Source organism: Pleurodeles waltl, chromosome 11 (assembly GCF_031143425.1).
Source record: "Pleurodeles waltl isolate 20211129_DDA chromosome 11, aPleWal1.hap1.20221129, whole genome shotgun sequence".
NCBI classification, from domain to species: Eukaryota; Metazoa; Chordata; class Amphibia; order Caudata; family Salamandridae; genus Pleurodeles; species Pleurodeles waltl.
In genome coordinates, this window is record NC_090450.1 from 503,371,905 (window position 1) to 503,632,296 (window position 260,392).

The following is a 260,392-nucleotide window of genomic DNA, read 5'->3' on the forward strand; positions in this document are numbered from 1 at the left end:
AAACTAATGGCCTTGTTGAGAGATTCAACAAGACATTAAAAGGCATGCTCATGGGGCTCCCTGAAAAACTCAAAAGGAGATGGGATGTCCTCTTGCCATATCTGCTTTTCGCTTTCAGAGAGGTGCCTCAGAAGGGAGTAGGGTTCTCACCCTTTGAACTTCTGTTTGGCCACCCTGTAAGGGGACCACTAGCTCTTGTGAAAGAAGGCTGGGAGAGACCTCAGGGCACTTCAGGACAAATGGAGTAGCCCTTACCCAGTGCTAGAGAAGAAGAGTCAGGTCACCTACCTGGTGGACCTAGGCACTAGCAGGAGCCCCAAGAGAGGATCCATGGGAACCGCCTTAAGCTCTTCCATGACAGGGCTGATGTGAATCTGTTGATGGTAACAGATGAGGACCAGGAAGCTGAGAGTGAACCTCTCCCTGATCTCCTCTCATCAAACCCTAAAGATGGCTCAGTGGATGGAGTGATCTATTCAGACACCCTCTCTAGCCAACAGCAATCTGACTGTAGGAAGGTCCTGCAACAGTTTGCTGAGCCCTTTTCCCTAACCCCTGGTCAGACACACCTGTGTACCCATGATGTGGACACAGGAGACAGCATGCCTGTCAAAAACAAATTTTTCAGACAGTCTGACCAAGTTAAGGAAAGCATCAAGGTGGAAGTCCACAAGATGCTGGAATTGGGAGTCATTGAGCACTCTGACAGCCCCTGGGCCAGCCCAGTGGTCTTAGTCCCCAAACCTCACACCAAAGATGGAAAGAGAGAGATGAGGTTTTGTGTGGACTACAGAGGACTTAATTCTGTCACCAAGACAGATGCCCATCATTCCAAGGGCTGATGAACTGATTGATAAATTAGGTGCTGCCAAATTCTTAAGTACCTTTGACTTAACAGCAGGGTACTGGCAAATCAAAATGGCACCTGGAGCAAAAGAAAAGACAGCATTCTCCACACCTGATGGGCACTATCAGTTTACTGTTATGCCCTTTGGTCTAAAGAATGCCCCTGCCACCTTCCAAAGGTTGGTGAATCAAGTCCTTGCTGGCTTGGAGTCCTTTAGTGCAGCTTATCTTGACGATATTGCTGTCTTTAGCTCCACCTGGCAGGTTCACCTGGTCCACCTGAAGAAGAGTTTGAAGGCTCTGCAATCAGCAGGCCTCTCTATCAAGGCATCCAAATGTCAGATAGGGCAGGGAACTGTGGTTTACTTGGGACACCTTGTAGGTGGAGGCCAAGTTCAGCCACTCCAGCCTAAGATCCAGACTATTCTGGACTGGGCAGCTACAAAAACCCAGACTCAAGTCAGGGCATGCCTTGGCTTGACTGGGTATTACAGGAGGTTTGTGAAGGGATATGGATCCATAGTGACAGCCCTCACAGAACTTACCTCCAAGAAAATGCCCTAGAAGGTAAACTGGACTGTAGAATGCCAACAGGCCTTTGACACCCTGAAACAAGCAATGTGCACAGCACCCAGTTCTAAAAGCTCCAGATTACTCCAAGTAGTTCATTGTGCAGACAGATGCCTCTGAACATGGGATAGGGGCAGTTTTGTCCCGAACAAATGATGATGGCCTTGACCAGCCTGTTGCTTTCATTAGCAGGAGGTTACTCCCCAGGGAGCAGCATTGGAGTGCCATTGAGAGGGAGGCCTTTGCTGTGGTTTGGTCCCTGAAGAAGCTGAGACCATACCTCTTTGGTACTCACTTTGTAGTTCAAACTGACCACAGACCTCTCAGATGGCTGATGCAAATGAAAGGTGAAAATCCAAAACTGTTGAAGTGGTCCATCTCCCTACAGGGAATGGACTTTATAGTGGAACACAGACCTGGGACTGCCCATGCCAATGCAGATGGCCGTTCCAGGTTCTTCCACTTAGAAAATGAAGACTCTCTTGGGAAAGGTTAGTCTCATCCTCTTTCGTTTGGGGGGGGGGGTTGTGTAAGGAAATGCCTCCTTGGCATGGTTACCCCCTGACGTTTTGCCTTTGCTGATGCTATGTTTTGACTTGAAAGTGTGCTGAGGCCTGCTAACCAGGCCCCAGCACCAGTATTCTTTCCCTAACCTGTACTTTTGTTTACACAATTGGCACACCCTGGCATCCAGGTAAGTCCCTGGTAACTGGTACCCCTGGTACCAAGGGCCCTGATGTCAGGGAAGGTCTCTAAGGGTTGCAGCATATCTTATGCCACCCTGGGGACCCCTCACTCAGCACAGACACACTGCTTGCCAGCTTGTGTGTGCTGGTGAGGACAAAACGAGTAAGTCGACATGGCACTCCCCTCAGGGTTCCATGCCAAACTCACACTGCCTATGCAGTATAGATAAGTCACCCCTCTAGAAGGCCTTACAGCCCTAAGGCAGGGTGCACTATACCATAGGTGAGGGCACCAGTGCATGAGCACTGTGCCCCTACAGTGTCTAAGCAAAACCTTAGACATTGTAAGTGCAGGGTAGCCATAAGAGTATATGGTCTGGGAGTCTGTCATACACAAACTCCACAGCACCATGATGGCTACACTGAAAACTGGGAAGTTTGGTATCAAACTTCTCAGCACAATAAATGCACACTGATGCCAGTGTACATCTTATTGTAACATACACCCCAGAGGGCACCTTAGAGGTGCCCCCTTAAACCTTAACCAACTACCCGTGTAGGCTGACTGGTTTTAGCAGCCTGCCACACTCGAGACATGTTGCTGGCCACATGGGGAGAGTGCCTTTGTCACTCTGTGGCTAGTAACAAAGCCTGCACTGGGTAGAGATGCTTATCACCTCCCCCTTGCAGGAGCTGTAACACCTGGCGGTGAGCCTCGAAGGCTCACCCCCTTTGTTACAGCACCACAGGGCATTCCAGCTAGTGGAGTTGCCCGCCCCCTCCGGCCACGGCCCCACTTTTGGTGGCAAGGCCAGAGGAGATAATGAGAAAAACAAGGAGGAGTCACTGGCCAGTCAGGACAGCCCCTAAGGCAACCTGAGCTGAAGTGACTCTGACTTTTAGGAATCCTCCATCTTGCAGATGGAGGATCCCCCCAATAGGGATAGGAATGTGACCCCCTCCCCTTGGGAGGAGGCACAAAGAGGGTGTAGCCATCCTCAGGGCTAGTAGCCATTGGCTACTGCCCTCCCTGACCTAAACACCCCCCTAAATTCTGTATTTAAGGGCTCCCCTGAACCTAGGAACTCAGATTCCTGCAACCTAAGAAGAAGAGGACTGCTAAGCTGAAAACCCTGCAGAGAAGACGGAGACACTAACTGCTTTGGCCCCAGCTCTACAGGCCTGTCTCCCTCCCTTCTAAAGACACTGCTCCAGCGACGCTTTCCCCAGAGACCAGCGACCTCTGAATCCTCAGAGGACTGCCCTGCTCTAGAAGGACCAAGAAACTCCCGAGAACAGCGGCCCTGTTCATCCAAGACTGCAACTTTGTTTCCAAAGAAGCAACTTCAAGACAACTGCGTTTCCCGCCGGAAGCGTGAGACTTGCTACTCTGCACCCGACGCCCCCGGCTCGACTTGTGGAGAAACAACACTTCAGGGAGGGCTCCCCAGCGACTCCGAGACTGTGAGTAACCAGAGTTGCCCCCCCCTGAGCCCCCACAGCGACGCCTGCAGAGGGAATCCCGAGGCTCCCCCTGACCGCGACTGCCTGACTCCCAGATCCCGACGCCTGGTAAAGACTCTGCACCCGCAGCCCCCAGGACCTGAAAGATCGGAACTCCAGTGCAGGAGTGACCCCCAGGAGGCCCTCTCCCTTGCCCAGGTGGTGGCTACCCTGAGGACCCCCCCCCCCTTTGCCTGCCTGCATCGCTGAAGAGACCCCTTGGTCTCCCATTAATTTCCATTGGAAACCCGATGTGTGTTTGCACACTGCACCCGGCCGCCCCCATGCTGCTGAGGGTGTACTTTCTGTGCTAACTTGTGTCCCCCCCGGTGCCCTACAAAACCCCCCTGGTCTGCCCCCCGAAGACGCGGATACTTATCTGCTGGCAGACTGGAACCGGGGCACCCCCTTCTCCACTGAAGCCTATGCGTTTTGGGCACCACTTTGAACTCTGCACCTGACCGGCCCTGAGCTGCTGGTGTGGTAACTTTGGGGTTGCTCTGAACCCCCAACGGTGGGCTACCTTGGACCCAAACTTGAACCCCGTAGGTGGTTTACTTATCTACAAAAACTAACAAATACTTACCTCCCCCAGGAACTGTTGAAAATTGCAGTGTCTAGTTTTAAAATAGCTATATGTGATTTATTTGAAAAGTATATATGCTATTGTGATTATTCAAAGTTCCCAAAGTACTTACCTGCAATACCTTTCATTTGAAGTATTACATGTAAAATGTGAACCTGTGGTTCTTGAAATAAACTAAGAAAATATATTTTTCTATACAAAAACCTATTGGCCTGGAATTGTCTTTGAATGTGTGTTCCTCATTTATTGCCTGTGTGTGTACAACAAATGCTTAACACTACTCCTTTGATAAGCCTTCTGCTCAACCACACTACCACAAAATAGAACATTAGTATTATCTCTTTTTGCCACTATCTTACCTCTAAGGGGAACCCTTGGACTCTGTGCATACTATTCCTTACTTTGAAATAGTGCATACAGAGCCAACTTCCTACACGCTGCTCCTCACGTGACTGATGAACTATTTCTTCCCCTCTCCTCCTCCCGCTGCTCCATCATTAGCGCTTTTTTGTTTTGTTTTGGAATGTTTTTTTGGAATGCCTTTTTAATGAGTCTAGTTTATTTTTTCCTGTGATTGTTCAAACGTGGCTGGTTATGCACGTTCTGACTAGGACCTCTATTTCGCTTTCACCAGTCGCTCTGCACCTTTGTTACCCAGGCTCAGATGTGATTATATTCAGTGATCTGAAGCTCTCAGTCTTACTCTGTGTATCTTTGTAAGAGGGTTTACAAGTGGGTACTCCCGATTAGACTATATTTCTGCGCTGTACATGCTGCTCAGGGCAGGCTTGCTTCAGTAGCAGCATTTGGGAGGGCTCAAGTGGGACACACATCTTTCATGTTACCAGCAGAAAGCACGATGTGTCAGGTGTACTAACCCATACAGTTTATAGATTAAGGATTTATGGATTAATGCACATGCTGCAACAATTTGGGTGTAGGGAAACGCTTCAATGGCCAACTCCTGGGCCTCAGCCTACGACTAGACCTGTAAAAAACATTTTAGTACTGTGTAAACCACACACACGTCCACCATCGCTCTTCCCTCTTACATCATTGCTTTATTGCTACACAGATTCCAATCTTTGCCCAAGTGTGTGAGCTTGTGCACATTGTGCTGCTTCTCTTGTTACCTCAGTTCCCCTGTGGAACCCCTCACTAGACTGTGAAAATTGCTTTGGCAAACTATTTCTCCATTCCCACAGTTCATCCTTCATTACACTGTGTGGTCCTATGTGTATAAATGCCTTACTCTATTGGGTGTTTGAGCGATACATAATCTCCGTATGTCTCCAGAACTAAGTATATGAGATGTAAACTAAGGTATTGACTATAGGTGTTATGTCACTCTGCTATATTGTATGCCACTTTCACCAGGGTATAGGGTCCTAGAACATTCTCCAGCCTCTTCTTGACATGCTTTTATTGCCCTTCAAGTTCCTAGGGGACTCAGAAAATACATGCCCTTTCCTTGCTGCCTTTAAATTGAGCATTTACATGCTGATCTTATCTGCTTTTATCATGAGGTCATGATGGTTTTATCATGTGGCTCTGACATTCACACTTTCATTCCTAGTATTTGTTACAGAAACTTCTATAGTGGCTGAGGGATGACCAAACTTCAAAATGAAATTCAGGTTTTGTACTTTAGGTACTCATTATAAAACATAAATTGAATGCTGATTGGTGCCTACGTGCATAAGTTAGCGAAATATATTTTAAAGTTATTTAACTTTCTTCAATTCCTGTCCCCCACTGTTTTACGATTGTAACCTGATGTACCTCTGTTCTCCCACTCATTCTCAACTCATTGGGTGACCTCGAACACATCTCTATTTCACACTACTACATCTCTTTGTACCTTGGTTCCCCAATGTGCTAAAATTAGAAGTGCCTGTAAGAGGACCCTTAGTATAAGACTACTTTAGTGAAATGTAATTTAAACAAGCATCACTACATTTCTGTGCTGCAGATGCCAGCCCAGGCAGGTTACCCCCATCCGCAAAGGGTGAGCAGGTTGAGCAAAGCTAACTCAAGACAAAAAGGCTTTCAGTTAACACCACATACTACTGCCACCCTTACCAAAGATGCACACGGTTAAATTCAACGTGCATGCCCGCATACACACACACACATCAAGCTTACAGCTTAATGCATTGTAGCAGCTGATGCAGAGAACTCTTAGTTTCTCCATGGCAGTGATATTTTTGTATGTATTCTTCAAACGTGTTTTTAGGGTCAAGCGCAAAGCGTCCGTCCCTGGTGTAATCTCTCTGTGGGCTTTTAGCCATGCCCGTGAGTTTGGTTTGTTCGTGGGCTTGCCTTTTAAAATTTGCTTGATTTCATTAGTGAAAGGCAAGCATTTGTCATGTCTTTTCCGGTGTATAGCACTCCTTGAGCTCACCGCCCAACTACTGAAAACATACGAGGCTCGATGTTATCCGTAGGGTTTCTGGACTACGTTTTCTCTTTATTTCATAGGCAGCGCGATCTTGCAGGTCAGTAGTCGAGCACTTTGCAATGCATCGACCCTGTTACATGGATATTTGCACTTTTGCTGATTACGTGGATAATTGCACTTTTGCCAGTTACATGTATAATTGCCCCTTTGCCAATACGTTTTACCTCAAGCTATCTTCTATTTCCTTTTGTGTGTGTGCTTTGCGCTCATGGTGGCCGTTGGCTCACATTTGTGAAACTCTTTTGCATTTCAGTTTATGTGGTAAGAAAAGTCCAGTTAGGAGTTTACAACGCTAATAGCTTTAACTCCTTCTTTTTTCTTCTTTAATGGCGTATCTGCATCACGGATGATGTGCTTTATTTTTTTCACTTCAGCAGTGCGGAATTGTGAATTACAACTAAGCCCTCTGTGTGTAGATTTTATTTTTATTTTGGAAAGGTTTTTTGACTTACTGGCTTTTGTGATGATATTTGTTTTAAAATGTGTGGATTGTTTAATTTCTATAGTAAAGTGTTTATGGTGCTATTTTCATAGTGGCTTAAAGCTGGTTGAAGCAGGTTGCGATGCAGCGCTTTACGAGAATTTAATGTGATGCTGCAGTAACTTTGCAAACAGAGGCACTGGGGTTTAAAGGTACGCGTTCCCATATGTATTTTTTGGCACTGGAATCAAACTGTTATTTTGCAAAAGGTTATCATTTTGAAGCTGACACACCTGCGGCGCTGGAGGGGGGCCCTGAGGTTCGGGGTATAAAGTAGTATACGTAGGGTCACTATAAGTTTACTAATATGCAGCTACAACGATTTTTTACATAAATATACATTTGCTGCATTCGCCATATAGTCCCTCATCTGTCGTATAATATGTATATTTAAACAGAAAATAAAATTGAAGTTTAAACGGTACAAAAGGTTTACAAAATAGAACTTTTTAATACCTTATTCACATGTGTACTTGTAACTGCGGCACTGTGGGGGCTCTGTAGGAGGAGCCGTTAGGTTTTATACTACGCGGTCTGGTATTTCTTGTTTCATTTTATTTTTCTGGTATTTATTGTCTATTAAGTGTCTTTATAATATTTATGTGTTGTTGCTAAGTTGGAAATTTGACGCTTTTTGAAAATTACTGCACTTACAGTATTTTGGTGCGATTTTCGAAGTGCCTGTATTTATGCTGTGGCACTGGTCTGGATTTTTATGTAGAAGCACTGGTTGGTTTCTTTAGACGATTGTGTTTGTTTAAGGACATGTTGTGGCTGCTTTAAATACTATTTGCTTGCCAGGTTAAAAAGTTAGGCAAAAAGCAGTGACACATATTGCTGCGTAGTACAAAGTCCTTTGCAAAGCTGGGCTTCTTACCTTTTTAGTGCTTACTGTGATATTTGGCGGATACGAATATGGTGCAGCCAATAATCAAACAGTTATCAAGTTTAGCACTGATGAAACAATTAAGTAACACTAAAACAAAATGTGCACAGCTGTGGCGCAGCAGGAAAACTGCATACAGAGGAACGAGGGTTTGAAGATCCGCTTTACTAAATGTAGTGAATTCGCACTTGAAGCAAGGTTTTACTGTGTTGCTATTTGGGTAAGACGTTCTGGATCATTTACATTTTTTTAGACTAAAATGTTTATGATGCTGCATCCATAGTGCCTTGAAGCGCCTTGATGCTGGTTGTGCTGCAGCCCTTTAGGAGCTTTGAATGCGGAGTCCTCGATTTGGCTTATTTAATTTCATTCTAGTAAAACCCGCTTGGATTTCATTTTTTGGGGGTTCTGTGGTGGTACCACATTATCGTTGCTGTGCTTCTTGTTTACCAGATGAGCAGCGTGGCATTGTGAACTGGCACCAATTATAATGTCTGTTTTGGGGGCTATAATGCAACAATTTAAAACTTTGCTGCAGAAAGAAAATAAGAGGAAGTGCTTTATTTATATGGATGGCCAGTGGAATTATATGGCAAAAAAGGACACAATTAGTCAGAGTAGACCAATTTATATGGCAAAAATAGTCAAATTAAGCATTTAAAACACTAATAGAGCTAACGCTTGCAAATGCGAGACCTATGGCATTGAAAATGCTTGTTTTCCATTACCATTAGTGGCACAACCTACTGAGACATATTTGGAAAAATGTACCGGTCTATGGGCACGCTGAGCGTAATATTGGCACTATAATAGTAAGAACTGGACTATACTCGTTATGAAAAGTTGATCAATTTTACCCGAGTCCAACGCAGGTCACAGGGTGAGCACTGTGCTTTAGTGTCCAAATCAACACCACAGCAGAGGTCTGCTGCCTCTGTGATTGCCCCTCGTTTTCTGTTTTCACGTATGCTTTTCACATAGCTTAAAAACATTGGCAAAACCAAGATCTATGGCTGAACACACTTATAAGGTCCCAAACGCGAGACCTATTGTCTATGGCAATGATTGTTTATACTTACTAGCATCGGACCAATGTCAACAACAGATGCTATATGAAGGATGATGTTTAGTAGCTTTAATCCACTCCTAAAGCTTGATGCTGGGAGATCATCCAATCACAAAGCAGGCCATTCCACTTTTGCCTTCAAACAGGGTTTGGCAGAGATGTCATGATCGGGACCAACTGCTTTCCCTAACAAGCCTTGAAAAATCTCAAATCCTGGTACAAAACACACACCGATTGGAAGTAATAATTAATTAAATGTGAAGATATGGATCTTTTAATTCAGAATATACAAGTACTTTTGAGCATGTGCCTTCATACTGCTGCTAATTAATTGAAATATTTAAATATTAAATTCCGTTTAGTGGTTCAAATCGTGAGATTTAAAAAATGCCTTTGTGTAACTTCTGCAGCTGTCATTATGCTCATGCTAGCCATATCTTTAAGTTAGGCCTCACTTCCAAGTTTGGATCTTGGCCTAAGTTTAGTTTTCCCTACATGTACGGTCATATGCATACTCTCTTACAACTTCAGAATCTTGCACCACATGATCTACAGTGGTGCTATGTATACGAAAGCCTAGAACTGTGCACCTTGTCTCTGCTTGTGCAGGTTAAGCTCATTTGGGGTGCTATGGGATACCCTATTGGCCCATTTCTGTGTGGGCGTGTGTTAATGCACATTCTCAGTCTTCGAACTGGCATGTGGGCAGGGTTGTGACATGCTGCTTACTCTGCAACACACGTCAAAAAATCAAATTGGAGCTTGGTGTGCCCATTAAGCTTTGGTTGTTGATAATACTGAAAGTATTGAAGATAAAGGGTTACCATTTTAAGGTAAATTTTTCTATCCCAATAATTCCTTCTATTCTAAGAAGTGCCATTTACCAACAGGTGATTATTAAAAATTGAAACAGGTATAACAGTAATAACTAATAAGTTTAGCCATAAGGTACAACACAAGCTAAGCCCAGACCTTCGAGGTGACAGGGCCCAGATGCGTGAGGTGAGGGACAGGCTGCTTGCATGGGCATTGAAGTCAGTTAAATTCTATCAAACTTTCCTCCATTTCAGCCTAAATTATGTATTGACAGTCACTGACATGACTTATGGCTGGTAACCCCAATTCCAGACGTGCTGCATATGCGACATCCCTTGTGATGTGCTTTCCACTGGCCCCTTGTGCATCAGTTCATCTTTTCCTTGATGCTTTCTCCTGGGCCTCCATTTAAGTAAAGTTGTGGTTCTCATAATACACTGTTCTAACGGTACTAAACGATCCCATACCTGCCGTTCATAGTATCCAGTGTGTGCCCTAAACGCCCATACTCTAAATACAAATCTCGGCCTGTGTTGATGTAAATCCATGAACTCGTGTGAACCACTGGCAGTTGCTCAGGTTGCACTTGGTTTTATATGGTTGGTTACATAAACAGATAAGCTACACGTAACTCGGTCGCAGATCTGTGACAAAAGAAACAATGAAGCTCCAACAGCAAGTGCAGATCATTCCCACAAGCATCCTGTGCAACATTCCGGGTTTGTTGGGCCTCACTGATGAACTTCAGAGCAAGACCCTATGGCACAACAACTTCATATCCCATGCTTTTGCATTCGTTCGCCATTTAGAGTGACCCACTTTGCGGGTCTCTGACATTACAGATAGGGACCAGACAGTAAGTGAGTTGGCCCATGTCAAAAGGGACAGTACAGCTGAGCTTCAAGGTCACAACACGTTGAATAGAAACATAAGCTATCCAGTAAATGTGGGATAAGGCTATTTGCCTTACAGCCTCCAGTTATGCCGAATTTCCAAGTGCGGAGGAAAAATGAAAATATGATGGATGGATTGTTTGAATTAATCTCAGCCACTGATAATTACTATGGGCTCAAATCCCATCCATCTGGATTTTTTGCCCACCAATTCCTAGGTGCAGCATGGACAGCAGCAGTGCAATTTATCCTCACACACACACAGCAGGTGGAAGATGGACAACAACAGTGTAAAATCCATTTAAGTACACAGATCAGTACCAGACCATGCCGCAGTAGTGTAAACCTCCTGCATTCTACACCATTTTACACTCCGTTTGAAAGCCCTTAAAGTCAGTATTCAACAAGACCAGGTCTGGAAACAAGCGAGAGGAATGCTTGGGTGAAGAGGGAAAGATATAATAGGAAAAGCATCAGCGAAGCCAATGGGTTTGGCTTGTAAACAAAAGATTCCATCCACACAGTCACTCATGCAGCTGCCCAGGAACTCAATTACTCATTATCCGTGCACCCGCTCTTTTGCTCTAACACTTTTGCAGGTTTATATCTACCAACTAAATGATGCTTGTATTTACCTCGATAGCACATCCGCAATACTAAGCACCCAAACTCACCAATCAATAAAGAGGTACTTTTAATTATCAGCCAGAAAAAAACAAGTTACTTACCTAAAACTGTGGTTCTCCAGTATTAATATATTTAATAGATCGACAGTAATTATAACTAGTAGTAAAATTCAATTTACTTATGTTGTAGGTAAATATCCAATATGATTATGTAGAAATCCTCATCATTTTGAGTACAGCTAAAGTTCAACCAGTCAGAAGAAAGCTTGTGCCCCATTTCTCCTTTTCAGTGGCTTTACACCTCAGATTTTAAAGCACAAGAGATTCACCATAAACAGAATAAGCGAGCAATGGTGTGAGCGACTGAAGGGGAGGCGGTTGGGTCAAATGCGAATCTATGAAAGGTATCAATACTGGAGACCACAGTGTACAGGTAAAGTAATTTATTTTCTCTCCAGTATTGAACATTTCATAGATTCACATGCTTGAATCTGAATAGCTAGACAACAGGAAGAAAAAAACTTTGAAATAACAAGTTGCTATGTGGAGGCAGGTAAAAGAAAAATGTCTATAGATTCCTAATTCAATTGTACTATACAGTAACTATTTATAAAGAAGCAAAACACCTCATTGAAACAAATTTCAAAGATATTCTTGACCCATCACAGTGTCCTTATTGTTTACGGCATCTAGACAGTAGTGCCCGGTGAAGGAATGCCTGTTTGACTATGTGGTCGCTCTGCATATGTCAGGCAAAGACACTCAAGCAAATAGAGCTGCTGACGTTGCCACACTTCTGGCTGAGTGTGAGTGCACCTTGGATGTAAGTGGCCTTTCCGCTCCCTCATGACCGAAAGCTATAGCCACCCATCTGCTTTAGTCCCACTCAGCAACAATTTACCTTTTCTTGAGGGTGCAAATGCAACCAGGAGCTGACCAGATCTTCTGAATGTCTGTTCTTTCTAAATAAAACTTCAACCATCTTTTAACATTTAGAGTACGAAGCACCCTTTCTGGTTCGCTCGATGGGTTCTGAAAGAATGGCTTACTTGGTCCATTGAGGTGTAAATCAGTAGGTACCTTAGGTATGAAGCAGGATTAGTACGCATGATAACTGTCCCTCTTGAACTGAGAGTAAGGACCTTCCACAGTAAAGGCTTGTATTTCACTAACTCGTCTTGCAGATGTCAGTGCCAAGAAAACAACTGTATTCCATGTAGGCTGTTTGATGTCAGCTTTATGGATAGGCTCTAGAGGCCTTCTCATCAGTTGTGCTAAAATTGTATTGACCCTAAATAGCTCTGTAAGGAATTATTTCATCAGCCTCTCTGACCGCAGTGACTTTTTAGTCTTGAAGCGTCTGAATCTTAAAATTGCCACTAGATGTACTCTAATTGATTGACTGACACTCTGATGTTTGACTCTAAACTTCGCTACCGTTGGACGTCTACGTGGAACGTAGTGGCGAAGCACGAAGAGGCAAGGCGGCGAGTGATAGAGCGTTCCGTACCTTATAAATTACCTGTATCTGGACGCTCTTTTGACCAAGTGGGGCTCTCTTCACCCGAGAGTAATCAATTTAATCAAATCAATAATCAATAACGAACATAAGCAATGCCCTGATCAACATAACACTTCACAATTAATCCAGAAAACATTTTGGCGAACCATGCCCTTTCGGCCATGAATAACCACTCCAGTTTATTCAAAGTTAATGAATTTATTTCCCTATATTAACAAAGCTAGCACGATATAAATGTGTCTCAACACCAAATGATATATGTAAATGAACATTAATAGCTGTCCATAACGGCGAAAAAGATGCAATCTATGCAGCATTTGAATAACAATACATTCAATGATAGCAACGCAAACCACTAAAACTACAATCTGTAATGGGCTAATTGCATACATTAGTCAGCATAACAAGGTCTCAAATTGCATCGTGCATCAAATGAATCCTCATCTAACCTCAAATTAGCATCTGCATGTGGGTCTTCATGCAAAAAACAATTTAGCAACATTAATTTGGAAAACTCCTAACTGGGGCTCTTATCAAAAATCAGCAGTTGGTTACCTAAAAAGAAACACAATGCAATTGTACATTTTCCTTTCATATTTACCAAATTCAATCAGCATTCAAGGAAGTCTTCGTCTCACAGGTACCGGTTTCGATCAGCATGGGACGGGGGCAAAGGGGCAGGGTGGACAGGGCAATCGCCTCACAGCGGCAAGATAAAAGGACAAACTACTACTTCATGCAAAGGGGCAAATCAAAGTTAAAGTCTCTAGGGCGAGAATTACTTAAAGTCTCTAGAAGGTGGCAAAATGACGAGGTCGGCAAGATGGGCCATAATGGCTGCAATGTCCTGCAAATGGCGGGTAATGGCCAATGTCCGGGTAATGGCCAATGTCTAATAGCTGGTAATAGCTGTAATGGCTAATGGCTGTAATGTCCGCAAAATGGCTGCTTTCTTCTTGTGCACCGGGTTTAAATAAACAACAGTTCAGATCCAGTAGGGTCTTCCATTGGAGGGTTCATAGGTTGGCTTCCAATTGTCCAATCAAAATCAACTATTCACAAGCTTCTACCTAGGCATACATTATCCTTGGAGTCGGGAACGTAAGTTGCAACATATTTTACCAATTAACTCACTTTCAGAGCTTCCATTGTCCGTACCTGCAGATTGACCTTGGAGCAAAGAAGAAGATGCCAGGCTGGCACGAAACCTTAAAGATAAGCATGTGAACCGATCTCACTGGAAAAGTACAGCTTCAAGCAAGAATACACGTTTATTAGCACATTGGAAAAAACACGAGCATCTAAACCGTGAGACAAGGCAACTAGGCCGAAGCCTCCACTAAAGTTATGCTAAGTTAAAACATTTCAAACAAGCAAATCATGGCACACGTTTACGGTTATGTCAGATTAGTACAATTCTAGTACATCATGTTATATAAAGCACGCTTATAAATGTTGGCGAACTACTCTGAGGGCACATTTGTCCCCGTACAATCTTTATTAGTTCAGTTAAAGTCACACTTGATTATTGCAGCACTACGTTTATACGCTAATAAATGTAAAACCTTCATTTCTGCGTCATCAATCCCTCCTCTGATGACTACTTGTCATCACACAAAATTATTCCCACAAATTTTATTCCATTAAAATTCTGTCAGTTCTCTTTGCCTTTTAGTTCCCCTTGTTCTTGCCTTGTATTCTTCTGCCATTCTTTTCATCATTTTCTCTTCGTTCCTTCTCTTAATTCTTGCCATGATCATTAGTATTCCCCTCTTTATTCCCCAAATCCCAAAGATGCAAATTAGTACTATTAGTACTCCCTGTATTATTTTTAGTAATATTCCATTCCAAATGCCACCAAGCCAATTTCCCACTGAAGCAAGTCCCTTTCCAACCTTCTCCCAAACTCCTGGTTCTTTCAATTCCTTCAAGTCTGCACTCTCTTTTGTTAGATTAGCAAGCATTGTTTTAATCTTCACACTGTTGTCTGGTATATACGTGCAACAGTGACGCGCACCAAGCATTTTGCAAACGCCGCTATCCTTTGCTAAAAGAATGTCTAGGGCAAGCCTGTTTTGAAGAGTCATAGCTCTTTCTGCTGCAAGTTCAGCATCCATCAGGATTATAGCACCTGAAAACTTTGTCAACATGTTATCCACTATAGTAGACAACTTTCTTATTTTGATGGAATTCAACACAACTCCCAATGAAGGAATCATGGCTCCAAATATATCTCCTACCACAGCAGCTGCGGTCTCTCTTTTCTGGATACGATGGGATCCAGATGTCTTTGGAATCATCGATAGGTCATCCAGTTGATAAACCTTTGGGAACACTATACCCAAATAACATCTCCCCCACCATCCCTTTGGAAGACGATAATAGGCATTATGCCCACAAATGTAATATACACCAGGTATGACAGGATCAAGTCCGTTCAACATGAATGTCCATTTGGCCTTAAAGATAAACGTATGTTTACACTCACTCGCTCCCACGAAAATGTTATCATAATAAGATTCACCACGATATATACAAAATTTCCCTACATGCCAAGCATCCAAAGCTATTCTCCCTTGTGTTTTTATTGCGGCAAAAGCATAATTATCTACTGAAGTCCTCTTACTTAGTTCTTTTTCTAATTTCGCATTCATTTGTGCCCTTCTATCATCTGTGCGATCTAAAAAGCTTATTTCTACTGCAGATAGCGAGCAGGTAAGATTTTCCCTATGAGCGTGAGCTGTTTCAAAAGGTTGCATTGGCTCGAAAAATTCCCTCATTATTTTAGCATCCCAATCTTTAGCAATCTGGCTTAGCTGCGTTATTATAGGAACATATGCAAAGGTAACATCATAATTTGAATAAAAATACTGTATGTTAGTTTGACCATAAAATCTAGAAGTTACTATACTACATGTAATCCCATATGTAAGAGGCATGTGGTGATAAGTCACCCCTTCCGTTACCGATGTCGGTATCTGTGTACACACATAACAATCTTTCGCATCCATAGTCTCAACATATTCTGTTAGTAGGCGATAGAAAACATTATACGAAAGTTCCTTCTTATCATGCAAGTGTCTCTCATCTAATTCTAATCTTTTCAATGCGGTTAGTTCAGTGACAGTACCAGGAGCAGAAGTAGAAGCATCAATTTTCTCATTCTCACCCTTAGCACGCGTTGCAAGCATTATTGCCACTATTATTAGTACACATGCAGTTATCAAGCCTATACACGCATATTTACAATATTTCATTCTACTGTTTTGTGTAGCGTACCTAGTCATGATCTGTACAGAATCAGAGAGCTAGAAGCACTTATAAAAGAAACGATTTAGCAATTAGTTACAAAGCTTAACGAGCGCAATGTTCACACAGTTTTCTTCAGAAGCCCAGTCACTTATCGGTTAGCAGCATTTGTCTCAATTCGGCAATAACTCAGTCTTTTTTTTTTTTTTCTTCAGTTAGCAACGTTGTCTCAAATCGTGTTTAAGAGTCAATCAGGTTATCAAAGTCTTATCAAGTTAGCAAATGTCTCATCCGGTTTAGCAATGTCTCAGCTGGTTGTATCACGTTAGATTATAGCAAGCAATGCCATTTATCAGTTTTTCAGTCAATAGTGTCCATAAAACTTTTCTTTTCTATTGGTATCTCTTCTTCTTCGTTCTCGAGGCTAAGAGATACAAATTCGTCGGTCCAATCGTCATTGACTGCATATGCCCATTCTGGACCGGAATATCTCCTGTTTGGTATCCTTTTCCTTTTCAATTTTGCATCTCTCTTTGATTCAGCCTCACTGATACTTTCCTCTTTGGCCAAGTCTTTTTCTTCACTTGAGGTTGGTACCAAGACAGACACTTCCTTTCTTTTCTCTTTCACTCTTGGCCCTTCACTGTCGTTCAACTTTTCTCTAGTCCTTAGTTTTACTGGTGATATACTTGGTCTCCTCTTTGCACTGTGTCCATTTGATGGACCTGCGATCTCTTCTGAAGAAGTTTGAACAGTTTCGTTCTGTTCTGCCTTGTCCCCTCCTTCTGGGGAGACAATCAGGTTTTCCTTTTCTTTTTCTGTACCGTCTGCTTCTGGGAAAGCCCTCCTCTGATCAGGCTCTCCTGCTTCTTCACCTCTTTCGAGCCCTTTGTCACCGTTACTTTCTTCAGGCTCTTTGTCACTTTCAGCTGCTTCAGGCTCTTTGTTACCTTCAGCTGCTTCGTCGCTGTCTGAGGTTTCTCCTTGGTCTTCCCCAAGTGAATCGGTTGTTTCGTCCTCAGAGAATATTTCTCTCTCCTCTATTTCTGCCTGTTCGCTTCTAGTTCTGTTTTGCTCTGTCTCAGCGCTCAGCACTTTGTTATCAGTTACTGGCAGTTTCAGCGCTTCAACTTCCTCATCTGTGGGACACAACACTTTCTTTGTATGACTGGCGTGAATCCAGTTGGGAACTCCCGCACACTTCACAGCGGTAGTGGTCGTCAGGATCACTTGGAAAGGGCCTTTCCAACGGGGTTCCAGACACGACTTCCTCACGTGCTTCTTTATCACGACCCAGTCACCTGCTTTCAGTGTGTGTCCTGGACCTTGGATCGGTGGCAAGGTGGTTGCTTCCACCTGGTGAGAGAAAGAGCGAACCACGTCAGCCAGACCTTTGCAGTAGTCTAACACCATATCATCTGTAATATTCAAAAGCGCGTTTGCGGGAACTGCAGGAAGTCTCATGGCCCTGCCCATGAGAATTTCGTGCGGGGACAATCCAGTCTTTCTGTCAGGGGTGTTTCTCATTGACATTAACACCAAAGGCAATGCGTCAGGCCATTTCAAATTTGTCGATGCACATATTTTCGCCATTCTTGATTTCAGTGTACCATTCATTTGCTCCACCAGTCCTGAGGCTTCAGGGCGATAGCTACAATGCAGTTTTTGCTCAATGTTCAGCGCTGCGCAAAGTAACTTTATCACCTCGTTATTGAAGTGACTTCCTCTATCTGATTCTAAAGAGATCGGGAATCCGAAACGTGGTATCAACTCCCTCAACAATAGTTTTGCAACTGTAAGGCTGTCATTTCTACGTGTGGGGTATGCTTCAATCCAGTGACTAAAAATGCACACAATCACCAACACATACTTCAGACCTCCATGCACAGGCATCTCAATAAAGTACATCTGCATTCTGCTGAACGGGCCACTCGCCCTGCCAATGTGGCTCATGTTCACAACCGTTCCCTTTCCTGGGTTCATCTGCTGACAAATGACACAACGATGACAAACTGCTTCTGCAGCTTGACGGAATCTGGGGTTAAACCAATCAGTTTTGAACAACCTTATCATGGCATCTCTCCCTAGGTGAGCCTGCCCATGATAGAACCGCGCTAGCTGCGATAAGAGACAATTTGGTAAAACAAATTTTCCCTCATTTGAAACCCATAACTCATCTGGTCTCTTTGTACATTGTGACTTAATCCAGGAAGCTCTTTCATCCTCCCTGACGCTATTCTGTAATGCTTTTAGTTCATCCATTGTATCCACGACCTTCAAGGCAAATGCTTCAGCTGGTTCGAGCTCTGGCTCACTTATCGAATTCCATTCATCCCGGAGCAATATACAATTCAAGGCACAAAATCTTGCGACTTGATCCGCATATGCATTTCCCAGGGAAACATAGTCCTGTCCTTTTGTATGAGCACTACACTTTACCACTGCAATTTCGGCTGGCATTTGAATGGCATGTAACAATTCCCTTATCCTCTCCCCGTTTTTCACTGGGGACCCTGAAGAGGTCAGGAAACCTCTCTGTGACCATAGTTGCCCAAAGTCGTGCACAATTCCAAACCCGTACTGACTGTCAGTGTAAATGGTAACCTTCATCAATGTAGACAGTTGGCATGCTCTTGTAAGGGCTACAAGCTCTGCTACTTGTGCAGAATAGACTCCTTGAAGCCAGGACGCTTCCAAGACACCTGTTACAGTACATACAGCATATCCTGCTTTCAAAATTCCCAATGCATCTCTTAAACATGACCCATCAACAAAAACAATTTGGTCATTTTCATCAAGCTTAGTATCCTTAATGTCAGGTCGGGGTTTTGTGCAAAATTCAGTCACCTGAAGGCAGTCATGCTCGACGTCTTCAGCGTTCTCAATTTCAGCATTTTCACCGGGAAGCAAGGTTGCTGGATTCAACGTAGTGCACCTTTTCAGCTGCACATTCGGTGAGCCCAGAATTATTGTTTCATACCTTGTGAGTCTTGCTCCAGTCATGTGTTACGTTCGGGAGCGGGTCAAAAGTATTTCAACTGAGTGAGGGACCATGACTGTTAATGGGTGTCCCATCACTATTCCTTCACTCTGAGTGAGGCTGATACCAACTGCTGCTACGGCGCGCAAACACCCTGGCAGTGCTGCTGCGACCGGATCCAAAGTAGCTGAAAAATATGCTACTGGTCTGTTTATGCCACCATGGGCTTGGGTCAAGACAGACAAAGAACATGCATCACGTTCATGACAAAACAATGTGAAAGGCTTTGTGTAATCAGGCATACCTAAAGCTGGAGCCCTGCACATGCATTCTTTCAATTCAATAAAAGCATCCATCTCATCTCCTTTCAGCTCAATTTCATCCAAGGCATCCTTCTGGGTCAGTTTCAGTAAAGGCTTTGCTAGAGTTGAGAAGTTGGGAATCCACTGGCGACAGTAGCTCACCATCCCCAAAAACTTCCTCACCTCCCTCCTTGTCTTTGGTGGACTCATTTGAAGTACACTTGTTATCCTTTCCTTCATTATTCTCCGTGACCCTTTCTCTATTTGATGACCCAAGTATTTTACTTTCTTCTGACAAAACTGCAACTTTGAAGGAGACACCTTGTGTCCATTCCTTCCCAAATGGTTCAGTAGAGCAATGGTGTCGGCTGTGCAGCCACTTTCTGTCTTGGATGCAATCAGTAAGTCATCAATGTACTGTACTAGGGTTGATTCGAATGGCAATTCTAACGCTTCCAAGTCTTTCTTTAGAATCTGATTGAAAATTGACGGTGACTCAGAAAACCCTTGAGGAATTCGACACCAACTGTAAACTCTGTCTAAGAATTTGAAACAAAAGAGAAATTGGCTGTCCTCATGAAGAGGCACCGAAAAGAATGCTTGTGACAAGTCGATGACTGAGAACCACTCGGCATCGCAAGGGATTTGAAACATTATCACAGCTGGATTCGGTACTACAGGGCAGCATTTAACTATGATGTCATTTATTTTCCTCAAGTCCTGCACTATTCGGACCTTTCCACTCTGCTTTATTAGTCCCATGATTGGTGAATTACATGGACTGCTTAACACTTCTTTCAGCACTCCCTGTTTTACAAACTCGTCAATGAGTTGGGCGACTTTCATGAGGGTGTCTTGTGCCATGTGGTATTGTGGGGTCTGGGGAAAGGTTACATTGGGTTTTACGGTCACTTTCACTGGTTCCACTCCTTTCACCAATCCCACCTCTTTTCCTGTCATATCCCACACTTCTTTTCCGACTGTTTCCCGTAATTCAGCTGGAATATCCTCTTCAGTTATCATCGGGAAAAGGTTAATCAGAGGATATTCTTCATCGACTGTTTCCATCTCATCCCCTTCTACACTGTCCTCTTCTTCCCCATCACTGCTCGTCTGAATTCTAATTCCATCGCTCGAACACATAATCGAACATCCCAATTTGCACAATAGGTCTCTCCCTAACAGTGCTATCGGGCTTGAGTCACATACCACAAAACTATGTGACCCTTGATAGTTACCAATTCTGACTTGTACTGGATCTGTGATTGGGTTTGTCAGGTGCCTGTTTGCTACTCCCACTACTTGAACTGTTCTCCCTGAGAGTGGCAAATTTGGTACGTCAATGCTCCTAACAGTTGAACGTGTGGCTCCTGTGTCAACCAAGAACGAAACACGATGACCCATAACTCTTCCCTCCACATATGGACCCTTTTGATCAACTTCCAAGGATGCTGCAAGCACACAATTTCCCTCCTCATCTGAACTTTCACTCTCCCATACATTGTTTATTCCATTCTCACTGTGTAATGGGAACTGTTGTACTGTGCTATTTGTATTCATCACCTGACCCGAGACCTGTGGAGGAACCATCACTTGCTGCTGACTCACTGGTGCCAAAGGTATTTGCATTTGCTGATTAGGTACCATGGGAAACTGCTGTTGCATTGGCTGCATTTGCGTCATCTGCATACAGGGCATCTGCATCTGCTGCGGCTGCATGGGCTGTAATCCCTGCAGCTGATTTATGGTCTGAAAATTTGGGTTTGGACCTCTCATTTTCGGTCCCCTCATTGTCTGGAATGCATTGACATCATTGTTTTGCTGACCAACACCTGCACCTTCCTGCACCACCATCGGGCACTCGCGTTTCCAATGCCCGACGATTCCGCACACGTGACACGGCATCACCCTTTTCATTGCCTGTACACCATTCGGAATCGCAACAGTGTTCAAATCCGGACCATTACTCCCAAAGCCTCCTCTGCCTCTGCCTCTCGCCTGTGGCTGAAACACCATGGCCCGTATTTATACTCCGTTTGCGCCGAATTTGCGTCGTTTTTTTCGACGCAAATTCGGCGCAAAACGAACGCCATATTTATACTTTGGCGTTAGACGCGTCTAGCGCCAAAGTATGGGCAAATAGCGTCATTTTTTTGCGTGAACGCCTTCCTTGCGTTAATGAGATGCAAGGAAGGCGTTCCCGTCTAAAAAAATGACGGCGACGCAAATGCGTCGTATTTATACTCCCGGGCAAAAATCACGCCCGGGAGGTGGCGGGTCAAAAAACCCCGCATTTGCGCCACTATTTAACGCCTGGGTCAGGGTAGGCGTTAAGGGGCCTGTGGGCTCAAAATGAGCCCACAGGTGCCCTCCCCTGCCCCAGGGACCCCCCCTGCCACCCCTGCCCACCCCAGGAGGACACCCAAGGATGGAAGGACCCACCCCAGGGACATTCAGGTAAGTTCAGGTAAGTATAATTTTTTATATTTTTTAATTTTTTTTGGGTGGCATAGGGGGGCCTTATTTGTGCCCCCCTACATGCCACTATGCCCAATGACCATGCCCAGGGGACACAAGTCCCCTGGGCATGGACATTGGGCAAGGGGGCATGACTCCTGTCTTTACTAAGACAGGAGTCATGAAATGGCGTCTGGGCGTCGTAAAAAAATGGCGCAAATCGGGTTGAGGCGATTCTTTTGCCTCAACCTGACTTGCCCCATTTTAAGATGCCCTAACGTCATTTTTTCCCAACCCCGGCGCTGCCTGGTCTACGTGGTTTTTTTCCACGCACACCAGGCAGCGCCGGTCTGCTTGCGCCGGCTAACGCCATTCCATAAATACGGCGCCCGCAGGGCGCTTCAGAATGGCGTTAGACGGCGCTAAATTTTTTGACGCTAAACTGCGTTAGCGCAGTTTAGCGTCAAAAAGTATAAATATGGGCCCATGTTTCCCTGCGGCTGCGGCTGCGGCTGCGGCTGCGGCATCTGCTGTTGGAACCCTTGCAACCCTTTCAAACCTGTCTGAGCTGCTTTAAGTTGCATCATCATCACTTTCTCTTTCAACCTTTTCTGTTTCACTTCAATTTCGTCGCTACAGTATTTCGCATAATTCAACACCTCATCAATCGGTTTCGACTGCCAACAAATCAAATGCGTCTTTATCATCTGACTTATCTCTGGTCTCAGCCCTTCCACAAATCTAAACACAAAATGAAGCATGTCCTTCGCCTCTATTGTTTCCGTGCCACTGTAGTTCTTGAACGCCTTCAACAACCTCTCATAGTAACCATGAATCGACTCTTTAGCCTCTTGGGCAGTTCGATCAATCTTCTGCCAATCCACATTTTTCGCGGCAACCTTCGTCTTCAAATGCTCAATCACCTTATAGTACAAGCTCATTACCATAGGTGATGGTGCACCCGTATCCCTGTCTCTCTCTGGTTCACTTGTCGGCCAACCTACAGCCCTTTTGCAGTCTTCCCACAAATCTGCCGGAACCACAATCTCAAAGAGGGTGTTCAGGTCTTCCCAAATACATTTTGCAAGCTTCACAAACCTATCAGTCTGTTGATACCATTCAATCGGTTTCTCTCTCAGTTTGGGAAAATCATCCGTAAAAGACTGAATGTCGCTTCTGTGCCACGGTACATGTATCAATTTTCCTCCTGCTGTCTCCCTCATTGGTAACATGGTTATTGCATCACTACTCTGTGGTCTTTTCTCCTTATGCTCTGGGACACTATCTTTCTTCTTTTCCTTTTTCTTTGCCCATCTGCTCTCCCACTTGTCTAAGCACCTCCACACTTGTGCACTCTGCAGCAATTCTCTAAGGTGCGTTTTCATGCCTGCTGACCTCATGTGTTCAAAGTCTGTGGTCCCGAAATCCAATCTATAGCTCCTGCTCAAGTGTTTTGTCTTGTCTATCTCAACCCCGTTTTTGTCAGCTATTTCTTGCAACCTTCTATGTACCTTGTTCACTTCTCTCGTAATCCTGGGACATAGATACCTCAGCTCTTCTTCCGAGTAGGACTCTAACCTATTCAAACCCATAGTCCCTTCCACCAATTCTTCTGCTTCCATGTTCAACCTGACCCTATTCAGATAGTCCTCTCCCTTCCCACTGGCTGAGCTTTGTGTGGAATTCAGACTGTTGAACCACTGTGTCAACTGTTGCGCATTCAACCCCATCAGTGTAGCATTCGCATCGACTGCCATTGATGGTTGCGGCAACTTTTCAGTGTTCGATGATAGCGGTATCATCAGTGGGGGACTCGACCTCACCATTGTTGACTGAGCACATATGGGACTAAACTCCATCAAGGACCCAGATCCAGTTGGCAGAGCTGCTATCGGAGTTGTCTCTGGAGTGTTTTCTATGCACCTCCTTTCCGTCCCACTCTGCACCACTGATCCTTGACCGCTCATACCTAAGTTAGGCTGAGTGTACAAAGGTACCGGTGGACCTACAGTAATTGGCAGGGATATCGCATCTGGATTCTGTCCATTCCCCAGGTTCTGAGGCATGTTCATTCCCACACTATGGGTCATCATTGCCGGCATGCCCGTCTGACTCCCCGTCATCTGAGCATGTGCGGTTCCCCCCTGCATCTGCTTGTGAGACATCAAAGGCTGGGTTGACTCAGCTTGTGCCAATGTTGGGTTGCGACCATTCTGTACTCCCATTACGGTTGGATCTAGAATCATTCCCGTACTGTTGTCACTGCTGTAGTGCCTTGGGACCTGCGGCTGATAATTTTCTGCTGTTTTCAATATAGGCACATCTGGATATATTCTCCTAACCTGCGGTATCTGCGGGGTGAACAGTAAACTCGGGTCCTTAGATCCCGATGGCGTTTCTGAATTCGGAGTTTCATTATTCTGTACCGGTGCCGGAGGGGCAGAACTGGTACTTGGACCTTGTTCACTCTCTGCATAAGGTGGTGGACGGTCGTTCAGCAATTGCATGATGAACTCCTCATCCTCTGACTCGTCTTCTCTCCTTAACTTTTCCTCGTCCTCTCTATCTTTGGAACACCTCCTGTTTGTCTTACAGGTAGCTTTCTTGCCTGTCGCCTCTTCTTCCTTAGCAATTGCGGGAAACAATTTTATCCCCTGCAATATATCTGACCTCCACACCTTCTGTGCATTATCCCACCTAGCGTCCGCTAGTGTCTTTTCTACCTTTCTTATCCTGGTCTTGAACTTCTTTTGCTGTTGCTGTCTAGCCATTAGTTCCCAAATCGCTAGAGCCTCAAACTGTGCTGGCCTTGGAGGTACCTTCATGTCGTACATCGCGAATCTCAAATTCTCTAGGATCCTTATATTGAATGTCCCATGGATCGGGAACGCTACGCTCCCATGTTTCTCTGTCAGCTTGTGCCATTGCTTTAGCCAAAGGCACGGAGCTACCCCCCTTTCCTCCATTACAATGTAAGCTGGTGTACCTTCGGGTGGCGTCTCCTCTCCTACGCTCGCTTTAATGTAAGACTCCCCCTTCATCGCACTCTTTAATGCTTTAAAAAATTTCATTTTCTCGTCTTTTATTTCACAAAGTTTGTAATCAATAAGTGACTTTAATTCCCGGAATACTCTTTGCTTGCCTTTCCCCTTCCAATCGAGCCCCACGGACTGCGTCCAATCCGTGCGCGACCCTTCTCTGCAACCAACCTATCCCAGCGCGGCTCCTAGTGACGTCACACTCACACACTGCGGCTGACAAAGCCTCGCGGCTTGTCCTCCTTCACTCAGCTCCTCTCGTAACAACTTCTGGCATGTATCGCGAGCAACCAAATAATAATAAAACAGATCTGTCGGTTTACTACAGGAAGGGTAACACAATCGCTTCAGGACCTTAGGGATTTTTCACTAGCCTCTGCAGTTATTCCATCTTTCTCGGTCCCCACTTTCGCAAGCAAATTCTGACCCGCAGACTCTGCTCTCAACTTGTCAGTGATCTATTCTAGTGCACTTAGAATTTGTCAAAGCCCGAAGTCGAAGTTTTCTTTCACTCCCTTAACACACGTACCGACTCGTTGACCACGCCCGGTCAACCTATTAAACCGACCAGACCACAACATAAAACAAGTGTCTCATACACTTTTCAACATACTCCGGAGTCTCTTGACCTCGCAGGGCCCGTCTCAACAACAACAACCACGTGGACCTTTTTCTGCACAAAGCGCCACATGCACATGAAGTTCGACGACTTCCCTACTCTCACACTCGGAGTCGCACCTCCGCTATTCTCTAAAATCCTCGCAACCTTTTCAAACAATCTGCGGCAATAAGCTGTGCAAGCGCAAAACCCTGACTTCACTCATACCGTCACTAGTACCGCCAACGCCGATTTCACACCTCCATTCTTTCCATTCGCAAGCTCCGAGATCCCGGGAAAGTCGCGGGGGACTTAGGGCATCATCATTCTCTCAATCTGTTTTACCCAAGAAAAATCTAATTCAACACCATATACTTCTCGAGTGGGGTCTCAAAGAGCGTAACCTTCAATTCAACACCATATACCTCTCGAGTGGGGTCCCAAAGGGGGAAACCGTCCTCTCGAGTGGGGTCCCAAAGGGCGAAACCGTCCTCTGCTACCATCTACTGATAGAGCGTTCCGTACCTTATAAATTACCTGTATCTGGACGCTCTTAGGTCGACGAATCTTTTGACCAAGTGGGGCTCTCTTCACCCGAGAGTAATCAATTTAATCAAATCAATAATCAATAACGAACATAAGCAATGCCCTGATCAACATAACACTTCACAATTAATCCAGAAAACATTTCGGCGAACCATGACCTTTCGGCCATGAATAACCACTCCAGTTTATTCAAAGTTAATGAATTTATTTCCCTATATTAACAAAGCTAGCACGATATAAATGTGTCTCAACACCAAATGATATATGTAAATGAACATTAATAGCTGTCCATAACGGCGAAAAAGATGCAATCTATGCAGCATTTGAATAACAATACATTCAATGATAGCAACGCAAACCACTAAAACTACAATCTGTAATGGGCTAATTGCATACATTAGTCAGCATAACAAGGTCTCAAATTGCATCGTGCATCAAATGAATCCTCATCTAACCTCAAATTAGCATCTGCATGTGGGTCTTCATGCAAAAAACAATTTAGCAACATTAATTTGGAAAACTCCTAACTGGGGCTCTTATCAAAAATCAGCAGTTGGTTACCTAAAAAGAAACACAATGCAATTGTACATTTTCCTTTCATATTTACCAAATTCAATCAGCATTCAAGGAAGTCTTCGTCTCACAGGTACCGGTTTCGATCAGCATGGGGGGCAAAGGGGCAGGGTGGACAGGGCAATCGCCTCACAGCGGTAAGATAAAAGGACAAACTACTACTTCATGCAAAGGGGCAAATCAAAGTTAAAGTCTCTAGGGCGAGAATTACTTAAAGTCTCTAGAAGGTGGCAAAATGACGAGGTCGGCAAGATGGGCCATAATGGCTGCAATGTCCTGCAAATGGCGGGTAATGGCCAATGTCCGGGTAATGGCCAATGTCTAATAGCTGGTAATAGCTGTAATGGCTAATGGCTGTAATGTCCGCAAAATGGCTGCTTTCTTCTTGTGCACCGGGTTTAAATAAACAACAGTTCAGATCCAGTAGGGTCTTCCATTGGAGGGTTCATAGGTTGGCTTCAAATTGTCCAATCAAAATCAACTATTCACAAGCTTCTACCTAGGCATACATTATCCTTGGAGTCGGGAACGTAAGTTGCAACATATTTTACCAATTAACTCACTTTCAGAGCTTCCATTGTCCGCACCTGCAGATTGACCTTGGAGCAAAGAAGAAGATGCCAGGCTGGCACGAAACCTTAAAGATAAGCATGTGAACCGATCTCACTGGTTCAAGCAAGAATACACGTTTATTAGCACATTGGAAAAAACACGAGCATCTAAACTGTGAGACAAGGCAACTAGGCCGAAGCCTCCACTAAAGTTATGCTAAGTTAAAACATTTCAAACAAGCAAATCATGGCACACGTTTACGGTTATGTCAGATTAGTACAATTCTAGTACATCACGTTATATAAAGCACGCTTATAAATGTTGGCGAACTACTCTGAGGGCACATTTGTCCCCGTACAATCTTTATTAGTTCGGTTAAAGTCACACTTGATTATTGCAGCACTACGTTTATACGCTAATAAATGTAAAACCTTCATTTCTGCGTCATCACGAGTAGGGAGTGGAGCAGGGGCGAGAAGCGAGGACAGCTCTGGCAGCGTCGCCGGGGGTTCCAGGTCCCTAAGAGAGGGAGAGCCAGGAGAAAGTCAGCAGCCGACGTCAGGCAAGTCAGCACCAGCCACCCCCAACCCGTCTATCACAACTACGCTCGTCTAAGCTCATTTGTTAACCTTGCCCCGCAGCCCCTGCACTTCTAGTCAGCTTCATTGAGGGTAGTGGCGAAGGGGTGAAGTGGGAGAGTTGCGGTGAGGGAAGCACATGGGGTTGGGGCTGATAGCAGTGTGACTGCAGCAGGCCGCAGATCTCGAGCACTGCACCGAGGTGGCCGGTGTTAGGCTGGCGCAAGGTGTGCATGTGAGTGTTCTGCTTCATTCGCAGTCGGCAGCCTCGCCCTTGCCTTCAGCGAGTTCATTTTCTGTCTCCCCTCACCGGTCTCCAGACTGTTGTCTCTGCTAAGCAGGATAAGTGCAGAACCTAAGTGGTGCAATAATCGTAAAGTGCGAGGACCCATAAACGCAAACTTGGGGTGAAGCTGATATAATAAGAAGCCTTCTAGCAGCTAGATAAAGAGCGAGCAGAAGTCTTGAGTTCCAATAGCTCACTGACTCAGGAGGGTAAATTATGGCCGTAAAATTGAATAACTAATTAAGGCTCGTCGGTGATATTGGCAAGCGGGACAGCTGCAATGGGGGAAGAAATGCCCCCAAAAAAGAAATCTGTGCTGCGGTGCAGGAAGGAGGGATCTGATGGGGTGCTCGTGCCTCCCTGAATTGGCCACACAGCTAAGGCACAGTGCATAGGTGGCCTACAGGAAGAAACAGATCCAGCACAAGACAGTGCAAATTTTGTGGACATCAGCCCCCTCTGAGATGCTCAGACCCGCCATACGCCAATGGCAAGAAGGGAAATGCAAAGTATTATAGTAGCTAACAGCAGATAACAGCCTTGCAGGGAGAACACCCTCGCGATGGAAAAACCCAGACATCAAGAATTATGAAATCAGTGAACACAGGGAATATCAATGCGGTCCGGAAAAACGAGGGGGCCCTAGGCTTGGGAAGAAAAAAGTCACTAAAGAGAACAAGGATAAGAGCTCCGGAGAATGACTCATCTGTAGCATCATCCAAATCTGGACAATGCTACAGATTTAAAATTCCCCTAAACACCAGATTTTAAAGAAAGGCAAAACCACAGCCACAAGAAACAAAAAGAGGGCTACAAAATCCTAGTGGATTTCTTAGTTACAAAAATTACAGATAGTAAAGAACCCCTCCACCCCCCAAATTCCAGTCCAGCCCCAGTGCAAGTAAACATGGCACCCACAGTAAGGAGTGTAAATGCACTCACAGTTAAAGAAGGTAATCAACCGGTGTCAAATTTTAACAGAAAGCCTCAAAGTTTTGTCCCAGCAACGCTAGGCACAACACAGATGGAACTTCATAAAACAGGCTCAATAGAGTCATTTTCACCCCTAAATGTCGGCAACTGGGACCACTAGATTAGGACTCGGGCCAACCGCATCACCCCGAATCACAGGATCAACCCCTAATCAAACGTTTAGAAACAGCTTCAATCATGTCTGAAGCCAGTGTACTGCAGATTAAAAACCCACTGGTACTGCTACTAGGTCCTCGGCAAGGGGCAAGAAGTCAAATGGACACTACTACAGACAGTTTAAATCAGTTTCTGGCCTGCAGCAGCAGCTCACCAGTCAAGGAAAAGTCTAACATTGAATTCAAATTTCCATCGAGTTCAATTAAGAGACCCCAGCATGCTGTGACATGCTCCATCCAACCCAGCAGATCCAAGTAGAGTGACAATGGCTTTAAATCAAAACATAAAAGGAGAAACTCCAGAAACAGCAGATCCTGGGGTACGAACCCGAGGAACTTCAAAAATGTAACAGTAGTGAAATTCCCAAGCAAGGTTCATCTAGGCCAGGTCCAGCAGGAGTTCCACAACTTCTTGGCCTCCAAATTCCAGGCAATGTCAGGGCTCCTTGAAAATCAAGTAATTAACAAATCCTGACAAGGAGAACAAAAGAACGGAAATAGAGTCGGGTTGCATCAATATTTGCTTATGGAACACCCAAGGGCTTGAGAGCCTGTTACAAGAGAGAGACGGTAATTTCTTCAGAATTCTGATATAATCTTGACTCAGGGATCTTGCAGTCTAGAACCAACACCGATGGTAGGATATGTAGAGCTCCATGTATCTGCAATAAAATCTCAGATATACGGACATCCCAAGAGGGGCCTCTCGACATTCTGCTCTACTAAATTTAGTTGTGTTACAGAAGCAAATCAATGTTGGGGCAAACTAGATTTAAGTTAAAAAAAAAACTAGACCCCAAGAAGGGTGGCCTCATTCACAAGGCAATGCTGCTCATAAATGTACACATACACCCTAGCAAAGTAAACAAAGAGGGGGGAAAAAGGAAACTTCGCTCAAAATATGAAAAATATTATAGAAGCAGCAAACCATGCTACCTTCATTATCTCCGTGGACTTTAGTACAGATGTATGTAATGCACGCAAAAAAGGAGCATTCACCATAATAGAATCAAACTCAGAAAGCAGCTAGAAAAACTGGGCTTAAGGCTCCTGAACAGAAACACAAAGGAGGACAAACCAGCATCAATTATTTTTCCAAGCTGCAGAAACAGTTCAACAGTAGACCACACGCTGATAAGTTATACACCCTTGAATAGGGTGCGCCAATTTCAAATCCGGCCCCATACAACGAGTGATCAGTTTCCTCAATCGATCAGGATTGCATGTAGGATCAACCAGCTGTATCGAACAAATAGTTAAATCTCTGCCCCAGTCGTGCACAATCGTAAAAGACTAAAATAGCGCTACCTGGGGATAGAGAAGCTGATGGAAGAGATATACCGCTGTGCCCGAACCATTGCGGTCATAAAAAGATAATCAGAAACCCCCCCAAAAAGGAAAATCTGAAACAAGCGAGCCAGAAAAAGCCTGGGCAAAGTTAATTACGACTCTATTTACAAAATTTCCAGTCACAACTCAATCTCTAAAAATTATAAACAGAATGATCAAAAATGGGGGTCTTGGAAGGCAAGACTGATACAATAGAGGGCTATGCAACCAAAAAGCTCAAATAACCAGAAAAACAAGAAAAGTGGCAAAGGTGCTAAACCAAGGGTTGAAGGCTGGCAAATCCACACTACAAAATTTGAAAGGGCTATATCAGAAAGCCTGCTGGAGAGAAAAATGAAGCTACCAGGAGAATCTGTAGAACAACCTCCTACTGTCCAGTAAACAGCCGAACAGCAAAAAGTTTTGGCAGTTGGTGAACTGGCTGATATCTGGAAAGTCCAGACATCATAATGTGGCAATTGGTACAGGCTCATGGGACTCCCATATCCAGGCAATGTACGGAGCACCAGCAACAATGGAGGAGGTGGAAAGTTAACTTGTAAAAGCAAAAACCCGGTTGCACCAAAAGGTACAACCAGTCACAGTAATTCATGACAATCAGTCAAAGCAGGATAAGATGATGTCCTCTATTTACCAGCAAGGCAACAAAGCTTTAGTTGTGGACCCAGAACAGCTAATAAAAAAATATTAAACAAATTCAAGCCAGAAGGGGTCGCTGGCCTGAACAGTCTCCCTAACGCCATATTTAAAGGGGGTGTAACTTAATGGGCCCATTACTTTGCACCTCTTTTTAATGATCTTCTCCATACCAACTGTATTTCTGAGTCATGGAAAGGTAACATCTTCCAATGAATCTATAAAAATGGAAACCCAGCTTTACCAACCAACTATAGGCTTATCGCATTAATTGATGTAGAAGCAAAGCTTTGTGTATCTTGTCTACTCCAGCATTTACCATTGTGGGCACAAGAAAATAACCTGATTCCACAAATACAAACAGGGTTTAGAGCAGGCATGGGGACACTAACAAACTTAGCAGCACTAAGGCCCTCATTACAACCCTGGCGGTCGGTGTTAAAGTGGCGGTAAGACAGCCAACAGGCCGGCTGAAAAAAAAATGGGATTACGACCACTAGACAGCCACTTTAACACTCTGACCGCCACGGCGGTACAGACAAACAGCATGGTGGTCACCGGCAACAGTCAGGCGGAACACAATGTACCGCCCACACTAATATGACAGGCCAATCCGCCACCTTTTCTGGGGCGGATTCTATGCAAACAAAAACACGCCGGAAACAGGACTTGGAAGGGGAGACACTCACCTCTACATAACCCACGAGGAACCAGGACGCCATGGAGATTAAACTCCAAATACACCCTGCGATTGTCTTCCTGCTCTTCTACCAGGAGCACGACCGACAGCGGCGGCGACCACGGTGAGTACTGCACCTACAACACAGGGGAGGAGGGAGGGCAAAGAGAGTGACACACACACGCAACACCCCCACCCCCACCCACAACAATACACACACCAATATATGCTGAAGCATTACATATACACCCCCTAACCTCCCCTGGAAGAACGCAATGACAAAAGGAAATGAGTTGAACAATTGTAATCATGTAAAATCCATTAATCAAAAATATATATACACTATAAACAAATATGTAAACCACGAATTCAAGTCCAGGTACTGCACCAATATAGTCAGTGGACCACTGGGGCCAAAATGCATGAGCGAGGCCCACACAAGATACCCGATCGAAACGGAGAGAACACTGCAGGGGCATGAGATCGAAAAAAAACAGGCACCTCAGGGGGGAAGGGAAGGGGCACCTCAGCCGGATGAGTGCACGAAGCCAGCTCCACGAGGGGGCTCAATGCCCATTGGTGTATCCTGGGGAGTGCAAAGCCACAGTCTCTCAAGTCTCTCATGTGGGTGGTTTGCCCACTGCTTTATCCTGGGGAGTGCAAAGCCACAGTCTCTCAAGTCTCTCCAGTGGGTGGTTTGCCCACTGCTTTATCCTGGGGAGTGCAAAGCCACAGTCTCTCAAGTCTCTCCAGTGGGTGGTTTGCCCACTGCTTTACCCTGGGGAGTGCAAAGCCACAGTCACTCAAGTGGGTGGGTTGCCCACTGCTTTATCCTGGGGAATGCAAAGCCACAGTCTCGCAAGTGGATGTCTTCCTCCACTGGTTCTGGAGGGGGCTTGGTGCCCAGAGTGCTTCATCCTGCCAAGCACTGAGGTAGTGGATGTGATTCTCCACTGGATCTGGAGGGGGCCTTGTGCCCAGAGTGCTTCATCCTGCCAAGGACTGAAGTAGTGGATACCTTTCTACACTGGGTCTGGAAGGGGCTTGGTGCCCAGAGTGCTTCATTCTGCCAAGGACTGAGGTAGTGGATGTCTTCCTCCACTGGTTCTGGAGGGGGCTTGGTGCCCAGAGTGCTTCTTCCTGCCAAGGACAGAGGTAGTGGATGTGATTCTCCACTGGTTCTGGAGGAAGCCTTGTGCCCAGAGTGCTTCATCCTGCCAAGGACTGAGGTAGTGGATGAGATTCTCCAATGGTTCTGGAGGGGGTCTTGTGCCCAGAGTGCTTCATCCTGCCAAGGACTGAGGTAGTGGATGCCTTTCTCCAGTGGTTCTGGAAGGGGCCTTGTGCCCAGAGTGCTTCATCCTGCCAAAGACTGAGGTAGTGGATGTGATACTCCATTGATGGTGGAGCAACATGGAAGCTGCCCAGGACCCTGGAACTGACCACCAGCCTCGTACGAATGACCACTGGCGATGGCAGCCATGTCTGCGGTGGTGCCACTGGCTCAGGATGTGGCGTGGGTGCTGGCGGCGGGCTCAGTAGCGGCGGTGCTTGTGGCGGCCATTGGGGAGCGGTGCTGGTGGGGGGCTCACTGACCTCGGTGCTGGCGGCGGTGTCATGAGCGGCGGTGCTGGTGGCGGGCTAACTGACCTCGGTGCTGGCGGCGGTTTCATGAGTGGCGGTGCTGGTGGCGGTGCTGGTGGCAGGCTCACTGACCGCGGTGCTGCTGAAGGGCACAGTGTCTGCGGTGCTGGTGAAGGGCTCAGTGTCTTGGGTGCTGGCGGCGGTGCCCTTGGCGGCGGTGCATGTGGCGGTGCCAGCCTTGTCCGCCGTGCAGGTTGGAGGCGACGTTGACTTGCCTTTCTTTTTCAGGCCCTTCCCCACCTTGGATGGTGGCGCAGCTGTCTTGCCACTCCCAACTGTTGTCTTGGCTGAGCCCTTGGTGGCAGGTATTTTGGCCTTCTCCCTCCGGGATGTGGGCAACTTCTTCTGTTTTGGGGGTGGGGGAATGTCCTTGGCCTCACTCCTTGGGACACTGGCAGACCTGCTGCTTGGCGCACTCCAGAATCCGGTTACTGCTGGCACCACTGTGCCCGGTGATGTGGTGGCTGAGGTGCTGGATTGGGACCTGGAAAGGCGGGCACTAGGGGACAAAAGGGGTGGGGAAGGTGAAGGGAAGAGGTCAAGGTTTGACAGGAAAAGTTTTTTTAGACACACTGGGACGGGTAGATGGAGGGGGTTTGGGAGTGGAGGAAGAGGTAGTGGTTGTAGGAGGTGTTCGATTGCTGACTTTGGGTGAAGGTGCATGGGATGGAGGCTGTCGTGAGGTGGATGGCTGTTGGGTGGGTGTGTGACTGCGTTTGTGTACTTTGGGAGGAGGGCTAACAGACACACTGGTAGCGGACACAGGGGATGTGTGAATGGTAGTGGGGGTGGTGATTGCACGTGAGCGGTGTGTGGTGATGGGCGTGCTGGTGATGGAGGTAGTGGCTGAGGATGTAGTGCATGCAGGTGTGAGTGGAGACGTGACAGGGAGGGAGGAGGGAGACGTTGAAGAGGGGGACACAGTGGAGGCAGTGGATGTTGGCATGTCTGCATGGGTATGATGCTTGTGTGAGTGCCTCTGGGATGTGTGGCCTTATGTTTGCCAGAGCTACCCTTGTGTGTTGAGGTGTGTGCATGCTGGTCTGATGGTGTGCTTGGGATAGGCTGAGGTACTGGGGATTGGGTCTGGGTGGAGGAAGTTGGAGGGGGGAGGTTGGACACAGGGACAATGGCTACCATCAGTGCTGAGGCCAGAATCTGAAATGCTCGCTGTTGGGCTGCCTGGCCAGAATGAATGCCGTTCAGGTATGCATTTGTCTGTTGCAACTGCCTCTCTACACCCTGGATGGCATTCAGAATGGTAGACTGCCCAACAGTGAGGGATCTCAGGAGGTCAATGGCCTCCTCACTCAGGGCAGGAGGGCTGACTGGGGCAGGGCCTGAGGTGCCTGGGGCAAAGGAGATGCCCATCCTCCTGGGTGAGCAGCCACGGGGCACACGCTGAGGGGCTGCTGGGAGGGTGGTGCTGGTGGGGGGGGTGGCGGCTGTACCTGTAGATGCGGGGGGCACAGAGGGGCCCGCCACCGCAAGGGAGCTCGCATCAGAGGAGGAGTCGGTGTCGCTGCTCTCTGCACCAGTCCCCGCTGTGGAGCTCACTTCGCCCTCCGTCCCACCCTCCAGGGCCATGTGGGATGCATCTCCCTCTGGCTCCGGTGGCATAGCTCCTCCGCCTGATGATGCTAATGCACACAAGAACAGGAAGACCACAAAAAGGGGGTGAAAGAAAGTAGAAAGACATGTTCAGTAAATGCAATACCGCTACTGTTGGCGGACACTACAGACACAGCAGCCCTCTGCACAACGCCATGCACTTAGAGTTCCCTAATTCCTCACAGGGACATGGGGTACATGGCCTATGCCCAATTGCTGCACACATGGAAGTCACAGGAGCCTGACTAGGTGTAGATGGCTCTTACTACTGGTGGGGTTGGGGTGCCACTTAGCCTGCCTCACAAAGGGTCCTTCCCTACAAGGCTCGCCCTAGCCTAGGGGAACCCACAGCCCTCCTCCCCAACCCAGACACCTCCAATGCACACAGAGTCAGATGGATGTGACTGTACTCACCCCCTTGTGGCTGCTGTGATGCCCTCAAGCGCCCATCCAACTCCGGATACGCCACCGCCAGGATCCGGAACATCAGGGGGGTCATGGTGCGACGGGCACCCCTCCCACATTGGGAGGCCATCCCCAGCTGGGCCTCTGCCGTCTTCTTGCTCCAGCAGCGAATGTCCTCCCATCTTTTACGGCAGTGGGTGCTCCGTCTTTGGTGGACCCCCAGGGCCCGGACATCCTTGGCGAAGGCATGCCAAATATCCTTTTTCTGGTGGGCGCTGACCTACAGGAATAGTACAGGGGAAAAGGTACAACATTAACCGCCCGGACCGTTACAGTCATTGCCCCACGTTCCCACCCTTGCCCTGACGCACATACACTCACCGTCGGATCATGCACGCCTCATCCGCCCCCCCTATCTGCCATCCACACCACTCAAAACAGGCATTGCTCATACAGCATGCTCACAGTGTACTCACCCGTTTGTCTGGAGGACCATAGAGTAGTGTGTACTGGGGGAGGACCCCATCCACTAGTTTATCCAACTCCTCCGATGTGAAGGCAGGGGCCCTTTCCCCAGACACATGAGCCATCGTCGCTTCCAGACTGAGGTCACAGCAGCACTTGCAGTGTATGTCCTCTCCTGTTGAAGATCAGGTATCAAGTGAATGAACAGAGAGAAAATGGCGGTCACGTCCGCGGCGATGCGTACCGTCACCGCCGGCGTACATTGTCATTGGCTCCTGGGACCCAAAGGGGCCAATGATAACCAATGCACGATTGCGCCGCGGTCTTCGACCGCCTACCGCGACTGTGTACAGCGCAGTTACCTCATATCCCCTTGTCCCACATTACAGGTCAGGCAGCCGCCATTTCAGGGGGCCACATTGCATTAATTTTAAATGCGTCACACATATCTAGGCCTTGCATACACACTAAGACAGGCACATAGCGGATTGACAAATGTGCGCAATAAAGTTGTTGTTTTAGTACCTCAGTGTTGGCTGACCCTCTGATCGCTGTTCTCATCCATAGAGCAAGTCCGCTGGGGTAGGTGATGAGATGGCGGCATCCTCCGGTGTACAGACCGCTGGTGGACCTGTCGACAATGGAAGAACAACATGTAATTGTCACCTACAGACTTGATCGTGCCACAATCCATGAACCGTGTGCCCAGTTGGAGCCAGACCTGATTTCAGCTATCCGCCATCCCACAGGAATCCCCCCTCTAGTGCAGGTCCTGTCAGTACTCCATTTCCTGGCAAGTGGGTCTTTTCAAACTACAGTGGCCATAGCATCAGGGATGTCCCAGCCTATGTTCTCAAACGTGTTGTCCAGAGTGTTGTCTGCCTTGCTGAAACACATGTGCAGCTACATCGTTTTCCCTCAGGTGGGGGATTTGCCTACAGTGAAAGGTGACTTCTATGCCCTGGGACATATCCCCAACATCATAGGTGCCATTGATGGGACACATGTGGCCTTGTACCCCCCGCAGGAGTGAACAGGTGTACAGAAACCGGAAGAGCTACCATTCTATGAATGTGCAGATGGTGTGTTTGGCAGACCAGTACATCTCCCATGTGAACGCCAGGTTTCCTGGCTCAGTGCATGATGCTTACATTCTCAGAAATAGCAGCATCCCTTATGTGATGGGGCAACTGCAGAGGCACCGTGTGTGGCTAATAGGTGAGGACAAGGACCCTATACAGTGTGAATAGTTGTCTGGGGTTGTCCCTAAGGGTTAGTGTGTGTCTAACTGTTGTTCCTCGACATTTGCAGGTGACTCTGGCTACCCCAACCTGTCATGGCTACTGACCCCTGTGAGGAATCCCAGGACAAGGGCAGAGGAACGGTACAATGAGGCACATGGGCGAACTAGGAGGGTTATAGAGAGAATCTTCGGCCTCCTGAAGGCCAGGTTCCGGTGCCTCCATATGACAGGTGGTTCTCTCTACTACTCACCGAAGAAGGTGTGCCAGATCATCGTGGCCTGCTGTATGCTGCACTGTTTGGCTTTGCTACGACAGGTGCCTTTTCTGCAGGAGGATGGTCCAGAAGGAGGTCTTGTGGCAGCTGTGGAGCCTGTGGACAGTGAAGAAGAGGAGGTAGAACAAGAGGACATAGACAACAGAAACACCGTGATCCAGAAATACTTCCAGTGAGACACAGGTAGGAAGACATCACTGCCTCCTACATGTGATAAAATTGGTCGACCTATCATCTGTCTGTCACATTCACCAAGTGTATGGACCCTAATTTGTCACTTTCACTTTCCCTTTCGATTTCACAGATGTGGGTCCCACTGTGTGACCTCTGCTATGTTACTTCATGGACTAGAGCTGTGTGACAGAGGTATGTTGACAATACAATGGACATTGCTATTTCCCTCAGTTATTGCAAATACACATTTATGAAAGCACAGACTGATTCCAGATTGTTTTGTGATTCAAGGGTGTTTATTTAAGTGCTAAATAGTGGAGGGGGTTGTAAAATGGTCAGGGGTGATGGCGGAGGAATGTCCATGGCAAAGTCCAGTCTATTTGTCTCACAAGTGCATTGTCCAAAGGGGCATAGGAAGTGGAGCTAGGGCAGTTTAAGGATGGACAGGGTGACAAAGTGGGACAGAGGGATGACATTCAGGGTGGTCTCATTTCTTGGCGGGGGTCTTGGCATTGTTCTCTGTCTTTGTCCTGGATCTCAGGGACTGCTTGCGGGGTGGTTCTCCATCTGCAGGGGGTGGGGTGGGGTGCTGGTGTTGTGGTCTTGTGGCGGTGCCTCCTGTCCACTAGTGCCGGCAGAGGTGGTGGGCAGTTCATCGCCCTGTCTAGTGTCAGGGGCCCCTTGTTGTGCCACAGTGTCCCTCCTGGTGTTCACAAGGTCCTTCAGCACCCCTACAATGGTGCCCAGGGTGCTGTTGATGGACTTGAGTTCCTCCCTGAACCCCAAATATTGTTCCTCCTGCAGCCGCTGGGTCTCCTGAAACTTGTCCAGTACCGTTGCCATTGTCTCCTGGGAATGATGGTACACTCCCATGATGTTGGCGAGGGCCTCGTGGAGAGTGGGTTCTCTGGGCCTGTCCTTCCCCTGTCGCACAGCAGCCCTCCCAGTTCCCCTGTGTTCCTGGGCCTCTGTCCCCTGAACCGTGTGCCCACTGGCACTGCCCCCAGGTCCCTGCTGTTCTTGGGGTGGTGGGTTAGCCTGGGTTCCCTGTAGTGGTGGACACACTGCTGCTTGACGTGTCCTGGGGACAGAGGTATGGGCCCGCTGGGTGGGTGCTGTGGTTTCCTGAGGGGGGAAGCTCTGTGGTGGCCTGTGACTGTGTGAGGGGAACCGACTGTCCCAAGGTCCCAGATGGGACGGGCTGGTCATCTAGATCCAGTTGGACAGAGCTGCTGTCATCACTGTGGGCCTCTTCTGTGGGGGGAGTGGACATGTGTGGAACCTCCTGTCCGGTGACGTTGGGTAGGGGTCCTGCAGGGGTGTAAAGGCATGATTATTGCATCTGTGTGTGCCATGGTGTGTAATGGGTGGGTGACCCTGTACCCCAGTGCTTATATTCTTGTGTAGGACCTTGTGTGATAATTGTTTAGGGGTCCGTGTGGGTATGTGTAGTGGACATGCATTGGTGATGGGTGTCTATGCTTTGTTGTTGCAGGCAGGGCTTGGTGTTGGGATGTGTGGTTTGTGATAGTGGGACATATGTGAGGAGTTGGAGTAATGGGGGTGAGGGTGGGGGGTATGTGATAGCATGCAGGTAGGGTGGGGGATGAAATAGTTAAAGATTTGACTTACCAGAGTCCATTCCTCCAGCTACTCCTGCGAGGCCCTCAGGATGCAGTATAGCCAAGACCTGATCCTCCCATGTTGTTAGTTGTGGGGGAGGAGGTGGGGGTCCGCCACCAGTCTTCTGAACCGCAATGTGGTGTCTTGAGACCACGGAACGCACCTTCCCCCGTAGGTCGTTCCACCTCTTCCTGATGTCATCCCGTGTTCTTGGGTGCTGCCCCATTATGTTGACCCTGTCCACGATTCTGCGCCATAGCTCCATCTTCCTAGCTATGGAGGTTTGCTGCACCTGTGATCCGAATAGCTGTGGCTCTACCCAGATGATTTCCTCCACCATGACCCTGAGCTCCTCCTCAGAAAACCTGGGGTGTCTTTGCTGTGCCATGGGGTGGTGTGGGTGATGTGTGAGGTGGTGTGTGTTGTGATGTGTGGGGTGATATTTAGGGGTGTGTGGTGTTTTGTGCATGGATGTGTGAGTGATGGTGTTGTGTGCATCTATATGCTGGTGTGGTCTTTGCTTTGCTCTCTGCTTCTTCCAAATTTTCAGTAGTTAGGGTTTGTGGGTAATGGGTGTGTGTGTTTTATATTGCATTGGGTGTGTGGGAGTGTTGTGTGCATATGTATTTCGAATTGTCCAATGTGGTTGTGTTTTGTAAAAGTGTGTGTATTTTGAGCGTAGCTGTGTGTACCGCCAATGTAATACCGCGGTTGAAAGACCGCCGCGTGGATTCGTGGGTCGTGATAGTGTTGGTGTATTCCTGTTGGCATGACGGTGGAGGTTTTGTTATCGCCAGTTTATCACTGACCTTTGGTGTGGCGGACTTGTGTGGGTGTCTAGATTTTGGTGGATTCTGAGCTGTGGGTCGTAATAGCTGGGGTGGAATTCCGCAGCCGCGTGTTGGCGGTCTCCTGCACGGTGGTAAGCGGGATTTACTGCCAATGTTGTAATGAGGGCCTAAGTCTCCTAGTAGAGAAAGCCAAACATAGAAAATCACAGCTATTAGAATGCTTTGTAGACCTCAAGTCTGGTTTTGATCGGGTTCCTTGAGGTCACCTATGGTCAAATAAGGATAAATGGGGAATCCCAAGAAGGCTGTTGAGGGCAATCATAGCACTGTATTTAGAAACCTGGGTACAAGTCAAAATAGGAGATGGCAGAAGAGTCACAAAAAAATATACCTATACAACCATATATGGCAGATCTTGTAGGAGCCCTCCCTTTAGGGTAATAGCCATCCTCCAATCCTGGCTTGCAGACAACATCGTCCTATTGAGTCAAACACCAATAGGCCTGCAACACAGTATGAATGCCATAACAAATTACATGGCCGAGCAAAGGCTAGAGTTAAATTTGAACAAAACAAAAGTGGTCCGGTTGTTGGATTCTAAGTCATTTACCTGGTTTCTAGAAGAAAAAATGTTGAGATGGTCACCACATATAAATATTTAGGAGTCAATTTGGTACATCAAATGACTGGTAAACATCATTTAGCTGCTATGCACACAAAAAGTGTTCATTTTTGGGTTCAAATTATTAAAGAAGAAATGGAGTTGTCCATCTTTCGGTCATCTACTCATTACAATGTCGGCACAGTGGTGGCCTATGGCATGTAAAGCATGCAGTGGAGGGAAATAGTCACTCTTAATAAGTTCCAAATGAAAGTATACAAAGCGGTGTTTAACATTCCAAAATCAGCCTCACCAGCCCAGGTATAACTTGAGTTTGGTTTAAAAAAAAAATCTTTCTAAAGTAAGAGTACTTTTATTAAACTATGCTGGAGACTACGTGCTTCCAAGAGTGGTTCCATCAACAATTATTCTGGCTGGAAATTGAGAATCAACAACACAGTAACGTAAAAGGCTCATGGCGAAAATACTTAAGCCAGGATATCAAGGAACTAGGCATGCAAGACACCTGGGCCACTAGCATTTAACCAAACAACAAATGCCTTCGCTCGGATCTTGTCCCATGTAACAGACAAAAACGCCCTCGCGTGAGGACGGCATGCCTGAGCTGTGATTAACTCTTATTCCAACTTGAAACCCCAGGAATATCTCTCAGCGCATTTTTCCCAGGCCTTAAAGAATCAGTTTATGTTATTTCGCTTTATGATCATAGACACCAAAGATCTCATTCGAACCTAGAAAAATCTGTGTCTAAATCAAAATTGCTGGTCTGTTTGATATAAGCAAGAGTCACTAGCACAAATTGTTTGCCTATGTCCGGCGCCCTTGGCGCAAAGGAAAAAACTGTTGAAACCAACACTGGTAAACTTGAAAATTCATTCTTGCAGGCAAGCAGTAATTAGTTGGGTAAGTGGCACATCAATTCCCCTAGCCTGTAAGGGGGTAAAATTCTTAAACCGCTCCTAAAAGAACTGGACAGTGGGTGAGCAAGGTCTAATTCATTCAGAAGTAATTTTCCGCACTTCTATGGTAGGGCAAGTCCTAGGAACACCTAACAACATTAGGCACAGGCACTTTATATCTGCCCAAAGGAAGCCAGCGAAGTAGCAAAGTACTATCATCTTTCCTGGGAAGAAAACAAGGCCTGGTTATTCTTCAGGATAAATAACCGCATAAGTAGTCTGCACTTTATAAACTGCTGCTATGGGCCAAATGAAGCAGCAAGGGTGGCCTACTCGTAAGCTTACGGCTATGTACATTATACTTGCACTTCATCTGTGAACTGAGCAATGATAGGCGTAAGACTTGCCCCACAACTTGCAGAAAAGGAAGCAGTGAGGACTGGAGACTAGGTGTAAGTTTGACCCAACAATCTGCGGTTATGGTGGATAATTAAGTAATACAGACTGGCAACTGGATAGATTATTGGGTTGCATAAGGCACAGGCACTTTACCTGGGACCTGAGCAAGGACAGGTGCAATATTTGGCCATTAAAGACCATGGTACTTCTAATTACACATTATTTATTACAGGTTCAACTAATTAGGGGTTGAATAACATAATGAGGTTTACTGTGTAACAGGAGATTTCTTTAGCTGATGTTAAAGCAAGGTTTTTAGAAGTCTACTTTGTGTATTTTAAATGAATGTATTAGAGTTAGTCCTATATTTTTATAAAAATTGTATGCAACGGTTTTAATTAACTATGCAAATAAACTTGACTGACTTGACTAATCAAGCTATGACATAGACCGGACTGAGCTAAGGACAATAAGTACACCAGCACCTGACAAGGCTCTGTAGAGAAAGGATGACACTTGCTTGTAGCACACCAATTACAAAACCTTAGCCATTTTGCCTAGTATGATGTACTAATTGATTCCTCTCTAGTTTTTGCTAAAATTAGATTTCTTTAGCCGGGGGTAAAGCAAGATTTTTAGAAGTGTACTTTTTGTATTATAAATGAATGTATTAGAGTTGGTTTTATATTGTTTTGTAAATGGTATGCAATGGTTTTAATTAACTATGCAAATTGACTTGAGTTGACTAATCAATCTATGACATAGACTGGACTGAGCTAAGGACAGTAGTTACGCCAGCGCCTGTGCAAGCCCCTTAGAGAAAGAGTGACACTCGTTTGAAGCACACCAATTACAAAACCTTAGCCATTTTGCCTTATATGACTTATTCATGGATTCCTTTCTAGCTTTTGCTAAAATATCTCTGCATTTGTTGGGAAATATACAACTGCTGAAATTCGTTGTATTCAGGATCCAGACAGCTAAGCTCAGAGATTCCAGGTTCAAGTGTATCACCTGGCGGCTGTTTGTGTAGACTGGTTTGAGTGGAATGTGTCATTGTTCTGACATCAGAAGAAGCTCCATGTACCAAAATTGCCTCATCCACAACTGAGGTATTAGAATAATCCTGCACAGTTCCAGTTCCCTCTGGTTCAGGGGTCGTGGGAGTAAAGGTATTGGGAGGAAAGGCACATATTCCTCTCCAGGACATCTGAAGAGCATTTCCCCATGATACCCTGTATGGGAATCAGCTTGCGTAGTCTCAACATTTCTTGTTCACTGGACTAGCAAACAGATCCAGTGACCGTGTTCCCAATTTGAGTGTCCAACATAACCCACTCGTGACAGTGTTTCATGGACCTGCTTAATTTGTCCACCAACTGGTTTTCCTTGCCCTGTACTTGCTCTTCAGTCACAGAGATTTTGTGCTGAATACACAAGCTCCTTATGTCCTGTTCCTCCTTCGACAGTAGACTTAATCTTGTTCCACCTTGCTTGTTCAAATAGATCATTGTGATTGTGTTGTCTGTTCGAATCAAGACCTCTGACCCCTTTATTCTCGTCAGAAAAACCCTGAGCTCCAATGCCACCACCTTTATCTCCAGGAAGTTGATATGTTCTTCTTTTCCTTGTTTGAGTACTTTCCGCTCAGTTCCAAGTCTTGGAGATGTGTTCCACAGCCTTCCATTGAGGCATCTGTTGTCATTACATAATTTGGCACCTTGACTAGGAACGATGAACCCACTGCAATGTTGACTGCTTTCATACGCCATTGCATAGCGCTCACCATTTCTGCTGTTATATGGACAACATAGTTGAATGAGCGTGTGCCCTGCATCCATTGCTTGCCCACTTGTTCCTGCAGTGGTCTTATGTACAAACAACAGTTTGGGATGAGAGGAATGCATGACAATACCAATCCCAGAAATGATCTGAATTGCCTCACTGAAGTGGACCTTTTTCTTGATAGATGTGTATGCCAATGCTATTATTTCTGCAACTCTCTTTTGTCGGATACACCTTGTACATTTTTTAGTTCATCACTGCTCCTAGAAAAGTAATTTTTTGTCTAGAATTGTACAAGATTTTTCCTTGTTTATCTGGAGGCCCAGATCTTTGAAAAGTTGAAGGTATGCCATAGTAAAATGCATTACAGCCTTGTGGGAATTCACTTTTATAGGCCGATCGTCCACAAAGGGAAATACCTGATGCCCGTTCCTTCTCAGGTAGGCTGCTACCAGAGAAGCCTTGGTAAAAGCTCTTGGGGGAGAATTTAGGCCAAATGGTAGCATCCTGAATTGGTAGTGACTTCAGGCCACCTCAAATCTGAGATATCGCTTGTGCTTTACATGTATGGGGATATGAGAAAAAGACATTCAGAAGATTCAACAATGTCATGTGGTCTCCTGGTTTTAACAACTGAAAGCTATCTTGTAATATAATTGTTCTAAATTATTGATTTTTGAGGTCAAAGATGCTGGTATGCCCTCCTAATAGGCAGATGATACATAGATTATATGGATAAATTCTAGGCTGTGTTCATAAATTATGATGTCTAAGACCCATTTGTCAGAAGAGATGGAGTTCCAATTTTCTTAATAGCTGCAGGGAGTCTCTGAAATTCAAGGGAGGCAAAACCTGTAGCGGCAACAGCCATCCCTTTTATGTCACTGTCTCCTAGACGACTCCTGTCCATGGCCTGTGGTTGCATCTTTTCTCCCACCGGTTTGTCTGGAGAAAATTGTTGTCTGTGAAGGTTTTTATTGCTGAGAGAACTGTTCACAATATACCTGCGACTGCTGATGATACGACTGGTATCAATAAGGTTGCTATTCCCTTCTAAATGAACATTTCCCTCTGCTTCTACCACCTTGAAAGGACTGAAACCTTCTCTGTTGCAGTACTCCCAAAAATCTTGCAGTTTCCAGGACGTCCTTGATCGCTTGTAAGGCATTATCGATGTGCTTTCCAAATAAAGCTTCTTTATTGTAAGGCGTGTCCAAAATGTTTGGCTGCACTTCAGGTCTGAATGAAGTTGCATTGAGCAATTGCTTTAGCCATGTGCCAAAGTCAAATTCTGAAGAGAAAACTGAGCAGAGCTCAGGGAGACTCCCTCTCACAAAATGTGTGGTAAGCAATTTGAGGCGTGAAGCCACTGGACAGGAGAAATGGGGCACAAGCTTTATTCTGATTTGTTGAACTTTGGTTGTACTCAAAACAATGAGGATTGCTATACAATCCAATAGGATATGTACATACAGTCAAAGTCAATGGAATTTTACTACTAGTTATAATTACTGTGCAACTCCCACCTCGACGACAAGGAAGATTCAAGCTTGTGAATCTATGAAAGATTCAATACTGGAGAAGTAATTGTTTTACAGATAGTTTGCACGGGGTGTCAAAGTGCTTCCAATAGTGTATGACTGTTAGTCTGTGAGGTTTACCAGAGTTCTGTTGGTAGTGTGCGAGTGCTAATCTCTGATCGGTGTCATAATGTTTCATGTAGTGTATGGCCAAGGGGTGCAAGCCTGTTGGTGGTATGAGGCTATTATTCGTTGAGTGAGTGAGTGCTGTCAGTAGTGAACTGTGAGGTGTGTGTGTGTTGCCCGTTACATCAGATCTGTAGTGTGAAAGCAGTGCGAGGTGCTGTCAGTATAGTTTTCTGCTAATTTGTGAGGGGGAAAGACTGCCCTCAGAACTGTGGGATTGCTGGTGTGAGGGATGTGAGTGCTGTCAGTAGTGTCAGACAACTACTCTGTTTAGACTCAGTGCTGTTGACGGTGTGTGACTTTTAAGGAACCAGTGCTCCTGGTAGTGTCTAAATGCAAGTCTGATGGTTGTGGGAGTGCTGATGGTAGTGAGACACTGCTAGCATGTGAAGCATGGAAGAATGCTTCTGATTTTGTTCTTGGTAATGGGTGCAATAATGCTTTCAGTAGCGTGTGACAGCTTGTCTGGAAGTGGGTAGAAAAGGGATGTCAGCATTTAGGATATTTTGCTTTTTTACCATAATTATACCGACAACAAAAAAACGGAGGTGGTATGATATACAAAGTAACGATGGATGGGGATGCCACCCTGAGTAATTACCAGTGGCTGAGATTAATTCAAGCATCAATTCTTTACATTCTTCAGAGCGACAGGTATGTCCACACATGGGTCTCATGCTTACTGTGCCACTAGCACAAAGTTGCACCTGACCGAAGAGCCCCAATCAGGACAAAACCAGACCTGACAGTTCGGGCTGATCTCCTAATGGAGCAGGGTGAAGACTACTATGCATATGGCTGGGCCCAAACCAAGGTGGCATGGTGTGCAAAATAACAATGGACTGGGATGGGCTCGAGTATTTAGCAATGGCTGAGATTAATAAAAGCATTCCATCCATCATTTTTTGTATTTTCCTGTGATAAGGGTGAGTAATGTTTTCATTGAAGCAGTGGACGAGTTTTGATCTTCACACAACAGAGTAGAAATCATTCTTCAGCGGTGTCCTTTCCCACTCCCTTTAAACCACAATGCTCTGTTTTACCTAATGTGGCTTTTCAAATATCGGGTAGCGCAATAACGATCTATGTGGTCCATTTATTTACTTTCAACAACCCTTACCCAGTGACCACTGAAAAATCCCATCCATATGTTAACCATATGTGCAGTACATTGATCTTAATGAAATCAGCTGGCTTGTCACTCATAGGATCACTATTTTGTTTTGTGCAAGAGCACATATTTACACATGCACTAAAGAACACCATATTTGTGCACTAAACAAATTAGCAAAGTGTTTTGTAGGCCCCACTAACCGCTGTCATCACCCACAGGGAGGGATGGGCTACGTCGTTGGAAGAAAATAGACAATGATCAAAACAATATGTAAAACAATTGCTCCTGGGATGAGGCAGGTAACACACCATAACGGCTTAGCACCATCATGCACCAGCCATTAGGACACTTCATACGGTGCTGCGTCATTGTGATTAAATATGGTGGCCGTTCTAGGAGTAGGGGCACTTGGAGCAAAGGAGCAGTAGCGGGGCTGTTTTTGACTGAGGCAGTGAACCAAACAATGCTCTTCTATGACAGTTCATGTGGGAATGTAGAAACTGGTCACAGGCATTTCACAGAATTGAGATTTATAATGCACCAAATGTGACAATTGTAGTCTTTTACCTCTAGTGTACTAGAAGAAGATCAACAAATGGATGGAGTTAAAGCCCTGGGGTCACCTTAATTTTGAACCCAAATTGAGCACGAAGTACACCTCTTTAACACTTGACCTTCAGGGTGGGGAGTCAGAGCAGGCATTGACTCACTTAAGAAGGTGTTGTGGGTTAGAAAGGCAGCTCTCCACAGTAGCATTCAAATAATCTGTATCCTCCCAGTGCTTTTCCTTTAAAAAAATAAGTAGTACTTATATTCACACACAACTAAATATTTAACATAAAAATGCAGAAGTTCACAAAGGAACCAACATTTATAAGCGTCTCCTGAAGAACATACAGTATGTGTAAGTAGGTCTCTCAGTGTTAAACAAAGTGAAGTGCTTTCCTACTGTACTTGTAACGTGGTCACACCACAATGAGGTTAGTTCAGGTCTGCATTAAAAGTACCTCTAATAGTTATGAGCAATAGAGCTTCTTCACAGGCAGGCTGACACAACTGCAGTCCAACCAAATTACCACAAATAGTTACAAACTGATAGTCAGCCCCTCGGCAGGGCCACTGGAATTATAGGGCAGGAGAAGGCCAAATTACGTGGCAGGGTTGAGTAGATTATTCAGCAAGAAAATGCAAATTATGTGGCATAATGTGTCACATTTTGTAGTATTACTTCATTATTTTGGAATTTTTTTAACTCAGTAACACTGTTTGGGCATTGAATGCACTTCATTAGTACCAGATTAACATCCAAATATAGCAATAAGTAACAAAAAATGTGACAACTCCCGTTTGGCTAAGGGCCTTCCAGCGCACGGCTACAGGTCACTGCATTTTAGTAACTTTTGAACCGTTTGAGCTAGAACAAAGTTTTTTTGGGTTAAAATCTGCAGATTATGTGGCACATGCGGCAAATCCATAATTATGCATATATTGCCGCACAATTGCATAATTCCAGTGGCCCTGCCTATGGGCCACCTTTCTTTTGGATCTTACTAATTTAGCACCAAGTGCAACCTTTTATTAGCTGACTCACAAAGAAGCGAGACAGAGAAGACCAAGGTTAACTCCAGAAGGTGATAAAGGGAAAACACTAAGAAATCTGCAAAACATGCAATAATACATTACAAATCAATATCAACCTGGTGCTTTTAGTTTTTGGAATGTGCTTTAACCCACACATGTAAAAGCTAAACATAAAATTAACACATTTATGCAAAGAAAATTAGACCTTTCTGTCCCTCCTGAACTAGAGGTCTGTGTAGAGGTTTGTGTAAATACCCTTCCTATGGTGTTGGCCACTGAGTTCACAATACAAACCTGCCAAGTTCTTGTATATGTCACAAAGTTCCTATTGTAAAAGTCATTTCTATTCCCTTTCTCTGAGAGTTCACAGTGAAACCGTATTCCTATTGCATTTGTCAGAAAGTTCACAATGTAAAACCTTGTGGGATAAAACCTAAATACAAGTGAAAAAACATAGGGAGAGGTCAGCAGCCAAATTAGAGGATGAATAGGGAAGGAATACAATGAGAAAACAAAAGGAAAAAAAGAAAAATGGAGAGATGCAGAAATTAACAGACTGGCAGGGGGAGGGAGAAGGAGAAATAAGGTGCATAGGAAACTGTAAACGAGTGTGTCCAAGTGACAGCAAGGAGCAGACAAAAATGAGAAAGGGCGAAGGAGATAAACATTTGATTAATTTAATGTACTTCTATAGTACACAAGAAGCAGTGTAAACAGTACAGACAGACAGTAATGGAGGTCAACCACCAGTGGGGGGAGGTGTTTATTTACAAGGTAAAAGGATGGAGCGGCCAAGGAATGCTTCATGAAGAAACCAAGCTTCTAGGGAAGTCCAAAAAAACTGTTGTAGATAAACAAGCAGCAAACTGAAGACAGGTCAGGAACAAAAGGAGAAAAAAAGAGGGGAGCACGTTGGAGAGACTTTGAGAGACAACGCACAGAGGCTGAGGATGGTAGCAAAAGTGTACATAACTAGACAAGGTAAGAAATTTACAGTGGAGTCAACAAGTGAACTTATTAAAAAAGTCTGCATACAAGACAGAAGTAAAGGTGTGAAGAAAATGTGAATCGGTGTAATGGGATAAACTGGAGCAGCCAGTAGAGGGTGAGGTTCGGGAGACAACGACTTAAAGAGGTGGCCTATAGAGTTGATTGAAGATAGGGATGAAAAAGTGAGCAGGAAGGGCAAACCCCAATGAACACCATTATCCAAGATGAGAAAAGATAAGGATGGGAATAAGGGTTTTGTAGGCCAGAGCGGAGTATAAATTAGCCATATGAATTAGGCTCAAGGAGATCCAAATGGACTGCTGTGGGAGGCCGGTCCTGGCCTGTAGGCAGAAAGACTCTAGCGTCTTTTGCAAGACTGCTAATGATACTGGCACTTCGGGGGCTACTGATAACTCTGTCATCTCTTAGCCCAGATGTATGGGTGAACCATTTTAGTGCTCTATACGGCTCTGGTATGCTCCAGATTCCTCTAAGACTGAGCGTTATGACTTTTCAGCACTTGTTAGGTACAGACCTACTACTTTCAAGCTGGGGAAGGGTGCGCGACAGGGCTGTGTTCTGGGCCCAATTTTATTTCTACTGTATGTTAATGGCCTCGGCTCTGCCCTTTCTGCTTGTGCTGATGTTCCCCAAGTTGGCAAAAAAAAAAAAAGGTTCCCACATTGCTCTACGCAGATGCTGTTTTACGTGGGAGAACTGTTCCAGAAGTTTATAAGCTTTATTGGGTCTTTAGGTCTTGCTACCCAAGCACTCTAAAACCTGCACAAAGATCTAGACAATCTTTGATGCCAGGGGGAACTGGGGACCCTGTAAGCTCAAAGCTTCTCAGGGTTTGCTAGTGCGGCAGGATATATTTACAACTAAGCCTATGGAAAGAAGCCTATGGCTCCTTTGTTGGAGGTCTTTAAGAGCAAATGCCTCCCAATCCTTAATTATGTCACTGGCATCTGGAGTTATTTGATTACTATTTCCCTCCAGGCGAAGAGAGTAGGGTTTTGCGGCGCCTTCTGGGAGTTCCCCTGGCCTGTTCAACCTATATTGTACATCAAGAGCACAGGGGTCGAGAGTTTGGAAGACCGTATTAAATTGGCTCTTCTGGCGTTGTGGTGTGCAGGAGGGGTGAACCTGCACACAGGCTTCAACAAGGAGGTGACCCTTGACTGCCTTGCATGTGATAGAGGCCTGAAAATACACTGGTTTCAATATATCATGAGAGAAATGTCTAACTTGGAGGGATGTGAATTTTTCTCTTGTCCCTCAGTTATGTCTAAGCCGACCTAGTTTGGGTATAGAGTGTGTTTAAAACTATGTAAACCATCATAGAGAGTAAGTTGAGACCATAAAGACCTTTGTTAGGGAGTATGTGAATCTTCAAACTAAGCCTAAAATGGAGCTGTATTTAGCATGGGTAGACGATACTTGGGGTGGAGTACTTTTAACTAGATTTAGACTTGGATTTGTGAGGTCGACCTGGGTTTTCCCTTGGGTAAATTTGACCAATGCAGTGTTAATTTGCCCATGTGATGAATCCTCGCATCAGATCCTACTTCACTTTCCTTTCTTCTGCCAGTTTTAGATTGTTTTTTTATTAAGAGGTATTTAGTTCCTTGAATAAGAGAAAGTGGTATTAGAAGATATGTTGATGCCCTGTCTTATTTGCAACAGTTAAACTCCCCCATTCTCTGTAGTATTTGGTCCTTCTTAAAGAGTGCTATTGCCAAGAAAACAGATGTTATTTTATAAATCAAGCAGCTCTAGTCACACATGGTCACTTTATTAGATGCTAACTCTGCTGTATCTTTTTAAATGGGTTTGTCAACACTCTAGTATTTAATTTTATTCATCTAGAACAATAATCCTTGCTATTTGACCAATGACTCTTAATTATTCTGTGTCTTTTTTTGTTTATTTTTAGTATTTATTTAATTCATTCTTGCCCATAAATTGTATGTGTGGATGTGATAATGTTTTAATGAGTTTGTACTGTGCTTTAAAGCTTGCTTTTTGCCAACGAAATAAAGTATTATCAAATCAAAATCATGGAGGTGATAGGAAGGTAGCAAACTGGAATTGTTCTGATCCCAGAGATGGTAAGCCACAAAAATCTGAACATTCAGATGACAGATCGTGGGCGAGACAGATGAAAGAAAAAACTAAGATGAGGTACAAAAAGGCGTTCGGAATCAGAAATAGCAAAGAATGTACATTTATGTGGGTAACAGAATAGATAACAGCAGGGTTGATAGATACTTTATTTGCATAGTTACTTAAAACATTGCATAACACAATCAGCACAATTGTTCACTTTTTTTTTTTTTTTTAAATAAAAAAGGAAGTCTCTTTAAAATGTAAGCAGTCATTTGCCTCATTGTTTTTCACTGGTTGGTTGGTTTGGGCATGTGTGGCAACTGAGGGCCCTGTTTGTCATGGTGGCAGAGGTTTTGTACCAAAAGGTCAATGTTCAAGACTGAAGAAAGATGGTACATAGAGTCGAATGGCTCACTGTGTTAGCTGCTGCATTTTTATTACCAGAGATAGAAATTCCACTAGGCTGCAGTTCAGTTGCAGGTCCCCGGTGCAAAGCACACCAGCACAGCTTGCCTCGTTCGTAGGCCTCTTTCATTAAACTTCGTTTTTAATAAAGCTTTTCTTGCAGGCACAAGAATTTCACATGAACAGAGGACATTTAGATCATTTGTGCCCTCACAACATAAACAACATGCAGTGTTTGTCACATCTTTCAGCCAAGGGGCTGCGTATAAAATACATGGTAGAAGCCCTAATCGAAACATTAAGAATTGCTCTTTTGTTTGCCTTGCGAGGCTGTGGCCTAGATATGCTTGTGGGGCCACAGTCATGTAGGTATTCAGTGTCATCCAAATGTGAGACCTCCGTAAAAAGGCTGCTTTGTCCTCCATCAAGGATAATGATTTCCAGACAGCTTTTTTTTTAAAACGCTAAGCCAGACTGAGGTCCTCCAAAGGTCAGTGAGCCCTTTCATCCTAAGTGAATCCTCTAGATAAACTCTGGACAGGGAGGTGCTCTTGAGTTCGAGCTCCTGCCAGAGATGGTAGTTAAGGAGTCTGAGGTGACACCTCGGACTTTAGTCCAGAAGTTTATATATGCACCTCGTCTTGCCAAGGACTGATCCAATAAGCCAAATTCCTGTCTGAGTTGGGTGGGGGAAGTAAATTTAGGAAGGTTGAATATGATCCGATAAGCTTTGTTCACTGTGTGATTTAATATTTCTGAATCTCTGCCTCTTTGTGCCTCACTCCCATGTTATTGTGGTCAAAAGTTTGGCTTTCCAAACTTGTAGGAGGGGGTGAACGATGGACCGTTCAAGTCTGCTTTTAGTCTTTTTAAGGATAGTGATATGGCACCCTCTTTGATGCACAAAATTCCTTATTTATCAATGGTGATGGCGAGGTATTTGTACTTTTGTGTTTGCAAAAGCTGTGTCTTGCCCCAAGACCACACACTAGGGGAGCACCTTTGCACTGATTGACATTGTGCAGGATTTTTCGAAGTTCGGTGTCAGGGTGTTGGCAGCCGAATATTGTTGGGTAGCACTTATTAATCTCTGGAGCCCTATTTTCGTGTGGCTGATCAGCACAAGATCATCCGCATACATAAGTAACAGTAGTTCCAGGTCTCCAATTTTTAGGGCATGCAGGTTTGTAAGAGAGAGCAAACCCACCAGGTCTGCTAAGTATAAGTTAAAAAGTGTAGGGGCTAGAAAGCAGCCCTGTTTTAGACCTCTGGTAGTTGATCCTTCTCAAAAGATGAGTGCCTGTTCCCAGTTTAATCTGGACCCACGTTTCCATATGAAGGGGTATTATCAGGTGTAAAAGCGGATGTGGAAGTTCCCAGTTTGAGAGCTTCTTCCACAGCAGATTCCTCGCCACGTTTTCAAATTCGGCCTTAAAGTTGACAAAACATAGATGAAGCTGACGTTTGTGTAACTTAGCTTTGTTGATAAGGAGTGCAACAGCCATAATATGTGTTATGGTACCAGTTAGTTTAAAAACTCCTGTTTGGGTCTTGGGAATTATACCCTTTTCAGCAATCCATGAAGAGAGATGCTCCAACAGCAGACCTGTGAAGTACTTAGCTTCATTGTCTATTAGAGCAATTAAGCTATAAGTGTTTGGGAGTAATCGGTCTCCATTTTTAACGATAGGTCAAATTATAGATCCTTTCCAGGACCGTGGGATAATGCCGGTAAGGCCAATTTGCAGGTAGAGAGGCTCCAAGATCAATCCCCTGAAGGACCTGTTGTGCTTGAAGACTGCTGGGGGTGGGGTGGAGTCCTTTTGGGCCCGGGGCACCTGCTCTCCTGCCCTTGGCTATCAGATCCTTTACCATGCCAGATTCAGTAAATATTGTAAATAGAGTATTCTGTAGACACTTGTGTAGGAGAGGTCCTGCAGTTAAGGGACTTTGTGCAGGCATGTTGAGTGGTGCCTGGGTTGAGTACTGGCAGTTAAAGTGGATTCTAAGATATTGTGCCAAGACAACTTCTGGTATGTGTGGTGTAATGCCACCGTGTGAGGGGTGTGTAAGATTGCATATTGTATCCAGAAGCGCGAGCTATTGCTACTCTTTGCATCTGCGTATAGCTTGGTCCATAGGTCTTCACTGTGAGTCCTATTGATGGCCCAATTCATCTTTTTTGTGACTGTTCTTTGTGCCTTAGGGCTTCAAGCATGTCTGGATTCCTGGGCCAGCCACAGAGGTGCCTTAAGGTGGAATTAATTTTCCTTTTTGCATCTCGTAGTTCAACTCTGTGGGCCTGCGGCAAGCATGTGGTTGCTGAAGAGGCTGTGAGACACCGGGTGGTGATCAGTTCAGCAAACGTATTACATAGCCTAGTGGTTAGTAGTTCCCACTTCAGCACCTCGCTGCTGTTGTTCGCTTCTAGTTCGACTGCCAGGGCCATTGCTGCATTAGATACAAGCTCTAGGTTTGATTGTGCGCATTTAACCAGTTTGTAGTTTGTGGTGTAAGGAGTAATAAGTAGGATACTTGCTTTATCCATTTTGGAAATTATCGGGTGAACGCTAGTTCCTGTGGTCAATGGTCACTCTCACTCCTGTCTCCTAGGAGATAGGTGGCTACTTGTTCAAACAGTGGCAAAGGTATAGTCTGTTGTAGAGGTTGTTGTTGAAAAATATGTCGCTGCAGGTGGGGAGTCCTCCTGAAATCCACCATTTCATGTAGTGTCCTGCTTGTCAGTGTGGGTCACCCATGTTTATTGGCCCCATGTGTTGGAAGACCCCAGGCACTGGAAACAGCAATTGCAGCTTTGTTTGTGGAAGCTCCAAGTAGGTGCAGATTGAAGTCGCCTGAGACGATGATGTTAGCCGTTTCAGCCATTTCTCCACTGCTCATATAGTTCTCAACTTGTTCTACCAGCTTTGTAGCATCATTAGATGTAAGCTTACGATGAAGGTAAGTGTTTACAAGTACTATCTCTGCTGTAGGCACATCCATAGTGGTGGCGATTATCACAGGGTTACTAAATGAGAGAGTGGAGTCCAGAGGGGTGGCTCTGACTGACAGTGCTAAGGAGACATAGGTATCAGGCCACCCTGCAGATGACCGTACTTCACCTTCCTAATTTCTGGCGTGAAGAAACACATGTAGCCCTGTCGGTGAAACGGTTTGTCAAACCATTCTTCCTGCATTAGTACAATGTCAAAGGTGCTAATGTACTGGATAAAATCCTGATCAGAGGTTTTGGTGAGGAGACCATTCACGTTCCAAGAGCAAAGGCTTGGTATGATGCCCCTCCTTGTGGCTGGTGTTGGTCACCGGGACCCATTGCAATTGTTAATCGTTCTTGAGATCCATCGTAAGTCATTGTTGAGTTGAAGAAAGTCTATTGGTGTAGGGGACATGCAGCTCCAGGAGTCACCCCAAATGGTGATGGGAGGTATTGAGGACAGTGATAAACAACCCTAGGTGTTCTTAAGTATGGAGCAAGTTTCTTTGGTCAGGGTATCTGGCTTAGTGGTGGGTCCCATTGTTAATAGAGGAGTCGGGTAACCAGCCTCACGGTGCTTGGTGATATTAATGCCCCAGCATTGAAAGGTTGCTCTTTCTGTAAAAATTGTTTGGGCAATTGGACTTTTCTTCCATGTGGCTTTAGTTACTTTGAGGGCTGATGTTGTGGGGTAAGGCCGACAAATTCTACTGCCAGGAGGTCTGTTGTGCTCAGGCCAATTGTAGATGGAATATGCGATAGGAGCCGGAGAATGTTCCCCCTGTTCAGCATATCGCCTGCCCCCCTAGATTTGTAATGTGTGTGAAAAATAAGTGTGTTAGTGTAGGCTCAGATCGAGATTCCAGTTTCTGTAGAGTTTTGGTTTGGCGTTCCACCCCTTCCTGGCTCCAGCAATTATTATGCATGTTGATATTTCCCGCTTGTGCATCTTGTATAGGGCTGGTTGGTATGCAAGTCACTCTGGCATTTTCAGTAGTCCGATAGTGAAGGGTCCTTTGGGGGTGCGATTGAATAGTTCAATGAAGTCAGATGTCTGGGATGGTTATAGTTTCCCTGTGTTGAAATCTCTACAGTTTGCACAAACTGCAGAGTTTTGAGTACTGCATGGTTGCCAATCCCTTTCTCTGACCTAGTGGCCAGTAGCATAGGTGTGTTCATTGTGGTAGCTGTGCTGATGTTTAGGGGAGCCCCCCCCCCTCTCGCCGTGATTCCAGTAGGTGCTAGCTCTACCCTAGTGGGGTGCATTATGAACGTGCCTCTTGAGCTGTTGTAGCAGGCAAGGAAGGATCAGTTGTAGCCGAGCTCCCCCCAAAGGATGTCTATGTTTGGGCATAAGTGCTCTAGGTTCACCTTTGAACCAGGGGACCAGGGAGTTGGGACTTCTTTGGGAGCCCCATTTACTGAGGTTCTCAGTTCTGGGTCAATTGCCAGATTGAAAGCCAAGGCACTGGCCTTGCCATTTCCTACAAGTTCCTTCTTGCAATCTTCTCTGCTTTGGGCTTGGCGTTAACTTTGCTGTTGGAGTTGCCATCCATGGGGCTGTCAATTGGTTGCTGGTTTCCAGGAGGTTGGGCAAAAGCTGCCGTTAGGGCCGAGGTGGCTGGAGCTACTATAGCAGGTGAGTCTGGTTGGACCCTTTTTTCCAGTCCTGACTCCTTGCTCCTGGTCCGTGCACTGTGCTCTAGGCTAAGCTCAGGTGGATTCTTTGCGGGTCATGGGCTGGGGGATCAGCTTTGAAATGGGAGGGGGTAGGGTAGCTAGGAGCTCCCTGTTTCAGAGATGCACACAAATTGCTAAGCATGGAGGGTTTGTCTATTATTGGCCTGCATGAACAGTTGGTCAGTGCAATTGTAGGTTTACTTGTGGCTGCGTGAGGAGGGGTTTCAGGTTGCCTAGTTTCCCATCTATTCCTGCTACAAACACTGCCAGTGTACTAAGCAAGGTTAGTTGGATGTCCATTTTGTCTGATTGATAATGGAGAGCTTCGACTTCGGAGCTGCATGGTTTTGAGTAATGAGGCCCATGCACCTTCTGTGTGAGAATTACAGGGGATGGTGCCGAAATCCAGATCGGTCGGTGTTGCAGCACTTGTATCTGTGCTCACATCAATCCTTACACGATCCTTGTGAGACTGTTGATTGGGATCAGGATCGAGGGTACATCTGAGCTGGAGGAAAGTTTTTGGAATATGCTGTCAGCATGTCCTCCCATTCTTGCATGTCTAGATAAGATAGTGTGTCTTCGTCTGCTGCTGTACTGACATGCTCTGTTTTCAAGCTCACTGAGGGGGGAGTGGCGAGCAGAGCGCCTAAGTCACGGCAATCATTGAAGTTCCTTGAGGGAGGGTCCGTAGCTGGAGTCAAGACCTATATATCGGTAGGCAGCTGGCCCTCCTCTTTGGAGAGCGTGATCTGTGCCACTTCCGTTCCGCAAAGGACTGACTCATTTTGGCAAATCGCACTCTGTTGGGGAAGGCCTGCCATTGGTCCACAGGGGTCTGCCGGGGTTCCGCGTGGACCTCTGCCCTGATGGATTGCACATGTTGCCCCGAAGGTGACCGAGTTGTGCTTGTGTTGACAAATCGGCTGAGTCTTAAGCTTGGAGTATTCGCCTTTGCGGGGGGCTCATGCCAAAGTGGGCTGCTTTCAGGTTTTGTGAAGACTGAAAGTTGTAGTGATGGCTGTAAACCCAGCATGTTGCTGCTGCTTGAGAAAAAGGCAGATACATTGTTATTTAAAAAGGAAAACTTAGTGTAGATTTTTGGTTGATAATCAGTAGGGCAGCATTTTTTTGCTTGTTCTAAATTGTGTCCAACGCTAGGTATTGCTGCTTCCTGATCCACCTCTGTCAGTCTCAATCTCAATGAGTGGTGATGATGTCTGAGTTATGGGGTGGCTATCCAGAACTTGGAGTCTCCTCTTCCTCTTCCCTATCGGTGATTTTTTGGGGGAGATTTTCTGGTTTTACCTGACTGCATTAATGAAATTGATGGCCACCTATTAAAGCTGCTCCGCTAAGTTCCGTTGATGCAGGTGCAGGATAATGGAGAGCGCTGTAGATGTGGCCTTGCCAAGGGAACTGTAGGGAGGTAAGTGAAGTTTGCCAGACCCCGCAAGCCACACCCACCCTAGTTGGGCCACTTCTGCGATGGACTGGGGCACACCCTTTGCGGTGACTAGCTAGTCACCACATGTGCTACTACTACTGCAATGAGGATTGGCTGTGCTGTGTTGGTCCGGTTACTCCAATGATAATCGCCTAGTAACCCTTGGACGCTACTCCAAAACGTGATGGGGTGCTAAAGCAAGAAGCGTGGCTCTTATCCTGGCTGTGTCCTGATACCAAGTTTCCCTGTACCTGATGCCCCAGTAGCAACAGATGACCCCAATGAGATGGGCTTGATGGGCTGAGGGCAAACAGCAGGCAAGGCAGAGTAGCAGGAACCACAGCTCCAACTTCCACCCTCAGGCCTCCTCCCTACCTCCACCGATAAGCGCGGGGGGGCCGTTGAGGATCACCGTGGGTGTGTAGGGGAGGTGATGTAGAGGTGAGGGAAGGGTATGAGGAGGAGAGGAGCCGGGCTGGGCCTCCTCTCTACAGCTGCGCTGCAGCAGCGCGAGGGGCGAAGAGGGGGAGAAGGTGGCCAAACATCCGAGCTGTTAGGATGGCATGGCGGAGGGAGCAGGTAGCAGCAGTGCAGCGGCTTGCCAATGTGGGCTGGAAAGGACGGAGAGGGAGGAGAAGCCGCACAGACTGCCGACTGCATCACGCAGGCTAGCACCCTCACCGCCTCGCCAACCCACCGTTCAGCAACCCTGCCTCGCCTCAACTCACAGCCCCACAGCCTCACCACACCACTCCACAGCCCTGCAGCTGGAGGCTGCACACCAGACTTCCCTTTGCGCAGATTTCCAGTTATCCGGCCCGTATCCGAATGGCAAGTCACGGTGTGCTGTAGTTCACAGGATCTGCTGTAGTTCGCAGCATCTCCCCTGTCACTGTATGTGACTAGCAGGGGCAACTGCAGGGAGGTATTAAGGAAACGGAAATAGTGGCAAGAAGAAAGTTAGAAAAGAATAAACGAGACAAAAATTGTAGGATGGAAGTGCAACTGGTAAGTTAGTAACGAGAGGCTAAAAGTGTTGGTTGAGAAGAAAACTGAGGGAAGAGAATTAGAAATTGAGGTGAGTATGAAATGGAGGTAAGATGGACTTGAGAGTCTCAGAAGTGGACTTAAGAGACACAAAAGTAAACTTGAGAGCTACAGAGGCAGGGCCTGTTATACAAGAATGACATTGTAGTTACATGCTTTATGATACCGATTCAAGTAGGTGAAAATTGAGATTCTTGCTGAGGGAGTGGGATGATAATTGCCCGTGCGAAAAACCATCATTTTGCCTGGGGCTCCGAAAATCCAGCAGTGGCGCGGAGGAATAATCCATTTTATGCATGCTTGAAGAAGAGGGTATTAAATGGCATTTTTGCACCTCCTTAAAAGTGCAAATGAGGAGAGAACAGAAGCTTAGAGAAGACTAGGTTCACAGAGGTTGGTCATAGGTGTCTTAGAGGATCTTTAAAAGGCAGGCAACGATAGGAAAGAGGACTCAAGGTAACTTGAGCTGAAGGAACAATAATTGTTGCTTGGGATTATAATTGGGGCTCTGAAACTTGAGAGGCTGACAGGGCATGCAGTTTTGCAAATTTCACTTTCTACTTGTTACACGAAATGTCCCAATTATGCTATTACTTCATGTGGCGTAGTTGGATAATTTTTGTGGCAAAGTCTTTGTGCTGGAGCACAAGATCAATGCATGCTACCTGAATGCGCACTTGAATTTTTTTGTCTTATTTTTTTGTGCCTGTGTGCCAAAATATAGAGATAATGATGGTTTTGCATTTTGTGTAATTTCTTTTAAGCCTTACAAAATTTCATATAAACAGACAAAATTTAAAAGAATGCGCAGATTTCTGAGCTCCACGTAAAGTACATGTTAACAGTGTTTGTCTATTATTTTATTTGGGGTGCAATTGATTTAGCAGCAGATGTCTACATTTGAAAACTGGTTTCAAAATAAACTGCTCTGCATGATTTTGTAAATTTTTGCGGTCTCACCACAGACCACTCCAGCAGTTCGTCGCCGACAGCAATGTATATAATATTTCACCGAGTTAGTGCTGGCTAATGATTGTGTTTTCTGTCAATGCAAGATGTCAATGTTTCCCTGCACTTTATTGCTGGCTTTCCTCCCGCTCTTTAACCTTCGCCAAAGCTGTAGCCTTCCAAGGCTGAACTCCATGTGAGTGCATGCCTTGCTTCTTGCTTCTTCGTCTCATGGTCTCTGCAGACACAGAATGCTTGGGATTGGGGGACATGTCAAACATTTCCCCCCGTCTACGCCAGTGCATGGGCCCCCCTTCAGCTGGGGCGAGGAAACGCTTCATAAGCCCTTCCAAGGGACAAACAAATTGTGCACATTGTTTTCTGGTTCTCCAGAGAGGTCAGAGGTACCATCATTTCATCTGAATGTGCTCTGGGGCTCCCAGAATGCAGCAGCCCCCAAAAGAAACCTTTACTTTAAAGCATTGTTGGGACCCTATGAGTTCCATGGCATTATATTTATAACCGGGGGAGATGTTTCTCAAGTTTCCAACCATTTCTGAAGCTGAGGCATTTAGCCTTATGGCTCCAGGGTGCAGGGACCTTTGTTATTGGATTCTACAGATGCTTACAACATGTCCAGAAATGGAAAAAAGGCACAAGTACACAGTGGTACAGCCCTAAATCTGCTAATTGTCATAAGCAGACAACATATGTTCTTGTAACGCGGAAGAGCTTACAGTGGAACTGATAGCTTGTACTTTTACTAACCAGACAACATATTTCCTGATAAACAGCCCAGGGAGGTTGGTCGTAGCAAAACCCATAGGTTGCAGTTGCACAATCAGACAACAGACGTCTTCAACAGAGACTCTCGGGGTGGAGATTACAGTGGAGCCCGTACTTTACAGTTGCACAAACCAGACAACATATTTCCTCAGATAAGGCTTCAGGAAGGACTATACGGCAGTAGAGCTGACCATATAACAAATGTCCTTGCTGATCTCTTTCAGAAAACTATACAGTGGATACCAAATGCCACAGTTGTGTTTTAGAAGGGACACTACCTCAACTGGCAAAAAGCACTGGGAAAGCCAGAAGGTTGGCAAATGTCTTTCAATGGCAATACCTGTTGGCTTTTTTGTTGTTGCGCCCCATCCCCGATGCATGTGCCTCCTTCTTTATTAAGTGAATAGACTTTCTTTACTATTTGTATTATTTTGTTAATTTTTTGAGGAGTCAGTACTTTAAAAAATATATTTTGTTGTTGTGCCAATGTTAACAACAACTTCAAAGTCTTTACTAACAAAATACGTCTATATGTAGATATACAATTTGCATTACTACTAATAAACACATCAAACAAGTCTTTACTGTATTCCCATGTAAAGTATTTCTGTTATAACCAAGTGAGACCGACTAGCATTGCCAATGCTTCTCCAAAAACAGATTCTGGCGTCTTATGTTGAGAATTTGTTTCCATATGGTTGGTCCCTATTTATAATGGCACACTGAGCAAAAAACGAATGAATGCATCTAAAGGAATTTTTAGTAGCTAAAATATATTCATGCATTTACATTCATCACTTTTTTGTCAATCATGAGGTGACTAAAGGGCCCCATATCCACCCACCACTGCTTCAGCTACTGGAGAAATGGGACCTTTGGGCAAGATTATCCTTAAACAAATAAGGACATTTTTTTTTTGTAAAGCTTCATCCTGAATTTGCCAGGACCTCAACTGTTATTACAATGGGTGAACATTCATACGGGGTACAGCCCCTTTCTAGAACAATTTATTAATCTGAAATATGCTACACATAGTACAACTTACCTTAAGTAACAACCATAATAATCCATTTTTAGCACCCTTAAATCTTCTTATCTACAGTTTATGAGAGGTCAATGGAGTTCCTCCTCTAACAGAGGCTACTTGATTTTTTCCATAGCAAGCAGTAGAGCCTGTAGTTGTTTTAAGTTCTACATAATCATTCCTGGAATACAAGTCCTTTTTATGTCTTGCATAAGCAAAGATCTGTTTTATTAAAAAAATATTTAATACAAATAATGGTCTTTGGAGGAGCTTCCTACAGCCACTATCTTCCTTGGCTCTCTAGCAGTCTTGTCTTTGGCTTGAGACATTGTCAATCATATCTTGGTGCAGCCCACAGGAAGATTTTACTCTTGCTGTCATTCTCCTGGCTGTTTAAGTGTACTCTTCTGTTTCCACTGGAATACATTAGTGATTATTTTCCAGCGTGTGCACCAGGAAGAAAACAAAATAAACATTGACAAAGTGAATCATCTTGCCCTTTAAAAGAAATGCAAATCTACTGTCTTTGCCAATTCTTTTTTCCAATGTTGTTCCCATTGGCAAAAAAACAAAAGATAGAAGAAAGAAAAAAGTGCAATGGCATGATGAGGCCATTTGTTTCTTTTTTTTTTTTTTTAAATGTAGCATTCCAATATGGTAGACGTTTATCTTCAAGCAGTAACAAAACTGTGTGTGAAAAGTGCTTATTAAAAGAGCAGCCCGCATCAAATTGCAGCTACAGAGCACGACGTAAAAAGTCATGTTAAAAATTAGAATGCAACAGGGATTGGTAACTGAGGTGTGGTTGGAGCTGGAGGAGAAGGTCAATGCCACCAAGTGGTGAGAGCAGTAAGGGGCGTAAGAGTTACAGAGAAGCAGTGGTGGTGATTAAAAAATGTTTAAACAGGCAACAGTGCAAGCAATGGACTAGATGCGGACAGAGCAACATGGATTGGAGAGAGCAGAGCAAGAGCAGAGCTAGAAAACCCATATATCTTAAAAATAATATGAAAAAGAGATAAACCACAAAAATAACCGAAACTTTCTAATTATTCCTAAATGCAATTAGTTTTACGAGATATAGCCTATAAAATAGTACTGAAAATAAAATGCCTGTTGCTGGACAAATAAGATGACTGGGTAAATTAAAGAGTGAACGAATAACAATCATATTACATTAGACTTTAGGTGGACATAACAGATAATATAATTAGGCTGTACATAAGAAATCTTTTAGTAGAACTAAAAAAAAAAAAAAATACAAATAGTTGGGTTCAGGAATGACATTTAATAATAATCTTAAATTTTATGACAACAATAAATTACACACAATAAAAGCAGTTTAATTTTAGTCACAGTTCTCGTAGGTTGACTGGAGTTTCTGTACAACACAATGGTGTTTCTTTTGCAATCCAAATGCTGCAAGCGTTTGAGCGTTTAATACTACCTGTATTATCCAGACATACTGTACTGCAATCGGGCAGATGCTTGTTGCTCATATTGCATGGAAGAAATATTTTCTTATGAACTGATCTGAGACACACGGTATATACTACTGCTAAGTAATTTGGGTAAAACATGAAACTTCCGAAACAAAAAACGCAAATATTTAACTCCTTGCAGTTACTGTCGCCGGTTGTTCAGACTGTAACTGTTTTCCAAGATATTCCCTAAAATAAAACATAACATGAGTGTCAGACATTTCAAATAAGCGATTCAATGGTCTAAAACTCACAAAACAGTACACAAAATCGATCTAAGTGTTTACCACCCTTCTGCACAAAATAAAAGTACTGCCCCATATCATGATGCCCTGCTAAAAAGCGCGCGCAAACCTGTGTAAAAATATCACCATCTAGCAATTTGGCTGGGAATATTTTAGTAAATTTACCTTTCCAAGAAAAGGACCAAGTGCCCGTGCCAATTATTTTTTACCAAATACACGTGTAGAATCAAACTGTTTTGTGAAGGTAAAACTGGAAAGATAGACAGATGAGCAATGGTACCTAGAACTACCTACCTTCCATCAATTAAAGTACCGAAAAGAAGAAATAATCTTTCAGTGCTAGATCAAGCAATACAACACACTAAACTAATCGAAATATGTTCTTTATAGTGATACGTAGAAGTAGACATTTCTTTTACATGGTTTCTGCTCTCTCTAGAAATTTTACATCATGTGGGTGTATTATAACAAAAGAAGTCATTCGACTAATTGTATTTAATACTAGCTCTTGGACTACTACTAGTGTAGTTATGTTAACAGTTACAAAGCGCCTTTTCAAAATACGGCACCAGGGCCTTCACAATATCGCCCCATAGCATTCACAATAGGGCACAATGGCGTACTGGGCTTGCTTAGAATAATGGGTGATTTCTTTACGGTTTTAAGGAATTGAAGATGATCGTGGAGAATAAACACACGGAGAGGCAGAGAATACCACCGCTTAGGAGGGCGGATATGAAAGACATGATCATCACAGCAGGCATATCTTCAGTAGGACCATAAACAATTCAGAATTACAGCGAAGGGTCAGCACAGGAAGATAAAGAACTAGAGGGACAACTCACAAAAGCATTCATGAGTACATGACCTACTCTTGTAGTACTACTTCACATACTCATAACTGACGTGATTTGGTCTAAAAAAAAATAAATAAATAAATAAATAAACTTTAAAAATTGAAATATAGCATATACAATTAATGCAAACGGAAAGGTCGGTGTGCTCTTGGCACTTTTTAGTAGTAGGGAGCTGGGCACTGCAATCATGAGTATTTAGTAGCAGCACAGGGGATCCACGTCATGCACTCCTAAATGCCTTTGTGAGCTGGCCTATTTCCATGTGGTATTACGGGGACCGGAGTAACAGAAGCTGCGACAAGCAACGCCTGACAATTTAAATATCATGCAGTGTGTGATGAGGCCACGTACGTTTTCAGTGATGCAGTCAGACTTCCTTAGACTCCAGTCTAGCATGACCTCAAGATTTTGAATCCACAACAGCTTCTTCAGCACAGAGCTGCTTGTAATCCTTGGTAAAGTCTTGCGGAGAGGCTAATACAACCCTCAGAAAACTAATTCAAATTAATCCAGTCTGATATCTTTGACACCAGCTTGAATGCCTCACACTGCAACATCATGACAGTTCCTCACTTTGCCTACCAGTGCCAGCTCCTTCTACTACCCACTAGTGCACGCTGCACAAACTGATAACCATTGCCACCGTGTAACCATGCCAGCTGAAGTCACCTCCTTAAAGCCTCCCAATGCCTGTTCCCTACATGACCTCCAACACTAGCTCCTTGCATACACGAAAAAATCTCTCCTTCACACTGCCCTCCAGTGTTTCTCCTTACAATGTTCACCAGTGCCAACTTGTTACACTGACCAACAGAACAATCTCCTTACATAGCTTATCAGTGCAAAGCTCCTGCACTTCCTGCCAGGGCTGCTCTTTTTACACTGCTCACCAGAGCACACTGCTTACTTGGTAGACCAGTGGCAGCTTAATACCATGTACATCAGTGTCCACTCCTCACAAGCATGTGCCAGCTCCCACCAGTGCTTGCATCTTGCAGCTCCCACCAGTGCATGCTTCACACATTCTACCACTTTTAGCTCCCCCCATTCCCACCAGAAGTAGTCAATTGCACTGATGTCAAGTTACTTGTCTTTGGTAGCACTTTATCTGGTACAGACAATATCTAACCAGAGATTCCTAACCTTTGAATTCTCCCCGGGTGTCAGACTGGAACCAGAAGATTTTTTGAGTACCCCTGCACACCGGTAGGTGGATTCAATCAGCTCCACACATCATCATAGGTGTCGTCCAATCCTGAAGCGACGTATGCTTCACTTATATACGTGCCACCTCGATGCACTGACATCAGTCTCTTTTCAAGATTTTTCATGCCAGAAGCGTGGAACCATGAAGAGCACTGAACTGGTGTGTCCAAACTAGGGGCCTGAAAGGGATCATCCCTGACCCTAGAAATCTATCCCCACAGCAGGTAGGATGGGTGGGCCGGGAAGGAATCTGAGGCTAGATATTTTCTCTACCAGAAGCCACGTTGCTACCTGGCAGATGTCCAGGACTGGGACTCCACATGCTAACGCAGAGGTCACAGCTTTAGCACTGGTGGACTGGAATAAGCCAGTAAGATTTCAGGTCGCTGCTTTTTCCCCAGTGCGTAGCAGATCTTGATGAGAGAATGACCCATCAAGAGATGGTTAGTTTCTGCACCGCCCAACCGTTCTTGGCTTCAACATACCCACGAAGAGTCGGTTGTCCACCCAGAACTCTTTTGTTTGAGCAAGACAGAATGACAATCATCTTTTTGGGTCCCACCAGTGGAGTTGCTCCTGTCCTTAGAGGGATGTGGAGGAGTGTAAAAGGTGGGCAAGGTGACAGATTGGCCCACATGCTGTAACCACTTCCGGCAGGGGAGAGGCTCTAGTGCAAAGCACCTGTTTGTCTGGATAAACTGAGAAGAATGGAGGCTTGGAAGATAAAGCCTGCAGCTCGCTCGCTCACTCTCCGGGCAGAGGAAATGGCCATGAGGAAGGCTGTTTTAATCATGAGCAGCTGGAGAGAATAATTGTGGAGAGGTTCGAAAGGAGCACACATCAAGAATGTGAGGACTAAATTAAGGTCCCACTGAGGCATAATAAAGGGAGAAGTGGGACATGTGTGCAAGACCCTTCAGAAGGCAAATGCTACTTACCCAGTAGACATCTGTTCATGGCATGAAGTGCTGTAGATACACATGCTTTGCATAAGTCCGCCATTTAGTGTTGGATTCGGAATGTTACAAGTTGTTTTTGTTTGAAGAATCTTTTCAAGTCACAAGATCGAGTGACTCCTCCTCTCGGTGATACTGCACATAAGCATCAATTCCTTTGTTAGATTGTTTTCCTGCAGGCGGGTGAGGTAAGGAGTGTATAATGAGTAAAAGGAAAGAGAAGACCTTGCAGTGTATTTACATATGTACAATATTTAGAAGACAATGCAACTACAATGGCCACAGTTATCAGGGGAGGAGGGAGGGCGCATGTGAGTCTACAGCACTACATGCCACAAACAGATGTCTGCCGGTAATTAACATTTTTCGTTCAATGGCATTTGTGGCTGTAGATACACATGCTTTGCATAGACTGTGTGTGTCAATACAGGGAGTGCAGAATTATTAGGCAAATGAGTATTTTGACCACATCATCCTCTTTATGCATGTTGTCTTACTCCAAGCTGTATAGGCTCGAAAGCCTACTACCAGTTAAGCATATTAGGTGATGTGCATCTCTGTAATGAGAAGGGGTGTGGTCTAATGACATCAACACCCTATATCAGGTGTGCATAATTATTAGGCAACTTCCTTTCCTTTGGCAAAATGGGTCAAAAGAAGGACTTGACAGGCTCAGAAAAGTCAAAAATAGTGAGATATCTTGCAGAGGGATGCAGCACTCTTAAAATTGCAAAGCTTCTGAAGCGTGATCATCGAACAATCAAGCGTTTCATTCAAAATAGTCAACAGGGTCGCAAGAAGCGTGTGGAAAAACCAAGGCGCAAAATAACTGCCCATGAACTGAGAAAAGTCAAGCGTGCAGCTGCCACGATGCCACTTGCCACCAGTTTGGCCATATTTCAGAGCTGCAACATCACTGGAGTGCCCAAAAGCACAAGGTGTGCAATACTCAGAGACATGGCCAAGGTAAGAAAGGCTGAAAGACGACCACCACTGAACAAGACACACAAGCTGAAACGTCAAGACTGGGTCAAGAAATATCTCAAGACTGATTTTTCTAAGGTTTTATGGACTGATGAAATGAGAGTGAGTCTTGATGGGCCAGATGGATGGGCCCGTGGCTGGATTGGTAAAGGGCAGAGAGCTCCAGTCCGACTCAGACGCCAGCAAGGTGGAGGTGGAGTACTGGTTTGGGCTGGTATCATCAAAGATGAGCTTGTGGGGCCTTTTCGGGTTGAGGATGGAGTCAAGCTCAACTCCCAGTCCTACTGCCAGTTCCTGGAAGACACCTTCTTCAAGCAGTGGTACAGGAAGAAGTCTGCATCCTTCAAGAAAAACATGATTTTCATGCAGGGCAATGCTCCATCACACGCGTCCAAGTACTCCACAGCGTGGCTGGCAAGAAAGGGTATAGAAGAAGGAAATCTAATGACATGGCCTCCTTGTTCACCTGATCTGAACCCCATTGAGAACCTGTGGTCCATCATCAAATGTGAGATTTACAAGGAGGGAAAACAGTACACCTCTCTGAACAGTGTCTGGGAGGCTGTGGTTGCTGCTGCACGCAATGTTGATGGTGAACAGATCAAAACACTGACAGAATCCATGGATGGCAGGCTTTTGAGTGTCCTTGCAAATAAAGGTGGCTATATTGGTCACTGATTTGTTTTTGTTTTTGAATGTCAGAAATGTATATTTGTGAATGTTGAGATGTTATATTGGTTTCACTGGTAATAATAAATAATTGAAATGGGTATATATTTTTTTTTGTTAAGTTGCCTAATAATTATGCACAGTAATAGTCACCTGCACACACAGATATCCCCCTAACATAGCTAAAACTAAAAACAAACTAAAAACTACTTCCAAAAATATTCAGCTTTGATATTAATGAGTTTTTTGGGTTCATTGAGAACATGGTTGTTGTTCAATAATAAAATTAATCCTCAAAAATACAACTTGCCTAATAATTCTGCACTCCCTGTAGTGTTTCTTTGCTTTTGATGCCCTAAGTGCACTGGGTATGCCTAGACATTAGTCCCGGTATCACTATACCACTGGATTCAAACTAGCCTGTCTGATGAAGGGTGATACCCTGAAACCGGTCCCAGGTTGCTTGTTCCCAGGGGGAACAGGGTCAAGACTGATTTGCATATGGCTGAGTCCAAACTGGGGTGGCACGGTGAGCAAAAGAATTGATGGATTAAACCCAGATCTGGGACTGGGGGTGAATGTTTGATTGGTTCCGCATTCCATCCATCATTTGTATTTCTTTGCATAGACTGTAAAGCAGTCCCTCCAAATAAGCGGTGGCTAGCCTGTGGGAGGTTGAAGTTGCTTGAAAAAGTGTTCTGAGCACTGCTTGGCCAATATTGGCTTGTTGGTTCGCTAAAATATCTATACAATAGTGTTTATTAAATGTATGAGGTGCAGACGAAGTAGCAGCTTTACATATGTCAGCTATTGGGATGTTACCTAGAAAAGCCATAGAAGCACCCTTCTTCCTAATGGAGTGTGCTTTAGGGGTAACAGGTAATTGTTGTTAAGCTTCAGCATAGTAAATTTGAATACATTTGACTATTCATCTGGCCATACCATTTGTTTATATTGGGTTGCCTTTATGAGGCATTGAAAATACTACAAATAGTTGTTTAGATCTCCTCAACTGTTTGGTTCTGTCAATATAATACATGAGAGCCCTTTAAACACGTAGTGTGTGAAGAACTCTCTCTGCAACGGAGTCTGGTTGTGGGAAAAGACTGGTAATTCAACTGATTGGCTGATGTGGAATTGTGAAGCTACTTTAGGAAGGAACTTAGGGCTTGTTTGGAGAACTACTCTATCTGTGTATTTGGAAGAATGGTTCTTCTAAGGTTAGAGCTTGGAGTTCAGTTACACGTCTAAGGGAAGTGATAGCTACTGAAAAAGCCACTTTCCATGAAAAGAATTGCAAAGGGCATGTATGCATTGGCTCAGAAGGTGGACCCATAAGCCTAGCAAGGACAATATTAAGGTTCCAGGATGTTGCTGGAGGAAGCATGGGTGGAATGACTCAGACATTCCATGAAAGCTTTGATAAGTGGAATTCGGAAAAAGAGATGTGCTGTCTGTTTTGGAGGTAAGCAGCTATAGGTGCTAAATGAATACAAATAGACGAGTATGCTAAGTTTGCTTGTTGTAAATGCAGGAAATAAGCAATGTCTTGGACTGAAGCTTTGTGTGGGTTAATGTGTTTAGGTTGACAGTAGCGTACAAAACATTTCCATTTGACAGCATAACACTGTCTGGCTGTAGTTTTACGGGCCCATTTTAAAATGTCAATGCATTTTTGGTGGTCTCTAAGTAATCAAACTCGATGACTTCAGGAGCTATATCGCAAGGTTGAGTGTTTTGGGGTCTGGATGCCTGATCTGTCTGGGATTTTGAGTGAGAAGGTCCGGTCTGCTGGGGAGTTTCTCATGTGAACTACTGATAGATCCAAAAGTGTTGTGAACCAAGCTTGATGTGCCCATGTGGGAGCTGCAAGGATCATGGTGAGAGAGGTTGGTCTCAATTTGCGAACTAGAAACGTAATGAGTGGGAGAGGCAGAAAAGCGTAAGCAAATATCCCTAACCAATTCATCCATAGAGCATTGCCCTTGGACTGAGGGTGTGGGTATCTGGACGCAACGTTTTGGCATTTTGTATTTTCTGCGGCGGCAAAGAGATCTATTTGGGGTGTTCTCCACTTTAGAAAGTACTGTTGAAAGACTTGTGGGTAGAGTTCCCATTCGTAGACGTGTTGCTGCATCCTGTTGAGGAGGTCTGCAAAACTGGTTGTCCACTCCTGGGAGATACTCTGCCACTAAGTGAATGTGGTGGTGAACTGACCATTTCCGTATTGTTTGAGCAAGCTGGGACAACTTAGAATAATGTGTTGTTCTCCCCTCCCCCGTATTTTCAGATTAATACATGGTTGTCTGGTTGTCTGTACGGACTACAAACACTTTGTGGGAGAGTTGTGGAAGAAAAGCCTTCATTCCTAGGAAAACTACTTGAAGCTCCAAGTAATTGATATATGAAGCATGTTGAATGGGATCCCGTAGACCTTGTATTGTGTGGTTGTTAAAATGAGATCCCAACCTGTATGTGTAGTTAGAGTGATCTGAGGCACAAGGTCCAGAAAAAGCTGCCCCTTGGAGAGGTTGGTGGAGTTGCACCATTGCAGAGAGAGAGGAGGGCTGGGGGGAGTCTGGTGGTCCAGCAACACTAGATCTTGGGGATGACCCTGTGACTGGAACCACTGATGAAACAGACACTGCTGTAGGGGACACATGTGCAGTCTGGCATGAAGTACAATGGCAATGCAAGACACCACCATCCCCAATAGCTGCATCACTGTCTGCACTGTGTAAGTGTGGTCTTCCTGTAACTGGGAAAGTTAGAATCTGAGCTGGACTGGGATATGGTAGTCCTATCTGCATATTGAGCACTGCTCCTGGATAAGGCTGCATTTGTAGAAGTTGGAGATGGGATCTGAGAAAGTTGATCGGGAATCCCAGAGAGTGAAGGAGATCCACTGTGATCCCAGTATGATGCTGACAGTGTTGTAACATACTGGCTTTGATGAGCCAGTCGTCCAAGTAAGGTAAGACATGAATGTGTTGACGCCTGAGATATGTGGCAACTACTGCTAGACATTTTGTGAAGACCCTAGGAGCGGTTGTAACCCCGAAAGGTAAAACTCTAAACTGATAATGTTTTCCCTCAATTATGATCTGGAGGTATTTGCAGTGTGATGGGTGAATGGGAATATAAAAGTAAGCTTACTTTAGATCTAAATCTGGCATAAAGTCGCCCTGCTGTAACAGTGGAATGACATCTTGGAGAGTGACCATATGGAAATGCTCTGAGAGAATGTAGAAATTTAGTGGTCTGAATGACCCATCCTTTTGTGGTATAAGGAAGTATAGGGAGTATACTCCTGACTCTTGTTGTAAGGAGTGGATTGATTCTAAAGCCCCTGTGCGAAGAAATGATTGTACCTCTTCTTTGAGAAGAGTAAGATGTTCCTGTGAGAATTTGTGAGTGCGAGGAGGAATGTTTGATGGAGTGAAAGTGAGCTCCAGACAATAACCATGCTCCATAACTGAGAGAACCCACTGGTCTGTGGTGGTATTGGACCACTGTGGGTAGAAGTTGTTCAGTCTTCCTCCTACTGGAGAGGTGTGAGGTGTTGAAAGATGTAAGTAGTCACTAGCGTGCAGACGTGGCAGATCCTCTGGAGGTGGATGCCTGTTCTCTGCCTTTGTTATTTGCACCTCTGTAGGATCCCCTAAAGGTACCTCTGTTATTGAAATGGGAGGATTTTTTTTTTGTTTTTGATTTGTTTTTTTAGAGAGGTGGAAGGTTCGGCAGAGGATGGTTTGAAGCCTCCTCTGAATTGTGGGTACCAAAAATTACCACATTCTGTGGTGGTGAGTAATGCCCCCATAGCTTTTGCTGTCGCTCAGTCTTTTTAAAGTTTTTCTATGGTGTTGTCTACTTCTTGGCCAAATAAGTGTTCGCTATTGAATTGCAAGTTGAGAACTGCCTGCTGTATTTCTGGCTTGAATCCAAAACAACTAAGTCAAGCGTGCCTATGTATAATGATACTAGTATTAATGCCGCGTGCTGTGGTATCTGCAGCATCAGTTCCACACCTAATGAAATATTAGAGATGGTTTGACCCTCTGAAACTACCTCTCGTGCTCTTTTATGATGTTCCTCTGGGAGGTACTGGACGAAAGCCTCTATTTCTTCCCACTGGTCCCTGTCATATCGCACCTGTAAATTGGCGATTCACCAGTGACTGGCAGCTTGTTCAGCCACTCTTTTCTCTGCTGCATCTAATTTTTTTACTTTATCAGGAGGGGGTGCATCTCCTGTGGATTGACTATTAGCATGTTTTCGTGCTGTACTGACTATTGAGTCTGGAGGGATTTGTGCCTGTATAAATAGAGGATATGCAGGTGCCAGCTTGTATTTTTTTTTTTAATCTACCCTCTGATTAATACCTCGAGATCTTACGGGTTCTTTAAAAATATTGTTGGCATGTCTAAGCCTGCCGAGTAGCATTGGTAAAAACGGTCTCTCTTTATGTGGGGTATTGGGGTGTCAAAGAGGAAATCCTCTTCAATAGGGTCAGTATGCACCTGAACATTGTGGTATGCGACTACCCTTGTTATAACCTGCTGCTACAATGTCATTCAGGTGGTGATGGCCACGCTGGATAGAAGTCAGGGTCATTCAGCAGGGTGGGTTCTGGGTTGTATGAATCCCATGCTTCTGTCTTGTGGCATGTCACCCAAATCATCTCCTTGAGGCGGTGAACCCTGTGGTAAAAACTGTGGTGTAGGAGACTGGGGGGGGTGGCGGTGAAGTAGAAGGAAGCACTGGGGAGTGAGGTGGAGAAGGCGGAGGTTGAACTGTAGCCTTGACCTTGGAGACCTTTTTTGGGGGAGGAGCAGTGTCCAAGGCCTCTTCAAACGTGAGCTTGCATTTGATTGAAGGGGGGGGGGGGGGGGGGGGGGGAGTAGCAACTACTATCCCACTTCCTTTTTTAATATGGGTTGGTGCCGATGAGCGTAAATTATTTCTAAGATGGGCTCCACTGGGGAAGCTGCTTCAGAGGAATGACTGGATCTGTAATCTTGTGTCAAGTGGCTGTGGAGGCTTTTTTGCTCAGTACCGATCCAATCGGTTCAATAGATCTCCTCGATCCTGAGGGTGCCTGTGATGTAACTGAGCCGAAGGTTGATGCCAAAGATGTCTTGGCTGTTTTTGCTGCAGAGCCTGAGGGCGGGGCAACCAAAGGTGATTTTTGGATCGGACCATGGACTGAAGACAGTGACAGTCCGGCGACCTGCTTCTGGGCTTCTTTAAAGCCTTTGTATGGGGAGTAGAGGCTGTTCTACTCACGGGTAGTGCAGAGGTGACTGGCTGGCTCTCAATGACGATTCTGGACGTTTGACTTAGAGTCTTCAATGAAAAAGGACGCTTGCTGTTCCAGCTCCTCTTGCGCGTGTTCTTCCCCGAAGTTATCTGGAGTATCATCTGGTGTTTTGGACACCATCTCCAACCCATGAGCTCTTCGGTCCTGGAGCATCTTCTTGGATCAAAAGGAATGACAGGCGTCGCAGGTTTGTTCATTGTGGTCCCAGGGAAAGACACAAATTACATACCAGATGTTGGTTGGGATGGGGGAATTTCAAGGTACATCAAAGCCAAAAGTGAATTGGAGTACATTCCATCAGCCCTGCATAGTACAACACCACGTGGAAGATTAGATCCGAGACAGGCACGGACGCCCCGAAGGGCAGTAAGCTGGCTCCCGGTGCAAAGGTTCAGACCAGCTGCAAAATACATACAAAACTCAATTGAATTACAATACCGTCACGGAAAGAAAGACGGAACAGAACAGTTTGGAATAGACCGAGCCGAGGAAATACCAGAGCGACTGAAACACATGTCTGAACCAGACATCGGAGATAAAAAACATCTAACAAAGGACTCGATGCCCATGCGCAGTATCACCAAGAGGAGGATTTACTCAATCTTGTGACTCAAAAAGATTCTTCAAACAAAAACAACTTGTAACACTCCGAACCAAACACTAGATGGCGGACTTAAGCAAAGCATGTTTATCTACAGCCACACATGCCACTGAACATCTATTTACAGTAGGCAACTTAACTAAAGAGAGTTGGTCAGGCAATTGCAAGAAGGCATACAGAGTAGAAAGATAACTCTTCAGGAGTGCCCAAGGCAGAGCCCTGCTGGGCAAGGGTAAGGATAAAAACCAAAATATTAGAAATGGAAGCAGAAAGTGGATTAATGGACTTTTCTTTACAATATGATACAAACTGCTTCCACCGGCAGGCATATCCCATTTTGATGGAGGGACGCCTGTCTGCCAGAGCAACATTGCAGACTTCAGGAGGAAGGTTGAAAGCCGCCAACTGCCTCCAATCTTCGCCTGCTTGCGTAGAGATTGAGCGGACAGGTTTGGGTGGAGAACCGTCCCTTGCTGTCATGACAGAAGATCCTCCTGAAGGGGCAGTCTGACTGGAGGATCTGTGGCCATGCTCAGTAGCTGTGGATACTATACTCTCCGTCCAGAGCCACCAGGATTACCTGGGCCCAGTCGTTCGTCATCTTCTTCAAAACTCTGGACAGAAGTGGTATAGGCGTAAAGGAGGCCGGGGTTCCACTCAAGACGAAAAGCATCGCAGAACAAGTGCGTCTTGGAAACTCCAACGTGCAAAACAGCTGTCATTGCACGTTCTCTGTGAAAGTGAACAGATCTAACCAAGGCCCTCCCCAATGCTGAAAGAGACCATGAGCCACCTCCGGATGGAGACACCACCCTTGGTCCACGAGGCATCAACAGTTGAGTTCATCCGTTCTGGGGTTCAGGGAACCTGTCAGATGTTGGACCACCAGGGATGTCCTGCTGCACCAGCCATGTCCAGAGACGCACAGCCTCTTGACAGAGGGTGCACAGCCCCACCCACCCTGTTTGTTGCAGTACCACATGGCAGTAGTGTGGTCTATGAACACCTGCTCTAGTCTTCCACTGATGGAGGGTAGAAAGGCTTTCAATGCCAGTCAGATCGCATGGAGCTCTAGTATGTTTATTTGGAGTCCAGATTCCACCAGAGACCTCTGATGGTCGCATATGCCAGGTGGCCATCTGATCCCAGGAGGGACGCATCTGTCACTACTGTGAGATCTGGTCAGGGAAGGCAGAGGGGTCTGCCTCTGACCCAATCACTGTTAGCCACCAATGCAGGTTCTTTGCAGTTCCCTCCAAGATCTGGACCATGTGGGAGGGATTACCCTGATGCTGAGCCAACTGGAACTTCAGGTCCCACTGCAGAGCCATCTGGCATGTGTCACTAGCAGGAGGCCATGAGGCCCAGCAACTACAGAGTCAGTCTCACCGAAACTCAGGATACAGCCTGAAACACTGGTACAGTAACCTGAATATCCTGGACTCGCCTCTCTGGAGGATAAGCCCAAAACTGCACTGTGTCCAGAACAGTTCAGATGAAAGGGAGTATCTGAGAGGGAGTCAGGTTTGACTTTGCCACGTTTATAGTGAGCCCCTGGGAATGCATGAGGTCCACTGTAGTCTGCTGAAAGACAACAGCCTGGGTCTTGTCTGCCTTTAACAGCCAGTCGTCGAAGTAGGGGAAGACTGAAACCCCCAACCTGCGCAGATGAGCTGCAACCACCACCATCACTTTCATGAACATCCAAGGGGCACTGGTAAGGCCAAAGGGAAGCACAGTAAATTGAAAGGGCTCGTGACCTACCACGAATCATGGGTAATGTCTATGGGCAGGCAAGACGGGGATATTGAAATAAGCTACCATCCATTCTCCTGGGTCCAAGGCAGACAGGACCTCAGCCAGGGTGAGCATTTTGAACATCTCCTTTCTGAGGAAGAGAATGAGGGCCTGAAGGTCTAGGATAGGGAAGAGGCCCTATTCCTTTTTGGGCACCAGAAAGTAGCAGAAATATCAACCACAACCTTCTTCTGGCACAGGGACCTTCTCCATGGCTTCCTTGGCGGAGAGAGCCGTAACCACGTTGCAGAGAAGTGCCAGGTGATCAGCTGTCATCCGATCGTAGGATGGTGGAATGGATGGAGGGGTAGTAGTCCCTTCAGACTATTTGCAAAACCCATCTGTCTGACGTGATAGTGTTCCAGCGGGTCAGGTGATGGAAAATCCTGCCGTCGACTAGTCCCTGATGGGGAAGCAGACTAGGAAAGTTTGGAGGCTGTGTCTGCCCTTGGACTGGCTAGACCGCTGGTTCCCTGTTCTACGTGGACGCTAGATCCCACAACCCCGGCCACGCAGACGCTGAGCAGCATATGTGGCACAGTAGCTGGCGGGGAAAGGATGTGGTTCAGCACCCCTTTCAAAGCCAAAAGACGTAAACCCTTGTCCTGTTTGGGCACCAGAAAGTAGCGGGAATAACAACCTACTTCTGGCACAGGGACCCTTTCTATGGCTCCCTTGGCCAAGAGAGCCGCTACTTCCTTGCGGAGAAGTGCCAGATGATCCTCCGGTAAGTGGCCGTAGGATTGAGGCATGGCTGGAGGGGCAGTCTTGAAGCGGAGTGAGTAGCCCCTTCAGACGATCTGCAAAACACACCTGTCTGTAGTGATGGATTCCCAGTGGGGCAGGTGAGGGCAAATCCTGCTGCCAACTGGCCTGGGATGGGGGACGGACTAAGAAGGCTTGGAGGCTGCAGCAGGGGTGGGGTGGACTGGGAAGACCTTTGGTTCTCTGTCCCACGAGCCCATGGGATTTCACGTCCATGACCACACAGAGGCTGAACAGTATGGGTGGAATGGTGACTGGGAGAGGGACGGACAGGGAGCCCCTTCCGTGGCCACAAAAGGCGGTCTGTAGGGGAGTGCAAAGGCTGAGGGACCAAGCCGTAGCCCGGGAGTCCTTGAATCTCTCAAACGCCAAGTCCGCCCTGTCTGCAAAGAGATGGTGTCAAAGGGTATGTCCATAAGGGCTTGTTGGACATCCCCCAAGAAACCAGATGTTCTTAACCAGGCGTGGCGTTTCAAGGCCACCATTAACGCAGCCAATCTACCCAGAGTCAGTCGTGTCCAGCCCACATTGAAAAGTGAACTTTGCCACGTCTCGCCGAACAGCAACTGCTTGGGAGATGATAGTCAGGGCCTCCTCCGGTATCTGCGGCAAGACATGCGCAACCGTATCCCACATGGAGTGAGTATAATGACCCAAAAGGCATACTGTGTTCACTGACGGCAACGCCAGGTTGGAGGAAGAAAACATCTTCTTCCCAAATTTGTCCAGTCTCTGATTACCGATCTGGAGGTGCAGAAAGGAACGCGCAAGATGACGAGGATGCCTGGATAACAAGGCTTTCAGGCATGGGGTATTGAGACAGGAATTTAGGGTCATTCGGGGCAGGCTGATGGTGGCGAGCGATTGTCCTTTTCACAGGAGTCCCTGAGCTGGGTCTGGAACAAGTACCCAAGAGGATATCATTGAAGGCTTCTTGAAAAGGAAGGAGAAGCGCCTGATTGAAGCACCTCAGTCAGGAGATTAGACCTGACTTCAACAGTAGGCAGTTCGAAGCCAAGTACCTCATCCGCCCTACTTACCACCACAGAATATGAGGCTCCCTCTGCCGTAGCCACGGTAGGAGAAGAAAGCATGCCAGTGTCTGGAGAAGTATCCAGACCACTGGCCTTGCCCAATTCGTCCGAGTCGTTGGGAATTAGGATCGGGTCGATGTTGATTGTGGGCACAACTGATGTCGGGAGCGTCGATGGCCAAACTGGCACCAGGGAAGCTCTCAATGGTACGACCAGGTTCAGTACGGATCTGGTAGTGGATCCCGAGGGGGCCTAGGAAGCCGAGGCCTGAGCCACCAGCGTGGAAGCCACAGGGCCCCCAGCGGAAGCCACAGGGCCTGAAGGCACCAAAGGGGGTTCGGACTGCCCAAAAATGAGACGCATGGCCTCATAGAATTCTATATGAAGTTGAAGGATGCTGAGCCTTCTTCGACTTCTTCTTCTTCTTACCTGAGTGACCCGAAGACTTGGAAGACAAGTGGTGGTGACTACACGAGCGGTCTCAAGACCTTCCTCTCGAGCAAGAGCAGAACTGAGGTGGAGTTCAGGCGCTGGGCCGCCGTAAGCTTGAGGGAATGCTCCCTCAAGGCCTTAGGATGCATGGCCCAGCATACGAAGCACAACTTCGGGTCGTGGTCGAGCTCCACGCACCACAAACAGACCCAGTGCGGATCCGTCACCGACATCATGCAGTGGCTTGAAACTGGTCTTCGGGGACATCCTCGACGCACCAAAAATAAATCACTAAAACCTCGACAAAAGTGTTGAAATCTGTCAAATATTGACCAGTCTAGCTCTTCTCTGGATCAGTGCGAGGCGTGGAAAGAAAAGAACTGACGTCACTGCGCAGAGACGGCATCTATGTACCACTCCCGACGTCATAACTGCGACCACAATCCCAATGTCACCCATGGAGTCGAACAACACTACCTGACGATGCACAAGGGTACTGCTCGAAGAAAAATCTCCAGATCCAGTCTGACACCTGGGGGAAATTCTAAGGTAAGGAATCTGCAACTAGAAGTCTCTTTCGGATACACCTATTTCCAAAGGCCGAGGGTGTTGCCTCCCTCTCCCAAAGGAAATCCTTTGTTCTGCCTTCCTGGACTTGAGCTGGCCAAGCAGCAGTAGGGCAGAAACCTGTCTGAAGGATGGCAGCAGTGCAGGCTGCCCAGGAAAACCCTGCAAACTGGTAGGAGCAAAGCTGGGTGTCCTCTAAGGAGCCCCCAGACACTGGCAACAGTATTGGGGTATGATTCTGGCAGGTTTAATACCAAACATGCCCAGGTTTGGAGTTACCATTATGTAGCTGGACAAAGGTAGTGATCTGTGTCCAGTACACGCATAAAATGTCATCCCCGCATTTACGAAATCCAGTAAAATGGATCTGGAGTTCATAGGAGTACCTCTGCTCATGCAAAGGTGCCCTCACACACAGGTACCTGCACCCTGCCCTCTGAGCTAGGAGGGCCTACCATAGGGGTGACTTACAGTGACCTGAAGTGAAAGGGTGCATGCACCTTTTCACGCAGGCTGCAATGGCAGGCCCGCAGGCACATTTTACATGAGCTTCCATGGGTGCCATAATACATGCTGCAGCCCATGGGGAACCCCTGGTGCCCCAATGCCCTGGGTACCTGTGTACCATATACTAGGGACTTGTATGGGAGCACCAGTATGCCAAATGTGGGTGGGGGGGTGAAGTACCAAGCAGCCAAATTTAGAGGGAGACAACACAGTCACTGCGGTACTGGTTAGCAAGATCCCAGTGAACACAGTCAAAACACACTGACAGCAGGCAAAAGGTGAGGGTAACTATGCAAAAAAGAAGGTACCTTCCTACAAGCCAGATCATCACACTATCCACCAAAAGCAACTCCTTCGACTGACACCAGAGCCTGCCCACCAAAATGCTTCTTAATGCAGTTCCTTACATTGCCTATTGTTTGTTATTCTGCTCACTGGAGACAGCGACTCACACTACACAAAAGCATCTGTTCCCCACAATGTTGACCAGCATCATCTCCTCACACTGCCCAAGAATGTGTACCCATCTCTCCTACCACTGCCAGTTTTTCATGATGTCAATTAGGGGCAGCTTCTTAAAGTGTCCCCAGGACATGCTGCTCAACAGTGCCAGATTCTCAGACAGGTAATAACTACACTACCCACCCATTCTATCACAACATGCAGGCCATCAGTGTTTTCTTTTTATTTTGTTGCCCTGTGCCTGTCCTCTCTGCCCACCAGTGTCTTCTCCTCTTGTCTGCTCCTTGCCCTGAGCACCCAAGTATGATCCTCATGGTCCGTAAGTGACAGCTGCTCACTATACAAGCTGTCCTCAAGTGCTACCATTTCATGCTGTCCAACTCTTTTTTTCCTGAAGTGCAGGTACTAGACATTGCTCGCTAATGTGGCGCTACAAATATACCTGCCCTAGATCCTCACACTATCCACCAGTCGGCTTCTCATAGAGTTCACGGACTCCTCAAACTGCTCATCAGTGTACACACCTTATGCTATCACAGGTTCAAACCTTTTTCTTGTGCCCACCAGTGGTGGCTTCTCACTGTCAATCAATGCGTTTTCCTCCCTACACTCAACAGTGCCAACTATTCACAATGTTGGCAATACCAGAACACCCCAATGCCCAACGGTGATAGTTTCCCCATACAGCCCACTAATGTAACACCCATGTATTGCCCAGCAGCACCAATTCCACACACTGCCAATTACTGCACTCTCCAAGGGTGCCAGATCCTCCCAGCCCTCCAGTGCAGAGCAATACTCACACTGTCAATAAGGGCAGTTGCTTACACTGCCCACCAGTGCCTGCTCCTCCATCCCACACCAGTCTCTACCTGCGTACTACTGCCAGTTCCTTCCATGTCCATCTATACCAGCTCCATACAGTGCCCACCAGTTTCTGCTCATCACATTGGCCAATAATTACAAAGCCTACAACATCCCTCTCCTCACAAAGCGCACCAGTTCTAACTCCTAACACTTCAGATCACTGCAGCACCCAACATACTACCCCCTTCTGGTGTGTATCCGACATGCAATGGAGGCCAATAGTATCATTTAGATTCTATGTTCAGTCAGTACATAGCCTCTTTCCGAAGGTGGCAGCCAGTCTGTAGCCTGGGTGCTTCTTTTTACGCTGATGGTTACTACTGTTCATATGTGCGTTCCTGTTTGTCTCATATGTCCCAAATTAATTGTTGGCATTCTACTACTACCCTCATACTGATCTGTCTCTAACCTCTGAGTTTTTTCATAATATACTTTATTAATATTTTACAATAAGGAATCTATAATAAAGTTAAATATAAACGCTAATGCTCATGCAAAACAAAAAAATATAATGAAAATGTCACTTACCCAGTGTACATCTGTTCGTGGCATTGGTCGCTGCAGATTCACATGTTGTGCACAGTCCGCCATCTGGTGTTGGGTCGGAGTGTTACAAGTTGTTTTTCTTCGAAGAAGTCTTTCGGGTCACGAGACCGAGGGACTCCTCCTCTTTGCTTCCATTGCGCATGGGCGTCGGCTCCATCTTAGATTGTTTTCCCCGCAGAGGGTGAGGTAGGAGTTGTGTGTGTTAGTAATAGTGCCCATGCAATGGAATGAATAAGTATGTACAAATTAAGGTTAAGTAATATATATATATACAAATGTACAAATGTTGAAGATAACTTCCAACGGCTACAGGCTCCCGGGGAGGCGGGTGGGCACATGTGAATCTGCAGCGACCAATGCCACGAACAGATGTACACTGGGTAAGTGACATTTTCAGTTCGATGGCATCTGTTGCTGCAGATACACATGTTGTGCATAGACTAGTAAGCAGTTATCTCCCCAAAAGCGGTGGCTCAGCCTGTAGGAGTGGAAGTAGTCTGAAACAAAGTTCTCAGTACGGCTTGACCTACTGTGGCTTGTTGTGCGGATAGCACGTCTACACAGTAGTGTTGAGTAAATGTGTGAGTCGTGGACCATGTGGCAGCCTTACATATTTCGTGCATTGGAATATTTCCTAGGAATGCCATGGTAGCGCCTTTTTTTCTGGTTGAGTGTGCCCTTGGTGTAATGGGCAGTTGTCTCTTTGCTTTAAGATAGCAGGTTTGGATGCACTTAACTATCCATCTGGCTATACCTTGTTTTGATATTGGGTTTCCTGTATGAGGTTTTTGAAATGCAATAAACAGTTGTTTTGTTTTCCTAACCTCCTTTGTTCTGTCGATGTAGTACATTAGTGCTCTTTTGACATCTAATGTATGTAGTGCCCTTTCAGCTACTGAGTCTGGCTGTGGGAAGAACACTGGTAACTCTACCGTTTGATTTAAGTGGAACGGTGAAATAACCTTTGGTAGGAATTTAGGATTGGTTCTTAGTACAACCTTATTTTTGTGTATTTGGATAAAAGGTTCTTGTATTGTAAACGCCTGAATTTCACTTACTCTTCTTAGAGATGTGATGGCAATGAGAAATGCAACTTTCCAGGTTAAGAATTGTATTTCGCAAGAATGCATGGGTTCAAAAGGTGGTCCCATGAGTCTTGTCAAGACGATGTTAAGGTTCCATGAAGGAACAGGTGGTGTTCTTGGTGGTATTATTCTTCTTAGGCCCTCCATAAATGCTTTAATGACGGGTATCCTAAATAGTGAAGTTGAATGGGTAATCTGCAGGTATGCAGATATTGCTGCAAGGTGTATTTTAATGGAAGAGAAGGCTAGATTTGACTTTTGTAAGTGTAGTAAGTATCCCACTACATCTTTTGGGGATGCGTGTAATGGATGAACTTGATTATTATGGCAGTAGCAAACAAACCTTTTCCATTTGCTTGCATAGCAGTGTCTAGTGGATGGTCTTCTAGCTTGTTTTATGACTTCCATACATTCTTGAGTGAGGTTTAAATGTCTGAATTCTAGGATTTCAGGAGCCAGATTGCTAGATTGAGCGATGCTGGGTTTGGATGCCTGATCTGCTGTTTGTGTAGTGTTAACAGATCTGGCCTGTTGGGTAACTTGACGTGTGGTACTACTGACAGGTCTAGTAGTGTTCTGTACCAAGGTTGTCTTGCCCATGTTGGTGCTATTAATATGAGTTTGAGTTTATTTTGACTCAATTTGTTTACTAGATATGGAAGGAGAGGGAGAGGGAGAGGGGGAAAAGCGTATGCAAATTTCCCTGACCAGTTCATCCATAGGGCATTGCCTTGAGACTGTCTGTGTGGGTACCTGGATGCGAAGTTTTGGCATTTTGCATTCTCTTTTGTTGCAAATAGGTCTATTTGCGGTGTACCCCAAAGTTTGAAGTAAGTGTTTAGGATTTGGGGGTGAATCTCCCATTCGTGGACCTGTTGGTGATCTCGAGAGAGATTGTCTGCTAGTTGATTTTGGATCCCTGGAATAAACTGTGCTATTAGGCGAATGTGGTTGTGAATTGCCCATTGCCATATCTTTTGTGCTAGGAGACATAGCTGTGTCGAGTGTGTTCCCCCTTGCTTGTTTAGGTAATACATTGTTGTCATGTTGTCTGTTTTGACAAGAACGTATTTGTGGGTTATGATGGGTTGAAATGCTTTTAGCGCCATGAATACTGCTAGTAATTCGAGGTGATTTATATGCAGTTTTGTTTGATGTACGTCCCATTGTCCTTGGATGCTGTGGTGATCGAGGTGTGCTCCCCACCTTGTCATGGAAGCATCTGTTGTTATTACGTATTGTGGCACTGGGTCTTGGAACGGCCGCCCTTTGTTTAAATTTGTACTGTTCCACCATAGAAGCGAGATGTATGTTTGGCGGTCTATCAACACCAGATCTAGAAGGTGACCCTGTGCATGTGACCATTGTGATGCTAGGCACTGTTGTAAGGGCCTCATGTGCAGTCTTGCGTTTGGGACAATGGCTATGCATGAGGACATCATGCCTAGGAGTTTTAAAACCACTTTTGCCTGTATTTTTAGTGTTGGATACATGGCCTGTATGACCTTGTGAAAATTTTGAACCCTTTGTGGACTCGGAGTGGCTAATCCTTTTGTTGTGTTGATTACCGCTCCTAAGTAGTGCTGTATTTTGCACGGCACAATGTGTGATTTTTTGTAGTTGAGGGAGAACCCGAGTTTGTAGAGGGTTTGTATGACATAATCTGTGTGTTGTGAACACTTTGTTAGCGAGTTGGTCTTGATTAGCCAATCGTCTAGATACAGGAATACGTGTATTTGCTGCCTTCTGATGTGTGCGGCTACTACTGCTAGGCATTTGGTAAATACTCTTGGTGCGGTCGTTATACCGAACGGTAAGACTTTGAATTGATAGTGTATTCCCTTGAATACAAACCTTAGGTATTTCCTGTGCGAAGGTTGTATCGGTATGTGGAAATACGCGTCTTTGAGATCTAAGGTTGTCATGTAATCTTGTTGCTTTAGCAGTGGTAACACCTCCTGTAGCGTGACCATGTGAAAGTGGTCTGATTTGATGTAGGTGTTTAGTATTCTGAGGTCTAAGATTGGCCTCAGTGTTTTGTCCTTTTTGGGTATTAGAAAGTACAGTGAATAGACTCCTGTGTTTATTTCTGTACATGGTACCAGTTCTATTGCTTCTTTTTGCAGTAGTGCTTGAACTTCTATTTCTAGGAGGTCTAAATGCTGTTTTGACATTTTTTGTGTTTTTGGTGGGATATTTGGAGGGATCTGTAGAAATTCTATGCAATAACCATGTTGGATAATTGCTAAGACCCAAGTGTCTGTTGTTATATCCACCCACGATTGATAAAACTGACTTAGTCTTCCCCCCACTGGTGTTATGTGGAGGGGTTGAGTGACTTGTAAGTCACTGTTTGGTTGTTGGGGTTTTGGGGCTTTGAAATTTTCCCCAGTTTCTCGGGAATTGTCCCCCTCTGTACTGGCCCCGAAAACCTCCCCTTTGGTACTGTCCCTGGTAGGTAGACGGTGTTGATTGTGAGGTGCTGGCTTGTGTGGCCTGACCCCGAAACCCCCCTCTGAAGGTTGTTTTACGGAAGGTGCCGAAAGTGCCTCTGCTTTGCGGGGAGTAGAGCGCGCCCATGGCCTTGGCTGTGTCAGTGTCCTTTTTCAGCTTCTCAATCGCCGTGTCAACCTCTGGTCCGAACAATTGTTGTTCGTTGAACGGCATATTGAGTACTGCTTGCTGTATTTCTGGTTTAAAGCCAGACGTGCGTAACCATGCGTGCCTTCTGATGGTTACTGCAGTGTTTATTGTTCTTGCAGCTGTGTCCGCTGCATCCATAGAGGAGCGTATTTGGTTATTGGAGATGTTTTGTCCCTCCTCAACCACCTGTTTTGCCCATTTTTGAAATTCTTTGGGTAGATGCTCGATGAGATGCTGCATCTCGTCCCAATGGGCTCTGTCATAACGCGCTAGGAGCGCCTGAGAGTTTGCGATGCGCCACTGGCTTGCAGCTTGTACAGTGACTCTTTTCCCAGCTGCGTCGAATTTTCGGCTTTCCTTATCCGGGGGTGGTGCATCGCCCGATGTGTGTGAATTGGCTCTTTTGCGAGCTGCTCCTACCACGACTGAGTCTGGTGGCAGTTGAGAGGTGATAAAAGCAGGGTCTGTGGGAGGTGCTTTATATTTTTTCTCTACCCTCGGAGTGATCGCTCTACTCTTGACAGGGTCTTTGAAGATTTGCTTCGCGTGCCTTAGCATTCCTGGGAGCATAGGCAGGCTTTGGTAGTTGCTATGGGTGGAGGAGAGGGTGTTAAAAAGGAAGTCATCCTCGACAGGTTCTGTGTGTAACGACACGTTGTGGAATTCTGCTGCCCTAGCTACCACCTGCGCATACGCTGTGCTGTCCTCAGGTGGTGAGGGCTTGGTAGGGTATGACTCTGGACTATTGTCTGACACTGGGGCGTCGTATAGGTCCCAAGCATCTTGGTCATCTTGGCTCATGGTGGTGTGAGCCGGTGAAAGTGAGAGTTTGTGCCGGTGATATCTGAGCTACAGGTGGAGGAGAGGGTGGCGGAGTTGCTTTCTTTGCCACCTTTGCTTGTGGTGTTAGTTGTTGAGTTTGGAACTCTAGTCTCCTTTTTCTCCTGATTGGTGGAAGAGTGCTAATCTTCCCTGTTCCACTCTGGATGAAGATCCTCTTTTGTGTATGGTCTACATCAGTAGTCTGTAACTCCTCTTCAAACCTGTGGTTACGCATTTGAGAGGACAATGATTGTTCCTCTGAATATGAGCCGGTAGTGGGTTCGGTTGCTGGTTGTTTTGGCACCGTAACTGTGTCTTTTTTTGTTTTCGGCTCCGAGGCGAATCTCTTCTTTTTCGGAGTCGAGCCTTCTCGGCGTCGATCATCCTCGGTGCCGCTGTCTCTGCGTCGAGCAGCGTCGGCTCCGCTTTCTCGGCGTCTATCTTTTTCGGCAACACTTTCTTGGTCCCGAGAATGTTGCGTGCCTGTGTCTCGACCCGAGTCGGACGATCTGGGCACCAGTTCGGCCTTTTTCAGTGCCGATGGACGGTCACCTTTATGGGTTGAGCCATGGCCAGTTGGCAGTGGCGCCCCCTGGGCCTTGTCTGTTTTCTTGTGCTGTGTGCTTTCCGACGTCTTACTCAGTTTCGTCGACGTCGAATTCATCCGAGTCCGAGTCATGGATGGAGAAGGCTTCCTCCTCTTCTCCTCGTTCCTCGAACTCTGGGTGTTCTGTCGGCATGGACGCCATCTGTAATCTTCTGGCTCGACGGTCACGGAGCGTTTTTCGGGACCGGAACGCACGACAGGCCTCACAAGTTTCTTCTTTGTGCTCGGGTGACAGGCACACGTTACAGACCAAATGTTGGTCCGTATATGGATATTTATTGTGGCATTTAGGACAGAATCGGAACGGGGTCCGTTCCATCGGTGTCGATGTTACACGCGGTCGGGCCGACCAGGCCCAGACGGGGGATCGAAATTACCCCGAAGGGCTACCGGAGCTCTTCACGATTCGGTGTCGATTCTAACTATCCCGATCCCGAGCGAAACAATACCGACGTAGTTTTTCGAAGTTTTGACTATCTTTCCGTCCCGAAACCCGGAGCGAAAAGGAACACGTCCGAACCCGAGGGCAGAAAAAAAACAATCTAAGATGGAGCCGACGCCCATGCGCAATGGAAGCAAAGAGGAGGAGTCCCTCGGTCTCGTGACTCGAAAGACTTCTTAGAAGAAAAACAACTTGTAACACTCCGACCCAACACCAGATGGCGGACTGTGCACAACATGTGTATCTGCAGCAACAGATGCCATTGAACTTTACATTTCGAGAGAAACATTATAAATGGCAAGCTTAATATAACCCAACATTTTAAGAACAAGATACATCAACACAGTACCAACAACATGAGCATCATATTTATCAGTAGAGGCAATAAAGACAGAGGTCAGAGAGCATGGGGGCATGCAAAATGCTTAAAACACCGACAAGGGCACATTCACAAACTGTTTGAATGCCCATCCACCCTGAAGCACATGTAAAAACACACCTATAAAAGGTAGGGGCAGGAGTGTTCACGGGGTGGATAAAATGGGATATAACATCCTCATTTCCCATGCAGAGGTGGGGAAAGTCTCTCAACCTTCAACTTATTTTCTACGTGGGTGAACTAAGTTACATGTCCTAATGCACTTGTTGGCTCAAGCACCCCTATGCACTATAGTTACTCAAGCAAAATGTCTGCCCTATGGACAATGCGCTTAGAAAGTATAATGATGAAGTGGATGCATGAAAATTTACAATTCACTTTAATTTTCGTAGATATCCTGGAAAATGTGTAAATCTCACAAAAGTAGCAAATCTATGGATATCACTGACAAAACCCATAAAGCTTAGATTTCTAATTGTAACCAAAAATCCATGTATTTGCAACAACGTACATATGCAGATATGATTTGTCACATACCAGTTATGAACCATCAGCTTCTGTACTGCTAACAAAGCATTGTAGCGAACTTGTTGATCTTCATGGTGCATGTGGTTCATCACAAGTTGCTTGCCACCAAGCTGCTCAATCACACTGAAAGAGGGGATAATAGGTTTGCCTTTAGATTATTATTTCTTAGGAAAGACTTGAAATCACAAATTTTAACCAGTTTTCTATAAAAGAAAAAGGCGAATTTGTCAGCATCTTATCTTATCTTTATTAACACAAAAATATCTATAAGAAGCTGCATATTTTCCAATTCGTTTCAGCATGATCCCAAAGTTGGCTATCCAGTAACCTTGTAAACTACAAAGCACAGAGACATATACCATAACTGAAAAATGCTATTCATCAGTAACAATGGTTCTCTTTAGGAATTCAATGAATTAAATATTTAATAACACATGAGATCCACCAATGCTTCAAGGACTAAATTGATGCTAGGATTCTGAAACCATATGGGGTTTAGTAAATTGGTGTGAATCTCTACACACTATGAACAACTGCACAAACAATACTTTTGCATCTTTGTTCAGTTTATGTGTATCTAAACAGCAAGTGGGGGTGTTGCAGATTAATTTGCAACACATACATTGTTCAGGTGGTTACCTGCAGTCGTTATTTCGAAACAAGACTTAGGCCCTGATTACGATCTTGACAGATGGAGTACTCCATCACAAACGTGACCGATATTCCGTCCGCTGTATTACAATTTCCATAGGATATAATGAAATCGAAATAAGGCGGACAGTATACGTGTCACGTTTCTGAAGGAGTAATCCTGTCAGACAACATCGTAATCAGGCCAATAGTTTTCATCAACAGACACAGAACAAGACAAAAAGGCAGGAAATGGAGAAAGGAGGTGGAAGAGAAAGAAGGAAAAACAGTGACAAGGGAATCCTTGGTATAAAACACTTGCAAGAGTGAGATAAAACAGGAAGTGTCTGGCAGTGAAAGAAAGAGGAGATGCAAATTAAAGCTAGGCAGCTTTGGTAGTCGGCATTCAAGGCATCCACTAGCAACAACAGCAGGCAAAAGAAAAACAAAAAAAAACAGCACTTTGGGCACCTGCACTATTTACCTTTACAAAATAGGTAATTCTAATGAGAGTATCCTCTTTCTTTCACAACCTACTAACACATACAAAACAGTACAGAAAATCCACCTTAATGAACAAATTACTTACCTTAAGTAGCAAATTGTCTTGTAGAGACATTCTAGTTGCAGATTCCTTACTTTAGAATTTCCCCCAAGTATCAGTTTGAATCTGGAGATTTTTCTTCGAGTAGTAACCCTGTGCACTGTTAGGTGGCGCCGGTCAACTCCACATCCATCATTGGCATCGTGGTCACCGGATATGATGTTGCAGGTCATATATAGGCGCCACCCCGGCATGCCGACGTCAGTTTCTTTGCACAACTTTCCACACCAGAAGCGCTGAGCCATGAACTCTGACCCTGGTGTGCCAGAACTAGGGCCTTGAAAGGGAAGTCCCTGTCCATAGAAATCAGTTTGCAGAGCGGGGAGGATGGGTGGGTCAGTAAGGAATATGCAACTAGAATATGTCTCTACCAGATCATTTGTTTAACTTGTTCATCTGAAAGACTTCTAGTTGCAGATTCCATACCTTAGTATAGATACCCAAGCAATTCCAACCCTGGAGGAGGGTCTGAAAACCAAGATCATACTAGGAAGTCGTGTAGGACGAACAGGCAAAGTACCTGTCCCTAGGAACCTGACTGCCCAGACAGTAGTGTTTAAGGACACTGCGTTGCTGCCTGGCAGATGTCCAGGACTGGACCTCCGCATGCTAACATAGTGGTTGCAACTGATGTTCTAGTAGAGTGAGCGTGCAAGTCCTCCTTGGGTTGCTTTTTAGCAAATGCGTAGCACATTTTAATGCCGAGAACAACCTATCTAGAGATGGTTCTCTTCTGCACTGACCGACCTTTCTTCGCACCCACATAACCCACAAAGAGTTGATCATCCAGCAGGAACTCTTTGGTATGATCAAGATAGAACTCCAACACTCCTCTTCGTTAGAAGGATTTGGAGGAAGTAATAAGTAGGCAAAGTGATGGATTGGCCTACATGAGAGGGTGTGACCACCTTAGGTAGAAAGAAAGTCCTGGTACGAAGTACCACCTTGCCTGGATGGATAGAAAGGTGGTTTTGAAGAGGTAGAGGTGATAGCTACAAGGAATACTGTTTTCAGAGTAAGCAGTCGAAGTGGGCACTTGTGAAGTGGCTCAAAGGGAGCACATATCAGAAAGGTAAGAACCAAGTTCAAGTCCCATTGGGGCATTATGAACGGGGAAGGAGGAAAGAGATATGTAAGACCCCTAAGAAATCTTCTAACAAAGGGATATTTAAACAAAGAAGGTTGATCAGGCAATCGAAGAAAAGCCAAGATGGCACATAAATAACCCTTCAGGGTACCCAGTGCAGAGCCCTGCTGGGCCAGAGAAAGGACAAACAAAAAAGAAACCTCCAAAAGAGAAGCATGGGAGGAGGAGAGCGAGGGGGTGTCAACAGACTGATCTGTACACTATCATCATCTTCAGGTGTAAACTGTTTTCGTGGAGGGACGCCTGGCTGCCAAGATAACGTCACAGACTTTGGGCACAAGGTCAAAAGATGTCAACTGCCGCCACCCAATCTCCACGCAAGAATGTGGAGACCTGTCCCCCGGTGCTGCGACAGAAGATCCTCCTGAAGGGGCAGTCTAATCGGAGAATTGATGGCCATGTTCAAGAGCTTGGGATACCATACTCTCCACCCAGTCCAGAGCCACAAGAATGACTTGGGCCCGGTCGTTCTTGATATTCCTGAGAACCCTGGGCAGAAGTGGTATTGGCAGAACGGAGGCCTGAGTTCCACTCAAGACAAAAAGTGTTGCTGAGCGAGTGTTGCCTTGAAAACCCCAAAGTGCAAAATAGCTGACATTGCGCTTTCTCTGTGGAGCTGAACAGATCTGAACAAAACTCCCCCCACTGCTGAAAGAGACCTTGTGCCACCTCTGGATAGAGACACCATTCGTGATCCCCCAGGCATTGATGGCTGAGTTTGTCTGTTCTGGCATTCATAGAACCCACCAGATGTTGAACCACCAGAGATATCCTATGATGTTCCAGCCATGTCCCGAGGCGCAGAGCCTCCTACAAAGGGACTACAACCCCACCCCACCTTGCTTGTTGCAGTGCCACATAGCAGTGATTTTGTCCCTGGACACCTGCACCACTTTCCCTTTGAGAGAGGGAAGGAATGCTTTCAACGCCAGTCTGATTGCCCTGAGCTCCAAAAGTTTTAAATGGAGCTCCGACTCTGCCGGAGACCAGATGCCTCGGATCTCCACCTCCCCCATATGGCGGCCCCTATCCCGGGAGTGACGCATCTGTCACTATGGTGAGATCTGGTTGGGGGAAGGGTGAGGGATCTGCCTCTGACCCAATTGCGGTTCAGAAGCCACCACTGCAGATCTTGCGAGGTCCCCTCCGAGATCTGGACCATGTTGGAGAAATTCACGAAGCTGTGCCCACTGGAACTTCTGGTCCCACTGCAGAGCCTGTATTTGTCATCTGGAATGTGTCACCAGCAGAATGTAGGAGGCAATAAGGCCCAGTAGCCCCAAAGTCACTCGCACCGAAATCGAGGATAGAGGCTGAAACATTGGTATCATAGACTGAATATCCTGGACTCACCGCTCGAGAGGACAGGCCGAAATCGCACAGTGTCCAGAGCAGCTTAGATGAAAAAGCATTTGAGAGGGAGTCAAGTGTGACTTCGGCACATTCCTTTTGAACCCTGGTGAATGCAGGAGGTCTGCCGTGGCCTGAAGGTGGGAGACGGCAGCCTGGGTCTAGCCAGCCTTCAACAGCTAGTCATTGAGGTAGGGGAAGACTGAAACCTCTAATCTGCGCAGATGAGCAGTGACTACCACAATCACTTTTGTGAACACCAGGGGGAACTTTTAAGGCCAAAGGGGAGGACTCTAAATTGAAAATGCTTGCGGCCTACCACGAACCGCAAGTAACGTCTGTGGGCAGCCAGGATGGGAGTATGAAAACATGCATCCTGCAAGTCCAACGCTACCATCCATTCTCCTGGGTCCAGAGCAGATAGGCCTTCAGCCAGAGTGAACATTTTAAACTTTTCCTTCCTGAGGAAGAGATTGAGGGACCAGAAGTCTAGGATAGGGCAGAGGCCATTTTCCTTTTTGTGCACCAGAAAGTAGCAGGAATATCAACTACACCTTCTTCTGGTAAAGGGACCTTCTCTATGACTCTCTTGGCCAAGAGAAACATAACCATCTTGCAGAGAAGTGCCAGGTGATACTCTGCCATCCGATTGTAGGATGGTGGCATGGATGTAGGGGTAGCCTTGAAAGGGAGGGAGTAGTCCCTTCGGACTATTGCAAAACTCATCCGTCTGACGTGACAGTGTTCCAGCGGGTCAGGTGATGGAAAATCCAGCCGTCGACTGGTCCCTGATGGGGAAGCATCAGACTAGGATGGTTTGGAGGCTGCGTCTGCCCTTGGACTAACTAGACCGCCGGGCTCCCTGTTCTACGCGGACGATGGATCCCACATCCCCCGGCCACGCAGAGGCTGAGCAGCATGCAACGCACGGTAGCTGGCGGGGAAAGGACGTGGCTCAGCGCCCTTTTCAAAGCCACAAAAAGGGGCGAAAAGCAGACTGAAGGGGGTGAGGGGCAGCAGCAAGGCCAAGGGAACAGGCCATAGCCCAGAACTAATAAAAAAGCGCTTGAGCGCCGACTCTGCTTAGTCACTGAGAAGACTGGTGCCATCAAAGGGCATGTCCATCAGTGTGGATTGAACAACCACTGAAAAGCCAGACGTCTTTACCAGATGTGGCACCTCAAGGCCATCACTGAAGCAACCGATCTGCCTAGAGAGTCAGTCATATCCAGCCCACATCTGATCGTGAACTTAGCTGCTTCTCTCCCATCAGCAACAGCTTGAGAAAGAATGGCCCGGGCCTCTTCCGGGACCTGTGGCAGCACTTGTCCACACGTTGTACGAGGTGTTCCATAAAGTATGGGTGCAATGTCCCAAGAGGCATGCAGTGTTTACAGACTGCAATGCCAAGCTGGAGGAACAAATCAACTTCTTTCCAAGGTGATCCAGCCTTTTGGGTTCCCTATCCGGGGTAGTGGAAGGGAACGCACCATGGGATGTTGAAGCTTGGATGACTAAGCTCTTGGGGTGGGGTGTTGGGTCAGGAAAGTAGGGTTGTTAGGTGCAGGTCTATGGCGGCAGACTCCTGTCCTGTTAACAGGAGCCCCTGTGCTGGGTTTGGACCAGGTCCCCAGCAGGACATCAGTGAGGCTTTGTTAAAGGGTAAACGGGGTTCAGAATTGGAATCCTCAAGCTGAAGCACCTCAGTCAGGAGGTTAGTCCTGACAGTCACCAGAGGCAGGTCGAGGGCAAAGACCTCAGCCACTTTCCATACCACCATGGAGTAAAAAGCTCCCTCCTACATAGCCACAGTAGGGGAAGAGAGCATACCAGCATTAGAGGAGGAATCCAGAATGCTGGCTTCAGTGAGTTCCTAAGCCCAGTCCATAGGGTCTTCTAGTTGGTATTCTAAAGGGTCCAGCGACCCCTTAATACTCTCACAGAACTCGTAACCATAAGAAAAAGGGTCAGGATCTGACAGAGTAACCGAGGCCCCCACCGAAGTCGGAATCAGCGTCCAGCAATGCCACTTCGGCTCTGTGTAGGCAACGAGTATAGGAATGCAATCAACCGCTGGCTCAGGCAGCATCAGGAGCATCGACGCTGGGACTGTCATCGGGAAGGTTGCTGTGGTACAACCAATGCCAGTTCAGATCCAAAAGTGGATCCCTGGATGCCCCTAAGAGCCAAGGCTGAAGCAGCCAGCAGGGAACCCAAAAGGGGGCCCTGCCGACCCTGCAGGGTCCAAAGGCGCTCTAGTAAGGCCGGACTGCCCAAAGATGAGGCACATGGCCTCATATAATTCCTTGAGTTGAGCAGGGGTGGCTCCAGCTCCTGGAAACTTGGGGAGGCACAGAGCCAACCCAGAAGTAGGTTCTGAATATGGAGGCCTAGAGTGAGGATGCTCCTCCTCCCCGTCACTCGACCGACGGGGTTAAGTTGAAGAATGCTTGTGCTTCTTTGACTTTTTCTTGTGTTTACCCGAGGGTCCCGACGATTTGAAAGGGACAGTGGGAAGCCAGATCAGTATACACAATACCAAGTTAAGGTACAGTGTGCACAGAATCCAGTGGATCCCCAGCGGCTTGAAAGAGGCTGAAGTAGATAATACTAATGCACTATTTTGTGGTAGTGGGGTTGAGCAATTAGGCTTAGAGGGTAGTGCTAAGCATTTGTTGTACTCACACAGTCAATAAATGAGGCACACATTCAATTACTAACTCCAGGCCAAAGTTTTATGTATATAAAAAATATACTTTGTTACTTTTTTTCTACAAACCGAAAGGATCTTTGTTGCAGGTAAGCACAGTTTCAAGAATGTATCATTTCAAGTATCAAATGCACTTTGTTTAGAATTCACAGGTAAAACAGTTTACAGGCAAGTAATACTTTTCAGTTTCAAAAGTGGGCACAGTTCAATTTCTCATAGAAAGCAATGCATTCCTAGAGAAAGAAAAGGAACAACACAATTTGCAGGTGAGTACTCGACTTACTATCCCAGTTTTTAGGGGATAGATTGTCCACAGGGCAAAATTTAGGAAGACACCAAGGGTGCACCATCATCATGTATTGCTCATGCAGCTATGCCCTCACCTGTGGTATAGTGCACCCTGCCTTATGGCTGTAAGGCCTGCTAGAGGGAGGGACTTCCCTATGCCACAAGCAGTGGTTAGTGGGCATGGCACCCAGAGAGGAATGTCATGTCGACTTTACCTTTTTCTCCTCACCAATACAACCAATCTGTAATGGCAGCGTGCATGTGTTGGTGAGAGGTCCCTTAGGATGGCACAATACATGCTGCAGCCGTTAGAGACCCTCCCTGGCAACAGGGCCCTTGGTTCCACTGGTACCTTTTACAAGGGACTTATCTGCGTGCCAGGGTGTGCGAATTGTGGGACCAATGGTACAGCTTAGGGAAAGAACACAGGTGCTGGGGCCTGGTTTGCAGGATCCAAGCTAACGCTCAGTCAAGTAAGCATCAGATATCAGGCAAAAAGTGTGGGGGGGGTAACAATGCCAAAAGGGGCACTTTCCTACAATGACAGTGAGTGGTGGTGGCTCCGCAAGCAGCCTTGGGACCTTCCTCTCGACCAAGAGAGATGCAGAGACAGACCTGGGCCGCAAGTAGCTTTAGGGACCGCTCCTCAAACTGTAAACTTCGTACTTGTATAGCGCACTACTCACCCGTTAGGGTCTCAAGGCACTGTACGCATACCGCTGTGGAACCCCTCCTGGACCTGTGAGGTGCCCACTCCTGGGCAACCTCAAAGGTGAAGCCAGGCATCCCAGCGCTGTTGGGGCCGTTGTGGAGATTAAGCAAGCTATTGCCCAGAGTTACAGAGTGGGACCCATGAATTAGATTAGGCACCGATGCGAGAATTATCAGGTCAGAGGAAATTGAGCCCAAGACCCACCGAGGCGGGAATTGAACCCTGGTCCCGGGCCCGATTTCTGCATCAGGGTCTGCCGCTCTAACCATTGAGCCAAACTTCTCCAGTCAAAGACTTTGGGTTCATGGCCTGGCAGTCGGAGCATGACTTTGGGACGTGGTCGCGTTCCTAACACCACAGGCAGACGTGGTGCGGATCAGTCACTGACATACAGTGACAGGAGTCGCAGGGCTTGAAGCAGTTCTTCCGTGACGACATCCTCAACATACCAAGAAGTAAAAAAACGTCAACAAAAAGCTGAAAGGCCAGTCAGCGACTATAGGGGTAGCTCTCTTCCGATCTGTGCAGAGTCTGGCGTGGAAAGAAAATAACTGACATCAGCGTGCTGGGGTGGCGCCTATATATGACCTGCGGCGTCATATCCGGTGACTACGACACCAACGGTGGTCACGGAGTCAATTGATGCCACCTAACAGCACAGAGGGGTACTGCTAGAAGAAAAATCTCCAGATCCAGACTGACGCCTGGGGAAAATTCTAAGGTAAGGAATATGCAACTAAAAGTCTCTATCAGATATACAGCTCCTCAGTGTCCAAGGGGTAAACCAGGTCACAATCTTTCAGATACTGTAATTCAGAATAATGTACATTAGATCTGGAACAGCCAGGAAGTCAGTATGAAAGGGCTATGAACGCAAAGAGCAAGGAGTTGAAGAAGGAAAAATGGTCTGGATAACTGTCCTAATGAGTGGAGATACTGTTATGTACCTTGTGTCCAGCATATCTCACAAGTGCTTTCTTTTCTGCAGTGAAACAGACATTGACTTACTGTGGTTTAGCTAGTGCCCCAGGTGTTGGAAATTGAAGTACTTCTTGGTAGGATGTCACATTCAAATGAGAAGCATGGCCAGACAAAGATCACCATTTCCCAGAGACGGGCTGCTAGTCCTGTAAGGGCTAGGAGAAACTACAGGTAGCAGACTTCATGCGTAACGATAAAACTCTGCACCAGTAGTTTCAAGTATGTCCAGTGTTCTTGCCAAGAAGTACATGTGCATACATCTCTTAGAGGTCTTCAAGGAGCACAACTAGTCTTTATTCAGCTTTGAAAATACCAGGGAAAAGCTATGAACCTTTACATTTCAGGCTTTGTCTAAAGAATGCTACTTGTGGCTGTGAGTCATGTCAATTATTATGGGGATATAAAAATAAAGGAAAAGGTAAAGCAATCATTTGACATTGCCAGCTGTGCGATTGGTTGAAAGAGGCTTGGAAATGTAGTTCTTCGGCAATGGAACGAGCAAAACTCTTTAATCACAGTAAATGTACTACAGATGTGCTGCTGGAAAACGCATCCTAACATAAACAAGAATTGGCAAAGCCATTAGGTCTTGCCTATGCAAGGGCTATTGGCTCTGCCAATGTGTTTAAACCATGTTGTACACCAGAGCGGCTTCTGTTCAGCATGGCTAAAAGTTAGTGGCATAGAGGAGAGTGCCATGGAGTGTCGTAGAGTGAAATGGCGAAGAGTAGAGTGTTGTAGAGTGGCAGAGAGTATCTCGTATTGGATTCGCATAGTGTGGAGTCGCGTAGAGTGGCATATACTGAAATGGCGCAGAGCAAACTGGTGTAGACTGCACTGGCGTAGAGTATTGCAGTGTATAGAGGTGTAGAGTGTAGTGCCATTGAGTGCAGTGGCATTGAATTCAGAGGCGTGCAATGCAACACTGTGGAATGCAGTGGCGTAGATTGCGGGGGTGCAGAGAGGTGCATAGAGCACAGTAGGGCAGAGCAGAGTGGGCGGACTGGCGTGGTGTAGAGTGGCATATCACAGAGGGTAGTGGTGTAGAGTAGTCGAGTGGCACAGAGGGCAGTGCCCTAAAGTGCAGAGTAGGGTGGCACAGGGTGCAGAGCAGAGTAGCAGAGTGGTGCAAAGAATAGTGCCATAGAGTTCAGTGGTGCAGAGAGGATTAGCGCAGAGTAGAGTGGCAGAGAGTGCATTGTTACAGAGTAGAGTGTCAGAGTACTGTGGTGTGAGGTGGAGTGCAGTGGTGTGGAGTGCAGTAATGTAGAGTGCAGTAATGTAGAGTGCAGTGGCATATAGTGCAGTGGCCTTGAATTCAGTGGGGTAAAATGCAGCATTGTAGAATGCAGTGGCGCAGAGGAGAGTCGGTGGCCTAGAGTGCAGAGAAGAGTGGCATAAAGTGGTGCAGAATATAGTGCCACTAAGTGCAGTCACGTAGGGTGGAGTAGTACAGAGTAGAGTAGGGTAGAGTGCTGTGGCGGAGAGTGTAGTGTTGCAGAGCAGTGTTAGAATGTAGTGGTGTAAAGTGGACTATAGTGTCATTGAGAACAGTGAGGCCGAGTAGAGTGCAGTGACACTGAATTCCGACACATACAATGCAGTGTTGTAGAATGGAATGGCAGAGTTGCGTGGCCCAGAGTAGTCGAGTGGCATGGAGTTTAGTGGCCTAGAGTGCAGAGTAGAGGAGCACAGAGTTGTGCAGAGTATAGTGTCATAGAATGCAGTGCCATAGAGTGGAGTAGTGGAGAGTAGAGTGGCGGAGAGTGCAGTGTTACAGAGCAGAGTGTCCGTGTACTGTGGTATAAAGTGGAGTAAAGAGCAGTGGCGTAAAATGCAGTGGCACTAAATTCAGCAGTGTACAATGTAGAATTGTGGAATGCAGGGACGTAGATTAGAGTGGTGCATAGAGTGGAGTGGCATGGAGTGAGAGCATAAAGTTGAGTAGCATAGAGTGCAATGGCCAATTGCAGAGCTGAGTGGCATAGAGTGCAGAATAGAGTAGCATAGAGCCGTGCAGAGTATAGTGCCACAGAGTGCAGTTGTGTAGTGTTAAGTAGTGCAGAGCAGCAAGGCAGAGTGTTCAATGGTGGAGAGTGCTGTGTTGCAGAGTAGTGTCAGAATGCAGTGGTGTAGAGTGGCATAGAGAGCAGAGGTGTAGAGTACAGCGATGTAGAGTAGAGTGCAGTGGCTCTGAATTCAGCGGCATACAATGCAGTGTTGTAGAATGCAATGGCATAGATTAGAGTGGAGCAGAGCACAGTGGTGTGATGCATAGGGCTGTGAAACAAGGTACAGTTGTGTGGCACAGAGTGCAGTGGAAAAGAATGTAGCGTAGATTCAAGTGGCATGCAGTGCAGAGTAGAGTAGCATAGAGTGGTGTAGAATAGTGCCATAGAGGGCAGTGGAGTGGCGTAGAGTTCAGTGGCAGAGAGCGCAGTGTTGCTGAGTAAACTGGCTTAGTTCAGTGGTGTGAAGTGGAATAGGGTGGCGTAGAGAGCAGTGGCATACAGTACAGTGATTAAGAATAGAGTGGAGTAGAGTGCAGTAGCATGGAGTGGCTCAGAGTGGAGTAGAGCAGATTGTTTCAGAGTAAAGTAGTGTAGAGTGGAGTGGAGTGGTGCAGGGTAGAGTGCAGTTGCTTACAGTGGCATAGAGCAGGCTTCTCCAATGTCAGTCCTAGAGGGTCAGATCCATGCCAGATTAGGAAAATGTCACTTACCCAGTGTACATCTGTTCGTGGCATTAGTCGCTGCAGATTCACATGCTGTGCATAGTCCGCCGTCTGGTGTTGGGTCGGAGTGTTACAAGTTGTTTTTCTTCGAAGAAGTCTTTTCGAGTCACGAGACAGAGGGACTCCTCCCAGTTAGGTTCCATTGCGCATGGGCGTCGACTCCATCTTAGATTGTTTTCCCCGCAGAGGGTGAGGTAGGAGTTGTGTATGCTAATAATAGTGCCCATGCAATGGAATAAATACGTATGTACAAATGAAGGTTTAATGTAATATATTTACAAATGTACAAATGTTCAAGATTTACTTCTAAACGGCTACAGGCTGCCGGGGAGGAGGGTGGGCGCATGTGAATCTGCAGCGACTAATGCCACGAACAGATGTACACTGGGTAAGTGACATTTTCCGTTCGGTGGCATGTGTAGCTGCAGATACACATGCTGTGCATAGACTAGTAAGCAGTTATCTCCCCAAAAGCGGTGGTTCAGCCTGTAGGAGTTGAAGTAGTTTGAAATAAAGTTCTTAATACGGCTTGACCTACTGTGGCTTGTTGTGCAGATAACACATCTACACAGTAGTGTTTAGTAAATGTATGAGGCGTAGACCATGTTGCTGGCTTACATATGTCGGTCATTGGAATATTTCCTAGAAAGGCCATAGTAGCACCTTTCTTTCTGGTTGAGTGTGCCTTTGGTGTAATAGGCAGTTCCCTCTTTGCTTTAAGATAGCAGGTTTGGATGCATTTTACTATCCATCTGGCGATACCTTGTTTGGAAATTGGATTTCCTGTATGAGGTTTTTGGAAGGCAATAAATAGTTGTTTTGTCTTCCTAATTTCTTTTGTCCTGTCAATGTAGTACATTAGTGCTCTCTTGATGTCTAATGTATGTAGTGCTCTTTCAGCTATTGAATCTGGCTGTGGGAAGAACACTGGTAATTCCACTGTTTGGTTTAAGTGGAACGGTGAGATAACTTTTGGTAAGAATTTTGGATTTGTTCTTAGAACAACCTTATTTTTGTGTATTTGAATAAATGGTTCTTGTATGGTAAACGCCTGTATTTCACTTACTCTTCTTAAAGATGTGATGGCAATGAGAAATGCAACTTTCCACGTTAAGTATTGCATTTCACAAGAGTGCATGGGTTCGAAAGGTGGACCCATGAGTCTTGTCAAGACAATGCTGAGGTTCCATGAAGGAGCAGGTGGTGTCCTTGGTGGTATAATTCTCTTTAGGCCCTCCATAAACGCTTTAATGACAGGTATTCTAAATAGGGAAGTTGAATGAGTAATCTGCAGGTAAGCAGATATTGCTACTAGATGTATTTTTATGGAAGAGAAAGCTAGATTTGATTTATGTAAATGTAGTAAATATCCTACTACATCTTTTGGAGATGCATGCAATGGTTGGACTTGATTATTATAGCAGTGACAAACAAATCTTTTCCATTTACTCGCATAGCAGTGTCTAGTGGATGGTCTTCTAGCTTGTTTGATGACCTCCATACACTCTTGTGTAAGGTTTAAGTGGCCAAATTCTAGGATTTCAGGAGCCAAATTGCTAGATTCAGTGATGCTGGGTTTGGATGCCTGATCTGTTGTTTGTGTTGTGTTAACAGATCTGGCCTGTTGGGTAGTTTGACATGAGGTACTACTGACAGGTCTAGTAGTGTGGTATACCAATGTTGTCTTGCCCATGTTGGTGCTATTAGTATGAGTTTGAGTTTGTTTTGACTCAATCTGTTTACTAGATATGGAAGGAGAGGTAGAGGGGGAAAAGCGTACGCAAATATCCCTGACCAATTCATCCATAGAGCATTGCCTTGAGATTGCCGGTGTGGGTACCTGGATGCGAAGTTTTGGCATTTTGCGTTTTCTTTTGTTGCGAACAGATCTATTTGAGGTGTTCCCCAAATTTGGAAGTAAGTGTTCAGGATTTGTGGGTGAATTTCCCATTCGTGGACCTGTTGGTGATCCCGAGAGAGATTGTCTGCTAGCTGGTTCTGGATCCCTGGAATAAACTGTGCTATTAGGCGAATGTGGTTGTGAATTGCCCAATGCCATATTTTTTGTGTTAGGAGACACAACTGTGTCGAGTGTGTGCCCCCCTGTTTGTTTAAATAATACATTGTCGTCATGTTGTCTGTTTTGACAAGAATGTATTTGTGGGTTACTATTGGTTGGAATGCTTTCAACGCTAGAAATACTGCTAACAGTTCTAGGTGATTTATATGAAACTTTCTTTGATTTACGTCCCATTGTCCCTGGATGCTGTGTTGATTGAGGTGTGCTCCCCACCCTGTCATGGAAGCATCTGTTGTTATCACGTATTGTGGCACTGGGTCTTGGAAAGGCCGCCCTTTGTTTAAATTTGTATTGTTCCACCATAGAAGCGAGAGGTATGTTTGGCGGTCTATCAACACCAGATCTAGAAGTTGACCCTGTGCATGTGACCATTGTGATGCTAGGCACTGTTGTAAGGGCCGCATGTGCAGTCTTGCGTTTGGGACAATGGCTATGCATGAGGACATCATGCCTAGGAGTTTTAATACCATCTTTGCGTGTATCTTTTGTGTTGGATACATAGCTTGTATCACTTTGTGAAAATTTTGAACCCTTTGTGGACTTGGAGTGGCTATCGCTTTTGTTGTGTTGATTGTCGCTCCTAAGTATTGCTGTGTTTGACGCAGCAAAAGGTGTGATTTTGCATAGTTGATGGAGAAACCTAGTTTGTATAGGGTTTGTATAACATAATCTGTGTGGTGTGAACACTTTGTTAGCGAGTTGGTTTTGATTAACCAATCGTCTAGGTACGGAAACACGTGTATTTGCTGCCTCCTGATATGTGCAGCTACTACTGCTAGGCATTTTGTAAAGACTCTTGGTGCTGTTGTTATTCCGAACGGTAACACCTTGAATTGGTAATGTATTCCTTTGAATACGAACCTTAGGTATTTCCTGTGCGAGGGATGTATCGGTATATGGAAATACGCGTCTTTTAGATCTAACGTGGTCATGTAGTCTTGCTGTTTCAGTAGTGGTATTACGTCTTGTAACGTGACCATGTGAAAGTGGTCTGATTTGATGTAGGTGTTTAGTGTTCTGAGATCTAATATTGGTCTCAGAGTTTTGTCCTTTTTTGGTATTAGAAAGTACAGTGAGTAAACTCCTGTGTTCTTTTGTGTTTTTGGTACTAATTCTATTGCTTCTTTTTGCAGTAATGCTTGAACTTCTAGTCCTAGAAGGTCTATATGCTGTTTTGACATATTGTGTGTTTTCGGTGGGACATTTGGAGGGAGTTGGAGAAATTCTATGCAATAACCATGTTGGATAATTGCTAAGACCCAAGTGTCTGTTGTTATTTCTTCCCATGATTTGTGGAACTGGCTTAGTCTTCCCCCCACTGGTGTTGTGTGAAGGGGTTGTGTGACCTGTGAGTCACTGTTTAGTTTGAGGGGTTTTGGGACCCTGAAACTTTCCCCGGTTTCTTGGGAATTGGCCCCCTCTGTATTGGCCTCGAAAGCCACCCCTTTGATATTGTCCCTGGTAGGTAGGTGGTCTGGTTTGTGAGGTGCTGGCTTCTGTGGTTTGACCTCGAAACCCTCCTCTGTAAGTTGTTTTGCGAAATGTGCCAAATGTGCCTCTGCCCTGCGGGGAATAGAGTGCGCCCATGGCTTTGGCTGGGTCAGTGTCCTTTTTTAATTTCTCAATTGCAGTGTCCACTTCTGGTCCAAAAATTGCTGTTCATTGAACGGCATATTTAGCACAGCCTGTTGTATCTCAGGTTTGAAGCCAGATGTGCGCAGCCATGCGTGCCTCCTGATTGTCACGGCAGTATTTATTGTTCTTGCAGCTGTATCTGCTGCATCCATAGAAGAGCGTATTTGGTTGTTGGAGGTTTTGTCCCTCTTCAACCACTTGTTTTGCTCGTTTCTGGAATTCTTTGGGGAGGTGCTCGATGAGATGCTGCGTCTCGTCCCAATGGGCCCTGTCGTATCGTGCTAGGAGTGCTTGCGAATTGGCGATGCGCCACTGATTTGCAGCTTGTGCTGCCACCCTTTTCCCAGCTGCGTCAAATTTGCGGCTCTCCTTGTCCGGAGGTGGTGCGTCGCCTGATGTCTGCGAGTTGGCTCTTTTACGAGCTGCTCCCAAGACTACCGAATCTGGTGTCAGTTGCGATGTAATAAAAGCAGGGTCTGTGGGCGGTGCCTTGTATTTTTTCTCCACCCTTGGAGTTATTGCTCTGCTTTTAACAGGCTCCTTGAAAATTTGTTTAGCGTGCCTTAGCATTCCCTGGAGCATGGGAAGGCTTTGATAATGGCTGTGGGTGGAGGACAGGGTGTTAAAGAGGAAGTCATCCTCAATAGGCCCCGAATGTAGAGATACATTATGAAATTCGGCTGCCCTAGCTACCACCTGTGCATATGCTGTGCTGTCCTCAGGTGGTGAGGGTCTAGTTGGGTACGAATCTGGACTATTGTCCGATACTGGTGCATCATAGAGGTCCCATGCTGCCTGATCATCTTGGCTCATGGTGGTATGAGCTGGTGATTGTGGTGGAGTCTGTGCCGGTGACACATGAGTTGACTGTGGTGGAGAGGGTGGGGGAGTTACCCTTTTTACCACCTTTGCTTGTGGTGGCTTGTCTTGTTGAAAGTCAAGTTTCCTTTTCCTTCTGATTGGTGGAAGAGTGCTGATTTTCCCTGTACCCCTTTGGATAAAGATCCGCTTTTGAGTGTGATCTACGTCTGTAGTTTGTAATTCCTCCTCAAACCTGTGTCTTTTCAGTTGGGAGGACATTGATTGTTCCTCTGAGTAGGAACTGGCTTTCGGTTCGGTTGCTGGGCATTTTGGCACCGAAACCGTGTCTTTTGTTGTTTTCGGCTCTGAAGAGATTTTCCTCTTTTTCGGTGTCGTACCGTCTTGGCGTCGAGCAGCTTCGGTGCCGCTGTCTCGGTGTCGACCCTTGTCTGCGGCACTTTCTCGGTCCCGAGAGTGCTGCGTGCCCGTGTCTCGACCTGAGTCGGACGATCTCGGCACCAGTTCGCCCTTTTTCAGTGCCGATGGACGGTCACCTACTTCATGGGTTGAGCCATGGCCTGTCGGCAGTGGCGTCCCCTGGGCTTTGTCTGTTTTCTTGTGTGATGCTTGTTTCGACGTCTTACTCACGGTTTCTTCGACGTCGAATTCTTCTGAATCCGAATTCGTGGATGGAGAATGTTTCTTCTTCTCCCTCTTCCTCGAACCGTTGTTGTCCTGTCGGCGTGGCCGCCATCTGCAACCGTCTGGCTCTTCGGTCTCGGAGCGTTTTTCTCGACCGAAACGCTCGGCAGGCTTCACACGTCTCTTCTTTGAGCTCGGGTGACAGGCACAAGTTACAGACCAAATGTTGGTCTGTATAGGGATATTTACTGTGGCATTTAGGACAGAATCGGAACGGGGTCCGTTCCATCAGTCTCGATGCTGCACGCGGTCGGGCCGACCAGGCCCCGACGGGGGATCGAAATTACCCCGAAGGGCTACCGGAGTTCTTCAAGATTCAGTGTCGATTCTAATCTAACCCGATACTGAACGAAACAATACCGACAAATTTTCCGTTGATTCTGACTAGCTTTCCGACCCGAAACACGGAGCGAAAAGGAACACGTCCGAACCCGATGGCGGAAAAAAAACAATCTAAGATGGAGTCGACGCCCATGCGCAATGGAACCTAACTGGGAGGAGTCCCTCGGTCTCGTGACTCGAAAAGACTTCTTCGAAGAAAAACAACTTGTAACACTCCGACCCAACACCAGACGGCGGACTATGCACAGCATGTGTATCTGCAGCTACACATGCCACCGAACTTAGTATTTCCACATTTAGCTAAATGTAGTAATCTTAAAAATCTGGCATGGATTCGGCCCTCCAGGACCGACACGGGAGGACCCTGGCATAAAGTGTAATGCTGTAGAGTGGAGTGGTGTACAGTAGATTAGAGTGGTTTGAAGTGGATTGGACTACAGCGCAGGGGCATAGAGTTGAGTGTTCCATCTCCTCATCCACGCACACAAGGCCCTCCACAACACAGGTCTGACCTACCTCAACGACAAACTCACCTTTCACACCCCGGACCGCAACCTTCGCTCCACCAACCACGCCCTCAACTACGTTCCTCGCATCCGCCGTACGACCACCGAGGGAAGATCATTCTCCTACCTTGCCACAAAGATCTGGAACTCCCTACCACTCCACCTCACCGATGACCTTCGATCTTTCAGGAAACACCTTAAGACCTGGTTTTTCGACCAGTAGCTTCACCCCCAGCACCTTGAGACCTTCCGGGTGAGTAGTGAGATTTACAAATCCCTGATTGATTGATTGATTGCAGAGTAAAGTGCATTGTTGTAGGGTGTACTGGCATAGATTGCAATGGCGTGGAGTGCAGTGTTGCAGAGTGGCATCGAGATCAGTGGCACAGAGAGGAACTGTGCAGAGTAGATTGGTGTGGCCTAGACTAGAGTGGTGTAGATTAGACTGGCAAAGAGTGCACTGGTACAGCATAGAATGGTGTATAGTAGAGAGGCGTAGAGTGGCGTGGAGTGGGGCAGAGTAGAGTGGAGTATTCATGGTGTGGTAGCACGCTGCAATTACAGACAACACATTTTCAATTGAAATTACTATTACATTTGCACAGACACACAGTTATACTAATAAAACTATGCAGTGCACAGACAAATGTGTTGAAATCTGTCTTTGAATGCACAGCGAATGTGAGTACATAAGAACAGGATTTAAAGTCCTGTTAACAGAAAGCTAGTTCGTGGAAGGATGAGGAAAACATAGTTTAGGCAACGTTAGGGACGAAGTGAACCTGAAGAGCCTAAAACAAATAAGGCCAGCAAAAGAAAAGCCAGAAAATGTGAGTTACAAGCCAAAAAGTCAATGGCAACCAACAAGCAGAATACATTCCTAGGTCAACTTTCTGAAAGTCCGCAAGATGTCTTTAGCAAGGCTGCAACAGCATGTGTGGTGGGCATTTGCTTCAACAGTCTCTGTTGTTAAGTAGCAGTTTCAATGCACTGCCTTGCCCAGGATGAATAATTTGTAGTTCTTTCAGCAGCTCTTTGTCGTTTTGCTGATTGTGCCTCAAAAGAGACCATGCGCATGCTTCCAATGAAACAAACACTTTGCAATTAAAAAGGTTGCCTTTGACACTTAAGTATTATGCTAACATACTTGAACACAAAACATAACAATCACATAACATAATTGAAGAAAACAAAGTAATTCAAACTGTCAATATCTTAAACAGAAAAAATGGTAATTGTTCAAAATAAACTTCATGTATGCAGACTGTGGAATGCAAGTAGGGTTTCCAGATATGATTAACACCATACTTTCTGATCTTCCAATAACAGTGTATTCGGAGTGCTGGAAAATACTGTTTTCTTGGAACCAAGTTACCCAACACTTCTGAGCCCACAGCCAGGATACATGAATTTGCATAAATTAACAGAGATCTGGGAATGCTAAATATTACATTTTTGATATAGGTCTTTTTAACAAGTTCCTATGTAAAAATGGTATCCTGTGTCCACAAGCAAGCTTTACAGAGAACATAAAACTAAAATAAAGGATTAAGTAATCAAGTCATATGGATAGAATCAGAACGCCACAAAAATCAGAGGTCATTCATGTGGGGTTAAATTTTTTTATGAGTTATCAATAGCTTTCTGAAGGGGAATTTTTTTTCATTAGTTGCGTAGGAAAAGAGTTCCATATATTTGGTGCAGTGTAATGAGGCAGCTTGGCAGGTTCTGAATCTTTGCGGTTCTAGACAGAAAGTGTGCTAACCCTGAGATGTGCTAGTCCATTAGAGACTGTAAACAAGACAAGTCGTCTAGTGTTAGGTAGATCATCTAAGTGGATGGCTTCATAAGTTGTAACTGTTTTTGTTATTTGGCTTTTGCACAGTGTTTAACCTGCCACTTATGTCAAAGATGGATTCTTAATTCAATGAAAAGCCAAGAATCTCTAGATTGAGGATATACTGTCAACTTTTATCATGCAGGAAACGAGTCTCATCAAGGAAAGAAGTACAGTCTTATGAGGAACAAGAGATGATTGGAAGATATCTGCTTGTGTGCGGTCCCCAAGTCCATAGAAGAGATGACTATGCTGGGCTACTGCCCTAAGCTGGGTTTGGGTTAATAGTTGTTTGATCTTCTTAAATGAATGGAGGCAGAACAGAAGTCTCCAGATTATGCTTGATTTGCAGCATGGTGTCAAGTATAAAGCCTGGGGATTTTACTGTTGAGGAAAACGATAAGGAAAAGCCTTAGAACCAGAGTTGATGAAGAAGCAACCCAAGTGTATTTTTTTGTGTTGGAGGTAAGAAGGGGAAATTCAATTGTCTGGGGTTCTGCATAAACATATTTCATTGACATCCAACTTTGGAGATTTGTAAGACTGGAGGGAATACCAGGAATTTAGACAGAATAGTCAGTGGTCAACCTACTATTGAATGGAGCCTTGCAGCTACCTTAACAGACAGCTCAACGGCCAAAGTACAAATTAAATATTGCCATTACTGGTATAGAGGCACAAGCAACACTACACCAAACAACTATTCTTCCAGAGATGTGCATACCAACTTTTACTATCTGCAATGCAAATTATGTCCACAAGGAGAGTTAAAGAATGATCACTGATCTACCAAATTCTGATGGGTGTCTTTTTTTGTGTTTTATGTGTTGCTCGGGTCAGTGTGAATCTGGATTCGCTTTCAGCTCATTCATGCATACAAGCAACTGTCCCTAGGTCCACTCTTGTAGTCAGCAGTGGGAGCTCCTCCATTTGGGCAGAGGAGTGTCGCCCCCTGCCTCCCCACCCCCCGCCAGTAGCAGCAGCTGCAAAACCTTTGAAAGAAAACGATAATAAATCATGTTTATTATTGTTTTCTTTCAAAGGAGCAGGGCCACAGGGCGACATGCACTGAGGGGGGAGTGCTCAGCAGTACCCCTTCACAGCGCATGTGTTTGGCCGGTCGTCTTGGGCCTGCCAAACACACAAGCTGTCTGTAGGCTCTCTCCAGCAGCAGCAAACACAGTTGCTGGGCTGTAGAGAGCCTGCACAGGCTCCCAGTCTGCATGCGAGCGTCCCCCCAGGGCAGTCCCAGACAATCCTGGCACTGCTCTGAGCAGCATCAGGACTGGCGCAGGGCAGGCTGGGAGCCTATGTCTGCAGCGAGGAGCGTCGGGGGACAGAGGAGCGGTGGCAGAGGTAAGTGATTTAAAAAAAATAAAAATAAAAGTATGTTTATTCCCTCCCTCCCCTCTCCCGTCCCTCCTCGCCCCGCCCCTTCCTCGGCCCGCAAGCCGCTAGTGGTAGTCAGATGTTAGATACAGGACTGTATGCATGTCGGTAAGTGCTGTGTGTCTACACCTCTTGAAGAGTAATCTGTGTGCGTAACTACCTGAATGTCTGCTAGTTTGTGATCATGGGAGGGTTTTTTTATTTTTTATTGCCACTAGATAGGTTTCTCTGTCTTCAAATGTGCATGTATCTGTGTTACAAGTGTCAATGGGTGAATGCATGTTGTGTGTCTGGGTTCATGCACAATGGAAAAATCAATCATTTTTGTTGTGACAATGCTTATTTACTTGTTGCTATTTTTTAGGCTCAGAATGTAGCCTTTTTATTACCTGATTGTCGCTGCTAGGAAGTAGAGACAAGCTGTGGGAAGGAGTGGAGTATACCTCTTTAGATTTAGATATCCGAGTAGATATTTTAGCCTGGATCAAGAGTACCTCTAAAACCTGCAATTAAAAGTGGAGAGCCTGCCAATGGCCTTGACAATTTTTTGGGCTGGAAAAATTGGTGATGTGGATTTGAGTCTAAGCCCTATTCCGTTTTGCACATTATTGAGCAGCGAATTATCTTTAGTCGGATAATGCCGTACTTGAAAGAGGTTGTTAATATTTGTCTGAGTGCTCATAAAGGTAAGGAGAATAACACAGGCCATCATTCTTAAATTCTTGGTTATTTTCCAGCTTTCGCCATTTGCTGGCTGCCTCGTTTACTTTTATACTGTTCCTTCTCACAGTGATGGACTGAGTTCTGCGCCTAACATTACCTCTGTTATGGATCGTGAAAAGGAACAGTGTGATTGAGGTTTCTCAACCATATTTCTTTTGATACAAATGAACATCTTATAGTGTCTTACCCTCCTTCTTAATTTGCCTGAATGTGTAATCTGAATGAAACTAGAATAAAACGTTGCCTGAGAATGGGTGAACATTCAGCCTAGCTTTCAATGTGAGCCCTTTGATTCTCTAAGAACACCTTTTCATGAAGTGAGCATGGCAGTGTTCACTGGAAAATAAATCTGCCTGCTCTTATGCAACACTGAAGGTCTGGTTCAAAACTGCACACACTCTTCTTAGACTATCTCTAGATCATCTTGTTTCTCCCTAGGCAGGTAGTCAACTAGAGGCTCCATGAGTTTTCACTGAGCACTCTCATAATAACTTTCCAGTCATGGCAGCAGCTGGTGTGATACACACTTTCTCCCCTAGAGCAGCTACTTGTCAACTTTCCTATTCTGGATGATGCTTGTTGAGTAAGCGGGCAAATGCCTCACAGACCAACTGGTCAAATACTGACTCTGGAAGGATGTTGCTACCTGGAAAAAGGAAATCGGCCTCTGGAGCACTGTATTTCTTCAATTTCCTTTGTTTGAGGCGCATCACAAAGGCAGTAGCTATGAACATTTACATTATGGATTCTGAAAGAATTTGACCAGAGTTACGGCCAAGGCGGTTCCCAGAGTTGAAGCATCACAATATGGCAGATAATTCCTGTCTAGTCATAGAAGTATGGATGCTGAACTTGGCAGCAACTCTAACCATCCCATCTCTAAATGTAGCCAGTCATAAGGTGAAGTGGTCCCGGAAGATACTGGTACATAGATTTGAAAAATAGGTGGCATTGTGAACTCTATGTAGTGTTCCTTGGCACTGAAGGTATTTGGATTCTTTGGAGTGAAGTGTAGGATCCTGGCTGAGCTGGAACATCTTTGAATAAGTGGGAGGTAATTTCCTTTTCCCAGCATTCCTCTAGATTTGGTCTCCAACAACCTTGTATTCAGCAAAATGCTGAAATTAGACTTTTCAGCATAGTGATCGAGGAGGACTCTTTCCAGTGCCGGGAGACCACTTGGAGTTGCAAAGTGCTCTATAAATAACCATCAAATCAAATCTTTAGATTGAGGCTTGAAACCAGCTGGAACTGGTCTTGTAGTTCGATCTTGACCCTGAGTAAAACCTGTGCCCATATTGAGAACAAAAATAGAGGAAAGCAATGATTGGTCCTGGTCTACCAGAGTCCCTCAACCAATTTTGTGGGATCTATGATGGCCACGACATTGACTAGTCTTCAATGCAGAAGCCATTAAAATCCTAGATGTTGTTCTGTCTTGATGTGGAAGCCAGTCAAGGCAGACCATAACAGCCAGAGATCTATCAACACTTAGCATATTACTGGCAAATTCTCAACATCGAGCAATGACAGTCATGGTTGTGACAATCCCACCTGTGGTCTGAGGCCAGTGCCATCCCTATCGTTCACAGGGAAGTCCAACTGAGCCAAGCAATGTTTTAAATGGAGAAGATATCCCCCTTGACCTTTGGTTTAACTGTGACAGCTACTCAGAGTAAAATGATGCAGAGGAAAATGTAGGTTGCGGGAAAGGAATACAGAACGTTGCCTTTCTGTCCATCAGTTTCATGCAGGACTTTTTCAGTAAATTGGGCATTCACATGCATGTTGATGTATGACAAACAGGCTGTATAATTAATATTTTCTCAATGCAGGCAAGACGGTTGTCAATAGAGGATGGCATGGTAGCTGGAAAAACTCATGAGGAAAAATAACTCAAGGAAAAAGGGTTAAAATAACCTTATTTTCAAAAGATTGCTTTCCAATGCTTTGTCAGAACATTCTATGTTTTTAATATAACAAGTTGTAAGAAAACATAAAAAAGGCAATGCTCTGATTACCGTTTCCCTCTAGGGTAATGCCGCACATACTCTCCAACATCATGAGCTGCAACAGCCAAAACTTGTGGATCATCAGACACTTCAAGCAGTTTTGTTAGAATTCTATGTAGAAATTGAAACAAAATCAGTCTTCACTTAGAGAAACAATGATAATTATTCTCATTTGGCATTACTTTTTACCCTCCTTGTGTTGGCACAGCAAATGTATCTTTCTCATTACTTACCTTAACGGATACTCGTGTTGACTGAAGAAAAAGTGGCAGCTTTTTTTGTACTGTGATAAAAACTACAGCTATGTTTCACCGGATCTTTCTGTATATTGTGTTTTATTAATTTTATTTGTAAACATGTAATAGAGTTACAATGTATTAACACCCTATCAAGGATGTTATCAACACTGAAAATGTAACAAAAGCCTTACATTCATGATAGGGCTAATAAGCTGATAACTTGTGCTGTGTTTCAATATGGATTAACAGCTATGCCAGAAGGATCCTTAACCCTGCTGATTAGAGGTAAAACCACAACATCCGGTGAACATACTTGCAGAACTTTACCATAGTTGACCTTCAACAATGGTTAGTCATTTTATTCTGCTGCACCTGATTATCCAGTGAAATACTGACTTCGCTTCCACAGCACAGATTACTTGACTGAGCATCTTCCTTTCAAGTTAGGTAGCGCCTAACAACATATTTTACTAGCAAGAACTGAAGGTAAAGACAGTTGAACCTACAAAGCAAAATTGGTCCTTCTCGTGTGTTCTCTCAAGTGGTTCAAATCACCATCTTCATATCATAATTAAATCGGGCTCCAGAAGAAGGTATTTTTCTACCTCACCAAGCACTATTAATGGCTTGAAGTTTCCTTCTGGCAAACTGTGCAAATTCAATTCTGAAATTAGCACTGCATAATATATCTGAAAATAGTACACACAGTCCCCATCAAGTTTCAAGTACAAAGCACATTGACTACAAAAACATTTTGCTTTATTATATGTATTGATTCAATTTACTTCTTGGAGGACCTAAAGGCACAGACGGATGTATAGTCCTTTCCTTCCACAGCGAATACGTATTTTAACAGTAGGGTAAATAAAATCCTCCTAAACGTGTGGACCCCATGTGATGAAACCAATGAAGATGTGCTTAAAAGTTCATTAAAAATTACTTACTTCAGAAGCTCATAATTTTTCTCATTCAACCTTACAGCATTCTCTCTCCAAAATTTTTCTGATTTGTGGACTGGACTCCATTCTAACCTTCCAGACTTTAATTCAGAACTGTATTCATCAAATGAGCTAGAAAAAAAGACCAGATCAGATGTGTTTCAACTTACAAATCAGAGTGCAACAATAACAAACAGAATGTACTACAAATATTCAGTGTTAGACCTGGCATACTTGGTGTGTGTGGGACTCTGTTTTTGCTGGTGTTGTTACTCTGGGCACTTTACCACTGCTGACAAGTACTAAAGTGCAATTACTCCTTGTGTCAACTGTATGTATAATTGGATTTTCCAGGATTGGCATATTTGATTTACTAGTAAGTCCCGTAAAGTGCACTAGAGGTGCCCAGGCCCTGTAAATCAAATGCTACTAGTGGGCCTGCAGCACAGACTGTGCCACCCACATGAGTAGCCCTGTAAACATGGCTCAGACCTGCCACTGCAGTGTCTGTATGTGCAGTGTTTAAACTGTCAATTTGACCCGGCAAGTGTGCCCACTTGCTAGACCCAAGCCTTCCCTTTTTATACATGTAAGACACTCCTAAGGTAGGCCCTAGGTAGCCCCATGGGCAGGGTGCAGTGTATGTTTAAGGTAGGACCTGTAGTGATGTGTTTTTACATGTCCTGACAGTGAAATACTGCCAAATTCGGTTTTCGCTATTGTAAGGCCTAGCTCTCTCATAGGTTAACATGGGGGCTGCCTTTAAATACCTTTCAAGTGCAGTTTTCCTTTGGGAGTAGATAGAGATTTGGAGTCTCTGAACTCACAATTTAAAAATACATCTTTTGGTAAAGTCGGTTTTTAAATGGTCAGTTCGAAAATGCCACTTTTAGAAAGAGGGCATTTTCTTGCTTAAAACATTCTGTGACTCTGCCTGCTTGTGTATTTCATGTCTGGGTCAGACTGACAGTAGGGCTGTTTGTGAATCTCCACTAGACAGTGACAGAATGGGAGCTGGGGTGTAGCCTGCATATCTTGATGGGCCATCTGGGATAGAGTGGAGGGAGGAGTGGACACTTACAGCTGAAGAGGTTGTGCCTGCTGTCACACAATGCAGTCTCCAATCCCCTGGTGTGAGTCTGGAGCCAGACCTGGGCAAGGCAGGATCTTGTGAACAACAGAGACTTTCCTTTGAAGATTGCCTACTTCAAAGGCAGAAAGAGGTATAAGTAGTGGACCCAAAACCCCAAAGTTTTGGATTACTTCTGGATTTGAGAGGAACCTCAGCCAAGGAGAAGAGCTGGAGGAGGAGTACTGCCCCTTTGCCTTGGACTGTGCTTCGCTGGGTTGGCTAGCAGTTGCTGCTTCTGCCTGAAGGAGGACAAAGGTTGGACTTTGTAGTATATTCCTGCTTGTGAAGTGTCTCCAAGGGCTTGGATTGAGCTTGCCTCCTTTTTTGAAGTCTCAGGGGAATCAAATACTTACTCTTCCAGCACCTGGACTCTCTGCTGAGACTCCTACCCTGCCAGGTGGTGATCTACCCAGGTCCCTGGGCCCTTGAAAGGTGAAGCTGGTAGAACCAAGGTCCACCCACAGGAGCGGTACAGGGAAAATTTCCACGCACCATCTGCATTGCGGCTAGGAAATAGACGCACCACCTGGTTTGTGGCTGGGAAATTGACACATCAAGGCTGGAAAAATGACGCAACACCCGCTTGTGGCTGCTGAAAATGATGTAACCCCCATGCAGCATGGTTCTCCATCACAGTGCGGCCAGGTTTTGCACGCCACATCACTGGGCATCAAAATCAACGTGAACCTGCCCCGACCAGAGGAGCCTGTGCGGAAATCGACACATCGCTCTTTTGCAGAGAGAAAAACTACGCATCACCTACCTGACAAGAGAAGAAACAACGCACGGCCCCACATGCAAGTAAGGAATCAACCGATTGCTGACTTTTCCAAAACACGCTCGCCTGTGTAGTATTATTTTTTGTGCAAACCACGTATTTTGTGTAACACTAATTCATCCATTGTTTTCTGTGAAGTAAGACTCTTTTTAATTTAAAAATTCATAACTTTACATGTGTATGTTGGACTTTTGTCATTTTGGTCTTGTTTGAGTTAGATAAATATTAGCTATTTTTCAAAACTGGTCTGGTGTCCATTTTGTAGTGTTTTATTCACTGTATTACTGTGTTGTAGGAAAGTACCATCTTGCCTCGCATGTTACCCCCATATTTCACTGTATATATGTTGTTTTAGTTGTATGTGTCACTGGGACCCTGCCAGCCAGGGCCCCAGTGCTCATAAGTGTGCCCTGTATGTGTTCCCTGTGTGATGCCTAACTGTCTCACTGAGGCTCTGCTAACCAGAACCTCAGTGGTTATGCTCTCTCTTTGCTTTCCAAATTGTCTTTAACAGGCTAGTGACCAATTTCACCAATTCACATTGGCATACTGGAATACCCTTATAATTCCCTAGTATATGGTACTGAGGTACCCAGGGTATTGGGGTTCCAGTAGATCCCTATGGGCTGCAGCATTTCTTTTGCCACCAATAGGGAGCTCTGACAATTCTTACACAGGCCTGCCACTGCAGCCTGAGTGAAATAACGTCCACGTTATTTCACAGCCATTTACCACTGCACTTAAGTAACTTATAAGTCAACTATATGTCTAACCTTTACCTGGTAAAGGTTGGGTGCTAAGTTACTTAGTGTGTGGGCACCCTGGCACTAGCCAAGGAGCCCCCACATTGTTCAGGGCAAATTCTCCGGACTTTGCGAGTGCGGGGACACCATTACATGCGTGCACTATACATAGGTCACTACCTATGTATAGCGTCACAATGGTAACTCCGAACATGGCCATGTAACATGCCTAAGATCATGGAATTGTCACCCCAATACCATCCTGGCATTGGGGAGACAATTCCATGATCCCCCGGGTCTCTAGCACACACCCGGGTACTGCCAAACTACCTTTCCCGGGGTTTCACTGCAGCTGCTGCTGCTGCCAACCCCTCAGACAGATTTCTGCCCTCCTGGGGTCCAGCCAGGCCTGGCCCAGGAAGGCAGAACAAAGGACTTCCTCAGAGAGAGGGTGTTACAGCCTCTCCCTTTGGAAAAAGGTGTCAGGGCTTGGGAGGAGTAGCCTCCCCCAGCCTCTGGAAATGCTTTGATGGGCACAGATGGTGCCCATCTCTGCATAAGCCAGTCTACACCCGTTCAGGGATCCCCCCAGCCCTGCTCTGGCGCGAAACTGGACAAAGGAAAGGGGAGTGACCACTCCCCTGACCTGCACCTCCCAGGGGAGGTGCCCAGAGCTCCTCCAGTGTGCTCCAGACCTCTGCCATCTTGGAAACAGAGGTGCTGCTGGCACACTGGACTGCTCTGAGTGGCCAGTGCCAGCAGGTGACGTCAGAGACTCCTCCTGATAGGCTCTTACCTGTGTTGCTAGCCTATCCTCCTTCCTAGGTAGCCAAACCTCCTTTTCTGGCTATTTAGGGTCTCTGCTTTGGGGAATTCTTTAGAAAACGAATGCAAGAGCTCATCAGAGTTCCTCTGCATCTCTTTCTTCACCTTCTGCCAAGGAAGCGACCGCTGACTGCTCTGGACGCCTGCAAAACCGCAACAAAGTAGCAAAGACGACTACTGCAACCTTGTATCGCTGACCCGCCTGCCTTCTCAACTGTTTTCCTGGTGGTGCATGCTGTGGGGGTAGTTTGCCTCCTCTCTGCACTTGAAGCTCCGAAGAAATCTCCAGTGGGTCGACGGAATCTTCCCCCTGCAACCGCAGGCAACAAAAGACTGCATCACCGGTCCTCTGGGTCCCCTCTCAGCACGACGAGCGTGGTCCCTGGAACTCAGCAACTCTGTCCAAGTGACTCCCACAGTCCAGTGACTCTTCAGTCCATGTTTGGTGGAGGTAAGTCCTTGCCTCCCCACGCTAGACTGCATTGCTGGGTACCGCGTGATTTGCAGCTGCTCCGGCTCCTGTGCACTCTTCCAGGATTTCCTTTGTGCACATCCAAGCCTGGGTCCCCGACACTAACCTGTAGTGCACAACCTTCTGAGTTGCCCTCCGGCGTCGTGGGATCTTCTTTTGTGACTTCGGGTGAGCTCCGGTTCACTCCTCTTCGTAGTGCCTGTTCCAGCACTTCTGCGGGTGCTGCCTGCTCCTGTGAGGGCTCCCTATCTTGCTGGGCAACCCCTCTGTCTCCTCATGCAATTGGCAACATCCTGGTCTCTCCTGGGCCACAGCAGCATCCAAAAACCCTAACCGCGACCCTTGCAGCTAGCAAGGCTTGTTTGCGGTCTTTCTCCGTGGGAACACCTCTGCAAGCTTCTTCACAACGTGGGACATCCATCCTCCAAAGGGGAAGTTCCTAGTCCTCTTCGTTCTTGCAGAATCCACAGCTTCTACCCTCGGGTAGCAGCTTCTTTGCATCCTCCGCTGGCATTTCCTGGGCATCTGCCCAATCTCGACTGTCCATTTGTGGTTCGCATTCCACTTTTGAAGTATATGGTTTGTGTTGCCCCTATACCTATGTGCTCTCATTGTAATCTATTGTGACTGTACATTGCTTGCATTGCTTTCTATTGCTATTACTGCATATTTTTGGTATTGTGTACATATATCTTGTGTATATTTGCTATCCTCATACTGAGGGTACTCACTGAGATACTTTTGGTATATTGTCATAAAAATAAAGTACCTTTATTTTTAGTATATCTGTGTATTGTGTTTTCTTATGATATTGTGCATATGACACCAGTGGTATAGTGGGAGCTTTGCATGTCTCCTAGTTCAGCCTAAGCTGCTCTGCTAAGCTACCTTTTTCTATCAGCCTAAGCTGCTAGACACCTCTTCTACACTAATAAGGGATAACTGGACCTGGTACAGAGTGTAAGTACCCCTTGGTACCCACTACAAGCCAGGCCAGCCTCCTACATGTGTGTATTGGTACAAATACTTTACACACTGCCTTTGAGAGACGCCTGACTGCTTGTGCCAAGCTACCAAGGGGGTGAGCAGGGGTTATCTCAAGTGTGCATCTTCACTGCCCTGACTAGAGTGAGGGCCCCTGCTTGGACAGAGTACAAACTGACTGCCAACCAGAGACCCCATTTCTAACAGTCAGTATACTCTACAAGTGAATACAACTCTGACACAGTCTTAACCCTAAGACGTGATCTCAAAGAAACAATTATTTGTGCCTATGTGCAGATCTTAATTTGGGACCTTTTCATATAGAAAAGTCCAGTCAATAGAAAGGGGAGGCAAAAGAGTGGTCGAGGAAATCAGCGGTTAGATAGATTATCCAACAGAAAGCACATTACTAAAACAAAGTAACCAGTTGCACTAATGGATACTTTTAACCATAGAGTCCCCACCTTTAGAATAGATAACAAACCAGTACCCACCCCATTGGTAGGTCTGTGGAATGACTCAGACCAGGAAATCCTGCAAAGTGCCCATCCCGCCAGACCTGGCTATCTTGGCACTAGTGCTTCATGAATGTGTGGAGAGATGCCCATGTAGCAGCCCGGCAAATGTTCATTACTGTCACACAGTGTGACAACACAGTGGTAACCGACTTTGCTCTGGTTGAATGAGCATGCAGGTCTTCTGAGGGCTGTGTTTTAGTCAGCCAATAGCAGATCTTAATGCATAACACAATCCATAGGGATATGGTTCTCCTTTGCACTGCTTTGCCTTTCTTGTTCCAGAGAAACAGTCAAAAAATTGGTCATCCTGCTGGTAATCTAGTCAATATAGAAGTCGAGGGCCCTCTTGGGGTTGAGACCACAGTGTTGCTCTTCCTTTTTTGCAAGGCGAGTCAGTGCATAGAAAGTCTCTAAGGTGATGAATTTCGTTATGTGGAAGGGCGTGATTATCCTGGGCAGAAATGTCACTTTTGTCTGGAGGACTAACTTGCCCAGGAAAGAATATGTGTATGGTGATACCACGGACAATGCCTGGAGTGGACTCCTTTGCTTGGCTGGTGTTACAGCGATGAGGAACACCACCTTTATGGTTAGTAGACAAAGGGGAACAATAATGCATTTGTTCTTAGGGAGTGCATATTAGGTAAGTGACAACCAAATTTAAGTCTCACTGCAGCATCACAAATTGTGTTTGCATGCCAGTGTGTATCAATCCCTTCAAAAAAGCATCATAAGAGATTACCTGAACAGGGATGGCTAATCAGATAAATGTAAGGCTAAAAGGTAACCTTCCACAGTTGCCACAGCAAGGCCTTACTGGGCTAAGAACTAACAAAACGAGAATATCCACTTACTGTGCATTCACAGGCTGGATATCTCAGGAGGAACACCAGACAACAAACTTCTTCTAGTGTCCTGAATAAACAGATTTAGTAGATGAATGCTGGCTGCCAGGATGACACTAATAATTTTGGGAAGGGGGAAGATCAAAAGCCATCACCTGTCACTGTTCAACCCCCCTACATGGAGATGTAGGTTGTGCAGCCTCGGGTGTAAGAATTGGTCCTGCTGCCGAGATAGGTGGTCCTCCAGAACTGGCAGCCATATTGCATGACAAGGCAAGGATCCAAGCTCTCCTCGCTCAGTCCAGAGCCACTAGGATTATTTGGGCCCAGTCTGAGTTTTTTTCAGCACCTTGAAAGGAGAGGAAGCCTTGCAAAGGCATACAGGAGTCCCGAGCACCAATGCTGGCAGATGGAATCTCTGAGGGAACTCCAGCGTGCAAAGGTTTTGACATTGGGCATTCCCTGCGGTGATGAACAGACCAAGCTAGGGCTTTCACTACTGCAGAAGGATACCCTGTGCGACCTCCAGGTGTAAACTTACATTTGTGATCGGCTAGGCAATGACAGCAGAGTTAGTCCAACCTACCATTTAAAGAGCCTGCCAGGTGCTGAGCAATCATTGAGATGCCCTGAGAGTTTAGCTACTGACAGAGGCACAGGACTGCCCGGCACAAGCACCACGACCTATGCCTCACTGCTTGTTGCAATATCACATAGCAGTCACGTTGTCCATGCAAATCTGTACCCATTCCCATTTGATGGTCAGGAGGAATATCTTCAGTGCCCAGTTGATCACTCAAAACTTCAGCAAATTAATGTGGAGGCAAGCCTTGGCTGGAAAATTTAAGTCCATGATCTCCACCTCTCCCAGATAATCTCCCCAACCTAGCAATTATGCATCTGTTACTACCATCAGCTCTGGTCAGTTGCCTTCCAACTGCAGTTCAGCAGACACAACTGCAGATCTTTTGCAGTCCCCTTCGACACCTGAATGAAATTTGACAGGTTACCTTGGTGCTGAGCAAACAGACTTCAGATCCCACTGCAATGCCAGCATGTGCCACCTAGTGTGCATCACAAGCAGGGTTCAGGAGGCCAAGACGCCTAGAAGACTCACAGCCTGCTCTCATTAACAGAGAATTCAAGGGATGAAATATGGGGACCCTAGCCTGTATTTCCCACACTTGTTGAGGCAGAGGCAGAGCTTGGAAGAGCACCTGGTCCAGGATGGCTCAAATAAAGGGGAGGCATGGAGAAGGAGTTAGGTGTGACTGTCACATTGATAGAAAACATGAATGTCAACAGGTTAGCATCGTCTGGAGGTGGTCCACGTGAAAACCCAGTAGCGTAGGGAAGGCTAGTAAAGCTGACCTCCAAAGGTATTCTGTAACCAACACCATCACCCTTGTGAACACCTGAGGGGCAATGGTGAGACTGAAAGGGTGCACGGCAAATTGCATTTGCTCACAGCCTACTGTGACCCGCAAGTAGTACCTTTGGGTCTGCAAGACGAGAACCTGGAAATAGGCATCTTCTAGGTCCAGCGCTACTATCCAGCCTTTTGTATCCAGGGCAGACAGAACCTAGGCCAGCATGAGCACCTTGAATTTTGGAAAGGAATGGAGAGGTCAAAGATCTAAAAGAGGATAAAGGCATCTGCCCTATTTCAGAACTAGGGAAAAACTGTATTAACATCAAGTTCTGATTTTCGAGGCTGGGGTTCTACCTATGGCTCCTTTTAGCAAAAGAGCTTGAACTTCCTACAGCAAAAAGTGGTCCTCCTAAAGCCTCCCTGATGTATGGGGAAGAGGCAGTGGGTCGCAAAGGAATGGCACTGAATAATCTGCAGGACCATCTGTTGGATGCAATAGCCTACTGTGCATAAATAAAATTATGAATTCTACCTGCAGCAGCGTGGTCGTGCCAAGGCAAGGGCGAACTAAAGCTTGGAGGCTGATGCCGGAGGGGCTGGGGAATGGGAGGTTTGTTGTCCCTGTGGGACTGCACACTGTCTTTTGGCTCACTTACCCCAAAGCCAAAAGGATTAGAGTATCTGTTGTTAGAGTAGTGGGCCCTGGTGTTGCCTACAAGTGAAAGCCCTGGTGATGCTTCGAAAGGGGCGAAACTGTTGAAGATACTGCCTTGCGGGTGTGATGAGATCAAGGGAGCGTGCTGTGGCTCTCCTTGTTTTAAAATGCTCTAGGGTGGAGTCAGATTTCTTGCCAAAGAAGCAATACCAGTCAAAAAGGCATATTAACGAGTAACTCCTGAAACAAAAAATAACCAGAGATGCCAGTGGATTCCATTCAGATATGGTGTCAGAGCACCACAGTAGGCCCATCTGCTCTGCCGGAGCAGTTGATTGTCTCCAGAAATGACGGTCTGGAATATCTGGACATATCCTGGCAATCCTGAATGGTTTGTGCTAAGGTGGCATGGAATTCCTTCAGGACTGCTGGCAAGTGAGACGGGTTCCCTTAATGCATGGGAGTACCAACCCAGAAAAACAGCTAGAGCGCTGAATGAACGACTGAAGGGAGAGGTAGTTAAAAATAACACATTTTCCAAATGCCTCAAATCTCTTCAACCATCTATCTGTCGTAGGAAAAAAAAGGTGTATTGATCGATCTTGCTAGCAGAAGCCTGGACAAACCGGCATCTGGAGTAGATTAGTGCTTCAAAAAAGCAGGGTCCCCAACAGCAGGTCTGTGGGATGGTGTTCTCTGTTTATTTAAAGTCTAGCAGGAACAAGGTTTTGCACAAGTGCCTAGGAGTGGGCCAGTCAAGGCTGTGTTGAATAGCAGCAAGAGCTCAGATGAGGTTTAGCAAGGCAGCAGAACATAAATGAGTACATTGGTTTTTACTTCAACAGACAACAATTGTAAGTTGAGGACTCTAGCTCCCCCATCAAAAAACCACAGCAAATGAGACTGTCTGTCCCATTACTACCGTGCACAGAGCTCGGCCCATGTCAGAAGAAGTGTCCAGTTCACAGACCCACATGCAGGTCCAGATATAAATTGTCCCCATCCTCACCAAATACTGGCTTGCATAGGTCAGAATCTGATCTGAATAGTTGTTGGAGACCTAGAGGGCAGTTCCTAGTCAAAGGTTCTGTTTGGTCTGACTAAATAAACAGAGACCGGTCACATAAGGATGATTCCATAGCGTAGTCACTGTTAAAGTTGGTCTGGTTCGGATTTGAGCAAAATAATAGCATCAGTGTCCTCCTTCTGTATAGTCAACAGGGTAGGAACATGCAAGGATCATAGTCCCACAAGTGGAGTTGGAGCTGAATCCAAAGCAAGTTTGGTAAGAACAGCCAGCACGAAAGACGAACCTGCCAACGAAAACCCAACTGAAGGCCTCTCCAGATCTGTGGGACCAGAAGTTATCCCAAAGATCCAGTACATGGCTTCCTTGAGCACCTCCATTTGTTGCAGTGTTGCTAACAGCCCCAGAAGCTCAGGGTGCATTGGGATCACTTGAGGACCTGCTTTCTTATGGGGGACTGGGAAAAAGAACTAAAAGCTCCATGACGTCCTCATGACTCCTCAGGGTGGTCTTCTACATGATAAAGCTTACCTAAAACATCTAGTCTATCAGCACAAGTACCAAATCCTGACAGAGAAAATGTTACAACATCCCATATTGGTTTAAAGTGCACTGAACTCCTTTCAGTGTAATGTGGACTCATCCGATCCCACATGATTCCCAAGCAACAATGCTGCTGCTGCTGTTGTGGAGACAAGACCCCCTACTTTAGCCATCTCTTGAAAATTTAGGATGGCGAGTGTCACCATTATAGAAGTAACTTAGGATGGTGAGAGTCACCATTGTAGAAGTATAGACAGAAACAAAATATAGTTACCAAACTGCATCAATTTCAGAAACCATTCTCTATGCACCTCAAATGGGGGCTATAGTTCTGCCATGCCAGCAGGAATATACATTTTGCTAAGCCCACCCAAGAAGTCTCCAAATAAAATATCTGATTCACATGTAGTGCCACGGTACTGGATACAGGTGAGAAGAGGAAGCATATGGAGGGTCCCCTAATGCTCCACACCACTGATAACTTCAACAAGAATCAACGTTGATCTGTGTACTAGGAAGGTAACTTAAGAACAAAGAAGCTCACTGATGGAGAAGGACAGTGGGTTAGTTATACCTTCAGTGCAAGATCCTGCTCTTGGCTGAGATCAAGAGATCTGGAAACTGTAAACAGCATGTGGTGGACTTTTCGCCATACGCATGGTCATCCCTAGTCTTTTTGCCTCCTTCCTCCTGGTTTTTCTGACCTCTCGCTGTTGGCTCTAGGACTCTGAGCACTTTATCACTGCTGACCAGTGCTAAAGTGCAGGTGCTCTCCCATCTAAAGTTGGTATGATTGGCTTATACCTAATCAGCATATTTAATTTACCTATAAGTCCCTTGTGCAGTGGTATCTCTATACCCAGGGCCTGTAAATTAAATACTACTAGTGGGCCTGCAGCGCTGCTTGCGCCACCCACTGAAGTAGACTTTCAAACCTGTCTCAGGCCTGCTAGCGCAGGGCCTGTGTGCGCAGTTTTCTGCCACAGGGACCTGGCATCTAAATTTACTTGCCAGGCCCAGAACTCCCCTTTTACTACATGTAAGTCACCCCTAAAGTACGCCCTAGCTAGCCCTATGGGTAGGGTGCCATGTATGTAGAAAGGCAGGACATGTGCCATTTTGCATGGCCTGTCCTGGTAGTGACAAACAGCCTAACTGGTGTCTCACTACTGTGAGTGCTGCCTTCTCATAGGATTGCATTGGAAATGCCCTGCCTTATGTGAAAGGGGTATTGTCTGATTTATGAGGGGTAGCGAAGGCGTGTTTGGTATTGTTGTGATGGTGATAATAAATACTGCTTACTGGTGTGGGTGTATTTTTTATTACTATCACAGAAATGACACTTCTAGAAAGTGTGCATTTATCTGTGCTTATGACTCTGGTGTTTTGCAGCTTGACTCCAATCCACGTCTGGGCAGAGTGACAGTTGGGGCTTTGTGCATACTTTTCAGACAGCCTGTACACAGGGAGGGTGGAGGTGTCACCGAGGTGCATCTACATACTGAATAGTCTTCCTGGGCTGAGAGAAGGGAGAGAAGGGGCACACCTACATTTGTAAAGGCTGTGCCCTGGCCTCACACAATAGGGTCGTTAACCCCCCACTGATGTTTGGAGCCTATGCTGAAAGGAGAAAGGGGGCACTCCCAGAACCAGTTGTAACTGGCTGGAATCTCCTCTCCCTATCATTGTAAAACACTGTAAAAACAGGACTATAAGTACAGGGGAATTTTCCCCACAATTTGAACATTCTTGGAACTTGAAACTGGACACAGAACGCTGATGAATGGACTCACCAGGAAACCGCCATGGACTGCTGCTGCTGTGCTGACCTGTGACCTGCCTGGTCACTAGGAGGAACTGGCCCCATCTGCACCCCTTGTGCTGGCCTGTAGTTGGGCCCACCAGCCCTGTGCTCCTTCTTGTGTAGTTGTTCCCAGGGGCAGGGTGCTGTGGCCCCTGACCCCTGCAACGATCTCTTACATCTTTGCCCAGGATGCTTGAAGAGAAAAAGGCATTCTTTTAATGGTTGAAGCTGCTGAGGTGCTAGCGTGCTTTGAAAGCGCTTTTCTTGGACTGAAGGAAATCACCGCCGCAGCCCGGGCTTTAAATTGTGCCCTCGCGCTTCCTGGAGCGCGTCTCTGCTGAAAGGAAATCACCGCCGCAGCCCGGGTTCTAAATTGTGCCCTCGTGCTTCCTGGAGCGCGTCTCTACTAAAAAGAAATCACTGCCGCAACCCGGGCAGAGCATTCATCTGAGCGCGAGGTTCGCGCTCAGCACTGTGCCCCCAGGGCACGAAGGAAAATTCCTTTTGGATCTTAAGGAGCAAGCGTGCTCCTGTGGGTGCCCCCGGGGCGAGGACTGCTCTTGTGAGTCCCCCCGGAGCACCGGAAGGCCCTGCCTGGGCCGGAACGAAGTCCGAGGACGGCCGGGAGAGGAGGAAGCCTCTCCCTGCCCGGCTGAGCCCAGAGAGGCTCCCTGTGAGCCACGGACGGACCAAGACCTCGCTGGAGGCTCGCCCGCACCGCCGGTCTCTAGTTTGGCCCGTGTGTGGACCAACACTGATTTCTCTGGGCTCCCCCCCTACCGAGGAGAGCCCGACAAGGCCCGGGGGGGACCCATAAAGGTTGCAGGTCCCAGGAGGGGCCCGTACTGGAATCGGAGGGGGGTGCGTGGCGCCCCCCTCCTTCCCTCAAGTCTTGGGTGACCTTGGCCCCCCACAGTAGGGCCGGTGGAGGCCCGGGGGGCCCCCAGTGATCACGGGTCCCCGAAGGGGCCCGTCAAGGAGTCAGAGAGGGTGCGTGCCGCCCCTCTCTATCTGCCATGTTTAGGGAGGCCCCCGTTTTGCGCAGAAGAGCGCCGGGGCCCCAATATTCGTTTTAGACACTGGAGGTGCCTCCTCATCAACCAGGTACTTTTAAATGGACCAATAGAGTTATAATTGAAGTTCTTTCTACAGACTTTACTAATTATAATATATTGCCTACCTGTTCTATGATGCTTTTATATATATGTGCAAATGTTCCTTTTATGGGCATGACTTGCTAATATGTTTCCTTAACTTGCCATTGATTTTCTAATGTTCCTACTATGGGCGTTTTATGATATTCTTATGACAAGTGTCCTAATGTGATAACGTGTTTCCTGACTACTGCTTATGTTGCAGAATACTGAGTAACCTGTGTGTTATGTGTGACTACTGCTAGTTTGCAGAGTAACTAATGTGTAACGTTCGGACAACTGCTAAGGTAGCAGGATAGTACTGTTATGTGATGTTGGTCTAATAATTACGTTATGTACAATACAGTATATTTTCATATAATCTGGTGTTGTGTTTCCTTTGTGGTGGGGATATTGCGTCACGTGTGTGTGTGTTGTGCAAACGCTTTACACATTGCCTCCGGGTTAAGCCTGACTGCTCGTGCCAAGCTACCAAGGGGGTGAGCAGGGGTTATCTTGGACGTGTAACTCCCTTGCCCTGACTAGAGTGGGTAAGTTCTGCCTGGCTGAGGTGCATACCCTAGCCAACCAGAAACCCCATTTCTAACAGCATGGATGTCCGGAATGCCAGAAGCAACTTGCTCAAGTTTTTGCAAATTGGAAATTGCTGAAGAAGAGTAATATGTACAGAAAATTCCCTGTACAGTTACGAAAGGAGCAGTCATTCACGATAATTGTGAGGCCATTTGGAGGCACTTGAGTGGTGCTAATGTGGCATGACATCAGAACAGGGAGACGTTCACATGCTGAAGAACAAGTATAACAATCTAAATATCAGCAACCTTTGCTAAGGTCTACTCAATCTGAGCACATTTCACTTCTTCATACTTTTGTCGTTAACATCCTATGTTGTTAAAGTGATGCTCCAAAAAGGCCTGATAGGTGGTTGCTAGATAGCTACATAATTATGCTGCAACTATTAATGTTAAGGCCAGGACAAAAAATGTAAGACAAATCCATCCCCAGTGCAGTCAACTGTAACAGAACAGGTTTGTGATCATTCAATACAACATGCTGTCCCTCTGCAAAGTTCTTTATGGTATTTAAATCTCAGGAGAGCACCATTTCAATAAAGACCAATACCTTTTGTATCAAAGTTTCCTTTAGAAAACTAATTACATTGTGATGTTTATGTCCCTAAAAATCACTATACAAAACATAAATGACAAACGAAAACAATGTCATATTGTACCTGAGATCCTGAACACTTTCCCCAAGTTTGTCTAAAAGAAACTTGATGTCTTCCACTATGTCCTCATCATCATACTTTTGCTGTTCCAGGTTTTCCAGCTGTTTAAGTACTTTGCACTGAATCATGGCAAGAGCATATTCTTGACGTGTTTCCCTCTCTGCAGATTTTTCCAAAAAGTTCTTAACACAAACAAAAACTGCATGTGAATTTTTTTAAAAAAACATTTCCTTTTTTCATTTTAGAACCAACCTATGTAAATTAACAGAAAATACAATATGAAAAACTCTGACAAACAGGATACGTATGCTAACCATGTAGCTTTAATTGTCATACTCTAAAACTCAGTCACAGAGCACTGCAAGTTACTTTTTGCATTTACAAGTTTTACAGGCATTTAGTCAATCAGGGGTCAGTAGAAAAGACTACTTAAAACAACGTTCGTACAGTCTTTCAAAGCAGCAAAAATCACAACCTAGGGAGGAAACAGAAAAAGCATCCGAACGACCAGGGAGCAGAGGCATTCTGTAGTGGTGGGTCCGTGTTTCAGACAACTGCTATTTCCAGCCCATGAGAATCCTGCTGCCTAATAGTAGATTGAAAATTTATTTTCAAAACGGTTGCAAATCTGATGTACATAGAACCGTGCCCGTGCATACATGCGCTATGTTGCCATGGTCTCTCTTCCCCATACGTGTGCTTGCCCTTAATCAATATACAACCTTTCTGTGCAATAGGTTTGGTACTATTTTGACAGAGTGGTAGGCAAAAAGAATTTGGGAATAGGAAAGCCTCTGTTTAACAATAACACACACCACGCTCGAGGGTGAGAATACAATTAACTTTTTTGTAAGCATTGGCAAAGGATGTGTCATAGGGCTGGATAAATGTTAACCACACAGAAATAATGTGGGGTGAGAGTTCAAGCTGTCAGAAATTAGGGACATCTTTTAGCACATGGACCTTGCATACCTAGACAACAACCGACAGTGAGAGGATTGATAAAACAGGAGGCTGCACACCGTATTAACAAGCATTTGCAATGCAAAGGGTATCGCATTTCTCAGAGTTAGAGCTGTTAGCATATGTAAACTCCCAATCGGACTTTTGCTTCATTAAATGAAAAAAAAAAAAAAAAGAGCGCATTCGCACTGCTAAACAAGGGAGATCGCGCTGCGAAAAAAAAGGAAAAGTAGTCCACAAACCGGATGGAAAACAGCGAGCCTTGTATGTTTTCAGCACTTGGTTGCTGCGCTCGAGGAGGGCTAACCACCGGAAAAGGCATGCCTTCCAATAATTAAAGCAAGCAGATTTTAAAAGGCAAGCCCACGAACCAATAAAAGACACTGACATGACATGGATGGGGCTCCGAGCCCTTTTCTAACTACTACAGCGTCTCGCAGGTGATACGCATGCGCAATCGCATGCTACTCAGGCTCGACCCTAAAAAACGAGTGGCCTGCACATGAGAGGCTCATCCCAAATGGCATAATTATCATACAGGGTAAAATTTGTCACTGAGGTTTTCTGTATTTATCTAAAGCGATCGTTATTTTTTGTGAAATAGCATGCTAACTGAGCTAAAAATCAGCATGTTTCGGTTAAATTAAAACAGATTTGCCCTCCTGAAATTTAACAAAGTCTACCGAAGTTATTGCACACAGTAATAAACAGGTGCTATAAATTTCACAAAACGTATAACTGTGATCTCTGTGTAAACCAATGTTTGTAGACAGAATACAATTTAAAAGGACAGTTGTAATCCGGTGCTATGTGGGATAGCTAGCACAGAGGTCGAAGAGTCAACTACAGTAAAGTAAGTGTGGGGTAAAGGGAAGTGAGAGGTATTATTGAAGCAAGTTGTGGAGCTTAGGGTGAAGGAGAGACATGGGGAGGTGGATGCCAGGAAGACAATGAAACAGGGTGGGAATCGATTGCAATATTCTAGTTGTCACTCCTAGACAAGCATTGGCAAGGCCGATAAGTGTTGCCTAAGCAACTTTTTTAGCCAGGTTGTCCAGCTGTTCAGCATGGCTAAAAGTTAGAGACAGGAGGTGGGGTAGATTGGCGTGTAGTAGACAGGAGTAGAGTGGAACAGGGTAGATTAGGATAGAGTGGAGTGGGTAAGACTGACGTAGAGTGGAGTGGGGTAGATTGGAGTAGAATGAAGTGTGTGGGTTTGGGTAGACTGGAGTGTGGTATGCTCGAGCAGGGGAGTTGGATAGATTAGCATGGTAGCCTGGAGTGGGGTAGATTGAATTGGGGTTAACTGGGGTGGCATGGTGTAGCCTGAGTAGATTAGAGTGGGGTCTCTTGGAATGAGGTAGATTGGGCTTGGGTGCGTTACAGTGGGGTAGAGTGGAGTGGGATAAATTGGGGGAGATTAGAGTGGACAGGGGGAAATTGGGGAAAGTGCAGGACAGTAGATTGTGGTATACGAGCAGGGTAGAATAGGGTGCAGTGGGGTAGATTGGAGTGGACTAGATCGGGGTTAGATTGTAGTGAAGTGCAGTAGACTGGGGTACATTAGAGTGCAATGAGGTAGACGGGTGTGAAGTGGGGTAGAAAGGAGTGGGGTAAGTAGTGTTGCGTGCAGAGACTTAGAATGGAGTGGCATGTGTTGTGGAGTGTGTGGCATAGACTGGAGTGGTATGAAGTCAAGTGGCATGGTGCAGAGCGTCAGAGTGGAGGGGTGTAGAGTAGAGTGGCATGTTGTAGAGTAGTCTCTCTTAGAATGGAGTGGTGCGGCATTCAGTGGAAGAGCATAGGGTGGAGTAGCATATTGTGGAGTATGTATAGTGTGGTAGCACACTGCCATTACAGAAACACATTTCAATCAAAATGGCCTTTACATTTGCACCGAAATACGGTTTTACTCCCCACAAACGTGAACAAATGTCATCACCTATTGTACTGATGTGTTTTGATCGTATTCAAATATTTGTCTCCACCACACTTCAGAATTACCAAAAAAAGTGCTTCATTTGCACTAGCTCTGGGATATTCTGACACATCAGCACAGTTCTTTTGTTCTAGCACAAAAAAAAAAAAACTACCATCGCTTCTCACCTTACATTGGTATTCATCAGAATTGTCACATAAATTCTCACTTTCAAGTCAGAGAAAGACTATAAACAACAAGCTCCATGAATAAAGAACCTGAATTTTGACCTCTGTCTTTGAATGCACAGCAAAAGTGACAAGATAGGAACAAGATTTAAAGTCCTATTTACAGAAAGCGAGTTCATGAAAGAATACACGGTTTAAGTAAGGGGACAGATTTTCTGAACCTGGAGAGCCTTGAGCAAATAAAGTAGCAATTAGAATGCGAGAAAATGAGAGTTATAAACTACAAAGCTAATGGCAGCCAACAAGCGGAATGCATTCCTAGGTCAACTTTCTGAAAGTCCCCAAGATGTCTTTAGCAAACCAGGCAGCTGCACTTTCTGGTAAGCTGAGCCCTAAAAAAACAGGGTGACTGTTGAAATACTGAGGCTATGGGTGTGCTCCTGAAATAAGAGACTCGAGAATGGGGGAAAAAGGGAGAGAAGTAGTAGTGTAAGTGAAAGGATAATGAAGTCAGTCTTCCCACATGGGAATTGGGATGACAATGGGGCTACATGGGGTTTAGGGTGAAGGTGTTGGTGAGGTAAAAGGCTGTTCACAAGTCAGGCCGCTTAGAGTGGCCAATAGAAGGTTGAATGGATTTTTACAGTTTAAGTTGTGTTAGCGATGGTGGTAGAAACTGGGAACATAAGAGACTGAGGTAATTATGAGGAAGTTTGTAGAGTGAGAAAGGGGGAAGGCTTTGAGTCAAGGGAGGACAGTTGAGGACTAGAGTCTATTAGCCTTGACACATGTTAACTGACCTAGCAGTGTTTGGCTGCCACAAAAGTGTTATTCCCTGTGCACTGTTCATGGAGGAGCACATGCTTTATTCAGTGGTCTCACATATGTAGCTAACCACATCTTGGAGCCAGGACAGTCATTTAGATGTCTTCGTCATCAGATCAGTTCTTGAAAGACCGATTTGGCTGGTCCAAGTGCTGGGCAGAAATTAGCTAAAACTCAAATAAGAGCTTTGGGAATTGACAAGAGACAGATTGCGGTGTGTTTAGTGGTATTTTTATGGTGTGCACCTTGCAGGCGTAAATACCATCAGTGAAAACTAAGATGGTTTCTAAGGGTGCAGGCCAATACAGAGTTCAAGAAGGCAAGGTGTTAGGTACAGTTTTGTTCGTCATTACTACAGAACATACACTAAAAAAAAGAAAAAGTTTTAAAAAGCCTAGGGATTCTAAAGATCGAATATACAGGGAGTGCAGAATTATTAGGCAAATGAGTATTTTGACCACATCATCCTCTTTATGCATGTTGTCTTACTCCAAGCTGTATAGGCTCGAAAGCCTACTACCAATTAAGCATATTAGGTGATGTGCATCTCTGTAATGAGAAGGGGTGTGGTCTAATGACATCAACACCCTATATCAGGTGTGCATAATTATTAGGCAACTTCCTTTCCTTTGGCAAAATGGGTCAAAAGAAGGACTTGACAGGCTCAGAAAAGTCAAAAATAGTGAGATATCTTGCAGAGGGATGCAGCACTCTTAAAATTGCAAAGCTTCTGAAGCGCGATCATCGAACAATCAAGCGTTTCATTCAAAATAGTCAACAGGGTCGCAAGAAGCGTGTGGAAAAACCAAGGCGCAAAATAACTGCCCATGAACTGAGAAAAGTCAAGCGTGCAGCTGCCACGATGCCACTTGCCACCAGTTTGGCCATATTTCAGAGCTGCAACATCACTGGAGTGCCCAAAAGCACAAGGTGTGCAATACTCAGAGACATGGCCAAGGTAAGAAAGGCTGAAAGACGACCACCACTGAACAAGACACACAAGCTGAAACGTCAAGACTGGGCCAATAAATATCTCAAGACTGATTTTTCTAAGGTTTTATGGACTGATGAAATGAGAGTGAGTCTTGATGGGCCAGATGGATGGGCCCGTGGCTGGATTGGTAAAGGGCAGAGAGCTCCAGTCCGACTCAGACGCCAGCAAGGTGGAGGTGGAGTACTGGTTTGGGCTGGTATCATCAAAGATGAGCTTGTGGGGCCTTTTCGGGTTGAGGATGGAGTCAAGCTCAACTCCCAGTCCTACTGCCAGTTCCTGGAAGACACCTTCTTCAAGCAGTGGTACAGGAAGAAGTCTGCATCCTTCAAGAAAAACATGATTTTCATGCAGGACAATGCTCCATCACACGCGTCCAAGTACTCCACAGCGTGGCTGGCAAGAAAGGGTATAAAAGAAGGAAATCTAATGACATGGCCTCCTTGTTCATCTGATCTGAACCCCATTGAGAACCTGTGGTCCATCATCAAATGTGAGATTTACAAGGAGGGAAAACAGTACACCTCTCTGAACAGTGTCTGGGAGGCTGTGGTTGCTGCTGCACGCAATGTTGATGGTGAACAGATCAAAACACTGACAGAATCCATGGATGGCAGGCTTTTGAGTGTCCTTGCAAAGAAAGGTGGCTATATTGGTCACTGATTTGTTTTTGAATGTCAGAAATGTATATTTGTGAATGTTGAGATGTTATATTGGTTTCACTGGTAATAATAAATAATTGAAATTGGTATATATATTTTTTTTTTAAGTTGCCTAATAATTATGCACAGTAATAGTCACCTGCACACACAGATATCCCCCTAACATGCTAAAACTAAAAACAAACTAAAAACTACTTCCAAAAATATTCAGCTTTGATATTAATGAGTTTTGTGGGTTCATTGAGAACATGGTTGTTGTTCAATAATAAAATTAATCCTCAAAAATACAACTTGCCTAATAATTCTGCACTCCCTGTATTATACAGAAGATAGCATGGTGGCAAAATACCAGCAATGAGAATACATTTACAAAAACTGAATCTATGCAACATTTTTATCCAGTATATTTACTACTAGGTCAAGTCCATGAACTTACTTTAAATGCTGCTAGAATTATTCTAGTTACTTTTTCTTTAACAGATTCTTGCAGGATGTCGGATAAGACAGGAATGATATTGTATCGACGAAGATATTCACACATCTGTGGGCTAAATGCCAACAACCATATTGAGAATATCATTTGGTACTGAAGCTGGAATCCACATTTGTTGCTTAAAACTCCCATTATGCTGAAAACAAATAGAATGGAACATAGTGATCAAATCGTACTATTTCAAACAGGGATTCTACAGATTCACGATCACAAACATTTCAAATTTACTGGTGAACAAGCCTATTTCAAAACAGTTTAGATAAAATGTGAGTATGTGAGTGGAGGCAAGCCTTTGGGTATAGGCATGGACAAGATGCAAAAGGCTCCAAAACAAAACGTTTCCATCTTTAGTACATTTCATGAACCAAAAAGGTGTAGTTTTTGACAAGCAGATGCTGAATATGACAATACTGTAATTAAACAATAGCGCCATAACAAACAAGTTACTTACCTTCTGTAATGCATAATCTGGTAGAGACTATCTAGCTGCAGATTTCTCATTTTAGAATTTCCTCAGGCATCAGACTGGATGCGGAAACTTTTGCTTGAGCAATACCCCTGCGCGCACCATCGGGTGGCTCTGTTCAGTTCTGCGCAGCATCACTAAAGTTGTTGGCACCGGATGGGACGTTGTGGTAACTTATATAGGTGCCACCCAGGCATGTGGACGTCAGTTACCTTTTTGCACAACTTTCCATGCCAGGAGGGCAGAGCCATGAAATGAACAGATGATTGATTGTCCAATCTAGGGCCCTGAAAAGGGATCACCCTGACCCCAGCAAATAAGTCGGGAGAGCAGGGGTGGGAGTAAGGAATCTGCAGCTAGATATTGGGGGTTATTCTAACTTTGGAGGAGGTGTTAATCCGTCTCAAAAGTGACGGAAAAGTGACGGATTTACCACCAGCCGTATTACGAGTCCATTATATCCTATGGAACTCGTAATACGGCTGGTGGTATATCCGTCACTTTACCGTCACTTTTGGGACGGATTAACACTCCTCCAAAGTTAGAATAACCCCCATAGTCTCTACCAGAAAATGTGTCACAGAAGGTAAGTAACTTGTTCATCTGATAGTGACTATCACTATGGATGTAGCTTTTCCTCTGGTGGTATGGGCTCACAAGCCCTCAGGAGACTGATTTTTGGTATGAGGGTAGCAGATTGTTATATAGAGAACAACCAGTACGCAATGGTTTGTTTCTGTACTGCCCACCCTTTCTTTGCTCCCACGTATCCCACAAAGAGTTGATCGTCCACCCAGAACTCTTTTGTGCGGTCAATGCAGAACAACAATGCCCTTTTTGGGTCCAGACGGTGGAGTCGCTCCTCTTCCTTAAAGTGATGCGGGGAGCAAAGAAAGTGGGCAGGGTGACATTCTATCCCAAATGAAATGGGATCACCTACTTTGGGAGTAAAGAGGCACAGGTGCGAAGCACCACTTTATCAGGAAACTCTGTGAGATATGGAGGCTCGGAGGACAAGGTCTGCAGCTCGCTCCACTCACCCTCTGTGCAGATGTTATGGTCATGAAGTGCTGTTTTGATGGAGAGCAGCCTGAAGGGATAGTTATTAAGTGGCTCAAACGGAGCACACATCAGCAATGTAAGAACAAATTTCAGGTCCCACTGAGGCATTAAAAAGGACGAAGGGGGAAATATACGTACAAGCCCTTTTAGAAACCTACTTACAAAAGGGGACTTAAACAAAGAGTTGGTCAGGCAGCCTCAGAAAGCGGATAAGGCAGACAGATAGCCCATAAGAGTGCCCAGAGCAGCACCCTGCTAGGCAAGGGACAGAATGAAGAGAAGAACGTCAGAGAGAGAAGCAGAAAGAGGATCTAAAGACTTCTCTGTTCAATATTTTACAAATCTCTGCTAAAATAACATTACAGACTTTGGGAGGAAGGTTGAAGGCTGTCAACTGTCACCACTCAATCTCTATGCATGAAGGCACAGAGTTGACCGGTTTGGGTGGAGAACCCTTACCTGCTGCTGCAACAGAAGAACCTTCCGATGGGGCGGCCTGATCAGAGGATCGATGCACATTTTCAGAAACTAGGATACCAGATTCCTCGTGCCCAATCAGGAGCCACGAGGATTACTTGGAGGCAGTCATTTTTAAATCTTCTTCAGAACTCTGGGCAGGAGTGGTATGAGCAGAAAGGCTTACAGCAGGCCTGAGCTCCACTCGTGACGGAAAGCATTGCCGAGCAATTGCTGCCTTGGAAACTCCAACGTGCAATACTGCTGACATTGTGCATTCTCTTCGGAGGCGAACAGACCTAACCAATGCTCTCCCCACTGCTGAAAGAGTCCTTGCGCCTCTTCAGGGTGGAGACACCACTCGTAATCCTCTAGGCATCAACGGCTAAATTCATCCACCCTGACATTCAAAGAACCTGCCAGGCGCTGAACCACCAGGATTATGCCCTGCTGTACCAGCCACATCCAGAGACGCAGGGCCTCTTGACAAAGAATCCACGAACCCACCCCATCCAGCTTGTTGCAGTACCACAAGGCGGTGGTGCTGTCCGTGAACACCTGTATTAACTTCCCCTTGACAGAGGAAAGAAATGCTTTTAATGCTAGCCGGATCACCCAGAGCGCGAGCAGATTGAGGTGGAGTTCAAATTCCACCAGAGGCCAAAGTCCTCTGATCTCCACCTCTCCCAGATGGCTGCCCCATCCCAGAAGTGATGCATCTGTCACTACTGTGAGGATTGGTCGGGAAGGGAGAAAAGTCTGCCTTTGACCCAATCGCAGTCCATAATCCACCCCTGCAGGACTTTTGCCGTTCCCTCAGAGATCTGGACCAAGTCGTAAGGATTTCCCTGATGCTGGCCCACTGGAACTTCAGGTCCCACTGCAGAGCCCACATATGCCATCTGGCATGATTTACTAGTAGGAGGCCATGGGGCCCAGAAGCCTCAGTGTCAGTCTCACCTGAACTCAGGATAGAGGCTGAAACATCAATATCATAACTCGAATATCCTGGACTCACTGCTCGCGAGGATAAGCCCAAAACTGGAGCCAGGAGTGACTTCAGCACGTTTATAGTGAACCCTAGTGAATGCAGAAGGTTTGTCATAGTCTGGAGGTGGAAGACAACATCTTGGGGCGAGTCCGTCTTCAGCCAGTCATCAAGGTAGGGGAAAGGCTGAAACCCCTAACCTGCGCAGATGAGCTGCCACTACTGCCATCACCTTGGTGAACACCAGAGGGGGGCTGGCAAGGCCAAATTGGAGCATGAAGACCTGAAAGTGCTTGTGGCCTATCTTGAACCGCAGGTAACGCCAGTGGGCAGGCAGGATGGGAATGTGAAAGTACACATTCTGTAAATCCAGCACTACTAACCAGTCTTCATGGTCTAGGGCAGACAAGACTTGAGCCAGCGTGACCTTCATGAACTTCTCCTTCTTGAGGATGAGATTGATGGTCCAGAGGTCTAGAGTAGGGCAAAGACCCTTGTTCTTTTTGGGTATCAGAAAGTCACAAGAATAACATCCACTGCCTACTTCTGATATCGGGACCCTTTCTATGACTCCCTTGGCCAAGAGAGCTATACCTTCCTCTCAGAACAGAGAAAAATGATCCTCCACCAGCTGTTCGAATGTTGGCGGTATTGGTGGAGGAAAGGACTGAAAAGGCAGGGCATAGCCCTTCCAAATGATTTGCACAACCCAAGCGTCCCATGTAATGGACTGCCAGTGGAGGAGATGATGTTGAATTCTCCCTCCAATTGGACAAGCATGCTCCTGCAGAATCACACTAGGAGGGCTTGGAGGCTGCAGCTCCCGGGGAGCTGAGTGGCGGATGACTTCTGGCTTCCAGACCCTTTAGTTCTGAAGACACTTTGTCCACGTACTTGCGTAGCTTGGCAAGCTTCCACTGGATGGTGGCTGGTATAGGGTTGGCAAGATAGTACGCCCCTTCCGTGGCCACAAAAGGGGTGAAGGCAGACTGTGGATGATGGGTCATTGAGAGGCCAAAGGACTTGGCTGTAGCCAGAGAGTCCATAAAGCACTCTAGTGCCGTGTCTGCCTTTTCACCAAACAAGCAAGTCCCATCAAAGGGCATGTCCATAAGGTTTGCCTAGACATCCCCTGAAAAGCCAGATGTTGTTAGCAAGGCATGGTGCCATAAAGTCTCCATCAACAAAACCACTCTGCCCACTGAGTTGGTCATATCCAGGCCACACCTAATGGTGAACTTTGCTGCATCTCACCTGTCTTTCACTGCCTTGGAGAGGATGGCCTGTGCCTCCTCTGGGACCTGTGGCAGCACTTGTGCAACTGTGTTCACAGACCTCAATGCCAAGCTGGTGGAAAAAAACATCTTCTTCCCAAGCTGGTCCAGCCTTTTGGATTCCCCGTCTGGGGTGAAAGAAGGAAATGCGCTGTGTAAAGTTGAGGCTTGGACTACCAAGCTCTCAGGGGTAGGGTGTTGGCTAAGGAAGCTAGGGTCGCCCAGTGCAAAACGATGGTGGCGGGCAATCGTCCTATTTACAGGAGCCCCTGTGCTGGGATTGGACCAAGTTCCCAGCAGGACACCAGTAAGTGCATCATTAAAGGGAAGGCGGGGTTCAGAAGTGGAAGCCCCAGGCTGAAGCACTTCAGTCAAGAGGTTTGTCTTGACAGCCACCAAGGGCAGATCGAGGACCTCAACTGCCCTATGCACCACCATTGCATAAGAAGCTCCCTCCTCCGTACTGGGAGAGAGCAAGCCAGTAACTGCAGAGGTGTCTAGTTCACTGGCCTCTCCCAGTTCCTCATACCAGTCCACAGATCCCTCTAACTGGTGTTCTAAAGGGGCCAGTGACCCCTCTCAATCTTCTTCCATGCCTGGTTGCTTAAAATAATTCTCAGGTCACGATCTGACATCTGTGGCACCGGAATTGGCGACCTTCAACACTGTTCCAAGTCCGGAATGTCTGGAATCAGATTTGGTCTGGCACAGCCAGTGGACGTCTGCATTGTGATGAGTGCTGGAGAAGGTCAAATGGGTATGACCGGCGCTGGTCTGGATCCATGAGACCCCATCAGAGCAGAGGCTGAAGCTGCTGGCACTGAACCTGAAGGGGCCTCCTCTGAGCCCTATGGGGCTCGAAAGCAATCCAGAGGGGTCGACTGGCTCGAACACGTGACGCATGGCCTTGTAAAAGTCATTATCTGAGCAGGGAATGTGCCAGCTCCTGGAAATGGAGGACGACGTGGGGTCAGATCTGGCATCAATTCTGCGGAACTGTGCCTGTAACACCAATGTTACGAACTTGTCCCATCAGCCTTGGCGGAATCGAAGTCTGCTTAGACTTCTTCTCTTTGTGCCTCTTTCCTGAGTGCCCTGATAATCTCGAGTGGGAAAGAGAGGACTTAGGGCTCCCGGAGTGGTCCCATCACCTCGACTGTAGTGGCATCTGCAGAGGAGCCACGCCAGATGGAGTCGACTGCCGGGGCTCAAGCAGCTTCAGGGACCACTCCTGCAAAGCCTTCGGGTGCCATGGCCCAGTAATCCGAGCAGGACTCAGATTCATGGTCGCGCTCGAGACACCATAGGCAGACTAGGTGAAGGTCTGTGACTGACAAGGTGCGGTGACAGGCGCCAGATGGCTTGAACCCTACACTTTACAAAAATACTCGACAAAACATTGAAAAAAGCCTGTCAAAAGATGACAGAGCGGTAGCTCTCTCCGGATCTGCGCCAACTGGTGTGAAAACAGAAAAGACGTCCGCTTGACTGGGTGGCACCTATGTAGGCGACCGTGATGTCACATCTGTCACCAATTACGCCATGGGGAACCGAACGGAGGTACCCTACGGCACGTGCAGGGGCACTGCTCAAGCAAAAGGTTCCAGATCCAGTCTGACACCTGGGGAAATTCAAAAGGTAAAGAATCTGCAGCTAGAAGTCTCCATCAGATATATTTTTGCAGGCGTTAAGTGTACATATTATGGCATTTTAGGCACTGACGTAGTCTGTAATGGGGAACAGTTAAATCCACTTTCAAAATCGAACACCACTCTTAACCTCAATAACAGAGCTATGGAGAATGCTGCTAGTGGCATCTGTGTTCCAGTCTTCTCCAGAAAAATTTATCTCATCTGCGATCTATGGGATCCCTTGCATTGCAACCCATGCTTGGTAATATTTTACTTAAGGGACTGTGCTTTTCTATAAACTGAAATAACAGACTGTGCATATCATGTTTTTAAGAGGCAGAGCCCTGAAAACACTGAACAAAAAACAAGAGAAGGCTCACCAATTGACTCCATCAGCTTCTACCCACGCGAAACGATATTCATTTACCCTCAGCATCAACTGAAGGCATCCGGCCACGCACTGCACATATTGGGAACTCTGTAACATTTACGTATATACAGAATTTATAATTGCAAGAAGTACATTTGGTAAACACTTTATTTAACAACCTAAGACTAAGTAATTTACAGTAAATATATTTAAATAATGTACTTAGCACCTGATGCCATATGATGAAAAGCAAAACATTCAGAGAATCAGTCAGGACTTGCATTGATTAAGTTGTTAAGGTCTGGTGCAAAACAGAGCTATGGCAAAACAACACATGCAAATTCAACAAAATGCAACAATTTATGGACTTTTGAAACAGTATTTAAGAAATGATTAAATTTAACTTTGAAACACTTGTGTCTTCTGTTTTTTTTTCTTTAAATCATTAACTTTATGGAGGTTTACATTACTTCCATAAACCTGGCACAACTTTGATTCACTAATCTAAACAATGAAGTTAACATTATCTTTAATATCATGAAAGTCTGCTCAATATCAAAAGTATAGTTAAATACCATTCAATACAAAACAATGTATTCTGTTGGTATCAGTTTGCTTGAGTTCATATTATTCAATATTACATTCATTAAATAATTTAAATCTGCATTTGCCGCTGTATATTAACTATTTTAGATAGCTTCACATTTTAAGGTTCTATCAGGTTCGTAGAAGTCACATATTTGTACCAAGGTGGCTGGTGTTTATAGGGTTTTCAAGTAGGCTGCCAATCATACAGGGAAACACCTCCCCTCATCATGATCTACCAACAGCCCAAATGTAAGAGTAATCAGGAAAAATATGACATGACTGTTGACATCTTAGTCAATTAAATTCTAACTTTACGACTCATGGTTTATATGTTTTAAAAGAACACGACATTAGCACTGGATATAAATATCAGGACATATTTTGAAGCACCCTGTGTGGTGTAAGGTGCAATTTATACTATACCTTACAGGAGTTTCATCTTTTGGACCCACAACACTGCCATCATCATCTGACTTACACCTCTCCATCTCACCAAGTCCAACAAAACACAACCTTAAGCAATATGAGAATTCCAGTACAGTTTCTACTCAAATGCTTCTTATGGGCAAATGCTCAGCCACCAATCTTTTGCCAGACAAGATTTAAAAAAAAATCAATTTACATATTGATACCACACTCACTGGGCAGCCCCTCAATGAGTCCCTATAAAACAATTCCAAATGGTTCACATTCAACATATATTTTTCAGAGGCTCTGGCCCATCTAGTCCAGCCCTTGAAGACGACATTACACAAAAAGGACCTCACTGCATCATGAATCCTGAAGGAAGCGTCTGGAGAGGCACATACATCATGGCAACGCATAATCAGGACATCTCTTACGCTCTCATGACCAGAAATTGTTTTCCATTCCTCAAGAAGTAAAATGTCAATGCTGAATAACCTCCCTATGACATATCTATAATTCCTAGAAAAGATCATGAGGGAGCATTGGAGACCCGCAGTGTGTCAAGATCACATCCAGCGAAGTACCAGTCCATCATCAGACCTCACAGCAGCACTGAAAGAGCAACTCACAAGTGGCTGATAAGTAACTTCTCAATCACAAACAACTGCAACACCATCTTTCTCACACTGATAAGTTCATCTGCAGCCCTTGACCTTGCTGACTGACCACCATGCTCTACTTCACACACTAGCTCTCCAAATTACCTACGATGCTGTCATACTATTTAGGTTTGAGCCATAACCGAAAAAGGGAACAGATAAACTACAGAACCCCTGTAGATCTGAGTCCATTCAGGTTACATACATATGTTGTATTGAACAAGGATGTGCTCAGATCCTGGGGGCCTAAAGGCTCCATCAACATGACCATGATCTTAAACATCCACATGGAGCCTCTGGGAGACTGGCTAACCAATAGGGACTCCTGCACCAATCAGTGTGTGAGTGATACCTAGCACTCCTGAACAATAACATCTAGTCACAACTTCATTCAGCAGAACAAAAGCCTAGCTACTATCCACGCTTTCAGATTCAAAGCCCATGTGAAGCTGAACCCAATCAAAGTGTGTTTGTTTGTTTGTGTGCCAAACAACAAGCATCAGCAGGGTCAGGTGTGTCTCTTTACAGGACTCTGGACTGCTTCACACTTTGACTTGTTTACTGCAAGAAGTTGTTGAGATTCCAAACTGATGCCAATCTTAGCTTCAGGATGCACATCAGACTATCTTACTGGTAATAACTCTTCTTAATCTGCAAAGTGAAGCCATTCTTTGAACACTGTTTTAGAACAACCATTCAGGTGATATTCCTGTCTCACGTCCATGGAAGTGACACCCTTTGGTCCGGGGTCTCAGACAACAACTTAACACCCTTCATGCTGTGGCATCATCATCAAAGAGGTCAGCATAGCTCAAACATTGAGACCTGAACTTGCTCCTTCTGTACACCGCTTTCACTTTCAGGATTTACTGAATCTCTAGTTAGGAGTCAATATAGGACCTCTATCTAACCTAGCATTCAAGACAAAGACTTTGAAGCACTATGCATGAGAGGTACACCAGAGAGCACAGGACACAGAACGAGAGGACCAGACTCCTGCCTTCTACTGCCATGGCCCAAGGATATCACATTTCATCCCTGAAATTCGACAAGCACAATCCCTCTAAGACCGGAGATAGGAGCTTAAGACCCTAAACTTCAAACTAAATCTGCCAGTCACATACCCTTCTGGTTACTGCACTGAACAGAAGACTTGCTCCAAACTCGTCCCCTGTTCCGCATGACATTTCTACTCGATATTCCTTTTTTCTTCATTGTTCAGCATCCTTCTTCCACCATGCCATCACTGCTTCTCATCCTCCCCATACTGCAATCCCTCTCCTTGTTCCTAACCACTTTGCCTCCTTACCTTTCAACACCCAAAGGAACTTTCCACCTCCACTGTTTCGTCTAATTGCACTGTCTTTTGTGCAGTGTTTCATTGCTTTGAAGTCAAGATCTTGCGATACAAATAAAAGTACATACAAACTTACAAATGTCCTCTGATGCAAATAGCAAGCATAGCGAGATCACTCGATAACATGCCTCTTTCATGTGTAAGAAACTTCCAATTTTTTCCAGAAGACTAGCTTCTTCATTCATTTTTTACATAGGGGTCCGCCAGCATGCAGATAAGGTGATCAGCACAGTGCAACTTTAGCACCAACATAATTCATTTCACAATGGAACTATAAAGGCAGTAGGTTTAAGAACTATACTTTAAAGGAAGAAAGCTTACCTGCATCTCTACAAAAAAGGAGCAAGCCCTAGCATTGAGAAACAATGAAGGGCTCCAAACTAGTAACTCCAAATAACCTGCAAGGGGTTTCAATAAAAAGAACCTCCAAATAACCTGCAAGGGGTTTCAATAAAAAGAACCCACCATTTCAAAAAATGCAGCACTCATAAAAAAGTGCAAGTTTGCACTACTAGAGTATCAGGTATAGCAATACTACTCCTTTTGACCACTGGAATGAACCTACCATTTCAGAAATGCAACAGTCATAAAAAGTGCAAGTGGGCATTCCAAGGGTATCAGGTACAACACTGCTATTCTTTTTGACCAAAAATGTAATCTACCAAATTCTGATATGGTTTTGAGGACTTCAAATAACCCTGGTATGGTCATCTGGCAAGCTGAGACAAAACAGGCCTGCGAGCATCTTCCCGAGGGGTGCTAAGTCATTTGCTATCTGTGTCCTAGTTGATGTTTGTATGGGTTTCATACTGTGGTGGGGGAGGTAAAATGTGTTGCCATTTACTTGGGGACACATAAAATGATTATTTTTCTTGAGGGTGGAGCCTGTGGCTGTTCCATGATTTAGTAATAATCAGTCCATCCAACTGCACTTGAGTCTGTAAACATGTACTGTTGTGGGTCATTCAATCTCACACATTTCCAGTGGAGGGTTCACTGTATGGTGAATTTGAAATAGATCCATCAAAGTGCATCTTGATGAATATCTGTCAAGTCTGCTTAATTTTACATCACCACATGCTAGGTTTCAGGTCGTCAGACACCAGCAGAGTGGCTATGGAATAGAGAGTGTTCAATCGATTCTTACCCTTAAATAATTCTGCATTGTTGACTGTCACAGCATGCTGTTAAGTTCTGCCCCAGCCTCATAAAAGATCATGCTTGTTTCCCAGTCTTATTGCTTACGCCACCCTCTGGATGATGCCCAAATCTATGCTTCTGTATAAAAATACTGACTTTATTCATTAGTAATTGCTATGTAACTACAGATCTTATTTCAAGGCAGCAATAAGACATTTTTGCAATTTAAAATGCATCCAATGTTGCACATAATATGAAATCAAGATGGAAAAATCTGTGAGATAATGTATAAAGAAAATTAAAAATATTCAACTATGAGAATTGAAGTACTACTCACCTCACTAGAAGAAAATGATCCTCCTTCCAAAGCACTACTTATTACTCTCTGTTTCTGTTGCAAATTAAAGAACAGTTTACTTATCAAAACTATGTCAAATGAATTAAGAAAAAACATGATTATCAGAAATACAATGTAGAGGTTTGTTTAGCAATATATTTATTATTGTGGAACTTAATTTCACTTATAGGGGGTTTAGTAACTGCAAATGTATAAGTTATAGTAAAAGCTGTTAAATAAATAAATAAAACAAAATGAAAATGTAAAACAAGGTTGTCAGTAAGCCCAAAAAAACAGAAGAAAGGCCAGAGTTTAAAATAATGGATACATTTCTGAAAGTAACACAATTATCAGATCTCATAAACATAAGTACTATTATTCAGGGGTGGGAAGAATGCCAAGGGGACAATTTTTCAGGTTTTGACACATTTTAATTTGCTACACTCTACTGTAGATTTCCATTAATTGAATAACTTATACATTATTTATGCAATGTATTTTATTATGCCAGAGAAAAATAAATGTTTTTAGCAAAAAAGAGATTATCAGTGACCAAGTTGCAGCAGTGGTGTGGAAGGAAGTGCAGAAAAAGCTATTAAAAGTATCAACATATTACAGGATTCAACAATGAATTTCAAATCACACAATACCTCCACAAATACACCCAATACTATTTAAGAAGGTACTTATCTTCTGCAGATATCTTTCTCATGGAACTCTAGCTATCTGCAGATTTATGGCCCTGTTTATCTCTTTTAGACCGGATCTGCCAAGTTGAAATGGCTCTCCTGTGGTCAAAACAGTGCCTGAGTTCCTGGATCCAAATAGGATAGAACATCATAGAATCAACTAAGGCGCACCCTAATGTCAGTTAGCCATCCTTTATCCACGCCCTCAGCGGTGGATATGAGCCTGATGAGATTAACACATTTTGGAGTACCTAAGCTAACTCAGGACCTTACTAGAAGTTGCATAACTGCTACTTAGAATGGTAAGGTGAGCAAGATGTGTGAAATCTCCACTTGAAAGATCAATACCAAAGGTAAGCAATTTGTTCTTTTGATGCGTTCTTCTACCTGATGATTCCTCACCACTTAAATCAATAACCAAGCAGTAACACAAAAAGGGGTGAAAATGAGGAAATAGTTAAACCAGGAATTCCTGGAATAGGGATCTGCAAAATGGTCATTCCTTTGGACTTCAGTAATAATGCCTCAGATAGGTAGACCGAAGCCCACACTGCAGCGTGGCATGTATTCAGGACAGGAAGATCCATAGACATCCCCAAAGTAAAGGCCTACACTTTGATGGAATGACTCTCAGTGCCCTCTGGAGGTTCCTTTTTCGCAACAGCATTTTAGATTTCGCTGCATGGCATGAGACAGTGAAAAATCGCCTGCTTCTGAATTGCCTTGCCTCAGCAGAGCTAGGGAAAAGTTGATCCTCAATCCAATACTACTTGGTCCTATCAATGTAGAAGATTAAGGATCTTCGAGAATCCATTTAGTGCAGTCTCTTCTTCTCTTTGGAGGGTTAAGGAGCAGGGTAGAATGCCGGCAGAGTGATGCACTGACCCACATGAACCGCAGTAACTATCTCCAGCAGGAAAGAAGACCTAGTTCAAAACACCAGTTTATCTGGGGAAAATGATGTAGCAGGGACCATTTAGATTTTTTTAGACTCACCTGTCCCAGATATCGCAATTTCTAACAGAAACCTCAGCAGATACATTTTCCGACCCAGATTTAGCTGCAGCTTTACCGGCAGGCTTTGCTATCTCTAGACCGGACCGAGATGGCAAACGTGGTGGAGGATTAGCAACCACTTTGATATTACTTGTGAGACTCCCAGAGCAGAGGATTGTAAAGCCCTCTCCTTTAATTGTAAATTAACCAATGACTCCATGTTCTACAGCCTATTGATTTATAGACCCCCGGTCCTAAAGTGTAATTCCTTGAAGCTTTAAGTGACTTTTTAGAATCATGTGTTCAATATGTTAACTACACACTATTAGGGATTTTTAACTTCCATTTGGAAGATGTAAATTATAAAGATTCTAAATTACTCATAGATAACCTGAGTAGTATCAATCCAAAACAAGTTGTAATTACAGCAACCCATATTGCAGGTCATACCTCACATGGTATTTTCTGAAATCATTTAGATCTACTGCTATATCTTGCAGTATGCATCCTTCCCGTCACTTTGTGTGACCATATGACAGTTGGCTTTAGTGTTAAAATAATAACTAGCAAACTGACAGCTAACAACACAGAGCAGGTTAAATCATTTTGGGCCTGAAACAAAATTAATACGAATTAACTGATTGAGGCTACTCAACCATCCATAATGTGTGACCCCCAACCTAGCCGTAGTTAGCTACTATGAGAATATAAGTGTGGCAGCCAATAAACTGGTTCCAGTTAGACAGGTTAAACATCACAGAAGCTGCCCAGTGGTACCATGGTTCTCTCTTAAGCTCAGGGAAAAGAAGAAGAGCTGTGAGAGGTAGGAGAAAGTCTGGAAGAGTAATTACTCTACAGAAGAAAGGATGAGGTATAAACAAATCATTAATGACTATAAAGCCACGATTAAAGTGCTGAAAAAATTAAGTCAGCAAAAAACTCTTCTGGAGACCTTTTTAAGACCGTGCAGGTGCCCATTCACTGTCAACACCCTAATTCCCAGTTAAACCTTATGCAATAACTTAGCTGAACTGTGAAATAAAAGGTAGCAGTAGTATATGGAGAATTTGACACTAGTTGACTTGTAGTCTCCCTACTTCACTGGAATTTCTGTAACTTTGCGCCCCTCGCTAGAGAGCAAGTTTCAGAATTAATAGGGCTAACTAAGTCAGGAGCCCCATCAGACCTGTGTCCGCTGAAAGTTCTTCAGGAGATAGCAGTTACAGTGGCTATTCCTCTTACCACCCTAATGAATGGCATTATTAATGAGGGTGTTTTCCCCACAGACTGGAAAAAGGCGTGTATCCTCCCTTTGCTCAAATAATCTTCACTTAACCCCAATGACGAAAAGAATTATTGTCCTAGCTCGTGCCTTCCAAGCCAGCAAAAATGTTAGAGAAGCATTTGAACATCGCCCCCTCTAAATATTTACATTAAAATCAGAGCACAGTTTGCTTCAGAAAAGTACAGAATCAGCATTAGTAGTGGCCACGGAAGACCTAAGGGCCAGATGTAGCAAGAATAAAATTTGCGACTTGCAAATTGCGAGACATACCGACTCGCAAATTGCAACTCGTAAAAGTGCTTCTGCGACTCGCTATGGGGTCGCAAAGACCCACCTCATGAATATTTATGAGGTGGGTTGCAAATTGCGACCCCATAGCGAGTCCATGCACTCACAGGGATGGTGGCCTGCTGGAGACAGCAGACCTCCATGTCTGTGACTGCTTTTTTTTTTTGTAATAAACCTTTTTTTTTTTTTTTTTTTTTTTGCATTGCAGCACGTTTTCCTTAAAGGAAAACGAGTTGCAATTCAAAAAAATAATGAAACCATTTGGTTTAATTTTTTCAGAGTAGGCAGTGGTCCATAGGACCACTGCCTGCTCTGAAAAAATATTTGCAGCGACATTCAGAAAGGGGAAGGGGTCCCATGGGGACCCCTTCCCGTTTGCGAATGCGTTACCACCCACTTCAAGTGGGTGGTAACTGCGAGTTGGTTTGCGACCGCTTTCGCAGTCACAAAGCAACTCAGCATCGCGATGCGGTCGCAAATAGGAAGGGAACACCCCTTCCTATTTGCGAGTCGGAATCACATTTTGCGAGTCGGTACCGACTCGCAAAATGTGACTCTGCATCGCGTTAGGCCTTTTGCATGTCGCAAACTGCGTTTTTTTTGCAGTTTGCAACATGCAAAAGGCTTCCTACATCTGGCCCTAAGTCACATCATGGATAATGGGGGCAAGGTTGCAGTGATTTATTTGGACCTATCCACAGCCTTAGATACTATGAGTCACTCTCTGTCATGAAGCAATTTCTGTGGAGCTAGGGATCGGCGGCCCCGCCTATAATCTCCTATGTTCTTTTCTTACAAGTAGAGAGAAATCTATCACATTTGGAGATTTTACCTCTAAACCTTTCTCTTTGCCCTGTAGTGTTCCGCAAGGATTACCACTGAGCCCCATGTTATGTGTAGGCCCATTAGCAAAGCTGTCTTCTATGCTGACGACACTCAAATTGTAGTGTCTATCACCAGCAGCATGGTGGACCTGGCACATCGTTTCAACAATTGTATGCAAGCTATCTTTAGTTGGATGAGCAGTCACTTCCTCAAATTAAACACAGAAAAACTGAGGTGCTACTCTTTGGGAAGGACACCTCGTTCTGGGACCATTGTTGGTGGCCACAGACCTTAGGTCCTCTCTTCCCACACCGGTATCCGAAGTGAGAAAAACCTAGGGGTACTTTTTACTCCAAACTTTCTTTTATGGACCAGACCAACAAAGTCATTTCCCTGCTAAACACATTGAGGAAAATGTTGCCTTTCGTCCCCTTTGAACTACAGAAAACAGTTATATCCTTGGTCTCGTCGTGATTAGACTACTGCAATGCCCTTCATCTGGGCATGCAGGAAGGCTCTCTGAAGATACTTCAGAGGGTACAGAATGCTGCAGCACACCTCCTCAAGCAGATTCAGAAGTTTGATTCAGTCTCAAAGGCACTAGTAGAGCTTCACTGGCTCCCAGTAAAAAAGAGTGTTATTTAAAGTACTGTGACAGCGCAAAAAGCACTCACCATGCAGGCTCAGAATATTCGAGGAGAAAAGCCTCTTGGTATGCACCTAGGAGATGTCTTCGATCAGCATCTTCTAAAACAGTGATGGTACCCAAAATGTGCAAGGTATGCTGGTGGGGTAGAAGCTTTATCTACTCTGCCTGTCAGCTTTGGAATCAGTTGCCTTAGCACCTTAGAAGCCAGCCAAATCTGATGAGTTAGAAAACATCTTAAAACATGGCTCTTCTTGCTCCCTCTATAGTTTCCTGCTGTGGCCTTTAGCAGTATAGAATCTTGCAGACGCCAGCGCCAAGATGCCTTCGGGCATATATCGTGCTTTACAAAATATGAAATACCAAATATACCAATAGACAATGCCTGCAGTTTGCTGACACGCCAAGCCGAGATAACCGCCACCGAGAACACAGTGTTCAAGGTAAGCAGCTGCAAAAAAAAAAAAAAAAAAAAAAAAAAAAAAAGCGCATGGGCTCGAGTGTAGAACCCATAAGAAACGGGAGCACCAGGTTAAAGTGCAACAGTGGGCTGACAAAGGAAGAAGGGTAACATAAATATGTAACTTCTACCAGAAAATACACAACAAGAAACTTGAACATGATAATTGATCCTGCAAGAAAAGAAACTCTGAAGGAGTAGACGTTTGCCTGTAGCGGCCATGGTTTTGACAGGCCGAGGAAACTGCAAAGTGCAACACATCAGTCAAACATGGAGGGTCACAGCCTCCTCAGCGAACCAAGAAATGAAATAGGACCAATGTCAGAATCAACAGATTTGGTTTAGGGCTCACAAACTGACATAATTACATCCACCATCCCTCCAGTAAGGTCAAAAGGGCTCAGAGTGCACTGCCTAATCTCCAATCATGACGACGGAGGTACTGAAGGTTCAGGTTTAGATTCAGAAGATCAAACCAATTGACGGATAAAAATATGCTATGAAGATGGAAGTCTCACCTCTTATAGAATGCATCTCCTAGGGCTGCCTGCTGGGAACAAGGGTTCAGAACATCTGACAGTGTGTGTTCTTGAAAGTGGCAAAACAATGTACTGACCCACCCTCAGCTGATCATGCCACCAAAGGTTAGCAAGATAGTACTGAATGAGATAGTGGGCCTGCACTATCCTGGAGCCCACCGAGTTGGTTCAAGCCTGGCCACACATTATGCACCTGTGTTTCAGACCAGAAACTAAAAGCCTGCAGACACAAGAGACACGCCCATGTCACCTTGTTTATTGCGAGTACCACTTTGCAGTCATGTTGTCAGTCTGATTCTGAACCGACTGACCAAGGATAGACGACAAGAAACCTTGAGGAACCAACAGGTAGCCCGAACCTCTACCATGCAGTTTCATTTCTGCTCTATTGGAGATGGCACATTTCTGATCTCCAATCCATCTAGATGTTTGCACCAAACAAAATCACAAATCGGTTATCATTAGTGCCACTTCCAATGACAGGCATAATGGCTATCCACGTGCATGGTGCTCTGTCGCCAGCTCACTGCAGGTCTTCAGTTACTTCCGGGAAATCCAATTGTTGTAAATCTGACCTCCTCAGTAAAAGCATAGGGACTATTGGAATGTACGCATATGTCACAGAGTGGTGAACAAGCAAGTTGCCTGAGGCAAGCAGACCCAAAAGGCACAGTACCTGTAGGGCTGGAAAAAGAGCCCTCCTCTGAAACATCAATATCCTAGAATGAAGGTCCCAAACTTCCTGGGGAAATAAGGAAGACCTTGAGGGAGACAATATCCAGCTCTATCTCGATGAACATGAGATTCTGGGAGGTCAGAAGTGCAATTTCTACATAGTGACTGAAAACCCCAGGTAGAAGAACAGGAATATAATGGTTTGCAGGCAGCCCAGTACAAGCTGCAGTGTACCCACCTTTAGTGGCATCGTTCTTTGGAACAAGAATATAACAGGAGTACCTTCCACATGCAACAACATTCCCTGAGTTTTTTTCCCTGCCCCTTGCTCAAAGCAACAACCACTTGCTGCAGAATGCAAACATGGCCGTCTAATGTGAAAGGGTAACAATAGAGTAGGGAGGCAAGTCTTGAAAGATAAGGCACAGCCTTGTTCGATAATCCAGAGGACAACAGTCTGAGGTGATGGACTTCTAGTGTGACAAGTTAAAGGAGACCCAACCCCCTTACAGGCTGTACGTATTCCTTCAAGGGAGCATCCCAGCAGTTTTGTAGGGGGGACCCGGGAGTGGGAAGAAGAGGTCCATTGCTACTGTCCTAGACTACCTGTGGCGTCACAATGTCATGTGCTGCTGGGTAAAACAAGTTTGGTTGTTGCGCAGCCTGTGAGAAATGGCTACACCGAAAAGGAAACGCCCAAGTATATCCACTGAACTTGCTACACTGCTTTGGAAACTCGTAAGCTAGGGAAACCAATCCCCAGGATCAAGCCATAGCCCGACCTTGTTTGAAACATTTCAGTGCAGAGTGGACCTTCTCACTAAATCTTCACCAAAGGCCATATCCATAAGACTAACAGCCAGACCATCCAAAAGACTGGAGGAATGTAGTCAGGCATGAAAAAGGGTGACAATGGAAAAGTCTAGGGATCACACCACTTAATCTACTATATTCCGACAAGAGCGCAAGATTGGTTTGGTAGCATCTTGGCCATGAAGCACAACTTCAGCAAAATAGTTACAAAGATGGCTTGGAGGTTTAAAACAACTATTTGGACCATCTCCCACAGAGCCTGGGAGAAATAGGACGAGAAGCAGATCACATTTGTGGAGCAAATGGCATCCCTATCTGAAGACAAAATCTTCCTCTTCAATGCTTCAAAACCTTTTTGACTGCTTATCTATAGGAGTAGATGGAAAACAGTCAGTGTTCTGCTTAGAAAAGGAGGAAGTCCGAACATAAGACTCTGGGGATGGATGAGCCATCAGAAATTTCTGGTCTCCGGTACCAATTGATAACAACGTGTGACATTTTAGTTAACCGTCAGTGCAGAAGCTGATTGGCTCTATGTGACAAAGATGAGATTCATCAAAACCTCTCTGAAGGGGAGCAGTGGCTCAACAGGAAAGGGTGCAAGCTACAGATTTTCTGTGAGGAGATAAACCATTTTCCACCACAGCCAGTGGCAATTAAAGAATCTCAGCAGCCTTGCTTAAAATAGATGTGAATGAGGCAATTTCCTCTTTTGTAAAGGCTTGGGCTTTCCTTCGTCCAAAACACACCTCATCGCCCTGCACCCACCCACGTGAGTGACCTTTTTTCAAGGAATAGAACGGGGTGACTTTAGATACAAATATGGTGCTTGTTCAACTTTGGCACCCCAATGAGAACTCAGCAGGCTGAACTGTGTTGAAACCGAGTGCTGAGTTTCCAAAGCCTATGAAAAATAAAAGATGTCCTGCAAAATTGCTTTGTGTCCAAATATTCACAATCTAAAGAATAAGGACCCTGCCACAATAAAACCACTAGTGTTAGTCCAAAGATTCAACCTTAAAGTGAATGATGATCAGGAGTTCGGTCACTTGTGTCAAGCTGGAACAAACCGAAGAGTTTCTGGAATCCCACAACCTGTTTAGGGCCCCCCCAAATGGTTATGATTTATTACGAAGGATAGATGTAGTTGTGAGATAGTACATTCCTTTGACTCATAAATTTATGCAAAATTTTAAGCATTTGCATCTCAGAATCTTAGTCAAGATTTTTTGGCAACAGTGGCATCCAGTGCAGTAAATGATTCTTCCAGTGCAGTAACTGACTTGCCAGTCTCAAGACTTTAGGTTGAAGACTTGAGTGTAATTTTCATGTTAAATATCTTTGAACTTTGCTTGCTTTCAGGGTGCAGTTGTGACTAGAGACTTGTGTTTATAGATCATTCTGATATCTACTGTAACAGAAATTCTACTTGTAGCGTAGAGTTGGTTTTCCACTATATCGTAAGAATTTCCCATGAACTGTTTGTGCTGTAATCAGATGAGGACAAAAAAAACATGCATTTTAGAGATCTAAAAATATCTGTCTGTCTTGCTGGCAGGGAGAGTTAATTTGTGGTACACTTCACATTCTAAACACTTCTGTTTTTGACCCTTTTGTTTACAGTTTTTTTCTTTCATAGAATGGGTCTGAACTATTATTTTGGAATCTTCTTTTTTGCCAGAAAGAAGCAGGATTAAATTGGCTTCCCTTTTTGTGACAGGGGGACCTTTTACCATCAGTCACAGACGACGACATCAGAACCCTGATGGACAACGGTGAAACAGTCGCCCTCATCCTCCTCGACCGCCTTCGACACCGTCTGTCACCGCACCCTAATCACCCGCCTCTGCTCCACTGGGATCCAAGGCCAGGCCCTGGACTGGATCGCCTCCTTCCTCTCAAACCGATCCCAAAGAGTCTACCTCCCTTCGTTTCGCTCAGACCCCACCGAGATCATCTGCGGCGTACCTCAAGGCTCATCACTCAGCCAGACACTCTTCAATGTCTACATGAGCCCCCTCGCCGACATCGTACGCAAGCACGACATCATCACCTCCTACGCCGACGACACCCAACTTATACTCTCCCTCGCCAAGGACCCCGCCAGCGCCAAGACCAACCTACAAGAGGGCATGAAGGACGTCGCAGGTTGGATGAGGCTCAGCCGCCTAAAGCTGAACTCTGACAAAACGGAAGTCCTCATCCTCGGCAACACCCCGTCCACTTGGGACGACTCCTTGTGGCCCACGGCACTCGGCACCGCACTGACCCCCGCAAACCACGCCCGCAACCTCGGCTTCATCTTGGACGCTCTTCTCACCATGACCAAGCAAGTCAACGCCGTGTCCTCCGCCTGCTTCCTCACCCTCCGCATGCTCCGCAAGATCTTCTGCTGGATCCCCACCGACACTAGAAAAACCGTGATCCACGCCCTCGTCACGAGCCGCCTGGACTACGGCAACACCCTCTATGCTGGGACCACCGCCAAGCTCCAAAAACGCCTGCAACGTATTCAAAACGCCTCGGCCCGCCTCATCCTCGACATACCCCGCAACAGCCACATCTCCGCACACCTGAGACACCTGCATTGGCTCCCAGTCAGCAAAAGGATCACCTTCCGACTTCTCACCCACGCACACAAAGCCCTCCACAACAAGGGACCGGATTACCTCAACCATCGCCTCAGCTTCTATGCCCCCACCCGTCTCCTCCGGGCCTCGCGCTCGCTGCCGTCCCTCGCATCCGCCGCTCCACAGCGGGTGGGAGGTCCTTCTCCTTCCTGGCAGTCAAGACCTGGAACTCCCTCCCCACCAGTCTCAGGACCACCCAGGACCACTCCGCATTCCGGAGACTCCTAAAAACCTGGCTCTTCGAGCAGCAGTAACCACCCCCCCTTTTTTCCCCTAGCGCCTTGAGACCCGCACGGGTGAGTAGCGCGCTTTATAAATATTAATGATTTGATTTACCATGGTTGGCCCGGAATATAAAATAATTGAAAGTAAGTATATACAGGCAAGTATTGATTTACTTTATTTTTACTCCATGTACATGGACCATGATGATTATTATGGGTGAGTACAAAGTGCTCCGTCCATTCTGTAATCTCTCTTTGGGCTTGAAACCACGCCCATGCCAAGTCAGTCACTTACACTGGTTCATGGGCATGTCTTTTAAAATCCGCTTGCTTTCATTTGTGAAAGGCAGGCATACCTCATGCCTTTTCCGGTGTTTAGCCCACATACACAGCACCGGTAAAGTACCAAAAATATATGTGGCTCGATGTTTTCAGCCTGGAGTCCAGACTACTTTATCTGTTTATTTTCCACGCAGCGCAAATCGCACTGCATTTCACATAGCGCAATCGTGCTGCATTTTTTTTGCTTTATAACGCTAATGGCTCTAACTTGAACAAATGTGAGACCTGTTGCATTGAAAATGCTTGTTTATATATGTAAGGTACGTAGGTAAGGTATGTAGGTACGTAGATGTGGAATTAAGAACATGAAATCTATAATTACTTAAGCATTTATCTCCTCAATATATTTTTTCAGATTTAGGCATCTATTTTGTCATAAAACGGCATTTACCATATAATATACTGAACTACAACTATAACACCAACAAAAATCTCTTTGTAATGTTCTGACGCTCTGAAAACCGATTCAGAATTTTCCTTCTCACTAGGTGTTCAAAGGTGGGAGAAGGAGGCACAATTTGCTCTCTGCTTGTGTACTGTGGCCAAGGATTGGCCTTCACTAGCCCTATGACAAGTGAATCTGCATCAGCTCATAGTGGGATTTTTGCTACTGATGTTGATGAGACTTCCTTTACATGTGTTGAACACACAGCTGGGTGAAAAATTATTAAACCCATTAATTTTTCTTAATTTTTGGATAGATTTTGAACTTTAAAGTTCATAGAAATAGTAATAAATGTGTTTCAGTTGGAACAAGCTGGTCTTGATTCTTTGACAGAGGTTCTGGGTTTTATTGTAGTTTCACCTCTGCATGGAATGAAAATTCTCCTCTTAGAGCAAGACCTACATTTAGATCTAGATCTCCGATGATGTCTGATTGTGCTCAACTTAGAAGACTGCCTGGTGTTTTCTCTAAGGAGAACCAAGGGTGAGGACATGTATCACTTTCAGAGACCCTTGAACATGATCAGAATCTAACAAGGGAAAAGATACCATATTTTGGGCCCTAAACAGTCTCTCTCAAAAATGTTTTCCTCACGAGGACAGTGAAAAAAATCATGCCAGAAGCCAGCATGGTCTTGAAAGACCTGGGCAACAGTAGATGCCTCAATGACAAGCACCTTCCCAGCAAGCCATTGGCATTTAATGGAATAGCGCAGAGAGCAAGTGACACAGTTTCTCTGAGGAAATTATTGGTTTGTCACAGTGGGAGCCAGCAGTGTTTGAAGTAGAAGCAAATTCCAGCTGTCCCTTCTGCTCAACTGATCAGATTCTGATCTAGAGGGATGGGGAGTCTTCCGGGGAGGAGGGAAAATGAGCTGGAGTGCGTTCTCACAACTTGGCCAGTAGGCAAAATCAACACCTTTGTCCTCCACCTGGTACACAGCATTTTGAGACAAACGGAACTGCCCAGTAGTCCTACTGTCTAAAATGACCAATGACAAAGTATGTTTTAAAACGTTTTCTCACTACTTTGGAAACAAAAAAGGAAACATTACAGTGTTAACAGGTTCTTGCTCTAATAAGAAAAATATACTAGAGGATTGTCACTTCTGTGTTACTACTGATCATCAGTTCATTTTAAAGTTAAAAAAATAGATGGATAAAGTAGCAAAAGTTAAAACACAGTAGGTTAAAAAAAAGTCTCTGGATTCAAAAACAAGTTTTGAAAGCTATTTCTCTTGTACTGTTCTGGGATCTTCCACAGAGCAGAGATACAAATATTTTTCTTTCCATTTTAGAAATGTAACATTCAGTGTACCTTAAGCCCGTCAGCAAAAAAACACTTTACAACAGAAAGATTAATTCAAGAACAAAACAGACTTAGAATACCCTCAATGCTGTCATCACGTTCTCCGTCCCAACTCACAGAAAAGATAATTATTCCAACAAGCAACAGCATATCAGCAGGAACAATAGTAAAACAAATCACAATTATGCTGCTTGTAAATCTCAGATACAACTTCACATAGAAGCAAACATCAAGATACAGCATATTAAGTGAATGCTAATATTAAGTGAAATGCTGGTTCTTCAGCACCTATTTGAAGAAAACCCCACAATAAGAAACCCATAGACTGTGTGTGGAAGAAAGCCCACAAAGTCGAAGAAAAATTAAATAAAACAAGGCTCGTATACAAGTTTTATCTCAGCTCAGAGGGATATCCAAACCAGACCAGTGAGAAGTGTGCTGCAGGCACTGAACACCAGAAAGCTTTAGGAGAACAAGGAGGCAGATACTAAGATCACTTAAGAGTGATAAGAGAATCAGCAATAGGGTGAATGGTGGCTGAGTTGGCTCTGGAAAACTAGCAGAACCCTTACCGAAAACATGTGTAAGTTATCCACTGTAAATGAACTTCTCCCAGAAGAGCAACTGCTGTCACCAGAACGTTGTCCAAGTAAGTGAGAGAGATACAATTTTGCTAATATATTAGTGACATAGAAGTTAGCATATCGTGATGAATTAACCTACGTTTAAAAGCCTAACAGAAAAAATAACATGAGTTGTAAAATGTGCATGTTTGAAATATGGTGAACCATGTGGCCACCATTTGTATTATACACTACGATCTAACATGAGAGTTTTGCATTTATATTAAATGAAGTACTAATGTGCTTAAATATTACGAATGTCATTGAAAATATTAAATCAATATGAAGTAACGATACTTATATTGAATTAAATCGATTTTATTAATGCAAGTTACATGTGTGCCGAAATATAAATGTACGTTTAAATCAGTTCTAACATGTTATGAATAATGTTTGCAATTAAATATTTTGCTTTCCAGATTTGAACTGTAAGGTGTGCAATCAGTTTTATTAATGTATTAAGTGTATTAATTTGTAATAAGGCTTTTTAGTTTGATTAGGCCTGAAAGATTCATTTTGCAGCATTAACGGGAAATCACTTGTTTATTCTTTTCCCTCTGACCTGAATTCTAAACATATACCGCTAATGTGATGCTGACTGTCCTATTGTATTGAAGGCAAGAAAAATGCTTTAGAATTATCAATGCTGCAACTGTGTGAAATCATTCAATCATTTTGCTGAGAAGATTTGGAATAGTTGCAAATTCAGTGCTGCCATCTGCAGCCATTGGATGCTGAATTTGATGTTTGGAGTGAGCCCACCTGAAAGATCAATGAATGGATTCTGCATGTTTCTAATTAGTGAGGACCTTTGAAAATAGAGTTAGTTCTTGTTGAACTCAGTCCTAGTTAGTCTTTTCTTGCCTCAAATCTGTCCAGAACCCTGTTTGAGTCTGCTGTCACACTGATTCTTTAAGGCCCCTGATGAGCTTTCTCATCATTGTCCTAATTGTACTATTCTGTTATCTGGTTCAGTACTAATATGGCCAACTAATTCTGAACTGCAGATTTTTCCTATGTGCAGCCTATGTTCTGCACTGTCCTGATGCTGCTGTCAACTGACGTCGGAAGAAGGTGAGGAAAGGTATACCTAATGTGGTTTCTGGTTTCCTTTTCAGCTAGGCACTTACACCAGCATTTCTTTTTTAGTGAGTTACCCTAGTTAGATGATTTTTCAAATTATTTTTGCCTCTCTACTCCTGCCCGCATGTGTTAGCCCATTCCCACACATGCAAGTCCAAATCCTCGTTAGTGAGAGGAATGGCCCAGCTCTGAAACCTGAAATTGAATGTTACATTTTATTTTGATGATTTACTTATGTCACAATCATCTGCTTTGAACTCTTAACAATATTGTGCATATTGTGTTGTTAATTTACATTATTCTTTTGGAGTGTCTAATGGTGATGTTTAGTAAGCTAAATCTTTTTAGATGCTTTGGTCAGCCTATGGTTTTCGTGTATGCTTACAACTTAGTTTGCCACCATATGTGTGACAGTGATTTTGGGACTGTACTAAAGCTCTGAAACCTAATTCAGTTTGGAGATTGATTTAGTGTTAAATTGTTCTTGGTGACTAATATTTTTTATGGTATAATGTTATTGATTTGTGATGGAATGATTCTGACTACTACACTCTTCGCCAAGTTCAAACATTCCGTCCACCTCAATATGTGAGAATAGAGATGGTGTCCCACCTGCATGTTGGTGGTTATTGAACACAGAGCGGGGAGAAATCCTTCACAGCCCCAGTGCTCCAACATAAGGAAAGCCACTACTATGGTGAAATGTTAGAATGGCAGATTCAATAAATATTTTTTTTTAACAAATGGAGATATTTGGCCAGTCTTGAGGCACTCATGAGAACGCCAATGATTTGTACAAGAGTTCACATCTGAGAGATAAGTTTGCCATTGAGAGAATCTAGTGTAATGCGTACTGTTGAGACAATGAGGGAACACCTACACACACAGTGCAAACATCTTTAAATATAACACTAACATACACTAATTCAGAGATCGAAAGAAGAAAAAGCTGATTATAGAAGGAACTTTATTTCTGCGAGATGAAATTGAAGTAAACATTAGTTTTTAAGGAAATGGTGCATTACGCAAAGCCTGAGGTTCTCTGGACTTTTTAAACCTGTAAGCAAAGACTTGGAAATATATGTATAAATTCTCTTTCTGAGGGCTATATTGGATATTAAATGAATATGTTTGATTGGAAAAACAATGCCTTATGTTTTCTTTACCTGTGAACTGAGCTGTGTTTTAATCCAGTTGAAGTAATAATTCAAGTCACTTCCTTCCATCAGTTCCCTACCCCAGGCAGCCAGTTTAGCTATAATTCTTGCTGCCTGAAATGGAATAGAAACAAATGAATAACCAGTAATGAAGGTTAAGTATGAAGCATTGAGTTATATATGGAATATCCTGTGCAAAGGGGAGTAAACACTTACTAACATGCACAAATTAGACTTTTTTCAAGAAAACAGATTTGAGTCACAAATTGAGCATTTTTCAATTCATATAGCTAAAGGTTAAGCACAGTACAAAATATGTTACCATTTACAGAAATATATAGTTTAAAATAGACAGTCATATTTTCCCCTTCACAATTATTTTCAGTCTTAAACAAACATTTTAATACAAACAATAAGTAAAAGTCTTGAAAATGGAAATGAAATGAAAACGTAATTTGTAACATGCGCTAATACCTGGGGGTGTCTAGGCGTGAAAGACTTGGAGGAGATAACTGGCTGCGGTCTAAGACTGTACACTGAAGATTTTAACATGAAAACCAGGTTTTAAGGGCATTCCTAAAGGCTAATAGAGATGATTTGTTTTTCTGTTCGATAGGAAGGGAATTCCAGAGTTGGATTGCACCAAGAAAAAAGCTTTTTCCACCCCAAGAAGATTTTTTATACTTGGGGACCACAGGATTTAGAGCAGTAGCAGATCCGAATATCCTTCTAGGAATAGGACACTGGAAATTTTGCCTGAAATATCCAGGGCCAGAATCGTGGAGTGCTCTGAAGTCAATACATTTCTTGACCGGGAGCCAATGAAGGGCAGTGAGCGCAGAAGAAACAGATTCATACTTGGAATTGACAAAAGGAGGCAGGCTGCTGTGTTTTGCATAATCTGGACTTTATGTATACACTTTTTTTGGATGTTGACAAATAGGGCATTGCAATAGTCGACTTTGGATAGCACCAAGGCTGAAGTCACTGTTTTCTTCAGGTGGATCGGAATGAACACAAACACTTTGCAAAGAAGTTTCAATATGCAGAAGGTTGATGAGGTGATGGAATTAATATGTCCCTCAAAAGAAAGATTCCCATCAAAAACTACCCCTAGCTTTTTTATCTTGCCGATTGGTGATGGAAGGGAGCCGAGCTCTTGTGGCCACCAGGCTGGCGACCAGAAAGAGGTGTTGTTGCCGAAAAGTAATACCTCAGTTTTGTTAGAGTTACGTTTTAAACAATTCTGGGCCATCCAGTTTCCGACCTGGAGGAGACAATCATGGAAACGTTTGTCTGTATGTGCTGAGTTACTGGCCACTGATATTATGATTTGGGTGTCATCAGTATAAGATACTACAGAGAAACGATATGCCTTATTCAGCTTGGCCAGGGGAGATACATAGATATTAAACATGGTAGGGCTCAAAGATGAGCCCTGGGAAAGACTGAATGGTTAAGTAAAAATTAGGTGAATTAAAGTCTTCTAGCGCTACGAAGTGATTTTGGTTGTTGAGATAACAATCAAGGAGAGTGAGCTCTTGGTCCTTGATCCCCATACCAGCCAGAGGGTCTAGCAGAACGTTATGACATTCAGTAATGAGCGCTGCCGATAGGTCAAGAAGGACCAGGGGAGGCGTTCATGCCAGCATCAACAGTCTGCCTTATTTGCTCAGTTGACTTCCATGGACCCCTCACTGAACTGTTACTGGAAGCCAGGGAGAAAATTCCAGAAGGAAGTATACATAGACCATTTACCAAAAATGACAATATTGACGGGCAGGTTAGAACTTTTCAAAACGTAGCATTATTTCTAAAATACAAGTTAATATGCTAATGGTAGACACTAGCATATCACTGTATTTTTTGCTCCTAGTGAATGCTTTCTTTTTGTTGGTGCATGCCAGTGCTGCTTCATTTGAGGCTACCATCAGCCACACGAAATTCTGTTTGCTGTACTTTTCCTGTTCGCTCGAATCATAGCAAGCATACCAACTTAGTTTTTTGTTTCCAATTTCCAATTTCTCACAATTACAGAGCAGCTGTAAGAAGCTGGCTGTCTATGCAGTGATCCAGTGTAGTGGGGCACTATGCAGATAGTCCAGGATGACCTTCATTGGTTTACAGGGGTAAAAATGACAATCCCAAAAGCTCTCTTTAGTGGTAGTGTGGGTGAACGGTTAGGCTTATCAGAGGGTAGTACTAAGCATGTGTTGAACGTGCATAGTCAACAAATGAGACATAAACTTAAGCAGTAGCTTGAGATCAATTGTTAGAAAAATAGTTTGTTGTATTATTTATAAACACCAGAACAGTTACAGGAAAATAAATATTGCGGCAGTTCTCAGAAATCTACTTTTGTAAACGAATGTGTGTTTATGCAGCATGAGTTTCAAAGTGCTATGGGCCTGATTACAACTTTGGAGGAGGTGTTAATCCGTCCCAAAAGTGACGGATATACCACCAGCCGTATTACGAGTTCCATAGGATATAATGGACTCGTAATACGGCTGGTGGTATATCCGTCACTTTACCGTCACTTTTGGGACGGATTAACACCTCCTCCAAAGTTGCAATCAGGCCCATAGTCTGCAAAGGAGCTCTTGCACTCAGTTCTTGGAGGTCCAGTAAAGGTAGTGAAGTGCTAGGGGTGAAAAGTTATTGACAAGACCAGCAGTTCAAGTTTACCTGCCCAGGAGCATCAGGGTGCAGTGGTGTTATTTGTGTCGGGTTCCTGCGCACTGAGTACTTAACGACACAGGGGGCCACCAGGAAAACAATACAATGAGGGACTTTAGGACAAATCAAAAGAGCTCCCAAGATAGGGGCTCGGTCGAAGGGCGTCCGGGGAGCAGGAGGTCACCATTGGAATTTGTGGAACCAGGCCAGGACACTCCGGTGCAGTGGATCCTTGGCGGTGCTGCTCCTGCACCAAGGCCCACACAGTTCTTGGAGGGACCTGCAGAAGGAGAGACAAAACAAGGAAAATGGAGGACTGAGAATGCTGTCCTCTGTGATGCAGACGTCCCTCGCTGCCAGGTCTTCGGTTCTGCTGTTGGAGTCTGGGATGGGCATCAACAAGCCTTGGTTGGTGCAAGGGGTCCAGTACCCAGGTGCTGGTGCAGCTCGGCTTCGGTGGATCCTGGGGGCTTCTCACTTGGTGGGGAGACAGGACTGACTTCTTTAAGTACGGGTAGCTCCTCCTGGTTGCTGCTGCGACGGTGGACCCGGGAGTCAGCAGGCCAGTGAACTGGATGTTGCGTTTGTTGCCTGCAGGAAGCAGGGAAGTGGCTCCTCTACTCCAAGCTAGATGCTGACGGGCTGGAGAACCTCAGAGGCTTCTGGAGTCCCCACAACTGCAAGATTTGTCATGATGTTGCGATTTTCAGGACATCGGCAGGTAAGCAGGCAGGGTTTTGCGCCGAACGTTTAGAAGTCGTCTGCAGTTCTCGCTCTTCAGACACTTCTGTGTTCTCTTCTTGTTGTCAGGCGACTCTTGTGACTGGGGTTAGGGAGCTGCCTAAATACTGAATTGAGGGGCATTTTAGGGGAGCCTAGGGTAGTAGCCAATGGGCTACTTATCCCTGGGGGCCTACACCCAGTTATAACCACTTCCTTTGGGGAGTGGGCATATCCCTATCCCAGAAGGCCTAGTTCTAACTAAAACCAAAATTGTGGAACCTTTCTTTGAGTGTCCATCTCGGGTAGCCACCTTAGGGGTGTAGTTAGCCCAGGGGTGGTACACGCCCTACTGACTAATTTTCCTGCCTGTCCTGGTGCCAAATGGGCCTCAGGGCAGGGGGTGGCTGCATCTAGGACTGGGGAAGCCGGGAATGTGCACACCAAAGGCGCAGGGTCTTTGAAGATCCCAGCCTTGGTATGCAGATCTCCTAGCCATCCTGCTGGAGTGGGTGGTAACACACCTCTACAGAGCAGGCATTGCTTCTGATCTCTGAAAGCGAGGGCTCTCACCTCCAGGGGGGTCATTAACATGTCTGGTGATAGCAGACTGGACTAAACTAGTCAGTCAGCACACCGAGAGACTAGTGGGGTTCAGAGGGCACCTCTATGTCCAAATAAAAAAAAGGCTGGCATCACATTGGATTTATTAAGATGGGGTGTTTGATACCAAACACCACAGGGTTCAGTGAAGGCATTATGTATCCGGGTCACTCGTGTTGATGAGTGTCCAGCACATACTTTAAAGTGGCTTCCCGGTTCACTTGCAGTGCTCAGCATGGGGCTGAGCATCACAGGGCCATATTCACTCGTGCAGATATGGCCATTCTGTAACTATACTGCACCCTGCCCTAGGGCTTTTAGGTTTGCCTTACGAGTGACTATCATACACTTAGCTCCAGTGATGGGGGCATGTCACGCAGAGGATGTGCCATGTTGTGTTTTCTCCTGGCTTGCACCAGGGCATGCAGACTGCAATGGCAGATATGTGCTTCTAATTTATTTTTTGGGGTGGGGGGGGGGGAGAAGAGGGGCGAGGGTCCCTGAGTGTGGCATAATCTGTGATGCAGCCCTTAGGGACATTCTCCGCTATCCAAGACCTAGGTATCAGAGGTACCACTTGCTAGGGGCCTACACAGGTGGAGGAGTGTGCCAATTGTACACCATGTAACCTGTTTTTGAGAAGAAAGCAGTGGCACTGGAGGCCTGTTTAGCAGGAACACAGTGCACCTCAGTGGAAAAACCTCAGTACCAGTGGCAAAAAGTGTGGGGTGATCATGTCAAAAACTGCCACTTTCCTACAGCATTTTAAAACGTTCAAATCTGCTTTTTCGTGTACTATATTAATCTGCTAATATTATTCAAGTTTCTAAACACTCCCTGAACCCTTGAAGTGAGGTCAAGTACTCCCAAGGGTCTGCGGACCACAGGTTAAGAACGACTGATATAGAGAGTCACTGCATCCCATATGGGATTTGCGCGAATACTACATGTCAAGGAGGAAAGCCCTCATATGTTAAGTATTACCATACAACAGAAATAACAGTTCCTGCATCAACAGCAGACCTCCTTTTAACAATATATTTGGCACTATTATGAATCCAGGAGTATCATTTTATGTAACTAATTTTCACAAAATCCCTAGGCATATTAATTATCCCAACATTGTGTAGAATGTGTTGAAGACTGCATTACATAATAGTAGTGTTGTGTGAGAAGAAGATTCCTATGAAGAAGCATTTCAGTACAGTGACTGAAAGACAGGTTTTCGAAAGACAGAATACTGCTGCAATGAGACTGGATTCATCTCAAAGTAAACAAAGAGCCTAAGAATGCTATACATCTCTCTAAAACGACTAATACTCAGAAACAGCATATTTTAATGTGACTAAGATAAAACAAAGTATCTGATTGTGGTGGCCTGCAGTCCCTTTTAAGATACTCTGAACACACGCTTGTGCTACTTCCCAAAAAAATATATATATATTTTTTCTTTTTTTTTCACGTTCCAAGGAATCATTACGCACCATTTTCAAGATCTAACAAATTGATTATGGTTGGAAAAATGGGCAGTGCGTCTTTGCAATACTGAGCTTGGCACCAAAATGTATTTGCTCCTATATTCCCCTTTTATATGTCCTTTTATTTGTATGAAGACCGTGTCTCCATCTAAATACATGGAATTCCATCAAAAATGTTGCTCAAACTTTAAATCTGATATTTGTATTTCCCATGCCTCTAATATACTTAGAGAATTTCTCTAGGTAACTCAATCTTACGACTTCTGTATGCATGAAAGAATTTGGCTTGTGGGAGCTGTTATATCTGTATGCAGTGCAAAAGTTCTGCAAATGCCTTTTTTTTTAGATCTCGCCTAATAGACAGGTCATGTACGGTCTCTTGAAAGAGCTTACAGTGGGCATAGAGACAGGCAATTGCTTATCATTGGTTGGCTTTATTGTCATTTTCGTTTGCTTCATATTTGTAAGGAAATACCTCTTTTTGCATGTTCACTCTCACATTTTTGGACTGATGCTGCTGTTTTTTCAACTCAGAATGCACAGAGGCTTTTTAATCAGACCTTGGTGCCAGATATTCATGGTCAGCATCCTATGAATATTTCAAGAATATGCCACCATTATGCCAGGATTGGTGCATAAATATGCAACTGTTAGCCAGATTATGGAAAGGATGGCCGTGAAGACCACCACTGAGGCAGAAGTAGCTAAATTGTCATCAAGAATGCCCTCAGTATTTCATGGCTGGGCGTCATGATGTCAGAGATATCCAGAATATAATGACGACTGCAACTTCAGGTGAAAGATGGACTGCAATTATGGCAGAGACTGCCAGAATGTTCACTCTATATTATGGAATCGTGGACAAAGTCTATTATAGTTCTGCTGTTTTACTCGAGAGTTGATGATTTGTACACTCACTTCTTTGGTGACGTGATTATATGCATCAATTGTGCATTTTTGCCACTTGTGGTTTAAAATCAATCCAATCTGCTTATCAAAAAAGAACGTTCATACTATATTACATTTCGCCAGATATATGCCACTACTGTGCTAACTTAACCTCTGGCTTTTTTCTAGTCTGCCCAGTATTTTCTCCTGCTGACCACAACAAATTCATTGGTTGTGTGGAATGTTTTTCTCAGCGATCAACAAAACAGTAGTAGATCATAGCCTTTGATAATTAGGAGGCAACCCAAGTGTTTTCCTATTCTGAAAAAAGTGATGATAATTTTACTCCGACTGTGTCGCGTAGGGGAGCTGGTAGGAAATAATGGCCCTCTCCAGAAATATATATTGCCCTTCATCCCTGCTTCCCCATGGTATATGGTAAGAACCATAAAGTGCACAACCTGTACTTGCCATTTGGGCCAGGAAATAATGTGCACTGGTCCTCCTTGCCCTCCACAATCATGAAAATCCACATGCCCTTGCCGTGGGTTTCTGTGTTGACAATCTAGGTGTGTGTGGTGGGTATATAAAATCTGCATCTGTTTACCTGATTAACTTTGCTTCGCTGAACCTGAAACTACCCCTTCCTATTCCTGTATTACGCTGAATGTTGCCCATTGACTCAAGGCTAATAGCCACTGATGTCTTGGAACAATTCATATACCATCTCAACCAATCTAAAGGAGCCTTTTCTCTGCCTAAGACTAAAAATATCAAGGAGAAGCCCATACAAAACACACCTTAGCTAGATTACAAGAGTGATTTAACAATCAAATAGAGCAGACCCTTTAGTTGGTTCTGTTTTCTTAACACCAGCCACAAACCCAAACAAATAAATACTGAACACTTGTGACTTGCAATCTGGATGTGCATCAGCCCAGGGAAGAAGTGTGCCACAAACAAAACTTCTAACAAATGTTTCTCCTCCAGACTGCATCCTTCTCACTTCCTACTATTTCGAGTTCTGCCAAGTACCTTCTCTGACCACAGACCAAATACCTATCCACAACAGAAACAGAGATTTTTTTCACTTCACCCCCGATTTTGAGGCTGTGTCCCATTGACAGTGGCCCCTCTCCTTGAACCCAGACCCCCTTAAACGGACCTCTAGCATCAAATATTCCACAATTAGTACTTAAGACCATGGTTAGCCCCAAACACCTAAGCCCTTTTCCCACCCCAAACTGGTCAGGTTTGAGGGTCCTCTAATTGCCCCTTAAGCCAAAAATATTAGCTGTGACTAACTGTGGGAGCCAGGCATCATCAAGTCTGGTACACGCAGATGATTGCCATTGTTTGTGTCATACACATTACAGCACTGAGTCCCGCTTTGTGAATGAAAGATGTGAAATCAGACTTTTTTCTCTTGTGATTGTACACATGAACCCCTTAATAATGGTTTAGCAGACGTTCAATTATTAAGACGTCAAGACGGTTGGGAGAACTCATCCTTGCATGCTGAACCCTCTTGAGTGGGGCTACGCTGTTTTCAGTAAGGGCCACAGGTTTCTGGTTGGGAATTACTATTTTTTAAATGTTTCCTTTGCAAGAAACGAAGCATACAGAATTAAACCCAATACATTATTTCACCTCACGCCCATGGCTGTAAAGAAAGTCTGACGCCCGGCATAATATACCCAACTTTATTTAGTTTACATCTATGTTTGCCACGACTGCTTCACTGACTGGCCAGTATGAAGTAAAACATAGCAAACAAGGGGAAAATGAAGAATTCCAATAACATCAGTTTCTTCCCCATGAACACTGTGAAGCAAAGAGCTCCACATAAGCAAAAATATAGATGCCAGTGCATACGTGCTATAAAAGTGTTCAGCTTGTTATTCTACTACAGGTTACTAGTTTTGCTTTTCTTGTAAATACAGATGTATACCTGTAAAAAGTAATACCTCAGTTAGGTGTATGTTTTACTGAGATTCTAGCCCAACACCCCTCTTCCATGAGTAATCACTTATTGCCCAGCTGTGTTGCCCCTGAACTGCCAAGCGTTCAAAGAGAACACTGCCTGAGAGGGTGAATGTGTGCTTCACGGCAGATGGCATTTTATGATAAGCATATGATTATCGGCAAATAAAGCCAAATTTCTTTCACAAACTGAAAAACAAATAGCATGGCAATAACACTTTACAATCGTTCTACTGCATGCATTCCAGAAACTTACCATGTGAACAGTAAAGAGATCTTGACGATTCAGCATTGGCAAAAAGTAGGACCAGGCAGTGTTCTTACCACGTTTGGCAAAGTCAAAGAAAATTTTAACTCGTTCATGGTTCTCCTAAAGGATAGAAAGAAAAGGTTATTTTGTTAAAGCCTTTTTGAACAGAGTCACCGAAGCTACAGTAACAGCACACAAGCAAAAAACAAAAAAACACCCTTTATCAGCTATCCTGGTGGAGCAGGTAAGGGCACATCATTTATAAGCAACAAACTGCCAACATACCATTAGAGCAGCCATAAAATGAATAAAGAGACACATATTGTCAAATTCCTGTGCATCTAACTGGTGAAAACTGTGTTTGGAATCCGTGTTTTTTTAAATGAAAACATTTAGGGAAGGACGACTATACCACATCATCACTAATGAAGGTTAGCAGACCTGCACTGAGAAACTGCTGTTAACATCAAAGGCTTGCAAAACAAGTTAACAGTTATGAAAAAGCGCCAACCTCAATTACCTGTGGTTGTTTAACTGTTTCTTTCACCTCGCGTCTCTAATGGAGAAGACAAGACGTACAGGTCCTCTACATTACCCTCTGCAATGCAGTGGATGTGAACATCTCGTCCTCCTGGTGGTGTGTGTGGGAGCCTCTGATGCCTGCACCAGAGACACCCCCGAATTAAGAAATATTGGGTCCTGATGTGGAATTGCTTCTGTGCAACAGTCCAAGAAATCCTATCCCCATTAAGGAGGTCAGTGTGCCGCACTGCGAGATGACATCTTTGAACGATCAGATGCTGTGGCCAATGGCAGTATGGCACACATTCGGTTGGATTTTTCCCGGCAATCCACCCCAGGGACCTGCAAACTATGGGAGAGGCATCGTTGGAAAGGGGAAGAGTCTCCCATTTCCAACAATGGCTCTTCCACATGGATTTATGGGTCTCCTCTCAGGGATTTCGACAGCAATATCCCAGAGCATTTTGTTTTTTATTTTGCTGTCTGGCGCTATGTGCAATACCCCGGGCACACAAATCTACTTAAGGGTACCACTAGAAAGGGGAGAGTTTCCCCCTTTCCCTTGATTGCCTTTAATGAATGATTCCTGCTTGACTAAGAATCCCCCACTAGACACCAGGGATGAGGGGATTTTTTTTTTTTGGGGGGGGGGGGGGGGGGGGGGAGGAATTCAGCCTTCCTGGCAAGGGGGATGACCCTACCACAAATTCATCTGGAGCATTTTCCCTTCCCTGGGGGGCAGAGCTGATCGGGCCTCTCTCACTTTCACCCTCACCCTCACCTCAACCCTGATTAGGTCCCCAGGGGAGCAAAAATGTATGGAAGGCATTTTGTTTTTCATGTTGGTGCCAGGGGCTTGTGTCTTTTCCTGGGCTCCTAACTCCACATGAGGGGCACAGGTCTGTGACAGGAACACATAAAAACTTTGACCATATGAAGTCAAATGTGCCATCAATATGGGCTTTGCATGGTCACTGGCTTTGTCCATTCTTGCCTCGTGTAACAGGCACAACCATACATGTTTTTCTTTTTTGGGGAAAAAAAGAAAAAGGAAAATATTCTAGACACTGGATGCTTTCTTGGATCCTTCCAGGAGAATCAAGAAACCCTAGGAACCATTAGAGGCCCCAACAAATGACAAACACATATTGACAATGATGATAGGTCTGGCTTTAAATTGGCACCGAATAGCAATATTTGCAACGTAGTGTTTGTAGGCCATAGGGTCTCTCAGCTCCTGCATCCAGAGCTCAGCTACTCGGGAAGTATCAACATGCCACCAGCAGGTTGCTGGGCTCTGAATGAGAGATCAGCTCTGCTGTAATTTCTGGAACTCTCAGATCTGAAGATCAGCTAAATGCTCAGTTGCATTTATGTCATAACCTCACTGGGGGGGGGGCTGGGTCCCAAAAACCTTTCGTGCTCTGAAGTGCAGGGTGACTGGAATTATCTAAGAAGCTGAATAAACCTCATGTACTACATATCCTGCCTGACACTTTGAAAATTCAATTTGTAACTGTGTGTCCCTCCTAGGGGACTCCCCTTAGCCCTCACGTTCTACCTGTCTAGATGCTTACATTCTCTCTTTCTAGTAAAGTCTAGTTCTCACATGCATTCTCTATCTCGAAATATTATTCCATATAGGTGCAAATATCTTCCTATATCGGACACTATCTAATGTGGCACTCTTTTGCACAGGCTTATGCTTCCTCTCCTATCTTTTCACATTTTGCTCAAAAAGTATCCACAGTTTGTTCTGCCTTTCATACTGATGTCTACAATAGCCTGACTTGTGAATTCAGTTCGCTGGCATAAAACGTACACGTTTGAAACCTAATCTATTATTATTCTCCTCATCCCCTCAGGCCAGGGGAAGGTGGTGACAGGGAGAGGCGGGTGTTTGAGGTTATTCGTTATGTCAGAGAATCATCTGGTTCTGGTGGTGGCATGCATGCGGCCTAGGGTATGTCGCAGAATCATCTGGTTTTAGGGGTGGCATGCATGTGGCCTACGGTTTCTGTCCCAGAGTCGGGAAGAAAACAGTGATAGCTGTGTTGACAAGAACACTCTCCCAATGTCTGCCTGTGGCTGTAACAGGCTCTTTGATCTTCCCTTATATAGGATAGTTAAACTGAAATACAGAAAGAAACGCGAGGAGCAGCTACATACTCGCTGAAAGACTCACAGTATTTGTTTATATAATGCTGGTGGCCCACATTAACTGGGTGCTGATATGGCTTCTTCATATGTGTCCTAGGAGCGGCTATTATTTACTTCGCATAAGCACTTGTGGTGTGCTACAACAGTATAGGGCTCTTTCAAGATCATTACATGAACGAAAGTGATTAGTTTCTGAAGCGAATAACATTTATCTTCCAGACTGCACACTCTGGCCAGAAATCAACACGCATAGCTCAGTCAGTTTAAGCAACTGAGCAGCAGCATCCAAAAGGAAGCAGTGTCTTCTTTTGGTATGATTAAAGTATATACGCGCAAGAAAAATTGTCACTCACCCAGGACTTTAAAAAAGAGACACCAAACTTCTTTCATAACTAACTACTAGGTTAGTAATATTCCCCAAATGGTAACTTCCACAAATCCAACACAATTAACAAACATTGTATTTGCGACACCATTTTAAAAGAAAGTAACACCATAATAAACACACTTAATGTAGGTGGTTTCTGAAATTATTCTGAACTGTCTGATAAGTTGATTAAGAAAGAACTTCAATAGCTGCATACGCATCAACACAGAACTGAGAAAGAAAAAAAACCGTGCTGACAGCCTCACCGATAGAAGATCGAGTTTTAGTCCAACACCTAGCTTTAAAACAAATCAACACAAGTGTATTATTTAATAAGCACATCAAACACGGTGTATGTCAGCAAAACAGTGCCAGGTGTGGAGAGTAGTTATAGAAAAATGGTTTTCCAAAAAAGTTTGAATAAATGCAAATTAGGGATAATAAACATGATACCTAAACTACATTAGATCCTTCCTTCGCTCATTTAGATGTCTTTCAGACACGTTTTTTTCTGTAAAGCCCTTTGCCCTTTCAATCATAAAGTGCATTACTCCACTGCAGTGTCAGCTTAAAGAAGTTCCTATCAGGGCAGACCTGCCAAGTCCCACGGTAGCACTTTGTGTCACACGACATAGGCTCCTTTCACATGTCACCTGCTGAGGACCTGCAGCGTCCAAGCTTTTCTTTAAATTTGGGGTGGGGTGGGGTGGTTGGGAGTCTTGGCACAAACCACGCCACCTTTTAATGCCCTTCCCCACAACCCATCGAAATACTGTAAGACTCCAAATGGCTCTTGGCCCTTCCCAATCCAGACCCTGCCACCATAGTGATAACTATTTAAGTTGCCAGGCCCGCAATATTGAATCCAACTGGGATAGAAAGAGGTAACATTAACATAATGCTCCAACAGTTCTCCAGTTCTCCAGTTCTCCGATGGGAAAGGCCCCATATCCGGTAGGTGTCCTCTTCAGACCCATCGGGAACCTGTTTTATCTGTAAGCCAATCTGTGCACTTTAAGTCTCCTCAGTAGCCCTCACTCACGCCTGCCACACTGTGGTGTCCAATTGCCTTTCCCAAAGAAAAATAAAATCCATATTTCTTTAGCGAATCACATGGCTGACACCCTTCCTTGTTTTTTTTATTTTTATTTTATTTTTAGTTCAAGGCCCTTTTGACATTCTTCTTCGCGACACTGAATCTGGGTGTTACACATGGGGTGGCCACCTGACATGGAGACAATTTCTGGACAGGGCTGTAAAAACTGAAGACAAAGGTTAAAATTTCAGGACAAAAACTGAAGGGAAAAGGACATTTTATGAACACATCCGAGGCAAATGAGCTACCTCCATAGTTTCAGTGCACTGATGCACTATTTTTTTTATATTGCAGTATTTCTTCGCTGTGCTCTGCATGTGATTGCCTCCAGGTATGTTACAGTCAGGTTGCGCATTATGCCCTTGTTCAATTATGAATTGATGCCCTTGAGCAAAGTGCCAAGGGCTTCACCCCTACTCAAATCTACCCAATCTTTCTTGGAGAGAAAACAACAGAAATGTTTTGATTAGGTTTGTAAACAGTTTAAATCCCATGACAAATAGTTTGGGAAACATTAAGGTAAGTGACTTTTTCACTGTATGCTAGTGAAGACAAGTTGAACAAAAACATCTAGCTCACTTCGCCTTTCACTAGATGTCAAACCTAAAAAAAAATGAGGGAAACAAAAAGAGCACATACAATAATTAGAGTACTCCATGATCTTCATACCATGTACTGCACAGTATACCATTGCCCATTGTGTATTGTGGTTTCACCAAGGGCATAATGCATCACCACAGAAAGCACACTGCACCACCAACCTCAGAACAGTGGATCACCACCCTCAGAACACTGGGGCATCACCAACTGTATATTGTTTGTTAGTGCTCTGTTAGCACAGGTAGGGCAAGAACAGGCCAAGTTTAAGGTTGCAGCAGAGGTATTTCCTCAGGCATGTAGCCTCACTTGCATGCGCCACACAGCAAGCAAGGATCCTGGCGATGATTGAGTTCTCAGAAAATGACACTATAGTTAAAATGTTACAAGAGTACAAAACAGGCAACCTTGAGCGGTCTCCCCCAGAGTAAGGGACGGTAAGCTAGATTCTGTTGTCATGCAAGAAAATGCAGTATATACGGAAAAGTGCATTATAAAAAAGTCGTAATATTCAGAGTTCGAACAGGCAGTGTAGCAGTGGACCTGTACAAGTCTTTGTAACAGGTGCTGAACTAGACAGGCTGCAGGTTTCTATGCTCAGTTGCAATATCAGGCAACAAGCAAATCGTTGGAAATGTTTCTCCTTGATGTCCCAACGTGGTGTGTGATGTTCTGCAGGTGCTATGTGAAATGGGGGTCAGCAGTGGGGATTACGGTGTTGGATTGCCAGTGACCTTTCTAAAAGGAGTTTGTGCTTATTTAGAATATAACTTTGCATTCAAACCTGTGAGTCATTTTAAGGAAGATAACTTAGTAGATTTTCCCCAGATCCATAGGCCTAGCTATAACTTGCAAATAAAAGGAGCGCATCCTGGCAGGGTCAAACTCAACCTTTTATTATCTCCACAACAGAAAAATCAGTGGGCTGAGTTGACTACTAATAATTTGAAGCAGCTAGTGGAGTGTTTGCAAGACAAAATGTCAGACGGATTCCACTGCATTATTTTCCACTCGGACATGCTGGTGAAAATCAAGATATTTTGTTGGAATAGGTATGGTCCTTGTATGGTAAACATGTGTATTCCCCTGTCCGGAATGCCCAACTGCATTATATCTGGTATCCTGTCCTTAATTTGGCCTGGCATCATATTAAACTAAGGATGTGTGCAGAGGCCTAGGCCTGTCACTGACCAAGAGAGTCCATGCACCAGAGGCTGATTCATGCCACTCCTAATTACTCTACATGGGGTAATCCAGAACCAGGAAGAACACCAGAGAAGAGGAGGGCAGAGGGAGTGCCTACAAGCGATAACATCCTGTATCACTGTAGAGTAGTGCATAGTATTTAGTACCACTGTGTGACTAAAGGACTTTTATTCTTGTAAAATAAGCACTCAAATAGACAGCACCTTTTTGGTGTCTGTTGGTAGATTGTGGAGTTCTGAGCTGCCTCCCTGAGAATCCTTTGATTGTTCACAGTTGCTACCCTAAGGGTCAAGTGTGGAATGGCAAATTATCTCAACTCCCCCACAGCAGACGTTTAGTAGCTTCCACCTGCACTCATGGCCCTCCAAACCTGGTACGACAACAGGGTTGTCAGGTAAACTGTATATTAATCCTGCCATGGCAGCACTGCAATAGATTTAATAGTTAGTGTAAAAAGACAATTTGTTATGTCTGAGCCAAATAGGTATTGTTTCAACAGTTGTTTTGTAACTGTATACACACTCTATGAATCTCTTATACATTAAAGCACAGAATGACAAAACACGTATGGGTCTGGTTACCATCTTTTGGTATATCCAAACAGTAAAAATTAGATGTGCAAAAAGTACATAAATTAATATTCATGCTGACTGCTTAATAAGTGCAAAGTGAGGATGCTCAGGCAGTGCATCAGGTGAAAAGGTGTAAATAATTAATACAAACAAGAATAAAAAATAGACTTCACAGAGTCAGTACATAGAAATGTTATGGTCAAACTGTCCTTGATAATCAAATCTGCAAGTTTCGGCTGTCAAGGGCAACTGGATATAATTTCACAGTCATATGCCGAACTTTGTATTGGGTACAGGCAATCTAATTAAATCGTCGACGTTTCGACCCTCAAGAGTTGTGTTTCTTATGTAGCATCATAATGGGTCTTCATCTGGACTGGGTGCGAAGCCACCTGTGCAGTTGAAGTTGTATTTGGATTTTAGACAACACGTGTAATAGAGATAATACTATCTAAGCGCAGATTCCTAGCCTGACTCACCTGGAGTCAAATAGTGCCACTTGATTTCACGTATGAATATCATATATAGTGCCTGCTGAACTTATAGGGTCACATGGAGAAAGCTGGGGTGCTCCCCTGAAAAGAGTCCTCTGTGAAGAGAGACTCCTGAAACATACCAAAGAAGATCTATCAGCTGGACGTGTGCATGAAATGAAATAGAGAAATTACTTAGTACCCTCGATTAGACACTCACTTCAATTTTGTTTTTAAACGGTGAGTGTCCGAAGATGAATTCTAAACTTTCAATTAATTCCCTCGAGACTGATGATAGAATAATTAGAAATTAACAAATGGGGCCAAGGAGAGGATTTCTCCATGTTACAAACAGCCATTGGTCGCTCAGAGCATTCCTTACCTCAGCCGCAGTCTTCTATTCTTAGCTTGCTGGAAGAATGTAAGAAGCACGGCTTCAAAGGCCGCTAGGTAAGGAAGAAGTATGTGATTTTCCTTTCGCCAAGATGGCGGACAACATCGATGTGGTCTATGCCTCAGATGGGCCCTAGGGATTATCCAAGGGAGTTATAATATATCACCATGTCCTTGAGGTGGCTGGGCAGATGAATAGTTATTCTTACAACAAATGTATCAAAGCAAAAGTGCATTGTATTTTTTTTTTTTAAAACAACATTTTTATTAGCAGGCATGTCTCACCCCATATACATCTATACAGTATCACTTCTTCGTACAACTATTAGTCTGCACTTTTGTTTCCAACAAGGCCCACCAATTGGAGGTAACAAGTTAAACATCCATTATTCAACGTTCCCTCCCCCCTCCGTCCCCACACTTCGCTAAGGAGTCAGTGTCAGTATGTGTGGAGTATGGTTAGGTCATCTAGGCCTGAGGTATTATAGGTGAGATTCTGCATCTCATTGCTCATATTGGGTCAGTCATGTTAAGGGGCCCAAGTCTCCAGTTCCCTGTACGACCTATTTACTTTCGGGCCACCTGGGCTTTTCCAGTTCACAGTGATTTTCTTTTTGGCCAGGATGTAAGCCAGGTCCTGGAATCTACTGATTACCTTAGTTTTTGGGGTGTGTGGGAACCATCCCAGCAAACGATGGTGCAAAGCACTTCTTTATCTATAATGTCTGCCACTTTCAGAGTCATCTCTTCCCAGTATGTTCCCAGAAGCAAAAGTGCATTGTATTTGCTTATTACTGAAATGGTATTTTATATTTTTTGTAAAAGCAGCAGTAAATCCTTACAAAGTTTAAAAGATTAGAAAGTTAAAATGGGTAATTAAAATATAGCACCACATCACCGAGGTGGATATATACTGTTGCAGTCTCACGTCAAATGTATACAAAGAACACTACGTTGTATATATTTATTTTTAAGATGGTATTAAATATTTTTTCACGAATGTGGAAGTGCATTAATAGGTAATGCAATAAAAACATTAGGTACATTGTGTTTTGGAATCCATTTGAAAGTCATATTTATTATTTCCACTATGAAGCCTGATACATATAGCATGCACTGATTATAGATATATATGTATCAACTTTGACCAGCATTGGAATTAAAATATGTTGGGATATTTTACAATCACTAGGTCTTGAAAAACGGAAGAAATATATGAATAGCTACATGACATTCTCCGTGAAGAGGGAAGCACTGCGCCATCATGTTAAGTCCAGTAAAGTTGGTTTTATGTTGATAAATGGTTTCATATGTCCTAAATCGGGCCACAGGAGCAAACACACCCAGGTAGCTAAAAGGGTATGGTGATGGGACAGTTGCAATAAATCAAATTGAAATCAACAAGGCTTTCACTACAGATTCAGATCCATTTCAGAGTCTCTGTTTTTTGTGCAAACAACAACTCAATAAATAGTAGCTAACTGAAATATTCTCATTTTATACATGACTGTCTCACATTCCAATTTAGTTCACTACTGTTATGGTGGAAGACCATCCTACTGCCAATTCCTTTATTTCGCAGACGAACCTCACCTTCATCCTACGCTCAACTAGCTCAAATTAACGAGTAACGTACGCTGAATGTATAGTTCAGTAGTACAAATGCTGTGTATGGGTGTTTCATTAGGAATGCGCACATCCTTTTTATGGTGTATGCACTGTTCAGCTATGTGTGGGGCGTTACAGGTAATCATTGGGCATTCTGATAAGAAGGTAACATCAAGAGATGGGTGTAGAGGACAGTAGTTTGTATAAAATACATTATTAGCGTGCTGTTTTCAGTGCAGTTCAGCCAGGTAGGGATAAACAGTGTATATCTTGTTTAGTACACTTTTTGAGGTTTAGTTGGATAGATCTGTTTTTTTACATGCGGCTATTCAATAAATTAATTATCAGGGGGAAATTATCTTATCTGTGCGAGGTTTAATATTATGTAAAGAAATATCCACTAAAATGCATTTTCTTAGGACCACTGTCAATGGGGAATGGAAAACACGAGGTCAGTGATGAAATTTACATTACTAAGGGGGATAAGTCTTTTTGGTGAAGAATGTATAGTAGATTATGCGCTGCATTTATTTAAAAAACAGTTATGAATTTGTACGTCCTCTCGTGCTCTCTTGATAGCACGAGTATTCGTCAGGGCAGGACTAAGTAAGATTGAACCATTTTCTCTAGGTCAACCTGCACTGGTAAACACTTGGATTCAGTTGCTTAGCCTCACACAGCCTCCCTCGCCTGGGGCACACCTCACCATGCTGATTGGGTATGTTGCTTGACGACTTTGCCCTTCCACAGTGCCAAGAATGCCAAGGATCAAGATCACTATTAGGGACAGGAAAGATATCAAGACAAAGTAAAACATGCAAAAACAACATACCTGTAGCATATCATCCACCATGGTAAGGATATATTGCACAGTTTGTTCCTTGGCGATGTGACTCATCAAGTTAATGAAGGTTTTTGCACACTGAAAGTTAATTTGTAGATTATTAATTTGTAAAACACACTACTGATATCTGAATGGCACAAAACAGAGTACCTTGTGTAATATCTGCATTCACAAAGATGTAATTGTAGAAAACATACAGTGGCCAGTTACTGTTTGACACATTTGCACAATACTTACCTTCCCTCTGATTGGGCAAAACATAGGTGTCCACAACATATCCAGAAGCTCAAATATATTTTTGATTGTAATGTGGAAGTTCTGTTCTGCAACTGGGTAATACATTCAAGAATGGTACAGCTAAAAAGAGACTGGCAGTCTCATAAGGATGCTATCCAGTCCAGCGAAAACTGAGAACAGAACATACAACTTTAACTCAAACTTCTCCCTGGGCAGATTCTAAAGCAAGATATCTGCTTCCATTCACAGATATGTACAAGCCCTCTGGCCACTTAAGGGAGGATGCAATCACAAGCCCACTTGAGAATGTCTACTTCAACACCTGCATGATAAAAATAACTAAACTCAAACACGTTATTTTCTACTTCGCCTCTGCCGACAATACTGGCATGGCTGTCTGGACTTTGAGAAACAGGTGCCTCAATGAGTGGCACAAGGACCGATGATAAGTAGATAATGTAGACATAGGCCAAATGTTCTAATTGAACTGTCAAAAAGTAGACAGACTGGACTTTACTAAAATAAAACTATAGAGCAGAATCTCTCTCATCTGCCTAATGTATGGTGTCCACCAAGTGATGTGGTACATGCTCTGTAACAGTGCCAAATGGTGAAAATCCAGAAGGCAAGAACCACCATCTAACCCCAGAGGAATGGTATGCACATTTGTAAGAAAAGGAGGCGGGATTTTGAAGCTCCATGGGTGGACAAGTCACTGATCAAACAGCAGTTTTTATACTGGTTTGTCAGTTCTTGTGTTATAGTGAAAATTTAAGAGGTTGTAATCTTATTCATTCCCCTGTGGAAGGAATGGACTCATTCAGAGTGTGGATGTGAGTTTGATAGATTCAGTTTCTTCTCTATCTTACGTATGGTCATTTCAGAGATGCACAGTTCTTTGTAATATCCTAGGAAACTTGATTTCTGTTTCACTGCATTACATTTCCAAAGTCAAGAAAGGTTCTGTGGGGACCAATCTGGGATTATTTTACTGTAAACATGCGCTGTGTGCTTGCCATATCAGGAAAACCAATGTTTTGCTATTTTAAGCTTCATGTACTTAAAAGAACAAAAACTACAAAGACCTTTATCATCACATGTTGATATATTTCTGCAGCATCATTTTGAGCCTCCTTTGTTTTCTGGATATGTATATATCCAGAATATATGCGATTTAAATAAATAGGTTTTAAGAAATGGAAGACTAACCACAGGAATTTCAGCAGAAGTGTCAACAATTAAACTACTGTGTTTCTGTACATTATCCCAAGTAAGCTAAAAATAGAGACCTGCACAAGTGATAGGATCTCATTACCTGACTACCTTCAGCAGTGAGTATAGCGTGCTTCTCATCTGGGCGTGCACTTTCAAACTTTTTAATAAATTCACAGTCTTCTGCTGAAATCATCTGTCCCCTGAAAGACAAAACAAAAACACTAGAAAATTGACCAAGACCTTATGTCTCGACTACTTTACATCACTCTCAATTGGGTATTTATTATAAGAAGATGCAAATATTACTAGCCAGATAACAGATTAAACTGCAGGCATTATAGATCATCATAAGAAAGCAGTCTAAAAGTGAAGATATCTTCTCAAGTCAGCACAACAACGTGCCTGATTATTCTAAAAGGAAAAACAAATTAAACAAGTTCCACTGCTTCTGTTACCGGGAATTGATCAGAGTTTGCAGTGTTATGGGCAACTTGCGTTTTTCTGACATTTTCCTCTGTTACTGAAAGAGATTCATGACAAGAGCAATATTCCTTACAATGTTCTTTCAGCGGCCATCAAAGTATATCTGCAATAGGCATCCAGTCTTCCCTGTCAAGCATTATTATAGTTATCAAGTGTCAATGGACCATGCATGGATTTTAAAATGGGATCTAGCCTGCCAATGGTATGCACGACTAACTCAACCACTGAAGTGTTCTTACCTCCTTAACCTACCTTTACTACAACGTGCAGTAGTTTGTCTGTGAATATTCCAAGTAGCACAGAAACCCTTACAGAATCCTTTACAAATCAGACTTTAACATGGTTAAACCCAGTCTTGTGGCCATGGAGCTCTCTCCTTCTCTTATACTCCACCCATTACTAACCACTTCAGCCCAGTCCATTTGAACATCATTTCAGCACCTTCTCCTGGTACTATTCTTGGATGTCCAACAGAGCAAACGTGGACAGTCTGCAGCTGACCTACTCTTAAAAGAAGACCGGTGACTGCAGAACTACTTGGCCACAAATGAACTAGTAAAGAGCTCATGTCAATCTCTTCCCTCCATCCCAGGTATCTTGTCTATGTATCTCCGAAGCATCGCAGTGGATGATGGATTTACACTTTCACACATCTCTAAGCTGGAGCTTTTTTCAAAAATAAATATAGGTGTTATGTTTTTTTTAAACACATGTACCTCTTTGGTCCATTTTAGAACCCATACGAACTACATGTTTTTTCAGAACATTCAGGGCTATGTACTGGTGCAAAACCTGCATTACTAGCTCATTGCATCATAAAGATGCAATGAAAAATGTGGAGGCAATGTCATTTTATTTTAAGAAATGTGCTTTGCTGTGTTTCTTAAATGGCCTAAGCAAATTCCTAAACACAAATTAGAAAATATTGCCAAGAACGTCTAGAGTTGAGAAATACCATGCGTGTGGGTCTTCATGGAGAATGTAGTCTGCACCTGTTTAATATGCAATATTAGTACAGATCATTTATTATGGCAAAAATCACTGCTTATAGTGCACTGTTCATTTGATGAGGAATATCAAACCTAGGACTAAATGGAAAGTACAAAAACTAAGTTTGTTTTCTTATTGAGTACATCATAAAGTATAAATTTGTGCAAGCAATCCATCGCCCTCATTGTATAGCCATTGGAAAGATAAGGCATTCTATTTTAGCAGCACACACGATTGAGGTCTATATAGCACCTCTCACCCCAAAGCAGACACATGTCTATAGACAAATGATATATTTCCAAATACATTAAAAGGAGAAAATACACTAAGAAGTATGAACTTCCTTGCATGCATGTTCTGTCATTGATGAAGAATGAAAACCAGTCTGGCAACGTCACTCCAATCCCCATATATTAGGAGACAGCTCCTACACATTTTCTCAGGGGGAAGATACCAACAGAACTCAATTGCTGCTTTAAACTGGGACCTCTACTGAATATCTATCCTAGCCCCCGACCACAGTTTGCCCAACAACAAGAAGAAATGAATCAGTGGAACTCAAATCCCTCCTAGTAAAGAAAAGAAATATCCACTACCACTTGCAATTCAAGAAGAAAATAAAGACCTGGCTCTTCTCAAACAGATGATGCAATCTCCACCAATGAGAATATGAAGTTCGGGTGACTCCAGACCATATCCACCCAAGAACTGGAACCTATTCCACCCCATCAGGATGGTAAACAAAGGCACAGTCACAAATAGCACTTTATCTACTTCATTTGTTCAATACATAGAAGCAGCGACACCACTGCAGTGACGCAAAAATATAAATCTACTATTCTTCATAAATGACACCAACAAACTCCCTATAACAAACCCCACTCACAACCCATATATCCTTCCACTCAAAAACAACTATAATCTAAAGACCCAATATTTAAACGTCACTTCTCTTTGGCTCCACTACACTGTTAAGCGCAATGGCGGATAACAGAATCAAAGCAGTCATCAAGCATTATCAAAAACACTACCTAGCCCTGTGATGATGAAGCATGCCACCACCTGGTGGGCGGGGACTGTGGTACTTCAAAGAAGGGATCACATTCCTACTACTCTTGACTGATTTGGTTTCTGAGGGGGGTAACCAAAACACTACACACAGGGGTAATTCTGCCAACCAAGCACAAGCAATGGTATAGCATGCTTTCGATAGGCTAATGGCTCGCATCACTGGCATGAACTGCCATAAATACATGTAGAATATATTCTGTACAATTTGTCAACATATATCTTCAGCAGAGTTATTGTCATTTTTACTGAACTCGAATATTTCTCAGTTTCCATGAGTAAGCAGCAAATTCAGGACAATAAAATGTAAGAACATACTTGTGTACCACACTAATTATAGAGTACAAACCACACACTGGAATATGCCTTCGGAGGATAAGTATATTCTATATGTGCCCAAACTGTACAATATTTACTATGCCTCAACCTTAATGATCCCATGGTGCTTTGCAAGAATATTCAGAGGTAGCAGGCTGCATAGAAGTGTTTATGTCCAGTGGGCAGACCTTCAGATGTTATCTGTACAGTGATTAATAAATGGCCAAATAATATTCAAGGCTCCTTTTATTATGATAATTAAATTACATTCTATTTATATTGATAAACCAGCTTTATGGCTGTACAGTTGTAAACTAAAATAAGCACTTTTGCTTTAATTTGAGAATGTAAACTTACTGGAGATATGACTGCCAGTTGACTTTGTTGGCACGTACTTCAGCAGCCTTCGCAGCAATGATGTTGGTTGGGACAGCAGCATCTACAGCCCCTCTGATATCCATTTTTGCTTGATTTCCCACCTAAATCTAATAAAATAATTTATATCAAATAGATTGTGAGTACATATACATTATATATATATATATATATATACACACACACACACACACACAGAGTACACATTTACTTTCATTACATTATTAATATAAACCAGCCAGCCTTCCTTCAGACTCTTAAAACTCAAATAAAACACATGAAGACGTTTCTAAAGAGGGGATGTGATTTCTATTTCACATCCATAATCTACTCATACCATTACTTCAGAGTGATTACTTTAGATTAGCAAATAGATACATTTGTTTTTAATTCACACTCCAATCGGATGGTAAATATATAGGGTATTGGGGGAGTTAACACCCCAAAAAAAGATAACGCGGGTATGAACTCACACACACACACACACACACACACACACACACACACACACACACACACACACACACACACACACACACACACACACACACACGCTGGTTTTACGGTTTGAGGTAGAGTAAGTATAGGTTATGGTAAGGAAGGCAGTTGGCATAAACTAGGCAGGTGTGTAGGAATTAGGAGTGTCTAGGAGTGTGCTACATATTTTTTCAAGTGGAGAATATTGTTTGGGGAAGGGGAGTTACACTATTACCAATCCTGTAAAAACATTCATTTATTTACATATAAATATATACAGGGAGTGCAGAATTATTAGGCAAATGAGTATTTTGACCACATCATCCTCTTTATGCATGTTGTCTTACTCCAAGCTGTATAGGCTCGAAAGCCTACTACCAATTAAGCATATTAGGTGATGTGCATCTCTGTAATGAGAAGGGGTGTGGTCTAATGACATCACCACCCTATATCAGGTGTGCATAATTATTAGGCAACTTCCTTTCCTTTGGCAAAATGGGTCAAAAGAAGGACTTGACAGGCTCAGAAAAGTCAAAAATAGTGAGATATCTTGCAGAGGGATGCAGCACTCTTAAAATTGCAAAGCTTCTGAAGCGTGATCATCGAACAATCAAGCGTTTCATTCAAAATAGTCAACAGGGTTGCAAGAAGCATGTGGAAAAACCAAGGCGCAAAATAACTGCCCATGAACTGAGAAAAGTCAAGCGTGCAGCTGCCACGATGCCACTTGCCACCAGTTTGGCCATATTTCAGAGCTGCAACATCACTGGAGTGCCCAAAAGCACAAGGTGTGCAATACTCAGAGACATGGCCAAGGTAAGAAAGGCTGAAAGACGACCACCACTGAACAAGACACACAAGCTGAAACGTCAAGACTGGGCCAAGAAATATCTCAAGACTGATTTTCTAAGGTTTTATGGACTGATGAAATGAGAGTGAGTCTTGATGGGCCAGATGGATGGGCCCGTGGCTGGATTGGTAAAGGGCAGAGAGCTCCAGTCCAACTCAGACGCCAGCAAGGTGGAGGTGGAGTACTGGTTTGGGCTGGTATCATCAAAGATGAGCTTGTGGGGCCTTTTCGGGTTGAGGATGGAGTCAAGCTCAACTCCCAGTCCTAGTGCCAGTTCCTGGTAGACACCTTCTTCAAGCAGTGGTACAGGAAGAAGTCTGCATCCTTCAAGAAAAACATGATTTTCATGCAGGACAATGCTCCATCACACTAGTCCAAGTACTCCACAGCGTGGCTGGCAAGAAAGGGTATAAAAGAAGGAAATCTAATGACATGGCCTCCTTGTTCACCTGATCTGAACCCCATTGAGAACCTGTGGTCCATCATCAAATGTGAGATTTACAAGGAGGGAAAACAGTACACCTCTCTGAACAGTGTCTGGGAGGCTGTGGTTGCTGCTGCACGCAATGTTGATGGTGAACAGATCAAAACACTGACAGAATCCATGGATGGCAGGCTTTTGAGTGTCCTTGCAAAGAAAGGTGGCTATATTGGTCACTGATTTGTTTTTGTTTTGTTTTTGAATGTCAGACATGTATATTTGTGAATGTTGAGATGTTATATTGGTTTCACTGGTAATAATAAATAATTGAAATGGGTATATATTTGTTTTTTGTTAAGTTGCCTAATAATTATGCACAGTAATAGTCACCTGCACACACAGATATCCCCCTAACATAGCTAAAACTAAAAACAAACTAAAAACTACTTCCAAAAATATTCAGCTTTGATATTAATGAGTTTTTTGGGTTCATTGAGAACATGGTTGTTGTTCAATAATAAAATTAATCCTCAAAAATACAACTTGCCTAATAATTCTGCACTCCCTGTACAGTCACTGAGAAAATGAAAGGTTACAGGAACGTTATGGTTAGGCTGATGTTTTACACATACAAAATCATAGAAATTCAGCACTAATAGTTATACTTCTGTTAAGAAACTATAACTTGTGGCCTAAAGTTACTTTACGGCACAAGTTATAGTTTCTTCAGATAAGTATGATTATAAGTATAACTATAACAGCTGAATTTCTATGGTTTTGGATGGATAAAACGTCAACCAAACTATAACGTCCCAGTTACCTTTTGTTTTCTCAGAGAATTTCTACGGTTTTAACATAAATCAATATATAATTATCGTACGTTAATACAACCACCGCCGAGCATGGCATATGGCAAAGTGCGACATGGGTCAGCTGCAGGGTCTGGCCAGTAGCCAACCCCTTTGCATGCATTAAACCCCAGCCGATCATGGCCTTTGGCCGAGTGGAGCGCGGGTTTCATGTGTGAATGGTTGTATCTTTTTTTTTTTTGTCTGCTTTGGATCCGCGGATCCTTCAAAATTTTACACAGGAGGCCACGCTGAGCACCACGGTGGATCAGCAGAGCGGGCGGAAAAAAAAATTGGCCACGATTTTGCCCAGTTAGTGTCCCTCAGGGACCCCTCTATGTGCCCTATGGCATCAGGATATCTCTATCCTGACCCCTTTTATGGTTTTCCCTATTTTTTCTTCCCTCCCATGGCCCAAGTGAGAAAGAAAATGGCAGATGCAACTTTTCATTCAGGTTTCGGCCAACCAATCAATGCCTTGCTTTCTCTAGATATCCATATTTTATTTTCTTGAATTACTCTGAAACTACTGAACAGATTTACACCAAACAACAAAAATCCTTTTGTACCAAGATCTACCTTTCTTCGAAATTTGGTGTAAATCTGTTCAGTGGTTCGAGCTGCAGTCATGTTAAAATTGGAAAACCCCAATAGATCGAACATGGGGAAAAAGTGTTTTGGGCCTCCGCCCCCTTTTTTCTCAGCCCCCGCTTGATGAATCACCTCTAAACTTTCCAGACAGCAGCTAGACCAATTATAGTATGAGTTTTAAAAATTCGTCAAACAGCGCCAAAGTTATTAGCAAACAAAAAACGTTTTGTCTATGGGAAAGTTGGTGCTAACTAGAACTATCTAATGGTTATCACCAGAAGGATATCGGTTATAGAAAATTAATAATAAAAAAGAAATAAAGTAATCCAAAGTACCTGTACAAAACACTATTACTCTGAATTAACTGCAATCAGAAGTACAAGATCCAAAGTAATGGCATGGTGTGGGAAGTTTTTGTAAAGGAAGATATGTAATACAAGCTTAAAAAGTCGAGGTGGCAAGTAAGTGGCAACATTTCTTTCCAACGTGTTTTGCAACAAACAGAATCTAAGCTTTGCAGAATACCAGTCTCATGTTGAGGCACAAAAAAATGCATGTGCTAAGAGCTTCAATTAAGTTAAATGCAAAACATCAGACACAAAATTGGTATCAACTAATGTAATTTATAAAATACATAGGACTGCAAACAGATGCCACACAAGATCATTTATTTACTGCATCAGGATTTCAAGAAGCGCACCTTTAACAATGCATAAGACTATTTGATAAAGCAAAAATAATTAAATGCAAAAAGTACAATTAATTCAATTACATGTGCCGGGATTCCATAGCCAACTTAAATGATGTCTTTGTTTAGTTAATTAGAATTCCTTAACTCCATTCGCACCGCCAACTCAATCTCCAACACAAGATGCAACACAAGCGTTTGTAGTGAATGTCTATTTTAAGTTACTTTTATTAATATGCACACTCCGAGTTAAAAATAAAGGTGAGGCTGTTTAGGGCTCATCTGAGCACTTTACTTGGGCACACTTATTTTAGCTCCAGGGCTGCAGTCTGTGCCCTTTAATCTATTTACACATTTTATTTCATTTATTAATTTTAATTGTATTTCATCATGGTCCTCTGCTCAAAGCTGTACATAAAAGTGTACTTAGTTTTGCTGGCCCAAGAGTACGGTGTCGACCTTCTAAAACTTATATACAGTATCACATCAGGCCTGTTCTCAGAACACAACATGTTTTGTTATAAAACACCACAGAGGCCCAAGGAGGTTAGAGGGGGTTCCAGCCAGAGCCATGCTGTCTGTCTGCCATCTTGTCGACAGCTACATTAATCTAGTTTTGTCTCCAAGCTAATCGGGAGGATTGCCAGCAGAATAACAGATTTACTCCTACCACACTCCAGGTATGGAGTCGGGATTCCTCCGTTAGACTAGAACGGGCAGTAGGGCTACACAACAACATGCTCTCAGGTTTAGAGATTAGGGCGAAGGTAGGAATCACCATATTTATGAATATTCTAGTATGTTGGAACTTTTCATATTTTTCACGCGAATGGTAGTAATTATCTCTATGCTATGCTTCATGCTCCTAATAATCGCAGCTCATGTTTTATATATGAAGATGCAGTTGCTTCAATAAAACATATTGAAGATTTCCGTGCATCTCTTTATTCGCCTTTGTGTGTATGAGACTTTGTGGATCTGAGAGAAAGGGGTGGGATCTGCCAAACACAACTTCCCTGAGGAGTCAGACTGTCATGTTTCTTGGATGCCAGAAATCATCTTCACTCATTAGGTGTGGATGAGGCAGTCAGGCCGACAGATCCCACTCAGTGCGAGACGGACTCAGACACACACAAAAGCGGTGCTGCTGCCCTAAACTCAGCAGTCTTAACCCCACGTTAAGAGTCCTACGACAAGGCTGGAGTGTGTGCAAAAACATACATTAAATTAAGCCGAACCAGTTGCAGAAAGAGTGATGATATATTTATTTTGTATTTTTACTAGTCAACCTAAGGCACCTATAATAATAATGAAAAAAAACTTGCACCGGTAAAGCCAACTGCACTGGCATATTAAATATCAATGTATGAAGACCAAGAGCATGGGAGTGAGGGAGGGAGGGAGAGAGAGAGAGAGAGATGGATGGGAGAGGCGGCGCTGGCCTGTGAAAGGGTTTTACCAATGCAGAGGCAGGTGTGGCTCCTAGGGTCATCATTAGGAAGGTGACATTAGACATCAAAGTGAGATCGTATGTCACAGGGCCATCCTGTGGTTCACTTAAAAGGTAAATCAATTTAGCAGGCACACAGTCGCACAATGGTGACGCCTCTTGTCGCTTCTTTAATTGTGGCTTTTATTGGCCAAGCACAGCTCTATGTTACCATCACTGTGAAGCAGGTATCTTTGTCCAATGTGTACACTGTAAACAATTAATAACAACTCACTATGAACTAGAACAAACTAAAACAGAAAATGGTGCCACACTCAGTGCACCTATAAAAATGGTGATCTTTAGCTTTTTGGAAGCAGAAAAATAACCTAGATATGGCAGAGGGACTAATGAGGCCGACTGTTTTGCAGAGCAAGATGGTGCAAATGTGGGAGCTGGCCTGCTTTCAGCACAGTATGTCATTTTCCAAAATATACATAATAAAAGTTCAAATTTTACCCTGCAGTGATCTTAAAACAGTTGTATGCCATCCTTCAAAGACTAAAATGAGTTACCTAAAATACACAACACTGGATGTTGTTAATAAACTATTCCATTTAAGAGGGTGTTCTGTTTATTTAGTTGGGTCTATGTGGCACTGCTATAATGTATAAAGTTTTCTAAATTTATTGGAACACAAACGAAAGTGAAGCAGACCCTTCAATGCCCATGTGCATTAACCAGGCATGGTCTATTTCTCTGTACCATTAAGACATCTGAAACAAGTATACTGGGATGGGAAAAGTCCTCTGCATAGTAAAAATGTGCAACCCTGCTCCAAATGCCTAACTGAACTGTTGTCTGGATCTCTAAAGCTGATGTTTTGTCATAGGCGAACATGGATAATGCACGTGTGCCATGACACAGGCCTGTCTCGGGGACTATGGCTGTGTTGGACCTGGGGGAGGGTATGGGGGCAACCAAAGCAGTAACCTCATCGTGGTGGAAGGCTAATGTCTTCATCAGGAGATAGGCAGAACAGGTGCTGTGATGGCAGCATACCATGTAGTGATCAGTGTTAGTAAAAAGGACTGTAAGATAATGCCTCTTTTTGCATATTCATCCCCATATTTTTTGACTGATGCTGCTGGTTTTTCAACTCAGAGTACAATGAGGCCTGCTAACCAGACCTCTGTGCCAGTGTTATAACCCAATACAAATTACATGTCAAATAGGATACACCCAGATGGCAAAGCCTAGCTTACTTATAGGTCCCTAGTATACAGCACCCAGGCAGGCCTCGAAAAATCAAACATTTTACTAGACCTGCACATCTTGTGACTTAAATAATCTACTCAACCTAATTTTAATGCTCTTGACTTGCACACTAGATTCAAATTACGTGATCATGGACAAATCTTTTAATACACTGAGCGGTTATTTTCTTCGTCATCACATATGAGAGAGCACCTTCAAAAATTCCAAAAAATGTTTCTTTGATTTACAAGACTAAACATTTGCTCCATGTATAATAATACCAGTGGCCAGTACTAATATTTATAGCCTGATTAACAAAAATCATTCCAATTAGCATAAAGATGAAAAAAATAAAAACACAACTTGCAATAAGACAATCTCTATGAACAAATTTAAAAATAGCACAGTCAACATAATTAGCAACAAACACAATATTAGAACTGGTTTTGTATATGAAAACTAAGGTGCATAAGTGCCTATAGATTAATAATAATTCAATGTCAATCCATTAAATCTCTATGTAGGGACTGAAGTTGTCTCAAATAATTCTTTGTCAAATCATTAAGTATCAATGTGGAAAAAAGAGACTTAATGTAATCACAATGACTAAAGTGTCATTGACTAAAGTGTGGCATTTTAATACAAATGAAGAAATGGAACAATACTAACAACTTAAGATAAGGGTTTAAACATTCTTTAAGCCATGACCAGAAACTTAAACCGGCAGATCGTTGGAATTGATTTGCCCAATAAACAGAGCTTAACAGCTTGGCAACATGTTCTCACTTCTGCTTTTAACCCCTTCTGTGCCGCAGACGTAGTGGTTACGTCCTGCGGCACAGTGCTGCTGTGCCGAGGACGTAACCACTACGTCCTCGGCACGCAGCCCAGAGGGAGCGCTCTCGCTCCCTCTGTGTGCTTCCCCCCCACCCCCCAAAGTCAGGGATGGAAGGGGAAGCCCTTCCCCTTCCACCCCCGACCCTTCCACCCTCCCATAATGACGTCAGCGCGCGATCGTGCGCTGACATCATTATGGGATTCTCGCCGCACAGGAAGCCATTTGCTTCCTGTGCGGCGACGAGTGAAGAGGTGAGTTCCTCTTCCCGGTGGGTGGGGGGTTGGGGCTAAAGAGGCACCGGGGAAAAGGAAAGGCTTTTCCTTTTCCCTGGTGTCTCTTTCAGCATTCCTGCTGCCCGATCGCATTGCGATCGGGCAGCAGGAATGCCCACTAGACACCAGGGATTAGTTTTTTTTGTTGTTCTTTCGTGTTTTTGGCTTGCGGGGAGCGGCCCCTTGGGCAAGGGTCGCTCCCCTTTAGGGGGCAATTACTACGGCCATTTCTGCCCCCCTTGGGGGCAGATCTGGCTACTTTTCAGCCAGATCTGCCCCCAAGGGGGGCAGAAAACACTAGATCACCAGGGATTTATATTGTTATGTGCATTTATGTGTTGGGGGGTGCCCCCTTGGGCAAGGGGCGCCCCCCCCAAGGGGGCAGAGAACTGTTGGCCTTTTCTGCCCCCCTTGGGGGCAGATCGGCCTATTTTTTTTTAGGTCCATCTGCCCCAAGGGGGGCAGAAGCCACTTAGGCACCAGGGATTATGTGTGTAGTGGATGGGGGGGCGCCCCCTTGGGCAAGGGTCGCTCCCCTTTGGGGGCATGTATTTTAGGGGCATTTCTGCCCCCCTTGAGGGCAGATTGGCTACTTTTTAGCCAGATCTGCCCCCAAGGGGGGCAGAAAACACTAGATCACCAGGTTTTTTATTTTTATGTGTATTCATGTGGGGGGGTGCCCCCTTGGGCAAGGGGCGCCCCCCCCAAGGGGGCAGAGAACTGTTGGCCTTTCCTGCCCCCCTTGGGGGCAAATCGGCCTATTTTTTTTAGGTCCATCTGCCCCCAAGGGGGGCAGAAGCCACTTAGGCACCAGGGATTGTGTGTGTAGTGGATGGGGGGGCACCCCCTTGGGCAAGGGTCGCTCCCCTTTGGGGGGCATGTCTTTTAGGGCCATTTCTGCACCCCTTGGAGACAGATCAGCCTATTATTTTTAGGCTGGTCTGCCCCCAAGGGGGGCAGAAACCACTAGAACGCCAGGGATTTTTTTTTATTTGTTTATTTTTGTGGGGGGGCGTCCCCTTGGTCACGGGGCACCCCCCCAAGGGGGGCATTGACCTGTTGGCCATTTCTACACCCCTTGGGGGCAGATGGGCCTATTTTGTTAGGCCCACCTGCCCCCAAGGGGGGCAGAAGCCACTTAGACACCAGGGATAGTGTGTGTGTGTGTGTGTGTGTGTGTGTGTGTGTGTTAGTGGATGGGGGGGGGCCTTGGGCAAGGGTCGCCCCCCACTTTGGGGGCACATGTACCCAGGCCATTTCTGCACCCCTTGGAGACAGATCAGCCTATTATTTTTAGGCTGGTTTGCCCCCAAGGGGGGCAGAAACCACTAGAACGCCAGGGATTTTTTTTTATTTGTTTATTTTTGTGGGGGGGCGTCCCCTTGGTCACGGGGCGCCACCCCAAGGGGGGCATTGACCTGTTGGCCATTTCTACACCCCCTGGGGGCAGATGGGCCTATTTCTGTAGACCCACCTGCCCCCAAGGGGGGCAGAAGACATGTAGACACCAGGGATAGTGTGTGTGTGTGTGTTAGTGGATTGGGGGGGGGGGGGCCCTTGGGCAAGGGTCGCCCCCCCACTTTGGGGGCACATGTACCCAGGCCATTTCTGCACCCCTTGGAGACAGATCAGCCTATTATTTTTAGGCTGGTCTGCCCCCAAGGGGGGCAGAAACCACTAGAACGCCAGGGATTTTTTTTTTTATTTGTTTATTTTTGTGGGGGGGCGTCCCCTTGGTCACGGGCGCCCCCCCCAAGGGGGGCATTGACCTGTTGGCCATTTCTACACCCCCTGGGGGCAGATGGGCCTATTTTCTTAGGCCCACCTGCCCCCAAGGGGGGCAGAAGCCACTTAGGCACCAGGGATAGTGTTGTGTGTGTTTTTTTTTTTTTTTTTTTTGTTTGAGGGCTGTCCCCTTTGGCAAGGGTCGCTCTCCATGGGGACACACTACTAAAGGTATTTTCTGGCTTCCTTGGGGCAGACAGGCCTATTTTTGTAGTAGGCCCATCTGCCCCTATGGCAGAATCCACTTAGGCACCAATTTCTAAATGTTTGATGGTGGGTTGTTTGTCAACTGAAGAAGTCTTTGTATTTGTGATAAAAAATATTTTCCTCCTTTTTGTTCTAGTTCAAAGCTTTTGCTTTATTTGCTGTGGCTCCTTGCGGTTTTGGCGGTGGTTGACCTGCAGTTTGCACAGTTGCATGTTTTAGGTAAGTAAAAACAATGTACTCCAAAGGAGTATTGTTGCCATGCATGAATGACATGTTTGTAGGGGGTGTACTAAATGCAGGATTGTGTGTGAAATTGTCCTTAGGTTTGTGCACAATGATATTTGTTTGGTCTTATTTCAAATTTCCCTTTTTTCTTTATTTTTAGTGGGATATCATTGGTGATTGCTGTGTAGTTGCTGGTGAATCAAGCTTTTTCAGGCAAGTGAGCGGTATAGTTTTTGAGTTTATAACTCTTACTAACAAAGCTACACTTTGTTACTTGTCTTACACAGTGCTGGTGGTTGGTGCTGAATTTGTCCAGTTAATTTTAGCAGGAGAGATCATGGCTAGCCGCAGGATGACCGCTCAGCAGGTGGTTGGTACGCTTTTTGAGTCACAGTCTGATCATGACTATGAGACGGACTCTGCATCTGAGGCAGAGGAGGAAGTCAGAGATTCTGGCAGTGATGTTTCTGTTGGAGGGGAATCTTCTGATGATGAAGCCACACTCACTGCAGATGAAGGGTCTGTTTTAGAGGAGGACATTGATGTGCCAATAGTGCAGCAACCTGGGGCTGAAAGGTTTCCCGTTATAAGGGGGGCGTGGCCAAGGACCCGGAGATGGCGCACGCCTGAACTCTTAGCTCCGGAGGGGCCGGCGAATAGAAAGTCAAAATCGTGCCTTCCCCGGGCCGAATGAGGTCCAGGCTGCGGGGCGAGACCAGAGGAGGGGGCCGAGCGTGTGTGGGCCCCTGCGGCGACCCCGGGGGTGCCGAATCTGCCCGTCGGGGACTTCGGAGTCTGCGGGCCTGAGCACGTGACAGAGGCCGCGGCCTTGCGTGGTGCCGAGAGCCGAAGTGGTGAGTGCACGGACGGCACAGAACAGCGGGAGGCGCCGAGCAGGCTCTCCAGCAGCGGCGGAGGTGCTGGCGGGGGCCAGGGGGCCCAGGTGAGATCGCGCACAGCTGAAGCGCACAGAGACTGTGCCACTGGAAGCGCGCGGCCCCGGAATAACAGAGGGGGCAGGAACGGGGTCGAGGTCGCGGCCTTGGGCGGGGCCGTAGGTTGAGGCGGCCCGGAGGCCTTGCGTGGACCAGAGGAGAGGGCCGAGCGTGTGTGGGCCCCTGCGGCGGCCCTGGGGGCCGAAGTGGTGAGGGCCCAGGTGAGATCGCGCACTGTGGAGGCGCACGGAGACTGAGACACTGGATACGGGTGACCCCAGAAGAACACAGGGGGCAGGCCCGAGATCGGGGCCGCGGCCACGGGCAGGGCTGCAGGTTGAGGCGACCCGGAGGCTGAAGAAAGCGGAGGTTGCCGGCGGAGACTACGAGCTGGGGTGGAGATGCCATTTGGGTTCTGGTGGCCCAGCGGAAGTCGCACTCTGACGGGTGGTGAAGTGGTGCTGCTCTGGGCCACGGACGAGGCCCCTAGGAAGGATTGGGGACGAAGCGAGGCCAAGAGCGAGAGAGAGGCAGTGTGGAACGATTTCGAGGTAGCGACGTGACCCGGGGTCAAACTGCGGGGCTGCTTGACTTGAGGTGGGCCTTTGGGCCCTGGTACACACCGAAGAAGCGGAGAGAACGAGGGATAACGGGACCTGGTGGACCCCTGCAGACACCGGTGAGCTAGATGCATGGTGGCTGGTTTGACCGAGCCGGGGGCCGGATCGGGGTGGCCCCGGACGGAGGTGGCCCGTGACCCATGGGGGTTGAATGAGTACCCGGGGCTGAGGAACCCAGAAGATAGGATCAAGCAAGCGAGGAAAAAGGGCCGACTGATGAAGCTGGCGGATCGCGCCCCCGGGGGCGAGGGGCGGATTGCCTAAAAGGTTGAACCGTGGACTCCCCCGGGCGCATTGGAGTACTGGAGATCCATAAAGGAGTAGGACTGAGCACAGAAGTGTCCCTGGTGCAACAAGGGAGACAAGCGGGAGGAAATTTAGTGCCACGATGAAGAGTGACAGTTGAGAGTCCATGACGGGCTAAAGGACCTGGAGCTGAGAAGGATAGCGCTTAAACGTAGAGCGCCTGGGGAGAAGCATTCCGAAGCGGAACAACTGAAACAGCTGGGGCAGCTGTCGGGGCGAGGTCCGCTGTTGATCAGATGCCCCCCAGGAGCCGCCACAAGAACAGAACCATGGCCGCTGCAGCTCAGTCCGGGAGCGATGACTCGGACCCACAGGGCCACATGCAGATCAAAGTCCAGGATACTTTAGATAAAATACTCGGGGCGATCGAAGACACCAAAACAACGTTGCAACGGGAGATCAGTCAAGTAGCTGTGGAGGTGAGCCTACTGAGAGCGGACCACCATAAACTAGCAGACAGAGTCAAAGAGACAGAAACTGTACTGGCCGAGATAGCACCAAAGCAGAAAGACCTGAGGGCTGAAGTGACCTCCCTGGCCGACAGAGTGGCGCGACTCGAAAAAAGAGCTGAAGATGCGGAGGGGAGGAACAGAAGGAACAATGTGCGCGTGGTGGGCCTCCCGGAGGGGGCTGAGGGGGAGAACATTGTTGAATTTCTGGAGAAATGGTTCAGTACCTCAGTGGCGCCGGGGCGCTTGACCCCATTCTACACGCTGGAACGAGCACATCGGGTGCCGGCGAGGCCCCTTGCCCCGGGGAGACCCCCCCGGGCCGTGATAGCTAAACTCTTACACTACAGAGACAGGGACTCCCTCCTGCAAAGGGCCAGGGAGACGGGCCCATTTAAAGTCGCAAATGGGGAGGTGACACTGTTCCCGGACTTTACCCTGGAGGTGCAAAACAAGCGGTCTTCGTTTCTGGCAGTTAAGAGAGCCCTAAGAGAGGAGGGAATCCAGTATTCGCTACTCTACCCAGCCAGATTGAGAGTGATGCTGGAAGGGAAGACAACATTCCTCCAATCCCCTGAGGAGGCATGGGAATGGCTTGAGTCACGTGGCCCTCAGGCGGGGGGTCCCGTTGGAGAGGGCCCGACCGGTGGCAATGCTCGCCGAGCCCTGAAGGGAAGGAAGACCAGAGACCGCAGACGACTGGCGCCCACACAAACACAGAAAGAGAAAGGCAGGAAGGAAGCACTGGAAGCGGCAGCACGCATGGGTGGGGAGGCATCCCCTCAGGAAGGTTCTGGGAATGAAACGGACGACACGTTGGTGTCCTCTGCGGAAGACCTGGAGCATTCAGCCCGAGCCCCGAAGGTGACCCCACAAACAGCTGACGAACTTGGCTAGCCAGGGCCTGCGGAAGGCGCCGGGGACTGGGCATGTCAAGCGTAATGGCGGCCCCTCCGGACTTGGCCACCCCCCGGAACAGAACCTCGCCCATTCAAAATGGCGAGTACCGCTGATCAAAAGTTGAACAAGTTGCACGGTTGCATAGTTTATTGGGCAGCCTACAGGTTAGGAGGTGCCCTGGGGATGGGGAGTTGGGATACACAGTTACAAGTTAATATGGCAATGTGGGTGGCGGAATTTGACTGCGGCAAAGACATGATGATGTGGGAAAATATCCTTGCGACTGGGGAGAAGCGGGGGTATTGTCACCAGAATGAAATCATGAAATGGCGGACTATAATTTATTGACCTGGAACGTTAGGGGGATGGGCACTCCAGCTAAAAGGCACAAAATACTCTCTTACTTAAAGAGAAGGGGAGTACAGTTGGCATTACTACAGGAAACACACCTGGCGTCTGGAGAGGGAGAGAAGCTAAGGCGCAGGTGGAGGGGGCAGGTGTTTGCAACAGAATACTCAGCTTATGCAAGGGGCGCTTTAGTATGGATCAGAGCGGGGGTCCCCTTCATATTGACCTCTTCCAATATAGACCGGGAGGGAAGATTCGTGATATTGGAAGGGAAGCTACAAGGTATCCCAATAGTCTTAAGCTGCATATACGCCCCCAACCAAGACCAGGTCCCCTTTATGACGAGCCTATCGAGACACCTCACACGCCAAAGCGCTGGGGAGCTATTAGTAGGGGGGGGGACTTCAATGCAGTACTAGACACAAATCTGGACAGGTCCACCCCGCCTCTGCATGGGGCAGCGACAATCAAAACAGCCAGAAGGCTGAGTGAGTGGCTGGACATGTGGGGGTTGTCGGACGTCTGGCGAATGCACCACCCAACGTCTAGTGAATATTCATACTACTCGGGTCTCCACCGAGTGCATACCAGAATTGACAGAGTAGTCTGCACAGCAGGCCTGATAAGTAATATGACACGCTCAGAATACTTAGCCCGCACTTTGTCTGATCATAATCCCTTGTTAATAACGATGAGGATGTCGGAGGATAGACCCCTTATACCATCATGGAGGCTTTCTCCCTCGGCACTTGAGGACCAGGCATACAGAGAGGCCCTACGCGGCCACTTGGCAGAATATATTGAGACGAATAAGGGGTCTACTCCTTCTAGGGCCTTAGAATGGGAGGCGCTTAAGGTAGTGACAAGGGGCTTCTGCCTGGGGCAGTCGGTGGGGGTGAGGCGTACACTTGAAAAAGAATTGAATGACCTGGAGAAGGATATGCACGAGAGGGAGTTGGGTCAAGGGAAGACAGCGCAGGAGAATGAAGAATATAACCGAGCTTGTAGGGAACACTCCCGCATTGAAGAGCAACTCCGGTGCCACGACAGGCAAAAATATCTAGCATCCCTACATGCGGAAGAGGGTAGATCGGGGAGACTACTGGCGTGGCTGGTCCGCCCGGGAGAGCAGGGTGAGCCCATCACATGTGTAATAGACGGGGAGGGGTCTCGCAGACTCAGACCGGGCTCCATAAACAATGCGTTCAGAGAGTATTACTCGCAGTTGTACGGGAAACCCAGCGAATTGCAGATGGAATCTTTCAATAGATACCTACAGCAAATCCCACTACCAACACTGAGCGCAGATGAGAGAGACAGCCTGGGGGGACCAGTAACGCTAGAGGAAGTAAATGAAGCTATAGAACAGTTAGCACCCGGAAAGACCCCAGGGACAGACGGTCTCCCCATGGATTTCTATAAAAAATACAAATTGCTGCTGGCCCCCCAATTGACAGGGTTGTACGCGGAGGCGCTGCAATATGGAGAACTACCACAGACAACGCGGGAGGCTTTAGTGGTACCGCTCCCCAAGACAAAAGACAGGGAAGCTCCGGTGACGGACTTTAGGCCTTTATCTATGTTAAACAGCGACTTCAAAATACTTAGTAAGATAATGGCTGCCCGGTTGCTCCCTCTCATGACAAAGTTAGTGCACGCTGACCAGAATGGTTTTGTCCCCGGCCGTAGTACCTCCCTGAACCTGAGAAGGGTGTTTACGATCTTGCACATGCCCAGGGATCAGAGACCGCCAGAGGGAGCCTGACTCGCGGTGGATTTCGAGAAGGCCTTCGATTCCATCAGATGGGATTATTTAAGGACTGTGATGCTTAAAATGGGGCTGGGGGAGAACTGGGTAAAATGGGTGGACTTGCTGTACTCATCCCCGTTAGCAAGAGTTAAAACCGGAAGGATGATCTCCAGTGCATACCCAGTATACAGGGGAACTAGGCAGGGCTGCCCCTTGTCCCCGCTACTGTTTGCCCTGGCAATCGAACCCCTGGCATCGCAGCTGCGATGTGAAGGCGTGGGCAAGGGAATTATCTGGGGTCCGTCCGAACATATAGTCTCCCTGTATGCAGATGATATACTTATTTACATGAGGGACGCGTCAAGAGGACTCACGTGGGCATTGGGAATACTGGAAGACTTCGGGGGCCTATCGGGACTCCAACTTAATCGGAGGAAAACATATGTATTCCCCGTGATGTCAGACAGTGCACGCCCAGATGCGTGCCCAGCTGACGTAAATTGGGCCCCGCGGACATTTAAATACTTGGGCATACAGATATTTCACGAATTAAACGATCTTAGGGACGGTAACCTCGGCAGGACGCTTAGATCATTGCGCTCCTCGGTGGGGTTTTGGAGATCATTAAAACTAACAATCATGGCCAGGGTGGCGCTCTCAAAAATGGTCATGCTACCACGCCTCCTCTACTATTTTGCTAACTTACCACTACAGATCCCCGCGGCATGGTTCCGAGAGTTGAACGCCTTGCTCAGAGAACTAATATGGGATGAGGGCCGCAGAAGAACTGCGCTCTCGACCATCTGTAGGCCGACGAGGTTGGGAGGCCTGGGCGCCCCAGATTTCGTAGGCTATTACCTGGCATCTCAGTTACAATGGGTGGCCGGCTGGCTAGCGGGTAGGGGGCGGCTGGACCTGGCCACCGCGAACGGTGAAATTGACATAGCTCAGATTGCAGCAAATATGGCGGGCAGGAAGATGGCCCCCATTAGAGGCAACATAATGTACAATGTGGCGATGAGATGCTGGAAACAATGTGAGAGGAGGACTGGAGTGGGGCCACCATACTCTCCCGCTCTGCCGCTGGCGGCCGTCGCTCTGGACGTGAGGGCGGAGGGGCCAGGGGGACTGGGTTTGGGGCCTTGGACGAGAGCAGGGATAGAGACAGTGGGGGAGCTATTCAGGGAGGGGGTGCTGAGGAGCTTTGCTGATGTAGTAGAGGGGGGGGTCCCAATAGGACAGTTTTTACTCTTTGGAAGGCTGGTGCATACCCTGAAGGAGCATTGGACCACGGTCAATGCAGAACCCGCTCCCCACGGAGTGTTGCACCTCCTGCTGACAGAGGGAGAGGAAACTCACCTAATAGCAAAAATATACAGGGCCCAGATAGAGGTAGCAGTGGATCCCCTGCGACCCCTAAGAGAAAAATGGGTGAAGACAATTGGGCGGGACCTGACCGAGTCAGAGTGGACTAGAGCACTTGCTTACCCTGGGGTGATCTCACGCAACACTAGGCTGAGAAACATACAATACAACTATCTACACAGAACATACCTTACTCCTCAACGACTGCACCGCATATACGGGGGGGAGCCCAGGACTTGCCCCAGATGTGGAGACGGGGAACCCGACTTTGATCATATGATGTGGGGATGCACGATGCTCCAGAGGGGATGGACGGCGATGACGACTAATCTCATGGAGCTGTTCAGTACGGAACTCCGGCCAACCCCCGACATTTGTCTATTGGGCCTCAGAGCTAGTGCCAAATGGAGCAGGGTAGAGAGTCGCTTCCTTGACCTGTCCCTGGCCCTTTACAAAAGGCTGATTACGAAGGGTTGGAAATCGAATGCACCCCCTTCATTGACAGAATGGAGAGGCGATGTCACAAGATGGTCCAGAGCTGAACTACAGGTCCTTAAGGCCGAGGAGGCCAGGGGAGCCCGCCAGACACCCATCGCCCCGGAGTGGGAAAACCTAGTGATAAGGTGGGACGGCCTAACGAAGGGACTAATGGTACCTGAGGGGATGGGAGGAACCACTTGAGAGGGTCACCTGATGTGCTTGTAAGCGAAAGTTCCAGAAAACAGGATGGGAGGAACATCAGGAGCCCCGCTGGCCCGGGCGCAGAGGGAGCGAGTACAGAGGACAGGACGCAATAACTAAAAGAACGAAGGAGGGAGGGGAATAGTAGATAGACCGCTCCTACATAGTATGAAACTCTATGTCAACCCCCCCTCTCTGAAGTTAAGCAGCCACACCCACATGAGCCATTAAGCCTATATACAGTTTGAAGTGGAGTTAAGTCTGTTATCAGGTCACCAATATTAAAAGTAACGAGGGGCACTGTAAGTACTGTCTCCATAAAGTCGGATTGATTAAGTGATGGGAGCAATATTACACAAGTATTATTAAACTACTGAATTGAGCAAGTAATTGTGAAACACAATGCAAACAAAGCAAAACAGTGGTGCGGACAACTTAAGAGATGTGTATAATAATGACAAAACGTTACTGTAAAATGACCTACAAATGTAAAACAGCAAACAGTTAAATAAAAATATATTTGAAAAAAAAAAAGGTTTCCCGTTATAAGACCTGATGTCTGGGTTGCCCCAAACATGGAGCAGCCAGAATTGCCTGCCTTTACTGGTCTCCCAGGGTGTAACGCCAATACAGAGAACTTTATGCCTATCAATTTCTTCGAGTTATTCATGGATGATATGTTTTTGGAAGAGATTGTTGAGCAGACTAATTTGTATGCGGAGCAGCATTTGAGGGACAACGCTGCTAGACTTAGGCCACACTCTAGAGCTGCCCAGTGGATTCCCACAAATTTGGAGGAGTTAAAAAAGTTTTTGGGTTTGACTTTTTTGATGGGGTTGATAAGGAAGCCGTCACTGGCTTCTTATTGGTCTACTAGTCCCTTGATGGCAACAGCTATATTTCCAGCGACCATGAGTCGTAATCGGTATTTGCTTCTTCTTAGGATGCTGCATTTTGTTGACAATGCATTAGCCTTGCCACGAGATCACCCAGATTCTGACCGTCTTTTTAAGATTAGGCCTGTCCTTGATCATTTTGTAGATCGGTTTTCGGAGGTCTATGTTCCAGGCAAAGAGTTAAGTGTGGACGAGTCTTTGGTCCTCTTCAAGGGTCGTTTGGTTTTTAGGCAGTACATTCCTAGCAAAAGGGCATGATATGGAATTAAATTGTATATGCTGTCTGAAAGTAGGACAGGATATGTGTATAGTTTCCGTGTGTACACTGGTAGGGATTCGAATATTGACCCCCCTGGTTGTCCTCCCACTTTTGGAGTTACTGAGAAAATTGTGTGGGATCTTGGTAGACGACTGTTCAACAAAGGTCACCATTTGTATGTAGATAACTTCTACACTGGTGTGCAATTGTTCAAGGAATTGTTTAGAGTGGACACAGTTGCTTGTGGCACAATCCGTTCAAACCGGAAAGGCTATCCAAGGGAGCTTGTCTGTAAAAAACTTGAGAGAGGACAGTGCTGTGCCTTGCGGAACGAGGAGCTGCTAGCTTTGAAATTTTCAGACAAGAGGGATGTCTACATGCTAAGTACCATCCATGATGAGAGTACTTCCCCTGTGACTGTTTGGGGCCAGGTTGCGGAAGTGCGCAAACCTGTGTGCATTTTAGATTATAATAAGCACATGGGAGGTGTAGATAGAGTTGACCAGAGGTTGGAACCTTATACTGCTATTCGTAAGTCTTACGTTTGGTATAAGTTAGCACTTCACCTCTTCCACTTAGCAACCTTCAATGCTTTTATTGTGTTTAGGGATAGGTCTCCAGAGTCAAAGATGACATTTGTGAAATTTTAGGAGTCAGTGATAGAGAGCCTTATTGTGGTGGAACAGGCCAGAGTTCCTAGAGAAGCAGTGGTGGAGGATGTGGCTAGATTGAAAGATCGCCACTTTGCTGAGCACATTCCTCCCACACCCAAAAAAGACTTTCCAGCTAAGAAATGTAGAGTGTGTTTTTGAAGAGGTATCCGGAGGGAGACTCGAATGTACTGCCCAGATTGTCCTTCAAAGCTTGGGCTGTGTGTCGGTGCTTGTTTTAAGAATTACCACACCCAGAAGAATTTCTGGGAACAACCATGAGTGTAAACTCATGTCTGTTTTGTATTTTCATGTGTTTAGTTTCATGGTTAGCATTTCTGTCATGTTCTTAGTTAGAGCTTTTGTGTTTGTAGTTTTGTAATTCTTTCTACTTAGTTAGGGGTTCCTCTGTTTAAAAAAAAAAAAAATGATGCCATTGTGTGTGGAGTGGGGCTTGGCTGAGAGTGTACATATTGACTTGCTGTTGGCTACTGCAACACACTGCCAGCCAAACACCAGTCCACACACTCCCATCAGCTGGTGTGATTGTTGTATCAGGCATGTGGGCGTATGTAAGTGATGGGCCCTTGAGTGGCGCTGTCTGTCGATGTGAGTGTTGTAATGTGCTGGGCCCGTGGCTGGCGGTGTGAATGGCCTTGTGTGTGTCATGTATGAAAGTTGTGTGAATGGACTGTAAAGCGGTTGGTGCCTTGTCGCGGCTTTACAGCTCACGAGCTGCGAGTCATTGGTTCAGTTTTTTGCCTTTCAGTTACTAACAGTGCATTTCATTTTTGTGAAAGCTCTTGTTAGTAAAATTTGATCCACTGAACCATCACTCACCCTCGTGCCAAATCCAACCAGTATGTGTGGTAAAAATGACAAAACCTGCTCCGCTGTAATCAGGCGTCGCAGCACACCTGTGACACGCTAGGTGCCTCAGGTGGGACCCCGATGATGAAGCATGCCACCAACTTGGTTGGTGGGTGAGGGGTCTTTTTCACATAACCTAAGTGTGTTTCTTTTCAAAATTTTAGTGTTTGGCACATCACGGACGTATGTGGGCACATCAAAACGATATATTACAAAACTACCTGTGTTTGGGGGGGAGAGGGCACCTATGTTTTTGGTCCTGTGTGCGGCCATCATCTAGGGAAACCTACCAAACCCAGACATTTTTTAAAACTAGACACCCCAAGGAGTCCAGGGAGGTGCGGCTTGCGTGGATCCCCCAACATTTTCTTACCCAGACTCCTCTGTAAACCTCAAAATGTGCTTAAAAAAGCATATTTTCCTTACTTTTCTTTGTAGGATCACCACTCCAGCACAAAATTCCTACTCCCCAGTGTTCCCCTCAGTCTCCCAAGTAAAATGACACCTCACTTATGTGGGTCCCCAAAGCAGAGTCAGTCTAAAGATGTATAAAAGAATATGTCCTTATAAACTTGCTGTGCTATCCCCTCTATCTCTACAAGTTTTGGGCCTTATTCTGTTGCAGGCACCTGGCCCACCCACACAAGTGAGGTATCATTTTTATCGGGAGAGTTGGGGGAACTCTGGGTGGAAGGAAATTTGTGGCTCCACTCAGATTGCAGAACTTTCTGTCACCGAAATGTGTGGAAAATGCGTTTTTTTATTCAGAATTTGAGGTTTGCAAAGGATTCTGGGTAACAGAACCTGGTCAGAGCCCCGCAAGTCACCCCATCTTGAATTCCCCTAGGTCTCTAGTTTTCAAAAATGCACAGGTTTGGTAGGTTTCCCTAGGTGCCGGCTGAGCTAGAGGCCAAAATCTACAGGTAGGCACTGTTTTTAATGAAAAAATGTGATGTGTCCACGTTGCGTTTTGGGGTGTCTCCTGTCGCGGGCGCTAGGCCTACCCACACAAGTGAGGTATCATTTTTATCGGGAGACGTGGGGAAACGCTGGGTGGAAGGAAATTTGTGGCTCCACTCAGATTCCAGAACTTTCTGCCACAGAAATGTGAGGAACATGTGTTTTTTTAGCCAAATTTTGAGGTTTGCAAAGGATTCTGGGTAACTGAACCTGGTCCCAGCCACGCAAGTCACCCCATCTTGGATTCCCCTAGGTCTCTAGTTTTCAGAAATGCACAGGTTTGGTAGGTTTCCCTAGGTGGCGGCTGAGCTACAGTCCAAAATCTACAGGTAGGCACTTTGCAAAAAACACCTCTGTTTTCCTTCAAAAATGTGGCTGTGTCCACGTTGCGCTTTGGGGCGTTTCCTGTCGCGGGCGCTAGGCCTACCCACACAAGTGAGGTATCATTTTTATCGGGAGACGTGGGGGAACACTGGGTGGAAGGAAATTTGTGGCTCCTCTCAGATTCCAGAACTTTCTGCCACAGAAATGTGAGGAACATGTGTTTTTTTAGCCAAATTTTGAGGTTTGCAAAGGATTCTGGGTAACAGAACCTGGTCCCAGCCACACAAGTCACCCCATCTTGGATTCCCCTAGGTCTCTAGTTTTCAGAAATGCACAGGTTTGGTAGGTTTCCCTAGGTGGCGGCTGAGCTACAGGCCAAAATCTACAGGTAGGCACTGTTTTCAATGAAAAAATGTGATGTGTCCACGTTGCGTTTTGGGGTGTCTCCTGTCGCGGGCGCTAGGCCTACCCACACAAGTGAGGTATCATTTTTATCGGGAGACGTGGGGGAACGCTGGGTGGAAGGAAATTTGTGGCTCCTCTCAGATTCCAGAACTTTCTGCCACAGAAATGTGAGGAACGTGTTTTTTTAGCCAAATTGTGAGGTTTGCAAAGGATTCTGGGTAACAGAACCTGGTCCCAGCCACACAAGTCACCCCATCTTGGATTCCCCTAGGTCTCTAGTTTTCAGAAATGCAGAGGTTTGGTAGATTTCCCTAGGTGGCGGCTGAGCTACAGGCCAAAATCTACAGGTAGGCACTTTGCAAAAAACACCTCTGTTTTCCTTCAAAAATTTGGCTGTGTCCACGTTGCGCTTTGGGGCGTTTCCTGTCGCGGGCGCTAGGCCTACCCACACAAGTGAGGTATCATTTTTATCGGGAGACGTGGGGGAACGCTGGGTGGAAGGAAATTTGTGGCTCCTCTCAGATTCCAGAACTTTCTGCCACAGAAATGTGAGGAACATGTGTTTTTTTAGCCAAATTTTGAGGTTTGCAAAGGATTCTGGGTAACTGAACCTGGTCCCAGCCACGCAAGTCACCCCATCTTGGATTCCCCTAGGTCTCTAGTTTTCAGAAATGCACAGGTTTGGTAGGTTTCCCTAGGTGGCGGCTGAGCTACAGTCCAAAATCTACAGGTAGGCACTTTGCAAAAAACACCTCTGTTTTCCTTCAAAAATGTGGCTGTGTCCACGTTGCGCTTTGGGGCGTTTCCTGTCGCGGGCGCTAGGCCTACCCACACAAGTGAGGTATCATTTTTATCGGGAGACGTGGGGGAACACTGGGTGGAAGGAAATTTGTGGCTCCTCTCAGATTCCAGAACTTTCTGCCACAGAAATGTGAGGAACATGTGTTTTTTTAGCCAAATTTTGAGGTTTGCAAAGGATTCTGGGTAACAGAACCTGGTCCCAGCCACACAAGTCACCCCATCTTGGATTCCCCTAGGTCTCTAGTTTTCAGAAATGCAGAGGTTTGGTAGATTTCCCTAGGTGGCGGCTGAGCTACAGGCCAAAATCTACAGGTAGGCACTTTGCAAAAAACACCTCTGTTTTCCTTCAAAAATTTGGCTGTGTCCACGTTGCGCTTTGGGGCGTTTCCTGTCGCGGGCGCTAGGCCTACCCACACAAGTGAGGTATCATTTTTATCGGGAGACGTGGGGGATCGCTGGGTGGAAGGAAATTTGTGGCTCCTCTCAGATTCCAGAACTTTCTGCCACAGAAATGTGAGGAACATGTGTTTTTTTAGCCAAATTTTGAGGTTTGCAAAGGATTCTGGGTAACTGAACCTGGTCCCAGCCACACAAGTCACCCCATCTTGGATTCCCCTAGGTCTCTAGTTTTCAGAAATGCACAGGTTTGGTAGGTTTCCCTAGGTGGCGGCTGAGCTAGAGGCCAAAATCTACAGGTAGGCACTTTGCTAAAAACAGCTCTGTTTTCTGTGATGTGTCCACGTTGTGTTTTGGGGCATATCCTGTCGCGGGCGCTAGGCCTACCCACACAAGTGAGGTATCATTTTTATCGGGAGTCTTGGGGGAACATAGAATAGCAAAACAAGTGTTATTGCCCCTTGTCTTTCTCTACATTTTTTCCTTCCAAATGTAAGACAGTGTGTAAAAAAGACATCTATTTGAGAAATGTCCTGTAATTCACATGCTAGTATGGGCACCCCAGAATTCAGAGATGTGCAAATAACCACTGCTTCTCAACACCTTATCTTGTGCCCATTTTGGAAATACAAAGGTTTTCTTGATAGCTATTTTTTACTCTTTATATTTCAGCAAATGAATTGCTGTATACCCGGCATAGATTGAAAACCCACTGCAGGGTGCAGGTCATTTATTGGCTCTGGGTACCTAGAGTTCTTTATGAACCTATAAGCCCTATATATCCCCGCAACCAGAAGAGTCCAGCAGACGTAACGGTATATTGCTTTCGAAAATCTGACATTGCTGGAAAAAGTTACAGAGTAAAACGTAGAGTAAAATTGATGTTTTTTTCACCTCAATTTCAATATTTTTCTTTTTCAGTTGTTATTTTCTGTAGGAAACCCTTGTAGGATCTACACAAATTACCCCTTGCTAAATTCAGATTTTTGTCTCCTTTTCAAAAATGTTGCGGTTTCTGGGATCCAGTGCTGGTTTCATGCCCATTTCTGTCACTGACTGGAAGGAGGCTGAAAGCACAAACAATCGTAAAAATGGGGTATGTCCCAGTAAAATGCCAAAATTGTGTTGAAAAATTGGGTTTTCTGATTCAAGTCGGCCTGTTCCTGAAAGCTGGGAAGCTGGTGATTTTATCACCGCAAACCCTTTGTTGATGCCCTTTTCAGGGAAAAAACCACAAGCCTTCTTCTGCAGCCCATTTTTCCCATTTTTTTGAAAAAAAAAAAAATTTCACTGTTTTTTGGCTAATTTCTTGGCCTCCTTCTGGGGAACTCACAAAGTCTGGGTACCTCTAGAATCCCTAGGATGTTGGAAAAAAAGGACGCAAATTTGGCGTGGGTAGCTTATGTGAACAAAAAGTTATGAGGGCCTAAGCGCAAACTGCTCCAAATAGCAAAAAAAAGGCTCGGCACAGGAGGGGGAAAAGGCCTGGCAGCGAAGGGGTTAAAAACAGTGGCTTTAAAAGAATACAACACGCATCAAAGGGATAAGGAAAGACAAAAACTATGTGCAATAAAGTTTCTCGAGTGTAACCACAAAGTGTGCAGCAATTAGAGGAACACTGTTGAATCCAATTCGGCGTGCTGTCCTTTGTTGGATATCTACCAAGGTTAAGAAGGTTTCCCTCATGCATGAGGGGAAATATATAGACATATCAGACTGAATTTCTAATTTGTCAAATTAATTTTTAACTGACCAGGCATGCTTCTTTGCTGCCAGAGAATCCTTGTCAGCTATAATCGAAAGTACTTTGTTCTCCTGGTCAAAAAAACATTTAAAGATATGCTTTAGTCATTTCCTGAAACTCAGACTCTCAGCTTTCCTGAAGCTCAAAACTCTTGAGACAGTTGGATAAATACAATCTCCAAGCACCAGGGTAAATTCAGTGAGATTTCCTGCCAACACATTAGCCAAAGAGCCAGAGTCAGATAAAAACAAACAAAGAATGCATACAATTTAAGAAACACTGTCTTCCTGTCTAGGACTTGTCTTTGTAGACTTCGCTCCAGACGAACTCCAGCGAGACCATTATCGTTTAGGATCATAAAAACTGATTTACAGATTTTAATCTGGAATAAGTCCAGTAATTTGGCATCCTTCCCTCAAATATAACTGAGCCTTAAGCTAGAGTTGGTATCAATTTAACTTTCATCATTTATACCAGATGATCATACGACTGGCACCCAAGGTTGTCTCACAGTAATTTAATAGCGTGGATAGAGGATGAGGTCTTAGCTCTTAAAACAATTAAATGACCTTTAAAAGAAACCTTATCAACAACTAAAATTCCAAAGTATTTGTAGCTCCTCACCACATCCACTGACTTACCTCTAGTATACCATGAATTAAACTAAGCAACCCTAACAACATTATCTTAGTTTTCCTAATATTTAGCTCAAGTCCATTCATAACTGTATATTCTTCAAAGGAAATGATTAGACGTTGTAGGCCTATAGGGGTCTGCCTACTAGATGTAAGCGGTTTAGCCTTTAGCACAATTTTTGACACAAATTTGTGGACTAAAGGATCTTCCATTTATCCACCATTAGCTCTCCAGTTGCCTTATCACAGCTGTAAGAACCAATTAAAGTTTCTATGTATTTTAGTATTTCATCTTGGATAGGTGTGTGCCAGTCCAGTCATTTCAGATCATAGGCAGATGATTTGTGATAAAACCACTGATTTTTGAATGGACAAATCTAAGATCAATTTCTGAGGGTTGTCCTGACTTTCTACCCTTGCAGTGGTGAAATAACCAGCAATATTGGAAAGCAAGTTCCCAGTAATAAGAGTGTAATCCATTAAAGAACAATTGTTTTGTTTTTAAAGGTCGAAACTGTAAATGTCTTCTCTGCAGAAGTTTCACTCAATATTACCAGACCCAGCCGACATATATTTTCTCCACAAGATTGGGCATACTTCTTCTTGCCTTACCAGATTAATTAGATGTAAATAACTGAAGATTAAAGTCCACAGAGATGATTAAACTTGTATTTGGATGTTGATGCTTCCCACAACAACAGTTGAGACTTTTTAATACTTGACCTCAGGTAGATATTGATCAGAATCAGAGGGAAATGAAAATGTAATCTGATGCACTGCAGCCAAGACAGCTGAAAATCAATTGACTGTATTCTGACATTAAACTAGTAGTAATGTAAAGAGAGAGACCTCTTTTAGCAGAACCTTGCTGGGATGAACGGGTGGCTGGAATGCTGAATTATTGGTAACCAATAATTGGTAACATTAGTTCTTTCCATGTTTCCTGGAACATTAAGATGTCAAAAGATTGTAGAAAGGACAGAGTATCTATATCATCCATCAAATGTGCCAACTCATGTACATTCCAGGAACATAGTTTTGTGAATTTACCGGACTGCCTAGATCAAACATAAATCCGTACCGCCGGATGTTGTCTTAGATAAAGTGGCCAAAAGCCATTCCCAATCCTCACTGAGATCCTTATTTCTTTGAATTAGTTTGCAAGTCCATACTCCTGGGAGTGATTTTTTTTATTTCAAGACCTGCATTTTTACTTGGGTTATTCAGTGGACCTAATGCTTCTCATAACAAGAAACTTGGCTGCCTTAAGCAATTCTTTGTGACAGTGGGCAGACCTTCTATTTTTGGTGGGACACCCGGATCAATAGAGATGGATATTTTGGGAGGGCAGGTCTTGCAACCTTTATAATCCATTCAGCTAAAGTTAGTCAATTATCAAATATTTTGTTTGCAATGTCACTATCAAGCCAACTAGCAAGACTGGACTCACCAGACAGTTTATAGGGATCCTATTTAAACTGAACAGATTTCTAAACTTCATCCAAAAGTTCTCCAATTATTTTTAGAAGATCTGAAACATTATCTAGCACAAGGGCGCAGGTACGTGTAATTGTTTACGTCCTACTGAGCTTCAACAAAGAGGTGAGTAAGATTTTGTAATTTAGAATCAATTCCTGCTAAAGAGCAAGGATGTTAAGCATCTCTACCTTTATATTTAATTTTTCAAAATGGAAAATGAGAGCAGCTGTAATTGCATCCATTGCACTCAACATATTCCCCGATAGGCCGGTATCTATTAATTGAGGATTTCTTTTACGTGGTGACCCTGTCCCTATTTCAACTGAATCACGATTTCCTAAAAAGGATAGATCAGCAGATTTTAAGGAGTTGACCAATTGGTTATCTTCCATGTGACCTGGCTCTGTCGTTAAAGGGCTATCAGGACTGTCTTGAATTACCTTAACCAGAGTTAGACTTGGTTTTAGATCAGTTAGGAATGGAGTCTTTAGTTGACAGTGGTTAGCACCCTGTCCAAGGAGGGACCTTCACTCTAATCAGGGTAAGGGAGTCACACACCTAAGATAAACTCTGCTCAGCCCCTTGGTAGCTTGGCAAGAGCAGACTGGCTTATCCCAGAGGCAATGTGTAAAGTATTTGTAGACACACACACACACACACACACACACACAGTACAAACACTACAAAAGGACTTCACACAGGTTAAAAAAATAGCCAATATTTATCTGAGGAAAACAAGACCAAAACATAAAAAATCCAACATACACAAGTCAAAACATCTCTTTAAAAAAAAAAGAAAAAAAGAAAAAAAAAAGACAATCCATAGGAATCAATGAATATATCTCTTTAGCACAAAGTACCTGAGATACATAAAAAAACAAAAGAACATGCGGGCCACAGTGGAGGTGAGGCGCCGGAAAAGAAAAAGTGATGTGTCAGTTTCTTAATGTGCATGAGAGGTGATGCATTGATTCTCCTCTCGTAGGTGAGACGATGAGTCGGTTCCTTACTGGTAGGGGAGGTGATGCATTGATTCTTACCTTGCAGGAAAGGTGATGCGTCAATTTCTGGACACTCAGCAGGTGCGGAAGTTAATGAAAAACTGGCCCCCAGGGACCATGCATGGAAAATCCAGATGCACTATGCTGCATTAATTTTTCAGTCGTGAGACAAGTGCTGCGTCACTTCTTTGGGTCGCGGCGCACTGATGCATGGATGTTCTCTTTCAAATCACCAGCTTGCACTTCCAAGGGCCCAGGATTGGCGTTGGCACCACTTGGCAAGTCAGGACTCTCAACAAAAGGCCCAGGCAGTGGCAGATAAAGTCTTTGATGTCCCTGAGATTTCTTAACAGAAGGCAAGCTAAGTCCAAGCCCTTGCAGAACCTTTGGAAGTGGATGTAGAAAGCCAAGTCCAGTCCTTTCACTCCCAGGACATAAGCAGCAAGCAGTAGGCCAGCACAACAAAGCAACAGGTAGAGTAGAAGTCCCTCTTACAGCATCCAGCTCTTCTTCCGGGCAGAATTTCCACAGTCCAGAAGGATTCTAATTGTTTCAGATTTTATGTCTGGTGTGACAGAATTTGAAGGATCCTGCCGTAACCTGGTGATGGATGAATGCCTAACATTTATTTTTGGTTTTGGAAAAGGCAACACTGGACTTCTAGGGGGTAGGTCATTTTTTTCTGAAAAATGTAAAATCGGGGTTGGATATATTCTGAACTAAACTAAAATCATTAACAATCAATTCTGAAGATGTTTGCTGTACCAATTTCAATAAAGGGACAGGGCTAAATTGGGGAGATGAAGATAAGCAACAGTCTCAGTTTACATGCATCTGAGCTTTTACAGTCTTCATTTGAGGGCCTGTGGCCTTACTAAGATTTGAAGTAGTGGTTGTTAATTGTTTTTGTGAGACATTAAGAAGTGTATTTATTTATTTATTAAAATTGATATCAGAGGCACAGTAAAGCAACTGATAGTAGCTGAGGGGCATACCACCAATGGGGCTACAACGTTCAAAGGTGTTTTAACCTCATATTGAGACTTGTCAGGTATTTTGAAATAACCCACTATAGATAGCAGAGTAGAATGCTGGTTAGCCAATTCACTGATATGTTTATAGAGGCACCACACCTTTTTCCAAGAGGGACATCGTTACCGGTGCATCATAAGGATCATGAGAGTTCTCCTTAGTACTGGGAGGAAAGACAACGTGTCCCTTCCTCGTCACTCTTTGCATTTGCATGGTCTCACAAAGAATGCTCAGACCGCATAATGGGTGTGTATATGAAGGTGTGTATACGAAGGCACGTGAGCTTGCAAGGAGGCCGTCTCCGCTTTCCCTTGGCTCAAACCTCTGGGTGCAACAGCTAGCACAGCAGCCACGCCTACGTCCCCACCATAGAATAAAACTGTGTATCTCTGTGTGTCTCTTAGGTGAGTCTCTTAAATGGCAGGTTAACAGATCAGCAACGGGACTCCACAAGAGGTTAAACAGGTGGCAAGAAGTGAAAAGCTGGCAGGTAATAGTATAGGAGAACCAGCAAAACCAGCAGCACAGCAACAGCAACCACAGTTGTCCACTTACCTCCATCCACTGGTCTTGCTGAAGCTGCCGACTCCACCCAAACAAACCAGGACCAGGGCCCTAGCAGCGACAGGAAGTGACAGGTCGTGACTGAGGCCTCAGAGATGGCAGTCTGCAGTTGGAACACCTGCAATTTGCAATCTTTTGGTGACTTGATAAGATTAGGCCATATGGCCGCAAGCTCAGTAATAGGCAGCCAATATACTTATAGAAGCTTACAGAGACTGCAAGGCTGCAAGCAACGCTCTCCCCTCCCCCCCGCATTGAAAAGAACTGCTGCAACAGGCTCAAAGATACCACTCCACAGCACAACACCTGTGGACACTGCTCACCGCCCTGACGTGCACCAGTACCTGCCAGACTCCCCGAGCGGGCCAGGTACAGTGGTGGCATCCGGGAGCAGGAACAATAACGATGCTAATTGGATTGCTCTTGAAACCAATAACAAGGTGTACCAAGCATGTACCGAACCGAGGCTTGGTGCTGAAGGCTGCTCTGTTGGATCAAATCTGTTAAATCAGTCAAATCTAGCAGTTTTTCCTCCGCATTATCTTTCGTGCATGTGGCGTAGCATATGGTATGTGGGAGGGCACATTTATTTGCAATCAGCAGATTTTCCATTGACATGGCCACAGCATTACCTACGGACATGTGTTTTTACTGCTAAACCTATATAGTGTACAATGTTTGGAAATCAAGTTTCTGTAGACATGCCATTTGCACATCACAAAGTAAAGTGTTCTGAGTGGTTTTTCTTTTATTTAAATCTTTGTTTGCATCACACAAAAAAATGTTTTTGTAATTCCCAATATATTTTGAAGTATTTGTACTATTCATTTACAAGCTGTTTAAATGTGTTAGAAAAAAAAAAAAACATGACATCTTCCAGCCTTTTGTTTCACAATGATTGTCAGACAGCTCACTTGAAAAAAACCATCAACTTTAACAAGAGAAAGAAAAGTGAACACCATTTTCAGGATAAGATAAGAAACAATTAGTAAAAAAAGACAAACTGAAATTTGACCTCTGTCCTTGAACAGAAAGCAAATGTGTCAAGATAAAAACAAGATTTGAAGGTGTCTTTATTGCTCATTCACTTTCTGAATGAAAAGAACATCTGTTCCTTCCAGCTTAAGTTCACTCACCAGAACGAGAGCTCAAACTGATAACATCCGAGTTGCCATAGCGAGTCGGCAATTAGATTTTTGTAGGCCTGCAAGGGCATGCAAGACATAGGCGGTGATTCTAACCGCGGCAGGCGGCAGTCGCCGCCCGCCATGCGGTTACCGCCAAATGACCGCACCGCGGTCACAAGACCGCGGCGGCCATTCTGGCTTTCCCGCTGTGCTGGCGGGCGACCGCCAAAAGGCTGCCCGCCAGCACAGCGGGAAAGACCCAGCAACGATGAAGCCGGCTCCGAATGGAGCCGGCGGAGTTGCTGGAGTGCGACGGGTGCAGTAGCACCCGTCGCGAATTTCAGTGTCTGCTAGGCAGACACTGAAATTCCTTTTGGGGCCCTCTTACGGGGGCCCCTGCAGTGCCCATGCCATTGGCATGGGCACTGCAGGGGCCCCCAGGGGCCCCGCGGCACCCCCTACCGCCATCCTGTTCCTGGCGGGAGACCCGCCAGGAACAGGATGGCGGTAGGGGGTGTCAGAATCCCCATGGCGGCGGAGCACGCTCCGCCGCCATGGAGGATTCTCAAGGGCAGCGGAAAGTCGGTGGGACACCGCCGACTTTCCGTTTCTGGCCGCGGCTGAACCGCCGCGGTCAGAATGCCCAGCGGTGCACCGCCAGCCTGTTGGCGGTGCTACCGCGGTCATTCGCCCTGGCGGTTTTTACCGCCAGGGTTAGAATGACCCCCATAGTGTCCACTCAAGGCTAAAGCACTGTTTGTTCCCCCCTGGTTTGACAAGGTACACAAGCATTTACAATGCATCGGGTCTCGCGTTTGCTCGTGTTAGAGCCGATCGCGTTGTAAACTCCTAACCTGACTTTTCACCTATCGGGCAAAAGTGCATTTATGCACGTAACCCGAAAAAGTGAAATCAAGTAGGTAAAGCGCTCGACTTCTGCCAAGCGAGATCGGGCTCGTAAATTAGTTTAAAAAAAAGTCCACGAGCCCGATGGAAAACAGCGAGCCTCGCATGTTTACTGTACTTGGTCGCTGCGCTCGAGGAGGGATAGCCACCGGCAAAGGCAGGACGTATGCGTGCCTTCGACTAATGAAAGCAAGCCGATTTAATTAGGGAAGCCCACAAACAATAAGAAGCACTGACGTGAAGTTGACAGGGCTCGGAGCCCTTTTCTAAATACAAAAGAGTCTCCCTGCTATACGCATGCGCGAGCGCATGCAAAGCTGACTCGACCCTAAAAATGGCTCCCAGCCTGTCAGGGCCGTGCTTTGACTGCCAGTTCGACTTTGCTATTTAAACTAATTGCAAAGCCATTCTATCCATTAACAATATATAGGTCTCCCCAAAGGAAGGCCTATGGAGTCCTATGGCAGGGAGACGTATTTTATTAAGTAAGACATATATTTTGCGATATGTCTTAACAGCAATACTTCCAAATTGTCGTTTTTGGTGTGGGTAAAGTTAGTAGCCCCACTAGCAAACAGAGCTACTGGGTGGCTTCCCAGCTTGGCTAACTTTTGACTGGGTCTACCTAACTGGGTAATGTAAGGTACCAAACTAATCATGGTATTAAAAGTGATCTAATGACCAGGTCAAACTTAATGTCACTATTAAAAGGTGGGTAACTTTGAGAATGCTGCCACTCTGGGCTCTGTTCATCTAGTAGCCTCAAAAAGGCAAACACAGACAGCTTTCTGACCGCCTATGGAGTCCGGTGAACAACTCCAATGCTCAGGAACAAAGTCAGTGCCACAGCAACGAGGTGTCACCTTCTCTGCCAGGATGGCCATTTGGGAGGTTAGCCCAGAGGCGGGTTTCAAAGGGGAAGTTGCCTCTGATAGACCACCTGACCCAAAACCCCCAAGCAGGAAGCCTTTTGGACCTGTGGACAGCATGGAGAAAGGACTGAGAGGATAAAGACGCCCCAAAGCGGTTTTACCATGGGCATGTAGGCCTCAGGAAGCAACACCACTACGGTGGGCAACCAAGCTCCTGATGACCGAGGAAGGGTTGTGTCATCTTGAAAGGGGCAAGCATGTGGCAGTCTGGCATAACCAGATGCTATATATCACAGAAACTTCATCACTAGGTAGGAGAACACACAGTAGCACACTGGCTCGTGACCGTGCGGTCTCCTCAGGGCACTTTCCTGGGATAAAAATGGCACCCTGACCCTCGGATCACACTGTATTCGCAGAGAGGACCTACGAAGGACTACCAGCTTCCCTTGGACCTGTACAAAGAGAGACTGCATGCTTGGAAGGACTGCACCTGTTGCACTTTAAGCTAGCAAATTTTTAACTGTGCCTACAGATCCTGTCTCAGGGAAAAGTTGATTACCCAACATCAGCAGTGACTTCAAGGATCAGTCAGCTGATCTCCAGGAACCAGCTACAGAGACACAAGAGGTGAAAGAGCCCAAACTGACAAGATGGTAGCCACCACAGACGTTTTGCCCCTACCAGTTGCCGGGCACCCAAGAGGACAAATCTGAGATCGACAAAATCTGCACCAGTGTCTGCTGAACCCGGAAGTGCAATTCAGGAACGGATTCATCGTACCCAAGGGACACTAGCCCACATCAATGGATTTGGCCTCAACAGCAGTGCAGACTGACGAGTAGCCTAGCATCGGCTAGCCTACTACTGCAGCATAGAGGCCTTTGAGGGACCCTGACCTCTGTGTCAGAGTTCGCCTCACTTCCCCGTGGACTGAGGAACACCCACAAAGGCAACCCCGTCGACTGCACCACAAACGGAGCATCCTTTCAGCATCTTTTTGCCTGCATCCCTCAGCATCAGGATTTAGGAGGCTGGCCTGGTTTGTAGTGGGTACCTATGGTACTTACACCTCATACCAGATCCAGTTATCCCTTATTAGTGAAGTGTAGGCTGTGTCTAGAAGCCATGCTCTCTAGAGGTAGCTATGGATGAGCAGCCAAGGCTTATTTAGGAGATATGCAAAGCTCATGCAGTACAACTGTAGTCACACAGTACTCACACACATGAAAGAAAATAGTCAGTTTTACAAAAATAAAAGGTACTTTATTTCAGTGACACAAATACCAAAAACACAATATAGACTATACTCCTTTAGGAGGTAAGTAATATACAATTTATATACACTAGTATGCAGAACTAGCCATAAAAACAGAAAACAGTGCAATTAGTGAAAATCACTATAGTTAGAAATGGCCCTGGGGGGAGCACAAACCATATACTAAGAAAGTGGAATGCGAAAGTCGGTCCACCACCTAGGCAAGTGTAGTGTGTAGAGGGGAGCTGGGAGTACTAGAAAACCCCAAAAGTAAGTACCAGAACCCACCCCAGTGACCAGGAAAGCAGGAGTAAATCATAGTAACTTTCCCAGAACACACACAGAAACGAAAAGAAGGATTATGCAAGAACCAGAAGAGACTGCAAGACACCAACAGTGGATTCCTGGACAAGAAGGCCTGTGGAAGAAGGGGACCGAGTCCAAGAAGCACAGAAGAGTCGAGGAAGAGCAGGAGCCTCTGCTAACCCAGATGAAGGTGCAAAAGAAGATCCACAGGTGAAGAAGAACTGTCAGTACTGCACCCAAGAAGATGAAGTCGGGTTCCTGGAGGATGCAAGTGATGTCCCACGCCGGATGGAGGATTGCAGCCGGGTTTGTGTCGTCGGAATCCGCCAACAAGCCTTGGCACAGGCAAAGCTCGCAGTTAGCGGAAAATGTCGCTGCCAGGGACCAGGAAGGACCAGGTGAACTCTACCCAGGAGCAGGAGTCAGAGGGGTCCCTCAGCAAATCAGAGAGGCCATAGAAGACTAGGCAGCGCACACCGGAGTACCACAGCACATGGAGAAGGAAGTTGCAAACAAGGCCCATGCAGCGCTACGACAAAGGCTCCCACGTCGCCAGAGGACCACTCAGGAAGCTCGGTGTTGCAGGATAGAGTGTGGAGGAACGGAGCTACAAGACGCACGAAGGACTTGGAGGAAAGATGCCAACAAGCCTTGGCAGTTGCAAAACATGTGGTTCACGGGGGTACTGTCTTGCGTGGGAAAGCAAGCTCTTACCTCCACCAAAGTTGGACAGCTGGAAGAAAAGACCGCCTGGAGCACTTCAGTCCACCACCAATGATGTAGGATCCACGCAGCTCAGCAGAAGAGGGGATCCACGCAGCCGGTCACATTGTTGCAGTTGGTGCCTGCAGAACCAAGGGAGTGACTCCTTCACCCCAAGGGAGATTCCTTTGCTCTTCTGATACAGGCTGAAGACTGGCTGTCTTCAGAGGACGGACGACTGGGAAATAGTTGCAGTTGCTGGCAGGAGCCGGAGATACAATGTTGCAGAAGGTGTCCTGCTTCTTTGTTGCTTCTTGTAGAGTTCCTGGAGGATCCAGATACAGTTTCTTCAGTGAGAAGTTGAAGTGGAGGATGCAGAGGATTCCTGCTGAAGTCTTGCAGTCCAAATCTGAGAAACCACCCAAAGTAGAGACCCTAAATAGCCCTGAAAGGGGGATTGGTCAGCTAACCAGGTAAGCACCTATCAGGGGAGGGCTCTGACGTCACCTGCTGGCACTGGCCACTCAGATGCTCCCAGAGTTCCCTACCAACCAAGATGGCAAAACCCAGGGACCCTCTGGAGGAGCTCTGAGCACCACCCCTGGGGTGGTGATGGACAGGGGAGTAGTCAGACCCCTTTCTTTTGTCCTGTTTTGTGCCAGAGCAGGGACTGGGAGTCCCTGAACCGGTGTAGACTGGTTTATGCAAGGAGGGCACCAAATGTGCCCATCAAAGCATTTCCAGTGGCTTGGGAAGGCTACCCCTCCAAAGCCTGTAACATCGATTTCCAAAAGGAGAGGGTGCAACACCCCTCTCCAAAAGGAAATCCTTTGTTCTGCCTTCCTGGGCTCAAGATTTTCAAGCAACAGAAGGGCAGACACCTGTCTGTAAGGTGGCAGCAGCTGGAGCTGCCTGGAAAAACTCAGAAGGCTGGAATGACAATACAGAGGGTCCTCTAAGGAGCCCCCACTGTGCATGGAATCATACAACCAATGCTTGCAAAAGCCTTGGGGTATGATTCCAACATGTTTGATACCAAACATACATATGTTCGGAGTTACCATTATGTAGGTGGACAAAGGTAGTGATCTATGTCCAGTACATGCGTAAAATGGTGTCCCCGCATTCACAAACTCTGGGAAAATGGGCCTGAAGTTTGTGGGGGCACCTCTGCTACTGCAGCGGTGCCCTCACACATGGGTACTTTGCACCCTGCCCTCAGGGCTTTAGGGACCGCTTTAGGGGTGACTTATAAGTGACCTGGTGCAGTGAAATAGCAGTGAAAGGGTGCTTGCACCTTTTCATGCAGGCTGCAATGGCAGTCCTGCAGAAGCCTTTGCATGGGCTCTCTATGGGTGGCAAAATATATGCTGCAACCCACAGGGATCCCCTGTAACCCCAATGCCCTGGGTACCTAGGTACCATATACTAGGGGGCACCAGTATGCCAATTGTGGGTGAAATACTGTGTTAACAGTAACCAACAATCAAATGTAAGGGAGAGAGAATAACTAATGGGGGCCTGGTTAGCAGGATCCCAGTAGACAAAGTCAAACGCACTGATAAACAGGCCAAAAGTGGGGGTAACCAAGCTAAAAAGAGGCTACTTTCTTACACAGGACCACTCCATTGATGTCTATGGCAGTCGTCCTGTAAAGTTTGGATCTTACCTTAAAAAAGGCTCTAATGGCCAGGTAACTGTCCAAAATATCCTTTCTGGTTCCCTAGACCTCTGTCCTGACGGTCTTGGTTTGGCAACTCCGGACCGAGTTGGGTGACCAACTTTTCTAAACTTTTCAAAGGTTTCTAAAGTTTTTGTTGACTACTGCTTGTTTGCGATCGATATAAACGTTTTTTTAAGGCTTCTAAAATCTGCATCGACGGTGGATTTTGATGCTTAAGTTTTTTAAAAATTAATTTTAAAAAAACCTCGATTTTTATAAGTTGGAGTCTTGTTTCTTTCCTGTGACTTTCTTTTTTCGCTGTGTGACGCTGTTAAATGCTTTACCCATTGTTCCTTTCCTAAGTCGTATTGCTTTCACCTACCCAGGGTTGAGCTTTAAGTACACAAACCTGACTTGACTTATTCGAGAGTGTACTGCATGCCTACGAGCCATATCCAGTAAACCCAAATCCTCACAAGGACCTTTTTACCCAAGCCATATCATACAGTAAACCCAAATACTCACAAGGACCTTTTTTCCCTGTGTCAGTGGAGTCAGACCTAGAGGCCCACTCATGTTTTTAAAAGTTCCCCTGCTGTGTGCTTAACTCACCCTTGGCCTATATCAGATAAGTGTGAGTACTGCATAGCACAGGAGTAATGACTCTGCCTGGTTGTATATGTGGCTGGGATGAATAGAGTACCGGGGTAGAGCAGTGCTGTGTGGTACACGCGAGACTGGTGCATGTGCTGAGTGTATGTATGCCTCCTGTGAGGAATACATCACATGAAAGATGTAGTGCTGTGCAGTGCTTGCGCAATGAGAGCATGTGCTGAGCATATGTGTACTTGCATGAAGTACAATACATGAAGAGTGAAGTGTTGTGCACCACATACATGGTGAATGTGCGCTGGCAGTGTGTGGGCTTTAAAACAAGCACATTGGTTGAATCCAGTAAAACTTCAGTGCTGAACAGTTTGCGCACACGGAGTGTGTGCTGAATGCATGTGTACATGATACAATGTATAGAGGTATTAGTGCTGGACAGTAAGTGTGCTGTGAGTGTATACGGAGTAAATGTTTCTGCAAGGGTACATATGGAGGACACTGGGTTCCATTTTGGGAACCCCACGCCTGCCTGGGGAAGACATGAGGACGAGAGGAATGTCCCCAGACAGATTTGTGAATTGCTGCATTCCTGAGAGCTGGGAGGGAAACATACTGGAGGGAAGAGAGAGACTTCTTTTGCACATCAAGGGGTTGTTCTGATTCAGTCATAAGTCACAAGGAAGAGGCTTGGATACACCTCAGGAAGAGAAATGGGGCTGATAATGGAATACCATAGAGCAGGTCTGGGAGTCTGGGATTAACCTTTTGATGCAAATATCAGTGGGCTGAGATCCAGGTGTGAACTCGTCACTCCCATGAACTGTGTTGTGGGTTAATCAGCTTTAGAGTCATGCCTGCTATAAGAGACATCTTTGCTGGGGAAAGAAGAAACAGATAAGTGTCCACTTCAAAAGAAGCAGAACCCCAACTTCAAATTTCAAAGACTCCAACCCTAAATTACATTTGGTATCTGGAAAAGGACTATAAGACAAGGAGGTTGAGTTGCCATAAATTTGGCCAAGAAGCTAGATGGGCTGTGTGAAAAAGGGAAGCTTTACAAGACTTCTGCCTGTGACCAGGACTGGGGACCCATTCTTGTTAGTCTTCCTGCTGGGTGAGAGGACATCATCCAGGGAAACAGAGACCACCTGCCCTGAAGCCTGGACCATCAGGGCCTGCTGCCTTGCCAAGGCCAGTGTGCCCTATGAGGGAGAGGAGAGCGTTGAAGGGAGCATGGTCCAAAGGGGACTCCTACCGCGAAGACTCCCTGTGTGAGGTGCAAGGATTTGCTGTTGCACTAACTGGGCTGTCATCTGTGTGCAGGATTGTTTGTAGCAACCCCTATAAGCCAGGAGAGGGCTGCGTAGACTGAGCTGTGTTGAGTACCATGCAGGTCTTGCTACGCCAATACCACCACGCTGCAGTGACCGTATATGCCAAAGGGGGCCACCAGTAAAGTTACCACTTAAAGGAGTGCCAAGACGCATGACAGTCTGGGCTGGGGCGCATGTGCTGGAAGAGCCAGTGCGCCCACATAAATTCGTACCATGGCAACTACGTATGCCAAGAGGGCTGCCAGTACCAAAAGGATTTGGGCCATTGCCCAAAGGAGAGATCGAGGCTACGAACGGTGGTTGGACAGACACTGCAAGGTAACTGCCCTGACTCACTGCAGAGACATGCGGATGACATCACATCCTTGCTGGCTTCAGTAAGGAGATGAAGGAAGGATTACACATCCACCCCTCCCACCCCCAATCCATCCCCTCCGTACTGAGCAAAGGTAACTTGCCGCGTCTTCACAAGCAAGGAGCTGCTTCGACATCTGGGAGACCTGTGTTGCCGATTCCGACAGTGGGACGCGAGCAGCCCAACTTCTCCAGACTAAGCAGAACTAACAAGAGATTGTTGAATGTGCCCGCTGCATCGCTCAACTCTTCCATGCTGTGAGAGCAGGCAAGATATAACAGGGCCAGTTTGGCCCTAGGGGACTCACTGCTAACAGTGCTGCACCACAATTGACACTTTTGGCTAGATTCCTAAAGAGTCAAAGGAAGAACTCTTGAGTACTGCCTAAAAGTTTGCATTCCCTGATGCCGCCGCCACATGAGAATGGGGAATAACCCCAAACATGGTACACGAAGGTGGGTGAGACAGTAATTCTCTCACAACTACTAGAGCCCTGACCTGAAGAGAGATTTTGAGTTCTTATGTTGTACTTCGTTTCATGTGTAGAGTTAGAAATAAAATACTACTTTTTCTTATAAAAACTATTCGGTTGGACATTAATTGATGGTTCATACTGTTTGCACTTTGAGTTAGGAGTTGTGTTCACTGACCTGTATCTACATTGAAACCTTCCACCTCCCATGCACAGCTTTGGCTGCCCGACCTCAGCTACCGTTGAGAGACAAGTGCAGAAGGGGTACTTGGCCCAGTAGGCCAGGATCCAGAGTAGATCAGGACCTGGTACATCAGGAGTTAAAGGCTTCAACCACCACGGTTGGGCCCAGTAACCCCTGCATGCACCATGGCCTTTTGAAATGGGTTCTGACAAGCATTAAGATAAATAGTTTAATGACAGGTCTTGAAAGACTATTCTAAACAAAACATTGCTACTTAGAGAAGATATCGTTATTGCGATCCTGGGAAGATCGCCTTGACTAAAATACACCTTCATTTCGTTGGGCCCACCTGGAGGCAATTTTATTGAAAATGTCTACTGCACAGGTACAAGCATGGCTATAGTGTCACTTGACAGGTCAGTTCACTTGACTGGAATGCCCCTCTGCAAAGGGCTGCTTGCCGGCATAGCTCGATATAAATGTTATACTACACAAGTGGAGATATATTTTAAATGCAAGTATACCTAAAAATACAAATTACTTTATACCCCCCCCCCCCCCAAACACCGTCTTACTGATCTGAGGAAGATCGTTTAATTAATGTGGCCAATACTCTTAAGTGACACAGCAAAATAAATATAACCCACGAACGATACTGCAGCCTGCTACAGCAAGCATTTGTGTCTGACTACAGGAACAACTAGCAATGTGCAAAATACTGCAGGTTGCTTCGAGAATGTGCCAATTGCAGATTTTCAATGGCATGCACATGTACTTCTAAAAATAGCCCAAGCAATTCGCTGTGCCAAGGCTTCTTTTATTTACTATTCTAACATGACTATGGACAATGTTAAGTCGGTAAATTAAAACTGGCCACCTGTGTCCCGACACATGCACGCATCACATCGCAATGCAGATGTGCATACGTCCTTCAGGTAACCTGTAACGACACACGCATGGTGCACATCAGCTTCCTTTTTTTAATAGAAGACTGATTTCACCTTGACATATGCAGAAGCACATGACAACTCGGCCTTTTAGAGTTGAGACTTACTGACTTTGCCAGTGTGTGTTTGTGCAATGTTATGGTCTAAGAAATGTTTTACAACAGTTACGTTCCTGAATCGACTTCCCTTTTCTAACAAAATCATGCTGGGAACGGCTGAGGCGTTGTAACAGTCCATTGATTACTTAGCTCATTTTTATATAGTACGAAGGCAAAAGTCAGAAGGGAAGCGGGTGGCTGACAATGCCTTAGGTACTGTGTTTTTGAGTGGCCCAGCACTCCGAGTGTGAGCTCCTAAGCAATGCCCGGGAGTGGCCCGCGTTTATTTTCAAAAGCAAAAAAAAAAAAAAAAAAAAGAGATACGGCGTCTAACACTGCTTTGGAAATGTATTTCTTAAAAAGAAAAATGTATTAAACAGTTAAGTAGACAAAGACAAGAAGTTGCCTGCCCCAGCTCTACGGAAGTTCATGCAGCCTTCACAATTGGTTTTATGCTAGTAAGAAGAATGGCCAGACTGTCCCCGGGAAACGTCCATTACAAGTTACAGAGCGTAAAATGGTCTTGGCAAAAATAAAAACAAGCGTACGTCTGGTTTTGACTGCCTGCAGCCTTTTTTGCTTTGTCAATTATTGTTTTGTTTTCTTATGTTTTTCACTAAATTTTAGTGTTGGCGGAGTCGCCGGGCCCTCCTCAAGCTAAAAACAAATAGCCTCAAAACAAAAATATTTTTGAGTCTGAAAAAAAACGAGCACTGATGGGACCTACTGAATGTCCGGATATGCTCTTTGAGGAAGAACAGAATGCCGTCACTCACAGTTATGTTAGCCAATGAGCCGATACTGTATGCTGTAGTGGACTGAAGAAAATAGGAATGGCACAATAACAGACCAATGGATGAGAGAGGCTGGCTGAACCCCTCTCTAAGTATATTGTATATGTAATTTTACTAAAATCAAAAGAGAGTGAATCAAATAGTAAGGCACTGAGTGATTGATGGAGGGAGTGTGACTGATGGAGGGTAGAGCGAGTCAGTGAGTGTTAAAAGTGTGAGTTTTTGTAGTTGAGCTAGAATCAGTAAGGTGGGTATGACCACGTGAGTGAGAGTAAGTGATGGAATGTGATTAAGGGATCAGGAGTGTGAGGGAGAGAGGTTGAGTTGGAGTTACAGTGAGTTAGTGAGCATGAGTAAGAATAGGTAGGGGAATGTCAATGAGGAGTGCGAATAGGAGGGACTGAATGAGAGCTAGTGCTTGTTTGAGCATGTGTTAGGCGTGTGAGTTTGTGTGAAGCTGCGACACATGTTGCACTGATTTAGCTGACAAAGCTGCAAAAGAGTACTTTTTAGGGTCGAGCCTGCGTTGCATGCGCTCGCGCATGCGTATCGCAGCGAGACGCTTTAGTTATTAGAAAAGGGCTCAGAGCCCTGTTGACGTCACGTCAGTGTGTTTGATTGGTTCGTGGGCTTGCCTAGTAAAATCTGCTTGCTTTCATTAATGGAAGGCATGCACACGTCATGCCTTTTCCGGTGGTTAGCCCTCCTCCAGCGTAGCGACCAAGTACATAAAGCATGTGAGGCTCGCTGTTTTCTGTCGGATCGTGGACTACTTTTTCTCCATTTTCCTAGCGCGATTTTGCTTGGCAGAAGTCGAGCGCTTACACAGTTAATTTCACTTTTTTACGTACATAAAAGCACTTTTGCCGATAGATGAAAAGTCGGGTTAGGAGTTTACAACGTGATCAGCTCTAACATGAGAAAACGCGAGACCAGTTGCATTGCAAATGCTTGTTAGGAGTGATAACACCTACCTGACATGAGGTGGATTTTAGCTGCTGAAAATTCCTACCACATAACATTACTAAAACCTCCAGCTGTGCTACCTAAAACGTTAAAAATATGTTATACTCCACTAAAATTCTTCATTTACACCATAATACCACATATCAATAGCGGGAAGGAAGAACATGAAAATTCAATCAGTTATCAAAATATTCCTACAGGCAGCTTCTTCATGCAAGGAGGCAATATTTTAAATTAATAAAGCCTCTTATTTCACCTCTGACTACTTACGTTTCCCCCCCCCCCCCCTTTCACTCCACAGCTTCAGAATGTAGTTGGCCACACATTATTGCCCTTTTTCATCAAAAATTCATCTTCGCCTTATTCAAAATCAAAGGGCTCCGAAAAGAGAGCAACAATGACTGCTTGAATTCTTTTTGTGAAGAGTTAAATTCTCAAAAGAATAGAAAACTAGTCACTCCCTCGCCCAAGAACCATTACAATGTCAAACTGAGAAAGAACACAACTGTGTTTCAAGAACATTTAGTGGAATACAGCCAATCTGAACCTCATGTACAAGGATCGTACCTCCGATGAGTGGGCTGAAATTAGATATTCTTATCTGCTTCGAAACAACTCATGATTCAAATACAGAAGAATCAAAGCACTAATGGACACACATTTTAATATGTACCTTTCCCAGATTCCATATTATTTCTTAATTGTCACATACCGCTCAGAAACATGTCAGGATTACACAACAACCTAGTAAGGCCATAACTTTCCAGAATATCATGGACAAACTGAACCAAAGTAGTAAAAAACAATCCGTAAAACCAGATAAATACTTTAAAGTGCCTTCGTAGTGAGAGACATAGAGTTTTGACCGCATATTAACCATAAAAGCACCAATCAAATGACAACTTTGAGAGTCATGCCATTACATCCAACTCAAGTCACCGACGACAGAAGATTATAAAGTTAAGTTAAGCAGTTTGCATAACCATCGAAAAAACTATTGTCATGGGGGACACTGTGACCTAAGGATGACATACTACGGATCTCAGACTTCTAGAGAGCCCCACTGGTATATCCATGTGGTACCATTCTATTAATGAATAGGGGGGGTTTCGCAAGATTAAAGATCTAAATGCAAAAAGCATAATGGATGCTCTGTAAATTAGTTTTACTTTTCAGCATCTGGCTGCTCTGACCACCAAGTCATTAACAATGTTAAGTAGAACCCTTTACCTTGAACAAGGCCATGACTGCTCAACGACCATGATGGTTACATTTTCTGACGCTAAGATTCAACTTTTGTGCTCACATTATTTCTCAAATACAAAGAGTGAATTGATGTATCTATTTTTTAGAACTATCTCGGCAAAAATAGAAATAGGTCTTGGTTTTTAGACAGATGTAAATCTCTTAATGAAAGCATACAGCAAGCCCAAAGCGAAATCAGACAGGTCAGCCTTCTTGACTGAAACAGACTTATACATTTAAAAAAAAAAAACGGACTGATTCTAGTTCTGTAATTCAACCAATTGTAATTAACAGTCTATGAAAATACCAATCACTTCTGATCACTTCATTTTTCAAATCCAGTCTTTCATCCTTATTGCAAACTGGAGATCGTGCCAGTTCGAGTGAATGAATGAATGATTTATTGTACAGATAATAAAATCCAATACAATTAAAACAAAAAAGAAAAACAATCAGTAGTACATTTACAACTGAATGTTAAATACATACTAAAAACACTCCATAATTTAAATGCTCATACCACAATAAGAAACATTCCTAAATAAGAATATCAAACCATCAATGAAAATAAGGCTGGACCGCCAGAGCCCTGAACCCCACATGATGCATTATAAACAGAGGGGATCACAGTACTCAAAGCCTTAAAGTGCTTTAGTGCGTTGAATGATCATTAAGTTAGATACCAATGAGGATCGCAGTCCAGGGTGCAACAACAAAGCTGAACAACCTGCCGAATTACTACAAACCAATGAGGCAAGAGTGGGAGAAAATTCCAAACATAATTATCCACTGCTCGCAGTGCCCCTAAATTTGGTTTGGGCGATTTTAATAAAATTTAGTCAGTAAGACGTTCAGCATTAAATTCGCAGTATCCAGGGACTTAATAATGGCCTGTCGACAGGAGTGAATACCCAGCTCCTTCCACTTACTCCAAAGCAGAGATCTACTTTCCTTAAGTAGAGCTGGACACCAACAGACCACATGTTCAATTGTTTCTTCAGCGTTACCACAACCCCTGCACATCACCCCTTCTCCAGGAGCTAACCGCCATAAGGGTAAATGTTTAAAAAAAAAACAATCGCCCATCCTTTAGGCCATAAAGGCCTCTTTCAAACAAAACTCGTAAGAACAAGAGAAACAGCTAGATGGAGTGCCTGGCTTAAAGGAACTGATTACCGACCAGGCATGCTTGCGTTTAGCAAGGAGGGAGCGATTTGAATAGCACAACTGTTACTTAATCTTTTTAACACCCATTTTAAACAAGGAATGGGGGGGTTGCTTAACCATAGGTCACCGGCTTTTAATCGCCGTTTACATTCAACCAAAAAATGGAAATGGGACCCCTTTGTTTATGACGCACTGATTTCTTGCCACAAAACTGCCTCAAAGCTACACTCCTTGGCCCGACGAAGCTTATGACAAAGCTTCAGGAAGGCGCTGGCACCGACTGCCAGCTGATCTGGAAGGCCAAATTCCAACCACACCTACGCATGTGAAGCAAGATGCGATACATGGAAAACTCTCTTGTAGATCTTACTAACCAGCCTATTTAATAAAGAAGAGCCTTTACCCAACAAAATGTCCTGACCATAAGACAATGAGGGGATAATATTTGAGTAGAAGGTTCTGCCCCTTTAGAACTTTGAATAATTTAGAAAAGGCCACCTGCAATGCCACAGCTTTAAGTTCAATCTCCTTCTTATGCTTAACAAAGCTACCCCCAGTGTCAAAATGCACCCATAAATATTTTGTAAGACTGGTCTGAAATGAGTTTACTACTCTTGTAATAACAACTGTATCCCAAATGCTTTTTTCTTCCAAAGGAGACCACTTTTGTTTTGAGCAAATTGACTTCTAATTGATTCCCAGGAGCATAAGAGGCAGTAATTGAAGCTCAATCTTAGTGTAACTGAACAATGCAAGATCATCAGCATAAAGCAAGTGGCTAAGCCTAAAACCACCTGTCTTGAGGGGATGAGAATTAACATCATCAAGAGACAATGACAAATGTGCAATAAACAGATTAAAAAGTAGGGGCGCAAGGACGCAACCCTGTTTCACACCATGACCAGTGAAGCTTTTTCTGGAAAGAGAGCACCCATCACCTAATTTAATACAGACCCAAGTATCCGTATGTAGTTTCATAATGGCACCCAGGAGAACTGAAGGAATACTCTAGTTTTTTAGTTTGGCCCACAGGGCACTCCTAGGGATCAGGTCAAATGCTGCCTTGAAATCAACCAAACAGTAATGCAGCGTACAGCCTGATAGACTTAGGAATTCTTGAGATCAGAAGGCAGTACTCAAACAGATGCTCGAGATGAACTGCCCAAAAGGAGGAATCCTGTTTGAACAGCATCTGTGGAAGGCCATTGGGACCTGAGGCTCCATTTCGCCTTGAGATGATACGAGGGAGACGTGATTGAAAAGAAGTCTTCTCTCCATGAGGTGGGAAACGCAAACCCAGCGGACAGGGAGCAAGACTTGACCAGAGCAGCGGTGGTGAAATAAGCCTGCTCATTCAACAATTTTCTATCTTGTTCCTTTGCAGAGAAATGAGTAATCAAATAGAACGTCCAACCTCCTTCAGAAATATTAACAGTATCAATACCCCTTTGATTACTTTGTAGGTTATTGATTACGGACCACAATTTTTTTTTAGAATTTGGATCCTTACTCGCACTTAAAAGTTTAGCCCACAACTGATTGAGATGAGTCTCATGGTCGTCATAAATAGCCTTCCTATAGTCTTTCCTCAGTTCCTTATATCCAAGTCTTGCTGCTTTTGGGGACTCCTTGTCCTAGGAACACCTTGCTGTTAGAAGGAGGGGCGGAGCCAGAAACGCAAGCGCTTCTTAACGCGTCGCGCAGCCTCTCATCGCGGGACACGCCCGGATGAAGCCCAGGCCAAGGGCATGCCCATCTGCGACCGCCTGAGACTGGGCTGGGCCACCCCTCTTGGATCTGAGGTAGGAATAGTTGAAGGAATACTTGCTGCTGTCTGGTATTTTAAGTTTGTGTTATAGTTTCCTTTGTGCACGTCATGGGAAAGCGCAAGGCAAAAGGAAGCCCTGCAGTGGGCTCAGTACAAACCAAAATCCCAAAGCTTCATCAAACATCACACACCCTCTCTAACTGTGTATCTAACGAAAGAGACAATCTGATTGAAGAGGTTGAACCTATGAATCTAATTAATAGACACTCAGAATCAGGGCTCTTCCTAATTGCCCTCGCTAATCTGTTACGTTTTCTTTAAACCCTTAGTTTCCCTAGAGATAGCAAAGGGCCGGAATGAGGTGCAATTACAAGCGGGTTGATGAAACCTTGACCATAGGTAGAAAGAAAATGTATCCCATAACTTAACTGGGGACTAACTGGCGATTACAAAGATCAGGACTGTAACTGTTCCACTGTGCTGAATGAGCCCAGAGGGACCCCATCCCCAGGGCTGTGGTGTCAATAGAAGAAGTTTGGTGGCTTGATGGCAGTATTAAGGAATGTTTTGAGAAAATGGGGCAATCCAGTAACCTGGGACCTGGGTAAATGAATAATGTAACAGAAAAAATGTTTTGGTCCCTCCATGGGAAGGATATGAATTAACTTCCACAACAGTGGTTGTACCATAAAGATCTCTCTGTACTGATGAAGTTTGTGAGTAACATATCACATTTATTAGAAACTTAAATTCCCCAATTTAGAGTAACGTAATCAAAGTGCTCCTGTATAATGGAGCAGTGCGAGTGAATTGTGTTAGTATAAGCGTTGCAGTGCTATTTACATGAAAACTAAAACCAAACTGTGGTTAAAAGCATGATGTCTCATATAAGCACCTATAACAATATGCCAACTTTTTCAAAATCCAATCCACATGTTCAAATACAATGTTGAAGTTTCAACCCCAAAAAAAGAAATTAATTCAGGCGGGTCATCATGAGGACAGAATATTGAAATAGGAAGCACCCCTATTTGATAACATGACTATGATGTGTCTGAGTGCTAACGATAAAACTTTGTCAATTGGCCTTCCATTTCAGGAAGCCCTGGTGTGTTATCAATAATACCACTTTTTTACTGTACCGTCTAATGGCTTCACAAAAGTCATAGATCGTTCCATGAAAATGAGCCAATTGTTTAAGGTCCTTTTTAAAACATGTTGGATTCACCGTGCTTCTTTACTAACAGCTAAAGCATTTATCCTGATTAAATCAGGACTACAGACCCTTAACTTTAGCATAGGACCACGCCAAATTATTAACCCAAATTAGGAGGCCAACAGAGGGACGGCTAACTTGTCCTTGGAGGACTGTAGCGCAGAAATTTAAATTCCTATACTGATAAAGACTATTTTTCTCTCCTAAAAACACAAAATGCCATTCTGATAAATAAACTCATGTCAGTCACTCTCACTCATCTTGGAAACTACACCATAGATATTCCAACAACCGCTGTGTAATGATGGTGCAAACGACTAACACTATTTTCAGGTGGAGAAGCAGCAGCAAGACAAAGAGATGATAGCACATCTACTTCTGTTCAGAGAATAAACTTATTATATGGATTGCACGGTTAATATCTGACAGAAATGGCTATTGTTTTAATGATCTGCATTGCTCTGGAAATTCGAGCAAGTAGAACACATAAAGGTAGTCCTATGAAGACTGCCTCAACACCCAGACTGCACAGTGCCAGAAGCCATAAGGGAAGAGTAATCTCAACAATCTAAATTCGCAAACCTCTGAATTTGAGTTTGAAACTGTTAGAGCAGGCTGACCTAAATTCTAGGCTTGTTAACCTACTACTAGCTAGTCACCGGCTACTCAAAATCGTCATTAATTGCCTGTCCAACAGGGGAGGTAAAAGATAATTTCCACATAGATAGTTAAAAACGAAATAACTAGAGGTGGGCGGAACATGCAAAGTTACATAAAAACTCTGCAAGATTCCGCAGAGTACTGCAAGGGGGCAGAAATGTCGCACTACCCGAGCAGATTTTTAGCACTGGGAGCCTGTTCTGTGCTGAGACAACAACATGGACGACACCACACGGTGCACTGCTGCTCAAGTTGGTTTTCCTTCCTCTCGAGTAGATTTTCTACTCAAGGGGCAGCTTTTTCAACCCGAATCGTCTCGACTGCCTGCAACAGCCCGCGTTGGAATAATGATGCCAGGTGCCCTCCTAGTGCTTAAAAAACATAACAGGGGAAGCAAATTCTCACACACAAACTTACTCTAGGCAACCATGTTTGGGGAAAAAAGCTCTGCCATGTGGCGGAATGCGAAATTTGGCCAGAATTCAGCATTACATATATAACATGGAATGGCCACAACTTCTCTGGTGGAGCAGAATTTATCACCCACCCCTACATTTAACAACTATTTAGTAAGAAAAGGGTCCTTACCAGCTAATCTTTCAACCACAATAATGTTCCCGCCCAACGACAAGAGTAGCACTCTTGAACTAAATTAATCCAATGTGTAATCTTATTTTTCAGTGAGTCACAGCTCCTCAGGAGTCCCTTTACTGGTGGGGGGGCTCGTCTAGGTAGACTGTGTGATCGTTCTGGGGCACAATGATTTCAGAGGAAAGATTCTGAGGACTCCTTGTATAAAACTACCACTGGAGGTCCCAATGTAGAATTCGTATCTGCAAATTGCTCTGCTCTTCACTACAGGTTACAGTATTAGCCAAAAGCATAGTATATGTCCTGCATCAATAACCGTGTTAAACTATTCTTTCAGTACCCTTAAATTGGAAACATTGTCTGCAGTGGCTAAGGCATAGTTCACTTTGGCTATCAGTAATGCACTTTTTGCTCACAGTTACTATGTATCTCACAACAGCAGCATTACACTAACATTCTCTCTGTTGTGGGCCAAACCGGGGTGGATTCAGTGTTGGAGACTCCTGATTAATTGGGGACATGCTGTTCTTGGCAAAAACCCTATTAGCTTCATCTGGCTTTAACTCTTCAAACAAAAAAAAAAATACATATACTTAAAACAATCCACAGAATATACAAGTGTCAGCTGATGCTTTAGGAAACCTATGTACACTTCAATTATAGGAGAAACTAACTCCAACCCACTTTCTGTAGTCTTGTCTACACCTCCACCATTGACTTCAGACACAGCAGAGTGAGTTTTGCTTCTTCTAGTTGCAAGAGTAATTTTTTAAATGAGGACTTCCGTCAGACAGACGGATAATATCTTTTGAGCAAGCTCAGAAGAAACAACTGCTGTTGCTACAGGTACCTTGTAATTTCATTATATACAAGCATATTTTTTATTAAGTTTGAGCTACACGTCATCCAAGAGCAATTCTGTCTCATTTAAAAGTAGTTCATGTATAAAGTTATTACTGTGGCCCAGGCGGCCTCATTAGAGTCGAGCCTGCGAGTGCATGTGTCTCGCTAGTGAGAATCTGTTGTGTACAGTAAAGGGCTTGGAGCCGACCCGCTGCTTACAATTTGATACTATCAATGCCCTTCTTCTTTGAAGCCTTCGAATTGGCTCCTTATAGGGGAGCAGTGACCTAGCACAGATCAATTCAACTTAATTTGTGTCTAGCCGCTGCACCCGACATGAGTGAGATACTATTTCTCTCTCCCACCTCCCCCTAACACCCACTCCCCCTGCCTGCTGCTCACTCCATAGGTTGTTTTTCTCCTTTCACATGCATTCACGAAGCGGCAATAAACATACAGTGTTAATGAAGAAAACATGGGAATAAACATTTATTGAAAGTGAGGTGAGAAGAACAGGAGTACAATATGTGCAGTTATAATTATACTACTTTTATCTGCATGTTCTCAAAATATATTGCTCGGCAAAATACATAGTTCACTTGTTTATCTTGTTTTCATATCAAAATACTTTTCACACCCCTACCCTATCACATGGAAGTGTATTCTGAATTTAGTCATTTAGGACCAAAATCGTTATAATAACAACATATTTCCAACTTTATTTGCTAATGAAAAAGGTAGGAGATTTAAACTTGCCAAATAATAAGCTCCTCAAAAGAAAGGTTCCTTGCAATTGTTTTCAATAGACTACGCTCATGTGGGTGGCATTCAGACAATTGCACAAAGGTCTGTACAAAGACGACAGTTGGTAGAGCGCCCCTGTGAGGGCTGCTGCAGCCCCCACCTGCAAGGCATTCCTATCAATTCATTAAACAGAAAGAGTGAAGGTTTCTAAAATAAATCTCTGAGGGCCATCAGTGCCTCAGACCAACATAGTTCCCTTTCAGATATACACAAAATCTGAATTTGTACTCCCCATCCTCCTGAAACATGTCACCATTTGCTGTAAGTAGTGTGTACTGCTCCGGGAAGGCTGAAAAGAGCAGTTACTTCCTTCCCATTATCTATGAAGGTTGTACATTGAAGGCACGTTATCCTGGGGCACACTCAACGCAACTGGTTGTTTGTGGAGAAATCATAAGTATCGTGAAACACAAATGAGTATTTTTAAAAAGTTGTGTTGGCAAGCTTTCAACAAACAAGTACTGTAGTGCAAAGAGCAACAGACATGACATACGCACCCAGCGTGTGCGCACCAAGAATCACCGTATCTAGTTAGGCACAAGCCTCATTTGCACTGGTTGTGTGTCGAACAACCACGCATGCATTGGCAGTGGCTTCCCTGCCGTCATGCATGCTGCAGTAATCAAAATGTTTTATAATGGGAGGATCTAAAATCAATGTGTCTGGCGCTCACCCTCTCTCAGGCTATGTCCAGACTATTTACCTGGGCTTGCCTTACTGTAATATTTAGGCCAGAGGCAAGTCTGGAGACTGCATATGTAAGCTTGGTCAACAGTTTCTAACTTCCTGCAAGGCCTCTTGAGAGCTGTGTGCACTTATGCGTGGCCGTGTCTCAACGCATAAAGACAAAGATGGAAAGATCTAGAGTATTCTGTTGCCAAAGTATGACGTTCTGTGAGAAAGAGCAGCTTTTTACCCAAAGTCTGGGAATCATATAAATTAAAGTTTGACTACTCGTCAAGAGAGACTTAAAGATTTTGGAAAGTTTACACCGAGACATGGTTGGAATTTTTGGCAGAAAAGTAACATACAAACATGAACCTGTAAATGTTATTACTACCGAACTGGAAATATTCATATGCATTCCAAATACATGTATGTTTTCACAAAATCTGTAATCTTATGTGTGCGGAGACCCTGCAGTGTATCAATTACTCAGTAAACACAGTTAGGGTAACAGTGAAATTTCATAAATATGTTTTTATTTTCCTTCTTGAAAAATACAATTCCATCAAACGCCTTCTATTCCCACATAAGTCCTAGTGGAAGTTCATGTACAGTTCCACACACTGTTCAGCCCTACCCCGGGCTCCTTCAAGCATGTGTGAGCAGAATGACCACCATGGAGAATGCTTTAACACTAGTTAGGAAATACCCACTAGCATGCTACGGTGGGTGTTAACCTCATCTATCCTGCCCCTTGCTTTGACATTTTGTGCATCACCACTGTGCCTTGCTTGCACGACTTACAGGTTTTTCTTATAGTGTTCTTCACTTATGCATGAACAAAGTCTTGCAAATCCAATCTAATATGGGATTTCTGACTCTTGCATCTGAAGAGAAATGATTGCCTGACACCCCACAATTCCGGGAGAAAAACGTGCTAAAACATGGGGTTCAGATTCACAAAGCTTTTTTATATAAATTTGAATTTCTTGCTCTTGTAAATTCACAAGTACAAGTTCGAAATCTGGACTAAGGTGCAACTGTTCACAAAAAACGGTATGTGATTCGGGCCTTGAAACACAGGATTACATCACACCTAAGTCAGGAATAAGACAGTAAAGGTTTTGTGAATTGGGCCCCCTGTGGCAAAACAAAGGGATGGTAGCTAACTAGTTTTGTGAAGTTTGAGAGACTTTCTTTCAGACTCAATCCAGTGAGTTGTGTTTAAAATGAAAGTGCGTCTGGTGTTTTGTGTTTTTTTTTAAGTTATAGTGCTTGATCATCCTCAAGGTGGCAGGTGCCCACTTCACAAAGTATCTATCACAGTAATGGTAGTTGGCAACCACTTTCTCAACAGAGATTGCGGATTGACTTAGCAGGCTTAACATTCTGCTTTTTAGGTCAAAGTCTACCAGACCTGGTTTGCCAAATACATCTTTGGGGCATTCTGAAAGCTGACCTAGGAATGCATTCAGCCCATTGCTTACCACTGGCTGTGTAATTCACATTTTCTGGCACTCTATTTGCTGGCTTTATTTGCTTTAGGCTGTACAGCTTGAGTTCCTCCCTCATACTGCCCAAACCTTGTTTTACTGTAGTCTTCAAAGAACGTGCTTTATGTAAACAGGCCTTTAAATGATCTTCTTATCTTGTCACATTTGCTGTGCATTCAAAGACAGGGTTCAAATATAAGGCCCTCTCTCCAAGGGAGCCTGGTGTTTATTTTTCTTTCCCTAACTTTGAAGCGAGAGAATGTATGCAACAATCCTGCTTTCTAACACACAGAAAGAAACAATTATGTTCTGATATTTCAGAATATATCAGATTTCATACAAATGAAGCACATTTTTGTAATTCTGAAGTGTGGTATAAACAAATATTTGAACACGACCAAAACATCAATACACTAGATGATGACACTTACGTACATTATTGTTTTGCGTGCAGTAAAACCGTATTTCAGTGCAACTGTAATGGTCATGTCAATTGAAAATGTGTTCTTTGTAATGGCACTGCCCTACTACACCATGCTTACGCTACACTACGTCACTCTACTCTATATGCCCTTCAACTCTATGCCATTCCACTCCACGCCCCTCTATCACATGCCATGCCATGCCACTCTACCCTACCCCACTCTTATCTACCCAAACTCACTTCCGTCTTTCCCACTGCACTTCACACCAATGTACACTAATCTACCACACTCCATTTGGCTACAATCTACCCTAATCTATGCCACTCCAATCTACCCCACTCCACCAAATCTAGCCCTCTCCACCAAATCTACCCCTCTGCACTCCAATCTACCTCACGACACTCAATCCAGCGTCACTCCGATTTATCTCACTCCAATCTACCCTACCATAATCCATCCAATCTATCCCACTCCACCCTAATCTAGCCCACTCCATTCTACTCCTCTCAACTCCAACCTACCCCACTCCAATCTACCCTTATCCACTGCACTCCACTCTCCCCAATCTCCTGCAACATTTCACACTCCAATCTTCCCCAATATACCCCATTCAAATCTACCGCACTTCACCCCAATCTATCCCAACCAACTCTATCTCAATCTACCCCACTCTACCCCAATATATCCCACTCCAATCTACCCTATTATCTACCCCCACTTCAATCTAACCCAGTCTACTTCACCCCATACTAACCCACATCACTACAATCTACTGCACTCCCCAAATCTACCCGACTCCACTCTACCCCACTCCAAACCAAACAAATATACCCCACTCTATTCCAGCCTAGTATAATCCAACCAATCTACCCCGCTCCACTCCAAACTACTGACTCCACTCCAGCCTACCCCACCCCACTCCACTCTACCCAATACACCCCACTTCACACTTCCCCAATCTACCTCACTCCAATCTACCCCAATATACCCTACTTCAATCTAACCCAGTCTACTCCACTTCAATCTACTCCACTCCACCCCCATTCCACTCCAATTCGATTCACCCCACTCCAATCTACCAGGCTAATTTACCCAAACCCCACTTCAATCTACCACACTCTACCCCACTCCACTCAACCCCAATCCACCTCACTCCATTCTACCCTACTCCACACCAACCTATCCCATTCTACTTTACCCCAATCCAATCTACCCCACCACTAAATTTTAGCCATGCTCAACAGCTGCCATACTAGTGTACAACATGGCTAAAACGCATTGCAAAATCCAATAGCTCTTGCATAGGCGCGACCTATAGGCTTTGCTAATGCTTGTTTTTTTTTTCTTCTTTGAAGTAGAAGGGAGATTGCTCCTTTGCTTCCACCCACCCCCCGATATAGATGCCAGGCAAAACATTTACAATGACCTTACCTCAGTCAGTTAAAACAAATTGCTTCCACAAAATGTGGCTCCAGCAGTATACTTTCCAGGTTACACTTCACAAAATGATGATTCCTGAGGAAATGCCCAACTAATTAAGGGGCCCATCAAACCCAACACATCCTCCACACAGGCAACCCACTGCCTTCTGTACATGAAAACATCCTGTGGCTACTACTGATGATGCATGTGTATCGTACACACTAGTGCAGGGTCAGTGAAGTAGAAAAGAAAAGCATAATTCAGGAATACACCGGGGCGTTATAGATTCTAGGTGGTAACGTCTCTTGTTCCAAAATGCTGATTCATTCATTGGCAGAAACTAAGTAAGTATACCCAGGTGTGCTGCTAAGAGATATGACAACATGCACTGCCTTTGAGTGAGCAGTGGCAGAAGGGAGTACTTTAGCCGGCCAGCCAAACCAACACTCTGACACACCGTTGTAGTACATTTCACCAGGTGAAGTAGCGCTGTGACAAAAGCAACAAAAAACTGATAAGTCTGGGACATCTGCTCCTGCCTCCTAAAAAAAACTCATATTTGACTGTTAAACAGAAAGAGAACCGGAGGGAGAACAAGAAATATGTATAATTGCTTTTCTAAGAAATAAAAAGTGCACAGAACTACAAACATCTAAGTGTACATGTGTTCAATTTGTCGTCATTTCAAGTAGTTTTCTGATACACTGGTTGTATGTTAAAACCCCTCAGCAGTCTTATTTACGCCTTTACCATACACTTTCTAGCCCATCTTCTTTTAAATGCAACACTATTAGACTAACAGCTGCCCACTCACATACCGACTACCCGAGTCACAATGAACCTGAATTTTTCACACAGACAGTAAATATACAGGTACTTAGCCAACAAGATTTGCTGTGACTATTGTGGTACATCAATTTATTTCTGAATTCCAGGAGTAAGGGACACGTAAAACAGGATTGCTCCTTGCATTTAAGACTCAGCAAGGAGTACTACAAGAGTAAATCACACATACTCATATTCTTGGTGGGGACTCGGGTTGGAGTTGAGAATGCACCTCTCGTGTTGCATAAGCACCTCCAATACCAGAACATGTTACTTCGCTATATTAAGAGATGCGCTGCCCCTGTGACACAGCTTTGTCTCATCTCCTTCCAAATAAATCACTCGGGGTTGTCAGAGGTAATGGCAACAAGCTACGCTCACTCCAACTCCTCGTCCACCATAATTGCCCAAATTCTGAAAGGATAGCACTGTAAAAATGTTTCCTAAAATTGACAGGTCTGGTTTATGGGCCAAAAATGTCATTATGGGGTTATCGAAAGCACACGTTCGGGATCAGGATGCCTATTATTTCATAACATAACTACAAATCGGCATTTGTAGTCCTATTTCACTCTGGGCCCAAGTCATAAAGCTTATTTCCATTTTCTGAATGCTGTTTACTCCCAGTGGTTTGGGATTAAAAAGGCCCCAAATTAAGAGTCACACAAAGTAAAAAATTAACACTGTAACAAAAACAGTTGTAAAGAAGGCTTTCTGATTTTCCACCCTTCGTTGCTTTTTATTTTTAGAATGAAAACAAAACGATTCGGTGCGGATGGCGCGGAGTTAACAAACAGTACCAAATGCACAGGGAGTTTACAAAACAGGTGAATGTTAACAGATTAATAAACTCCCAGTTTATAATTAAAATTATATAAACAATTAGAATGCGTCTAGGGACAATTTTGCTCGCAGCCAAGTTTCATGAGAACGCCTTTCAAAGCAGCATTTGACCTAAATAATCTGTTCTCATAAAGAAAGATTATAAAAAAGGGGGAAGATCACTTCAGAGTTTCCACCGCAAAAAAACAGTCTGCAACGTCTGTGAATCACACTCTTTAGCTTTACAAGTAACACATTAAGCTAATATCTTCCATGACACAGTCCAGCTCTCTTTGAATCCTGTTTATGTCCTTGAATCGTCCTACGACTTGAATTCCTGACTGGTACCATAACAAACACGTTTGTTTTACCCCAAGCACCATACGAGGGCTTTAACCAGAGTTTGCTGACACTCGGCTTGTTCTCCTCGCAGAAACTAGGTTGACCCAGTCTGAAAACCAGCCTTACTGAGCCATCAGAAGCACAAATCAAAAGGGAAGCCAGAAAGACCAAAACATGAAAAGCATAACTGAACCGATGAGCTTCCCACATCAGTTCGGAAATACATACTTGCCTCTCAACCTACTTATACGCACCACGAACTAAAGAAAGTTTTACGCAAAAAATGTCAGTGTAGGTGGACACGGCGAGTTCTACTATTCAGGCACTTCCCCTCTCATTCGCCCCTCGTTTCCTTACCAAGCCCCCTACCCTTCCCGCCTGCCCAAAACACACACTTCTTCCCAAACTCTGAGCTTCTCAAATAAACGAAATGAACAGTGGTTCAAACACCCTTCACCACGCTCCAGAAAAAACGACTGAGAGGTAATGAGTAGAGTGAACAGAAAATATGACCAGTGTATGCAGCTTAAAATAGTACCTAATTTAGGGGCAGCAAACGGCGGTTGGGGCTATACTGCACGTCCCACCTCACTCATTTCCTCCTTTATCGTCTACCTTTCATACATCCTGTATGACACTGCACAACCCATTAAGGGCAGAGACCTGATGCCAGGGGCAGCAGCATGAAGTCTAAGCCTATTTTCCTGCTTTTTAAATAAAAAAAATGTAAGTCCAGCAACATACAGTAGGATTTGATAATCAATCGCAAAAGCAACAAATGTTGTCGGAAGAGTAAAATGTTCCTGTTCCAACGCTGAGACAAACCTCTGACCAAGACTGCAATCTCCAATGGATACTCTATATGCTGAAGCATTGCACCATTGCTGCCAAATACAGCCAGGAAATGTGAAGTGGTGATTCATTAACATGTGAAACCTGTCAAAGTTGATAGGATAAAGTGGAGGCACATTAAAGAGTCTCATGAGAGGCCACAACAAAAAAATTAAATCCACATCTGCTTGAACGTGGTTGCAGGGGAAGGGAATGCCATCAAGTCTTTCCACTTTTATATCGTTTCTACATTTGTCCAAAATGAGCTTTTGGTAGGCGTTCAATGAAGCCTTGCCAAAATAATGGTGTAATGCGTATATAATTGGTTATACCTACTGGCTTTGTTACATGCAACCTACAGCAAACTGCTACTACTGCTCGTAAATACTCCATATAGCAACCACCTGGAAATTACTGTTACATGCTACTAGTATGGGAAAACGCTCATTTATTCACAAACTTAAAATAAAATCAGTGTGCAGAAATACGTTCCTTATAAAGAGACGTATGTGTGTGTAGTATTTTTATAAGATTTATACTAAAAATCAATCCATGTATGACAAACTTTGCATTCGATTGTCTGAACTGTGCAATCGCTTAGGGCTGATGCAAGAGACTCCAAAGTTGCCACATTGTTTGAGAATTATAGCCAATTCTTACGTTGAATTCACACTATTTATATTTTAGTACACCAGCCTTGTGCTTTAAACAATAAAAAGACTGGACTGAGGGTTCTAGATGGAAATGATAGATTGAGTAACATTTGAAAAAAATGGGTTAAGTGTCCATGAATGATGAACAGGAACATGTATCACAACTATTACAACCCAACTCAACAGTGCTGGTTTAATCGACTTCGGAGGGATGCAAAGCCTGGTAGGAATTCGACCAAGTGGGTATGCAGTCTTTACCCCGCAGACTTTACCACGCAGGTAAGTGGCACACAAGTGCTTTTTCGTTGTTTTTTTTTTTTACAGTTCAGGGGTGGGTACAGGTAAAATGGAAATTAGTTTTCAAGACTGAGGGTGGGTAGTGGTAAGGGGAGGTAAACACATTTTAGGGTTCAGGGGCAGGGAGAGGTGAAGGAAAGTATGGAGTTTTTAGGGTAGATTCAAAGGTAAAGGGTTTTAAGGGTTCAGAAGGTGGAAGAGGTAAGATGAGGGGTAAAAAAAATGGGGGGTTGGGGTAAATATATATATATATATATATATATATATATATATATAGATACATACACACACTTCCTCAGTAAAAGAAAAAAAACACACACAGATATATATATATATATATATATATATATACACACACACACGTATAAATATCAGACATTACCAATGCGTTGGATTGTTAAGGCATCCTTGATAAAGCTCTGCGTGGTATTACAACACATTGAAAAGATCAACCCATTGTAATGCCAGTGGTGTAAAGTATGAGTGGTAAAGTATGAAATTTGACCATGTGACTGTCTCTGCGGTGGCTGCATTGGTCCAGGGACCATGAATTTGAGACATTCCTTTTCAATATGCCGCTTTTGCTTCGTTAGCTAAAAATCAAACACATATCCTTCACTGAGGTGCCCATTCCTATCCAGCGGTACAGGAAAGGTATCATGCAAGCTAGTGCAAAACAGGAAAATCCCACTCCCTGCCTCATTTACTAGTAAACGACAACCATCTGTGAGGTCCACTAGTCCTTCAACTTTCTGGGCCAGAGACCACTACCGATGGCTAGCCCACATGGCAACTGCACGTACCTCTTTAATATTAAATCTAAATAGAGACTTCGAGAAAATACATGGAAACATGTTTTAATTCGATTTTATAGTTCATCTTCATACTAGCCTAGACTGAGACGAAAACGAACCACGCCAAAGGAAGGAACTAGATGCACATTACTCAGCAACCACAATGTCTTAAAAAGGAACTCACTAAAAGCAGACAGGAAGGGAAAATGGAGAGAGAAGAAATCACATGTCATATACATGTTCAACTACACTGTTAGAGCTCAATGGCCATCTCCAAGACTGGGCACCGGGGCCAATTACATCAAACCTCATTTCAAGAATAATAACAAGAGGCACGGCAACCCGTAGCTTAAGAGGGTGTGGCTTTGTGGTTCGGGAGTGGCAGGCGAAGATACGATGAAGTCGTAGCCAAACTAGTGTGTGGATGCAGGGTCAGGTGGGCGATGACATGTTACAGTCCAGCAGGATGAATGTGTGCACTTGGGGGTGACAATAAAGACATACGAAGCCAAATTTGGGAGGCAAGTAGGGTAGTTGAAGAAATAAGATAACTGCGCCAAGATAGCGGTTCGGAGTCTGATTGCACCTCTGGGGTTAATATGATGTCCGTGTTTCTTAAACCTTAAATATCCTCATCAGTGAATCATTCTGTCCTACGAATTAATGAGCATCAGTCCAAAGGCTCAAATGCAAGAATAGGCTCAGAATGTTTTGGTAAATAATTTTACAAAAGTAGAAAAATGTAACCTATTTTACAGCTCTTTATTTACGCTGGTGTACAAAGCACCCAATGGCGATTTCCAGTTCCATTTAACTTTGTAATATCTTCAGGTAATACAACCCATATTCCTTCTCATAAACATTCTTACTGGGTATTCATGAATTTTAATACATTCGCCACAAAACTTAACCAGTATCTGGTTTGCTGAGCGTCGCGTTTAGAAGGTCATCACCTAAAGGCGCTGATTTGCAATACTGCTAGATTGTCTCCTACACACGTTAATTAACATCAATAGGTTTTGTTCTCCTGGTTCCATTACACTTACATGTTATGGCACATTTGATCAAATTACATAAGGTCAAATAAAATTAAAGGACGCCCTGGTCGTCTCAGAATTGACCTCACTGAAAAAAACAGCCTCGTTCGTCTAGAAATGCACTGGATTTTAAGATCAGAACCGGAAAATTTGCAGATGTGGCTGAATAAAGAGGGCACCCCAACACCTACAAGAATAAAGACAAGTCATTTGCAGCGCACACATTCCTACGCTGATATTGCCTCGTAGCACTAAAGTGAATCTCATCCAATACAGTTAAATGGTATTTGAAACACGTCCATGAATATATATATATATATTTCAATCATAAATAGACGTTCAGTGGTCGAGGCCAAGTTTCAGCGTTCTATGCATTAAGACGCCTGTAGTGCTGGGCGTATGACGAGAACAGCAAAAAGACATGTATCAAAAATCAAAAAGAAAAAAAAAAAGATAACTGCCTGAGTACTGGCACCGGATAACTTAACAACTCAAGAGACATAACAGCTAAAAGCTACCTTGACCGGCTACAGTGGGACAAAGGTGTGCGCCACTTCGGAATACGGCCCACGGAACGGTGGCCGAGGTACCTAGTATTCGAAGCCTTAACGGGTTTAGTTTCTTGGCCACTGCCCTGGTCAGAAATTAATACCAACCTCTCGATATATACGTGTACAAACGCCCGGCCAAGAAGTGCAACATCCAATGCGGTTTGTCTTGGGCTACATTAATGTTGGGGACTTTATCAAAGGGGGTTAAAATAAAAATATATTATGACTACGGTCTAGAAATCTGCCGTAATAGTGCGGTGTTCTGGGATGCCCATCCCCTCGCCTCTAAGCCCGGCGAGTTCTACTATTCAGACACTGCACGAGGAATATACTCCCTTACTTACCTATTGCCCTGAAGTGTGCACCTGACCCCCCACTCCTCTGGCTCACCTTCCAGCATAGATCACCGATCTCAGCCACTACGAACCTCTCTGAATGACAGACAACCAGCAGAGCACGTCAGCTGATGCCATCACGTGACGGGGAGGGGGTTGCGTGATCATGTGACTTAATGCAGAAATAATATATTCTCACTGCCTGGGACTCCGTAGAAAGAGAAGACGTTATACCAATAGACCTCAATGCAATAGTAAGACTAACATTTAAAAGAACTACAAAGTGGAAAAGAACTTCCAGCAACGTCCCGAAAAGATAATTGCATTGTAATTAAAATACGGACGAATTTGAGGGATAGAATTAACACGAATCTCAGGATAAGACTTAATTTCTACTACCTTGCCTTCAGCGGAACGCATACGGGGCGGCCATCTTAGAGTACGCATTTGTCAGAACGAGACATCAAGAGCCTACGCGTTTTTTTCTGCGAAGGAGTCGAAATATATGTCAATATTTTTTTGTGACTTGTTGCGTGAACGGGCGGTTGAATGAGTCACCTAACGGACGAGGGAATGCATGGATAAAAGAAGGGGCGATTGACCGAAAGTTATTTTGGCATTCACTTACGAATCACTCATACAAAATTGCCTATCGATGAAAAAAAAAACTCATTTTATTGGTCAGAACTATTGGCTTTACTGGTGCTGGTTTAAGGGGTTGTCATAGTGTGAGCCCTTGTGTAAAACACATTATGTAGTTTTTTACCTCACATTCCATTGCCTTACACGATCCTGATAAATCCTAATCTTCACAAGTAAATAATGTTGTTTCTGTCTAAATTCTTGCATCCTCAAAGTGCACATTGTCTCAAAAATATTCTCTACATTCCTTAAATCTGGCATGAAATACTGACCTTTAATTAAATTTAAATTTTTTAATAGCAGCAGTCAAGAAAACTTCAACTCCCATGGGGCTTAACAGTCTAAAAGCCAATGGGAGAAGAACAGAAAGGAACAGATGCACCAATCACCATACACAGTGCTACGTAACCACTAAGCTTGACTGCTATCAGCCCTCTTTCTTGCTGCTCGCAGTCAAGATAAGTGGTGTTTTTATTCTCTCTTACGTAGCTTCATTGTTTATTATTATATGTTTATTTATTTATATATATATACAAGCACTTAATCGGCTTTACGTTTAAATAGTGTTATCTGCATGCGCTTTCCGCTCCTCGCAGGGTTCCTCCCAGCCCTTAGGCTTCGGGAGCTGCACTCGCGCGTGTCTTGAGGCATTCTGCCTCCGCTTTCCGAACGTTCTAAAACAAACGCTCCTTACCGCCGTGTGCCGTTTTTTTCTTTCCACACGCTCTTTCGGAGTTCTGGAGCCTCGCCTGCTCTTCCTTGCTGTCGCTTGTTCACGCGTTAACCTTTCTTGGTCTGGACACGCCTTAGGGGCGTGTATTTACCTTTTTTTTCCTCCCAATACTTCCTGGTTGTTTAACCCTTTCTGCAAGGGCTTTTTTCTCCCTGATACAATTGTATCGGTTTATTCCTGTACCATACCCTTTATTATGGATCCTCAGGATTCTTCATCAACCAATATGGATGATTTTGGAACCCTCATTAATGAGGCTGTGGTCAAAGCTGTTTCAGCTTCCATGTTAAAAATGTCCAAAAATTTTGAGACCACTGTTCAAAGCATGGTCCACAATTCCTTCCTGGCCCATTCTGCGGGGGATAGCAGAAAAAGAAAATCAAAGGATTTGTACATTCAAAAACCATCCGCTAGCGCTGTTTTGACTGGTGAAGCTTCCTTACCCATGGATGAGGACGAGTTTCCTCCCAGGCCTCCTTCTCAGGAGGGGAATAGTAATGTTTTCAGTAAATGCAAATCTAAGGCTAAGCATTCTGTTACAGTGCCAAAACAAATTGTTATCTCCCACAGTTCCCACGATGACGACGTCGGTGATGCGGATGAGGCAGATGACGCCTCTGATATATGGGGTTCACAGTCTCAGGCTTCCCCTGCTAAAAAGCCTAAGCTAAATGTTTCGGACCTGTTGTTTGCCAAAACCATTTTAGACGCGGATGGTAACCCCATGTTCGATCCATCACTCCTGCACCACCCTAACTCCACAGAGTGGTCTCCGTCTTCTCACGTGGGTAAACACATTGCTTCCAGGTTGAGAGTTCCTCTTGATAAGCAGACAAGGTCTAAATTGAGATCTGAATGCCCCAGACCATCACTTTTTTCCCATATTACAGCGACCCCTACAATTGACGAATCTATCCTTACCTTTTTCTCCAAATTCGGAAAGGACCCCCGTAAGGGGGTAGACAAAGCCTGGTCAAATTGCCAGGACAAACTGCTGGATGTAGTGGGTCCCCTGGCTCGTATTCTAGATCTCGCTGAATCAGCAAAAATGGACGAAGCGGACATTGATCCGGCCGAGCTATCCTTATGGACCCAGAGAGCCTTTTGTCTCCTTGGCAACGCTAACGCCTCCATGATTCATGAGAGAAAGAAAGGTTTACTCCTCAAATTGGACCCCAAGTTGTCAAACCTGGCCAACATGGATCCCGGCGTTAAAGCTGATGGTCATATTTTTGGGGATACCTTAGTTAAAGACTTGGGAACATTTGTTTCCACTTTTTCCTCAATTGACAAGGCTCAACAAAACATCAAGAAGGTGTTCAATCAACCTGTTTTTCCCAGGGCCGGTACAGGCAGGAGCCGCTCTACCGGCTGGTCCTTCCAGGAAAACAGAGGCTCCTATTACTCCTCTCATTCCACCTATGCATCTCAAGCCTACAAGCCCCAGTTCTACCCTCAACGTGGCAGAGGCTACAGAGGTCGTGGGCAGCGTGGATTCCGATCCCACAACAACCAAGGTAAGCCCTGCTTCTGGCCTTCCTCCAATAGGGGGACAACTTCGTTATTTCACCCAAAAATGGCGCACACTGACTTCAGATCCTTGGGTTCTCAATACCATTCTAGGTTACCAAATAGAGTTCTATGCCACTCCTTCCAAAGGTACTTTCCCCCTCGTTTTTCCACGGAGATGTCTTCCCTTATTCCAGAAGAAATAGCTTCATTGCTATCAAAGAGAGCCATCCAAAAAGCCCCTCTAGATCCCTCTGGTTTCCTCAGTTCTCTCTTTCTGGGGCAAAAGAAAAACAAAAAGTTCAGGCCCGTGATAAATCTCAGGGATTTCAATCAATTTGTCGTTTATCGGCACTTCAAAATGGAGACCATTATGCATCTCAGGGACATTCTCCTTCCCTGCGATTTCATGGTACGTCTAGACCTTCAGGATGCCTACCTTTCAGTTCCCATTCATCCGACTCACAGGAAATATCTACAGTTTCAATGGCTAGGCCAGACGTATCAATTTTCCTCCCTTCAAATTCGGCCTTTCTTCCGCACTGTGGTGCTTCACCAAGTTAATGAAGCCGGTCACGGCTCACCTCAGATCATTAGGCATCAGACTTCTAATTTATCTAGACGATATCCTTATACTACATCAGGATCGTGCTACTCTCTTATCTCAGTTGCAAATAACTTGCTCCCTTCTTTCCCAACTCGGTTTTCTTCTCAACAAAGCAAATTCCAATATTCTCCCATCTCAAAGAATAGACTTCTTAGGGTTCGAGATAGACTCCTCGTCCTCTACTCTCCATCTCCCATCACAAAAAGTACATACCATAAAATTGGAAATTCGGAAAACACTCAGCAGATCACTGATTTCCCTCAGAACTCTGGCCAGGATTGTGGGCCTTCTGTCTGCTTCCATTCAGGCCATTTTTCCAGGCCCTCTCCACTACCGTGCTCTCCAGAGACTAAAAATCCGTCACCTCAGAAGAGGTCTTGCCTATTCAGAGATGATAGCTCTCGATCAAGAGTCTCGTTTAGAACTCCAATGGTGGACAGACCATTTAGATGCCTGGAACGGCAGGGCTATTTTTCCATCAGCCCCCGATCTTGTGTTAGAATCCGATGCAAGCCTGACGGGTTGGGGCGCCCGTTGTGGCTCAATCTCGACTGGAGGTACATGGTCACTCGAGGAGTCCAGGTTGCACATCAATTATTTAGAGATGCTTGCAGGCTCCTTTGCAATCAAAAGCCTAGCAAAGGACAGGGTGCAGTGTACCATCCTCCTCCGCATGGACAATGTTTCGGCTGTCCGTTACATAAACCATCTCAGAGGGACCAGATCGAAGCCCCTAGCAGACCTCACAAAAAGTCTTTGGGAGTATTGCCTCCTCAACGAGATTTCCCTCTCAGAAGAATATCTCCCAGGTTCCCTCAACCAGACGGCGGACTGGCACTCTCGCTTCCTCAGGGACTACAGCGATTGGAAACTTCATCCCTCAGTTTTCCGTTCTATACTTCACAAATGGGGCCCTTTTGCCATAGACCTTTTCACTTCCCGTCTCAACTCCCAGTTACCCCTCTTTTTCAGTTGGCGCCCAGACCCTGTCGCTTTGGCCTCCAACGCTTTTCTACAAGACTGGTCCCAAGCAATCAATTATGCGTTTCTTCCTTTCTTAATGATCACCAGAGTATTGGCCCAGATCAGGCGCCAGAAAGCCACATCAGTACTGGTAGTCCCTTACTGGCAGTCGCAAATGTGGTTTCCACCTCTATTGGAGTTAGCAGTCGATTCCCCTCTTCTTCTCCCGTCGTTCCCTTCTCTTCTTCTAGATCCACGCGGGAATCCTCATTCCCTTGTCATCAGCAACACACTTCAGCTCTCGGCATGGAAGGTGTCGGGACTTCCCGACCTTCCATCCCGATTTCGGATGAAGCTGCGGACCTCATCAGCAAAGCCTGGGCCCCAGGTACCAGAAAGGCATATAGCTCTGCCTGGTCGCTTTGGTCTAGCTGGTGTGTGGGAAGGGACCTCGATCCAGTTTCAGTAGATATAAATTATGTCATTAATTTCTTGGCGGCGCAAGCTGGCTTAGGTAAGTCATACAGGACGATTAATCTATACCGATCAGCGATTTCCATGCACCATGATCAGATCAATGGAAAACCTGTAGGGGAACATCCTCTCCTTTGTCGCCTGTTAAAGGGAGTAACACTTTCTTTTCCTCCGCTACCGAAATACTCAAAATTGTGGGATGTGAATGTTGTACTGAATTTGTTTTTATCTTGGCAAGATAATTATGAGTTGTCTTTAAAAACGCTTTCTGCCAAACTCACCATGTTACTCTGCCTAGTTTCTATCAAACGTTTATCTGACGTTTGAGCTCTGGATGTTTCTTCTCAACAATTTGCCCCTTCAGGTGTATTATTTTTGGTTCATAAACGCACAAAATCTAATTTACATACAGTATTTTACCCATATTTTCCCAATCAACCTAAGTTATGCGTTGGTCAATGTCTTAAATGTTACGAAGAACGCACGGCTGACCTCAGAACGTCTACCTCTTCCCAGTTGCTCATTTCCTTTCGCAAACCCCACAAACCTGTTTCTTCGGCTACGCTTGCCAGATGGGTTCGCTGGGTTATGTCTCTGGCAGGTATAGATACCTCTGTTTTTGTGGCTCATTCCACTAGGGGTGCGATGGCCTCCAAGGCCTTTTGGGTTGGTTCTAGCTTGGAGGACATTCTGAGATCAGCCGATTGGTCTAACGATAATGTTTTCAGAACATTTTTTTGTAAACCTGTACATACTGCAACTTCTGTAGTGATTAATATGCTTTAAAAAAGCATAATAGGAGCCTCGGTTCTTGACATAAAATGTAGATTATCCTAGTAATTTATGACGGAAAGTCTTAATTTTATTAAAGACACAGAGGCGAGTATTATCCCGCCTCGAGTGGGACAAATTTTTTCCTAATTTTTTGTCCTTTTCCCTCCCTCACAGCAACATCCGCAACATCACAACCAGCTACCTGATCGGACCCTGGTTATACCGAGCTCGTATGCTCCTTCTGAACTCCAGGCTTCATTACAGCGGAATTCCCCGAACGTCTCCCGACTTTCTCCTCGTCTCTTCTTTTGCCTGCACTTTCTTCAGGAACTTTGTTCTTTGATCCTGGCAGTTGCAATCATTTTGACTATTTTTCCGTTGTTTTCACTCATAGACTAAACCCTTGCATCAAGAAAGAGGGCTGGTCGCAGTCAAGCTTAGTGGTTACGTAGCACCGTGTATGGTGATTGGTGCATCTGTTCCTTTCTGTTCTTCTCCCATTGGCTTTTAGACTGTTAAGCCTCATTGGAGTTGTAGTTTTCTTGACTGCTGCTATTTAAAATAAAGCAAGTTAGAGAAGCATAATACTCGCCTCCGTGTCATTTATAAAATTAAGACTTTCCGTCATAAATTACTTGGAAAATCTACATTAAAACTTATGATTGTTGCCTCCTTTTTTATCTCATTCAAATGTCCCTCTCCTCCCCTTAAATCCTCTACATGCCTCCTTATCTCCTGGGCACAGTCTACTCTGACGCAAGCATGTTTGTATTATTTGCTGTTATTGTATGTCTGCAAATTATCCACATTTTATTAATCGCAATCTCTCCTCCTTCAGCAGAAAATCATACATTTGCTAACAATACCTTTTTTTAATGCTAAAATATATTTATATTAAACAAGGCGTTACTAATATACTATAGTCAGCAATCACACTACTCACAGCATTATGTGTATATAAATGAACCTGTGCAGCTATAGAACAATGGAGTCTCTCCTCAGGAACCTTGTTGAAAAATATAGAGGAACGTGGCCGCCGCAAACTCACTTTATTTACATACTTGACTGACACTGTCATTGACCAGTAGTGTGATTTTGGGCTACTAATGTAGGTGATATATTGTCAAGTATACCTTTAGTAGAATACTGATCGGTGAACTATTCTATGATGGATAGTTTTGATGTTTTTTATTTTAAAACATTTATTAACATTAAGGCAGGCAATGGCAACAAATCACAATCCAGTGTAAATTCACAACCTGTGCTAACAATAACTAATCACAGCTAACTCATCTATTAATCCCACCAACCATTTATATGAGCTCCCATATGCCCCACTAAGGGTCACAAACAACCCCTAATAGTTAATTTAGTCCACCACAAGGAAACTGAAATTACTGCATGGAATGGTTTGCTTGAGCGTACAAGACTACTCCCAATAACACTGGATTAACTACTAATTTTAGGTTCCAGGGCAGCGTACTGACCGGCGTAAAGCGCTTCAGTGTCTCGCCACGGGTAGTAAGCATTATATAAATTCAATTACAATTACACTGTTTCCCAAGTGGAATTGCAATTATGTCCATAAAATGTGAATTTAATGCCCTAGAAAGAATATTAAGCAGCAGCTACACTATAACATTACACCTACAAGGTCGCCAACGTTTTAACTGATTATAATGGAAATATTTGTGGCACCATAAAACATTATAAATGTGAGTGGCTTGGGCGTGCAGTGAATTATGGTGCACGCCTTGGCCAAGCAGACAAGGGGTCATGTAAAGAGTAGTGTTATAAGTATTAGAGGCAGAGTCTATGTTGTACAAGGCGTGGTTGCCAGCTCACCAAGGTTCTGAATTGTGAAGTTCTGTTCCAGGCATTCAGTGAACAGACACCGATTAGAGCTGTCATGGGTGTATTTTTTGGAGAATAAATCTTCATTCCTCCATCTCATCGTTTGTCTGAGCTTATTTTTCTTAGAGATATTAACTCAACAATTTTGCCGGCAAGTTGATTCAGTAACCCACAGATCTTCAAATTGTGTTTTAGCCTTACTAAAAGAGCAGCCAGTACCATATGAATGTGAAGAGAACGCCTTTAGATGGAATATCGTTTTATCACATCTGGCGGTATATGCCTTGAACTTTATTTGACCCTATGGTAGCTTCATCAGCTTGCATGGTTTTGAAATTACAAATTCGGCACTATATGCCACGAGAACGGTGCTTACAGTTTCTCTTTGCACACATGTTCCTTCCTACTTCTCAAGGATGTGAGAGCATGCGCTAAACTTCCTGAGGATGTTAGTGTACCTCAAGTTGGTGGTCACCTTGGGAGCAGTTTATATCGAAGAACAATTACTGGACATGTAAACAAGCACTATCTTCGCTATAAAGGGACGCACATCAACATAAATCGACGAAAATCAACGTTAGTGGCCATCTCATAGGGATCATTTTGGGATGAGTAAATAAGCTCTATCTCTGGTGAAAAAGGTTCACATAGACGCAAATTGACCTTGGTGGCCATTTTGAATTGTGATTTCTTCAAGATAGGCTCAAGTTCCTATGGAAAACTAAGCAAATCGAAGTTAGCAGCCATTTTCTGTTGGGATTTTTGCAAGAATGGCTGATGCCGAGATTTATAAGGTTAACACTAAATCTGAAATTTCTGTGGACAACACTACAAGCCAACTCTGGCAGATGCTTTCAAGTTGAACAGATGTCAAGTGCTGGTCTTCTCTGAGTGTGAGATCATTCTGGAAGGTTTCACTATTTTTGTCAATTTATTGGTAACATCTTGGCTATTTGTGTTTGATTTATATATTATGGCCATTGCTAGTAAAGTAGTGCAACCTCCACCTTTTCTGCAGAATCCAGCCAAACCACCAATTCGTTGGGAAAAATGAGAATTATATGGTGGCAGTTGATTCTACTACATTTGATGCAGTTAGACTAACTGCTTTGCCACTTAATCAACTGGGTGATACAGGTCATCAAGTATATGGTAACTTACCTGAGGTGGAGTCCACCAATGCAGACATCAACATTTGGAATAATTATTCTGAAGCTATAGCTTGCATGACTAAAGAATATGTTGATAAACCTTTGGTTATGCTATAGAGACATAATTTCTTCAAAACAAAAGAAAATGTTGAAGAAGGTGGGGAGGATTATCTTGCATATTTGAAAGTGTTAGCTGAAAAATGTGAATCTGGCAGCAATCTAGACATTAATTTGTATGACCAATTTGTTTTCAGTTGTTGTTTAAATGACATTCAGGAGAGGATTTTGAGTTGTAAAAATACTACTCCTGGCAAAGTGATGACTACAGAAGAATTGAGAGGGCGATGTTATTCAGTCAATTGTTATCTGGTGATTCGAAGCAGGATATGTCTGTGTGCAGTATGAGTGAATAGCATGATCTGGATTCGCCGGTACAAATACATTTACAAAAAATTCCAGTACAAAAAATTACTTTGAAGAGGAACTCCAACTTATGATGTGTTTCAAAGTTTCACATGGCAAACAGTGTCATGCCCTGCTATAGGTAAAAGGTGTAAACAAAAAAATAAAATGGTCATTTAAAAGTAGTGTGCAAAAATGTAAAGTCAAATGTTAGGGTTCGATTCTGCTGTACTGGAGGTCAGTGAAGGTTTAACAAATGTCTTAACCATTAAGGATGGTATGATTAATTCTCAATAAAGATACTCAAAGGACCCATATGTGATGTGAGTATGGATGAAGTACACCAATGTGTAAAGGCAGATTTGTGTTCACCTTCACCATACTATCCAATGTTACTTTTCATACATTTTGGATAAAGAAACATTTAAAGCCAACAGACATCAATCCAAAAGCGTTTGGAGAATTTGATATCACAATGTTAGGATACTTTCAGGATGTTTTCAAGTTCAAAGGAAGAGAGATTTTCACAAAAATATGTGGCAGAAAACGGGACAAGATATCATGGGCTTGCAAAATCAAGGGAGATAAAATGTATTATTGAAGTCTGGCACAAAAGTTCCTGTTTTTCTGGGGAAGATTCCTGTTTTGAGTGTGGATGCTGAAGTTGAAAAGGATGATATTGAAATGTTGCTTATTAAATATGAAAACGTTTTCGAGGGCAAAGATGGTCTGGTTAGAGGTTTTGAACAGATGATTAAATTAAAAGTTAATACCAAGCCAGTTGTTCAAAAAGTTAGACCAGTACTGTCAGGATTCCAAATCTTGCCACTTCATGCCCCCATAAGGCGCAACTTGGGCGCTTTGAAGCAAGGACAACTGGGTCCTTGGTTTATTAAGAAATGACCCTCTCCCTAGAGCTTGTGAAGTGCTTTGCTGAGTTCTCATGATTTATACATTATTTTGTATTGCCATAAATATTCTTTGTGGCGGTGGTTGGTTTGCAATGAATAATGTATTTGTGATTCACTTATTTATGTAACATATCCCTGGTGCCAGTGATTACACTAAAGCAGAACTCTGCATTAACTGGAAAGACACATGGCCGTTTACATGTGGCCTACATGCACGATCTCCAGCGTGTTCTAACGGCCGAGACCAACCGCACACAGCCACTTGAGCACTTGCTCCAACTGCCGCACTTGCTTCTGGCGGCCAAGTGCAGCCACAGCTGTAAAAGCCGCTTCCACTTGCTGGTGCCCTGGGGCTCTGGAAAAATTCCCACTCTCCAGCTCCGGGCTCCACAACGACCAGCACTCGAGGTAAGACAGACACCAAGAAGACCAGCCTCACCCCCTGAGGTCGACTGAGTCTTTGGACTTGGAAAGCTCCTTTCGCATGACCCACAATAAACTAAACCAATATTCTTTCACATGAACACTGTGATTTCTTGCTCCATTTGACAGATAGAACAAATAGTGTTACATTATTGTATCTGAAACGTCTTTTGCCTACAATTCAATAGGACATTCAGCATTACATTAGATGCATAGGGAAATAATTCAGGTCAAAGGGAACAGAATAAACAAGTGATTTTACATTACTGCTTGCAAAACGAACCTTCCAGGCCTAGTCAAATTAAGAAACTTAAAAGCACATCAATACATTCAATAAATTAATAAACTTATAGCGCACCTTACAATTCATATATGCAAAGCAAGTTATTTAATTTTGTATATTATTCATGTTATATCAAAGCAATTTTAAACATTTATTTTTTTAAACACGTAATTCATAGTAATGAAATCCATTTAATTCAATATGTGTGTTTAATTCACATTCATTTAGTACTCATAATACATTTTATTTCTATTGTTTCTACTTACAAATAATACTTTCAGGTTAATGTTTATTAATAATTCACTCATTTATGAATGCACAATGTTTTCCTGTTAAACGTGATGTCAAAATGCGAATGGTAGGCACAAATGTCCATCACAATTTAAACATGTACATTTTCATTTCTACATTAATTTCTTTGTAAGGCTTTTAAAACACCAGATTTATCAGCGGCCGTATGTTACTTCTATGCCACTAGTTTATTAATAAAACATACCCTCTCTCAGACTCGCACAGCAGTGATTGGCCTCGTCACATTATGCACCAATTACCTGCTCCTGGCTTCTGCAGCAATTTTCAGTTAACTACTCCTTCCTCACTCCTTGATCAGCAGCACCTTCGGCCTCCGGGTCTTCGCAACCTTCCACTTCCTGCAAATGAAAAGGGACAAAGCAAAAAACAACATAAACAAGATTTGATGCAAAACCACACCGTGATGCACCACCCGCATAGTGCTAAACCTCAGAGACTCGCATGAAGCAAATCCAATGATTGTTGTTGGTATTAGAACACTATGGTAGGTGCTACAAAGACTTGCAAAGAGACAGTTCATGATTAATGGCCTTATTACACTAATGTAAGAGACTACCATGATAAAAGGACATTAAATGCTATTGTTAGGGCTACAGAAAGATGCACTTGGAAAATTCAGAGGTTTATTGTATATGTATGGACCTGTATCAAAAAGTGCCAAAGAATTTACATGATTATTATGCAACTTGTGATGATGTCATGATGTATCCCATGTTTCCTTGTTCACGATCATACTTCAAGAAAGTTCCATGATATGGCAGACAATTCAACTGCTTAGATGTTCCTAGTCACCTGTTGCAATACATGTTGTATACTCTATGAACCCCTCAAGCATACAAATCCTAAAGAATAACATGGTGCAGTTTCTAGGCGATATCCTGTGCATTTAGGCGTGAGATACAGACAACTTTAGATCAATATATAAGGACATTCATGAGACAGAGTTAATTGTTTAAATGTGATCCACTTATGCCTAGTGCAGTATCTCTGCAACATCCTAAGGTGCTGAAGCAGATGAACAGTGATCAGTGATGACACAGTCGTTCCATGACCAGGTGAATTCGAACCTGCTCCATGTCTCTCTCTCTCGTCAATCTCATTCCCTCCTTCCCCTCAGTGCACAGTCGGTCATCTTACACTGAGGTTATTGCTTGGGTGTAGAAGTGATTCGGCATCACCCCATTGGAGCCACCGGGACTTCCGGTGAGTGGTGCATCCTAGTACTTTGACAAGTACCTTTGTCTATTAAACCTAAATTGAACAATTTATTACAAAATGTTTGTGCACAAGGAATAATTAAACCTATGGAGTCCTCTGAATGGGTTTCGGCAGCTGTTAATGCAAGAAAAAAACAAGTGATATTCGTTGGTGTGCAGATCTATGTACTCTAATAGAAATATAATTGCAGACTGTCACCCTGTAAGGAAATGCCTCCTTGGCATGGTTGCCCCCTGACTTTTTGCCTTTGCTGATGCTATGTTTACAATTGAAAGTGTGCTGAGGCCTGCTAACCAGGCCCCAGCACCAGTGTTCTTTCCCTAACCTGTACTTTTGTATCCACAATTGGCAGACCCTGGCATCCAGATAAGTCCCTTGTAACTGGTACTTCTAGTACCAAGGGCCCTGATGCCAAGGAAGGTCTCTAAGGGCTGCAGCATGTCTTATGCCACCCTGGAGACCTCTCACTCAGCACAGACACACTGCTACCAGCTTGTGTGTGCTAGTGAGGACAAAACGAGTAAGTCGACATGGCACTCCCCTCAGGGTGCCATGCCAGCCTCTCACTGCCTATGCAGTATAGGTAAGACACCCCTCTAGCAGGCCTTACAGCCCTAAGGCAGGGTGCACTATACCATAGGTGAGGGTACCAGTGCATGAGCATGGTACCCCTACAGTGTCTAAACAAAACCTTAGACATTGTAAGTGCAGGGTAGCCATAAGAGTATATGGTCTGGGAGTCTGTCAAACACGAACTCCACAGCACCATAATGGCTACACTGAAAACTGGGAAGTTTGGTATCAAACTTCTCAGCACAATAAATGCACACTGATGCCAGTGTACATTTTATTGTAAAATACACCACAGAGGGCACCTTAGAGGTGCCCCCTGAAACTTAACCGACTATCTGTGTAGGCTGACTAGTTTTAGCAGCCTGCCACGAACCGAGACATGTTGCTGGCCCCATGGGGAGAGTGCCTTTGTCACTCTGAGGCCAGTAACAAAGCCTGCACTGGGTGGAGATGCTAACACCTCTCCCAGGCAGGAATTGTCACACCTGGCGGTGAGCCTCAAAGGCTCACCTCCTTTGTGCCAACCCAGCAGGACACTCCAGCTAGTGGAGTTGCCCGCCCCCTCCGGCCAGGCCCCACTTTTGGCGGCAAGGCCGGAGAAGATAATGAGAAAAACAAGGAGGAGTCACTGGCCAGTCAGGACAGCCCCTAAGGTGTCCTGAGCTGAGGTGACTCTGACTTTTAGAAATCCTCCATCTTGCAGATGGAGGATTCCCCCAATAGGGTTAGGCTTGTGACCCCCTCCCCTTGGGAGGAGGCACAAAGAGGGTGTACCCACCCTCAGGGCTAGTAGCCATTGGCTACTAACCCCCCAGACCTAAACACGCCCTTAAATTTAGTATTTAAGGGCTACCCTGAACCCTAGAAAATTAGATTCCTGCAACTACAAGAAGAAGGACTGCCCAGCTGAAAACCCCTGCAGCGGAAGACCAGAAGACGACAACTGCCTTGGCTCCAGAAACTCACCGGCCTGTCTCCTGCCTTCCAAAGATCCTGCTCCAGCGACGCCTTCCAAAGGGACCAGCGACCTCGACATCCTCTGAGGACTGCCCCTGCTTCGAAAAGACAAGAAACTCCCGAGGACAGCGGACCTGCTCCAAGAAAAGCTGCAACTTTGTTTCCAGCAGCTTTAAAGAACCCTGCAAGCTCCCCGCAAGAAGCGTGAGACTTGCAACACTGCACCCGGCGACCCCGACTCGGCTGGTGGCGATCCAACACCTCAGGAGGGACCCCAGGACTACTCTGATACTGTGAGTACCAAAACCTGTCCCCCCTGAGCCCCCACAGCGCCGCCTGCAGAGGGAATCCCGAGGCTTCCCCTGACCGCGACTCTTTGAACCTAAAGTCCCGACGCCTGGGAGAGACCCTGCACCCGCAGCCCCCAGGACCTGAAGGACCGGACTTTCACTGGAGAAGTGACCCCCAGGAGTCCCTCTCCCTTAACCAAGTGGAGGTTTCCCAGAGGAATCCCCCCCTTGCCTGCCTGCAGCGCTGAAGAGATCCCGAGATCTCTCATAGACTAACATTGCGAACCCGACGCCTGTTCCTACACTGCACCCGGCCGCCCCCGCGCTGCTGAGGGTGAAATTTCTGTGTGGACTTGTGTCCCCCCCGGTGCCCTACAAAACCCCCCTGGTCTGCCCTCCGAAGACGCGGGTACTTACCTGCAAGCAGACCGGAACCGGGGCACCCCCTTCTCTCCATTCTAGCCTATGTGTTTTGGGCACCACTTTGAACTCTGCACCTGACCGGCCCTGAGCTGCTGGTGTGGTGACTTTGGGGTTGCTCTGAACCCCCAACGGTGGGCTACCTTGGACCAAGAACTAAGCCCTGTAAGTGTCTTACTTACCTGGTTAACCTAACAAATACTTACCTCCCCTAGGAACTGTGAAAATTGCACTAAGTGTCCACTTTTAAAACAGCTATTTGTGAATAACTGGAAAAGTATACATGCAATTTTGATGATTTGAAGTTCCTAAAGTACTTACCTGCAATACCTTTCGAATGAGATATTACATGTAGAATTTGAACCTGTGGTTCTTAAAATAAACTAAGAAAATATATTTTTCTATACAAAAACCTATTGGCTGGATTTGTCTCTGAGTGTGTGTACCTCATTTATTGTCTATGTGTATGTACAACAAATGCTTAACACTACTCCTTGGATAAGCCTACTGCTCGACCACACTACCACAAAATAGAGCATTAGTATTATCTATTTTTACCACTATTTTACCTCTAAGGGGAACCCTTGGACTCTGTGCATGCTATTCCTTACTTTGAAATAGCACATACAGAGCCAACTTCCTACATTGGTGGATCAGCGGTGGGGTACAAGACTTTGCATTTGCTGGACTACTCAGCCAATACCTGATCACACGACAAATTCCAAAATTGTCATTAGAAATTGATTTTTGCAATTTGAAAAGTTTTCTAAATTCTTAAAAGTCCTGCTAGGGCCTTGTGTGTTAAGTCCCTGTTTAGCATTTCTTTTAGAGTTTAAAAGTTTGTAAAAGTTTGAATTAGATTCTAGAACCAGTTGTAGATTCTTAAAAAGTATTCCAACTTTTAGAAGCAAAATGTCTAGCACAGATGTGACTGTGGTGGAACTCGACACCACACCTTACCTCCATCTTAAGATGAGGGAGCTAAGGTCACTCTGTAAAATAAAGAAAATAACAATGGGCCCCAAACCTACCAAAATACAGCTCCAGGAGCTTTTGGCAGAGTTTGAAAAGGCCAACCCCTCTGAGGGTGGCAACTCAGAGGAAGAGGATAGTGACTTGGAGGACAATTCCCCCCTACCAGTCCTATCTAAGGAGAACAGGGTCCCTCAAACCCTGACTCCAAAAATAATAGTCAGAGATGCTGGTTCCCTCACAGGAGAGACCAACACCTCTGAAATCACTGAGGATAGCCCCAGTGAAGAGGACATCCAGTTAGCCAGGATGGCCAAAAGGTTGGCTTTGGAAAGACAGATCCTAGCCATAGAGAGGGAAAGACAAGAGATGGGCCTAGGACCCATCAATGGTGGCAGCAACATAAATAGGGTCAGAGATTCTCCTGACATGTTGAAAATCCCTAAAGGGATTGTAACTAAATATGAAGATGGTGATGACATCACCAAATGGTTCACAGCTTTTGAGAGGGCTTGTGTAACCAGAAAAGTGAACAGATCTCACTGGGGTGCTCTCCTTTGGGAAATGTTCACAGGAAAGTGTAGGGATAGACTCCTCACACTCTCTGGACCAGATGCAGAATCTTATGACCTCATGAAGGGTACCCTGATTGAGGGCTTTGGATTCTCCACTGAGGAGTATAGGATTAGATTCAGGGGGGCTCAAAAATCCTCGAGCCAGACCTGGGTTGACTTTGTAGACTACTCAGTGAAAACACTAGATGGTTGGATTCAAGGCAGTGGTGTAAGTAATTATGATGGGCTGTACAATTTATTTGTGAAAGAACACCTGTTAAGTAATTGTTTCAATGATAAACTGCATCAGCATCTGGTAGACCTAGGACCAATTTCTCCCCAAGAATTGGGAAAGAAGGCGGACCATTGGGTCAAGACAAGGGTGTCCAAGACTTCAACAGGGGGTGACCAAAAGAAAGGGGTCACAAAGACTCCCCAGGGGAAGGGTGATGAGACAACCAAAACTAAAAATAGTAAAGAGTCTTCTACAGGCCCCCAAAAACCTGCACAGGAGGGTGGGCCCAGAGCCTCTTCACAAAACAATGGGTACAAGGGTAAAAACTTTGATCCCAAAAAGGCCTGGTGTCATAGCTGTAAACAGCATGGACACCAAACTGGAGACAAGGCCTGTCCCAAGAAAGATTCCACTCCAAACTCCCATCCAGGTAACGCTGGTATGGCTAGTCTCCAAGTGGGATCAACAGTGTGCCCAGAGCAAATCAGGGTCCACACTGAAGCTACTCTAGTTTCTGAGGGTGGGGTGGATTTAGCCACACTAGCTGTCTGGCCGCCTAACATGCAAAAATACAGACAGCAACTCTTAATTAATGGGACTAGAATAGAGGGCCTGAGGGATACAGGTGCCAGTGTCACCATGGTGACAGAGAAACTGGTTTCCCCTGGCCAATACCTGACTGGAAAAACTTACACAGTCACCAACGCTGACAATCAGAGAAAAGTACATCCCATGGCAATGGTTACTTTAGAATGGGGAGGGGTCAATGGCCTGAAACAGGTGGTGGTCTCCTCAAATATCCCAGTGGACTGTCTGCTTGGAAATGACCTGGAGTCCTCAGCATGGGCTGAGGTAGAACTAAAAACCCATGCAGCAATGCTGGGTATCCCTGAACTGGTGTGTGTGAAAACAAGAGCACAGTGCAGGGCACAGGGTGAAAAAGTAGAGCTGGAGTCTGGAAAAATGGCCCGGCCTACCAAGAGAACAGGAAAGTCAGTTGGGAAACCAACTGCAACACAGCAAAAGAAAGGGAACCTCTCTTCTCAGGAAGAAGTTCTGCCCTCTGAGGGAACTGAGCCTTTGGAGCTTGAACCTTACCAGGTTGAGCTCTTAGGCCCAGGGGGACCCTCAAGGGAGGAGCTGTGTAAGGGACAAGAAACCTGTCCCTCTCTTGAAGGCCTTAGGCAGCAAGCTGCTGAAGAGTCCAAAGGCAAGAAAAATGGAACGCATAGGGTCTATTGGGAGGATGGACTCCTGTACACTGAGGCCAGAGACCCCAAACCTGGTGCCACTAGGAGAGTGGTAGTGCCTCAGCTGTTCAGGAAGTTCATCCTAACATTGGCCCATGACATTCCCCTTGCTGGACATTTGGGACAAACCAAGACGTGGGAGAGGTTAGTCAACCACTTCTACTGGCCCAATATGTCCAACATGGTTAAGGAGTTTTGCCTCTCCTGCCCCACCTGTCAAGCCAGTGGTAAGACAGGTGGGCATCCAAAGGCCCCCCTCATTCCACTTCCAGTGGTGGGGGTTCCCTTTGAAAGAGTGGGTGTGGACATAGTTGGTCCACTGGAACCTCCCACAGCCTCAGGAAATATGTATATCCTGGTAGTAGTGGATCATGCTACCAGGTATCCTGAAGCTATTCCCCTTAGGTCGACTACTGCCCCTGCAGTAGCCAAGGCCCTCATTGGTATCTTTACCAGAGTGGGTTTCCCTAAGGAGGTGGTGTCTGACAGAGGTACCAACTTCATGTCAGCATACCTAAAGCACATGTGGAATGAGTGTGGAGTGACTTATAAATTCACTACACCATACCATCCACAAACTAATGGCTTGGTTGAGAGATTCAACAAGACATTAAAAGGCATGATCATGGGGCTCCCAGAAAAGCTCAAAAGGAGATGGGATGTCCTCTTGCCATGTCTGCTTTTCGCTTACAGAGAGGTGCCACAGAAGGGAGTAGGATTCTCACCCTTTGAACTTCTGTTTGGTCATCCTGTAAGGGGACCACTTGCCCTTGTTAAAGAAGGCTGGGAGAGACCTCTCCATGAGCCTAAACAGGACATAGTGGACTATGTACTTGGCCTTCGCTCTAGAATGGCAGAGTACATGGAAAAGGCAACCAAAAACCTTGAGGCCAGCCAACAGCTCCAGAAGTTTTGGTATGACCAAAAGGCTGCACTGGTTGAGTTCCAACCAGGGCAGAAAGTCTGGGTTCTGGAGCCTGTGGCTCCCAGGGCACTCCAGGACAAATGGAGTGGCCCTTACCCAGTGCTAGAAAGGAAGAGTCAGGTCACCTACCTGGTGGACCTGGGCACAAGCAGGAGCCCCAAGAGGGTGATCCATGTGAACCGCCTTAAGCTCTTCCATGACAGGGCTGATATGAATCTGTTGATGGTAACAGATGAGGATCAGGAGGCAGAGAGTGAACCTCTCCCTGATCTTCTGTCATCAGACCCAAAAGATGGCACAGTAGATGGAGTGATCTACTCAGACACCCTCTCTGGCCAACAGCAAGCTGATTGTAGGAGAGTCCTACAACAGTTTCCTGAACTCTTCTCCTTAACCCCTGGTCAGACACACCTGTGTACCCATGATGTGGACACAGGAGACAGCATGCCTGTCAAAAACAAAATCTTTA

The 260,392-nt window shown here is 44.8% G+C and overlaps 1 protein-coding gene across 3 annotated transcripts; it reads right to left on the minus strand.

The window, feature by feature from the left end:
- Positions 1-62,950: 62,950 nt before the first annotated feature.
- ATP6V1H (ATPase H+ transporting V1 subunit H) lies at positions 62,951-241,643 on the minus strand. 3 transcript variants are annotated; one of them, XM_069213878.1, is made up of 14 exons: positions 241,547-241,643; positions 180,836-180,963; positions 177,720-177,819; positions 176,156-176,245; positions 166,336-166,449; positions 157,738-157,842; positions 142,701-142,754; positions 138,222-138,319; positions 131,908-132,100; positions 125,928-126,106; positions 111,851-111,976; positions 110,677-110,778; positions 87,494-87,607; positions 62,951-63,352 (listed from the first exon to the last, which is right to left on the minus strand). In XM_069213878.1, exons 2-14 carry the CDS (start codon positions 180,937-180,939, stop codon positions 63,292-63,294), a joined length of 1,440 nt encoding a protein of 479 aa, XP_069069979.1. In that variant the 5' UTR covers positions 180,940-180,963; positions 241,547-241,643; the 3' UTR covers positions 62,951-63,291. The 3 variants fall into 3 exon arrangements, with proteins under 3 accessions (XP_069069979.1, XP_069069980.1, XP_069069981.1); XM_069213879.1 differs by having other exon boundaries at positions 241,501-241,622; XM_069213880.1 differs by lacking the exon at positions 241,547-241,643 and adding an exon at positions 210,103-210,215.
- Between the last annotated feature and the right edge of the window lie 18,749 nt (positions 241,644-260,392).

Bases quoted from the DNA above. Each gene is read 5' to 3' on its own strand.
- ATP6V1H (XM_069213878.1), bottom strand. From the start codon at position 180,939: ATGGATATCAGAGGGGCTGTAGATGCTGCTGTCCCAACCAACATCATT. The intron at 166,450-176,155 runs GTATGTTGTTTT...TCTATCCTTTAG, and splicing joins TGGTGGATGATATGCTACAG to GAGAACCATGAACGAGTTAA. The intron at 126,107-131,907 runs GTAAGTTCATGG...GTTTGTGTTAAG, and splicing joins TAATTCTAGCAGCATTTAAA to AACTTTTTGGAAAAATCTGC.